Source organism: Leopardus geoffroyi, chromosome B2 (genome assembly GCF_018350155.1).
Source record: "Leopardus geoffroyi isolate Oge1 chromosome B2, O.geoffroyi_Oge1_pat1.0, whole genome shotgun sequence".
Classification (NCBI taxonomy): Eukaryota; Metazoa; Chordata; class Mammalia; order Carnivora; family Felidae; genus Leopardus; species Leopardus geoffroyi.
The window spans coordinates 146,903,921-147,192,278 of NC_059332.1; the positions used below are offsets into that span (position 1 = coordinate 146,903,921).

The window sequence follows — 288,358 nt, forward strand, 5'->3', positions numbered from 1 at the left end:
ACACAGAATCTGAAGCAGGCCCGAGGCTCTGAGCTGTCAGCACAGAGCCCGACGTGGGGCTCGAACTCACGGACCTTGAGATCATGACCTGAGCCGAAGTCAAACGCTCAACTGACTGAGCCACCCAGGTGCCCAGAAATGATAACTCTTACGTTAAGTACTTTTAAAAAGCCATATTGAGATGCCAGCAAGTTTCCCCACCCAGGAAGCTCACTGATAGACGTTAAGAACAAGGTCACAGGATGCGCATATCGTGTTGCTAATAGGAATGTATTGTGTTATAAATAAAAACTCGATCACATCACATCAGCAAGTTCCAAGATTAAGGCTAATCATGGTGCTACCGAGACTGTGTGGAGAGGCTGCTGGGCTGGTAGGAAGTGACCCCCTGACCAAGATGACAGAGAAAATGGGAGAGAGCTGAGAGGCTGAGAGGTGAGCCTGACTTTGAGGCTGGATGGGGGAGGGGAAACCCTAAGAGGGAGGCCCAAGCCTTGAGCTCAGGTGTGTGTCACCAGCAAAGTGAGCTGTCACCTCAGTACTATGACCAAGATTCCGCCTTGGGAAAATCTGGTGTAAAAATCAATGATTTAAGTTTTTTGCTGTGGGCTATGTACCAATACCCTCACTTAGCGCCTGGTTACATATACACGTCACAGTAAGCCCGTCTTGTAAAAAATGGATGATCAGAGAGGCAAATTCTTATCAAGCCCTTGGCAGGGATTCGATTACAGTTCAGGCTGAATCACATCCCCGGGGAATCCAGTGATAACGCTTCGCCCTTTTGGTAACAGGTGAGGCAAATGGAAGTTTTGTTTAACATCAGTATTACCATGAGGTGTGTGATTCACTGTGAAGCTGGACTCATAAAAGCATTTACTTGAAATTCCTTTTTCTTCTCAGCTACCTTGGTTTTCTGGTGTGTCCCAGCTTTTGTCTTGAAATGATCCTCTGAAGGCTGCTCTGGTAACCCGAAAACTATGGACAGAAAGTTGGGGCTCTCTAGGTGAAGTCCTCAGAGGCTGTGTGTGCGGCCGGATGTGCAACAGACAACGAGGCAACGGGAACCACAGTTTCAGGGCGCCAGTCTGGCGGGAGCCGAGACTTCTGGGGGTTCACCTGGAGAGACCCGGTTCACTTCAGGGAAGGCCCTGGTCGCCCAGAGCTGTCTCTGGTCTTCCAGTTGCTTCATACGTGACCTGATGAAACTGACTTGCAGAAGCCACTTGTGAGCGTATGGACATTTGTCTCCTCCCACCCCACTCTCAGACTTTAAGTTCCTCAAAGCATGAGCTATTTTTTCCCATGGCATCTGATGAAAAAAAAGGGGGGGGGTGCTCATTGGTTTGCTTACCGGATGTCTGCTGACAGAAATAAAGCATGGTTTTGCTGAGTGGGCAGGTGGAGCGGACACCCCTATTTATTCACCTGCCTGTTGAACGTGGCTGGGATTGGCGAAGGCCCTTGCACAGGCATCATGGACCTTACATCTGAAACCTGGGGTCGGCCTGCAACTGTCAGTGACAGAACTTGGCGAGGGGACCCCGGTGTCCTGGGAGCTTATGCCAGTCTGGGAGGGCAGACTGTCCACCCTGGTCCCAGACCTTCCGGAAGACATGCTCTTTTTGGGTCTCCTAACTGCCTGCTCAGCTGTTGATGGGCCAGTTAAGGGAAGGAGGCGGCCTCCTTTCCCACATTCGCCTCACTGCTGTGGGGCTGTTTCTGCTGTCGGGCAGCTGAAAACTGGGTCTTGAAGAGCTTGGAGGCCGTGGGCCAGCTTCACATCAACTGTTTCTGCTGCTGACAACACAGCCAGCCTGGGATCAAGGCTCCTTTTCATCAGGTTCTTTGTCCCTTTTACTTCCTGGTGTCAGCAGCCCTGGGAACAGGAAATGGTTCGCGCAATAGGAAGCGACAGGAAATTGATGACTAAGTACTTTTGAGTTTTGTGGATACAGTTTCAACGTAAACAGAGATATTTACACACTTTCCAGAAACACATGTGCATTGATCTCTAGGAGCTTTACTGAGGCCCCACTCTTTTCAGGTGTTACTATTATTATTATTTATTTTAAAGTTTATTTATTTTGAGAGAGAGAAAGACAGCGTGAGTGGGGGAGGGGGAGAGGGGGAGAGAGAATCCCAGGCAGGCTCCGTGCTCAGTGACTGAGCCACCCAGGCACCCCTCTTCTCTGGTTTTAAAATGAGAACTGTTTACCTAAAGCTTATTGTGTGCTATTGGGGTTTTGCTGGGGACTTCATGTTCATTTATTCACATAATCCTGACAACATCCTTAGGTGGCATCACCCCATTTTCCAGGTGAGCAGACAGGGGGTAAGCGGCATCACCCAACTTCTGGTAAGTGGCAGGGCCGAGATGCGAACCCAGGAATTCTGTGGCTGCTGCTCCAGACCCCGTGCTGGGCTGCTTCCTCCCGGGGCCAGCAAACCCTTCAGGGGGAATGTTTTAGGACTTCGTTTCATTGCTCGGGGTTTAAAGGCAATTTGTGTCCATCATCTGTGAGAAAAGCATTTCTCTGGCTTGGCAGGTAGTTTTGTAGTGGGGCTAAGGGGCCACGATTCCGTATTTTCACAGTGCAGGAGGAAGTACCCATTCCTGCCAGGACCCCAAGGAGGCGCCCTGCCCGGATGGAGTAACGGGGTCTGGTTGGGCCCCTCAATTAAGTGAAACCTGCCTTCCAGACATGAGGCACCTGCCCGGCTGAAACGCTGGAACCTGGTCAGCTGAGGGATTGGAGAAAGTCAGGTCTGCTCTGGGGGCCCCAGAGGTCAAGGAAGCCAGTGCAGAGAAGGGCCTGCCACCCCTTACCCGCCAGTGGCCAGTGACCGGTGGCCAGGCCGCCCGAATGGAAGCCGGGACCCGAGAGGGAGCAGGATTATTGCTGGCAGGTCAGCTGATGGGACCGCTTACAGGGCTGTCTTTGAACTCTGAACACAAGTCTTTTTCTCTTTCCTCATTTCATGATCTAACAGTTTTGTGTGTTTGATTCCCTCCTCCCATCCGTTCTGCTCCCTTAACGGCTTCACCTGGACAGGGGACGTGCTGCTGGCCCGGGAAACCCGCCCCGCCCGTCTCCGCGTCAGCGGCCACTTTCCCACTACTTAATTCCAGGCTCGAGCTCTAAATACAGGGTGCCCGTTTTAGAACTGCTAAACAGAACGTGTTACTCATTTCACTATGCTACATTTCATTTCCATCTGAAAAACCATGCTCCCCACCAGTGGGTATGGAAGAAAACGGGGCCGTCAATGCCAGCGAATCCAGTTGGGGGCCCTTGAAGATCTACAAAATGTAACTGTGACACATTTTTACAGAGGGGCTTGGACAGAATAATTAGGAAATAGTAAATGCTGGCATCATCAGTATTACTTGTAGAGTTCAGCAAAGGAATGTGAATGGCTATCTAGGACAGAGGAGAGAGCAGAACAGAGGTACCTCTTTGGTGTGAAATTATAAAAAGTTTGCCATACAGAGAAGGATTAATCATGTTTCGGCTCTGGCAACGACCTGTTTATTACAACATTATTTGGTGGAAAATAGTAAAGCCGAAAACTCTGGTATTTCATTATAACTGGGTAAACGTGACTTTCATAAATTTTCTTTCTGAACTTGGGTATATGCCCAAAGAGCCTATACATATATTTTAGACAAAAAATAACCAATTTAGTTGCAATCAGTAAAAACTAGGAAAACTCGATTTAATGGACATGAGGGTATGAAAGAAGCAGTTTTCTAAATATGCAAATCAGCTGACAGAAATGGAAGTATTATTCAAAATGTTTTTAACCATTGGTGGGGCAGGAGCGGAAGTGACCTGAGTGGCCATCAGCCCAGTGTGGGGAGAGGGGCAGGCACCAGGCTCTACTCTTTAGCTGGGGCCAGAGTGGTGCCCGGCTGGGGCGGGGTGGGGGTGAGGGGGGGACTCTGCAGGAAGGGCTGGGCAGTGTGCCTAAGAGAAGCAACTATGCCCTGAGAGGTGTGGAAATGGTTCCAAACTAAAAATTGATAAAGTTTACTAGTATGGACTGGTTGAGTATCAGTGCTGTAATTGCTTTTAATCTTTTATTTCAATAAAGGGATTCTGATAAAATATCATCACTATACAAACTGTCTTTTATATTAAAACAAGAAGTACTTGTTTTCTGACCTATTAAGAATTCAGGGGACTATGGATGTTCTGGTCCCTGTAGCCCCAAATGGAACGTTTCTTGTGGGGTGAGACGTATCTCACACTCCTAAAGGCTTTTCAGGAATCATCGAGTCACTGCAAAAACTGTTCACACAGTAACAGACACTGAGGCCCCTCCTTCTCCTTCTGTTTTCCCTGTGTCACTAAAGACAGACAAGGATTTTTCAGATGCTACTATTTATTCAGGTAAGTATTCTGGGCTGTGAGCAGCTTTACACAGCTGCTTGCCCTCCTGACAGCTCAAGTAGGTCTATGTTTTCCTTTCTTTTTTTCCTTTTATTCATTCAAATAAGTAACTATTGAAAATAGACTACTTGTAAAGCGTCTAAAGAGCAGAAAGAGGAACAGGCCTGGAACCTACCCTCCAGGAATGGTTATGCTCCTGTAGTGCTAAGTTCCTCCACTAGGAGCTCTGGGTGTGGTTTTGTAGTGCTCTACTTTTTCAGTTGTAGTATGTTAAAAAAGAAAGAAAGGAAGAAAGAAAGAAAGGAAGGAAGAAAGAAAAAAAAAGAAACACTATTTGGTTCCAGTCTTTTGTAAATTATAAAAATATAAGAATTCCAGTCAAATGTATTATACTAAGGAAACCAATATCCAAAAATATGACTTTTAAGAAGGAGTACAAAAATGACACCTAAGAATTTTAAATAGATTTCTTATTGCTATTACATGACGACCCATCTGTGCACAGGGTATCCTAGGCACAGAAATTAAATTACAACAAAATCAGTGTTCTGATATGGAAGAGAACATCTTACTCAGAATCACAAAATTATAGAGCTTTAAAGGCTTCCAAGATCACTTAGTTCAAATGTTAGAGAGACTGAATTACTTACTCAGTGTTGCACAACTCATTAGGATAGAACTAATAAGGTCTTTTTTATACCCAGCACAGCAATCTTTTCTCTACAGGACTTGGTGATATTTCAATGAGAGGTAAGAGCTTAATGTTTGAAAAAAATCCAACATCACCACTGGCTAGAATACTGAGAAAAGAGCCACTCAAAGATGACAGAATTCCACTTTTAACTGATAAAGGGGCCAAAAGTGTGCCAGAAACCACTCAGGACTTTGAAGGTTTGGTTTGAATATTGCTCCCAGCATTTGCTAACTGTGTTACCAGACTCACGTCATTTGGTTAACTTGAGCCTCAGCTGCTTCCCCTATAAAATGGGGGTAATAATTAACTCAGAGCTGCCATGTACTCAAGGGGATAGTAACTGAAGTGCCTAACAGTTTGTAGAAACTCTATAAAAGTCAGTCCTCTTTTTGTCTCCCTGGTCCACTAAAAACCCTGTTTAGAAAGAATGAATATACAGAAATTATGGGGGAAAATGCAACATGTAGGCTGTAAGTTAAATTTTAGTAAAGGACAGTGGCATTTGATTAAATGTCTGGGACATGAGTAGGCACTTCCCTTGCTCATAAAATATTGACTCACGTTATTTGAAACTAACACGTAAAGGGGCAGTTGGCTGGCTCAGTTGGGAGAACATGTGACTCTTGACCTTCAGGTCACAAGTTTGAGCCCCATGATGGGGGGGGAGAGTTTACTCAAAAAAAAAAAAAAAATTAAGGGGGCATTTAAAAAAAACGAAACAAAAAAAAATCCTATCGCATAGATTATGAATCAAACAGTATTTGTTTAATGTGTTAAAAAAATCTCATTACAGAGTCATCCTGAATGAACCAGATCTTGAAGGAAAAAAACAACAACAACAACAACAAAAAAACCAAATCAGCAGTCCAAGGGAACACTATGGAAATTGTTTTGCAATCATAAACCCATGAATTAGTTTGAAGGTTGATCAAAACAAAATGCATTTTTAATTCACTCTCATATTCCTGTAATTAACAGATGGTTAGTTTTTAGTTAAAGTTTCTGCTTAAATGTGGAATGAACACGGAATTACATGGCACCAGCCTGCATCCTGGCTGAGAACTTTTTTCCCTCTAAAGTTTCATTTAGGGTCAAATGAGTAGAAACTCTACACCATCAGTTAACATTTAACTGCTGTGCAGTGGTTTCAGCTAAATGTTAGTATTACGTCTGCAACTATCATGTTAGTGGTTTTAAAAAGCGGCACAATTAACAGAACAGCTGTGAGGAGCAATGCCTTTAATTTTACAAATGGTGCCTTTGAAGGAGGAGATACGTAAGTATGCCTCACTGAAAGGAATCCACCTTACTGTTTTGATTCATTTCTTTGTATTAAAACAATCCCCAAGGCTCTTCTCTGTGAACACTTGAGCTTGACATTTGAGGCCAACCCAAATCTGGCATCTACTGTTCTTTTTGGAAACTCCTACCCTAAAAGCCTCACACTTTCCAAGTTTTCGTCGGTACCCCCAACCCTCCAATTTGAGATGAAACCCACCTGGAGGCCTGGAATGGTGGTGCTCATTTCCATTCCTATGGCATTTGGTCCTTAGCACTTGCTTTTGTTAGTTAACTTTTCATATGTTTGTGATATTAACTCCCAGCTTAGCCTCAGAGTTAACGACAGGTGTTTAGACAGAATAGGTACTCACATCTTTGTTGACTAAGATACACTTATTGGGGTGTCTGGGTGGCTCAGTCAGTTGAGCGTCCCACTCTTGATTTCTGTTCAGGTCATATCTTGGTTCCTGGAAGAGTGTGGAGCCTACTTGGGATCCTCTGTCTCCCTCTCTCTGGACCCCCGCGCCCCCTATTCATGCGCCTGTGAGCACAAACAAGCTCCCTCTATTAAAATGAATAAAACACTTAAAAAAAAAGATATTCACCCTTAAAATGTGTCATTTTCAACCTTTTAAATGGTATCTGATAAGCCATGTCACAATTGAAAAGGATACTTGAGAAATCTACTAAGACAATAAACAAACATAATTAAGACAATAAACAAACGAAAGATTATAGGAAAGCCCCATTCCCTTGTAGGAAGATTTAAGGATTAAGATTTAAAAAAAAAAAAAAAAGCATTTGGGACAAAAGACCATCAAAGATTGGATTCTTAGGTCCTAAGAACATTTTAAGGAACTCCAAGGTGACGGAAAAAAAAAAAGTTTGGAATACTCAAGTTTTCTATTTTAAATGTCAAGAACAGCAATAAGCAAATAGAGCCAATCAAATTTTAGAATGCAGAAGATATATTTCCACTCGTGATTAATTACTGATGTTAGATGTGGAAACATTCTTAGTGTCAACATATTAGATGACATAGTTTTCCCACAGAGAAAACGCTATTATAAAGATCTTCAAGAGGAAGCTTGCCCACGTGTACACGGTTAACTTGTGAATACTGGGAAGATGCATTTTTGTAATAATGTGATTGAAGAGTCCTTCCACAGTAACTTTTCGATTTTGAGGCTTCTTGAAGTGATGTTTCCCAACAACTTTTGTCTTCTTCATTGCACTTATTACGTTCGGTAACTAATAGGGTAATATACACCTAAAATGTCTGAGGCAGGAGTGTGAGGGAGAAAAGGAAGGGGTATAGTGGATACGTGCACATAGCACGGTTGTCTCCGGAGACATCATCCTGCATGGACCCGACGCTCGCTGCCTTATGGGACCAACTCTTTACTCTTTTTTTTTTTTTTAAATTTTTTAACGTTTATTTATTTTTGAGAAAGAGAGACAGAGTGTGAATGGGGGAGGGGCAGAGAGAGAGGGAGACACAGAATCCGAAGCAGGCTCCAGGCTCTGAGCTATCAGCATAGAGCCTGATGTGGGGCTCGAACCCATGAAATGTGAGATCATGACCTGAGCCAGAGTCGGGCACCTGACTGCCAACTCCTTACTATTCTGAAGAATCAGCCATTTATCTCTCCTCCCATGTCTGGCTACCACACCTAACATGTTTGCTGGGAAGATTGAAAGGACAATATAGGTAAAGGCTTTGCACAGTTTCTGGTGCCTGACAACTACTTAATACTTTTGTGAATATTTATATAAATATTTTTTTGAATAGATTTTTAATGAGTGCCCATGTGTCCTGTGTGCTGTTTCAGGTGCTGGGAACTCTGTATAGAACAAAGTAAAGCCCTTGCTCTCCTGGAGTTTACAGTGTAGGGGGAGGTGAGAGACAAATTTACCCATAGATAGAACATGTCGGGTAGAAATAAATGCTATGAGGGGCACCTGGGTGGCTTGGTTGGTTAAGCATCCAGCTTTGGCTCAGGTCATGATCTCACGGTTCGAGTTCAAGTCTCACATCAGGATCTGTGCTGATAGCTCGAGCTTGGAGCCTACGTCTGATTCTGTGTCTCCTCTCTCTGCCCCTCCCCTGATTACACTGTCTCTCTCTCAAAAACAAACATTAAAAAAAAAAAAAGAAATGCTATGAAAAGGGTCGGGGGGGAGAACAGCATACAGAGGGTGTGTGTGTGTGTGTGTACATGCATGTGCTATCTTATACAGGGTGGTAAGGGGAAACTTCTCTGATAAGACCTGAAAAAGCATGGGAGGTATGGGCTTATAGATGTGTGGGGAATGAAGGAGAGGAAACACCAAGTGCAAAGTCCTGGAGTAGAAAGCATGCTTGGCTTGTTTAAGGATCATAAGGGATTCCAGGAGGAGAGCCCAGTTGCTAGGGGAAGAGAAGACACAAGGTCAGTGAGGCAGCAGGGGCCAGAGCATGTGGGGTCTTGAAGGCCTTTATTTTTTTTATTTTTTTTAATTTTTATTATTATTTTTTTTAACGTTCATTTATTTTTGAGACAGAGAGAGACAGAGCATGAACGGGGGAGGGGCAGAGAGAGAGGGAGACACAGAATCGGAAGCAGGCTCCAGGCTCTGAGCCATCAGCCCAGAGCCCGACGCGGGGCTCGAACTCACGGACCGTGAGATCGTGCCCTGAGCTGAAGTCGGACGCTTAACCGACTGAGCCACCCAGGCGCCCCATTGAAGGCCTTTATAAGGTCTTTGGGTCTTTCCTCTGAGAGGGGAAACATAGAACTGTGAGCAGAGAAGTGATCTATGTATACTTGAAAGGGCAATATATAGCAGCTATTATCAAATGCTATAACCACAATAGATGAAGTATATGGGAAATAAATACTGATTATTGTTCTTTAACCCTGATCTGGGTCACCTAGGTTATAAGATCCAGGTGGGCCAGAGGACATTGCGGTGTCTATCCGTCAAACATGGTGGAACATGGTCAGAAGTTTCAACCTGACTTACTGCACAGGGTCAGTAAAAAGGTAAAGAACATAGGCTTTAGGATAAAATATGAATGGAATTGAATCCCAGTTCCAGGGATGAAGTCTTGGGAGAGTTAACCTCCTTCTCCTTGGGCTTCCCCTTACATGCAACAGGGATGATAGCGTACCTAAAGTACAAGGTTGCCTTCAAGATTAAACGAGATATATGAGACATACACATAAAGCATTTAGTGCAGGGCTTGGGAGCTTAATACACAAACTGATTAAGAACGGGGATGAAATCTTTTACACTAGCAAATTAAATGAACAACTTAGTACCTTTTAAAATACCTATCATTTTGCTCCATACTGGAAAAGCATACATTACTTTTTAAAGAGGCAACCACTTTGATTAAATTACTGTTTCCTGCATTTATAAAATCCATCCTTTAAATGATAATTGAGTAGGTGAATATTCTATGGCTCTATTAACAGCAGTGGAAGTTGGAGAATTTGAAGTATTTTCGACTTAAACCTTTTTAACTTTGTCTGCAGGGCAATTCCATTTCCTCTACCAAAGCAGCTTAATTTTAGAAACAACATTCTTTAAATGAGGACAGAAGCTACCTGCTACTCAGAGTATTTGTTTGAAATTCAGCTAGTTTCAGTACAAGTCAAACCAAAAGTGTTCCTCAGAATTTGTATGAAGCAGGATTTTGCCACAAAATCCCATTTAAATTCTTTTCAGTTAAAACACAGCACAGGATTAACAGATTTCAGCCACCTGTAGCTCTCACCACGGTCAGTTTGATGTTAAATTTTGTCTACATTAATGGAACTTGTCATCATAGGCTTGCAGGAAAATGCAGATGCGGATTTTGAGACTGACAACATTCTATACAACAAAGATAACTACGCTGTTGCAGTTCAGAAAATTCTTTCCCAAACAAACCTAAATGTTGGAAATCCATCATACTGCATGGAAAAGCTTCCTGTCCACAGTATCATTGTTTTTACAAGGTGGCAGGTATGTTGACTTTCCCCTTTCGAATTAGGTACGTGATCTTTATTTCATTTATTGCGGCAGCATTTTATTACTGGATGCTGATGCCATCACGAAGTACAACATCGCTCACACGACGCACAGCCCCCTCCTTTTTCGTACAGCGCGGTGCTCGTTCCTAACTGAAGCTGGCTCTCAGAATAACGGATGCTGCAGCAAGGCAGACCCTGTCCCCAGAGGCGTGCCCCTGGGACAGGTACTGCACTGGTAGCGGCGACGCCGTCGGGGCGACGAGGGGCGCCCATGCGGGACCCACCGCTCCTCGGGCTCCCTGCTGCTGCGTGGGTCTCGAAGCCGGAGACCGCGGGGACGCCGAGGAGGCGGGGGGGGGGGGGTCGTCGTGTGGTGCCACCAACGACACAGCGGCAATGGCCCACCCGGAACACAACAGGGACCCGACACCAGGGAGCGAAGATTCCGCAGCTTCTCGCCCCCGCCCAGCCACTCGGGGTCCGACGGCCGGGCCAACCCTCCCCCTACCACCGACCCCGCGCGCACCCGCCCAGGCCCCGGCCCGCCCCACGCAGGCGCGCGGCAGGCCACGCCCCTCCCCCTTCGCTCGCGGGGCCCGGGCAGGGGCGGAGCGACCCTCGGAAGGGGCGTGGAGACCGGACTCGACGCGCGCACGCGCTCTCAGACTTTACGGCTACGTGTCGGGCCACGTGATGCCCACCCCGAAAGTCCCCCGTGAAGCAACAGGACGTTAAAAAAAAATTCTTTTTTGGGCGGGGGGTGGGGGGGAAGGGATGAAAACGGACTAGAGATGGGGGAAAAAAAAAAAACCAAAAAAAAAACTATAGTAACGGGAGGAGAGAATGGGGCCGTGCGGCGGCGAGCGCAGCAGCCCTGGCGCGTCCCGCTGGCAATCCCTCTCACCTAAACGCCACCGCCGGACCGCGCCCGCCAGACGAGCCGGCCCGGCGGCGAAGAGCGCGGCCGTCGCCCCCGCCCCAGTCGAAAGCACCGCCATCCGCCGCCCCCGCCGCCCTGCCCGGCGCCCTCCCCCGTCCGTCGGCCCCCGCACCGGCCCCTCCCTCCGCTCTCGCCCGCCTCGGCGGCGACCCCGGCCCGGCGCCCAGGCCGGGCTCGCCGGGCACCGCCTCCGTCGCGCTGCCCGCCGCCGGCCCCTCAGGCCGCCCACCCCGCCGGAGGGAGACGGCGCGGCGGCGGCGGCGGCGGCGGCGGCGGCGGCACCCGGGCCGGGGGCTGCGGGGGGCGGCGGCGGGAGGAGGAGCGCGCCGGCCGGGGCCCCGCTAACGGCCGCCCTGCGCGGCCCCGCCCGCCGCCCGCCCCCGGCCCTCCCCGCGCCGCCGCCCCTCCCCCCGCGCCGCCGCCGCCGCCGCTGGCAGCGCCGCCTGAACTGAGGCGAACTCCGCCGCCAAGTGAGTGAGGAGGAGGAGGAGGAGGCGAGGAGGAGGAGGAGGAAGAGGAGGAGCGGAGTCAGAGCGCGGCGGCAGCGGCAGAGGCGGCCGCGGCGGGGACCAGCCCAGAGAGACCCCGAGCCCGCGGCAGAAGCGGCGGCGGCGGCTGAGCGGGCGCGACCAGCCGAGCGAGCGGCGGCGGCCCGGCTCCTCCTCGTCCGGCGCCGAGCGGCCCGCGCCCGCACTCGGCCCGCGGAGACCCGCCTCCCGCCCGCCGGCGGCCTCGTGAGGGACGCGCCGAGCCGGCGGCCGAGGAGCGGCGGCGGGCCGGGAGCGCGTCGGGCCGCGGGCGGAAAGTGCCTGCGGGGGCGGGGAGAGCGCGGCGAGCGCGCGGTCCGGCCGCCCCGGCGCCCGGCGCGGGAGCGGAGCGGAGCGGGACGCCGAGTCCCGAGCGGCCGGCGGCCGGGGCTCCCCGCCCCTCCCTCCTCTCCGGCGGCGGCGGCGGCGGCGGGCGGAGTGAGCTGCGGAGCCTGGAATATGGTCGGGGAAATGGAAACGAAGGAGAAGCCGAAGCCCACCCCAGATTACCTGATGCAGCTGATGAACGACAAGAAGCTCATGAGCAGCCTGCCCAACTTCTGCGGGATCTTCAACCACCTCGAGCGGCTGCTGGACGAAGGTGAGTCTCCTCGTCGGCCCCTCGCGGCCCGCGCCCCGGCGGCGGCCCCTCTTCTCGGGACCCGACGCCCCGCCGGCGTGTGGGGAGGGCGGGAAGGTCGCGGCCGGCGGGGACCGTGCGCCCGGGGACGGAGAGGCCCGGGCGGGGCGCACGGAGGCGGCGCCGAGGCCGGGCTCGCGGGGCGCGGCGGCGGCGGGCAGGCGGGCGGGCGGGCCGGAGCCGCGGGCGCGGGCGGGACCCGCCGGCGGGACGCACACTCTCCCCTCCAACGACCCCCCCCCCCCACTCCCGGATCCCGGACCCCGGACCCGAGACCCCGGGCCTCGCGCCGCCGGCGCCCGAGTTGGTGGCGCTGGGGAAGGGCTGCGGGGCGAGCCCTCTCGCGCCCCCCGGCTTCCAGCCGCGCCGGCGAGCACCGCGACGGCCCGGAGCTTCGCGGGCCTGCCCGGGAGGAGCCCGGCCTCGCCCGCCCCGCGGGCGCCTGAAGGACACCGGCCCCGGGGCGCACCCAGAGGGGGCTCTCCCGAGGAGGCCGGCGGTTCCCGAAGTGGAGGACTCAGTGGGGCTTTTGCTTTTTTGGAGTTTGTGCAGCTTGCAGATACTCGAGGGGAGTAGCGTGGGGCTCGATAATTTAGAGAAATTCCAAAGGAGACCGAAAGTACTGCTGATTTAGCCGAAGGCGAGGACAAAATGACAGCGGAAAGCACTTTTTGTCCTTTTGTTTGGGGAAGCGAGAACTGTTCGGGAGTTTAACTTCACTTCGGGCGGGGGGGGGGTGTGAATACGAAATAACGCGAGGACAAATCTGAACGGAGTCCCGAGTAGGAGAGAACTTCGGCGGAGAGCTTTTCCCCGAGGACGCCGCTGCCTTACTTTGTAGGACAGGAAATCAAGACGTTTGAAAGGGCGAAAATAAAAACGAGTGAAAGTTTGCAAGAAAGCTTGGTTGGTGGAGAGCTGAGGGATGCGAAGAATGACTAGAAGATTAATTCTGGCCAACTCTGGAATCTCTTTAACAAGTTTTTGTAACAATGCCCTGGACTATTAAAAATTCTAGTAGCTCTGCATTGCTGTGAACGCCTGGAGAAAAAAAAATGACCAGCAAGAAAGTCTCCTTTGAAAATCGAGTAGCCAGGAGTTTTTTTTTTTTTTTTGTTCTTAGAAGCATCACTGGAGGACTGTTAAAGCTGAAAACTGTGTTTTGTAGAACTGAACAATGGATTTTGGATTTTTCACAAGAATTTTGAGATCTTTATTAAAGAAGTAGGGAAAAGGAATCTGAAGCTTAGAGAGTTGGAATGTCACTAAAGAACAAAAGACCGGAAATGTCTCCGTGATTAAAGATGGTTAAAGAAGGATCCCAGGAGCTTTTGTTGTCTGGAAAGTCCAGAAACAACTTTAAAAGTACGAAACTGTTAGGTTTTACTGCGTCCTCCGTTTTGCTTACATACGTTAAACATAACGGCCGCAACCTTTATTGGAATAGGCTTAACACTGTTGAAACAGCAAGTCTGTTAATTTCACATTGCTCCAGAAAAAACTTGAGCTGTCCCTTTAAGGGGTTCTGTTTTTTTCTATTTGTGTTGGCATTTGAAAGATTGTGGAGGCAGAAAACTTTCTGGAATGTCAAAAAAAAAAAAAAAAAAAATTGCTGGAACTCTTAAAGTGAGTATTTCCAAATGTGAGCGCTAAGGGGCGCCAGTTATTTTTTTTAAAGGAGAAATGTTTGGAGCAAAATGTGTAACGTACTCAATAATGATCTATATTAAATTTAGTGGAAATTTAAATCACAGTAGATGGTTTTATGTGTAATTTGTGGCCACACTTGTTGTATGTGTAATACATAACCATATTTGCAAACAATGAAAACACTTTCTTTAAAATTATGGGAACAACTTTTGTCACGTTTCAAAAATAATACGCAGCCTTGCTTTGGTATGTTTTGGTAAAATTAGAGCTTGAGTGGTATTTGTAAAAGTTTCTGTCAGGGTTATTTTTCGAAAGTACTGTTGTTTGGAAAGAATCCTTCATAGACGTTAAAATGAAAATACGTCCTCACAATATTTAGGGTTAAAGTTGCATTCTCTGAATTGAAATGTTCAGTTCAATCAAATGGCACTACACTAGATTATAAAAAAACAGTTGCAAATACTTTCACTTTACGTGCATGCTATTTAAAAACAGCTCATTTAGGTTTCTCTGGTTCTGAAAGGCTTCTCTTTTGTGTTACTACGTTCCCCTAAAATCTCTAAAAGATAATTCGGACTCCTGTTAAAAAGTTTCTAACCCTTGCCTTCAATAATTTTTAATCTCCCAAATCTAGAATTCCAATTATGTCATCTCTAACAAAGGTTTGTTTGTTCATTTCTCTGTGGTTGGAAAGAGTAACCATTGCATTTTTAAGTCTTGGAGACTACTAGCTGAGGATGATAAATTGTAATTTTTTTTTCTTTTAGTATGGTTTACTCCATCTCTTATCTTGGTCTATCTTGAGTTTTAGTTGTATCAACTCCCCAGCATAAAGATTGCTTCTGTGTGGTAGCTGGAATGTTTAAAATGGACAGCATAATGACTAGGAAGTTTGATTGTTTTTTTATCAGACCAGTACAAACATGCAGGAAAAGGGGCTATTCCTTAGTGTGGAATAAGCAGCTTCCTGTAATTGTTAGCCTTATTATAAACTTAATTTGGCTTAAAGAAAATTGGTTTTTGAAATGCATCATATTTTTTGGGCCAGGTGATTGAATTCTGAAAATTTGTCAACTTGCTTTACCCCTTTGTGGTCTGTCGTTGTCCAAAACAAATTAATCATGATTTCAGTTTATGGTTAGGAATTACATTTTGCTTTTCCATATGATTGGCAGAACAAAAAAAAATACGTAAAGCTTTAAGTTTCACGTTAGTAATTAAGATACTGTACTTATAGTAGATGTATTTTCAGATAATTAAAAATTTCGAGTGATTTTTTTCATTTCATTTCATTTAGGAATTCTATTTCAGAATGCATTTTAAAAGTACGCTTTAAAAATTTTTGCTTGTCAGTTTGAGAATTTTTATTTGGCTAGTCACAAATTTGGGATTTATATGTGCTAGGTTTTCTTAGTTGATTAACACTTGGCATGCTTTAGATTGAGCATTTTAGTTCCATGTCAACTTAACCTTTAGCCTATATTTTGACTGTGGACAATCTTTTTGGTTTTTGGATTTATTTTATGTGGGGTGGGGGTGGGGTGGATTGTCAGACTTTGCTCCAAGTATCTTCACATGGTTGCTTTTTTTTTTTTTTTTTTTAAGTTGTGAATATGTTCTAGGTTAGACCACTCACATTAAGGATGTAATTTCAGTTACTGTTTCCAGTACGTAAGAATCTTTCTTTGAAGATAGAGATGATTGCACACAAAACTGAGGTCTTAAAGTCTTAAACTGCTCTCTGGAGAGAAGTTTCCAAACTGAATCCTGGGACCATCCTTGGGAAAGAGTAGTTGCTACAGCAAGTTTTTTATTTAAAAAAACAAAACTTTCTTTGTCATGAAAATGAGACTCGAGGAACAAGGGTACTTGAATGCAAATTCTGTTTTTATAAAGTATTGCAATTTAGAATTAAGACGACAAATGAGATCAGTTAGACTTAAAAATCCCAGTTGGGGAAAAGGGAGAACTAGGGATTTTAAAATCAGATTTTGAGTTTGTATTTTTTAGGCACATGGAGGTTGAGGCTGCTGACAGGAAAATTCAAAATGTATGGTTTATAAGTAAAGCTAGCCTAAATCTTCCGTGAATATCTGGAAAATTAGTGTGTGGCTCAGAAGTGAGCGAACATGTTAGATTACGTTCTCCATTACTCATTTGAAAAATGCATTTTAATTTTATGTTCTTTTGGAGGGATGGTAATAGATTTTCTGACCTCAGTTCTCTCTTCCTCTCCCTTAAAAATGTGGGCAAAAAATGTTTTACATTAGAACTTGCTTTACTAGTTAACATTTTTCCATGTTAATGTTTGTCTCCATTTATTATGCATTTAGTATTGAAAGTATCGTATCGTACCCTCGGTTTTCTTACACTTCAAGAATTTTTTTCCAAGGGAGAAATCTTGCTTGTCTACAAAAGCTTTGTTTCAAAAATTGTATGGCTTTTTGTTGGTATCGAGAGGATTCTTGCTATGTAAGTTTACTAAAATTTTAGGGTTTTTTTCCTGGAGCATTGTTGACAGTAATCAATATCTGAAACAAACAGATTTTAGCTAAATTGAAATAATCTGTTCTTTAGAAACAAAGATTTTGTAGTTGTATACTAGCCCTTTGAATTAATAGTGATAAGAAGGAAACTGATACTTATAATCAGTTGTTCTTTCCATTATTCTTTTTCCCCTTACCCAGGAGGTGTCACCAGCTCTATAAGGTAATGATGGAAATGATAATTTGTATAGTAGGTCATTTATTCAACATTCATTCTCTACTTTTGAAGCTTAACTCCCCTTTAGGCAGAATATGTATTCAAGATGCATGTACATACAATGAGGCAGAAGGTGATTCCTTTTTTTCTTAACTTTATCCAATTTACATGTTTTGCAGTAGAAGCTGTACTCCCAAGGATATAATGTAATTGAATTAATAGAAATAGGTCTCTTCGCTAATCACATTTGCTAGTGTGTTTGGTATGAGACCTTTTCTTAAATGGCTTTGAGGATATCGAGTGAAAACAAGTTGATTTGGTTTTTTTAACGGTTGATGCACCTTATATTTCTGTTGTTATCCCCTCACTTGTCACTGTCCTGAAGCTGATTGTAAAGTGCATCAGTTTTCCGTAAGAAAAAAAATGGTTTTTGGTTTACTTTTTAAAGGGAAATCAATTCCTGTGACAAAGGACATAAAACGCAACACCCCGCCCCCCTCCCCACCACCCCAAACACACACACACACACACACACACACACACACACACACACACACACACACACACCTACCTGCCTTTACTGGAGCATTATTCTCATGCTCTTTTTCTGAAGCCAGTGTTTAGATTTGTAAGGTTTTGTTTTATTGTTTTTTTAATTTTTTGGCTTTAAGAGAATTATACCAGTGTGATCATAGAGATAGCTTTTTATGATCCGACTGGAATATCTTTTAATTTTTTTGAGAAATTTATTACAGTTAATACCATTTCGGTTTATGATGGTGCAGTTAAAAGTAAAATTTGTCTTCCTCTGTTGGGGATGGGAAAATGCTATGCCATTTTTAAGTTTAATTCATTTGATAACTTGAGTGACAGAGTCTACTGAGCAACTTTCTGTTGCTATTGATATGTCAACTGTTACGAAGATATCCAAGGATCTATTTTAGGCCAAGGGATCAGGATAGAGCCGGAACCTATGCCAAGAAGTCATAATTCTATTATGTACTAACTTTTAATTCTTAATTTTTATATTTTCCAACTTTTTATGATTGACAGGATTTCATTATTTTTTCTGATCCTTCTCCTTTTTTGACATCAAGATTATGTACTTTTCCCTTCATGGGAACTTTTAGGGAACACGTGTATCTCTTTTACAAGTTGGCATTTCAGTTTTGGGGCCCAGAATAGCTAGGTTGTTAGATGTCCAAGTAAGATTTTTACAGCTTTTTTTCATTTAACAGAAAGCAAACATAACATTAAAGTTTTCGTAGTGAATGCATTTTGTTAGCGTGACTGTGTTTTGATATTTGACTGTAGATATAACCCAGTGTGTATTAGGTACTACTGTCTATAGAGTTTTCATCAGTCGTACTTAACATTGCAATAATATCTGTTTGTGCTTGTCTACCCTGTTAGAATTGGTTGAAAGTGCCCACCTCATAGCCTGGCATATTTAGACTATCAGATGTTCATTGAATTAATAAATAGGTTGACAGTGTTACCCTCTTGATTTCTATTTTCTCTAGAGTATGGGATTAAGCAAATTATATACTAATTGGTGATAGTTTTGGGCAGTTAGAAAAAAGGTACGTGTTTTTTTTTTTTTTAATGATTTGTTTTTAGAAATCTTACAATATTGTTTGTAATACCTGTCCTCAAGAAGCTTTTATCTTAATTTTACTTTACTACCATCGGTGTGAATGAGAATTAGGAAAATAAAATTGTTTTACTGAGGCAATAGTTTTCAGCCAGTTCTTATGCAGAGTAGATCAGTCCATAAGCAGAGAGAAGCTGTCAGTGCTCCTCTCAGCTCCTAAAAGTTTTGGCATTTATGGAATTATATAGGTAAACCTTTTTCCTTGTCAATTACCTATAAAAGTTAGTATCCAGCTGATATGTGGGTCTTGTAGTCTGTAAAACACAGTGTATGGGAAACATTCCAGGTCCCTAAGTGCTGCTTTGATGTGTTCATGATAGATAAGGACTATTTGAATGGTTTTAGTTCAGAAGAAAGCTGAGTATAAACATATATGGCAGTTACAGTAATTTAATACAAATAGCAATTTTTTAAAGCATAGGTGTTTCTTTAAGCTAATTTGAAAGTGCCATTACTTAGAAGACTGATAAATTGAAGTTTTCAGCTAACTGAAACTTAACCCTCTTAAAAGCAGTCTACTTTTCTGCTTTAGCCTTAACAATGTTTTAAAAGTAATTCTGCCATGAATTTTTACAGAGATAGCTTGTAGAAGATAAGTGATTTATCCAGAAATCTTATAATTAACAAGCAAATGATCGCACTTAATTTTTTCTGTCATTCGTTTCCTGAAGCAGCAACTCTAGTTTGAAATTCCAACAATCCTGTTAGGTCTAGCAAAATGAAACTTTGTTCATAATGTTGCTCTTTACGTTGATTCTAACCTATATGTTTTATTAAACTAAATTTTGTGACTAATGAAATGAATCCATTTACTATAACATCTCTTTCACTGTTATTTATGATAACGCAGAATATGTCAACTTGGATGCTTTTCAAGGGTACTGAAGTGTACAGAAAAACATCAAAATGCAGTTAAATCCAGAAAGTAGTCTCATGTTGTATGGTCATAGCAATAAGGAAAGGGCTTCTGTTTGTACACGTGTAGGTGTGCATGTGTATAGAGGGAGACATACAGCGAATGTGAGCTGTCCCTGAATCCTTGAGAGGGGGCGCTGGGGACGGGGAAGATCTAGAACATGGACTGTTTTTGAAGTAATGAAACTATCTTGCTTGGCCCCAGGATTGAAATGATTATATATCAAAAGTGGAAAAGGGTCTTATTAGCTACCCTAAGTAAACATCTTGCCTTTGGCTTTAGTGCAGGACAAGTCATTGTAAAGATTGGGCATCATTACCTGGTCAGTTGCAAATTATTGGGGAACTTTTGGGTTTTAAGCTAAATTAAGTTTAAAATATATAGAAACATCTGCATAATGTAGGTGCAGAAACTGAGGTCTAGAGAGGTGGTGACTCTTCCACATCACAAGGCAAGGTAGTAACAGGGTTGGGGCTAGACCCTCGGCTCTGCCTTCTGATCTCTTAGTGAATATGCTGCTCCATACATGGAACTGAAGAAGAAAAATCCAGAATAGTTCCATGTGCTAAGAAATTCCTGTGTTGCCTTACGTTGTGAACATCAAGAAAAAGTAAATGGGAGATTTGCTAATTCTGTGATAAGTTGGACTTGAGCAAATACCGGTCAAATTCTTGGAGCTGGAATTTTTTTTTTTTTTTTTAATGGTAAATTTTTGTGATCATTAAGAGGCTAAAAACGAGAAAGTAAAGGTGTTTAGAGGATTTCAGCTCATTTACTTTAACTTCTTAGTACCCGTAGGATAGAGCCTAATTTAACTCTTTAGGTACAAATAAATCTAGTGTGTATTTAGTATTTTTGCTGCTGTTATTGTTTTTTGCAGTTATTATTTCTTATAACCACTCAAGAAGAAACCTAATATTTCTGACTGGAAGATTTAATACAAAGGTTTACTGAGTCAGAAATGTACGCTTGGATCACTTTTAGATTAGCATCGGGTGGTTAATAGCATAGGTGGGCAACTCTGAATAGGGATTGTCGGGAGGTGAATGATGTTGCTGGATGGAAATGGGAGCTGCGCTAAGTAGCCCGCCTTGTTCCATTTGTGATGCCCACACCTGGAGTGTCAACTGATTCCTTCAAGTATATTCAGAAAGAAGTAGGAACCACAGCCCCTCGCTTGCTGTGTTATAGTAATCGACTTACTCTGAGAAATGTTACGTGGAAGGCGAATACATTTTTTTTTTTTTTTTTAATTTTTTTTTCAACGTTTATTTTTTTTTGGGGGGGACAGAGAGAGACAGAGCATGAATGGGGGAGGGGCAGAGAGAGAGGGAGACACAGAATCGGAAACAGGCTCCAGGCTCTGAGCCATCAGCCCAGAGCCCGACGCGGGGCTCGAACTCACGGACCGCGAGATCGTGACCTGGCTGAAGTCGGACGCTTAACCGACTGCGCCACCCAGGCGCCCCGGCGAATACATTTTTTAAGAAGTAAAATTTCAGACCAAGTTCAAATATAAGGTATTTGGAAATTAACTGCATCTAATTCTTACTATTGCTGCTGTTACCATCATTGTGGCATGATGCTGCAGTTGTTACGACAGGTATTCAGGTGTTGACTGTATGTGTGTGCATGTATATGTGTGCATGTATACATGTGTACATGTGTGAGCCAGCATAAAGATAAAAATGAATTTGTGTTTCTGGCCATATGCTAATGAGACCATGTTGCAAGTAAGAATTCTCTGGCTAGTAGACCTGAGATCTAATCATGAGGTTGCAGTTAAGTAGTTTGGTGACCTGGGACAAGATACCTAACCTCAGATTCTTTATCTGTAAGTGGAATTATTAACTGCCCTACCAACCTCAAATCAAAATACTCGGAGACAGGAGAGTATTATATGCAGAAGAACTTTTCAGACTGTAAGGTCGCATCATCTAATTTCTGTCGATGTTTTTAGGTTGTTTTTGATAGGATAGGATGGACAATGAGATAAGCAAGGCAGCTTATAGAGAATGAAAGAAGAAAAGAAAAAAGGTAACTTACCCGTATGAGTATCAGCTAGTGTTTATGTTCATAGGACCACTCACTACTAGCATTCTGATAGTTGAGAAGTCCCTTTGAGCTGAAATAACTAGTATTTTTTGAGAATTAGAACCTGACTTGGAATTAATAGGTGGTAGGCTTTAATGAGGTGAAGGGAGGGTGGAGGATGTTCTAGGAGAAGAGAAAGTGCTGTAATGTCGAAACAGTGGTGATGGGAGATTGAAAGATTTTCAGAAAGCACGTTTAGACTCATTTGGCATGGCAAATGCACGCGAAGGAGTGAGTTAAGAGCACAGCCAGCAGGCTAGGTTCGGGCTCTATTAGGATGGGCCTTGAATGCCAGGATGAAAAGCATAAATTTTATTCTGAGGTTTGTAAGGAACCAGTGGAGGGCTTGTACTGTTTTGGGGTGTCATAATGAGCTCTTTGAGGGGAACTAACAAGAGCGCAGAATAGATGAGCTTAAGGAAGTAGAAATTGGATGCAGTGAGAAGGATTAAGATTTATGGTTAGGTAGCTTTTAAACAGTTAATTTTCTCAAAATACTTAATAAAAATATATTCAAGCTTTGTATATTTTAGATCTAATCTCTTTACAGTTTTTTTAAAGCATTTGTTTTAACTAAAAGTAAACATACACAAAAATTATTTTTTCCTTGCCCGTAAGTTATTACCTTAATCCTGAGGTATTGAGAATGTGCGGGGCTCATTGGTACAGCTGTCACCCAAAATGTTGGTTACTTAGAATTAGGCTTTGGCTTTATATGTGAATTAAAGAGGACTGAAGAAACTCTTTGGTTTAGGGGAATCTTAGAAATTTTTATTTTATTTTATTTTTGAGAGTGCATGCATGAGTTGGGGAGGGGCAGAGGGAGAGATGAAGAGAGAGAATCCCGAGCAGGCTCCATGCCCGGCCAGAGCTCGTTGAGGGGCTCGGTCCCACCACACCGCGAGATCATGACCTGAGCCGAAATGAAGAGTTGAGTCGGACACTTACCTGAGCCACCTAGGAACCCCAGAAATTCTTGACTTGGTTTGAGTTGGAGGAAATTTTATCCAAACCTTACTCATCTAATGTCAAATCTAGATGTGTTCAAAAAGGAAGATTTTTGGGAACTTCACTGTTTTTCATCATCTTATTTTTATTTAATTGTTCTTATTTTTATGTTGATTGTTTTGAGCAAAGTAGAGCTCTCTTGACCTGCCATCTCTGTATATTTGTGTATCTCTCTTAAAAGCTAGAATCATTTTGTATAGGAACATCGTATTGAACAAAATGGTTCAATCTTACATTTAATATGATAACCAGTCTATATTCAGATTTCTGTAGTTATTCCCAGGATATTTTTTATAACTGGCTGTCCAGACCAGAGTCTGACTCAGGACCCCGTCCCGTTCCTTGAATCTGGTTGTTATGACTTCACACCTTTTTAATTTAGAACCATCTTTTTTATGTCACTGCTGTAACTTCCTTATCATTGGAATTATTCCTTTGTGCCCTCTGTATCTAGCACTTGGGAGGTTAGGTTTAAAGGATTGAATAGGTTCAAGTGTATAACATCATAGGTGATGATTAGGTACTTGATTTAGCATTATGCTGGGGGTACAGTATCTGGTTCCACTATTAGTGAAACTGAAATGGAAATCTGGGTTAGTGTGGTGATAAACTGATCCTCCCTCTGTAGTTTGGTAAAGCTTTCCTTAACCAGGGAATATATTCCTGTTTTGAAAATAGTTCCTAATGAAAAGCCAGATAGATGCTTACTCTTCGTTAATCATTGGCAGGGTCTGGAACTAAAGTGTCGGTTTGCTAGCTGCCTCAAATGGTGACTGATGAAAAGGTTTTATTTCTAAGTAGTTGCAAAATCTCTACTGCAAAGTTTTTCTCCTTAAGAACTTTTAATAGTAAGGAAGTTATATTCCAGCAGATGGAGATATTAGTACACAAAAGACAGTGTTTAGTGATTAAAATTTGTTGAGAAATAACTCTTTTACCAGGATAGGAATTTTTCTCCTTTAAATTGTAAGAGAAGAGTTGCTCAGGAATATGAGAAATAACAATTGTGAAATTTAGTATTTAGAAGTCACATGTAAATCAGTGTGATATTTCCTTAAATAACTTTTTTTTTTTTTTTTTAAAGAGACCATATGTTAGTATGTTGTCTATACAGTGTGCTGGTTTAGGACATTCCATTGAGTATTGCAGTTTCTGCCTTTACACCTTAGTTGTTTGAAGTTTTTTTTTTTTTTTTTTTTTTTTTTTAATTTGTTTTAGAGCAGGACTGAGTCAAGTCTGGAAAAGTACTTGTATATTTTCTTTGTGATTCTAAAGTCTTCAACCAGGCTGTTGATTTGTTTACTAATGTAAATCAGAAAAAAAAAAAAAATCTGTGCCATAGTCTACTATTACATGTCATATGAAGAGAAAGTTCTTTTGGGGATTATAGTTTTATTGTAGTAATAAAAAATTATCAGCAGTAAAAAGATAATCTTATCTCACTTTATTGTAGTTTATAGCATTCCTTGTCAGTTTTTTTAGTTAGGTAAATATTATATATTTAAAAAGTATGCCCTCCCATTGTTAAAAAAATATTGCTTATTTATATTGCTTCTTAGATATGATTTGGAAGCATCTGTTTTTGTTACTTACACATTTAAATTTTACTTTGCAAGTTGTTATATTGAGCTTTTTTTTACATTGTCAGGTCAGTTGTAAAATACCCTTTTTCCTTAATCACTTGAAATCGGACTCAGACATGAGAAAAGTATTTATTTCTATGTAGAAGCTAGGGAAGAAGATACCGACTGTGGTACCTCTGTAGAACTGATAATAACTTCCATTTTGCGTTTTTCCCCCTGGTGTCCTTTTTTTTTTTTTCTCTTTTTTTGTTATTCATAAAGTGTAGGGAATTGAAGGTGCAAACATTTTCACTTCACTTTTGGCAGTAGTGTGTTTTGTGGTCTCTGAATCCTGGAAAAGGTGGTGATGAGGGCACAGAGGGCATATTGTCTTTGAACCTTCATGCAAAGTATTATTTTTCAGGGAGAGTGTTTCCCTGTGGCCAATTTTATGTGTACTTTTTTTTTTTTTTTTAAGTTTATTTTATCCATTTTGAGAGAGAGAGAGAATCCCAGCCAGGCTCCACACTATCAGCACAGAACCTGATATGGGGCTCAAACTTCATGAACCTTGAGATCATGACCTGGGCTGAAATGAAGAGTTGGACGCTTAACTGACTGAGCCACCCAGGAGCCCCTCGTGTGTACATTTTAAAAATTGTTTTTAATTTTTTTTTTTTTTTTTAATGGTTTGAGAGAGACCCAGCGTGAGCAGGGGAGGGGCAGAGAGAGAGGGAGATACAGAATCTGAAGCAGGCTCCAGGCTCTGAGTTGTCAGCACAGAGCCCAATGCGGGGCTCGAAGCCATGAACAGCGAGATCATGACCTGAGCCGAAGTCAGATGCTTCACCAACTGAGCCACCCAGGCACCCCTAAAAATTATTTTTTATAGTCATTTAAGAATATACGAGAAGCATAAATTTCTTCGTTCTAGAAATTGTACAGTGTGTTGTTATAAAAAATTAGACACATTCATTTCATTCTTAAGTATTCTTCATCTCATGGAAAAGAACTAAAATATGTCGATTAGAAAATGAAGATGGGTTCCTGGGTGGCTCTGTAGGTTGAACCTCTGACTCTTGATTTCCACTCAAGTCATGATCCCAGGTTTGTGGGATTGAGCCCCAAGTTGGGCTCTAATGTATTCATTCATTCTGTCTGTCTCTCTCTCTCTCTCTCTCTCTCTCTCTCTCTCTCTCCCCCCCTCTCTCTCCCTCTCTCTCCCTCCCTCCCTCTTCTTACCCCCTCCCCTGCCTCGCCTTCCCCCTCCCCTGCTCCTGCCCCCTCCCCCACTCATGTTCTCTTTCTGGGGAAAAAAAATGAAAATGATCCATAATTCAGTGATAATCACACTTAACATTTTGGTGAATTTTCTTCTTGTGTTTTTTCCCTTTCTCTATGGATATAACAAAATTGTAATACTGTTGTGGTACTCTGTGTGTGTGTGAGTGCGTGTGTTTAAATAAATTACATCCATAAGCATGTTCGCCTGCCATTTTATATTCTTTGACAATATAATTTTGTGTTAACATAGTTCATTTTATGGAGGCATATTATAATTTAATTAACTCTTCTATTGGACATATTATTTTGCTTTCAGTAAACTTGTATGATAGTATCAGATGGTTTCAGAGGCTTATTAGTTGCTCTTTAAAAAGCCTTAAGTCACTAAATACTGTAATGGCCCTATGAAAAACCAAGCTGTTTTATTTTTACAATGTAGTTAATGGGAGATCAACATTTATTTTATTTTTTTTACTCTATTTTATAAAAAAAAATTTTTTTTATGTTTATTTTTGAGAAAGACAGTGTGAATGGGGGAGGGGCAGAGAGAGAGGGAGACACACAATCCAAAGCAGGCTTCAGGTTCTGAGCTGTCAGCACAGAGCCAGACGTGGGGCTCAAACTCAAGAACCATGAGATCATGACCTGAGCCAAAGTCGGACGCTTGACGCTTAACCATCTGAGCTATCCAGGCTTCAAGGAGATCAGTATTTTATACTGCATTCTAGTAGAAGGCGATTACTATTATGTGACATTTAATTTTTGAATAATGTCAGAGTTGCATATTTCACTTATTTTTTTAATGAGTCGACACATTTATTTGAAATTTTTTATTCTCTTCACACATAAATTTGGATGCATGCTATGTGTAACATATAAGGTATGCAACAAAGCTTCAGATTCATTCCTTGCTTTCAAGTTGTTTGATTAAATAGGGTAGATAGTATGAAAAGAAAGTAATATGAGGTAATAAAACCAAGAGGTTGAAAGACTGGTGTTAAGATCACGTTAGACTGAGGAGATTATGGAATGTTTTAGGAAAAGAGGTAAAATTTCACCTGGCTCTTGCAGGATAGATAGGATTGAAGTGGAGAAAAGGTAAGGAAGTAGTGTTCTAGACACAGGAAACACCATCCCTGAATGTGAGGATATTCCAGGCGGGAGAAAGAAAGTAAATCAATATGTGTCTCTTCTGTAGAAAGCCTTAAGTGCATAGAAAAAAGTTTCATCTTGTTGATGATGGGAGACCCATTTAAGGCTTTTCCTTTTACATCTTAGTTTTTTCCCTTTTATCTGTCTCCATATTTCTGTTTAGTATGGATTGATGTGATAGATTGCTCTACTCACTGCATAGTTTTAGATTTTCCGGAGTTAGTTCTCATCCCCCACCCCAGTATTTTGCCTCTTAACTTCTGTTTTAGCTTATTTTTTTCACCTCTGCATGCATAGTTTGGCTTTCTATTTTGTTTTGCTAGTAAATTGGAATATACTTAACCCCCTCTCTTTATGATACCATTTATTTTAGTTCTTTTCTGTGTGTCTGTTGGTGATCGTTTTGGGTTTAGGTGCCTGGGGGAAGGAGGTATATCAGAATTAGTGCATGATTCATAGAACTGGTGAATCTAAACTCTAGGCTGTAGATGAGTTGCTAACATAACTTATCCTGGTTGTGTGGCATGGGTCTTTGCCATATGTGTGCCTTTCATTATCCTCTCCGTTTGCTTTTGCTCTAAGGGCTGGAAAGACCTAACTAATCTTAGATTGGAGGAGAGGGATTAAAGATCTGCTAATTTGATTCTAAATTGAGGGAGGCTTTAGGGCAAGTGTTTGCAAAGTATGTATGTTCCATGTAATACTGGCCTCCTGACGTAGTTTAAGAATAAAAGTAGTCCGAGAAGTACAGCATATTCCTTTTGTGAATTCAGCATGTGTTGACATGTTAAATATCCAGGATCTGCAGAAAAGAAAGCTAAATTGGTTTAATTGAGTACTTTTTTGAAATTGCCTGGAAAAGAAATGCCTTTTTTTCTTTCTTTTCTTGGAACTAGTGGTCCAAGGATACATTATGGTAAATACTAGAAAGATTATAAGGACTTGTTTGTGGATCCTAGGGACAAGAGGGCTTTAGGTTATAGGAAAATGTATTTATTTTACAGGGTGGTAAGGGACACGAGAGTCTTATTTACACATTTCATTTTTATTCAAAGACTCTAACACCTTTGGTTTTCTTATGGAAATATATTAACTGAACATCATAGGATATGCCATGTGGTTCTGCAGATGTGTCTTGAGTTGTTCATATTTAATACACGAAATTTTTAGTTATTTTGGTAGATTTTTAAGGGCAGATGGCTTGGAGCCTGAGAAGGAGGAAAGAGTGAAAGCTTTGGAGCAAGTAGTAATAAGAGGATGCTTAAAGTGAAATCTTTGATTTTGTGAATCAAGACTCTCTCTTTGTTAATGCGGTTATTTATTGAATAACAAGTACATACATCCTGACAGTATAAACCAGAAAAATGGTATAAATATGAGCCAAAAAAGGTATATATCAAATTTTTAGAATGCTTATCTATAAAGAGAATTATTGTATGTACATATTTATATAACTAAGTAGCTGAAGTGAAAGCTTCATTAAATATTTGTATTACCTATGATGTAATCTAGTATTTTCCCATTCTTTTTCATTTACAAAGTGCTGGTTGTGACTAACACTGTAAAAATAATGGGTTATGACTTGTGTAGTTTTAGCAAAACTGATGTTGACTCCTGCTGTAATTTAGTTTTCAACAAACTTTTTTTTTTTTTTTTTTTTTTTTAATCTAGCACTCTGCTGGGTGGTGTGGATACAAAAATGAATAAGGCATAGTCCAGTCCTTAAGGAGCCATGTAATAGCATGGAGAGAGAAATGAAGTAAGAAACTGCAGTCCAGTGCTTTAACTGCTGTGGCAGAGGCATACACAGGTTAGGGTGGAAGGGACCACATTATTTTCTAGCAGGAAGATGATCATTTCTACTATGTTCACATATTACATAACCTGATAATTCATCTGATTATATATAGGCTTCATTTAATGTGACATTTAGTTCTGTTTTTTCCCCTATAAATTCTGAAATCGATGCTGTGAGGTTTACTGGAATAAGAGATTTCTGAATTTTTCACATAAAGGCCAAGTTTGTAAAAGCAAATGTTAATTTTATAGATAATCTTAAAAAAACTGAAATCTTACAGATGAGTAATATTGTTTTCCTATATACGTTCTAGTGACTAGCTTAAATACCTTTATTTGGGAAATAATATTTTTCTGACCTTTTTTTTTCCTTCCAAACCTTATATTGTGACTTATTAAGAAGGTAAGATTAGGTAGAAGTGTAATATAAGTGTAAATGTTACCTATTTTTATATCTAGTAATTATCTTTGACTTGACCATTGGCTGTTAACCGAGATAGTGAAAGTTAAGCTACAAAGCAAACCATGAATTTAACAAAAAAAAGATGGAGGGGTGCCTGGGTGGCTCAGTCTGTTAAGTGTCTGGCTTTGGTTCAAGTCACAATCTCACAGCTTGTGAGTTCGAGCCCTGCATTGGGCTCTGCTCCGAGCCTGGAGCCTGCTTCTGATTCTGTGTCTCCCTCTCTGTCTGCCCCTCCCCTGTTTGTGCTCGCACTGTCTCTCTCTTTCTCTCTCAAAAATAAACAAACATAAAAAAATTATAAACAGGGGCGCCTGGGTGGCGCAGTCGGTTAAGCGTCCGACTTCAGCCAGGTCACGATCTCGCGGTCCGTGAGTTCGAGCCCCGCGTCGGGCTCTGGGCTGATGGCTCGGAGCCTGGAGCCTGTTTCCGATTCTGTGTCTCCCTCTCTCTCTGCCCCTCCCCTGTTCATGCTCTGTCTCTCTCTGTCCCAAAAATAAATAAACGTTGAAAAAAAAAAATTAAAAAAAAAAAAATTATAAACAAATAAATAAAAGAGGGATACGTAATCATCCATCGTGGAAAAATTATTTTGTAATTTTATTGAAATTTGGAAGTATTCCCTGTGTTCACTTCTTATCTGTGGTTAATTCATTCATGATAGCACTGAATATAAAAGTCAAGAGTTGGTTTCATTTTATCCAAAAAAAAAAAAAAAAAATGGAGCATGGCATTTCTATAGAATTTAGGTTCTGTGAGTTACAAAATTGTTACAGTTTTTCCTGTGAGTGATATAGGCCCCTACATCAGGTTGAGGAAGCTAATGTCTGAGTGGATGTGGTGGTTGCCTTAGAATGATTTTGCCGTTAGCAGTGAAAAATGTTTTTCTTATAGTTCTTGTGCAGCAGGCCATGGAGTAAAGCACATTTTTATAATAAAGGTGATGAATTTAATCGCAAACTGGCAGCCAAATGGAAATTGCAGACCTTGATACTGGGAGAAAATTGCCTATAAAGCAACTCTTGAGGGAACAGGCTTTAAATTTATCCACCCATTTCGACATTGAGGAGAACATAGGAATCACAGGATATTTTGCTTGGCCTGCTTAGTTCAGATGAATGACACTTGAACGTTCTATTTAAGAGCTAGAGATGGTTGGTTTAAAGTTGCTTATGCTTTGCACATTAAAGCCTTAACCACATACATTTTTATATTTCATTAAATATCTATAATGCTGCCGACTTTTTATATTTCAGCACATGATATGCCTAATGAATTGAAATCCATTTACTACATTTATGTGGTGATATGCTATGTAATTCATGTTTCTGCCATTTGTGTGATAGACCACAGTCTTAAAGGATGCAGAATACTTTGCGTTTATAAGTAATATTCAGTTGAGAGAATGTCCTATAAACTCAATTGATAGAATGTCATTAACTATCAATCTGTACTGTTTTATATTGTGTTTAAATAGTTTATATTATAAAATTTAAACAGTGGTAGAATTTCTAATATGGGAAATCTGGGCTTTGTCACCTTTTTACTCTAGCTGACTAATGCTTGTCATTTCTTAGGATAACCTAACCCCTGATTCAGCATCTAGTATTTAGACCGTTTAACCCTGAATCTTGGTATTTGTACCGTGTATTTTGAGGTATACTTTACCCCCGTGGTACACCTATCTGTTAACAGATGTCCGTGTCCAAATTCAGAGAATTGTATGTGACTATTGGAAAGTGAGACCTATTTGAAGGTTTGTAAATATTTAAGATGAGAAGTGCTAATGTAAAATATAAAAATAATATTTCTTAATATACTTCCTGAAACAATTGGGCTCTAAAGGGAATTGAGGATTACTTCTAGGAGGTTATTAGATTTTACTTGGATGCATAGGAATTATTATTTCTTGTTAAAGTAAGTTGCGCTAATTGGTATCTTTGTCATTGAAAGTACTTTCATTTAAGTTACTTTAAGTGCTAGACTGATTGTAATACATCCATATGAGAAGTAAGCCTCCATGTAATGTTGAAGATAAATTAGAATGTTTAGCCATCTCTGAAATTTATAAAGTTTAATGTTTATTTATTTTTGAGAGAAAGAGCGCAAGAGCAAGGGAGAGCACGCGTGCCCAAGCTGGGGAGGAGCAGAGAGAGCGAGGTAGACACAGAATCCGAAGCAGGCTCCAGGCTCTGAGCTGTCAGTGCTGAGCCTGATGCAGGGCTCAAACCCACAAACTGCGAGATCATGACCTGAGCCAAAGTCTGATGCTCAACAGACTGAGCTACCCAGTCTGTTTTAATATACAGTCTGTTTTAATATACAGACTGTTTTAAATTTACAAAGTTTAAATCAACACCTCTATTTCCTTATCACTGCTACAGATGCTTGGTCATTTGGTTTATTTGGCTTAAGTAAGCTGTGGCAAGTGCCAAGTGTAGAATTCAGAGATAGAGCCTAAAGATAAATATTCCTTAGTCTAGGCCTTTGTGAGAGGAACGAAGTATAATTATTTCGACTCTAATGTTCCTGATCCAGTAAATCAGTATGTAGAAAGCTATATTTTCAATTTCAGAAAAAAAAAAAACTAAAATTTTATAAATTTCAACATATAAGGTAAAACTGGAATGAGGCATATGGAATACAGGTAAATTGTATACATATGTAAGTGTGTTAACATATTTTAATGTATTTAATGTTTTATATAATAAATGTGTTATACATGATATGAGTATATAACATGTATATATAATTCATACATAACTTTGATGATAAATATGTGTATATGTATGTAGTACATAGAGTATATTTCATTAAAATTACCACTTTTCTGTAGCAAGATGGCTATATGTAATTCTTTATAAGCTGATACTAAATTAAATTTCCATAGTTACTGGTGGTGGTTTACTTACTTTTTCCCTCCCCTCCCCTTCCCAGAGAGAAAGAGCACGTGACTGCAAGCCTGGGAGGGAGAGAAAGTAAACAGGCTCCTTGCTTAGCAGCTGGGTGGGGCTTGATCTCAAGAACCTGAGTTGAAATCAAGAGTCAGCACTTAACTGGCCTCGTAAGCCATGCAGGCGCCCCAGTGGTTTTCTTTTTCAAAAGGGTTTTGCAGTGATATGTTTAAACTCACATCCAAATCTACTACTGTGATAAAGGTACCCGCAATGTAGTTCAAGATTGTTTATGCCAGAGTCTAAAACACCTGAAGCATCTAAGATTCTAAGCTCTGAAACGATTTTAGAATCATGTGTGAGAACAGTCACATCACTGAAATTAGCTCAAGTAATGGATTGTCAGAGGGGAGTGAAACACAGGGAGGGTTTCAGTAATATTGTGGTTTCAAGGTGACAGTATAAGATATGATCTTTTCATATTTTGTTTTTGATTAGACAAGTATTTTAAGGTATTGTAGTTATGCAAGTATACATTAGAAGCCAAAATGTTTCCCCAGCTAACCTTCCCCCAAATTATTTATTTGAGGTTAAAGTAATCTCCGGAAAAGTGGTTAAACCAAAGCAGGTCAGGTCCTGCAGCAAAGAACTCTTATCTTTTTTAAAGTGTGTTCTGGGAAAAGTGCTATGGAGAATATTTGCTCCACGTATTTAGGAGTCATTTTTAATAAGCTGAATGTACTGTGGTATTTGGATTTGAGTAGTTTGTAAGGTTTTCTGGATAATATGCTTGAATATTTGAGGAGGTGCTTAGTAAAATGAGCTGGAAAAATTAAACTGTATCTTTGTTACTTTCTACTTCCCTCTTTGCCATGTAGGATGAATTTACATGTGAGAAGTCATTCACAAACAGTATTTGTTGATAGGTGCCTTTTCTATTTCTCTTTTATGCCTATAGAGTTGGGAAAACACCAGTCATAGATTTTAGGTAACAGACACTCATCAAATCATCAGATAATTCTTTCAGACTATCTGTCAAGATATGGCATTTCCAGAATATATAATTTTACATCACAATTATCATTAATAATGACATGGACATACTTAGGTTTATGTATCAGGCACTTTTTATAAATATATTCATTGTCTCATTTAATCTTTACAACAATCCTGTGAGCTGGAAATAATTCCATTTTATAGATGAAATGGAGGCAGATAGACATCACTTAGTAGTTTTTTTCAAAGATTGCGTTCTTAGCAGTTTGTTTCTTTGTCACAGATTATTTACAGTTTTGTAGTCAGCTCTTTGGTAAGTTTTTTAAAAAGTAAAATTTTATCTGACTTTGAATTATTGTTAGGTTAGTTCTGCACAAAGACCTGGAGAGTCAGATTTTTCTGGAGTTGTCCTTTTATATATACATTACGTTAAATTATTTTTAGCCACTGTAACTACAGCTATAAGGAAGGTGGTCTTCTGTTGATTTTGTCAGTAGTTTGCTTTATTTGACATGGTTATTAAGAGAAAAGACACTACAACATATTCGGAATGCAGGAAGTATATTAAATTTCTTTCAACGCTTGTGCCATTTAATACTGACATTCTGAAAGTGGGTTCTCTTTGTGTTAAGTCTTGATATTCTGGTGTGCCTCTTACCGCAGGTTACTACTGATGTCCCCAGGCGTCTGTGAATTGGCCTGGTTTTGCAATTTTTTATGGCCCTTTCCATTTCCCTGCTTAAAAAAAAGGATGCTGGGGAGTTCTAATGTACATCTTATTCCTTTGTTGCCTGTGAAATTCTCCCAACTAAAGATGATTGTGTATATCTTGCTACACTTACTCCTTTTTAGGAGTGTTTGGTTTTAAGTCACAATTAGGGAAACATTCATTTTTAGTAACGGATTTCACTCATTTTCCAGTGTGGTGCAGTTTGTGGAGTGGAGTGCTGTTTGACATAGGTTGCCTTTAGATTTTGGTTTATATCAGTAATTTTCCACTTGCCCCTACTAATAGGGAAGGCCTTGGTGAAGACAGAACTTTTGTTCTTACAAATTCTGTTCATTCTGAACTTTTCCACTGGGAAAAATTTGTATTGGTTTTAAGAAACAAATCCCTAATTTGAATAGTTACTTGCACTTCCTTAACCCTTAACATGGCTACTCTAAACTACACAGCTCTTCGTTGATCTTTGCCTTTGGGAACTTTCTGAGTAAATGAAAAAGTGCCATGAATGAGAAAAACAGAACCACTTGTTTGGATTATAATAGGCGTTACTAAAAATAGCAGTCCAGTACAGAGATGGGATTAGGAGTCAGAAAACTAAGATTTGGCAAAAATCCTTGAGGGGCACAGAAGCATGTGTTTTTAAGCATTTCATGTATCGGATCCATCAACATAAGTATGTCTCATTAGAATGATAAATATATATCCATGTTTTTCCCACTTTTATTCTTTCCTTCATAATTATTTAAAGTGAGGATTTACAGGGGCGCCTGGGTGGCGCAGTCGGTTAAGCGTCCGACTTCAGCCAGGTCACGATCTCGCGGTCCGTGAGTTCGAGCCCCGCGTCAGGCTCTGGGCTGATGGCTCAGAGCCTGGAGCCTGTTTCCGATTCTGTGTCTCCCTCTCTCTCTGCCCCTCCCCCGTTCATGCTCTCTCTCTGTCCCAAAAATAAATAAACGTTGAAAAAAAAAAAAATACAGTGAGGATTTACATGCCTAGAATGCAGTTTTCCCTAGTATGATCTTTTCTACTGTAGAACCAAAAAAACCCATAGAGCTCTGGCTTACTCTTGAAAAATTACTTTGTCTAGTGTTCAGGTCCGGGTATTCATATCCCAGGATACTCAGCCTCATCTTTCAGTCACTTCTAGCCCTCTAATGTATTTACATAGAAATGGGTTTTTAATACTAGAAGACCTGTGATGGCAGGAACTATGTTGCTTATGAGGGTGGTCCTAGCACCAAACACAGTGCTTGCTACCATAGAAAAGTAGGACATACTCGGTCAGTAATTCACCTTGAGGGCCTATTATGTGCCAGACACTCTACAAATGTTATTCTAGTGAAAGACTTTTCTCTATGAAACTTAGGTGTTTAAGTCTAGAGTGAGTATCTTAGACGGTCCTTATAGAGGAGTGTAAACATAGACCTGAAAAGCTGAAGTGAGGTCTTGACGGATGTACAGCTAGTCCTTGCCAGAGCTTAAATGAGACTATTCTTTTAGTTGTAATTTGGATTACACTATTCTTTCTTTCCTTCCATTATTACTGTGTATATCTCTCTACTTTTCCTTCTTTTTCTCTCCACAATTTCTACACGCTTCTCATCTGTTTTCATCTTTTCTCAGTGGCTTTTACTGTATTCTGTCACTGCTTTTGCCATCATGAAGATGGAACAATAATGTTGGAGGGGCGGTGTGATATGGCGGCCTAAATTTGGATCCTGGCTTTTTCCCTTACAAGTTAAGTGATCTTTGGTGAAAGTACTTAATCCCCAAATCTTAGTTTCCTACCTATAAAATGCAGACGAGAAAAGTATGTCTCTGTAAGGAAATTCATCTGCCCAGACAGAGCACTGACCTCCAAGGCAGACTTTGAGCCACTCACTGCTTGGAAAGAAGTTAGCTCTCATTACTCTTCATTCTGTTTACTAGCTGCTACTTCTCACTAGTCGTGTGCTACCATTACCACCAGCAGTCAACTCTGTTTCGTTCATGGTGATGCTCTCTTGCGCGGCATTGAAAGCAGTCCTGGGGAAGACCTAGGTAACGAGGGAACAACTGTGTAGTTTAATTTTTTTTAAGTTTATTTATTTATCTTCAGAGTGACAGCAAGTGGAGAAGGTGCAGGGAGAATGGCCAAGCAGGCTCCTCGATGACAGTGCGGAGCCCAGTGCCGGGGCTCGATCTCATGAACCGTGAGGTCATGACCTGAGCTGAAACCAAGAGTCCAGCCCTTAACGGACGGAGCCATCCAGGTGCCCCAAGGAGAAGTCATTCTGAACTGTCTTCTAGAGACATGCCTCCTTGCGTGGTGTCTTCGGCGTCCGCTCGGCTTGCTTCCTAAAGGGGCTTTGTCAAAAATGTCTGCTCTGGAAGCCCAGTCTCCAGCTGGCATTTGAAGTCCTGAGGGAGTAGGAGCTCTTCCTGAATTGGAACTTGTGTTTCCAGTTTGCAGACCCCATTTTCCCTGAATAATTACAGCTAAGAATGTCTGTCTCCTAACCGTCTGTATGGACCCCTTGACCACTGAATGCAAGGTAATACTTGTAATATTTGTCTGACATGACTTAGATTGTTGTAGGATGGTAGTGAGGAATAAAAACTCAGTAGATGCTAAAATTATTTTATATGAAATATGTTGAGGTGGTTCTTTGAGGTCATACCTGGGTGAGTACTCCAGTTATTATTTTGGATTAGTTTGTGAAAGAGCAAGGTCCTTGTCTGTTTTTGCACATGACTATATTTCTAGGACCTTGGCCAGTGCCTAGCTCATAGTAGGTATACAATACATGCTTGTTGAATGCATATATGCACAACCATTATCTTGTACCATAGATTATTAAAATAGTTAAAAAAAAAAACTACAATCACACATTATTCGGGCCAATTCATTTTATACAACAGTTTGTACTTTAGGAAATGAAATGAAAAAGCTTTTATTATATTCTTAAAATTTTTACTAAATAAGCTTTGAATAGTTGATCAAAACTGTGACATTGTAGGGGCACCTGGGTGGCTCAGTTAGTTAAGCGTCCGACTTCACCTTAGATCATGATCTCATGGTTCGTGAGTGTGAGCCCCACGTTGGGCTCTGTGCTGACAGCTCAGAGCCTGGAGCCTTCTTCGTGTCTCGTGCTTCTGTGTCTCCCTCTCTCTCTGTCCCTCCCCCACTTGTGCTTGCTTGCTCTCTCAAAAATAAAATAAACTTCAAAAAAAAAATTGTGAGGTTGTAAATATAGAAGTTGTTACATATAAAAAACAAAACAAAACAGCTCAAGAGAAAGGAATCATTTACAGCCCCTTTGGTGCCGTCCTGGTGGGGGCAGTCTTTTCTTTATGGGTTAGGGTTTTTTAAAGCCAAGACCAGTCATTTAGATGGTTGTGTATTTTATCTTGTCGTTTAACCTAAAACACAGTAGAGAAATTTAACACTGATGATGTAATGAACATCTGTTATTATCCGAGTATTTTAGATTCTCATAAATCCTGAATAAATACAGCAAGCCCTTCTGAGAGGAGTGTATTTCTGTTACTTTAAAGGGAAGCAGAATAAATTATGAAGCTAGTAACCTATTAATGCTTGAATGAAGTTTCAAGCATATTTTTGTAGCTTTGGATGTTTTTGTACTAATCAGCCTGCTAAGGTTGTTCAAAAGGTTTTTTTTTCCCAAGGATGCAGATCCTTGGGAATATAGTAAAAGACAAAAACAAAGCTGTCTGTTCTCCCAAAGTTTACATTCTTATGTAGGAGACAGGCAATAAGCAATAAATACATACAGTGGGCAATAATACATTAGGCAGTATGAGTTCAGGATAAAGGAGACAGGAGTGTTTTGGATGGATTGGGGTAGATTGTGGTTTTCAGCAGGTAGATCTGGGTGGGCTTATTGAGAAATTGACATCAGAAGAGAGATTTGAAGGAGGTAATGAAGAGCGAGATACTGCTCTCTAGGGAATAGTTTTCCAAGAGGAGGGAAGAGTCCTGGCAAAATGTGAGCCAGGACCTGGAGTTCCTTGTGTGGCTGTAGCTGTGAATGAGGGATGGGGGGTGGTGGGAGCAGTGGTACTGGTTAGGGAGGTAGGTCAGAAAGTTAAGAGGGGAAAAGTAAAGGGGAGCTTCTGTGAGGACCTGGGCTTTTACACTAACTGAGATGGGAAATCATTAGAGTAGTGGTTCTTAAATGTGGTCTGGGCACTCTTATAGCAAGCCTGTGCGGTCAGACTGTTTTCATGATAACAGTAAGTTATTTGACTTTTTACTTTCATTCTCACTTGAGTTTATAGTGGAATGTTTTAGAGGTTGGATGCTGTGTGATATTGCAGTAGATTGAATTCGTAAGAAGGTATGAGAGTTCTGTTGTCTCTGTTAATAAAGATATTTAAACCATTTGCAAAAATAGAAAACAGTACCTCTCACTATTTTGTTTCTTTGGATAAAAGTGTTTTGTTAAAATGTAATGGGGTTTACTATTTAAAGTGAATCACAAGTAATTTAGATGCTTTTCAGTTTTGATTTATGGTAGGGGAAGTATTAACAGGTGTAACTCTCACAAACAAGCTCTTTAGGCTCCTAGTAGTCATTTTTTTTTTTTTTTTTTTTTGAGAGAGAGAGAGAGAGCTTGAACTGGGGGGGGGGGGGGGGGGGGGGTGGATAATCGTAAGCAGGCTCCAGGCTCAGCATGGAGCCCAACTCAGTGCTTGCTCCCATGATACTGGGATCAAAATTCGACCTGAGCCGAAATCAAGAGTCAGACGCTCAACCTCAACCGACTGAGCCACCCAGGTGCCACCCCCCCTTGTATATGGTAAATTTTTCAGCACTGAGTCCTTTTTTTTTTTTTTTTTAAGATATGAAATTTATTGTCAAATTGGTTTCCATACAACACCCAGTGCTCATCCCAAAAGATGCCCTCTTCAATACCCATCACCTACCCTCCCCTCCCTCCCACCTGCATCAACCCTCAGTTTGTTCTCAGTTTTTAAGAGTCTCTTATGCTTTGGCTCTCTCCCTCAGCATTGAGTCCTAAGACCAAAAAATCTGAGAACTCCATTAGAGAGTTTGGAGCAGAGGAGTGACCTGTCACTTGGATTTGAACGGGCTAACTCTGGAAAATAGACACTAGGCTGGCAGGAGCAGTGGTGGAGACAGGGAGACAGTTACATCATTTCACTGGCTTAGGGGAGAAGTGACTATGGCTGCAACTAGGGTGGTAGGGAGTTGAGGGGGTCATGCGGATTCTGGGTTATTGTAAAAGGTGAATAAACAGGATTTGCTGGTGGATTGGATGTGATGTGTGAGAGAATGGACTTGACGTTTTTTAAGGTCAGGAGAAACAAGTTTGGAGGACAGATAGGAGTTTGGCTTTTTAAGTGTGTCAAAGTGACATGTTTGGAAGATAGTTGGATACAGGCATTTGGAGTTCAGGAATGTCCTTGACCAGGATTTTTGTTGTTATTATTTTGGTTGTATTTTTGTATGGTAACATTTAGTTTCCATTCTAATAAATTAAACTTTTATGATCTCAAAAGAGTGCCATATTCTGCATTTTATAAACTCATATTAGAATTGCTTTCTAAGGGTTGCCTGGCTGGCTTAGTCAGTTGAGTGTCTGACTTTGGCTCAGGTCACGATCTCACGGTTCGTGGGTTCGAGCCCCAGGTCTGACTTTGTGCTGACAGTGCTGAGCTTGCTTTGGAATCTCTGTCTCCTCTCTCTCTGCCCCTCCTCCTCTCGCACGCAATCTCTGTCTCAAAAATAAATATTTAAAGAAAATTTCTTTCATACAATATTGTTATATGATAGTAAGAATGTATTCTTTAAGAAGCAGTAAACATGTAGTAAGTGTAGCCAGTAACATACATAACGTTACTTAGATTTTCTGAATCTTGTATTTTGTAAAGTATATTTAAAGTACCGTATTAATGTTTTCAGTATCAATTTTATTGATATCTGAGGGTACTGTGTATGTTGCTCTTGGCTACAAAAATGGAAGTTTTCTAATTCTGTGTTGAAACTTGCTGTAACGGACCTTTGGAATATTGTATACTGTAGATTGTTACAGCTTTTAAAAAAGCCCTTAGTTTTTTTAGTATGAGGGAGGGATTTTCTCTTGTACATTGGCTGCTGTAACACCCGTGAATGTCATGTGATATCAGTTTGTTTTAGTTTATGGAATTAAGGTGATGGTCAGATACACAGGTGGTGCAAGATTACAGTTCTTCAGTTTTTCTCTATTGAGCTTAGGAGGAATTTGGAATACAATTGAAAGGATAATTAAAAATCAAAGAAAGTGTTACCTAGGGAAAGCATCCTACCCTCCGCCCTCCCCCCCACATAGACATGATCCCTTCAAAATTTTTGGGAGTTCCATTTCAATTTTCACTCGTTTACGAAATTTCTTTTAAAGCCCTAAGTGATTTGGAGCTTGAAAAGGATAAAATACATAGGGCAGACACACTCCTCACCTCCCCCAAATATGAATGTGTAGAGCCTGGTTATATGAGGACTGGGTGCTTTATAGGGATACCATTTAAAGTAAATCCTGGTGCCCAGTGGTTTAGGACGTTTTGAAATGTGAATTTTCTAAGGAGTAGGATTGACTTTGTGGTTCTTGATAGGTTGTTGAGTTTATGCAGCCCTTTCCTGTGGGGTATTGATCTAGAGAGGACACAAAATCAGGTTCTAAGAAGAAACAAGAAGGTTCCCAGACTCCTAATTGATAGAACTTCAGAGCAGGAGGAAACCATAAATGTCATCTGGTCTAACCTGATTTTACAGAGGAGGAAACTGAGACCCCAACAGTTAAGTTCAAAGCCACACAACTAGATCTTGCACGGGATCAGAAGTAAAATCTAGATTGCATAAATTCAAGGCCAGTGCTTTTTTCCTTTTTACTTACGGTTATTAAGAAGGGTTCTATTATTGTAGAAAGGGATTGTGGATTGTAGTCTTTCCCCCTGTTCTTAAGGCCGGTAAAAGGTACATGTGTTTTTTAAGCAGTAGCTGTTAAAATTTTAAAGATTATTTTGAATTAAACAGCTTATTGTTCATGATTTTGAGATCCTCGATGTTATTGGTAAGCAAGTATTTTAAATTTCCTTCAAAGACTAGACATTTGCATGGCTCTCATTCTCTCCCGCAACTGTCCTCTCTCCACGAGAATAACTCCAAGGCCAAAGCAGAATCTTTATTTTGCAACAAATTTAGACTTAGAAAAGTAGAAATCCTCTATAGTACAGAGGTTAACATTAATAACTCCTATAACCACAGTACAATTGTGGGAACTGGGGAATTAACATAGATACAATATTATTAACTAATTTGCAGATCTTATTCAAATTTGACCAGTTTTTCTATTCACATTCTTATTTTTTGGTACAGGATCCAACCCAAAATCCCCCATAGCATTAGGCCTGTGTCACATTCTTTCATGATGCTTTTCTTGATATTTTTGAAGATAACTGGTCAGTTATTTTGTAGAATATTCTTCACCTTTAGCTTGTTCGATGTTTTCTCATGATTAAATTGAGGTTACACATATTTGACAAGAAAACAGCAGATTACTGTTTGGCCTTTCTCATACTAGGGGTATATATATCTTACTGGTGATAGTATTTGATCACCGTTTCTTTTCTCCTTTGTAATGAGTAAATGTCTTATAGGGAGGCACTGCACAGATACCCTGTTTCTCATGTTTTTGTTCACTAATTTTAGCATCCATTGAATGGTTCTCACCTGCAAGAATTATTACTATGGTGGTTTCCTAGTGGTAATTTTCTATATCCATCTTTTCTTCTGTATTTGTTAATTGGAATTCAGTTAAGGAAGGTCTATCACTTCTTCATGGATTTGTTCATTCACTTGTTTTTATCCGTATGGTCTCAAAGATTATAACGCTACTATTGCTATCATAAGTAAAGTCTTCTAAGGCAAGCATTTATCTTTTAAAGTTAATATATTTAGATGCTTACACATTTCAAAGGCATGACATGTAGGAATGTATGGGAAAAAGTCTCTCTTCCAACCCTGTATGTGTGTACCTGCTTTCTATTGCTGTGAGTTTATTTCTGTTCTTTTAGAAATACTAAAAAGGTTGGGAAAAGTTATTAATAAACATTGCTGGATTCTCAAGTATTACTTTTGGCCTGGATTCTAATGGCATCTACTGGTTTATTGTTGCATCTCCTTCAGATATCCATTAGCTGTGTTTCTTAACTAGGTTTGTTAGCCTTCAGATTTCAAATTTGCTACAGTGGGTGTTATATAGAGATAATAAGGGTCGGTTTCCCCTGAGTATTTTAAAAAACTAAATGACCAGAAGACAACATTTTTCTCTAAAAAATACTTGATATATAACATATAAAACTAACCAGGTTTAAAAGTAACCTCCAAGCAAAACCCAGTTTAAATGAGAAAGGATGCCGGGGCTCCTGGGTGGCTCAGTCAGTTGGGTCTACAACTTCTGCTCAGGTCAAGATCTTGCTGTTTGTGAGTTTGAGCTGTGGGTCACACTCTGTGCCAACAGCTCAGAGCCTGGAGCCTGCTTCGGATTCTGTGTCTCCCTCTCGGCTTCTCCCCACTCGTGCTCTGTCTCTGTCTCTCAAACATAAATAAAAACATTAAAAAAAATAAATGGGAGAGGATGCCTATGCCAATTAAAACACTGGTTTTATTAACTTTAAAAAATGCTTTCCCCCATTCTGTTTTGTTCTTTGCAATGGCCTATTTTGTCTTCTTTGTGTGCCAGCAGCATCTATTTATTTATTCATTAAGGACTGCCACTTTTCTAGGCACTTAGGCCTAGATTTCACCCTCTGAGGCTGTGTTCTGTTAGCATGAAAAGAGGAGGGCTGCAAAGACTTTTTTGCAGTCACTAGTAAAACAGTGGACTGGTCTTGTTAGAGCATGGCTGGCAGTAAACTAAGAGTTGTTTGTTCCATTTTCCCATTTTCTGTTCTCTAATTACCATCTCTTAACGTGAGTTTTAAGGGCTTCTTATTCCAGAAAGCCCTTTATGAAATTTTAAATGAAAGCTGGTTGGACTAGCTGTAACATTGGACCAATTCTTAAATTTCTGAGCATTAATTTTTCTTTCTTTCTTTCTTTCTTTCTTATAAAATGAGTATTGTATCTACTTCATAGTCTGGCGAGAATCACGTAAGAATTAATGTTAAGTATTTTAGCATGGTGGAAGTGCTCATGTTAAAAAATAATTAGGTCTTTGTGGTTTATTTTTATAGTTGGGAGTCAGTGACTTACTCCTTATAATTTTATATAGGGTATCCCATCTTATTTGCAACATTTTGACTGAAAGTACTTTCTAACATCGTAATGAGAATATCTTTATTATTTTACAATTGTAAAAAAAAAATTCATATAGTAGTATGAAATGAAAGCCAAAAGTCCCTGTAAATCCATCTCCCAGAGATGATTACTGTTAACAGCTATATCCTTTTTTTGACTTCTATGTGTCAAAAAATACACATACCTAATATAAATTGGATTATATAGTGGACTTTATTTTCTGTAACCTCTGAAAGAGCTTGTCCAGGGAGGTGCAGCTACTATTAAATGCCTTCCATGATATAGAACTGCTGCTGAGAGCAATTACAGAACAAGGATGGACATTTTTATGAGACCTTTGCTATTTTCATGTTTTTTATGTGAAATTTATCCACAGTTTTTTGCAATTGTTAATTAAATTTCCAAAGCAATTTAAAGGAGGGCTATGATGTTTAATTTTGTAATTTTTCTTTTAAAGAAATAGAGAAAGAGAGCATACACATGGGCGGGGTGGGGGGGGGGGAGTGGTGCATAGAGAGAGAATGGGGAGAGAAAGAATCCCAAGCAGGCTTAATGCTCAGCCCGTGGAGCCTGACACGGAGCTAGCTCCATCTCAGGACCCTGAGGTTTCCACCTGAGTGGGAATCAAGAGTCGGATGCTTAACTGACTGAGCCACCCAGGCGCCCCAAGTTTTTAATTGTTTTGCTTATAGTTGTGAAGTTCAAAATACAATTTAGCCCTCTACCCCCCAAATCGGGTCCCAGGTCCCATTAGAGAATTATTGATAGGTTGATTTTTTTTTTTTTTTTTTTTGCCAGTTTCCAAGCAATTGCCTCAAAATTAGGTTTATTTGGTTATTCAAGGAGGCAAAACACATTTCACTAAATGTTGCATATCCTCTGTTAACCTGCTTTTTAATTTATTTGCTTTCTCTTTACCTTATGGGTGTGGTTTTTTAAAATGAGTACAATGAAGTTCTATTATTCCCTGGGTTTTGCTTTGCTCAAAATGTCTGTAAAATTTTCCCTGTATTTAGTAAACTCTGAATTAGAGGTTTCTTTTTACAGAAGTACATAACAGCCACCACTTTAGGTGGTGACAGTGGTTATTTGGTTATAAATAGACTCCTAATGTTATTTTTTTAAGATTTAATGTTTCATGTAAATAGAGGCTAGTCATTTAATTAAGACCTAAAATAACAAATCTTCCTTTGCTTTTGTATGTTCAGGTTAGTGTCCAGCAGATAGTGTGGAAATAGCCCATTTAAAGATCAATTGAAATGCTGAAAGCTTGTCATTTTAACTTCACTTATAAAATTTTTGCTATGTACATCAAGGCATATAGTTTTATAAATAAGTGGCTCTTACTTTACTGAATAAATTAATGGAAAATGCTAATTTAAAAAAATGAGACAGTAATGGTCAAATGACACTAACATTTTCATTTCTTTCTGTATTTTAGATCCAACTGTATTACAATGATAAGATAATATATCGATGGATTTTAAATGTAAGGCACAGAGAAAAAGCAGATAGATGTGCTAATAAAATGTGTATGTTTTAAAACAGAATAAATAGCCAGTTGAACAATTGGAATTAGCTGCCACAACAACACTGGGTATAAGATGTGCTTTGTATGAAAATGTTTTCAGTGTTTTAAAAAGTTGTCTTTTGGGGCGCCTGGCTGGCTCAGTTGGTTTGGCTCAGGTCATGATCTCATAGGTTTTAGGTTTGTGAGTTCAAGGCCCTCGTCGGGCTCTGTGCTGACAGCTCAGAGCCTGGAGCCTGCTTCCAATTCTGTGTCTCCCTCTCTCTCTGCCCCTCCCCTGCTCATGCTCTGTCTTTCTCTCTCTCCCAAAAATAAATAAAAACATTTATATTAAAAAAAAAAAGTTGTCTTTTAATTTGTATTGTTAAAATCCTAAAAATAATTATTTCATGCGTTTTTAAATACTTTTTGTATATCATTTAATAGCTTCTTTGTGTACTACTGAACTAGTAAATATTTTTCATATTTCGTTTCCTAATTTTCATTTTCTTGGTTTAAGTTTGTTGAAAAAATTCTAAACCAGATGGTAAAATAGGATTATACTCTAACCTTTATCCAGTCTTTCAACATTGCAGTATTGAATTTATACATAGCCATTATCTATCTATCTCTCTATCTATCTTGGGAAATAACCACTTAATTTTATATTTTAGATTTCTCAGCCTGTATTTTTCTGTTCTCTAATAGTTCTTTATGTTGTCCTTATTTCTGACATTTTACTTTTCCACACAGTGGTCGATCTGTTAGCTAATCCAGTAATTCAGATTTTTTTCAAACTGTAAAAAATTTTGAGGTGGCAGAGAGTGGGATCCACATGTAGTAATTCAGATTTAATCAAAGAGTAGTGGTGATAGAGAGCCAAAGGCAAAAATGAGCTGAGCTTTATGAAACATAAGAATGATTTCAAAGCAAAGCGTTTAGTTATGTTAGGTGAATTAGGGAAAGGGAAAAGGCAGATGATGTAATATTAACAGGTCACATAAAGCCACAGCTGTGTGGTGACTGTTTTCCCTCTTAGTAGCAGAATTCATTGACTGATAATAGAGGTTTCGTTTGAAAAAAGAAAAAGAAGGTAGTTAAAAACAGAGAAATGTAAGGAAACAGTAGTATAACCAAAACAAATTTTCAGACTTAAATATTTTTCAGTATACTGACATTTGAAAAAATGGCATCACCAAATATCAATTCTAGGAGCCTGAATACTGGAAGTGTATATTCTCAGGAGCTGAAAAGTTTGCGTTCTAAACTTGATGGCACAACCTATAGAATCCAAAACAGATTATTTCCTGTTTAAACTAGTGGGTCCAGAAGGGGGTTCGAGTCCTAACCTAGCTTGAGATGTCATCAGATAGTTGATAAGGCATGCCTGCATTTCAGTATGCGAGCTACAGAAATGTGTGTGCTATGAAACTAGTTAATTGGCTCCTTGATTCAGAATAGTCATCCCTAAAGAACGTCAACTGATAGATAACACTCTGAAGGCAGTTGCCTAGTAGAAAACAACCAGGAAAAAAAGTTAAATCATCTATTGGTATTTAAACAAACAGTTGTGGAAGATGAAACGGTGGACGCTTGGCTTATTAGCGCCACCAACATTTGAGCCAAAGAGGTAGAGGTATCCTTAAACACGCTGTGGAATTGGAGTGTGGGGGACTGGGGGTAGGCAGCCAGAGTGTGCATTCTCCTCAGTTCTCAGGATGAGTGTGGTACAGGATGTTCCATTTTGAAAGGGCGTGGACAAGGTAGTATGTCCAAATGAGTGAGAGGGTATAAAATCATGCTGTTTTAAAGCTCAGAAGAGGGTACTTAGATATAGAACTGTTCAAGTATTTTTAAGATCATCTTAAGAATGAGGCATTTGATGTACTTTGTGGACTTTGGAGTGTGGGCAAATGAGAAAAATTTCAGGAATTTTGATTCAGTAAAATTTATAAACTGATAACTCCAGAGATGTCTAAAACAAGTTGTCTTGATATTGGGGATGTTTTGGGGTAATTGTGGTGGGAATTTTTTTTTTTTTAATGTTTATTTGTTTTTGAGAGAGACAGAGACAGAATGCGAGTGGGTTAGGGACAGAGAGAGAGGGAGACACAGAAGCAGAAGCGGGCTCCAGGCTCTGAGCTGTCAGCACAGAGCCCGATGTGGGGCTCGAACTCATGAGCTGTGAGATCATGACCTGAGCTGAAGTCGGACGCTCAACCGACTGAGCCACCCAGGCGCCCCTGTGGTGGGAATTTTTATACTAGGTGATGGAACAAGTGGTTCTGAACTTCTGGTTCTCTGAACCACTCTTGTAGGTTATGAAAGTAGTGTGGAGATGAGCTGACATTTGAGCATTGTCATGTAATGTTTGATACAACAAAAGTATACAGTTGACCCTTGAACAGTGCAGGGAGTAGGGACACTGACTCCCCTCATGGAACATCCGTGTGTAACTTTTGACTCCTCCAAACCTTAATTACTAATAGTCTACTGTTGACTGGAAACCTTACTAATAATATAAACCATCAATTAACATGTGCTTTGTATGTCATATGTATTATATACTGTATTCTTACAATAAAAGCTAGAGGAAAAAAATGTCAATAAGAAAGTCTTGTGTAAACGCAATAAGAAAATCTTTGTGTAGTGTAAACCGTGTTGTTCAAGGGTCATCTGTATAAAACATATTAATTATGAAGAGCTTCTGTGTTTCATAAGTGAACACCTATAAATCCACCACTTAAGAAGGAACTAAAGCACTACCCGTACCCATGACGCATTTCTGTAATATTTTGGCTGTGATTAGATCAACTTGATAGGAAAACATTAACAAAAACTTCTGATTACCATGACTTAGGACTGAAAGCTTTGGAGAAGAAAACTTTTTAAAATGTGGGGTTACAAGGGGGAAAATAATAATAACTGGGGTCCTTGCATACTAAGGTTGGAAAACAATGGATTCAGTTGAGTTATTCGGTAATCAACCTGTAATTAGTGAGGTACAGGTACAGAGAGGTTAAGAGACTTGTCTAAAATCACATAAACAGTTACTCTTAGAATCAGAACTTTTTTTCTTTTTTTAAAGATTTATTGTTTAAGTAGTCTCTGTACCCAGCATGGGACTTGAACTTAAAACCGTGAGATCAAGAGTCACACACTCTACCCTACCATCTGAGCCCCAGAACTTGTTTTGACTTGAGTGTTGGAAGTAACATGCCAGGAAGTGCTCGTGATTGCCTGGCTAGAAGGGTGCTGTTGATAAAGGCAGTTAAGCACTCCGCTGGTTAGACCCCACAGTAAGATGGTAAGATCCTTGAGAACTAGGACTTAGTCATCTTTTCATTCCCATCCTACGATGTTGTGTATATAATTTGTGTTCTGTTGTTAAATTGAGTAATATATCTTAGAGACTGAAAGAAACATGGTAGAAAGACTTTGTATCTTAAGTAGAATTTATAATTATATTGGTTGTACCTTTGCCTCAACGCTCTGTAATTAGAAACAAAGGTCAGAGTTTCTTTCCTCTGGACTACTTTCTTGACCTTAATAGCCTGTGGCAGAGTTGATTATCCTGCTTTTGTGTTTCCAATCTATACCTCTTTCTGTTCTTCTTCTTTGGAGTGTCTGTTTGTTCACATACTTCCCATAGGAGACTAGCTTCTTTGAAAGCTTGGAACCTTGACTTTACTTTAATGCCTTAGAACCTAGCTCACTCACCCACCCATCTTCCAGACCATGGAGTGTTGACTGAGGGCCTGCTGTTGCTCCAGGCACTGTTCTAGGAGCTAGGGCTACAGCGGGCAGCAGAGTCTCATCAAAATTTCAGTTATTAATCAGAGAATCACACAGATGTTTATAGAAATTCAATTTAAATGGCAAATGTATTTTTCTTCCATTTTATCATCTAATTGGATATGTGATCGGTGATTATTGTATCTTTATGTATTTTTAATTTAATCATTTTATGTGAATTTTCTTATAATTGATTCTCTTGGTTTATCTAAGTTTGATAAATTTGTTTACCTGGAATTAATGTTGTTTTCTTTTTTAGTCTTTTGTATTACTATGGTCATAGGTTTTTTAATACTGAATTCTTCTTGTATTCATGGTATAAATTCCACTTCCTTGGTGCATTATTTATTTAATATGCTGCCCTATTCATTTAGGATGTTTATATTTATATTTGTAAGCACATTTTATCTATAGTTTTCTTTTATGCTGTTGTCAGGATTTTTATATCAGTGTTACTAACATCGTAACAAGAATTCGGCAGTTTCTGAAGAGGAAATTTAAATGTAACAAATTAATATTGAAAGTGCTTTTATATAGAGACCTGGACTAAAGGATATATGCACACTTTTAATTGAATTTCCCTAATGTCCTTTGGTTAATTACTTGCTGTAATTATGTAATTATGTAAACATTTATGTTTAAATTATTACTTAGTGGTTGAAAACTTGATTGGAGAATTGCTGTTGCATGCTGATATAAAGTCAACACTAGTTTGATACTGGACAGGTTTAGTAGGAAAGATTCATTATTATAATAGAAATACACAAAAAGAACTTAGAGAATGAAGTCTTGGTTTTATAATGTAGTTAAATCCAAGGTGCATTCTTTTGATTTTTAAAAAATTTCATTTGCTATTCAGAGACACACATTTGGTAAGCTTTGACAAGCAAATTGTTACCTCAGAGATAAGATGGTTATAAAATGAATGTTGCCATCATTGAAGCAGAAAATGTATTGTAATACAGTATTTTCACTGATTTAAGACTATATAACCGGGTAAGAACACCTTTGATCATGCCTTTTTGGTATGGTGGGTTTTATTTAACAAAGAGATATAAATAACTAGTTATGAAAATTGAAGTGTTGTACATTCATATTTCATAGTTCCTTAATCGCAACAGATTGAAATTCCATGTTTGGAAGGTATACAAAATACATTATAAAAATAAAGCCCATTTTACCTTTAAATTTTAATGGACACAAGCCTTTTCCCCCCTTTCTGTAGCATGGAGAGACATTTATAGGGGCATCCAGCTAATTTAGTAGTGACAACCCTTATTAGACAGTATGTTCCAATGGGCAGGGCCTGTCCTCTAACACGTCGTCTTGGAAACTTAATGAAGAATTCTTGAAAGAATTGATTTCTTTGTTCAAGTCTTGATTCATTTAAGTAGATTTCTTATACTTTTTCTTATAAAAAAATATATTTATGTCTGGGAACTTTTTAAAAGGTCATTGACCAGGGTGCCTGGTTGGCTTGGTCGGTTAAGTGTCTGACTCTTGATTTTGTCTCAGGTCATGATCTTACAGTTTGTGGGTTCAAGCCCTGCATTGGGCTCTGGGCTGACAGTGCAGAGCCTGCTTGGGATTCTCTCTCTGCCCCTCCCCCACTTGTGTGCACGTGCTTGTGCTTGCATGCACGCGTTCCCTCACTCTGTCTCTCAAACTCTTTTTTTTTTTTTTTTAAAGTCATTGACCCTAGGTATTTCTGCTTTCTTTCTTATATTTCAGTCATTAATGCAATGTAGTTTGATCTCTTTTAACCATCTTTTCCTTGAAACTTCTCTGATCACCAGTGGCTTAGTGGTCAAAATCAAAGTACCCTTTTTTGCTCTTTTTCTTATTACTATGTTTTTGTGGCATTTGACACTGTTGATCACCTTGTCCTTGGTTCTGTTATTCTTCAGCTTCTTTGACACCTCTCTTCTTACTTCTATTCACCTCCAGTTCTTGGTTTGGATCTCTCTTCTTTACTCCTTAAATGTTGCTTTTCCTAGGATTCGGTCCTTTCTTCTCCCTATATCCTCTCTAAGACATCTCTTCTATTCCTATAGCCTTAACTAACATTTGTGTATCAATCTAGACTTCTGCTGAACTTAAAATCTGTGTTATCTACTGGACGTGTGTTTATCCAGATACCTAAAATAGCTAAGGAAGTAGTCCAGTTTAAATCTCATTCAGACGGATTAGTTCTGAAGTATAAAAGAGCCTTTGGTATTAGTTTTGTGTGATAGACATTCTTATTTGACTAAAGTTCTCATTTGGAATGAATGGCCTCATTTAGGTATGGAGAAATTAGGTAAAATAACAGGTTTATCTCATAGTGGTTGAGAGCGTGGGCTCTGAAGTTAATTTAAATAAAATATATTATTTCGTTGATACAAATTTGATTCCTGGTAGCAATTAATTAAAGCTATAGTCCTGTTAAACATAGACTTAATCCAGGAAATGATAGAATAGGTTAACAGTTCTTTACTCTTTAACACCTTATCAATGAAACCCCTCCCTACCTTCTTTTTTTAATTTTTTTTTTTCCTGGACTAGCAAGAATATTTTTTTGTCTAACACATTTAAAATTTTTACTTTTAACAGAAATTAGCAGAGTACGGAAAGACATGTACAATGACACATTAAATGGCAGTACAGAGAAAAGGAGTGCAGAATTGCCTGACGCTGTGGGACCTATTGTTCAGTTACAAGAGAAACTTTATGTGCCTGTAAAAGAATATCCAGATGTAAGTATATTTTGTTGTTTTATTCAATTTTTTTTCTGCTTCACATACTTTGGGAAGGGATATAGCTGGTGGTAAATAAGCATTGTCAGCTGCTGAAAAAAAAAAAAATGCCCTGTGAGGGACTAGAGGTGTCAGTAATTTGGCATGGGCAGTTTAAAAACATTTTTAAAATAATGTTTTCATTTAAGTGCTGTTATGTCACTTTTGAAAATGCACATGGTAAAGACTTGGTTTTAGATTTCAAATTAAGGCCAGAGATACGGAAAGAGCTTTGGCCTTAACGTCACAGAGAGCACCAAGTACAGTTCTCTGCTCATCTTTAACCGATTACAGGGAAGCCACAGCCTGGGCCACGCCATCCTTTCAGTAAAATGAGAGGTTGGACTGTGTGACAACTGAGGTTCCTTTCAGATCTAAAATTTTTATGACAAGCACTCTTGATAATTTTTTTCTTGTGTTTTGTCTTTTTCATTCTTGTTTCTTGCTCAGCTACACTCCATAAACATCTTGTAGCAAGTAGCGTCTTTGTCCTGTGCCAGTTAATTTGTATTTAGCTCCAAACTCTTTGTGTTTGTTACAGAGCCCTACATATGTCATACGGTTCTTCTCTCTGACTTCATCTTAAGTGATTTTTCCTCTTCCTCAATACAGTGTAGTCCCACTGGCTGCTAGAACAAGTCAGATGTATTCTCAGCCTAAGTACCTTTAGGCTAGCTGTACACTGATTTAAGATTTTAGTTTAAGTGTTACTTCAGGGAGCACTCCCCTCACCATTTTTTCTAAAAGCGATCTGGTTACTACTCATTGTTTCACGTAAGTCTTTTTATTTTTCTGCAGTGGCATTTACTATCTGATATTTTTAAATTTATTTTTCCCCCAACAGAAAACAAGGTACTTAAAACAAGAACCTGTGTTTTTGTTGTTTACCATGTACTCCCTATATCCATAGTATTTATGCAAATTGGCTCCAGCTATTGAATAAAAAGGCGATTTGGTGGTATTTTGCTAGGTTTCAGAGAGCTATTCTGCAAGGAGTTGGTATTATAAGGTCAAAATGTGATGTACACTCTAAGACTCATTGATTGTATGGACAGTATACTAGTCTAAAGATGGAAAGTAAATGTCTTAAGTTGGATTAATGGAAAGAAGCTTTGACATTTCACAAGTTGCATTTCTTTCTTTCTTTCTTTCTTTTTTTTTTTTTTAATATTTTACTTATTTTTGAGAGAGAGAGAGAGCAAGTGTGGTGCAGCTTTGAGAAGCTCAGCATCAGGAATTTGGACTTTCTCTTTGCTCTTAACATAACTTGGCTTCAGTGCCTCCCAGACTTTATCTTCAAACTTCAGGTTCTTAGGAGAGAAAATGTGTTTTGGACCAATCTGCCATGACTGGGGATGGGAGGTTACATAACATAACCTAGACATGGTCTCTCTGGTCCCGCACTTGAGGACTGGAATGATTCCTAGAGATAGGAAGTTGTGATTTGGGCAGCTGTCCCAATTCGAGTCTACTGCTGTTTGGTGTTTCAGTATCTCCTAAAGCATATCAGCCTTCTCATCTCATTGTTTAAACTCGAAAGGATAAAGTTTCAACACTAGTCATTAACACAGAATATGTAAGATCATAAGACCTTGTTAGAGACTATAACCTTGATCTGCCTGGTCCCCATTCTTCTGGAAAAGAAAAAATCCTGTGCAAGGAAGGGATATTTATATTGCATTATTTAAGACTTGTATCATACAGTCCTCTAAGTCAGAAGGGATATATTTTATAGTGTGGGTCTGGAGGTATCTTTTCACTCTATTTCTTTCTTCTGCCAGTTGGGATTCACTGCCATGGTCAAATCCTGTTGCTGACAGGTGTCTTGCAGCAAAATATTGTTTAGGTCCTCAAAATGGGGTTCCCAGGACTGTCGTACCCCTACCTTCTGGGAACTTGTAAACATTCAAGCCCCATCCCAGTCTAACTGAATCAGAAACTCCAGGGGCAAGACTCAGCCATTTGCCTTCCAAGCCCTGTAGATGATTCTGACGCATGTTGAAGTTTGAGGGGCACTGCTCTTACTTGTTTATCATCAGAATAAGCCGAGCTAACAGGTGGTTCGTTTGCCGAGCGTTGTTCCAGGAAGCAAGTACTGTGGTGAATTACACAGTGCCTCTGCTCTTGCGGAGCAGACATTGCAGTCCAGAGACAGACAACCAACAAATGAATGTTTACTTTAGGTGCAGTCAGTGCTATGGCAGAAAATAAGATGAGCTAAGCATCTAACTGGTGACTATGTACTTACAGTAAAAGTATCTATTCTCAGATGGAGGGAATGCAGAGATGTGAACCAAGTGATGGGGAGGAAGGCATGGAAATGATCTGGGAGAAGAACATGCCAGGCAGAGTGAACAGCAAGTACAGTGACAGGCATGAGTGTGCCTGGGAAGTGTGGTAAGATGCAAGGTTAGAGAGTTAGCAGAGGGGCCGTGTCCTGTAGGGGCTGTGGGACCCAGCAGGGATTTCAGACACTATTCTGGGTCAGATGTTTTGAGCCAAGGAGTGATGGGAACTACTTAGCTGGGTTTTAATGATTCATTCTTGCTGCTGGGGGCAGTGGTGGCAACAGAGACACAGCTAGGGGGCAGAAGAGGAGCTTGAACAAAAGGACTTAGAAATTCTTGGATCCCGCTATTTAGAGCTGGTAACATTTGCTCTGGTAGATTGGGTATCGAGGATGAGGGGAAGTCAGGTAGAGCTTGAATGTTTTGAGCAGTTGGAGTAATAGAATCATTAGTGTCTGCGGTGGAAAGACTGAGGCAGGAGCCCTCTGGGGAGATGGAGGTTCAGATGGAGAGGTGTTGAGTTTGAAGTTAGACATCCAGGAGTGGGCATATCAGATAGGCAGGTGTGTGTGTGAGTTGCAGATGCCTCTTGGCACCCCAAGGTTTCTGTTTTAACAATGCTTTTTAAATGAGAAATTCAGTTATAATTCACAAGAGGAGAGAAACGGATATAAAACCATGCTGGTTCTCCAGATAATTTTGTAATACCCTAATTTTAATTTTCTGTTATAAGAACTTAAGTTCTGTTTCATGTAAGAATCCTGTTATAAGAATTAAGATAATTAAACTTGTCATAAAAATTTAAGAATTTTTTTCTTTGAGGTTATTAATCTATACCAAATGAGTAGCAGCTGTTTTATGACCTATATTAGGAACTTTATGTCAGCTTTTGAAAAAAAAAAAAAGTATTAAAGTAAAACAAGGGAATGTGTCAGATTTTGGCAGTATGGGAAAAGATTTATTTCAGAATTGCGAGTTTGATATTGGCCACGGTGAAACAAATATGCATTCTTATTCTGGCATTTTTTCACTTAGTATATCTTAGAGATCATGAATTATGCTTCTCTTCCACCCTTCCCGTTTGTGTCTAAGCTTGATTTTGTGAGCGAATTCATCCTATTTGACTCACAAATTATTAGAACTTTGAAGGGGCATGTGACATAGCAGTGGAAAGGATGGATTCAGACCCAGACTGCAGGCTGGTTCTGCCAGCTTACTTTGTAACTTTGGGCAGGTTATTTGTCACTTACGGTTTTCCATCTCATCTCTAAGGAGATAGTAAGTCTCTCACAGGTTTATGAGGAGTTGTAAGTGAGTTAATACATGAAAAGCACTTGAAAAATGCCATAATGCTATAGAAGTGTCAACCAGAATGCGGGATCTGTGAGGGTGGGCATAGTGTCTCTTTTTGTATTCTTGCTGGTTCGAATAGTGTCTGGTAAATGGTAGATGTACCACAGATACTTGTTCATAACCTTGTGAAAGCTGCACTCTTTCAAACGCTACTAAGCTTTTATTTTAAACTTGGCCTTTGCGTTTGCACATAGCAACTTATTTTAGAGAAGTAAGTGTTAATTTGGAGGTATTGTTTTGGACTTGGTTCTGTATAGCTCTGGGACTGATAGGAGAAGAAAGTTTCAGATTTAGTGTTTGAGAAATGAGATAGTGTGGTATAATGTTCTTTGTGGCGTTTCTGAATCAGTGGCTTAATGATGTGGGAAGGGGAAGGTAATATGAGTAGCATATTGAAAATGAACTGAAATTTTTTTCAAAATTGATCTTTATTAATACTTACAGTTATTAACAAAGCAGACTTATATTGCATCTCTGCTGTATTCCAAACACATCCTGGAGGTAGGGATATTAATTCGTTGAGAAAACTCTTTGACATAGTTGTTTAGTAGTGGGGTTTTGAGCCAGACAGGCCTCAGTGTTGAATCTTGGCTTTACTCCCTTACTGGCTGTATTTGTCAGCAATTGCCATAATAATGCTCCAGAGGAAGCTATTCTAAAACTTACTGGCTTAAAATGACAAGCATTGGTTTTTGTGCTCTTTAGCCTTTGCTCTATGGTGGCTGAGATTTTGTTGATTGGGCTTAGCCGAACTTGACCTAGACCAGCTGCAGGTGGGTTTAGATCTTTGTGTTCTTGCTGGGCTCAGTCCAAAGGGGCAGCAGCTACTCGGAGCATGCTCTTCCCATGGCAGGTCACCGGAGTGCCAGAGCCAAGCCTGATTGCCTCAGCACGGGTAAGGCCTCTGCTCCCATCTGCTAACATTCCATTAGCTCCGTGATTGCCAACTATGGGTGATTTTGCCCCTCTTGGATATTTGGCAGTATCTGGAGATATTTGGGTCTGGCAGAACTACAGGGGAGAGGGGGTATTAGTTAGTGGCATCTAGTAGGTAAATGCCAGGAATGTTGCTGAACATTTTACAATGAACAGGGCAGCCCTTCCACAACAAATGATTATCCTACCCCGAGTGTCTGTAGCACTGAGATTAAGAAACTGCATTATCAACTCAGTGAGAAGGGGACTGGACTAGGTATTTGCTGACAAATCATCCAGACTATCACATTGGCTTTGAGCACACGTTCATTTTTTAGAATCTGTTTCCTCGTCCATTAAATTATAATGTCCCCTCCTAAAATTGTTTGGCAAAATAAAGGTAACAAATAATATGGCATATGATAGAGCGCTCGATATGGTTCTTGTGATTGTGAACATAAAAAAAAAATTCCCATCCTTGAACGAGCCCACAGTCTTGAATGAAAGATAGAATATATTGCATTAAATATTTAAGACTGTTTCAGTTTATCATACATTCATAAAGTGACAGACATGAATGAAGATTACAGTTATACATAGGCCATCAAACTGGTAATTTGGCTGATTGAGTTATTAAGGACTTGTTTGAATCCATGGAGATTTTATAAAGCAGTATGTGAATGAAGTTAACGATTGACATAAGTAAAAGATGTTATGTTTCAATGAGTCAGTAATAATTCTGTCATTAAATTTACCTAGTTATTCAGTTTTGAGTTGTGAGAAATTGTTTTATAGGATCTGCCACAGTGGTAGATAAGTTTCAAATGTCAAGGTCTAGCTGTTAGGGATCTTAGTCGTTCTAGTATATATGTGAACAGATTAGGTTGCCAAACTTTGTTTGGGACATGATGTGAAATGGTAGCGAGGTGTTCTCTAGATATTTAATATGAACATAACTCTGATTTTCTGACGTTTTTACAATGGGTTTTAGTTTTGAATGTTGGTAGCTTTGAAAGGTGGGTCATGGGTATAGGCTGTCATGATGAGAATTGTCAAAGGTTTGTAAAATGGATAAATGCATTTTCAAATATTTTTCCCAACAAAGATCCCAGCCTGGCAACCGTAATTAATATTGTAGCTTTATAATTACTTATCACATCCTGTAGTCTCGTAACAGTAATCTGCTCATGGTGGACCAAGAGTCTCAAGTCCCTTCAGTTCAGTTCCCTGAGCTCACAGATAAAACGTGGCTAGCCATAGCTTCTGATCTAGTATAGAGTATAGGGTTATTGGTTTTCTCCCATTTTGCAAGATTGTCCCCTGCATATTGGATGTTGAGCTAGCATTTGTTTGGGATGGATCATGAGGAGATGCGGGGGCAGTGCAATCTGCTGTCTTTCGTTAGGCCTTTGAGCTTCGGACTGTTGTGGCTTCCTTATTGTGGTGAAAGAATTAACCAGGAGTCTTCACGTAAACGACTTTCACCTTTGTTCTTAGAAATGTCCACTGTTTAATGGATACTAAATCAAAATGTAATCATCTGTAAAGTCTCCTTTTTCAGTACCCAGGTTAAGGCCCAGTTTTTGCCTGGATTTGATCTTAATTATGGGTGAAAATATAATACATTAAAAGTAAGATCTGTCTCAAGACAGAGTGTTGATTTTCGGGAAGGTTGGCATATGCTTTCACTGAGTGCAGTTGTGAAGTGTTTCAGATTCGATATTAATCTCTTGGAGATTTGAATTTGGCAGTACCATTTGACGATATTGAACATATCTTTAAGTTCTAGGCAGAGAAACTGTTACTGTTGACTTTGAACTTTATTTATTTATTTATTTAGAGAGAGCCGGCGCACGCACAAACCGGGGGGGGTGGGGGGGGTGGAGAGAGAGAGAGGATCCCAAGCAGGCTCCGTGCTGTGCTGTCAGTGCAGAGCTCGATGCGGGGCTCAAACCCAATGAGTCGTGAGATCACGACCTGAGCCAAGACCCAAGAGTTGGACACTTAATGTTGAGTGAGCCACCCAGGCGCCCCTTGAACTTGAAACAGATAAATTTAGTGAGGGTTAATTTCATGACTTTTGTCTTTTTGGTGTTGGTTTGGAAATTTCCCTTTTATTTCACTATATAAGGGCATATTAAGACCTTCTGTGTATGAGATATTTAATAGGGTCTTTATGGTCTGAGATACATTAAATATGTTGGTATGTTAATAGGAGTTATTCCAAAAAGGATCTCAAGATAGTCTGAAAACAATATGTTTTTGTTTAGCTCATGTTTTCTCAAAGTTTAACAATTATAAAAAGAACAAGCCTTTTCAGAGTCTTAAAATGCTAACGCTTTATTTTGTAAGTGATGCATTTTAATATTTAAAAGGAATTAGTGTTCAGAAGAACAGATTAGAAAACAGAGTTTATTTTTAGGGGAGTATTACTTGCGAGAAATGTTTTCAGGTGAGGTACAAAGTTTTGTCTATGATTTATCTCATCCAAAAAGAGTATGTTAGGATCTGATCTGTTAAAATTACTGTTCTGAGGGATTTATCAATCAGTTGCATACCTAATCACTGATATCTAACCTCCATGTATCTCTGATCTTGTCCCTGAAATAACCAAAGGAGTATAATACAAAAATTGGAGAGAAATCTGATTCTCAGAGCTATTCATATTCCTTGAACATTGAGGTATTTGTTACATATTAAAGGAAAATTCGAGATACTGATCTTTTGGCCCATCTTGAGGGAGGGAGCGTTGTCCCCTGGTACAGAGTGACGCCGTAACAATCTTCCTGATCCTTACCCTCTTGCCTCCAAAACTGGCAAACAAAATGGGCTCTGGGGGTAGTTGAAGATTGTACCACTTAAGCTTGACCACCCATCTTAGTGCCTGGGTATAGTAGACGACCTAAATTTATTTTATGAGTGAATGAACTCCTATTTATACTTTCTTTCGGTTTGAATTTGAGCTGAAAACTGTAGTTTTTGATGGAACCTGCCTTTACTCTAGGAACATTGCAGTCAAAATTTTTCAACAACTAGCCTTGGAACTAAATTCACTAAATTATTTCATTGGGAAAGCATTACATGTCTTAATAAATTCTTGCCTTTAAAACAGTTTGTAGTTAAATTAGGCACTTCCTGAAATCTGGTTCTCACCTACCATAGAACACTATTTGTCCCCAGTCCAAAAACAATATCCCTAGCATGAACTTGACCATCTGCATGCTTCATATTGGTGTGATAAGTTTTTCTTTATTATTTGATAAGGAATTGATTGAGCTTTAAAAAAAAATGTATCTCTGTTGTATTCTTTGGGGTTAGAGGACAACGATTGCTTTGATATTCGTTTCTTGCCTTTTTATTTATGACATGGTATGAAAGCAGTATACATTTGCAATTTTAACAGATTAAAACAAAGGAGAAACCTAAAATTGTAACGTAATTAGAAACACGAAGGCTGAAAAGATCTCAGTATAAAACAGTAAAATTTTGGCATCATTCGTTTATTCCAGAAATGTGTGTGGCCAAGTGCTAGGCACCAGATACAAGAGAAGATGTAACCCTTGCCCTCACAGTACTGTTATACGGTAACAAGGGCCCGAACTGAGGCAGCGAAGTTGAAATAAAGAATAGGGGACAGGTTAAATAATGAAAACCTTTAAGATTTCTTAGTCTATTATATATGGAGGCTAAGAATGAGAGAGGGCTCTGGTAGTGGTACTATTCATTTAAAGTAGAGAACACAGGAGAAGATTTGGTAACAGTATTGAAGAGGAACCAAGAGTAACAGATGAAAAACGTACTCTATTAACAGAAAAGAGTAATTAAAAGCCTCTGTAAACTTCGTTGTTCTCCACAGTGTAGGAACATTGAACCAAGGTGGTATAAAAGTTATCACATTTGACTAATAAACTCTGCGCTAAGGAAAAAAAAAAAAGCTCACTTTCAGAGAGGAATTAATAATTTTCAAATCGTGTGTGAGGTGATAATATTTATGCAGCAAAACTTAAAAATCAAAGAGCCTTAGATAGTATCCATAATCCATGGTCAGAACTACATATTTGATCTTGTAGACTCATCTTCAGGGTTTGAAGTGACCCTTGTAAGCTCAGTTTTGACTCAAATCATCATATTCTTTTCTTTCTCTCCTTTTTTAAGTTATACATAGTTTTCATTGAAATACGTGGATCGAGTAATGATCACATCAAGATTTTCATTCACATAAGAGGTTCAGTTAAGGTAAAAAGGATGTATACGATGATTGTTAAAGCTGTGATCCCAATGGGTAAAAGATAGATGAAGATACCGGAAAGGTAGGGTGTGGTTATGTAACAGTAGTAGAGTGATGGCATGTTTTGGGATAAGTGGAGAAGAAATGATAAAAACAATTTGGACTCTAAAAGTAAACTTGAATCTGAAGAGAGTTTTTGTAAACTTCATACCAAACACAGGGATGAGAAAACTAAATACGGGTTTCTGGTGTGGTTTAGGGTATATCGTTTAAGGTCTTTAGAAGAGAGGCATTATGCTAATTAAGTGTCAGAATTCTGTGTTTAATCTAGGTGTAGGATTGGGACTACTTTTGTAACCTCTCACGTATTAAATATTGATGACATGGTAACTGTCTCTCAAAAGTGTTCTGAGGATTAAGTGACTTAATGCACGTGAAGTGCTAAGCATAGAAGCGCCCTCACACCAGAACACTCCGAATAAAACATACCTCAGCGTGTTCAATACCTGAGAAATGTTGAATGGCATCGTCATTGTACTCATGTTAATAACTTCCATGTTGAAATGGAAGGTGGAAATAACATTTGTTTTGTTTCTGTGACGTCACTGATTTTGTCATTTGGAATTTATCTTGAATCTCAGGATTATTTTTCTAGAAGCTAAAGAACGAGCGCTTTGGAAAACAAACGTTACTTAACCAATTAAAATAAGAATATGAAGGCAGTGAAAGCCAACAAGACAGTAATTTTGACAGTGTAAAGTCCAAACTCTTTTACGGGAGGCCCTTAAAAAAAAGTCCCTAACTACTTTTTAAACCTTTATTTTTGCTGTTACCCTTATGTTTAGACACATAATTCACTGTTCTATAAAAAGTGGCAGGTACTTTTAATTTTTCTTCCCTGTAACGCCTTTCTCTTTTTCCTTCCCAGAAAACATATCAAATCCTCCTCAACACATACTGTTGAGCTCAAGTGTTCTTCCTTCTGTGATTCTGTGTTCTGACTCCTAGAGACAGTTGTCCTGTCCAAAGTGAGGATTTCAGAGCACAGTGCACCCACCCCGCACAGCCCTTATCACATGGTAGCCAGTGATGGACGTGTCTCATGCAGATCATCTCGTGGAGTCAGAAAGCAGTACCTGGTCCTTGTTTTGTTTTTAAATCTATAGTGCCTCATGAAGTATATAGCACGTAGAAGCTAATATTTATTCACATTGTTGGATAAATCAATTAAAAGTGTTCACAGAAATCATATAGTGGTTTTTTTCATTCTCATGGTAAAAAATTACTAAAGAGTTATATGCAGCACAGGAACTCATACACACTTCAGAAATTGCTCAATTTTTATTTTAATTGGTAAAATAATGTTTTCCGAAGCACTTGTTATTTAGTTTCTAGAAAAACGATCATCTTAGTCACCTGAGTTTGTTTTGAGTGCTTTCAGCTTCTTTCCCAATTATATCTTATACTCAAAGGATGAAGATTTCGTGTAATTTAGGATATACAAATTTATGTGCCACAGTTTCATATTGTGGTTATTACCGGTTACTCCTCCCCCTCTTCACATCTCCTGGTGTAAGTGACTCTTCTTGCGGAGCATTGTGCCACCAACAGAAGATGTTTATAAAGGTCTAATATATGACAGGTTTTATAAAAAAAGCTTCCTGTGATAATGACTGTGTAGCATAAGGAGACTTATTTGCTTATCTAGAATAAATATGAAGGTAGAAAAGGGATAAGACATTTCCGTCTCCAAAAAGCACAAGACAACTTGGTATATTCAATCTGTTTTTTGTTTTTGATGTGAATGTATGTGTGTTTTACACAATGCTGTCATTGATTTTCGCTGAACTTTTGTATCTCTGGCCAGAACCTACGGTTTGAATTGATGAATGAATATGGTTCTGACATGAATATTGGTTGGTTTCTTCATTTGCATTAATGAGTAGATGAATACGAAAATACGAAAAGATGCGTTGAAACTTCATTTGTTCATACGTGACAAGAGCAACTTGTTTGCTGGATTGGATAATGGTTTTTGAATCCTGGAAGAACATTGTGCTGTAGCACACTTTTGATTTAATCTGTATTATTAATTTCTCCTTAACTGCTATAAGTCTGGAGCCAATCAGTAGAACAGTAAATCAGACAACTTATCATTCTGTTATTTTAAAATAAAATCAGTTGTGCTACCAAATAACCATGCCTTTTCTTTCATTTTAACACACTTGCATAAGGTAGGCTTGACTACATTAGAGTTGGTACACTTTTTTTGTTATTTGCTAAGTGAAGGACTGCAACAAATACACATCTGCACTTGTGTTGTCTGCCTACTTTGTCACATATGAGACACAATGTAAGGTTGTCTGACTAAAATCACCTTATAAGTACCAGACACAATATTTATAAACAGATTATCAACCTGTTGTGCAAAAAGCAATCCAAAGAAGTACATGTTCTTTTTTAAATTGTTTTTACAAAGTTTTAAGCAGAAAGTACTCTTTAACAGCTCCTAGAAGTGTTTCACTGAAATGCTTTTGGAAAGCCGTGTTTTGTTAGTTACCTGTTTTCATAGCGTGTCAGGAAGATTTTATCTTTAATTGTAGATTTCTTGAAAGGTCAATGTAAAGATTTGCCGTAACACTTTGTTTTGTCATCGCAAAAAATCTGAACATTTCTATTTAAAATGAAGTGAGGAGCAACTAATAGCATTAGACTGTGTTTGTCACCTCGTCTTTAGAAATTAACATGCCATTTAGCAGAAATATCATTGGTGAGCCACAGAGAAGGTCCAGACTTAAAACAGTGGGGTTAATGAATGTCTTTTTTCCCTTCTTTCTTGCCCATCTTTGGCCTTTAAAGTTGCAGGTAACTCAGGCTGTTTGAAATGATTTTCTTTGAATGTGTTGTGACATTGTTTTAATTGAATGAAACTGCAGAAGTAGCATGATAAATCAACACAGAATGAATTTTAATGCAAGGCAAACGATATTAACTCGGAAATTGGTTGCAGTAGACAAAGCAGCTGCTATGATTAATTTTTTCTTATTCTCCACTTACAGCATTTTGAGAAGGATGACCTTGACAGTTTCGATTGTGTTAGAATCCCAGCGGTGTGCACTTCAACACACTCACACACTCGAGCTGTTGTCTCTTGATTCTTGGGCAGTAGAGATTGGTTCATTTTTCAGCTTAGGAAGATTTTGTTTTGCATGTGTGTTGGTTTTGACTGGTTTTGAGACTCTTTTTTTATTTAGATAATAATTGTATTACTTTGTTGTGGGAGAAGTCTCTGTAATCTTAACACTGTGGTTCTGGCAGAAAAGGTGAAACGAGTAGGAGAAGAGGATGGGCCGAGAAGGGTCTTCTAAGTGTTGGTGTGTTACACACTGTGTGTGTGCCAAGCAGTGTGACGAAGGCCACGCATCCAAAACTTTATGGATTCCTTGTTTGAGGGGCTAAATTACTCCCGTTTACGGTGTATTTTTCTAGACGTTCTTTTCCAAAGGCGTGTCTAGTATATGAGTTGCCTTGGGAGAGGATCTGTACAGAGCACAACTATCGCTGAGGGAGAGGAGAGCTGGTAAGACCACTTCTTTTAAAAAGCAGCCGAGGTAACAAACAGAGCAACAGCATTTTCCCAGATTTCACGAGAGCAGCAAGCTTCTTTGTCCTCCTCCTCTTCCTTCTTTTCCTTCTTTTCCTTCTTTTTCTTCTTTTTCTTCTTTTTCCTCAACCCTAGTATCTTTCACTCTTTACCACACAGTAGACCTCAGATATTTTATTGAGTTGACTTTGAAAATGAAAGCCCATTTTCTGTTGTACTGAAAAATACTCGAACGAAACAAAATGTGGGAGATTGTCTCTGTTCAGGTTGTTTTGAAGGGCTGAAGGGGGTGAAGTTTTATAGAATCTGTCACTGTGTAAACAGGTAGAGTTGGGAAGTGGCAGATGAGTAGGAGGAACGAAGAGAGGGCCCGGCCCGTCGACAGACTTTCTGTGGTATGCGCCTCGTTTCTCGTCCTCAGACCCTCATACTGATGCATTTTCACCTCATACTGCCTGAAGTTCTGTGAGTTCTAGATCTATTTAGATGAAAAGCAACATCTTTAACAGTGCCATAGACGTCTCTGTTTGTACGGGTAACAGGGTAATTCAGACCAGCCAGTAAATTTGGAGCCAGTAATTCAGAGCATTTCCAGTAAAATAGGACACGGTACAAAAAACATTTGCTTGAACACATCAGAGTCCCAGCAAGACTGAGGGCAGATAATTAAGGCTGTAAGCCTGGCATTTACGGACCCCTCTCACTGGGTGTGTTTTCGGAATCTGGAGAAGGCAGCTGAGAGGCTCAACCTTGGGGGCAGGAGTTGGGGTCTGTAATCTATCCGCGCGTACTCCTCCACATCCTCAGTCTTTGCTTAGAGGAGAGGAGGGATGCTGATGGGAACGTGTTCTAGGAGTAAAAATGCACCAGAACTTCCCAAGTTCTCACAGGCAGTGCATGTCAGCATCAAGTTGCTTTAAGAAGTGATCTTGGATGGTGCTAGTGACAGTGGGTCCCTGGGAGAAGCTGATGTATACGCCTCCTGGCATAACCTTCTGGAAGAAGGTACCATCATTCTAGGCCTTCTTTCTATAAGCCCTTTGGTAAGTCCAGTGTCTGGCATACACTAGCAAATAACCGAATCACAAGAAGGTAGGATGGCATTAACAAAACATGAGGAAACATCAAAATGATAAAAACAAATCCACAGGGACCTTTGGTATTAGAATTGTCAGACCTAGACTTTGCAAGAGCCATGCTTAGCATGTAGAAGGAGACCAAGGACAAGTTAGAGAAAATGGCAGAGAAATGGGAACTGTAAACGAAGAATTAAGCTGAAAAGATTAACTGGAATTAAACAGGTTTTCCAGAAGATTAGAAGCATTTGAAGATCGAATTAGTGAATTTGGAAGGTAGCTCAGAAGAAAATACTCAGCATGAAGAGGCAGAGAGAGAGAGAAAAACAGTGTGATAAATGAAAGAAAACCAGGGAGAAAGTCTAATGTATGTAATTGGGTTTTAGGAAAGAACGGCATAGAAGCAGTGTTTGAGAGGAGTGTGGCTTCAGATTTTCAGACCAAAGCAATAAAGTCACAGATGTATGAAACTGAACCGTAAAATGAAAACCATTCCTCGGCATGTGGTGGTAAAACTTCAGAAAACTAGTGCAGAAGAAATCCTAAAAGTAGCAAAAGAAAAAAGAGGGAAAATGTTATTTTCAGAGGAGCCACAGTTAAGACTCAAGTAGCTCATTTTTCAGAAGCATAACAGGAAAAGGAGACAAGGCAGAGAATCTTAAAGGTGTTGAAAGAAAATAACTGCCGAACTAGAATTCTGTACCCACCAAAAATCAGCCTGTTCAGATGAGGACACACTGAGAAACTAGGCTACCAGAAGATGCTCACTAAAGGAAATGCGTAAGGATGTTTTTTAGGAAGGAGAAAAGTGATCCTCAGCAAACAAGATACTTCAGAAAGGAATAAAGAGCAATGAAAATGGTAAATGTATCGGTGAATATAAATGCATATTATCTGTATAGAGTGAAAATCTGTTGACTTAAAAGTATACATAAGGTTTGAAAAACAGCTAATGGCATATAAACTGGATTGGAATAAGTGAAGTGAAATAGGCTGGGGTCCCTGCGTTGTATTGGAAAAGGGTGAAAGTACAAAATAACATTAGTGTTTGATAATTTGGTGATGCATGTTTGGGATAAACAAGCATGTAACAGAGGCTAATAGAAAGGAAAGATAAAATGAGAAAACACGTTCATTTGCATCTGTGTCCCTGCTCAGCCCCGCCCCACCCCACCCCGAAGGAAGACGAAAAAATAAAAAGGAATATAAAAGAGGTCATGCGTGTACGAAGCACTTAGTAAGATGGTAGGTATAAATCACATACTGTAAATGGGCTGTTAGTAAAAATCCAAAATTTACAAGAGTGGGTGAAGAAACAACTCATCTAGATGCTTTTCGTAAAAAAGGCCTGTGTAATATAAGGCTAACAAAAGATTGAAAAATAATCAGTTCAAGAAAGATACACTATGAAAAACTAAACAAGAAAAAATTTTTTATCTCTGAATATCAGGCTTAGTGGCAGAAGGTATTATTGGAGATAGAGGGCCACTTCATAATGACAAAAGGCTGTAATAATTTAAATTTGTATATATCAAATAACACAGCCTCTAAACATATAAAACCAAAATGGACAGAACTACAAGGAGGAATAGACAAAAAGTAAATCATGGAGGAATTCCTTTTTTTTTTTTTTTTTTTTGAACACCCATGGAATGTTTAGAAAAATTGACCAAATGCTACGCTGCCAAGTCTGAACAAACAATGCAGGACTGATATGCTGCACAGTATGTTTTCTGATTATCATATAGAAGTTAGAAATCCGTAACAGATAATTAGGAAATCTCATGTTTGAGATAAGAAAAACATTTAAATATTCAGTAGCTATTATTTGACCTGAATGATAATGGAAATACTATATATCAAAACTTTAGGTTGTGGCTAAAGCCAGTTTAGAGGACTACTTGAAAGCTTTAAAAATATATCTATGTTAGGAAAGAAGAAGGTGCAGTAAGCTAAGAATCCATTTCAGAAAGCTGAGAAAACAGCAGATTAAACCCAGAGGAAGTAGAAGGAAGGAGGTCATAAAGCCAAGAGTAGAAATCAATTAAATACAAGGAACCACCCAAGGAAGAGAGTCCTTGTATCAGATGGCTCTTGTGACATTGCAATAAGCTACCCCAACAACTTATGTTAAAGCCACTGTCATTTATTTAGCTCCTCCTTGTTTCTCTTCTGCAGGCTGGGCCTTGAGGTAGGGTTCAGAGCAGTTCTTCTGGTCTGCATTTGTAGTCACCTGTAGGTCAGCTAGGCGGTTCTGCTTCTACGAGTCGTCTGGCTATGGGCTGGGACACTGATGGTGACAGGGTCGCTTGTCTTTCATTCTCCTTCTCCTGTAGGTTAGTCTGAGCTTGTTTACGTGGGAATAATAGTGTTCTAAGAGAGGAAATGCACATTAGACTGAGGTTTAGGTTTTTAGCATGAAAGTCATTCTTTCCTCTATGTTGTACTGGAAAAGCAAGTCGCAGTGCTAGCCCAGAGTCGAGGGGTGCGAGGAACTGAGTTTACACTGCAGATGGCGTAGATATCTTTAGAGGCTAAAGGGTAATTGTGGCCTTTTAAAAAAAAAACATGTATTTCTTTCGTTTTTTGGAGAGCATGAGCAGGGGAGGGGCAGAAAGAGGAGGACAGAGGATCTGAAGTGGGCTCTGCACTGACTGGTCGGCTGATGGCAGAGAGCCTGTTGTGGGGCTCGAATTCCTAAACCACGAGATCATGACCTGAGCCAGAGTCGGGCATTCAGCTGACTGAGCCACCAAGGTGCCCCTGTGGCCATTTTTTAAAGCCAGTCTATCCCAGTCAACGAAAGCAAAGATCAATTTTTTGAAAAGCCTGGAAGATTGGTAAGAAGGAAGACATAGCTAACCGGTCAGGAGTGAAAGGGGAGCCATCACGATAGATCCTGTAGGTATTGAGAAGAAAATTAGACGTGAGCTTTACATCAGGACATTCGAAAGTTTAAACAACATGGGCATATTTCGAGGTAAATACAAGTTACCACAATTGACATATGAAAGGTAGAAAATCTGAATCAAAGAACTGAATCCATAATTTAAAACCTTGCTCAGAGAAAAACACTAGGCCCAGGTTGTTTCACCATTGATTTACTATTTGAGGAATAAATAACATGTCTTCTACAAGGCCATCCAGAGAGTAGAAAAGGAGGGAATAGGAATACATCTCAACACATTTTGAGGCCAGAATAACCTTGATGATACCAAAACCCACGAAGCATATCATGAGAAGGGAATTCCATTTATGGATGTAAATTTTGAAAAATCAGAGTGCTAGCAAACTGAACCTAACAACTTATTAAAAGGATAATGCATCAAGATCAACTTGAGTTTATTTTAAGCACGTGAAGGTTGTTTAACATTTGATAATTGATTATAATCCACTGCACTAACAGAATTAAAGAGGAATATAGGGTTGTCTCAATAGATGGTAAAGAAATGTGATAAATTTAAACATCCACTCATGATGGGGAAAAAAAAAAAAACTTCATGGGGCGCCTGAGTGGCTCAGTGCGTTGAACATCTGACTCTTGATTTCGGCTCAGGTCACGATCTCATGGTTTGTGGGATGGAGCCCTGCGTCGGACTCTGTGCTGAGCATGGAGCCTGCTTAAGATTCTGTCCGTCTGTCTCGCTGTCTTTCTCTCTCACTCTCCTCCTTTGCCCCTCCCCTTGCTCTTTCTCTCTTCTCAAAATAAATAGATATTAAAAAAAAAAAAAACTTCAGCAAACTAGGGAATAGGGTGATATTTTGTTAATCTGGTAAAGTGTATCTACAAAAAGTCTGCAGATTTCTTCAGACTTTATGGTGAACCGTTGAAAACTTTATTTTTGAAATCTGGAACAAGAAAAGGATGATAGACTCTTCTTTGGCTTTGAACTCAAGTTGTATTGGCCAGTGCCATATGGTTGGAGAGGGTATGTAACTGTTCACTGTTCACAGGTGATAGGTTTGTTTGTCTAAAGAATCCAAAAGTACCTACAGAAAAAGGATGAGAATTGACAATGAAGAAAAAAAGCTACCGGATAGAAGATTTAATATAGAAAAATCAAGTATGTGTTCATATTATAAGAAACAAAAATGAAAAAACATATACAGTAGCAAAATTGAACTCCCAAATATCTAGGAATAAGTCTGATAAAAATGAGTAAAGTCACAGTAAAAAAAAAAAAAGCCTTATATTCTTGAGAGAAATTCAAGAAGACTTGACTGAATGAAGAAATTATAATGTGCTCATGATTTTGACGCCTCTGTTATAATATCTCAATTAAAGGTATTGCCAGTATAATTTCAGAAATTGACCAACTGGTTTTAATATCTGTATGGACAGAGAAAGACAGATACCATATGTTTTCACTCCTATGTGAATCCTGAGAAACTCAAGACCATGGGGGAGGGGAAGGGGGGAAAAAAGGGTTAAAGAGAGAGGGAGCCAAAACATAAGAGACTTAAAAACTGAGAACAAACTGAGGGTTGATGAGGGGTGGGAGGGAGGAGAGGGTGGGTGAGGGGTATTGAGGAGGGCACCTGTTGGGATGAGCACTGGGTGTTGTATGGAAACCAATTTGACAGTAAATTTCATATTAAAAAATAAATAAAATCTGTATGGAAACACAAAGGGCAATAACCTAGATACTCTTAGGAGCAAGGTGGACTGTACTGTGTATCAAGATTTATTATAAAGTTACATAATATAGTGTTGGTGTTTTTTTTTTTTTAATACAGTATGAATTTTCTTTCCTTTCCTTTCCTTTCCTTTCCTTTCCTTTCCTTTCCTTTCCTTTCCTTTCCTTTCCTTTCCTTTCCTTTCCTTTTCTTTTTTTAAGTAGGCTCCACACCAAGCATGGAGTCCAATGCAGGCCTTGAATTTCATAACACTGGACTGGAGCTGAGATCAAGAGTCGAATTCTTAATTGACTGGGCCACCTGGGTGCCCCAATACAGTGCGATAGTAAAGCAAGGATAAACAAATAGATTAATAAAATAGAGAACTCAGAAATAGACCCAAGTATATATAGATATTATTTATGAGAATGATGGCACTATAGACTAATTGGAAAAGGATAGTCTTTTCAATAAAATGTGCTAGAACAATTGGGTGTCCATGTGAGGTAAAGAGAAAAAGCCGTACCATCACAGACATTAATTCCTGGTAACTGTGGGCATAAATGTGAAAGAACAATAAAGCTTCTAAAAGTTAATACAGAAGGATATTTTGATGATCTTAGGATGGGGAAAGACCTCACTAACCATGAAAAGAAGACTGATCACTTGAGCTACATTAAAATGAATTCAGTCCGGTTAAATTTAGTTATACGACACCATTAAAGAACAAGGAGGCAAGCCACAGGATGGGAAAAGGTATTTGCTATAAATGTAACCACAAAGTAGAAATTGATTAATAAAATGAAAAAACGCAATAGAAAAATAGTCTAGAAACTTCAAGTGTGCATCAAAAAAAAGTATAGACAATAAAAGCATTGTCCATAGAATTGGACAATAAACAAAAAAAAAAAAAATAAACTTTCCTAGTAATCAGGAGAATGCTAATTCAGATACTCAGCAAGTGCACCAGAATGGCTAAAATAAAAAACATTGGTAATAGGAAGTGCTAGAGAGGAAATGGATCAAAACAAATTCTTCTTCTCTTCTTTTGGGAATATGAATGTATGCAGTCCTTTTAGAAAATAGTTTAGGACTATGTAATAAAGGAGTTCTTTTTGGATATTATCTTCTTTACCAAAAGTCTTTTCCCTCAAGGAGTGCTCCCTTGTCCTGTTTCTTTATTTGGTACTATCTGTTTCATGTTAGCCTTCTCAAGTCTTTTTTGAACCTGCTTTGTCTATTCTTAATTGAAGTATGAAGCACTGAACGTTTGAATTAGGAGCTTACGTGTTCATGAACTGGGCTCCCCCACTGCAAGCTTCAGTTGGAAGTGATCACCTGAAGTGTCAACCTTTAGGAAGGCAGCCACATGTTGTTCTTGGAGACAAAGTTTACAAAAACCTGCAAGTTAGATCCCTGTTTGTTGTTGTTCTGCATATCATCTCCATCTTCTCTTTCTGGTTTTCTGCAGAGCTCTGTGTCTGAGTGTTAATTAAGTTTCTCTGGAGTTCTGTAAGGCAGATTTGCTATGGATCATATCCCCTTCTATGGACATTCTAAGCTGAGTATTTGATTGAGGGCCTGAGGTTTCCGAAAGTGAGTTTGTAGTGGACTTGGTAAGGCTGTTCGTCGTCCACTGTGTGCCAGACCTTGTATTGAACCTTTTATATGTATCATGTTGTGCACACATCTGCTCCTCCATGCAGCTCTGCTAGATGGTGTCCTCCCCATTATGTAATTGAGGCTTATTTGATGGGACTTTCAAATTCCTAGTTATTGTTACTCAGTATTGCAGCTTGGGTACCAGTTGGGATGTATGTGCTTTTGGAGTTTTTAAAACAATCACGGTATAGTTCTTGAGTTTCTTCAAATCGGAGATGCGTTGTGAAAATGGGTGGCGATGGGTTGATGTTGACGAAAGGGGTAGATGAAGTACTATACGCCAAGGAACTAGGAAAGGATAAGGGGTTTTATTTCGATATGAAGGCACATTTCAGAATTGGAGGTCTTGCAGAGCTAGATTAAGTGCTTACAGGATCAGTCTGTGAGTCTTAACTTGGGGTAGAAAAGGTTTATCAAAATGCCCTGATGGAAGGGGGCTTTCTCCCAGCTGTCTTTGCTTTGTATTTCACTCGTAAGATGTGGCAGTGTTAGTGAGCAGCTTAGTGAGAGAAAGTGAAAAGCCACAGAGTACAGACGATGGAAGAAGTGCCTTAGCTTCTGGAGCCCTTAGAGCAGTGAAGGCTCCATATCCCTTTATGTAATGATCTACTAATAGTAGGATCAAATGTAAGAGGAAAAGTAGGAAGCTGTAAACGTAAGAATTGGTACTTATTTGACTAAATAAATAAATACAAACCACTGTGGGTTTTGTGGAATTGATGCTATTCATGTTTGTTTGTTTTTTTGTCTTCCATGCCGTTGACATGTGAATGAGGAAATTTTACTTTTCAGTATTCCGAGACCATCTGTGCTTCCCATTGGCCTTTGTACTAGAAGTTTCTGTGTGTGGGAGGGGGGGGAGTTTCTAGTGAGGGATGGCAATTATTTATACAGTTATCTTTATCACTGTCCTATTTATTAAGGCTCCTGTCAAAACTAGTATAAGTTAAAGTTAGAAATGAAAAAAAAAATAAGAGTACAGACATAAAATTGTGCATACAATATTATATACTCTCAAGACTGAAATCCTAAGGGGTGCCTGGGTGGCTCAATCAGTTAAGCATTGACTTTGGCTCAGGTCATGATCTCCCAGCTCGTGGGTTCGAGGCCCGCGTCAGGCTCTGTGCTAACCGCTCAGAGCCTGGAGCCTGCTTCAGATTCTGTCTCCCTCTCTCTCTCTGTCCCTCCCCCACTGGCGTTCATTCTTTCTGTCTCTCTCTCTCTCTCTCTCTCTCTTTCTCAAAGTAAATAAACATTAAAAAAAAACATTTAAAAAAAGACTGAAATAGTACAGGGTGGAATCCAAATTTGGCCATCGCTGTTATGGCAGCCACCCCAAAACTACAACTCTCTCTAAATAGTTGCTTTGGAGAAAGTATTACTTTTCTTGTTAGATAAATGAGAGCAGAATTTTTCCCAAGAATCTCTGTAAAAAATGCAATTACTATTTAACATGATGTACAATTCCTTGAATGCCGACATTACAGAGTTTTGTAGAAGGCATTTGTATTCATGGGTGGCATCTAAGAGTTTGTCAAACTTTTTAATATACTGTACTCTGGTTTAAATGACATGTTGATGGACAGTTTAGTATAGCACCTGTTTACATAGATCGTGTTGTTCCTAATTTATAATTTGTGTTAATACATATGAAACTTCCTTGCTGAACAATGAGCTCTTGTAATTATACCCTTAAACTGTGCTAGAAATTCATAAGTACTGTAAGGCTTTATTTCATCTTAGTATTAAAAATATTTAACTTGAGGGACGCCTGGGTGGCTCAGTCGGTGGAGCGTCTGACCTGGGCTCAGGTCGTGATCTCACGGTTCATGAGTTCGAGGGCCTCCCCCCAAACACACACACACGTCGGGCTCTGTGCTGACAGCTCAGAGCCTGGAGCCTGCTTCAGATTCTGTGTCTCCTTCTCTCTGCTCCTTCCCTGTGTGCGCGTGTATGAGCATTTGCTAGCTCTCTCTCAAAAATAATTAAGCTTAAAAAAAATTTTTTTTTTAAATATTTAACTTGACAAAGTAAAAATGTATTTTAAAATAATTGTAAGAGGTATAAATTCAAGCAAGTGAATAATATATGGTGACTTTTTTTTTTCTTTCCAGTTTAATTTTGTTGGAAGAATCCTTGGACCTAGAGGACTTACTGCTAAACAACTTGAAGCAGAAACAGGATGTAAAATAATGGTCCGAGGCAAAGGCTCAATGAGGGATAAAAAGAAGGTAAGTCCACGGGGGCAAGTCTTTATGTGATAATATATTTTTGCATTAAAGTACCCAGATCTTTCGTGCGTAAAGCACTGAAAATGATTTCATATCTTAAACCTTTGAACTTTTTAAAGGGGTTGTCACAATTTTTTCTTGTGGATTATCATGAGTTTTCATTTAGCCAACTAAGATATCACTCAGGCCATCATGTTAACTTACTTTGGTATCTATAGTTGAAAAGCTGCCACATTGGAAATTAGTCACACTGTGATGTTATATATATGAAGACACATCAGTAAAAGTTAAAAAAAAATCTAAAATGCTTCTTTTTAAAAAAAAATTTTTTTTTTCAACGTTTATTTATTTTTGGGACAGAGAGAGACAGAGCATGAACGGGGGAGGGGCAGAGAGAGAGGGAGACACAGAATCGGAAACAGGCTCCAGGCTCTGAGCCATCAGCCCAGAGCCCGACGTGGGGCTCGAACTCACGGACCGCGAGATCGTGACCTGGCTGAAGTCGGACGCTTAACCGACTGCGCCACCCAGGCGCCCCTAAAATGCTTCTTTTGATGAGATTTAAGTGAATGATGAAGTGATCTCCCAGATCACTGGGAGAGCTACTAAACAGAAAAAGAAAGCTATAAGTAACTATATGATACTCATTTTGGTTTTCACCAACATTTTGTGTTGATTGTAGGTTTATTTGACATTTTACTTTAAAGTATATTATTCCTGTTTGCTGTTTTTTGGGTTTTTTTCCTTTTCTCCTTCCACCTCTTCTGCTAGTTTAATTAATGAATACCTAACTATCTACTTTAAATACTATTTTTAGGAAGGTTTTCTTTGCCTAGTTTTCTGTTATCCAATGAAACTATTAGTCTGGGTACTTTTGAATGTCTGTTTAAAAAAATGTTTTACTGATTTTTAAAAAAAATAACGTATTTTTAAAACATTCCACATATAAGCGAAATCACATGGTATTTGTCTTTGACTTTTTTCACTTAGCAAATATCTTCTAGGTCCATTCATCTGTGAAACTAACGTAAGACTATATGAGAATTATATTCAGTTTAAAAGGAAGAAAACCCTGATCTGATTGCCAGATACTAAATGTACTGTTGTGGAGGGTATTACTTTTTAAATATATTGCCTTGAAAGGACTCTCAAGTGATAGGCCTGTAGTCAGATTATGTTGGAGCATGTGCATTGAACCACTTTGTGAAGCTTAAGGAACAAACACCAGATTTACGAGATATTCTGTCTTCATTCTGATGTGCTTCTTTTCTGACCTGCCACCTCGTTTCATTTACTCTCCCGCTACCTGAATGCATGGGAATCCTTGACTCTCCTTGGAGACAAATAATTACTTCATAGTTAAGTTGGGGGTGGGTGAAGTCCTCAATAATACTGATTATCTTTAAATTTTATTATATGTAACTGTTCTTGTCAGCTGAGTTTACAGATACTTTGAGGCAATTGTGTGAATTCTCCTTCAGAATATTTAAATGTTGTATTTAAAATAGTTTTCTGTGTTAAACAATCTTCAACAACACTTCAGCATATTTTTAGTTAGCTGAGTTGCAATCTTATATTGCCATGCAGTTTGGTTTTCCGTGTTTGCACTTATCGTTGTATTGGCATTGGCGTTATTAAGCAATGCTAATTTAAGACCCATGGAACAATAAAACGAAATCGACAATTGATAGACAAATAAATCTTTACCAAAAGATTAGTGTACCTATCAGTTAAACAAGTTATTCTATAAAAATGTGTTTTCCCCTGTCCTGCCTCTGTTAATTCCCTACTAAGGGCCCTCCCCTTCTCCACTCATACACACAGAGACACCAAGGGTTCGAGCTTGGAAATTGTGTAATGAGACATCATGAATTCTATTTTTGATTCAGGTTGAAATTTTAGAACATATTCTGCTATTTTTGGCAGGAGAACAAAATGGTTAAGAGACTGAGCTTTGTGACCAGATTGCTTAGGTTCGAATCTTGGTTCTATCCGTTAGTAGCTTTGTGACCTTGGACAAATTACTTAATCTCCTCATGCTGTATAAAAATGGGAGTAGTAATAAGGTGATTGTGAGGATTAAATTAGTTGTAAAGCACTTAGAACAGTGTTTTGCATCATAGTAAGTGATCGATTAATGTTAATGATTGTTCTTAATAAATGTTATCTTGACACCATTACAGTAGTGCCCCTTATTCATAGCTGGTACATCCTGAGACCCCCTTTGGAGCCTGAAAATGCAGATGGTACTGAACCCTATATATATTCTGCCTTTTCCTGTGCGTACATACTGATGATAAGGTTAATTTATAAATTAGCCACAGAAGGGTATTAACAATAACTAATAAGAGAACAATTATAACAAGATACTATAATAAAAGTCTGGTGAATGTGGTCTCTCTCCCTCTCTCTTATAGTATCTTATTATACTGTGCTCACCATTTTGCTGTTGTGATATGATAAAATGCCTACGTGATGAGATGAAGTGAGGTGAATTATGTAGAGATTGTGACGTTAGGCTACTATAGATCTTCTGATGATGAGATAAAAGGAGGATCATCTGCTTCCTGACTTCGGTTGCCCCATGGATAGCTGAAGGGGCCGAAAGCAAAGCTGCAGATAAGGGGAGACGGCTGTAGTTGGATAGTGCATTTTTTTTTTCAACGTTTTTTTTTTATTTTATTTTTTATTTTTGGGACAGAGAGAGACAGAGCATGAACGGGGGAGGGGCAGAGAGAGGGAGACACAGAATCGGAAACAGGCTCCAGGCTCTGAGCCATCAGCCCAGAGCCTGACGTGGGGCTCGAACTTCTGGACCACGAGATCGTGACCTGGCTGAAGTCGGACGCTTTAACCGACTGTGCCATCCAGGCGCCCCAAGGATAGTGCATTTTTAAGCTTAAACTCTTATGTTGCATCAAGGTGGAAGGAATGCCACGTTTTTTTAAGCTTTGGAAATGACAGATACTTCTTTGTAGTTTTGTAACCTTTGAGTATCCCATATTCTCATGGCTTTTCTGTTCTTTTTCCTCTGGTGGTTGGCGCATCCATATTCTGCATCATCCACATTCTTAACCACAAGTAGAAGCAGTTTCCATATTTTATTTATTTTTAATCTGTACTGTTGGCTACCAAAATGAAAAAAAAAAAAAGCTTATAGATTACACATAATGAATGCAAGGAGAACAATAATAAAGGCACCAAAAAAATTTGGCTCCAGGTTATTATTTTAGTTTTATTAAAATGGTGCAGATAAACATACTTGAAATTAGTTTGAATGACTATCATATATTTGATACTGGTATGTGAAGCCTGTGGAGAACTTATGCACGGATTTATAATACCAGGAGTATCTTCTATAATTTTAATGTAAATCTACGTATAATTAATTGTTAAATCATTTTGGTTTATACAGTAGTTACTGTATTCCTTTAGCTCTTAAAAATGTTAAAGTAAAGTCAAAATGGAAAGTGCTGTCATTTATTGCTTGGCTATTATTTTGAGAAAATCTGACAAACAGATGGAGACAAAAAGTAGTATTGATGTAATACCCCTTTGTGCTAGGCTGATTGAGGTGTATTTCAGGTGTTTCAAAGGGAAAGCCATTTGGCTCTAAGCTTTTCTGCAGAGTTACCAATTTATATAAAAGCTGAGAAAGCTAGAAAATCTTAATTTACTGGTTGCCTAAAATATGACGGAAATGCTGTTTGCTGACCTACATCCTTCACTAGACTGGTAAACTCAGTGAAGGCAAAACATGTCTGTTTTATGGAATACGTCCCTGGTGTTTGATGAGCACCTTGGTACAGAGTAGGACCTGGAAAAAAAAATCTGAGAAAGGAATGAATGTTGAGTTTAGGTAATAAATGAAAGGCATAGATGTCCCCCCCCCCCCACCCCCACCCTGACCCCACCACGTCCCCGTAAAAGAATTTGTAAATAGAGAAAATTGTAAACCCTATGTGCTTTTAAGTTTTGGGGCAAGATCAGCAGTACCGTATCATCTAAGCTGCCGGTTTTAAGCAAGGGAGTGAATATGCCACTTTAGTTTTTATTCTCTTGGATTGGTGTTATTGACAGGAATTCAAGTTATTGACAGGGATAACAGCATTGAGTTTTGCGTGTAAATACCCAGTGGAATGGTCCTGGGTAAACCGCATGGGACCTAAGAGCAGGCACTGTGGTGAGACTTCATGAGAGACCGTGACCAAAGCTTGGAAAGCTTGTCTGTTTCAGCCAGCATAGGGCAGTGCTTGTCTGCGGCAAGCCAGCTATACCTCTGTCTCTGATTAAATGTATGGTGTCAGCAAGTGGAAGCCACTAGTTTTATGGAAGTTCTTGGGATTTACACAATATCAAGCATTATTCTCGTATTTTACATGCATTTGTTTTAATTAATCTGAGGTTTCCCCCCCATAACTTTCGCTTGTAAGTTTATTATTTTTTCTATCATTTTAATTTGTTTTACATTGTTGTGTTAGTTTCGGGTATATAGCATAGTGGTTCAGCAATACTGTAACATCACCAGGTGCTCATTACAGCAAATGCACTCCAAAACCCTGATCCCCTGTTTAACCCAGTCCCCCACACCTCTCAGCTCTCTGGTAACGATCAATTTGTTTTCTGTAGTTAAGAGTCAGGTTCTTGGTTGCTCTCTCTCTCTTTTTCTCTTTGCTTGTTTGTTTTGTTTCTTAAATTCCATGTATGAGTGAAATTCTATGGTATTTTTCTTTCTCTGATTTATTTTGCTTCCCATTGTTGTCTTTAGCTCCATCCATGTCATTCATTGCAAATGGCAAATTTTCATTCTTTTTTATGTCTGAATGATATTCCCTTATGCGTACATATATACACACACATTATATAAAGTATATATTATGTATGTGTGTATTGACACCATATCTTATTTTATCCATTCACCAGTCAGTGGACGCTTGGGTTGCTTCCATAATTTGGCTGTTGTAAATGATGCTACTGTAAACATAGGGGTGAATGTATCCCTTTGAAATAGTGTTTTTGTGTTCTTTGGGTTAGTACTCAGTAGTGAGATTGCTGGACCATAGGGTGGTTCTATTTTTAAGTTTTTGAGGGACCCCTATACTGTTTCCACAACGGCTGCAGCAGTTTGCATTCCCAGCATCAGTGCAAGATGGTTCTTTTTTGTCACATCCTTGCCAACACCCATTGTTTCCTGTGTTGTTGATTTTAGCCATTCTCACAGGTGTGAGGTGATCTGAGTTTTATTGTTCCTATTTTGTAGATGAGGAAATTGAGGCTCAGGGAGGTTGAATAATTTACCAAAGGTCACATGCCAAAAAGTGGCAGTCCAGACTCAACCCACAGCCTGTATTCTATTCCGTGGTGTACTTCTTCCTGGTTAGGAGCCATTTCCGAGGGCAATAGCAGCTTCAGAAATAGTAGAATTCGAATATTGAGTACTTCTACGTGCTGACTGTGAAGTTAATATGAATATATTTTGTGAAACTTCTAATCTTTTTGGTTTTTTCCTCAGGGATAATCTATTTTGAAATTTTGTTTTTATGTATCATTCCCCTGATTTTCAGAAACTCTTTAGGAAGGATTTAATCCCATTTTCTGGTAGAAAACTATATAGTTGAGCATATTAGAAGTTTTAAAGAAGTAATTTTTGGAAAAGAAAGTGACTTTTGGTAGTTTTCCCATTGATGTTGCAGAGGAGCCATGTGGAGAGCCCTGGGAAAAAATGTTTTTATGTTAGAGGGAATGGGTTCACCTTCAAACAACAGAGGTGGCAGTCAGCTGGTTTCCAGTGTAGCAGATGAAAACATGTAAAAAAGAAGAGTGTTTTGTGCATAATTAGGTACTTGATATATTATTGTGGAGTGATCGTTATTAAAGTGGTAAATGAAGTTCACCTTTGGGAGTCTTTGTGAGTGGTCATTGTAGGTGACACTCTGGGAATTTGTCTCGTCAACATCCATTAGCTGTTCACTGGGAGCTTCCCTGTCATAAACAGGTGGGCACTGAGTAGCCATGCTTGTGTTTCTGTTTCCCACTCCCACCCCTTAGCCAGAAATGTTGATGAGTGAAATGTCTACAGTTGACCAAAGCCAGGTTAGTTGAATATTGTCTATTCTGGGAATTTCCATTGAGATTCTCGTTAGAGCTCGTTGCTTGAAATGAAAGGATGTGCCCTTAAGGGATCAGATGGCCGTTCTCGGGCTGCTAGTAACTGTGACCAGATGGCATCAACCGCTTTTGCAGTCTGTGCGGTGTCTTACTCAGATCCTGCAGAACTCCAGAAGATAGTTTAACTCTTCTCACAGGATTAGAGGCCTAAAGAGGTGAAGTAACCTCTGCAGTCCCCCCTTTGTAACCGATGACTGCGGTAATTATGAACGCGTATCGCACTGGACATTCACATTGAACTACGCAAATCATTCTCCTCAGACTATAGTTTTGAATTTAAAATCTGATCAATCTGCAGTAAATTTTCACTTTTTTAATTTTGTTTTAAACTTTTATTTACCAAATATATTTGACCATAGTCTTGTTTTTAAGAGATGTTCCTATAACTGCTTGAGGCTCTGCAGTGTTTTATGGAACATGATTTATGGAATGTTGTTAGAGAGGTGTATTGTATAGTTGTAAAAGTAAGTAGAATTTCATAACATTTTTACATTCTTTTCATATACATTATAAATTTTTCTGTTGTCTCTACTTTATTTCTTATGGTTAACATATATTTTAATTACTTAGTTAATATATGATATTTTTGGAAAGGTTTAAAGGTACAGATAGTCTTGAAAAAAAAATTAAAGGCACCTGGTTCTGTCCATCTGGAGACCACCCTGTGGACAGTGTGGGCACATCTTGTAGATCATTCTTCATGCAGTTACATACACGTTCACATGTGTTCTAGAACATGAATCATATTAGACGTGATGCTTCATAATTAGCATTTTCTTCAGCAACTCCACCCTGTCCTGTCATTCCACTAAGTAATTGAGCTTTATAATGTCTAAGACTTTGTGCTGGGCAATAGGAAGGCACGTTTATAAAGGACGTTTCAAGGCAGTATGGATAACAGTATGCAAAGATGCATTTTCTTGATTGGGGGGGGGGTGCTTTGACTTTTATTCTTAGGAAAGATGTCACTACTGTCCCAACAGTTGCAAAGAGATCAAATTAATACAGTTTTTTGGTTCCCATACTAACGTGGCTGTGATGGACAGTGACATAACATCAAGTACAAGCATGGTTCCTGACAACCTGTATTAATGATCTTGTGGAATACTTGGCTTTCTGACAACCTTTAGCATAGGTATAGTTGTTGTTTCTTTAACTTTTCATCATGGCTACTTTTAAGTAGTAATTATCCATCACCCAGTGCCAGCATTGCTCACCTCCTTCCAGTGCCCTCACTCCTCCATGGCTCTTCTTCCCCCTTCTGCATGCCATATAATTTCGGGAGCATAGTCCAGATGTAATTTCATCTGTAAATATTTTATTATGTTTTCCTAAAATAGCAGGGCTCTTAATGTTGTGGTGTTTATGCTTTTCTTTATCACTAGAAATTTTCTTTATGTTTTCAAATATTATCAGTGTTCATAGTACCCCCTTGTGTCATAAATGTCTTTTTAAGAAAATTGGGTGGCATCCAAGTGAGGGGCGTATACATTGTAGTTAATTGATAGATTGCTTAAGACATTCTGTCCCGCAGCCCCATTTTGCCTTCTTGAAGTTTGTTTGTCGAGGGACTGACTTACTCTAAATAATTCCTATGGATTTTGCTGATTGCATGGTGGTGTTTAACACTGATCTCTGTCCTCTGTATTTTTTGGTAAATTGGTAGCGAGAAAGGTTTAATCAGATTCAGATCTCTTGCTTTCCCTCCCTCATTTCCTTTCTTCTTTTTGAAAGAGTATTTCACAAGTAGTGTGGTGATGGTGGGTTTTTTAGTCCCTTTACTTCAGTAGGAGTTGCAAAATAGTTGTATCTTATTTCATTAATATTAGCTAGATTCACTTTTATAGGAAAGGCTAGATAAATGCTCTCACTAGTTTTAAAATAGCTGGTTCCTAGGAATCCTTTAAAGGTACAGAATGAGGGTTTTTTGTTTGTTTGTTTCCTTTTTGAATATCATTATGAATGCATAAGCTGTTTTGATGTGTTTCAGTTCGTTGCAGTTAGTGTTTTTTAATGAGCATGTTGTTTGGCCACTGGGGCCTCCTCAAGTTCACTTCTAAGCCCTTCTGACACTACCCAGTGGTTGGGGCAAGTAACTTTGCTTTCTCGTGTGATAATGATAGTCCAGTGTCATCTTGGAAAATTCCTCCCCAGAGTTGGAACCAGCCATTTCTTTAATTACTTCCAGTGAAAAATGGTAGGTAGAGACGGCGTTCTGGACTTCAGCGATACTCTATTTGTAGACCTTTTCAGAACAGAGCTAGGAGATACGTACATACATACACACATATTCGAGAGTATAGATGTATACAAGGTCATTCTCATCTAAAATGGAGGCTACAGTATTTTAATTAATTCGTGTGATATGTTTATTTTCTTTCCACTGAAAATCCTGGTTCCTAAAGACACATTCATTTGCTTTATTCTAAAGTATATGCAAGTCTCAGAATAACTATACAGTCAAGACTATCAATAATATAGTCAGTGAAAACAATTTTTCCCCATGCCATATTTTTAGGGTATAATCCACTAGAGATTAAAATTACTGTCACTTAAAAACTAAGTTTTCCATTGTATAATATTTATGTCATTATAGGGGTCCACATTTAAACTCATTTGGACTTGGCTTTCTTGTTTTAATAATTGCATAAGTTATTTTTCTGTTACTTGTAAAATATTGACTTGGTTCCAAAGTCAAATCTACAAGTAGGGACTTTTCAGAGAAATCTGGCTGTTATCCCTGTTGCCTTTATGTATTCTTGCTCCTTGCTATTCAGATAAATTTTTTATATTAGTTTTCAGTTTATCTTTACATTTCTTTTTTTTTTTTTTTTTTTCAACGTTTATTTATTTTTGGGACAGAGAGAGACGGAGCATGAATGGGGGAGGGGCAGAGAGAGAGGGAAACACAGAATCGGAAACAGGCTCCAGGCTCTGAGCCATCAGCTCAGCGCCTGACGCGGGGCTCGAACTCACGGACGCGAGATCGTGACCTGGCTGAAGTCGGACGCTTAACCGACTGCACCACCCAGGCGCCCCTACATTTCTTTTTAAACGTGAACAGTTATATAGTATGACAAATGTGTATGCCTATATGTGTAATGTCTCTCTCTCTTCAGAGGTATATATACTGCACTCTAATACACCTTTATTTTTTTATTTAATACTGTATTGTTGAGATCACTTGGTGGGAGTATATAGAAAGAGTCCTTTTAATAACTTTATCATATTCCATTGTTCGGATATACCATAAATTATTCTAACATTCCCCTATTAATGGACATTCAGGTTGCTTCTAGGCTTTTGCTGTTAACACTTAGGGAGAGTGCTGCATTGAATAGTTTTTATATACATCTTTACATGTCCTTGCTAGTTTATCTTCAGGATAGAGTTCTAGAAGTGTAATATGTAATTTTGTTAGCTAGTGCTGAATTCCTCTGTCTCTAGGGGTGGTTCTCATTTTGCATTACCATCAACGGTATTTGAGACTACCAGTTTCCCAGCAGATTCACCAACAGAGTGTTAAACTTTTCTATTTCATGCAGGAGATTGAACATCTGTTAAAGGGAGTTTTAAAGAAAGTATTCTGGGGCGCCTGGGTGGCTCGGCCGGTTGAGCATCCTACTCTTGATTTCAGCTCAGGGTCATGGGATCGGGCTCCATGCTGAGTGTGGAGCCTACTTGATATTCTTTCTCTCTTTCTCTTTCTCCTCCTCATCTCTTTCTCTGACACTCCCTCTGCCTCTCTCCCCCACTCACGCTCTCTCTCTCTCTCAAATAAAAAATAAACTGTTTCCCTGTGTGTGTGTGTGTGTGTGTGTGTGTGTGTGTGTGTGTGTAAAAGGTCATTGCTGTTACGAGTTTCCAAATTAGTCATTTCTTTGCAATATATTTTTTATGTTCCCTTCCAACCCATTTATAAATAGTTATTAAGCATAGTTGAAAAAGAATAACTGGTGTTTAGGTACATTATAATTTTAACAGACTTGTTTGTGCCTAAGAAATTAATCACTATTTAAAATGTTTTCAAGAGAAGTGCTGTGATTTTCTGTTAGTTTACATAGCCTTTTCTAGCTGTGCTTCCTCTTCTGAACCACAGAACATAGAAGTTCTTCAGTTTCACCTAGAGTGATTCATAATGAGTACCATAGATGTGTAGGAGAGAAGTCGGTTACATGTAATTTATGTCTTGGACCAGGCATTACAGACTTGATTCTCTTGTGGAATCCTTAGTTGGGAAAGTCTGTTCCCTTAGAGGAGTGGGTTTTTCTACTTTATATCCATCCCTGCCTTACTCCCCCTTCCCCAGCCCCCCTTCTTCCTGGTACCTTTGACTTGATGTATTAGAAAGTAGGAACTTATACAGATTCTCCCTTAATCTTCTAAATCTTACAAATTGCATTCTTATAAAGTTTCATGAATCTGGTTTGAATAATAGCATTTAGCTATGAAAACAGATCAGTTGCTTTAGAAGAGTGATTATGAAAATTAGAGTATTATGTAATCTGGTTTAGAAGGAACTTTATTAAAGCTATGAAGTTCAACCACCCTTGTGGTAATTAATTTTGTGATACTTTATTCCTGTATTGCAAATGGTTGTTACTCAATTTTTTTTAACTTTTTTTTTTTTTTTTTTTTTTTTTTTTTTTTTTAGTTTTTATTTATTCTGGGTGAGAGAGAGAGAGAGAGCATGAGTGGGGTAGGGGCAGAGAAGGAGAGAGAGAGAGCAGAGCACAGAGCCCGTTGTGGGGCTGGATCGTAGAAACTGTGAGATTGTGACCTGAGCCGAAATCAAGAGTTGGACGCTTAACTGACTGAGCTACCCAGGTGACCTGTAACTCAATTTTTGTTACCTCCTTTCATAGTTAATTTAATACCTTCTCAAGCAGCAGATATTTTTCAGTGCTTAACGATTTTTGTCCTCAAGGAGCTTTCATCTGTGTGAGACTGATACATTGACGGTGAATTAATACACAGTGTGGTAAATGCTCCAGTCAGTAGATGTTACACATTGTGCTGTGGGGGGTCAAGGGAAGTATACAGTGTGTTCTTTTGTAGGTTGAAGGTTTTAGGAAAAGCTAGAGAGGATTGGACTGTAGCAGGAACTTACAAGGCAGTTGAGAGGAAAATTCAGTTGCCTTGAATTTACAAGGCGGCAGGATCAGCCTGGGTATGTTGTCACGTTATACTTGGCCCAATGCAGTGGAAGTTAGGAGGTGTGGCGGGAGAGGCAGTGTAGATATTGGAGATAAGGCTGAGAGCTGAGGATAGAGGGACTTGAATACTAATTTTTTTTAAGTTTTGAAAGCGGCACATTGGCGCTCACGTTTTTAAGGTAAGAAGTTAATTATATGTTTCTTGTTCTAAAAGAGATAACTGGACAGTAGTACAAGGGCTAGGTGGAAGGGAGAAGAGTTGTAAGGTCAAAACAAAAGGACCAAGTCTGTTAGAAAGTGCCTCCTTGTGTTGAGATAAAATTGGCATCTTTGAAACGTAGATCCTCTGATCTTAATTAAACAAGTATGATCTCTAAACCGTAGAGCCTTTGCCGTAATTAGATGGTAATACTTCTGTCTTAAACGTGTCCTACTCTAGCTATAACCTTTTAACTTTAGCCTTTTTTTTTTTTTTTTCTTTTAATGTTATGGTATTTGGCCTTGAATTCAACCTCAAAGTGATTGATAGGTTTCTTTTTAAAGAGTAAAGAAGGCTTGGTTTCTGGAAGAGTTAAACTACTGTTTTTCAAATAATCTGCCATAAAAGACCATTACAAAAAAATTCAAATGCATCAAAGACCAGTCCTTTTGTAAACTATAATGAAATTATCAGATAAATAGAATTTGAAAAAGACAAATTCAGTCCTGTTTAAAACTTTGTATATCAGCAGATAAAAATTATCCAGTTGGAATGCTGTACAAGTTTGTAAACACACGTGGTTTCTACACTTCCTGCAGGACCGGTTTAAACACCTGAGCTTGTGACATAATCTGCTGATTTTTCAGAACTGTAAACCAGCTCCATGCTGTTTTCTCCCTCTCTGCTTTGTTCTTCTCATTCTCTTGGTTTTGCTGTGTGTGCTTTTAAAATAAAATTCATCTTAGAATACTGACTTTCCACTTTTCTGGTTACATGTTTATTATGGACTCAAGTGGCTTAGTGTTACTTTAAGATAGAAAAGTATAAAACAGTGCAATAAAAATCATACGCTTCTTTTGGATTGGATAGTATCTCAAGACATTTACAGAATAGAGATGCTGCTTTGCCACATTAATTGTTTAAGAAGGATTGGGAGGATTTAAAATTTGTTTATTTAAGGTACAGTTTTATTAAAATTGGTGAGACACTCTTTGAGGAGTAAAAAGATGGATCCAGTGAGAATAAACCTTTGTTTTCTTTAGTAAAGTAACACATTGTGTAACCTGTAAAACTTAAGCTAATTACTCGCCATAGATCTAATACCAAGATGAGTTAATTGTCCATGTCTAATGAAATGAGATACGAGTTTCAGTGAGAAGGGAGAGTCCGTTTTATCACTAGATGCCGTTAATGAGCCTTTTAAAATTAAGTCTTGATTGGATTGCCGTCAATTTAGTTAAGGAATATTTGAGCACCTTGCAGTTGTGTTGTATAGAACAGATTTTCTTGTCAGAGGATTCAGTCCCTGTTGACAGAATTAGTAGTGGAACGTTGCTTATGTGTGTATCATTTATGCTGCATCGGTTGATACTCTCTTTCAGAAATCCTTTAACAAGAAACTTTGATTGGAAAATTTTTTCTGTCATAGTAACAACAAATTATTGGGCAGTTTCATAAGCCTAGTGAGCCATCCTGTTCTGTCCTACTAGTTTTATTTTTCCATTTACTCCAGTTATGAGAGAGAATGATTTAAAGAAATTGTTACTCTTTTGATTTTAAAACATGTTAACCTTTTATATCTAATTGTTAACTCTTTTGCTTTGAAAGACAGGTATAATTGTTAACTTTATTTATTTATGTATTGTCACAAATCATCATACCAGGATGATATCACAGCCTGTGGGTCCAAAAAATTGAAACTGTGAATCTCAGATTATAGAAATAATTTTTTATTTTGTGAATTATTTGTTACTTAGAAGAGGGTAAATAGAAATTGTAGCAGTTAGATATATTCTATAAAGGTCTATAAGGTGGGGGGTTTTTTACTTTATTTATTTTTTTTTTTGAGAGAGAGAATATGAGCAGGGAAGGGGTAGAGAGGGAGGGAGAGAGAGAGAGAGAGGAAGAGAGAGAGAATCCCAGGCTCCACCCTGTTAGTGTGGAGTCCGATGTGGGGCTCGAACTCACAAACTGTAATATCATGACCTGAGCCGAAACCAAGAGTCGAGTACGTAACTGAGCCACAGAGGTGCCCTGAGGCCTATGGGTTTTTTAACTTAAGTTTTTGCTGAGTTCAGATGCCTATAAAGTACTCTACATTTAGAAGACTAATCATTTCATAATGAAAATGTTTTCAGAAATCTGATGTGAAGTAAGTTTTGTGTAATTTCATCTTTGTAACTAATAAGATTAATTTCTGACTAACTTGTGTTCATTTAAATTATGAAATTATGTCTTGGGCATTTTTGATTGCTTTTTTAAAAAGATATTTGTTTATTTTTGAGAGACAGAGACCGAATGTGAATGGGCGAGGGCCAGAGAGAGGGAGGCACATAATCCAAAGCAGGCTCCAGGCTCTGAGCTGTCAGCACCAAGCCCGAAGCAGGGCTCAAACCCACGAGTGATGAGATCATGACGTGTGTTTTCACTCATGTGTGGAACTTGAGAAACTTTACAGAAGACCATGGGGGAAGGGAATGGGAAAAAAACAGTTTCAAACGAGAGAGGGAGGCAAACCCATAAGAGACTCTTAAATAAGAGAACAAACTTGGGTTGATGGTGGGTGAGGGAGAGGGGGAAGTGGGTGATGGACATTGAGGGGGGGCACTTGTCGGGATGAGCACTGGGTGTTGTATGTAAGTGATGAATCATGGGAATGGACCCCAAAACCAAGAGCACACTGTACACACTGTATGTTAGCTAACTTGACAATAAAATATATTAAAAATAAATTAATACATAATGAAAAAAATTAGTTAAAATATGCATTTAAAATTTTTGGTAAATGGCAGTTTACAACAGTGTTTTCACTGACAAATTGTTCATTTCCTTTGACCATTTCTCTTCTTGTTTTTATCATTTTGTTGTTTTTAAATAAAAAAGATGCCTGTCATAAGAAATTAAACAAAATGGAATTCCGAACAATGAATATACAAAAATTTAAAATATTATGAATGATAGAGAATTGAGTAATTGGAAGTATCCTTGTACTTGAAGATGTGTGATATGATCAAGCTGTTGCATTAAAGTGTTTTAAGACCTTTAAAATTTAAGAGGTCACAACTTTAAAAGAAGTCACAAGAAGTAAAAGCAAAAATACTTAAGCATATTTATTGCAAAAAAAATTGTTTCTTAATTATGAAAGCCTTTCATATTATAAAAAATATTAGACAATTTAGTTGTGTTTTTAGTTGTATCTTTCCCTTTTGGAGGCAAGTGTTACATTTATATGTTGATGCATATTTTGAGACCATATGTTTTGGTAAACTAATATATTTTACTTCAGAGTATTCTATCTGTCTGTGACCGTAAAATCTCACATACATGTTAAAAACGAATTGTTTTTACTGTGAAAATGTTGTGAAGAACATCTGCACGTAGGATAAATTTGTAGAAGTATAATTGGTAGGTTGAAAATGTTTTTTTACCAAAATTGTCTTCTACTATTTGAAATTTTAAGCACTCTCAACAGGAAGTGAAAATGCTTGTGTAATGTATCTTCTCCAAAATTGGGGGACAGAAATACACTCTATTAATTTACACATTTTTGGTTAGTGATGTTAAATCTGTTAATATAGATCTGTTTGCACTTTGATGTTCATTTTTGTATTGCCTGTCCTTGCTACTACCCCAAACCACTATTTTGTATTTTCTTTTATTTTTTATTTTTTTACTTTTTTTTTTTTTAACGTTTATTTATTTTTGGGACAGAGAGAGACAGAGCATGAACGGGGGAGGGGCGGAGAGAGCGGGAGACACAGAACCGGAAGCAGGCTCCAGGCTCCGAGCCATCAGCCCAGAGCCCGACGCGGGCTCGAACTCACGGTCCGTGAGATCGTGACCTGAGCTGAAGTCGGACGCTCAACCGACTGAGCCACCCAGGCGCCCCTGTATTTTCTTTTAATTATCATTTTGAAAAAAATCCAAATTTTATACCTAGCAAAAACTTGTAAGAGCAGTACAGAATTTGGAAGAGCAGTGAATCCTGTATACCCTTCACCTAGATTTGCCAGATTTGTTACCATTTTGTACGTCTTTGTGGGCTCCTGGGTATTCTCTCCCTCTGTGTCTATATGTATTCACTTACATACATACACATGGTTAATGCCTGTTATTTTCGGATTGTGTATTTGTGAGTTCGCCTACTTGCCAAAATTTACTAGCAATTCCAAAATTAATACTTGTGACATATTCACAGTTTTTCGTGGACTTAATTCAGAGCAGCAAAAACAAATTTGTAAGTCATCCAGTGCTCTTGTTTCCAGCCGAAGTTGAGTAAAACAACCCTAGTCTTCTTGTTTTCTCGCTAATGCTTTCCTAACTTAAGTGTTCTTTTCACTGTCTACTTAGTGCTATGGTTTTTGCTTAGTTGTGTTTTGGTGGTGATTTTGATGTTAAAAATGACTCCAAAGCAAATTGCTGTCTGTGTTTCTGAGCACACATGGTGTTTGTCTTCCTTCAGGAGTGAGTTGCAGTGTTGTTGGCCGTGAGATCAGTGTTAATGAATTAACAGTATATATTTAAAATGTGTCTTTAAACGTAAACATGCATAAAACAGGATTACATTTCCATTGACTAGTGAAACTGTTGTGACCAGAGGCTCACAGTAGCATAACCCTGTGTTTCCCTTAGGAGCAATGGTTCAGTATTCTCTAATTCAGTGTTCACGGTGACTTTATAGATGAATAATGAGAATTGACCTTATGTGTATGCACTCACGTGTGTAGGTATAAACTAATTATTACCTTTTCATTTGCTGAATCATTTGAGAGTTAAGTTGCAGTTGCTGTGACCCCTCATCCCTATCTTAGAATGCAGTTCTTAGAACAAGGACATCCGTTCACATCATTAAGGTCTCTTTCTTCAAATCTAGCAAATTTAATACTGCTTCAATATTATGTTCTTTGACAGACATTCTAAACTCAAATTTCTCCAATTTTCCGTTCATTTAAATTCTTTCTGTCCCAGAAACCACTTCAGATCACACATGACATTTGTCTCTCTAGACCTCTAATTTGAAACAGCTACTCAACCTTTCATTGTCTTTCATGATTTGGATTTGTTTCATTGTTTTCCTTTTCCCATGATCAATTTCAGGTCGTTTATCTTTGGCAGGAATGTTTTTAAAAAGTGATGTGTCCTTAGCACGCAGCGTTAGTTACACAGTGTTAGTTTGCCCCCTTTTGATGATATTAACATTGATGGTGTAGTTAAATGATGTCATTCGTATTTTTTCACTGTAGAGGTACTTTTTCCCCTTTCAAATTAATAACTAATTTCCGGGTAACACTTTGAAACTTTGTAAATATCTTCTTGTCAACAAGGTTTTGCCCCGTCATCTTACTAGCATTGGTTACTGACTCTTGTCCACGTGCGTTATTACTATAATACAGTGTGTGCAAAATTGTTGTTTTTCTGACTTTGTCTTTTGCTTCATATTTAGTAGTTGACATTCAGCTGTATCGAAGATACTCATTTCTGATAGATTAAGATCTCATTCTCTGTTACATATGTGCTATGTATGTAATACCGGAGGGTATAGGATATATACCCCTCCTACTCCTCTTGTTGGCTTTAGAATTTACATCTCTCAGTTGGAATCTCCCCTGCATTCCAGCTTGCTTACTTAACACCTTGACTCCTTTGGTGGAGGGGAGAGCGAGTGGTGACTGGAGTGGCTGACATTGCTGGTGGAGGAAGTGGCAGTGGAAGTGATGTTAAGGCTGCAGAGCACGAAGCTCTTGCTAGATTGAGGTGCTCTGTCTACCCTCCCTCCATGCGAATTCATCCTTTTAATCCTCAAAGGGCCCCTTGGAGTAGCTGCTCTTTTCATTCTAATTTTATCCTTGAGGTCACAGAGGGTGAGGATGTTAAGAACCTTCCCTTAACCCCAGCTAGTGAGTTGCTTAGTCAGGATTTGAACCCAGGCTGGTTTGAGTGCATGGGTTTGATTACTACACTGTACTTGTTCTCTGTAGCCTTCTGATGCCCTTGTATCTTCTGTTCCTGTCTGTCTCCCTCAAGCAACCATAGTGAATTTTTAAAATAATCCTGCAGTGTATGTTCATGTACTTAATTGAGAGATCTTAACTGTGGCTAACAGGCCCACCATGATCTTGTCCCGCTGCCTTCCAGGCCTCTCCTCTGTTGGCTGCCTCTGTGACCGAGCGCCTGTCTTTTCATTCTGTGAACATGCTGATGCTGTCTGTCACTGCAGAGTTTGGTTTTGTACACTCTCTGGAATACTCTCCCCCCAACGCTATGTAACCTGATCCCCATTTCATTTCACATTTCTGTCCAATTTCACTTTTTCTTAGAGACCTCCTATAACCACTCTGCTCAGATACAGCAAACTTTGATGCCCCTCCACTGTCCTTTTATCCTTTTGCCTCCTGCATTTTTCTTCATACCCATCATTGCTTTTGAGATACTTTATGTGTTCATCATGTCTGTCTGCCTTCTAGAGGGGTGTGTTCCATGAGCGCAGAGTGCTGTCTTGTTCGCTTTGTTCACCTCCCTGTCCTCAGGGGGAGCTGTAAGTGCCTGCCACATAGTTGGTACTCGGGAAGTATGTGCTGAAGGATTGTGTGCCTACAGGGTCCTGTACAAGTTGAGCACCAAACAGTGCCCAGATGTCATGATGGCTATGCAGTTTGTCATCTGCACCAGGACACTGTGAAGATGACAGGAGATATTATCACTAATTAGACCTAAACGATAAATACAGCCTGCCTTTCAATATTTAATTAATTAGGTAATTTTTTATTTAGAGGGCACAAGTGAGTGAGGGGCAGAGAGAGAGAGAGAGGGAAGCGAGGCTCACCGTGGGCTTGTGTTTTTACCTGAAGCAGGACCCGAGCTCACCCAGTGTGAGCCAAAGTCAGATGCTTAATGACTGAGCCACTCAGGCTCCCTTTAAATTTTCTTCTTTCTTCTCCTTCTCCTTCTCCTTCTTCTCCTCCTCCTCCTCCTCCTCCTCCTCCTCCTCCTCCCCCCCTTCCCTGTCCCCCTCCCCCTCCTCCTCCTCTTCCTTTTTTTATGAGAGAGAGAGGTGGGGGGGGGGGCGGTACAGAGAGAGAGGGAGACAGAATCTGAAGCAGGCTCCAGGCTCTGAGCTGTCAGCACAGAGCCTGACGCATGGCTCGAACTCACAAACAGCAAGATCATGACCTGAGCCGAAGTCGCATGCTTAACCAGCGGAGCCACCCGGACGCCCCATGATCTGATATATTTTTTGAAAAAATTGTCTCAAAACAGAGAATGGGTTGTAAAGGTTGTAAATGTGTATGGAGTCGGGTAAGAGTTGAAGCAAGCGGATATGTGAGTAGGCTCTTGAAGTTGTTGAGGTGGGAGACAAAGGTGGCATTGACCAGGAACTTTCTTCCAAGTTCATTTTAAATCAGCACTGTCAGAGCACTTCAGCCTTCCCTAATCTTCTCTTGTTCCAACTTCCACACTACTTGTACTCTAAAGATACAGTGTAATATTTAATTTTACTAATCCTGTTTCCTTCCCCAGGCTGCATTCTCCAAGAGCAGTGATTTATATTTCCTCATGTGCTCAGTGAAGTGTGGACATAATTGATGCCCGTTGGAAAATTATGTTCTTACTACAGAATTTTAGACACCACTTTCTTGAATTTTCCAAAGTAAAGGAGCATCAAATAGATGATGCAGAAGAATCACTTGAAAATTTACTTAAGTATAAATGATTGACCTATGACTCAAATTATACAAAAGAGAGAAAAAAAGAAAAGGAAAGCCAGCAAGCACTTTATAAGTTAGTCGAGTAGGACTTGAGGTTAAGAATTAAGAAGCAAAGTTGAAATTTAAAACCTAAAAGTAACATTAATTGCCAGGATAGAGACATTATAGAAGTACATTTTGAAATAACATCAGTGGCCATATTAGTTTTTCAAGTCGCACCCACAGATATAAGTAACAATTTTTGATCTTCTTGAAGTGCAAATGTTTTTACCACCCCCCTCCTCCAGAGTATACATGATTTTTCTCTAACATCTGCATATAGCTTGTAATGTAAAACCGTAAAGTAAGAGAAAAAAAATTTCTCAATCAAATGGTTAGAATACGTATTACAATTACTTGTAATATTTTGTACTTTGTTAATAATAAGTGTCATTTAATGGAAAGTTTTAAGTTGTATATTTTAAAATGTTTACAGCAAATTACGTGACCAGTCTCAAAGTAACCCTAAATAGACAGTGTGAATTAGGATGTGTTCTTTCCATGTCTCCCCCACCCAGCACAAGCACATACACACGAACTGGGTTTTGCCAAGAGAGATTATTCTAAGGATGTGTTTTAAACGTTTTTAAAAAAAACAAAAAAAAAAACAAAACAAAAAACAACTAAGGCTTTTAAGACAGAATTTTTTTTTTTTTTTTTTTTTTTTTAGACAATAGTTGTTTAATGAGCTGCTCGTATATACAAGAGAAGAGAATGGGCCTGATTGCTCAATCTGATGTTTGAAAAAGTATTTTTCCGGATCTTATACATTTGCATATCTAATTGCCATGTAATCAAAACTAAGTGAACTGTAGCTGCTTGAAACTCTGAAATGAAAAGCAATCATCTGTACGGGGAGGAGGGGGAACCCCCTTCCATGCAAGCTAGCCTGAATATTAGCATTATAGTCTTCTTGTGTTTAATTATAGGTGTCTGACTGAGCAGTAAATGTATGCTTGTGTAATAGAGAAGTGAATGTGACCCTGAAACACCGGCTATGCTTTTTGGTAACAGAGCATTGGCTTTGAGAGAAGTTAGCCTCCATTGTGTATTTTGACGATAAGGAATTGTGCCATAATGGCTGTTAATTACCTGCTTTGTCTGATATGGAAAGTAGAGGTTCCACATTTTTTTCCCTCCCAATGGCAGCACTCAATTAAAATGTGTATTAAGCAGCTACGGTGCCCTTCTCTATTTGTTGGGAAGACATGAGGTAAGGAAAAGCGACTTGACTTTTTTTGCAGCTCTTTGATGGCAGTTTTGTTTTTGGGTACATCCCTTGAGAATAGAAAAATATTTACCCCAATACGTGTTCTTTAGACTTCGATAGACTTGACCATTGTATGTTATTATTTTTTGCTGCCTCACATACTAGATGAAAAAAAATGTTTTTAATGTTTATTTATCTTTGAGAGAGAGCAGGAGCTCCAGCTAACGGGGGGAGGGGCAGAGAGAGAGGGAGACCGAATCTGAAGCAGGCTTCAGCAGCACAGAGCCTTGGGGCTGAAACTCAAGTCACAGGACTTGGAGCTCAAACTCCTGGACCGTGAGATCATGACTTGAGCCGAAGTCGGACGCTCAACTGACTGAGCCACCCAGGCGCCCTGACACATACTGTATTCTTAATATTCTCAAATGTCATGCGGAAGGTTTGTAGCTACTGGCTACCAGAGAATTTCACACTACTTAAAAGCTCCTTTCATATTTTAACTCCTTTCAGCTTTTTTTTTTGTGAAGTTTCCTTATTGTCAAATAAAATTACGCCTTAGTGTGGAATCAGTTTACCTTCCTATAGCTTGGGTCTTGAATCTGGGTAATTTGAATAGTTAACAGCCACTGAGGTCTGCTGTCGGGAGAGTTCAGGTAATGTATGTCACGGATGTGAAAAGTGTTTATCCATCCTGTATGCTGTTCGGTGCTCTTCTGCTCGGTGCCAGTTCTTTTAATGTTGTTTGCCCCTGAAATGTTTTCCTTTAAATAAAAGTTTTTATGAATATATTGTGGTAAATTGCCAATATGCGTGTTCTTCTGTGCTCTGCCTGCTGTCACGCGCTCAGCCAGTGAATGTTCCTGTAGTGGCTCACGTCTGTCTCAGCACGACGCGTCATACTGCAGTGCGGTCAGCCACTTGAGTGCTCTGTGTTGTGTGTGGTTTATGCTGACCTCTCTGCCATTTGCTTTTTGTCCTTGAAATTGACTTTGACCTCCAGTGGCCGATGAAGGGTGTGCAAAGCACAGTTATGGACAGTCTCCTGAATGAGAAAATAAGACATTTGATGAGGGTTCTGGGTATTTTCAGGCTAAACAACTAACAGAGGCTAAGGGTCAGCAAGAATAAGTATGTGACCTAGGAAAATTGGCCAAGGATAGCTGGAAGAAAGGATTTGGAAAATCCTGAATTATTAATATCAGTCAGAATGGAAGAGGAAATACATTGTCTGTGTTTTAATATAGTGTATAAATTAAACTCAAAAGCAATGAATGTACTGTGCTAGCATAGCCGTATAGAATTTAGGCGTCAGAGAAGACTGTGTGTGTGTGTGTGTGTGTGTGTGTGTGTGTGTGTGAGTATGTGTTGTGTATATATGTGTATGTGTAAGTATATGTTTACTGTGTGTATATGTACGTGTATATATAATTTGAGCATCTAAACTCCTAAAATTTTGAAGAAAATAATTTTTAGTCATTCCCGACATTTTACTTATATTATTACTGTTCAGGTGTTGAAGGAGGGTAGAGATTATTGATATATATACAGTTTCTTCATTTTTACTTTGGAAATGCACAGTGGGTTAAATAGGGGTTATTTGACAGAATACTATTCTTTATAAATTTTTGGAGGCAGTTGAGCTTACACATAAATCTAAAGTTGGTTTTCGATAATTTAAACTCTGAGAGAGCAGGGTCATCCTGGGACCAGTGTTATGATAAACGATTCAGGGTGTGACCCTACAAAATATTAAGCACTTGATGAAACTGTAACTAGGATTTCTTTAAAAATTCCTGAAGGTTTTACCTTCTTAGAATTTTTGTGCTTAAAAGGACTCCAGTGTATTTTGAATCTAATAGAAAAATAATTGTTATTCTGTTTAGGGTAAACTTGAAATTTATATTGTTGTCATTATCATTTTAAATGTAACTTTCATACATGAGTTTACTAACTTTCCCTTTCCTTTTAAAAAGCTTAATAGTTCTGAATCCAGACACTTACTCTAAAGCTTCATTTGAAAAACATGGCTGATTTCTTTTGACCCTCTGAAAATTCCTTTCCCAAATTATTTGAGAAAATTTTTGCATTTTAATAAACTTCATTAATTGAGATAAAGTGATCAGAGAGATGTCACTTTTTCTTGGGAAGTTTTCCCAACTTAAATTTTTTTTTTTTTTTTTTTTAGCATTTATTTATTTTTGAGAGACAGAGAGACAGCGTGAGCAGGGGAGGGGCAGAGAGAGAGGGGGACACAGAATCAGAAGCAGGCTCCAGGGTCCGAGCTGTCAGTGCAGAGCCCGATACGGGGCTCGAACTCACAAACCAGGAGATAGTGACCTGAGCCGAAGTCAGACGCTTAACTGAGCCACCCAGGCTCCCCAGGAAGTTTTCCCGACTTAATTGACATTTTGTTGTGGTGTAATTAGTGTTTTGAAGTGTTATTTTATTTAAAAAAAGTAATTAGGGACTCAGTTGGTAAAATCTGAGTAATTGAGGGTTGTATGATTAAAAAATATGCCTAAATTATGTGAAGGACATCCACAGCCACAGGAGATTTCATTGTACAAATGAGGAAGAGTAACCTTTTAGGTCACATGATTTGTGATCTCTTCAGTGTTTCCAAGTCCCTAGTCTGTGTTTTGGATCCTGTTTGAATTTTTAAAAATCCTTTTCTAAGTTTTCAACAATATATTCAGACAAAGTTAGCTGTTTTGTACTCCATCGATCCCATACTAATCCATATCTCCATTCAAGCACTTAATATATTTTTTGTGGTTGATTACAGAGTGTTTCTCAGAGTGAGAACTTTGTCCTAATCAGCTCTGGAACATACACAGGGCTTGGCACAGGAATCCTTAATTAGTGTTTCCCTTGGAATCTTGTATTCGAGTTATTAACTGAACTCATCTCTACTGTTGAATTAATTTTCTATTTTCATATATATTTTTAGTTCTTTCAGTATTATAAGATTTATTTTGGTTTTTTTTTATGTCTATTTTATTTTGTGGGGAGAGAGAGAGAGAAAGCGCCTGTGAGCAGGGGAGGGGCAGAGAGAGAGGGAGACACAGAATCCAAATCAGGTTTCAGGCTCTGAGCTGTCAGCACAGAGCCCGATGCGGGGCTCGAACCCACAAACTGTGACATCATGACCTGAACTGAAGTCAGATGCTTAACCAAATGAGCCACCCAGGCACCCTTTGTGTTAGAAGATTTATATCGTCTGATAGCTGTGTTTGTTAATGTGTATGTGTTTTTTCCTCCTGTCAGTCATAAACACATAACTGTACGCAAGGACTAAAATGGAAAACTCACTCCGTTCTGCGATAATTATGGGCTACTTGGACAGGAGATGGACTCTGAGCATGAGTAACGGGAATTGGAGCCAGTTTCACAGAAGTACTGGGTTTTGGGGTGTGCTGTGCCACTTGTGGATAGAGGCTAAATTCTATGACTGTCACCTAGGAGATGTTTCTAGTGGTAAGAGGAAGGAGAGAGTATTTATCTATAACCAGGGCCAAGCTGCCTGCTGGTTCGAATACCGGATTATCACTATCTTTCTGGAAGAAATAGAACTTTGAAGTAAGGCCTTCTGCTTCCAGCAATAAATGAATAAATTCCTGTCAAGATAGATTCATCTACAGAGAGCAACTCTAAGATATAGATACAGATAAATAGATAAAATACAAGATTACCCCTTGTATTATACATGAATACATCAAGGCACTGGGGAAAGAATACAAGCAGAGTTTAGAGGAGGGAACCTTATATTTTGCCTGGTTTCCCCCCCCCCCCCCCCCACTCCAGGGGTCAAGCACAGTAGGTGGTACTAATTCTCACCTAGAGGATATCCCTATTGTTGAGAAAGGAGAATCCAGGAAGGAAAAGAGGAGAAGAAATCCCTACGTTCTTGCTAACCCCTGAATCACACACATGTAGAACAGACTTAAAGGATCTCGGGTGAAGATCTGAACTGAGACCAGACTCTGCACCCAAGAAACAAAGTTTGCAGTTCTGAATTGAATCAAGACAATTGCTTACTAAAGTAATAATAAATCTTCAAAAGAAAAAAACAAAAGCCAGAATCAGCATATAGTTCAAAATTAAAACTTGAAGATTAATCACATTCTACAGTCAACTGATTGGAATCTCCAGATGTTGAAAGTAAGAAAACACATATTTTAAAGTAGCTGTTATAACGATCCTCATAAGGTAAGACAAAATACAAAATGATCGAAAATCTTAGCAGAGAACCAGAAACAATAAAAAAGACCAAATGGGAATTCCAGAACTGAAAATAGAGTATCTGAAGTAAACCATTTATGGGTGGATGGATTTAACTGCTGAAGAAGGAGTGTGCAGATTTGAAGATAGAGCAGTAGAAACTGTCTGCTGTAAATAACAGGGAGAGGAAAAAATTGAGATAAAGGTAATAACATGTCAAATGGTCTACCTAACATATCTGTAATCAGAGTTCTGTAAGGAAGAGTGAGCAAATGAAATAAAAATAATTGAAGAAATAATGGCAGAGGATCTCAAAAATTTGTTGAAAGACATAAACTTGTAGATGTAAGATGCTTATCATAGAACAATCAGAATGAACACAAAGGAGGGGGCACTGTAGCACCTTAGAGCAGGACTGTTGGACACCTTATAAAGCAGCAAGAGAAAAATCACACCTTAACATACAGAGGAAAAATACAATTAATGGCTGACTTATTATCAGGCCAGAAAAGAGTAAAACATCCTTTAAATATCCTAAAAGATGAGTATTGTCAACCCTGAATTCTGTAACCATTGAGAACGCTGTAACCATCTTCCAAGTGAAGAGGAAATAAAGCCATTTGAAATGAAAGATTAGTTCAGAGAATTTCTTGGCAGCAGATGTACAGAGTGGAGAAACTAAAGAGGACTTTTTCCAACTTCAGAGAAATGAAATGAGAGCACATAGAAAGTTAGTTACTTAGAGATGAACGCCAGTAATGGTAAATTCCTGGGTAGATAGAAAATATTTTTTGAGGGGGAGGATGGGTATTTTTCCTCTTAGTTTCTTTAATACGTATAGCTGTTTAATGAGGAAGAAATAGCATTGTCCCGTGGAGTTTTAAACTTAACGTATGTGTAAACATGGACCTATGTGGAGTTTCTGCATTTGTGTGAAGTTGTAAAACGTTAGTCATAAGTGGACCTTGAAAAGTTAAAGATTTATGTTGTAACCCTCAGAGCAGCCACTGAAAACATAACACAAAGAAGTACAGATAAAAATGCACTGAGGAAAACTAAAGTGGAATTGTAAAAATATATTGAAATAGTGTATTTTTAAAAGTTGGAAGAGGAAACAGAGGAACAAAAACAGAGGCTACAAATAGAAAGCCAGTAATAAAGTTGGTAGCTGCCAGAAACCTCGTTTTATCGAGGCTCCTGGGTGGCTCAGTCGGTTGAGCATCCGACTTCGGCTCAGGTCATGATCTCACAGTCTGTGAGTTCGAGCCCCGTATCGGGCTCTGTGCTTACAGCTCAGAGCCTGGAGCCTGCTTCAGATTCTGTGTCTCCCTCTCTCTGCCCCTTTCCCGCTCACGCTCTGTCTCTGTCTCTCAAAAAATGAATTAACGTTAGAAAAAAAATTAAAAAAAAAAAAAAAAGAAGAAACCTCGTCTTATCAATAATGGCATTAATTTGCCAGTGGAAGAAACACCCCTATGAAAAGGCAGAGGTTACCAAAATGGATTGAAAACACTAAGGCACACCTGTAGACTCTAAAGCATATAGCTGTTATAAACTATACAGTTTCTCAAGAAGAAAAGTTTTAAATAAAAGTAGGTTGAAAATAAATAGGTGGAAAAAGAGCAAGAAAACAGCACAAGGTTGGAATGACTGTATTAATATCAGATAAAATAGATTTCCAGAGAAAGCAATTCATATCAAGTAAAGAGAATGTTTCATAATGATAAAAAGTCAATTTAGCAGGAAGTGCGAAAAGTGGTCGTAAATGTATATTCACTTGATACAGTGTCACTCTACTGTATGAAACAAGAATTGCCTAAAGACAAATAATTCCAGGATCAGACTGAAATTTTAACTTTTTCAGCAGCTGATAGAATGAAACTAAAACTCCTCAAAGACTGAGAAGATGTGAACATTATTATGAGCCGCCTTGACATTATTGGGGTTTATAAAACATTACACCTGACAACTGAGTGAACATGGTACATTCACCAGTATAAAATATTTCCTAGGCCACAAAGTGAAAAGCTTGAAATTATACCAAGGATGAGCTGTGACTAAAATGAAATTCAGCCCAAATATTTGGAAATTGAACAACACATTTCTGTATAGTCCATTGCTTAAGAGATGTCACAAGAAAAATTAAAAGATATTTTAAACCAAATAACAATGAAAATGGAACATAAAATTTGTGAAGTAAGGCCAAAGCAGTGTTTACAGGGAATTTATTTCCAAAAATGTTCATATTTTTAAAAACTTAAATCAGTTATTTAATTTTCTTCCTATTAGGGGACATCACTATGGATCCTATGGACAATGAGAGACTTTAAGGGAATATTCTGAGCAACTATAAGCCAATAAATTTGACAACTTAGATGAAAAGTCTTTGTAAAATACATTATTACCAAGAAGTAACAGAAAACTTGAATAGCCTGTAATGATTAAAGAAGCTGAATTTGTAATAAAAACTACCCCACAAAGAAAATGTGAAGCCTGGGTGGCTACACTAACGAGTTTTATCAAACTTTAAGAAAGGATGTGGGGCACCTGAGTGGCTCTGTTGAACGTCTGACTCTTGATTTTGGCTCAGATGGCTCAGATCAGGATCTCATGGTTTGTACGATTGAGCCCTGCATCTGGCTCCACACTGTCAGTGCTTGGGATTCTCTCTCTGTTGTCTCTCTCTCTCTCTCTCTCAAAAATAAACATTTAAAAAATACTAGGGGTGCCTGGGTGGCTCATTCAGTTAAGTGTCTGACTTTGGCTCAGGTCACGATCTCGCAGTTCATGAGTTCGAGCCCCACGTCTTGCTCTGTGCTGACAGCTCAGAGCCTGGAGCCTGCTTCCGATTCTGTGTCTCCCTCTCTCTCTGCCCCTCCCCCGCTCATGCTCTGTCTCTCTCAAAAATAAAATTTTTTAAAATAATACTAAAAATTTTAAGAATATGAATCTATGAAATCTTTCATAAAAGACAGAATGAATATTCCACTTCCATTACCATAGATTGGTAATTACCAGTATTGCCATGATACCACCGGAAAAAGAAAATAAGGGTCAGTATTCCTCATTCATGTGGAAATTGTTAATAAAACTTCAACAAAATTCTAAGTTATATACAAGATCAGTCCAATAAGAAGAGATCATGGTCTTAAATTCATATATACCAAGTAGCATAGCTTGAAAATACATACAAAGTAAAACTTACCGGAACTAAAAGAACTCAAATCCACATTCAGAATTTTAACACAACTCTAAACAACTAATAAATAACTGATAAAACAAGCAGACAGAAACTTAAGAATGTACAAGACCTGAACAACACAGCGAGCAGGTTTGACCTAATTAACGACAACAAAAACATTACACCCAACAGTGGCATAATTCATTCTTTTAAAGAGTGTGGAACATTTTGCCAGATTGTGTGCTGGGCCAATAAAGAAAGCCTCAGCAGAGTTCAGAAGTCTGAAATAATTCATTGTGCTTTTTAGTCCCAATGGAATTGAGCTGGAAATCACCTAGAAAGTAAAAATTAAGTGTTGGCCGTAAATGAGGTACATTTTCACTTCAGGATCTGGAAAGAACAGTAAAGTAGATGAAAGCAAGGGAAAAGAAAGAAGTAAAGCAAAGAGTAAAAATTTAATAAATAGTGCAGGTGCTGCATGTTGATGATTCACAAAAATAAAAGCTGGGTTTTTGTTTTGTTTTGTTTTTTGTTTTGTTTTGTTTTGTTTTGTTTTTGAGAATTCACCAAATAAATAAACTCGGATAAAACTGAGGAGGAAAAAAGGAGGAGATAGAACAAAATCTGAAGTCCTCAAATGCAGCACTGTTATGTACCACCACGGAGAGAGAATAAAGCAACCAAATAAGTTGACAGAGAGTTTGCTATTCACATAGAATTTGTATTTATATAGAGATTTACTTACCCTGTCTTTTCATTAGAGTCTGTGATAGGTGTTAAAAGACAAATACAGGGGCGCCTGGGTGGCTCAGTCGGTTAAGCGGCCGGCTTCGGCTCAGGTCATGATCTTGCGGTCCGTGAGTTCGAGCCCCACGTTGGGCTCTGTGCTGATGGCTCAGAGCCTGGAGCCTGTTTCAGATTCTGTGTCTCCCTCTCTCTGACCCTCCCCCATTCATGCTCTCTCTCTGTCTCAAAAATAAATAAAGTTCTTTAAAAAAAAAAAAAAAAACAAATGCAAGTGAAATCAATTTCTAAGAACTTCCAGACAGTTCTGTGTCACCTTTTTACTCAGTCATGTTTTCCATGCCATAGATAATCTAACCAGGAATGTTGTTGATGCAGCATTTTTTTTAAAGGAGTACTTTATATTCCCTAGTGTTTTTTTCCGTAAGCCATTGCAAGTTTAAGACGTATTGTTGTTAAGAAGAGCAAAGAGTCTGAAGCTAATAAGATAAGTTGCTACCACAGTTTTAAGGATGCTGGTGGAAGACCTGAGACTTCCTGGATCAGAGATCAGACTGTATTATAATCATATACATATATACAATCATATACATATACATATACATAGTCTGCAAAGCAAGAACAGAGGATCTTCATATTTGCACCGATTCTCTTGGTGACCCCCTCAGTTCCCGGTTGACATGTGTATACTCAGTGGGCTGCGTTGCTAAGAGGAGCCAGGGCCAAGGTCCCATTACTTATGAAGAAGCAACAGACAATACAGTTTCCTACCTCAGGGCAGTAAGCTGTAAGATGTGTCCCCTTGACCTGTTGAGTTGCCCGTGTGGCTGACGACAGAAATTGCTCAGTTGGAGGAAATAGATAAGCCTCGCGTCCTGGCTCAGCTGTGGGAACGTGCAGGGCTGCCCAGGGCTTGTTGCAGTCTGCCTCTCCCAGCAGTAGTTCTGCAGGGACAGCTGTGGACGACTGCTGCCTTGCATTTGCAGTATTAGTGATACACCGCTGGTTTCAGAGATGTTACAGTATTTTTAAGGAAATACCAGAGAATCGATGACATACCATAAGTAAATATTAAGAATGGAAATGAAGACCAAATTCGAAATACTGGAGATAGTTTTTAAATTGTGGAAAATGCAATGAACAACTTCAGAGCTATATATTTGAAAACTTCTGTAACTTAAATTCTGTGTTTTATAGATACTTGTTTCTGAATCAATTTTTATAGTCCATAAAATCTCACAACAAATGCTTTTTTCTTATTAGAGAATATAATAAAACATTTTTGTATGGAACTGAATTGATTCAGAATTTTGGGGACAGTAAAACTGACCATTGGGACGTTTCTAAAAGGAAAGTAGAACAAAATGGAGGGGTACCTTGAGTGCATTTACTGTCTGTCATTTGATTGTTTATATTACTGAGGGACAGCAGGTAGGCTGTGGAATCAGACTAAGAGCTATTTTAGTCGTGTGTGTGTGTGTGTGTGTGTGTGTGTGTGTGTGTGTATAGTAGAAAGAAGGGAGTAGATGCAGAGGAAGGGCAAATGAAATGCGGAAGGCATGACTATTCAATAAATGGTGTTAAGATAATTAGATTTGCATATTGCAAAAGTTGTTCCAGGTGAATTAAACATCTAAAAGTGAAGAGCAAAAAACCTTAACCACTGGAAGAAATGGTAGGAGAACATATTTGTGACTTCCGGCCAAGGAAGGATTACAGACTAGAAAACACATTAAAGAAGGTGGATGGATACGACTACACTGAAAAAAAAAATCGTGTTATGTGAAAGATACTAAACTGTTTGAAGACAGGCCACACAGAGTGTTTGTATTTATAGTATATAAAGAATTCATTCAAAAACAAAAAAGACCACAGATCCAATAGAAAACTGGGCAAAATATGTGAAAAAGGCATTTCACATTAACAGGAAATGCACAGTCTGATGTACAGTGTAATGACAGACATCCTTTGAGTTGTCAGAATAAAAATACTACCTAGGTTAAATGTGGAGAAACCGAGCTCTCATGCAGGGAAGTTGGGAGTATAAATTGGTACAAAAACCTTGAAGAGCGGTTAGGCAGTGTCTGTTAATTGTACGGGTTGGTTTGTTTGTTTGTTTATTAAACATCTTGTCTTTAATAAACTGCACTTTTATCAGTTCCTTAAGGAGACTCCTTTATATGTCCTTTACATATCTATCTGGGAGATGGCTATGAGGATGTTCACTGCACCATTATTTATAATAATAAACTATTGGGAACAGCGTAAATGGCCATTAATGGGGAGATGGAAATTCTGGTCTCTTCATATAATAGAGTATTATGTGACAATGAAAAGGAATACATTTGATCGGGTACGCTGGATTCAACATATACTCAGCCGTGAAATTGTGATTTTCAGAAAAGGGCCCAGTTTTTAATAATTATTTTAGGTACTTTTCAGTGTTTAAAAGTATTAGTGTATTCTTTCCACACAGAACAATCTGTAAAGGGACCCTTACCACATGGGTGATAGGGTGATACATCATTCTGTATGTGAGATGGAATTTTGAGAGATTTTTTTGTGTCTAATTTATTAAACAGGAGGCACTTTAATTATTGAATACTTAGGGATTTTTTGGAGGGCATTGGTAATTATTTACTGTTTTCTACTTAAAGTACAGAATTAGTCTAGCAATTGATTGTTCATAAGTGATGAAAGCTTTTCACTTTTGTTTTTACCTTTCTCAAATCTTTCACCTCATTATGATGTAATCTGTTCAGTTATATAGGGTATTATTTTCAAAGACTGTCCTCTCATGATTGAATAATAACTAAGTACAGTTGTATTCCTAGATATTAGGGTAAAAATGAGATTAATATCTTTCTGTGGTTTATTAATATCTTAAAGAGTACAGGCTATTTGTAGAAAGTTAAAAATCTGTATGCACACACACAGCATCACAGTACACATACGTGCATTCTGCTGTTGTCGCTTGCAACTCAGTGTGGAGGTCTTTTTGCATAAAGTGAGGATTTCTAAAAATTCATCTTAAAGTATTTGTTCTACCTGGTTAAATTTGGGGGTTTATGGCCTTTTCAGTGGGTCTTTAATGCTTTGATGACATTTCAAGAATGCTTTTCATTTTCTCTATCTTAACTACTTTCACTCGTATTTATTGAATAAGGATTAATCCAACATGTTTATTAAAGAAGTTATTTTTTCACAACAAAATGAATTGTTCCTTTCTTAGCAGTGTGGATTTGGAGCAGCTTATTTGACATTCTGGAATAGTTTTTAATTTATTTAGCCTAAATACTCCTATACATTGTGACTACTGTGAAATACATTGACCAATGTGGTCTCTTGCATTCATGCCACAATTAATGGCTTTGGTGGCTTAATGGGATCCTTCCATTTTATTTTGTAATTTTTGTTACAATGAAACTTTAAAGATAAGTGTACTGGTCAGCGTTCTCCCAAAGAAGCAGCAGCGGGTGGGGACACACACACGCACACACGGACTTATGAGGAATTGGCTTTACACAATTGTGCCTTCTTCTGTTTGTGGTCCTCCAGAGCAGGCAGTCAGAAAGATCCAGAGGGAAGGGAAGTGTAGACTCATTTGGTGTTGGGAGTATTTTGAGTTTAGAGAAGGACTTATCCCTTTTTTAAAGGGTTCCAACTGAATAACTCAGGCTCACCCAGGATAATCTTACATTTGAGTAAAGTCAGCTGCTTAGTGACTTTAATTACACCCACAGAATCCTTTCACAGCAGCACCTAGATTAGCGTTTAGTTGAATAGCTGGGCCAAAGTGTACATATGCTAATGGCCATTGCCTCCTTTCTGTCTTCCAGCTCTTGGGAAGGAATATACCTTATTGTTCACCCTAATCGGTAACACACTAGAATGAAATTCTGGCAACCTAGCTAAGTTCAGCCTAGCTAAGTTGACACACCCTGATAACTAACTTTTCTCCTTAAATAGGAACCCCCTTTATTTTGATTATTGATATTAAAGGATAATTTTCATTGATGAGCAAGGGATGTAAATTTAGATATTATTAGAAGATACATTATCTCTTTCTAGGAGGTTAAGAGCAACTCAGGAATCATGTGGTCCATTTTTTGGTCTGGATTTAGTTTATATTTAACAGATAGGTTTACTTGTTCCTGCCTACCCTGTTGTTTATTTTCCTCCCTCTCATCAGTTTTACATGTTTAGTGTACAAATGCCTTTTAACATTTACATGAAGAGAAGTGGTAGTTCAGAAGGTTTTTATGTAAGCAAGGTTCCGATTTATTAGAATTCAAGGAATCTAGAGAGAGATCTGATTCTTGTCTTAAATGGAAAAGGAACTGTAGTGGCTGGCTAGGGAAATCCCATTTTCCAGGAAAAACGCATCACAGCAACTGAAAACTATTTCATTTCTTGATTCTTTTATTCAGTAGACATTTTTCAAATTTTCCTTTGTGGTAGGCAGTATGCTAAGTTCTGAAGATACAGTTAAATGCTAGATAACAGTGTCTGCCGTTTTTAGGCAAGTTGGACAAGTATAGATTTTAATTAGAAAAAGTTCAGTTCATCAGGGTGAGATAATACCATGTTTTTCATGAGTTCTTAGTTTTGTTCCAGTAGCAGGTATATCGAGGAGGGCCACAGACTTTTAAAAAATCTTGAGGTTTCCTAGATATGTTTCTCGAAATTACTTTGTACTTTACTAGGAAGAAGGCCTTTATTTTGGTTATTGATATTAAGGATATTTTATTGATGAGCAAGGGATATAAAATTAAGGACTGTTAACTACTAAATTAAATTTGTATGTGGAGATTCATTCTTTGCAGTTTATGGGCTGCAGACTTTGAGGGCTAGGGTTCCATTTATTGTGTAAGAGTTTCTACTAACTGCTTAAAATCAATTCTTGCAGCATGGAACAATTAGAATAACATGCCCTATTTTTCTTTTTTTACTTTTTTTTTTTTTTTTAATGTTTGTTTTTGAGAGAGAGCATTAGTGGGGGAAAGGCAGAGAGAGAGACAGGGAGACACAGAATCCGAAACAGGCTCTAGGCTCTGAGCTGTCAGCACAGAGCCTGATGTGGGGCTTGAACCCATGAACTGTGAGATCATGACCTGAGCTGAAGTCGGATGCTTAATTGACTGACCCACCCAGCACCCCTAGGCTTTGTTTTTATTGTGAGAATATATTGGTACATCTTTTCTACAGAAAATTAGAGAGGAGAACTAGAGTTGGTGTATGGAGTTCATGTTTATTGAACATGGTATTTTCTCTTTCATTTCAGTAAATAAACATCTGAGTGTGAAGAATATTCTATGAAATGCTGGGCAAGAATCCTAATCTTAAGTAGAATCTTAACCCGTAGTAGAAATGAAGAGATGAAATGTATAGATATAAGGGATGCCTTATAAAAATTTGTCATTAAAGAGTCAGATGACTGTGGCTGCTAGAGAAATTCAGGACCGAAGAGCTTTTGAGACAGCTTGGCAAAAATGGGCCTCAGGGATGATTTTCAGCTTTCATGTGGACATGGGAAAAGAACAGGTTTGGTGATGATGCTTCAGTGTGGCATAGTGGAGAGTACACGAGAAAAAGAGTCCCGATTTGCCTTTATGTTCTGGGTCTTTTACTTACTGGTTAAAGGACTTGGGCAACTTACTTTCTCTGTCTAGATCTCATCTGTAAAATAAAGTTAATAGTATCTACTATTCAGGATTACTAAATGATTAATAGTAAGGATTAGTGTTCATTATATTTTCATATATATATAAATATATATACACACACACGTTAGTATTATAGTTATTGTTTTATAATATAGGCAGTTGAAAGATCTTTTTAGTATCTATGGTCATTTGCAAAAACAATCAGTTTTTTCAGTTATAATGATTACTATTAACATTGTTGAAATTCAACCTCATTCTCAAAATTAACCACGGTAATTATTGATGGTAGCTTAATTCGTAAGCATTTCAGTGATTTCATATGGTTGTTACAAAGTTTGTTTTATACCTCAGAAAATGTTTCCATTGCATCCGTATTTCAGTTAGATGGAGAATAGCATCTGTTACATCCATTCCTTAATTAACTGAGAAGAAATGGAAGACAGTTATTCTGTAAGAGTGGACTTGGTTGTCCTGTCTAAGCAAATCTTCTTGTCTTAGGTGTAAGTCTTTAATCACTAGTGGATGTGTGGCGAACCATTCTTTGGTCACTGATGGAACATATTTTAAAGCAGTTACCAAGACTTTGAAGCAAATAATAACTTTCTGCTTATACAGCCCAAGTGATGTCAGTGGATAACAGGAAGAGGATTTTAAGAATTGTACTTGTTAGTTCCGTATCTCTGAAACTTGAGCATGCTTGAAATGATATTTTTTAGTGTCTATTTACTTATTATTTTGAGAGAGAGAGAGAGAGTATGTGCTAGCAGGGGAGGGGCAGAGAGAGAGAATCCCAAGCAGGCTCCATGCTGTCAGCCCAGAGCCTGACATGGGGCTCGATCTCACAAACTGTGAGATCATGACCTGAACCAAAATCAAGAGCCAGACGCTTAACCAACTGAGCCACCCAGGAGTCCCTAAAATGATTTCTAATAAAAAACAACAACAACAAGAAGCATGGATTCTCTGAACTTTTGTTTTTTATTCTGATGGGAGATCATGTCTTTCTTTGGTGATACAATTGAATTCTCAGGGAATTACAGTAGAATGTAAAAATCCCAATAAAATGTTTAAAATTTAACTTGAACATTAATTATTATAACATTGGATAATGTACAAAATATATAAAAAGTCACACTTTGTAACAGTAAAAATCATGAATGTAATAGGCCATTTTAGTTAGCAAATAATTTAGGAAGTTTTTAAAACTGGTTTTAGGGGAATTAGATATATTGGCTGCATAATTGTAATTCATGAAAGGAGGCATTTATATAGCTGTTTTTACCTATTGAAATGCCTGCAGAGTATGCTAAAAAAGGTAACAGACTGTTCCAAAAATTACCCTGTTTTTGCTTGACCACCACGTATTACATGCAAGTGTTTGAAGGTGCTGTTTCCTGCTGTGCTCACATTCACATGGGTTCAGACTGTCAACCCATTCATTCATTCATTCACTGATTTGTGTTTTATTAATGTTTTCATTGACGTTTTTAATTTATTCACATCTTTTAATGTACATGTCAGTCTTACTCTGGGTGGGCCGTTTTTCACAGGTACCCACGGGAAGTGAAAATAATTCAGTATTTTTAAGAGAAAAGGAAAAGTGCCTTACATAATACACTGTGCTGAGGTAACTGTATCACCTTTATGGTTATGTTTTGCTGATCAAACTATTGTGAAGGGTTATTAGAAAGATCTCACTTTTTATAACTCTGTTTTGTTAGCCACGCTTTAATAAAAGCGTAGAGGAAAAGTCTTGGATTTTATAGGCTTTGGATGATGGAGGCAGTATAATAGACATGTAGACCCTGACTCCACTGAGTTCTTCCAGTGAAGTCAAATTATCTTTGCTTTTCATCCTCCGAGAAGTATGGATATGTGAAATACACTAGCACTTGGGAATTACTAGGACAAGAAGGAACTCTGCTCGTAATACATTAACTGTTTGTTCAGCTCTGTATCGTGCTTGATCACCGTCAGACGGAGTGTCATCCATTAACCAAGAAATAAGAGGAATGCTGTTGGGAGTGTTCAACAATGCAGATGCTGCTGACCCGTTCATTCCTATGATGATCTCCAGGGTGTGTTTTGGATACCTATCTATTTTTTCAGTCGAAATCAGAAGAAGAATCTTAAGATACTTAAATATACCAAATAATCCTAAAAGTTACAAATATTTTACATAGAAAACACAGAAAGACTATTAACATTAGGTTGGTTTGATTTACCATTCTGTTCTTAATTCTAAAATTTTCCAAGGCTGAAAGCCACTACAATGAAAAGAATTAAAATATCCCAGGTAATTGGGGGCTGGGCACCTGTATTTTTTAGTCTAGAGGCATCATTAATTGTTATTTCATTCACTTTAATTAATTTTCTTTTGATTTGGGGGCTTCCTTATTGAGGATTTAGGACATCCTTGATGGTTGGTTATGTTAATATAATGACGGGAAGTGGAACTAAGGGGGATCCCTGTTACCTGGAAAGCCATCTTTTCAGGAAAGCATAGGAAGGGGTCAGGGATACCATGAGTTATATAGTAAAAGTATTAGGTACTATGAGGTAAGTCACTGTCATGAACATATTTTCTTTTATTTAATCCTTACAACCCTGTAACCTTTACAAGTGAGGACATAAACTTTAAGGAGGAAATTATTATATTGTGTAACCTAGATCAGTCAATTTTAGTATGTACTTTAATTATTTATGTTTGATTTATGTTTTTATATATGTATATATATGTGTATATATAAAAAACAAAAGGCTTTAAAAAAAATTTTTTTAATGTTTATTATTTTTGAGAGACCAGAGAGACAGAGCATGAGCAGGGGAGGGGCACAAAGAGAGAGGGAGACACAGAATCCGAAGCAGGCTCCAGGCTCTGAGCTGTCAGCACAGAGCCCAACGTGAGGCTCGAACTCACGAACGATGAGATCATGACCTGAGCCGAAGTTGGACACTTAACTGACTGAGCTGCCCAGGCGCCCCTAGAGGGAAAGGCTTTTTAAAAATATGTTAGAGCGTACTATGTGATCAGGAGAGAGTGGCAGAGAGGGAGAAAGAGAGAATCTTAATTAGGCTCCAAGCTCCACTTGGAGCCCGACCTGGGGCTCAAACCCATGACCTGAGCCAGTCGAGTTGGATGCTCTATTTATTGACTGAGCCACCCGGGCACCCCTAATGTGCACCTTTTTTTTTTTTTTTTTAATGTTTAATGTTCATTCTTTTTTGAGAGAGCAGGGGAAGGGCAGAGGGGGGTTGACAGAGGATCCAGTGGAGGCTCTGTGCTGACAGCAGACAGCCCGATGCAGGGCTCGAACCCATGAACCATGAGATCATGACCTAGGTCAGGTGCCCAGCCAACAGAGCCACCCAGGTACCCCCTAACATGCACTTTTATAGCACAGTGAATTTTGGTGTCTGTCACTCATCTCAATTACAAGTGAATAGTTACTCTGTTAGTCCTTATCTTGTCTCTCTTCCTTGCTAGCCTGTGAGCTCCTTTAGGGCTTGTATGTCCAGTTAGGCACCATAAACCTTCTATAGTAGGAAAGTGCCTTCCGTTTAGTAGAGAAACTCAAATATTAAGTAAATAAATGAATACATAAATGAGTTGCTCAGGGTAACAGAGATATCTGAAATAAGGTACTGAAGTACCAAGAAGGCTGGCATTTGAGTCTGTGTTCTTTCCTTGCTCTATTATGTACCCTTTTGCTGTTTTGAAGTAGGTAGCGGGGAGAGACCTTCTTGTTTTGCCTTTCTGTAATCCGTTCTTTTCATTTGTTCTCTATAGTGCAGTGACCAAAAGATGATTTAGGGTTTGAAGCAAACTTAACACTCCAGTTATCTGCTAGTGAATATGATAGCAGATCATCTGCTAGTGGTAGGTGCTCAGGACCATGGAATGTAAAACAATTATAAATTGTATTCCTTTTTCCTTACCGAGGTTCTTGAAGTTCAGTTATGATAGTCTAGCTTCGCAGATATGTATTTCTAAATTAGCAGACAATTTGTGTGTGTGTGTGTGTTTAATGTTTATGTATTTTTGAGAGAGAGAGAGTGAGAGAGCGATCGTGAGCAAGCAGGGGAGGGGCAGGGAGAGGGAGACACAGAATCCGACGCAGGCTCTAGACTCCGAGCTGTCAGCATAGAGCCCGACATGGGGCTCGAACTCACGAACTGTGGAATCAGGACCTGAGCCGAAGTTGGACATGCAACCGACTGAGCCACCCAGGCACCACAGCCAGTTGTGTTTTTGATGCCGTTTATCACTGATGGGTTCACGATTACCTGAAGGAGGCTGTGAATTAATATTGGGGTGGTGTGAATGCTGTAAATATCCACAGTGGCATTAGGCTGGACAGGACATTGCAAAGTAACAACTACGCATAGAGGTGCTATTCATCTTCACCCTACGGTCCTCAGGGACTGTAACCTAACAAACCACGTGCTGTTGCTCTTTTACGTTTTGGAAACCCTAATTATATGACATTAGGCTGTGATCTTTGGCTTCAAGAAATGAGGCAGGCCGTAGCTGTTTGTGGGTCCTTCAGGATAGTCCTTACTTTCCTGTGATCGTATGTTATTCATCCAACCCATCTTTTTATTTTGTATATGTGTTTTCATTTTCAACGTTTTATTTTTGAGAGAGAGACAGAGCATGAGCGGGAAGGGGCAGAGAGGGAGGGAGACAGAATCCGAAGCAGGCTCCGGGCTCCGAGCTGTCAGCACAGAGCCCGACACGGAGCTGGAACCCACGAACGTTGAGCTCATGGCCTGAGTCAGAGTCGGACGGTAAACCGACTGAGCCACCCAGGCGCCCCTCAATTACATGTTCAGTGGTCTAATTTTTAACCACAGAAGTCAGGTAGAATATTGTTTTGATATTGCCTGGCTGATATTTTTCTTGATGGGTTTTAAATTGAATTTTTTGGATCTTATTTTCCCTAACCCACATAGAAAAGTACACATGTAGAATGCACAAGAAAACACCATATGGCTTAAGAGCTTAGTAATCATTTAACCAGTATAGTTTATTTACTTGCTACTTTAACTTTAAATATAGAAATTTAATTCCAGATGTTTTTTAAATACTATTCAAAATATTTTGCCAGATGTGTTAGGGAAATGATTTCTAATATACAAGGACAGTAGTGAGTAAAGCGAACAAATAATGGTTTTTAAAAAAAATCCGAATTTGAGTTTAGTGATGCTTTTAAAGTAAATTTATATTGTGTTCATTATGGTAGGATGTATTATATGTGGAGAAACCAGTAGCACATTTGTATGTGACACATTGTTTTGTTGATGAAATATGCATATATGTAAAATATGCCAAATTCACAAATACTTAACAAAAACTGATGAAGACGTTATAAAAGAAGTACAAGTTCTTTTACTTGATCTGTTCTTTTACAAGATCTGTGCAGAGTAGGACAGAGAAATGTGCAGCTACTGATTATATACTGAACTCTTACTTGGGCATTTCTGAATGTATTTGAGTAATACGGAGCATGAGAAAGAACCAAGGCTTCATACCCTGTATGCCGATGCAGAAGGCTATATATAGTTCAGTATTAAGTAGTTTTATAGAGCCATGAAATTCTTTGGAAGCAAAGTGGGGGAAGTGAATTCTGTTAGAGGGGTTGATGGGAAAATAGTATGGAATTAGTATTTGAGCTCATTTCTTCAATTTCATTAATTTTTTATCAATTCCTTTTAGTCTTTTTTTGGTTATATTTTGTGTAGAGCTCGTGGCATAATCATGGTTTGTTCCTCTGTCCGGAAAACTGTAGTTGTTGTTCTTTATGTGCTGTTTCAAATTCAAACCCTGTATGGAAGATAATTCAATGCTTTGATCAGCTGAGTTCTCCTCCAGTCTGCGACCCCAAAAGGTTACAGTGGGATCTTTTTTGAGCTTCTTTCTCATAAAAATTCAATTTAAAATAATTCCATGTTTTTCCTTCGTGTTTAGTATATTTTTATTGACTAAATTAATTAAAATTTAGTTTATGTTAAGCTGGTACTCTTTTCCCCAAAGTGCTTTCTGATTTTATTTTTCTAAATTATAACCTATAATCCTGTCCGTTTATTTGCTGTTGTTCAGTCAGGTGTTCTCTTATATTCCTGCTTGTACCATTTCCTATAGTCCCCTGTTTGATTTTAGATAGCAGCCTGTTCGAGCTATGGTAACACCAGTTACATAGGTCTTATGAGATGCTAGGTACTCTTCTGTGCTCTCTACAAACACCGCACATTTAGAGCTCAGTCCTGTGATGGAAACTCTATACTTAACCTCTGTTATACAGATGAGGAAGCCATGGTTCAGAATTTTGCCTGAATACAGCTAGTAAGTTCACTATCATAGATGAATATTCAAAAATCAGACTTAACAATCAGTCATATTCTAAAAAAAAATCATCGTTTTAGATGTCTGTGGAATTTACTGCCTAAATTAATTCCCTCAGGAAAAAGTAGCTTCGTTAATGGTGAACCATACGCTGTCACTCTTACTCTTTCCTTAAAACTATCATACTTGGACCTGGTAATGATCTCTGCTTGAGGCCGCAAGTTACCCTGTGGATGGATTTGTCAGAATGATCATCTTGTTTCCTGTTATTGTTTTCAGTGAAACAATTGTAATCTTTTTTATTTCAGTTTTTAAATATTTAACCTTGCTTACTTAGTATACTGTCAGTTGTAAAGTCTTTAAGGCGGAGTGTATAATATGAAATCACTTTAGCTGAGTGACACTAAGTCAGGGTTCTCTGTCCATTAGTTTATCTCATTTTTAAGTGACTAACAAGTGATCATAGTAATACCTACCTCTAAGGTTTAAAAGGATTGATTAACTTTATGAGAAATAAAATGCTTAGTACAAGGCCATAGATGTCTTAATGTTTTAACAGTATTAGCTTTGACTTCATTTTTGTGTCTTATGCTGTGCTGTAGTAAAAATTGAACAGCTATGTGGCATTTACTATGATTGCTAGGGAGTATGAAGGTGAGTTTGATTCTAAACTTCTTGAAGTTTTTTAGGTAGTAATACATATCAGACTTAGTATGACAGAAGACAAAATAATAGGATGGCAACACAGGAAACATCCTGAGAGGACCTGGGGAAAATTTCATTAAAAGATGAATTTTGAAATTAGGATTTGGATGATTTGGAAAAGAAAATGAGTAGAAATGTGAAGTCTTTTTTTTTTTCCTTTGTGCTATGAGCAAGTAAATATTCCAATTTAAATTTGTTTTTAATCTGTATTGATTTTGGAAAGAGAGCGAGCATGAGTGGGGCAGGGACACAGACACAGACAGGAGACACAGAATCCAAAGCAGGCTCCAGGCTCTGAGCTGCCAGTACAGAGCCCAGCGTGGGGCTCGAACCCACAAACTGTGAGATCATGGCCTGAGCCGAAGTCAGATGTTTGACTGAGCCACCTAGGCGCCCTATAAATATTCCAATTTAATATTTTAAAACTGTCACACTGAAGTTTTTTTGTTTTTTGTTTTTTGTTTTTTTTTTTTTTTAATGTTTGTTTGTTTTTTAGAGACAGAGTGGAAGCAGGGGAGGGACAGAGAGAGAAGGAGACACAGAATCCCAAGCAAGCTCCAGGCTCTGAGCTGCCAGGACAAAAGCCTGATGCTGGGCTCGATCTCACAAACCCATGAGATCGTGACCTGAGCTGAAGTCAGATGCCTAACCAACTGAGTCACCCAGGTGCCCCTTAAGACATCACATTTTAAAACAAATGACTGTTTTTCTATACCTTTCATAATTTCATGTGTGCTAGATGGTGAAGAGAATAGGACACAGTATACAAAATTTCACATTTGAATAGCAAAAGAATTCTAATAATGCTATGGGGAAGTGTTGCGTGCTTCCATGGGAAATAAATAACTGCTTTTATGTGAGCGATCATGAGCAGCAGAAACTTAGCCACAAGTTTCCAAAAGGATTCCCTAACAGTTCTTTATTTCTATTCTCACTTTCTGTTTTTGTTTACCATTAGCTGGCCATTTATCTTCAAATTTGCTAGGAAATGAAATTAAAATCACCTGATCATTTTTGATTGTTATGGGAAAGTCTTTACGCAGATTTTGCTCAGTCTCTTCAGCCTTACCTATGGCGTCATTAAGATCATATTCAGCTTCCCAAATGGTCACGTCCGAAATGATTTCCACAAAGTAAAGCAGCTCTAGATCTAGAGGAATTGTACGGATTGTGGTCATCATTAGAAGAAACCAATATTATTTGGACGTAGTTTGGCCCTGACTGGTGATACTTTAGTTTGGAAATGCAGTCATTACACTTAAATTAGTGGAATTACTATATAAAAATTAGAAGGAGGGGCCCCTGGGTGGCTCAGTCGGTTGAGCGTCCGACTTTGGCCCAGGTCATGATCTCGTGGTCTGTGAGTTCGAGCCCTGCATCGGGCTCTGTGCTGACAGCTCAGAGCCTGGAGCCTGTTTCAGATTCTGTGTCTCCCTCTCTGTCTGACCCTCCCTCATTCATGCTCTGTCTCAAAGATAAATAAACGTTAATTTTTTTTTTTTTTTAAGTAGAAAAAAAATTAGAAGGAGGACATACCTGACAGGCATTTAGTATTGTTTGTAGGCAGTTGATGTTTCTTGTGAAAGAAAAGTATTGAGGATAGTCCTTTTGTTCTTAAGTTGGGAAATACTTGACATAAGACAAAAGTTCTTCAAATTTAATAAATTGCTGCATTGTGCTTAATTTAATAAGCATCTGTTGAATGCCTGCTTCCTTGAGAACTTACTGGGAGTCTGCAACAGACTGAATATATGCATATTCTGATCTTCATATATTATTAGAAAATAATTTGCTTTGAAAATATGATTGTTGCAGGGCTCAAGTTCAAGTTAAAAGTTAGAGTCAGTGAGCAGTTAAATTATGTGAAATCTGCTTTATGTCCAGTCTCTCAATGAACTTTTCTTAAGCTAATTTTAGATTGTGTATACAGCTGGAGATGGTTATATGTCTAAGCTTTATTACTTGGCTAAAAATACATATATTCATAAGTATGTTATTGAAACCTTGGTTTGCTTAAATATGTAACACTTTTGAATTCTTTTCTTGGAAGTTTTGGCATATGAACTTTCACATTAAGAGCACAGTAGGGGGAGAAGTCTTGTGCTCATTTGCCTGACTACAGAGGTGTAATTAAAAGAGTTTATCAGCAGGGGTTGAGACAATCAGTGTGGTCTGATGTTTCATGTTATAGAGTTACTTTTTTGTGCAGATAGATACTGCAATTAGGACATAATTTTAAACTTCCCAGGGCACTGACTCATCAGGGTTTTGGTTTTAACCTCAAACCAGTCAAAAGCAAATTAGTTCTTAAATTTTGAGGATTTTAAAAATATTTTTATGTCACTGAATATAGTAGCTACAAAAATGAAGTGGATGATTATAATTGAAGAGTAATGGTTAGAACTTACTTCAGGACGATGATTTGATTAGCCCTAACAGTAATAATGTTGGTTGTATTTATTATGCATTAAGACCAAATTTTAGTTTTGATTCTCACCTATGGAAAACTTTAGTAACTGAAGGAATTCTGTGTGTAAGTGGCCACAGGCTGAGCATTTTTGTTTATATTTGTGTCCTTGAAATTTGATAGACAATTCTCTGATCTAGAAAAAAGTCATCTTGTAGATGTAAGAGATCTGTTTCACTGTGCTTCTCTGCCAGTTGTTGGTACGGTTCTTGATGTAACTGATTCGGGAACTCATTTATGGAGAAAGAGCCCTGGACTTGGAATTCAGACATAGGACCAACACCAAAGAAGCAAAAGCCACATTTACCAGATAATTTCGCTGTGTTTCCTTCTCTGCATCCAGAGCCCCTCCTAGCTCTGAATGCTATGCAAACAAGATGGGCTTAAAATATCATACGAAAATTTTGAAAGGTAAAATGGTAAAATAGAAAAAGTTATCAAGATTCAAGTTCTCAGTGTTCTGTTTCTGGCTTTTTCACTGATTTATGCTATTTTGGGGCAATTTGCTTAAGGCTCTCGTGCAGGTGATATCGTATGCTAGGAATTAGTGTTGCCAGTGCAGGCTCTGAAAGTCATTCTGCCTGGTAGAACACTTACTGTCTAAGTGACTTGGGCCAGCCTCATGTGTCTCAGCCTGTAGGGACATGATAGTACCACGATAGTAACAGTAATAGTGCTGCACTCACAGGGCTGTTAGGAGGATTGAGCGAGGTGGTGTGTTTGTATTGCTGAGCACAGTACTTGGCAAGCAGTAAGTGTTTGATAAAAGTTTAGTTACTGTCATATCATCACCCCCATCATTAGTTTCATTTCTGAATTTCTTCTTCATCACCTGAGACTGAAAGTTATTTTGAAATTTGTTATTTCTTTAGAGTATACTTGTCAAGAATGGAGACCATAGTGAAGTACTGTGCATAGTTATACCTACCTACTCTATAATCAGATATGAATGACATTATAAACTTGCTTTATATGCTACTCAATTTTAATTTACTGTATAAATAAAGCTGTTCCACTTCTTTGAATGCTGTCTTGTCATTTCCATCCCTTAAAAGAGTCAAGGTCCATGGTTTTGAACTTTGAACATATGTATATACATAGCAATTATTTATATGTAATTTATCTTTGCTCTTACTTCATTATGTTAAGATATAACTTCAGTCCTGCAGTTTGAAAAAAAAAAAAAATTGACCCGTCTATTACTGCATTCTTCTGATACAATGAAATAAGGTAGTATGGAGGTGATAAAGGAAAAACACCGTCTTTGGATATGAATAGCAGACCTCATGAGCGTTATTGTAAAAAATCTGGGAAAGTTGACTAGAGAGGAGAACAAGAATAAAAGGTTAAAGATGATCAAATACAACTGGGAACTTAAATATGAGGTCAAAAAGAAGCAGACCCAGAAACCAAGATATATGGAGACTTATTTAGACAGAAACAAAACTAATGAAACCAGCAAGGCAATGTGGGAAAAGTTTCAGTATACTAATGTATTTATTTTTTATTTTTTAAAATTTACATCCAAATTAGTTAGCATGTAGTGCAACAATGATTTGAGGAGTAGATTCCTTGATGCCCCTTACCCATTGAGCCCATCCCCCCTCCCACAGACCCTCTAGCAACCCTTAGTTTGCTTTCCAGATTTAAGAGTCTCTTATGTTTTGTCCCCCTCCCTGTTTTTATATTATTTTTGCTTCCCTCTCCTTATGTTCATCTGTTTTTCTCTCTTAAAGTCCTCATATGAGTGAAGTCATATGTTATTTGTCTTTCTCTGACTAATTTCACTTAGCATAATACCTTCCAGTTCCATCCACGTAGTTGCAAATGGCAAGATTTCATTCTTTTTGATATATTCCATTGTATAGATATACCACACCTTCTTTATCCATTCATCCATCGATGGACATTTGGGCTCTTTCCATACTTTGGCTGTTGTCGATAGTGCTGCTATAAACACGGGGGTGCATGTGTCCCTTTGAAACAGCCCACCCGTATCCCATGGATAAATGCCTAGTAGTGCCATTTCTGGGTCGTAGGGTAGTTCTATTTTTAGTTTTTTGAGGAACCTCCATCCTGTTTTCCAGAGTGGCTGCACCAGCTTGCGTTCCCATATTAATGTATTTCAATGACGCTCCTCAATAATAAGAGCTCAGTTCACTGGAGTAAATATTTGTTAAAGGCCAGATAGATATGTCTAAAGTCAGTTATGTACATATTGTCAAGAATATAAAAAACAATGAGCAATGGTTCTGGTAATCAATTAGGGTTGAACTTTCTAAAAGCTAGAATAAGACAATACACAGGTTAACTATAAGTTGCAGTAAAGTTACAGGTATTAGAGTCCATGTTTGTGGATAGGCCAATTTATTTACCACATGGAATGACTATAAACAAGAAATGGCACCTGAAATTAGTGTGGATTGAATGGGTATATGTATAGTTGGTCCTTGTCCTCAAGTTGTAAAAATCCACACATCTTGAGAAAACTCATTAAGGATCAATAACAGCTGCGACATAATTGTAGACCAGTTTAGAGAAGGGAGATAATGAGCTCCAGTTCAGACACGTTGAGTTGAAACTTGAGAGTGCATGGACTTCCACATGTCGAGATGGCAGTTAAATTTGAAGGCCTAGGAATCAGCAGGGATGATTGTGCTGGAATGTAAATTTGGGACTATGTCAGTGAAAAAGAAAAACCATGTTCCTCTGTGTTGCTGAACATTTGGTGACACATAATATGAAATGACATTGCCTTGGGTAATTATAAAGCAGGCATTATAATAATTAGTAATAATGAGCTAATTTTTCCACATCTTATCTCTCCTGTTTACTCTTGAACTACTGTCTGAAATGTAACTGTAGAAAGACTTAATGTCTTGACCATAGTTTCTAAGAGATACACCATTTTGGATGTATATCCATTTTGCCATCCCTCCTCTGTGCTTCATTTCAGCCTTTCATTTGTCCTAAATTATTTATTGAAGTGAGAAATTTAGGGACTAATTTGTTTTTTAAGTTTATTTATATTGGGAGAGACAGAGAGAGATGGGTGGATTCCTGAGCAAGCTCCGTGCTGTCAGTGTGCAGCCTGATGCAGGGCCTGATCTCACCAACCATGAGATTGTGACCTGAGCCAAGGTCAAGAGTCGATGCTTAACTGACTGAGCTACCCAGATGCCCCAGGAGTAGATTCTTAGGTATTGGGTACAGAGTATGTACCCTAATTCTACTGTTATTTCTTATTTGTTTTTTTATGACTGAAAGAGAACCTTTATGAATAGGCTTTATTGACTTCTATAGTATTTGCCAATTCCAGATTGCCTTTATTATCCATTTCAAAAACAGAAAAAGGACACAGGGAGAAATTATATTTGTATTAAATAATTACTAGGCGTAAAACTCACTTTTGAAGGAATTTGCTTAACTCTGCCTGAGTTTACAATGTATTGTGATTGGATAAATGTGGCCCCTGGGTAGAGTGATCTTAAAACCTTTTTTTAAGAATCAAGTTTGGTAACGTTCATGGATTAAAAGTATGTAATTCTGTGAAGTGTGAAGTTGAAAGCTGCCCCCCTCCTTCCCACTGAGATTCTTTGATATTTATTCCTTATTCTACCTTGTGGCTTACCTTGCCAACAGTGGATTTTTTAGTTTTCATCTCTTTACATTGTAAGAACTCAGTGGGCCCTTTTCATTCGGAAGCTCTTACCCTTCAGTTTTATTTTAAAAGTATGTATTATGTTGGTGATTTTTCTCCCTTCTTCCCTTTTCTTTTTTCTTGGTGAGATGTCTGTCATTTAGTTTCTAGACCTCTTGGACTAGTCTTCTAATTTTTATACTGTTCTTTACCATTTTCCATCTCTGTCTTTACTGCTACCTGGAGGGAGAGTTTTTCAATTCTTATCTTCCAATCTCTTGATCAGGTTTTTCATTTTTACTATTATATTTTTAGTGTTTCAAGTTCTGCTCTATCTTTGGAATTATTTCAACAGTATCCTTGACCTGTTTCAGGGACACAGTGTGTTTTCTTAACTCTCTGCAGAAGTTAGCTTCTTTCCTAACTTTTTGGCCAGTGGCTGCTCTTCGGTTGTTTTCTAGTTGTTTGTTGGGCCGGTCAGACTCCCAGAGACGGGCCTTCCATCCCCTCCCCTGGCGCGGGCGGCACAGCTCAGCCTTCAGTGCAGAAGCGTCCCACTAACTGCCCCTCAAAACTCAGTTCTGTAACGAGGAACATTTCTAGATTTTTGCTGGGAATTGAGGAGTGCCGGCTCTTTGGGGAGAGGGGATGTGCAGGATCCGGCTGCTCCTTCGCGAGAATTCCCTGGTCTTCCGGTTCTTAGCTCCACCTTCAGCCCTCCTACTATTGCTGCCATTTCCTCAGCTTTTTGTGGGGGAGAAGGAGGGTGGGTGGAAGGATCTAGGATTTGCTAAATCCCTGACTGCTTATCCATATGCTTTGTGGTTTCTAAATTGTTTCCTTTCCCATTTTCTTCTTCCTTACGACTTTTGTACATTTTAAACTCTACGGTATTCTAGAATTTTAAGAGGGAGTGAAAGTATATGCTTATAATAATTCCACCACCTTTATCTTTGTCTATAAATTTTTGTTCTTTCGGGTGTTTGTTTATTTATTTTTTTGAGTGTTTTTAAAACTGTAAGTAAAACTTTATTTTGAAGCCTACGTTAGGTTAGATGTAACTTTCTTTTGTTTTTCAGTTTTTAACTGGCACTTAAGTTGTTGAATTAATTAAGAGTATACATTTACCATGGTGTTTTTACACTTTAAAATTTTATTCCTTTGGTAAAGCACAATGCCACATTATACTTTAACTTTATTCTCTCTTCCTATCATGCAAATAATATCTCTTCCTTTTCAAATCCTTCGGCTTTTTGTCTTTTCGTGTAGAAAAGTTTCTGTGGTAAGTCACGATTTTAGTTTCTGTACTTAGGCCTTTCTAAATACTTTGGATTATATATATATGTTCCTCAGTTTTCCTTGTATGAATATCTGTATGCATTAGTGTCTTACATACGTGAGCGCACACGCATGTACACGCACATTAGCTTTTAGTGTCTGTGTCTACTAATTATAACAGTTCTAGGTTGGTTTTGATTGTTGTTGTTGTTGTTTTTCTCATGGATGTTGTATTTTCCTGCTTCTTTCCATGTCTTTTAATTTGTGATTAGATGCTAGATGTAGTATGACTTTTACCTTTTGGGTGGATATTTCCTATTCCTGTAAGTATTCTTGGGCTTTGCTCTGGGACACAGTTGAGTTAGTTGGAAACACTTTTCATCCTTTTAGGTCTTGCTTTTAAGATTTATTTGGACAGTCCTGGGACAGTGCTCAGACCAGCTTTCATTACTTCCCACTACTGAGGCAAGGCCTTCTGTATGCTTCACCCGGTGTCTGTGACTCGCGAAGTCTCTCATCTCAGTCTGGCTCGTTGCGAACCCACCACTTTCACCTTGAACCCTACCCTTTGGCAGGTTCTTTCTCCAGCCACCACTATTTCCTCTCCCACACACGCACCGATCAGTGTTCAGCCGAGCATTTGAGCAGACCTTATACACACCTCCAGGATTCTTTCAGTGCAGCCCTTCCTAGGACTCTTCTCCGTGACCTCTGGCTGTGTTGGCCTCCCTGGAACCTTCACGTAGTCTCCTCAACCCAGAGAGGCAGCCTGGCACCCTTCCCGGGGCTGTAGTCTGGAAACTCCCAAGCCAGAGAGCTGGGGTAATCCTGGGGTTTACTTAATTGATTTGCCATTTCTCAGCCCCACTGGCTTTACTGCCTGTGACCTTCAGAGGCTTGAGAACTGTCATTTCTTGGGTTTTACCTGTTGTATTGGCTGTTTCAGCCAGGAGAGTGAATCCTTGTCTGTGTTATTTTTATCTTAGTAGAAGTACTGTTTTATCTTGGAAATAGAGGCCCCTTGTTCGTGTGACTATTGACACACTTTTTTAGGTTCATCAGAAAATACAAGTAACTATCAAAAAATTAATAAACATAAAAAATTATAAATTTTGTTGAAAAAGTATTGTCAACATTTTTCAACATAAAAGTTAAGTCTTTTTCTTGCTACCGTAGAGTTACGTGTATGTGCATTTTATGTTCTTCGGCATGCAGAGAGCCCTGAGGTTCTCAATTTTTTCTCGTCGTTTCATGGTGTCTGTCCCCTAGGCAAAAAGAAATGCTTAATAGGTTATTTTTATTAAATAATTCCTTCCAAACAATTAGTATTTATACCAGTACACACTGAAAAAAACTAAATTTTATTCACAAATTTAAATTTTAATTCACATCATTTATTAATGGGATCCCTAATTTTCTTGGGCACCAATCAGATTTGGCAAACATTAGGATGCATTTTCATACTAATGATATTAATAGAAACTACAGGCAGAAACGTGTACTTGACTGTTAGAATTTAGTTCTGTCCTTACTGGTTAAGGTCCATATTTTTTCCCAGCATGACCTTTGCAAACATGTAAGTAGAGAGGTTTTTTATGTTAGTTTTATTAATTTTTGCCAGCTTTTTTTTCCCTTTGATTGAAATCTCACAATTTAGTAAATAGAGACCTTTAAGAGGAAAGTACGACAGCAGTGTGTATTCTCTGTTGTTTATGTAGGGTGCCTTGCACTGAGCCAGGTACATTTATATGTACCATTTTTATATTTATTTTTAATTTGATACTGTTTTTGATGCTTTTACAAATTTTGAATTAAAATTATTTTTAAAAGTATTATCCCTGAAACTTAAGAAGTCATTCTGAAATTATTATATCTTTGGTGAAAGGGAAACGTGGCCAACCCTACTTCTAAACCTCCCTGTAGCTCCACTAGGTTTCCAACCTGGGTATCCCTCACTAAGTGATTTAAAGGCAGTCAGGGAAATAAAACATTGATGTTGTCTATGAAACTAGCATTTGTGAGTTGATACAGATAGTGACCTTATGGTTGACTTGTTAAAGCAAGGCTGATGGAACTATAGTTACATGTATGTATTCCTTATAATGATTATAAGTGAAAATGTTTCCATTTCTCTTACACAGTAATGTTTCTTTGCAAAATGCTGTCCTAATCTTGAAGTCAGCCAATGTTACTAACAGTAGTTGTAAAGAAATGGAAAGATCACTGAACTTGAGAATGAAAATGTTGATTCAGTTCCTAAATTGGCATGTTATTAGCTATGGGACCTTGATAACTGACTTGCTTAAGCTAACCTTGATGACTTCTTTACCCATAAGTAAAAGACAGAAGAAATAATATGCTTTCCATGGTTACCTAAGGATGACCCCATAATCGGTTCTTAGTACATAAGAGCCCTTGCAGGGGTTGTGACTCTGCCTTGCTTACTTTGTAGCCTCAGTTTGGCATCTGGTTCCATGCTTGGTACATGTAGATACTTCACAAATACTTGTTGAATTAACTGTCATTTGACCCAGTAGTTTCACGAAAACCCAGTCTTTTTGCAAGGAGAATAATTCAGAAGGTTTATAATGGCATCATAGCAAAATGATGCAAACATAGCCTAAATAATTGGCACCAGGGTAGTATTGTGAAAGATACACTCTCTCTGAGAAGAAAAATTTGTAAGCGTGTGCTTTGTAAATTTTTCAGGAGGAGCAGAATAGAGGCAAGCCTAATTGGGAGCATCTCAATGAAGACTTACATGTCTTGATCACTGTGGAAGATGCTCAGAACAGAGCAGAGATCAAACTGAAGAGAGCCGTTGAGGAAGTGAAGAAATTACTGGTACCTGCAGTAAGTAATAATTTCCAAATCTTAGATTTGGGCCCCATCCCCTTTTTCTGTTTAATTGTTTTCATTACTGTAGTGACTGTGTTAATAAAGAATAGGTTATTTATTTTTTAGAAATCTCATGTAGCCTCGAAATGTAAAAAATATTTTCTAATTCACTCTAGTATAGTAAGCAAGCATGGACGTTGCTCAAATCCTTAAATGGGAAAGCCTGTTTATTTGGGGGGAAGGATTTGTTGTGAGGGGAGCAAACTCCATTAGTTGTGTACTTTTCAAAGGTATTATTATCTTTGCGTCACTCTATTATCAGGTAAGAAAGTAGGTACATTATCAGTAGGGTGATGAATGATGAAAGGTTTTTGTTGTTTTTTTGTTTGTTTGGTTGCTTTTTTTTGAAGGGAGGAGCAGTTTCTCCTTGTAAACAAGTAATGAGTGCACAGAAAAGTCTGTACAACTAATACTTATGTGGGAAGACCTATGTTAGCCTGTGGGTTCCAGGTACCCTCCTGCCATGTCATTGTCTCAAATGTTCCATAGTGAACATAATACGGTAACATTTTCTTTTAGAGAAAAAAAAAAAAAGACCTAACTTTTGCTGATAGACCAGGCACCATTCTGAACACTTTTCACACTTCAGCTCATTTCATGTTTTTTTCTAAGTTACTAAAAACTGTTAAAGTTCATATTTATTTATTTATTTATTTATTTAATTTTTTATTTATTTTTTTTAAATTTTTTTTTTTTTTCAACGTTTATTTATTTCTGGGACAGAGAGAGACAGAGCATGAACAGGGGAGGGGCAGAGAGAGAGGGAGACACAGAATCGGAAACAGGCTCCAGGCTCCGAGCCATCAGCCCAGAGCCTGACGCGGGGCTCGAACTCCCGGACCGCGAGATCGTGACCTGGCTGAAGTCGGACGCTTAACCGACTGCGCCACCCAGGCGCCCCTAAAGTTCATATTTAGAGAAGACACTGAAATTGATAAGACACTGAAAGTAATTTTGGAGGGCAGCGTCTCTTAAAGAAAAGACCCCACCCATCTCTCCCTGCACAGTCCCCCTCCCTTTTCTCTTTTCCTCATTATTACACAACCCTTTTAGGAACTTCTCATTTAGAAATGATGATTGCACTCACTCCTGGGGTATTATCATTTTCAGTGGAAAATGAAAAATAGATTGTTGGATTTCAGAGTCATTTTAAAAAATATTTTTTATATTGGTAAAAATGATAGAAATGTGAACCCTAGCTTGTTGTTGAAAAAACTAGGAGTACTGTTAGTATTCTGCCAAACAAAAGTTTATTGACATTTACATAAGTGAGTATGGTGTCTGTTGTTCCTCATTCCCCAGATAATTTGTTCTATAAACAAACTTACAAGCCATGAACAATTTTCCATTTACTTGACAAAGTTAACCACTTGGGAGACAAGAATTTCAAGTAAATTTTATTCAGTAGGTCTTATAAGGGATATAAACAAACAGGTTAAATATAGACTAAAACCTGTAGTTACATACTATTGAACCATATAACCTTCCTCCTTTTCCTTAATAATTGTGCAGTTTTGAAAAGCTACATAGAACAGTGCTTTTTTTCTAAGTATACTGAACTGTTAGTCCCATGATCAGAAAAAGTTGACATTATTTTTATTGCTATGTATAACTGAAAATATTCAGCTCACAAAATACACACAAATAAGTTCACCTAATACTGCGAATAGACCAGTTGTCAGATAATTTAAACTCTTACCTATAATCATTCTGCAAGCTACTGTAGTGCTCAAAAGTTATTAACCTAGTGGGGGCCTGGGGAGCTGAGTTGGTTAAGCATCTGACTCTTGATTTTGGCCCAGGTCATAATCTCAAGGTTCATGAGATCAAGCCCTGCGTTAGGCTCTGCACTGACAGCTTGGAGCCTGTTTGTGATTCTCTCTCCGTCTCTTTCTCAAAATAAATAAATAAAACTTGGAAAAACAACCAAAACAGTTATTAACCTGGGAAAAAGCATCATGTTAGAACTGTGTTAGTAACCAGCATGTGTCTTTCAGAAAGTTAATAAATTTCTGTGTTTGTTTCCTCATTTACAAAATGAGAATTGGAATAAGTGACTTCTAAGACCATTTTGATTTTAAAATTCTCTCCGAATATAGAAAGGTGGTAGTAGATAAAAAAAAATGATAGAAACTTTTTAAAAATTCAATTTATATTAAAAACATTTTTTTTTAATGTTTATTTTTGAGAGAGAGAGACAGACGTGAGCAGGGGAGGGACAGAGAAAGAGGGAGACACAGAGTCCAAAGCAGGCTCCAGGCTCTTGAGCTGTCAGCACTGAGACTGACGCCGGCTCGAACTCACGAACTGTGAGATCATGACCTGAAGTGAAGTTGGACACTTAAGCCCCTGAGCCACCTAGGCACCCCTATACAATTTGTATTTTAGAAGAAAAGAGTACTTTTGATGATCAGTCTGTCTCCTGTGGAAGTACTTTTTAGGGTTGTTATTAATCACTACCTCTGAAATAATAAAACTTTCTTAGAATTACAAATGTTAGAATAAAAGTACTTTAAGCTACAGGTTCTATAAAGTGATTTATTCTTGTAGTACGTTCCCATCCTATCCATTTCGTCAGATAATGCTTATTGTAACAAGGATGCTATGTCACGGAGTTTATTTTCAGTGAAAACGGAATAACATTCACATTACACATTTCTGGTGATGGTGCTGTGATAAGCAAAGGCTTAAACAAAACAAGCTTTACAGTCCTGAAGTGTCCAGTGATTTGGGTTTTTACTTATATAGGTTATATACAGGTTATTGGAGGCAGGATATATAGTATTTGAGAGCTGACTTCTGGATTTGAACCCCACCTTTGTGGCTTTTTACGGTCTCCTTTTCCTCTCATGTAGTTACTGTGCAATTAGAGAATACAGGGAGAATGCTTCACATAGTGCCGACCACATAATGGTTGCTTACAAGTTTGCTGCAGCTTTTTAACACTGTCTAAATAATACTGTTTTGTAATTGTATAGGTTTATATACTATTTCTTCCAAGTGCTGAGTATAAAAGGAATGCATTAATTCAGGATTGAAAAATAAAAGTTCTTCTCAATTCATTATTGTTTTTAAGTAAACTGGTTTGACCCTTACTAAAAAAAAAAAAAAAAATAATAATTCACTGTAAGGCTCCATACAGAACCCTTTAGTTTATCATTGCTGAACTATTTTGAAAACAATATTTTCGGATTGAAAGTGGAGACCATTTTGATTTTTTTTCCTATTTGCATAAAAGTTATAAAGGGAATAATACGGAGACTAGTAATTATTTTGAAATGCATTATTACAGAAGAGAATTATTGCCCTACTCCATGGGATTTGACTAAGGGTTGTCAGAAACACTGCGTGAACGAGAACATGTTTCTTATCAGCATTTACATTTTGTGGAACCTCAGATTGCCCCTCCGGTGAGCTGCCAGGGGATCTTTACAATTTATTCTTGTATTATGTGACAACTTGTTGAAACGTTTCTGTGGTTTTCATGTGTCAAAATTTATACTGAGAGTAGTGATCCTCAAAATGTGGTTCTGGTGACCATTTCAATCTCACATGCTTGCTTGTCCATTAAGACTAAATTTTCAGTATTCTTCTGTGGTTTGGCGTTTCTAGCTGTTTACCAAGTGTCCAGAACAACACCAGATCCAGTCGTGTTTATTTCCTGCATCCCTCGGATGTGCTCACTTCCTTTGGCCCGCATTTTCTTTATCCTTACTTCGAGCCAGGGTTGCTCAGAGCCCCACAGCCAGCATCCATACTTGTTGCTTTGTGACATTGCAGTCTATTCAGTCACCTCTCCTTGCTTAAAAAGCCTTTTGGTGGTTTCTCTCACTCCGTGAGGAGAACGCAGAATTCTTAACGGTTTTGTTTGTGATTTGCCATACCTTATTTTTCCAGCTTTATTTTTCACTCTGCCCCAAACCTAAAGTACACATACATGCGCACACATTCCACACTAGGCCCCCACAGATTGAATCACTCTGTGTTTATTTGATTTCTTGAAACTTCAGTCTTCTCCTTTCTGGGCCTTTGAGTTCGTTCAATAAATGTTCACACGTGCATTTGCTGTGTCAGCTGTTGAGGATACAGAGAGAGTAAACAAAGCTGACTGGCACATTGCCTGCCATCTTGAAGCTTACCTTCTGTTCGTGGGGAGGTTGCAGCTTAGATTAACTGACCATAAGCAAAACCAGATATAAACTGTTAGGTTGTGCTAAGATGTGAAGCAAAATCAGGCAGGGTAAGGAGGATGGAGAACCGTGGATTAAGGAAATACTATCGTATAAGGGATGATTAGAGAATGCCTCTCAGAAAGTGACATTTGGAAAAACCACCTAATCGAAATGTAGTGCCATCATATGGATATCCAAGGGGTTTCTAAGCAAAGACAACAGAAAGCGTGATGGTCCAGAGACATTTTTGGGGTCTATCAAAGGGGGTGCAGCTCAGTGAGCAGGTGGGAGGGTGGTGGAAGGTGAAGTCAGTGGGGAAGGGTGAGAAGGCAGGTTACACACAGGGTGAGAAGGAAGGGTGAGAAGGCAGGTTAGATTTTAGTCTGACTTGAGAAGCTGTTGGAGGAATTTGAGGAGAGGAATAATACGGTTTGATTATATTTTAAAGGATTATTTTGAATAGAGAATAGACAGATTGAGAGTGATGGAGAAAGCAGCGATGCTGATGCACAAGTTCTTGTAGTTTGAGTGAGCTGAAAGTAATGGGTGTTTGAAAGTGTTTGAAAGTGCTGATTCGGGATTTATGTTCAAGGTAAATCTGACAGGAACGTTGATGGGTTGGTTGTTGTGTACACGTGAAGACGTCAGGGTTTTCACGCGGAGCAATTGGATTCGTCTCCTATCCGTATGTACAGTTAGAGGAGCAGGTTTGAGAGGCAGGAAGAGCAGGTGGGTTTGGAAGTGTGAACGTTGAGATGCTAAGTGTTAAATAGGCGTTTGTTGATAACAGTCAGGTTAGGTAAGATGGGACTAGACTATGTCAACGTTGAAGTTGTCATTATATCAGAAGCTTTTAGAGCCACGAGGCTAGAATGGTATCATGGAAGAATTGGATAAAGGTGAAGAAGACTTGAGGGCAGAGCCCTGGGTACTTCGCCAACTGGAGAGCAGAAAGAAGAAGGGGGTCCATCCAGCAAAGGAGACCTGGGAGAGGAGCCACTGAGGCCAAAGGAAAGCCAGGAATGTGGAGTCTTGAAAGGCAAGTGAAGGAGTTTGTTGCTGAAGATTATTCAGTTTGGTAGTGGTCATCAGTGATACAGCCAGTTGGTTTTTTTTCTTTTTTTTCTTTTTGGATGATGAGTTTAAAAGCTTTATTTGGCTCTGGTTCAAGAAGGTATGGGGCAAGAGGAAAAGGAGCTGGAATTTTTTTCCCTGAGATTTTATTATTTAGGTAAATGGGTAAATGATCCTTTCAGTACTCTCGGCCTTTTACTTCTTTTATTGGTTCATTGGTGGTGGTCTTTTTCTCCATCCCTCCTCACCCTCTCACCCCATGGGGGGCCCTTGGATCTTTTGAGAGCACCTCCCTAAACATACAACAGCAGAATGATCATTCCCTTCTCTTCATTGAAAAGATGCTGCATAAACTTAGCAAGCAGGATAATTAACTTGCACATAGATACTTGTAGGATAAGTCTGTTGGAATAGAATTACTAGGTTAAAGGGTATGTGCATTTAAAATTCTAATACTTTGTTCATATTAGAGTTTTCAAGTTGCCTTCCAGACAATTTATACCAGTTTACAGTCCTGCCAGTGTTGTATGAAAAAGACTGCTTACCAGCACTGTCTCAAACCCTGGGTATTAACCAAAGTCTTAAATGTTTGCTTTCCTAGTAGTTTACAAAATAATTATAATCTCTTTAAATTACAAAAATGTGAATAAAATAGTTCTCATGGTTCTTAAAAATATTTGGATTTTTAGATTTTTATATTAAGCAGTGGTGTGATATTATAGACATTTTTGTAACAGAACACTGTATTCTTACCTTTATGTTCATATCTTGACCAGGTACATAGCCCCTAGTTTCATATTGTTTCTATGGGGAATGATTCAGTTCACATTTCATTTACAGAATACATTTTATAGCTAACATGTGGGATTGTCTGTTATTTCAGTATAAATTTCTTAACTATGTAGAACCAGTTCATGTTTGGAAGGAAGTAGATGTAGAAAGAGTTGCATGAATAGTCACGGGGTTTTTGCCCATCTTGTTTAATGTCATAAAAGGTCTAGTCTTGGCTTAAGGGACCTGGGTGAGTAGGAGAGAGTAGAGAGCAGAGATTTTTTTGCTCTATCTGAAATTTCATAATTAAAATAATAAAAGTAATAATTTAATTGCATCTGCTATTTTTAAGATTTAATAAATCTGGGTAAAGATTGTACCTATACTCCCGTGTGACTAATTTTTCTAATTTTGATGATTTTACTGTGTCCACATCAATTCATGTAACACTATACACAACTAAATGTTTAGTAAATCAGTTCAAACCCTTTAAATTCAGATTGGGTTTCGAAACAACCTTATGAAGTAGGTTTTTCTCCCCCATTTTTCCAGCAAGCATGTGGACATAGAGAAACCTTAGAGCACTTGGCAATTCTTTGTTCCAGGAAAAATACCGTTCAGTATTCTTACTTCATTGCAGACGTAAGGGTTTGAGATGATTCACACTTCACTCATTACTAGAGTCTGATGGCATTTTACCTAGAGAACTTATTTACTTTGGAAATAATACCATTTTATTTCAGATGTTTCTTTGACTTCAGTGATCAGTTAATCACAAAACTGTGCATAACTAGGGAAGAATAATTTCTCTAGTTATATATAATGTTTTTATCTGACAAGTCTAAATCTGTTACTACCAAATATCTGCTTAAATATATCCTTTTTATCGTAAGTACAGTTTGGTGGTTTGAATCTCACTTCCGTAAGCCTAAACTGCACACGTTCAGATTCCTGAGGCCTTCAGTACACTATCATAATTACGGTGTGATCTTCTGTGAAAATGTAAATTATACTCACTGATAAATAAGGACTATAGAACAATGTCCTGATTTTGCTAATCTTTGGGGACTTAGGGGCAGAAACCAACTACTGATATAAATCTACCTTCAAAGTGTTTGTGGAGCACCGCATGTATTCCTGCCACGCAGTTGAAGTAATCTCTCTTCCCACTGTTGGTCTTATTCCATTTGATTAATTCTCCTGTAAGTTTGTAAGAGCGATTTAAAAAAATATATGTGAATCATATTAAAGTCATGATTGCTATTTCACTTCAAATACAATTCAGGTTCTGTATCGGCCTCTGCAAGTAGGGCATCAAGTTAGTGACCTGGTATGAGGCTGTTGTGTGGTGAGGAAGTGACTCATTAATTATAAACAGTTAGGTAGTTGTGAAAAACGTGTAAAGTTAGAGAAGGAAAATGTCAGTGAAATCATTTTAAGATTTTGGATAGCTCCGTGTAACTGTAACGTTTAATTTCCACATGTAGTTTATTTTCTTTCCATGTTATTTTCTCAATGGGAGGAAGAATTTTGAAGTACAAGGATGAAAGTTAGAAGGAAATGAGCAAATTAAAATCACTTTTTCTAAAATGATTATGAGGAATCCTCAAACTGACCAGTAGATTTTACTAAGTATGTAGGTGGAACAGTAAGCAAAGGTTTTCTAGGAAGAAACAGTGCATTGTGACAAGATTTGATACAATAAAAAACACTTCCTATTTTGAGTGCACCCTTTAACGAAATTAGTGTTACATGGAATTATTTAGGGATTTGTGATTTCTGGTTTTATATAACTGCTTTGTTGTACAAGTTAGTTGAGTAGGAAAAGACGGTAGTTTTCATGATTCGTATGGAAATGTACAGTGTGGATTATTTATTAAGTTTTGCTCAATATTTAAGACAGGGTATGTTGATCATTTTTATTTGGCAGTAGGTCTTATTGCAAAGTAGTACCATTCCTTGCTTTTCTAAACATTTTTATTTCTTTATTTAAAATTCTGTGATATAGTTACTAATTTAATACAGCCCCCAGGATGAACTATTATTTTGTAGTTAGACGAATGAAATTTTAAGTAGATTATTTAGTTCTTATATATGTAAATCTTAGGCTTTTAAACAAATATTTTCAATTTATTATAATTGGGAAGCTTTCTTCAGGTGACATTTAAATGCTTTTGGGGGCGCCTGTTGTCGGTTAAGCGTCCGACTTCAGCCAGGTCACGATCTCGCGGTCCGTGAGTTCGAGCCCCGCGTCGGGCTCTGGGCTGATGGCTCAGAGCCTGGAGCCTGTTTCCGATTCTGTGTCTCCCTCTCTCTCTGCCCCTCCCCCATTCATGTTCTGTCTCTCTCTGTCCCAAAAATAAATAAACGTTGAAAAAAAAAAAAATTTAAATGCTTTTGTTGTTATACACATCAGAATTCTCACACTCTGTCTGTGATCCCTTCAAAATAAACTGGGCTGTTGAATTTCGTGGATCAATTTCATCTTACAGCCTCAGCTTAGAATTCACCTAATATGCTTACAAGTGTACAGAATTCCTTTAACTGGAAAAAAATTCTTATTTTTATATATTATTTTTCAAATCACTTTATATGTGTGTGTGTAAATATATATATATGTAAATACATATGTATACATATACATACATATACATATATATATATACACATATATATACACATATATATACACATATATATATATATATATATATATATATATATATATATATATATATTTGATCCTTAGAGAAAGCTTGTGTCTTAAATTACTCATTTATCAATTCTGTTATTGGATGTTTTCATTTCCTTTATTCTTGCTACAGGGAAATTGTAATATGTTATAAATTGCCTTTTATAGCACAGTAAACCTGTTTGTAAGTAATTTGGTTTTGATGTGTTCACGTACATATTAGGACATTTGATCAGTTAATTGTCTACTATTTTAAGGACTTAAGCTTTTAGTCTAGGATGGGTGAAACCATTAGAAAGCTTTGAGGAGAAAGGAATGGCATGATCTGACTAATATTCTTTAAGGATTACTTGGCTTGCTCTTATTTAAAACAGATACAGAGTTCAAGAGTGCAAGAAAGGACGTTCTCGTAAGAGTCTTCAAATTATGGCCCTTGGGCCAAATCCTTCCTCCCACCTGTGTTTGAATAACCCATGAGCTAAGAATGCTGTTTGTGTTTTTTAATGGTTGGGGAAAAATCAAAAGAAGAATACCTCATGAATTGTGAAAATTGTATGAAGTTCAAATTTCATTACCTGTTAAAAAGTTTTATTGACACACAGCCATGCTAATTCATTAACATATTGTCTGTGGCTGCTTTTGTGCTTCACAAGTAACTTGAGTAACTGCAACAGAGACCATCTGCCCAGGAAAGACATTTGCTGTCTGGCTCATTACAGGAAAAGTTTGCCAATTGATGGACTGTTGGATTAGTCCGCATGAATGATGACGATGGGTTGGGCCAAGATAGCTGTAGAAGTGAGGCATGGTCTGATTCTGAGCATATTTTTTAAGTGAAGTTGGCAAGTTTTGCTGATGGATTGTCTATGGGATGTTAGAAAGCAAGGAGTCAGAGATGACACCAAGGATTTTAGACCGAACAGCTGTAAGGACATAATTGCTATTACCTTGATAAAGAAGACTTTAGTAGGAACAGACTTTGAAGAGATTGTCAGGAACTCAGTTTTGGACGTAGTACGTTTGAGGTATTGGTTGGTTACCCAAGTATAGCTATTCTAGTATCCTTTTCAGATTAGCAAATACTTATTCCAGGTTGACTGTGTTTCAGGGCACTGGGGGTCCAGAAAATTATTTAAAGCAAGATCCTTAATGTTTAGGGCAGTGACCTTTCTCTAACTGTATTCCATGAGACACTTTTTCATGAGTGTTCCAGGTAAAGGAAACCTTTACTATGCTAGTAATTATTATGGGGCTCTGGTAGGAACCATTTCTGAATTTAATTGACCATCAAATCTTTTTTCTGGGAGTGCATTCACAGCTAGTGTTGTAGAGATCTGTGTTTAAGAAATAATATTGGCAACTAATGGGTCTGATTTAAGTACAGTTGAGCTGTTTCTCGATACTGAAGAATAGACATTTTGAAGAAAGAAGGAAAGAAACCGTGCTTAAGGGTTTTTTCCATTTCTTTTTTTTTCCCATTTCTTATTACACAAAATAAATCACCTTCGTTTTAAGTGTACATTTTGACAACTTGTATACGCTACCACAGTCGAAATTTCCTTCACCTCTTTGCCGTCAATTAACCACCTCCCCCCACTGCTTCCAGGCAACTACTGGGGTTAGTCCCTCCCCCTTTTTAATGGTCACTAAATTTTATGTATTGACATACGATTGACTAATTATGTATATTTAGGTTGTACAATGTGATTTTTTTAAGGTGCGCACGATGGTTTGATCTACCATATGTTGTGAAATGGTTTTCACAAGAATTAACACATCTCTCACCTCACCTAGTTATTTGTGTGTGTGTGTGGTAAGAACACTTAAGATCTACTCTCAGCAGATTTCAAAGGTACAGTGAAGTGTAATCACCATGCCGTGTATAAGTTCTGTAGAACTTACTCATCTTATAGCTGAAAGTTTGTTCCCTTTGATGAATGTCTCCCCATTTCTCCTACCCCTAGCTCTTGGCAACCACTGTTCTACTCTTGGGTTGTATGAGTTCAACTCTTTTGGATTCAGTGTTACCTTTTGTAGATTTCATAAATGAAACTTTTTTCTGTGCCTTTTTTCACATAGCGTGATGTGAAAGCTTTTTGAAGTTCATCCATGCTGCTGTGTGTATCAGTGGGCTCTTCCTTTTTGTTGACAGTATTTCATTGAATAGATAAACCAGCTTATCCTTTCACCTGTTGTAATCTTAATTTTTATTTCTCTTAAGACAGATGATCTCAAGCATCATTCCATGTGCATCTTGACAATTCATATATCTTCTTTGAAGAAGTGTCTGTTTCAGTCTTTTTATCAATTTGTCTTTTTTGTTGTTGTTACTGTTCTAACAATTCTTTATATATCTTGGGAGTAAATTCTTTATCAGTCATTCTAATCTGTGGCGTGTTCTCCCTGCGCCCCTAGATTTTGTGGGAAGGCTTTTATTTACAAATTCAGTTTTATTCGTAAATATGAAACTTGTCAGATTTTTTCTTTCTTGTTTTTGTATTTTGCAAGGAATTTTATTGTCCTCATCATCTGAGTCGTTAATGTTTTGTCATGAAATTTTTCATAATATTCCCTTTTTATCTTTTTAAAGTCTGTAGGATCTGGTAGTGTTCTTTCTTTTATTCATGATGTTAAGCAATTTGTGACTTCTTTCTACTTTTCTTCATCGTCTAGCTCTAAAGCTTTATTAATTTTATTTACCTTTTCTAAGGACCAACTTTTGGGTTTATTGGCTTTTCTCTGTTCTGCTTTGTACTGTCTTTTAAAGATACAAATTTCTCTCTATAATGCTTTAGCTGCTTCCACAAAATAATGTTACATTGTATTTTCGTTACATTCAGTTCAAAACGTTTTTTAATTTCCTTTATAATTTCTAATTTGACCTATGGGTTATTTTCAGATGTTTCCAAGTTTTGGGTACTTTTTTTATTGGTCTCACTGATTTCTAGTTTAAGTTTTTCTTCTTAGAGAATGTATTCCATAAGATTGCAGTCTTTCTGAATCTAATTAGGACTTTTTATAGTCCAGCATATGGTCTGTTTTGATGAATATCCCACATATACTTAAAAACATGTATATTTTGCAGGAGTTTGGTATGTGTTCTGTAAATGTTGTTTAGAGGAAGGTGATTGAAAATGTTCAGATTTTCTCCTATTCTTACCCATTTTTCCCCACTTTTGTGAATTACTGAAAATCTTCAATCAGTCATTGTGAAAATACGCATAATATTTCTCCTTGAAAACAATGAAATAACAAACTAATTCAGTATATATGCACATGTGTACCTGTGTATGTATGTATATGTGTATGTATGGCTCACACAACCTATGTGAACAAGGTTTGTCATCTTTAAAAGATTTCATTCTATGTTTTATATAATGGCAACTTCCCCCTTGCCTTAACTTTGAAGTCTTTGTGTTTTTTGCCCAAAATGTCAGCTATTACATGTAGCACGTTTTCTAGCGAGAATAGTACCAAGCAGTACTTAGGTGGCAGTCAGTGTTTTAGAAGATTTTAGTTAACTGAATTTATAAGAAGACATCACAGTTGACTGGATACTTAGGGGAAGAAGACTTCATGTAGGTAGGTGAGGCTTGAGCTGGAACTTTTCAGACACAGGACTCCTAGAGACAGAATCAGTATATTTGTATGCCAGGTCATTAAAGGTGGTGACAAATGCGGGAGCGTTGCACGCATCATGCATGGTCAGGGACTGTCACTTAAACTTGGAGCCTTTATTCTCTTATTTGTAAAATTGGACCGTTCCCGCTTATTTGCGTTGGATGGACTTTAGAAAGGTAAAAAGTATGATTTTAGTTACATGAAAGTTTAAGACATTTGTTCCTCTTTCTTCCTCTTGGGTTGTTTTTTTGTTTGTTTGTTTGTTTGTTTGTTTGTTTGTTTGTTTTTTATGTTGTATGGACTGGTTACCTCTACATCATGGCTGTGTCAATTACAAGCTTAACTTCTGCTCTCAAGAGGCACCATACAAAAAGAAAGTGATTCTGTTCCCTGCCTGCAAAATGTACTGTCATTGCTGGTCCACAGTCTTATATTACAGGCTTTTGGTCACAGTGGCATAAGAAGATGATGAAACCATCTATTAATGTTACCAAAAAGTGACATCATAAATGTATAAAAGTCTCTGTTTTTTCTCTCCCCCTCTCACTATAGGAATACATCTGTTATCTCAGCCAACAGATACCATCCCTCTTTCAATTAATTCTCATTCCAGTTAGTTGGGAAATCATAAATAATACCATTTCTCTTATCATTAGCCAAGACTTTGTATGGATACGTATCCTGTGATGTTTCCTAGTCTTCTTCCCTGAAGGGACCTAAAAAACACAAGAATAGTGGACGGTGGGGGATATTGTGCTGGACTTCACGTTATGAAGACTGAGAGAGTAGAGGTGAGCGAGGAACATAGGGATCCTTTGCTCACCTGAATTTTCCTGCCCTTCCAGTAGGAACAGGCAGAGACTTCTGTTGAAGAAGTCGGACACTGAACTGGAAAGACTAAACGAAATGAGCAGCACTAAGCTTTCCTAGAGAAATGAAGTCTCTTCAGGCAGCTGCAGTTTCCGTCGCCTCACGTGAAGACGCCGTGGCACACACGGTGCCCCTGGTCCCAGACAAGGCACAGTCTTCCTTTCGCGTTAGCCCTGTGCTGGGGCTGGTTGTGTCTGGTTTTTGTTCTCTTACTTTTTAAGTTTGCTTGTAGGTGTTTGAGAATTTGAACCTTAGTCAGTTGTAGAGATACAGCTTGTTTACTCTTTTACGAAGGCAGTCATATGCATAGAGCTCAATAATGTTAAACTAAATAACTGATCTACTAGATTATAGATGCTGCCGAATTTCCAGATGGGGATTTTGAAATTTAAAGTTGCTTCAGTTATTTCAAGGGCTACTAGGAAATTGAAAAAAAAAAAAAAAATTATCGAAAGTAGTTTTAATACAGTTTTTAAAAAAACTACAGATGTTCTCAAAATTTGGGAGAGTGGTAGAAAGAAAGGCTCCGTCACAAAATACAGTTTTTTTAAAGTTTGCTTTTCATGTTGCCTGAAGATTCTCTCCTTTCTAATGCTGTTAACTAATAGTTAACTGTGTATTGATGATAACCTGAAAATAGATGAAAAGAGTTAAAGAGTAAGATAGGAAGAATGATAATGCCTCTAGAAATGGAGTCTTACCTTGGAGTTAAAGGTTTTTAACTGGGTTGTTAATGAACGGATAGGACTGCATTTAGTTCTTGATCAAAGTATCAGTCGTTCAAATCTATGGTACTATTCTCCTCCTTTTCGTTTTATTGGGAAAGAAGGTAAAGTATTAAAAGATACATTTAAAGACATCTAGCTGTGATGCACTTGCCCCTTGATAGAGCTGTAATACGAGAGAGCATCTCTCTCATGTAAAGAAAGGTGTTGCTACTGTTTTCTGCCATGAACAACCATTTTAATCTGAATGGAAAATCTGTCTAGGGACCCAGAGTACAGTAATTAGCAGTCTCTTCAGAGTGTCAGAGCAGAATTACTATTGTAATGGTTTAGCTGCAGGATAAAAGGATTGAATTTGGGTCTGCTTGTCTGCCAAACTAAAATGAGTTGCCATGGGAATTTTCAAATGTGAGAGGCGTTTACTTAAAGCAATTTGGCAGGTTTGAATAAACTCATAAATTACAGGTTTGAAAGGAGCCAGTCCTTGCTGCCTCTCATATAGGCAGGATGTATAGAAGGCTGAGAGCTTCTTCAGTTCTTAATGAGAATGAGTTGATCCGTGCTGTCATGCAGACGATCCACTTATTAAGGCTTGTCTCTTCAGTAAATAAAGTACAGTAAGCACATTTAAGGAAAGGTATTTCGTTCCAGATCTCTCGAGGAAAAAGAAAGTGACAACTCTAGACATAAATTTCCCTTCCTAAATTAAATGTATTTTTAAATAATGCTCTTAAAATGATGGTTTTGTTTTAATGAACATTGACCTGGTATTAACTTTAATTTTGCTCAGTGCATGTAATAAACATATATCTTTACACTTGTCATATCTGTCTTACAAGGAAGATGAACATTTAAAGCTTTTTTTGGAAAACAAATAAGGTATTCAAACTTACAAACTGGATTATTCAATTTGCATGGAAATACTTTCAGAGAGACCTTCAGCTCTCTTCTCTCTCTCAAAAACGGAGTTTTAGTATAATTACTTTTTAGTGAGAAAATGCTCCCTTAAATGCCTAAGGTGATGAACATCACTTATGCTTGTATATAACCTTACTTGTCCTCAAGATATCAGTAATGATAATAGTTCTTGCATTGGTGGTTTATATCTGGCCTCCAGAAAAACAAACAGTGAAATTTAAGTGTTTAAAATTTTGAAACTAAAATATTCTCACGCAGTAAGTCAAGTCTTTGTGGAAGTCAGTTAACATTTTCAAGCCCCTTTGCTTTCATAAGGAAGGTAACGATTTGGTTGTTGCTATCTTAGTGGTCTGAAAATATTGATGCATCTTGTAAAAAAGTTTCACAAGGAGATACAGGTATGCAGGACTGCTGTTTAATTCAGATAAGAAAATATACATTGTATTTTTTAAAGTACAGCAAATATATTTTTGTTTATATATTAATCTTCATAAAGTATAATTATACATCAAAGTAGTCTGATTACGATCTCTAGTTCTGAGATTATCGTTGAACCTTAATTAATAAATTAATGAACCTTAACCCAGCAGCAGCTAAGACTTTCAGAAGTCTCATTTAAATCCAGACTACAAAGACCATCCCAGAAGTCCTCCCCAGGGATCTAGAACTGGAATCAGAATGGCCTTCTGTGTGCTCCGTGTGAGTTACTCTGATGCAAATGGGTGCGTACTGCTTTCAGAAACGTGGTGAGGGGACGCACTTGCGGAAGTTGAAAGGTACCGGTTAATTGCTTCTTACAGAGAGGAGAGTACTGCATAGAATGTAACTGGATTCTACATCAGTGTCTTTTTATACCCCACCCCCTACTCTGCATTAGGGCAGCCACAATTCCAACCAGAATTTTCACAAAGGATCGAAAGTACTCTGTCTTTGTTTGGATAGCCATTCATATGGACAGATTAAGGCGTGTGATACGGTGGAGGTTTTAGGACTTCATTCACTGTCACAAATCACTGAGGAGCTATATTGAAATCTCTTCACTCTCTGTCCAGCTCTCATGTTGTCCGACAGTGGGTCAGCCCTTGTAAAATGAACAGAAGGGCTTTTCCCCAAACTTGGAGCTTCATTTTGACGAAGCTCCTTGGCAGTAACAGTAAAATATGTCTTGGGTAGGGTAGCTGTGCACAAGCCATCACAAATATAGACTCTGTATGAAAAACATCCTCCTGGTCATTATTATAAGGATTCATTAAGGAGTGGCTTCTCTAAACACACAAAAAATGTGGTTGATAGTTTAGATAAGCTTATAACTCTAAGGTTATAACTCTAAATGTAAAACAAGGGATTCTGGACATAGGATAATAGGGTAGTATGTGTTTATTCTCCGCAAAGTTTTTTATAGTTTATAGAAGACTGATATAGTTTATATAAGGACTTATATAAGTCCTTCCATTTTAATCTTGTATTCCACGCATCCCTCAGGATTTGCATGTTGAACTCATTATGTAACGTATTTTACACTTGCTAGAACCTGTTTATTCTTAACTATTGATGTTTTTTCTATCCCATAAGTAAATAATGCTGGTTGGGATCATGCATTTTAGTTTTTTTTCTTCTTTCTTTATTTCCTTACTAAATGTATGGTATTCTGTAAAGTTAATTTACTATATTAAGTTTTTATTAAAGATGTAAAATTATTTAATAGAAAAATAGGTGATTTCTCGATGTATCTTTTTTAGTTCAGTTATTTTCATACATCCCTTTAATTTGTTTGCATGCCCTTCTGATGGTTGGTAGGTAGCACCATGTTCCTTATATATAGGTGAAGAAGCATTTGTGTTCCATTCACTTTCTGTTAATGTGCATGGAACTTGAATTGGCAGAAAAGCTAAGAAAATCAAGTACCCTTTATTTTATTAACTTGTATCTTTTTAAACCCTTATATTCCTCTTATTTCAAATGTTTGGATGTTATACGTAAGTAAATTTTTCAGATGTTACCGTTGTGAGAGTTTTCCATCGTATTTCAGTGAGTCGGATGAGCGTTTTAATATTATATTAATACCGTTTCAGGTAAACTTAATTTGGTAGCTTGTCATATACAGCTTGATTTTCTTCTGTGTTTTTGATAACTCAATTTTTAAAATTTAATTTCAAAAGTGACACAAATAAGACTTCTCCTTTATGGACGTTACACTGAAGCCTGTATAGAAGAGGATAGGATTTTTGGTTTTGGGGTTTTTTTCAATTCTTAACCTTTAATGCCTTTTTAGGGGGAAAAATTAATCTTTCATGTATAAATCAAATATAAAATATGAAGTGAGTTGTTTCTAAAGTTATGCTTTTAAACTGATACGGCATTAACTTATTTTTGTTAAAAGGCTTTGTAGAATATATCTCTGAGCAAGTTAGCAGATTCATAAATTAGCTTCCTTTATGATACTGATTTATCTTATGAATTCACTTGTGAGAGATAGCAGTATGCTCTGTTTAAATAAAAGACTTTGATTACTGAATTTAGCATCTGTGGAATTCTAGTATACTTGTGGTGAGTAAAAAAAACTGATTTAATGGCTGTCAAAAGCAATTCACTTCACAAACTTCTATTGAGAGACTACTATTTACTAGGCTAGAAGCAAGACTTCAGTACACATGGAGGTAGAGATTTAGTAATATAAAAATGAGACTAGGGCAAAGTTCATGCATTTCCCAGTTATTCGGTCACTTGATGCTTGCACTTCAGAAATGTCGTGCTGTCACTGGAGGTACAGACTTTCCAGAGTGATCTTGTACTCCAGTTTGTTCTTTTTGGGCAGTCTCATCTGTCTCCAGGAACCACTGCCATGGTGATCGTTCTTCAGTATGCCTCTGCTCTTTAGTTCCAGATCTTCCCAATCCAGTTGGCACCTTCTTTGGATGATTTACGGGCATCCAAACAAAATTTCCCAAAGTAATATCACATCCTTTCTGCCCTTCTCATACAGAAACCCCTCCATTGTTTTCTCATTTGAATGACATCCATTACCTAGGAGTCATACATCCTTAATTCCACCTCTGTCCCCCTCTGCTCTCACTCTTTTCCATCCCACTTACCAAGTTCTGATTCTGCCTCTTAATAGCAGCTGACTTTTCTGTTTCCACTATTGTACTAGGTCAGTTGGTTCTCCCTCATAGTTGCAGCCAAAGTTATTTTTTTAATATAAGAAGTATTACATTCCTGATTCACATTTGCCATGGCTTTCTGTCACTGCATGGTAAAAATGCAAACTAGTTAACCTGGCATGTGTACCCCATCTTCACCTGGTGCATACCCACTTTCCCAGATTTGTTTTGTGTCGTTTCTCTCTTACCCTCCCCCCATATGATATACCTTGCAGTTCCCAGGGCACTCTGTGGTTATTTGTTCATCAGTAGGAGCTAAGAAGGGAAAGGGCTCAGGCGAAGCCACAAGAAAGATTTCTCTTAGTACTCTAGAGCATTGAACAATTTAAAATTACCAGTGAAAGACCAACCAGCAAATACAAAGTGTATTAAAGAAAAAGTTCTGTTTCAGTTGAACACATAACTGTTTTAACAGGTGTTTTAAGCCTCTGCGTATATTCACTGAACAGATACTTACTTGTGTTTTATTTATACTGGGAACCTACTAGTATAGTTTATTTTGTTGTTGTTGTTGTTGTTATGAAATTAAAGTATCCAGTCTGTTCTGCAACAAATGAACAAGTGTGCAGCCAAACGCTGGTTGTAAAAATCTTTTAATTTATCAAAAAAGTTTTTCATGAGAAATGAGAAATTTCAAACTCCCAGTAACAAAGTTACTTTTTCCTATAGGAATTTCAGTAACCAGATGGTTTAAAAAGCTATATATCTAATGCTGTAAAACCAAATTGTAACCAGGAGAGATCCTTTCAGACAGTGTTGAATTACTTCTAACTCTGGAACCAGAGACATTGCCTTTCTTCATACCACCAGTAAATTGTTTCTTCAGCCATCATACCAACTCTTTAAAGCACCAACCATCCCAACAAAAGACTGCTTACCCCTGGAACGCCGGTCCCATTTTAAACGAACGGTGGCTAGGCAGTACGTGTGTTATTCTCTAATTCATTGCTTTCTAATTTCATTTATTGCCATGAAAACTCATCTGTGAGGAGAATTACCAGTGTTCGACTGTATGTGGACAGCAGTGCTAAGACTTGTGCCACCGCCAGTCATACAGCACCAAAGCCCTAGAACTCGCGGAAGCGAAGAGCCGTTTCTCCTGGAGTTTAAAAACCAAGTAATGAGTCTTAGATTTGATAATGATCATAGTTAAAGCCAATTAAAATGTCTTTGAGCCATTCAGCTTCATCTTTTGTAGGTGTTCCTGAATTAAATGCAGTACAGCAGTTTCTGAAGTATGCTTCTGTTAACAAACCCCGTTTAGCTACTGATTTTTGTAAATTTGAAGTATTTTAAGTATAAAATCTGTCACTGGAATATAACATATTGAAGAGTATGCTGATTTTATATATATTAGATACTTTCCATGATAAAAAGAAGTAAGTACAAGTAACTTTTAAAAACTGTATACTGTACATGCATATGTATATATACATATATTTTATACATGTTATACATATATATATATATATATATATATATATATATATATATATATAGTATATAGAAGCAGTGAGAAGTGCTAAAACTGAGTCAAAATAGAAGCAGTATTTGTGCTCTGTAATCTTTGTGGTTACTGGACCAGCTTGTCAAATGAGCATCACAAGGCGGAGAGAGAGCAAGTTTACCTTGCATGTAGCCTTTTTAGTGAACTAGCATATTAGTACAATCTAGGCCGATAATCCATTTTCGTGGGGAAATCACAGCTCTTTCTGGAAAATGCCTGAGAAAAAGCCCAATTTGAGCTTCCATTTAAGGAACTCAGTGGTATTGTTCCCATTCAATTAGCAATTATTTTGTTTTGTTTAGGTTTTTCTTTTCTTTTTTCCCAAATAAAACAAAGTTATTTAAAAGGCCATAAAATGAATACCCATACTTTTGTGTAACCATGTACATTGCAAAAACCCTTTCAGGACACAATTTAATAGGGTGTGCATCTTCTGGAATGAAGTGGGAGTAAGAAAATTTTTTCATCAGAATAGATAAAAAGTTATGTTATCAGCTATTAAAGGATAAATCCAGTTCATAATAAAATCTAGATGGGAATAAAGACATTGTTTCCCTTGAGTAGTAGATTACATGTAAATTTTAAAACCCAGTATTAAAGCAATGTGAAAGCCCCTGGATTTGGAAAGAAAATACCTAAGTCCATTTGCTTGTGAGTCCATATTGTTTAATCCATTTTCTGCTTTCAATCCCTGGGTGCATCCTACTAAATAGGTACAATCCTGCCCTTGGTAGCTTAAGACTTAGTCAGTGTTTTCTCCCCACCTTGGTGTTACGTCATCGATACCTTTTTCAAAATAGATGGGTTCGGTGTGTATGTAAAGAAATCTGTTGAAGTAGGTGACTCCCTTTCCTGATAGAACTCGTCAAGGGTCATAGGGAAATCCTTGGCAGCCTGAGCATACCTGTCCCTTCTCATGTGCATGTTGACATTGTGTGCAGTGTAAACAATTCACCCAAGCCTTGAGGTCTTCTGTGACTCACAGGAAGTTCCATCTTGGTATTTACCGTTTTTTCGCTTTTCAGTTTTTGTTTCTCTTGATAATTGTATGTGACTAGGCTTACGGGCTAATTCTTGTCATACTTATTGGACATGGTGTGATTGTTAATATTTATAAAACACCTCCAAGTACAGGGTAAACATCGCAGCCACAGAGAACACAGGAATATCCGAAACCCAAACTCCTAGCTTGTTTAAGGTTAATAAGGTTCAAAGTTCTCAAGTAGGGGACTTAAGAGGACTTCTTCATTGCTTTCCTCTAAAATGATTTATGGTGTACCCCGACATAACAGCTGGTTTGCTCACTGATTGCTCCTGTTGTAAAGGGGAAAAGTTTCTAAGGGTTTAGTTCTAAAATGGACTCCTGTTCCTAATAGTCATCTCCTGTACTTAACTTTTTTGATTTATTTATTGCATGCCTACTTGGAAATGAGGTTTTTAGATTGCTGTATACTTACCCACTTAAGAAATGAGGGAGTATTTGCAATTTATTTCAGAAGGGAAATATGCTTCATCCCTAATGGAATGTGCTGTTTACATTCCATGTTTTGTTTGTTATTATTTTATTCTTCAAGTTTGACCAACCCATACTTAGCTTCTGGGATAGCCAAGCATAAGACGTATTCAAGTGGTTTATTAACATAGTGGCACAAATTCCCATCTTTTGTTAAAGTTTACCCAAAAGTGCAGCCAACGGGAGAGATAACACCTGTGTTACATACCTTACATAGTTGTTAAGAGGGTTAAATCAGATAAGAAAGATTAAATTCTGTAAGTATTAGAAACACAGGGCGCCTGGGTGGGTCAGTCGGTTAAGTGTCCGACTCTTGATTTCGGCTCAGGTCATGATTTCATGGATTCGTGCGTTTGAGCCCCACATTGGACTCTGCACGGACAGCGTGGAGCCTGCTTGGGATTCTGTCTCCTTCTCTCTCTGCCCTTCCCCCACTTGCTCTCTATTGCTATCTCAAAGTAAGTAAATAAACATTTAAAAACTAAAAACTATAGGGGCGCCTGGGTGGCGCAGTCGGTTAAGCGTCCGACTTCAGCCAGGTCACGATCTCGCGGTCCGTGAGTTCGAGCCCCGCGTCGGGCTCTGGGCTGATGGCTCAGAGCCTGGAGCCTGTTTCCGATTCTGTGTCTCCCTCTCTCTCTGCCCCTCCCCCGTTCATGCTCTGTCTCTCTCTGTCCCAAAAATAAATAAACGTTGAAAAAAAAAATTAAAAAAAACAAAAAACTAAAAACTATAAACACTTGAAATAGGAACTTTTATCAAATCTCCAAAACAGCCTTTAAAAAATAAAATATTTAATTAGCTTAATTTTCTTTCCAACCAGGAAAAGATGTTAAGAGTCTCAATCTCAGAACAAAAATTATAATGCAGACACTTCATTGCAGTCATTGTACATCACAGAGGTCAAATGCTAGCAGATGACATTTGAAGAAATTACCTTTTTTCCTTCTCTGCTTTATTCTCCCTTGGCCTTCATTTGAGGTTCAGAGTTTTAGCCATTCACAATAAAGATACGTCTTTAGATATCTTACAAAACAACAAAGACAAAAAGTTAAGGTGGGAAGCAACCAAAATTAGTGGGCTCAGGAGTCACCAAAATGACTACAACTGAAAATAGTTTGAGTTGAAGTAAAACTGGCAGTGTAGTGACCTGACATTGCTCTGAGGGCCAGGTAGCTTTCTACCTGCTCTTGACTTTGAGGTTGTTAGACTGTACTTGATGGCTCAGAAATCGCCTAAGTATCTCGTAGTGCAAATAGGTTACTCGAAAGAATTCCTGTAGGAGGTTGACGTTATACTGTGGCGTTACCTGGAAGTCTGTCAAGACCGTTTGGGGTGGGTTAACGGTTTTATCACAGCTACTTACAGACGAGCTTAGTTCTCATTTAACCTACTGAAATTGTATGTAACATTTTGCCTATGTACTCCCTGCATGCGTCTTAGACAGAATTGTGGTTATCAGATCCTTAAAGTGATTCATGATCCTTTCCCCAAAGTTTTTTATTTGGTTTTCCACTACACCCGCTGTAAACTTCTTTCGTAGTGTCTGTTACACTTTACTGAATTCACTTTACGTTTCGGTGTCTATCCAAACTAGACGATAAATCTTAAATGCAGGGACCACATTTAATTCTTCATATCCCTAGACAAGTGATTGGTCTTTACTATGTAATTGCTACTTAAAAATAATAATTCCTTTTCCTGCCTGTAGACTCATTGCTCATTGCGAGTCTATATGTTTAATATGTTCCTATTTTCAGAATTTGTCGTCAGGCATTTGTTACAACCTCCTACACTTATCTACTCACCCCCCCTGCCACCACTGCCACTACCTGTGTACTTCTCAGATTTTTTGCCTACTTTTCCCTTAAGGCTGCCACAACTAAATAGATTTTTAGACCATCATTTTCAGGTACCTACTCTTTATCTTCCTCTGTAGAGTCATGCTCTCCTAAGCTCACAGTTTGTAATTTTAGGTCCTTCCTTTTAGTGTCCCAGACATACAGTCTGATAATGTCCACCTATATATTTCAGAGGTCTTCTTTTTTTTTTTTTTGTATAAAATAATTATGTGGCTTCACTAATACCAGTGTATATCCCCTGAGTTGTGGATCATGCAGATCTCTCAAAAGTTTGTCATTCTTATTAAGCTTACTGTAAAGAATAAAATCTCAAATTGTGTCATACTGTGTTTCACATAGGAAGAAACAAATGCTTATTATGAGATGCGATTTTTTATTTCTGAGATCGTTACTGTTTTTGATAGATCTGTTTATACCTTGTTATAAAAAACATCTTACAGTTAAAAATAGATAAATTTGTTAGTTCTGTTTCGTTTAATACAGTTTATGCACCCCTGTGTGCATGTGCACTTGTGCGTGTGTGTGTGAATGTTTCAGGGTTCTCTGGCTAAGTACGGTGCTTCATGCTTCCTCTTACCTTATCTTGCGTTATCTGTGGGAAGCGGTTGCTGCCAAACCAGGTACTACGATTGAGGGGAAGTATGTCGCATAATGGAATGGCAAATAGAAAAACGTATGCCACGACTTTTCTTCCCTTATTGTATCTCTAACGTTTTGACCCACAGAATTTCCAGTGAAACGGTAAGGTCCTCTCTGCAGATCATTTGAACTGAGGGCTTACTCAGTAAAAGGTAATCAGGCTGTATTGCCCAGGTGAAGCAAGGATGCTAGCTTGTCTTTGCCTGTCCGCTTAAGCACGGAGTTCTGATACATCTCTTCAGTATTGGGTTTCTGTAACGATTCTGGGGATTTCTCCCATGCTCTTCAGTTTGTGAACACCATTCTTTTTGCGTTGGACTGAGCACAGTATCTGTACCATGGAAATTCAGGTTCTGTGAACTCCCGTATCAGGAAAACAAAAAGCACACTAGGGTGTTCAATGGAGAGAATTAATAAAGTAATTGGTTAAACAGGTATTGAAATTTGAAAAAGGAACGGGGTGTAATACAGATTTAGAAACTGCAGGAAGCAGCTTTTACCCCAGGCCTGGGAGAGAGAAGAGAGAGATTGGTACTCTTGTTAGATCTCAGGCACTTTGAGAGAGTTCGTGCAGGGCTAGAACTGTTGAGAGCGCTGACAGGGTGGGGCCTCTTGACTAGTTAATGGAACCTTAGTATCTCAGAGGAGTAGATAAACTGGTTGGCTGATGTTACTCCTCATGGGTGAGACGCCAGAAAGCTGGTTCTAGAAGTGCTGGGGAGTGTGGAGCCTGAGAGCAGCTGGCATAGGAAGGGACGTCCCTTCTCCCCTCCGCTGGCTCTTCAGTCTTGTTTTAATGTCCTCCACTGTGCATCTCACTTGTGCGGACCTAACAGAACCAGCTGGCAAAGAAGAAATCGTACTATACAGAGTCCTAGACCCAACAGTGAAAACACATAGCAGGTCAGTTTGGAACTTAGTAATTGCTACGTCATCCTGGAGAAAATATTCTAGAGTCATGTGGGAGGTTAAGTTTTCTACTAGCTTTATAGGATAAGTTGGGATAAGTAGACCCCAGATTCATAGTCAGGTGTCTACCTGACATCACCACTTGCCTGTTTAAGTAGCCAAAGTATTCGCCTTCTCATACTTAATATTTCTAAACAGAACTCTCAGTTCCATTTTCCTCAGCCTTTATCTTCTCATTAAAGCATCTACTTGATTGCTAAATCCAAAAGCCTGAACATTAGTCTTTAATGTCTCCTAGCCCTCATTCCTTACATCCGACCAACCATCAAGTCCTTTCAGGTTCTTTTGCCATCTGTTACTACTTCTGTCCTAGTCCCGTGCATCTTCTGTCACTAGGACTCTGCAGTAAAGCTCGTGACTGGTCTCTAATGGTCCTCAAGCCCCCAACAGCCCATGCACAAAATAACAAAATGTGCCTTTAAAGGTAAATCCTGTTAGGTCACTCTCCTGTGTAAAATCCTCGATTTATATTTAAGTCCACTATGTTCTTTGTCAGACTTTTCTTTAGCTGACAGAACAGGTACAGGTGATGATTGGTATTAAAATTGTTTATAAACTTTGGTCACTCTGTTTTCTCTTTTCTCTACACATTTTTTTTTTTAATGATTTTTTTTAACGTTTATTTATTTTTGAGACAGAGCATGAATGGGGGAGGGTCAGAGAGAGGGAGACACAGAATCCGAAACAGGCTCCAGGCTCTGAGCTGTCAGCACAGAGCCTGACACGGGGCTCGAACTCATGGACCACGAGATCATGACCTGAGCCGAAGTCGGCCGCTTAACCAACTGAGCCACCCAGGCGCCCCTCTACACATTTCTTAGTCAGCCCTTGTTTTCCAAGTGCAGTAAGTAGTCAGGTACCTTTTATGTTTGGAAAACCTTTTCTACTCATTATTGCAAATGTATAGAAAAGAATTTTTTTTAAATGTCAGGGATCAGGTTCACCTCTGCAAGTCATTGGGGTCTAGAAGATGACTGGTGTAATTGATTATTGGTTAATTTATGGATGCAGGTCACAGGAGAAATTTCCTAAAAACAACATGAAAAAATAGAAAAGAGGAGATAGTATATGGCTGTCTGTATAGGATTAAGTCCCCCAAAAGGAGCAACATAGATTTAGGAAAATGATACCATTATAGGTGGGTGTGGTTCGAAAAGAATGTACTCTGGAGAGGACAGTGATCTGGGCTGTCAAAAGAGACATGCATAGGATGCTTCTAGACAGGATCTTGTCTACCTTGGAGGCAGAAAAGCACAGTGGGCTTCTAGGGGATAGTGGGTAGATGATTTTGACTAATGCAGAATATTTGCAAATAGGGCTGCTTATAGAAATTGTTTAGTGGCTTGATTGCTAAGCCGGGGAGTTTGGGCTTTTCTTACAGGCAAATGATAGTACTAGTCACATTTTTAATGATTTGGAGATACTCATACATTTGTTTCAGTTCTCTATTGTAATTACATTGTTGTGGAGTTTTTTTAACGTGTGCTTTTTATCAATTTAAAGTTGCCAACTAAACATGATTTTCTTAATTTCTCATGTGAGGTCTTTGAATTGAAAAGATAATTCCACTGAAAGGCAGTACATAAAGGAAAAGTTGTGATAAGGACTTTAGATCAGGTACTCTGGGTTGGAAGCCAGTTTTGCAGCGTGACCGTATGTTACATTGGATAAGGTACCTAGCCCGTCTGAACCTCAGGGGTGATAACAGTACCAGTGCCATAGATCTGTATAAAGCATAAAATGTTAAGATGAGGAAAACCTACTATGTAGTTTTAATAAGGTAATGTATAAATCGTTCAACTTTAAAATGCTAGAACCTGTTCACTGTCATCTAGTATTAACCACGACCTATTTCTGTCCCTTTAACATAGCTGTAAATTACTATAATATATGTATAAGTTATATATATTTATACAGACCCATAATCTGTCATCCATAATTACAAACTCCAAAAAGTTCAGAAAAGTATGTTTAGATGTTTATACTCTGTCTTTATCCTACTTAATGTATTGTTATGTTTGCTACACATTGGGTTATTGGAGTATTCCTCCAGACCCATTGGGGATGTTATGTAATCCTTTGTATATTATCTTTATACAACTCTGAACATTTCTCAAAACATTTATGATGCCACAGGTTTTAGATATGGGGCAGTGGACCTGTAGAGAAGTTAGCAAGTGTTTGTTATAGTTTTAAACTTTTATGTTTCAAAGGTATGTTGTTCATAATATTTCAGTAACCTTTACATGTTTTTCATACTAAATATGAGAGAAATACTTATTTACCCTGTGACCCAGCAATTCCATCCTTAGGTATGTATTTAAGAAATGGGCAGGGGGTGGGGAAACTATAGTCACAAAATTACCTACTATGAGAATTTTCATAATGGTTTATTCACAGCATCCAAAAACTAGAAACATCCCAATGTCCATTGCAGAAGAATGGGTAAATAAATGAAATACTACTCATCTCTCAAAACAGGCGGACGACTGATACACACAACAGTATGGATGAGTTCCATAAGTATGCTGAGGGAGAGAAGTTGGACACACAAAGTATATACTCTTTGATTCCATTTTATAAAATTCTAGGATAGGCAAAACTAAGCTGGTGATAAAAATCAGATCGGTGGTTTCAGGAGGCAGAGGGTGGTGGGAAGGACCTTAAGAAGAGACACACAAGGGAATTTACGAACTGATAGAAACATCCTGTGTCTTGATGTACATGCCTCAAAACTGATGGAGTGTTGCACTTAAGATCTCAAGATTTCACTGCATATAAATTATACCTGGAATTTTAAAATACAGTGCAAATACTTGAGAAATGAGAAGTTATAAAGTTCTAGATGACCACTTGGATTCAGCATTCTCAAATACCCTCTTACGACTTAGGTTTAGTTAAAGACAGACGCTTTTGTTACAGAAGGAAAAGTTAGAGTTCCATTTCTATACAAGCGTTTGTCCCTGGACAGGGTTCTACAGAATGCCTTTTGAAACGTTTAGCGTTAAGATGTATGATTTCAGGATGCCCTATTTGGTTAGCTTCTGTCTTGGAGAGAAGAGGAAAAGTCTCATGGCATGTGGAAACTCCTGGCATGAAGCGTGGCCGGTAGAAGCTCTAGAACAGGGCCGCTGGACGAGAGAAAAAGACTAAGTGAAATTACCTAAGAAACCAACACATTGTCTTCTCTGACCTTAATTTGAGAGACGGCCTACACCTTCAGCAGCACTCAGGCAGGTATACAGTGCCAAGTTTCGCCGACAAAACCAGGACACGAAGGTTGAAATCGCACTTCTGTGTGACAGTAATTCTGTAACGAACTCTGCAAACTCTTAGGACACAGCGTTGGGCTGGCTCTGTGGGTACAGAACGGGGGGCGGCGTGGGGAGAAGCGGTGAAGACACCGGAGTGAGTGCAGCTCATTCTGGAGCGAGACCACCGGCTGTAGATTGTAGCTTTGCCGGCTAGATTCTGTGCTCTGCCGGGAGTGTTAGTGGACCTGCCATAATGTGATGTAATCCAGAGTGCACACTGTCACGCGTAACTTGTACGTCTCTGTGGCCTCCAGCCGTGTCACCGTGGCATACTCCGTTGCTGCTGCCTCATGAAAGCTGTGCTGCTCCAGTTTTTATTCTCCTCCTGGGCGGGGTGTGTGCGGGGGGAGGGGGGCAGGCCTCTGCTGATGACACTGTATGCTTTTCAGCAGCCCGCACCCTGCGAAAGGCACACACACGTATGCATGGACCCTGATGTACACGTGTGTATTTCTTCCGTGACCTTTCTCCTCTATTTGACACTGCATCACCAGCTAATAAGTATGCTTCTATCACTTTCTCTGTACAGAGCTCTCTGTAGGAGACATTATGTCTCATCACTTCTTCCGTCTTTATTTCTACCTCTTACTTGCTGGCGTTTTCAAACATGTACTATTTTCTCACAGTCAAGTCACTGAAGGTACACCTATTGCTTTTTTTTTTTTTTTTTTTTTTTATGTAGAGTGTAATTTATATACTTCTGGTATTCTGTTATCCATAGATTTAAATTTGAAATGACTTGGTGAGTTTTAATTTTTAATATTACTAGTTTTCAGGGAACAAGTTTAAGGAGTTTGAGTTAGATGATGGATTTCTAATTTGTCCCTTTCATTGATGGTGCTTACTTATTTTTATCATTAAAGTAATTGCTGTGGCTTTAAAGAAATCCTGTTACTTCACTTTTTTTCTCATTCATCTTTGTACAAGTTCATAGGGGTCAAGAAATAGTAATTCCACAAGCGTTCAAGACTGTCTTCTCTGTTTTCTCCTGCAACGTAGGTTTTTTAAAAGTTGGCGGTGACACATTAAACTTTGTCTTCATCATGGTTTCACTCATCTTTCTCTTTAATTCTTTGTGGTTTATTAAAAGCCATTTTGGCAGTTCTGTTTACTATAAATGATAGTATCCCCTTTGCTGCTTTAGTGCCAAGGACAGAGTTTTGTGTGTCATTGATTGCAGTAGAAAAGGACAGAGAAGCTTGTCATCTGGCCTTGCTCCTGTCCTGAACCAAGTCAGAAAAAATATGTCGTTGGGTTGCTTTCTTTTTTAAATATTCTGAAGCTTAGGTAATGCGTAAAATATGTGAGTAGCATATAGTTCCATTTCTACCTTCATCTGCTTTCTTTTACGGTAGCTAATATCTATCCTATAGGATTTAGATATCTGAGGTTTGGAAATAAAAATTTTTCTTACCAATCATCTAGAAATATATGTCCTAGCAAAAATAACTTAAAGGATAAGGTGAATGGGAATATGAATATAGGCAATGCGAAGTAAGAAATAGACTGTGTTCCCAAGGAGTTTACTTTGGTAGTGGTGATGTCCATGAAACTATAAATCAAGGTAGAAGCCTTATAATCTAAGGATGGCCCTTTGAGAAGGTAGCATTTAGGTTGAAGTTTGCCGAGATTAAGTAGAATTTCGAAAGAAGGGGGATGGAATGGAGTCCTGAAGGACATTCAAGGTGGAGGCAATAGGAATATGCACAGAGACGCATACCAGGGATTTGTAGCATGAGATAACATGTACAAAATAGTAGAAGATTAATTGCTTTAACTTGAGAAGACAGTTTGGGCCCAGATCATAGATAGCTTCATTGGTTTGTATTTTTAGATAGTAAGAAACTGTGAAAGGGTTTCAAGACATGAAAATGTTAAGGAACATAAGTAGAAAAGTTGTTCTTGTGCATTTGATCTTACCATTGTATAGATTGTTTGAAGAACAGATACCCTTAACGTAATATGGTAGTAGTTTCGGTAATAACAACAATATCAACTAGAACAAGGGTGACAACAGTAAATGGAAAGGGTGGGGCACATGCACGGTAAATGGGATGGCCAAACAGTTTGATGGTCAAAGACCATGCTGGTTTATGCCTGTTACCATCACATAGTGATGGAAAGCTTTTACATTTAGATGTGTCGTAACTTGGACAGTGCATCTTATGGTGGCCCTGAAGATGTACTTAAGTATGTACTAATTGAGGGGAGAGAGGGATGTCGTGAGCATGAGAGGGAAGAATATGTATTCAGATTTTAGAAGTTCTTGTGGTTATGATTTTATTAAATTTTCCTTTTTGGAAAATTAAAATCCTCTTGCATAAATACCACAATCAAATGTTATATGTTTAAGAATCCCAGTTGGGGACGGGGATGTTTGTTTTTTATGGATTGGTTTTCTTTTCTCTTTAATGAGCACATTGGAGTTTTTGAATCTTCTGTAAAATGATAGATGCCAAAGAGAATAAATATACCATATTTAATCTTAATTAACATTGTTACTTATTGCTTTTTAAGGAAACTTTAATAAAATCGGTGTAGTTCGTGTAAGACATTTCCAAGTAGGAATGTAGGTAGTGGCAGTTGCGAGTATCCTGCGTGTCGGTATATCAGCACCTTTCGGTTCCCTGGTTGTTTGTATGTTTGTTGTCCTTTTCCCAGTTGAAGCAGGCGGCTGTAGGCACGCACTGCCCGTTTCAAGGCTGGGGAGCAGGTGCCGCTGTGATGTCCGCGGGCGTCTTCAGTTCTCACTGCTCTTGTGTTTTCCGTGCGCAGGCCGAGGGAGAAGACAGCCTGAAGAAGATGCAACTGATGGAGCTTGCAATTCTGAACGGCACCTACAGGGACGCCAACGTCAAATCACGTAAGCGAGAGACTGGGGTCCAGGGCCACAGCCGTCTCTGCCCTTTCGTGCGTAGGCCTTGCTCCGCTGGGCGGCGCCGCGCATGAACACTGCTCCGGAGTGAAGAGTCGAAACACGTGTCGCTTGATAGGGCACCGGCAGTCCCGCTTTGACTGCTTTCGTGAATTGAGGACGTTCTCTTCCAATCTTCCGCCAGAGTGTTTAGGTTTCGGGTTCATAAATGTTCTCGTTTTGATGAAATTTCAGCTTCCAAAGTTGAGAGTTTCAGGACGTTTCCTATTCTGTTGAGTATACATGTCAGGCTACTAGCTTATTTTGTCACATTGGTGCAAAAGACAGAAAGTTTTCAAAACTTCTTTTTGAAAAACTGATTTGGAGCGTATCTGAAAGCAGTGACCCTTCTGTCGAATTCTGTCCTTTTACCTCGCTTGCTTGTTCCTGCAGTATTTTTCTCTGTTGATTTCATATGTGAGTTCACAGAGAGCAGTAGGTGATAGTGTTTTCAACCCCACTTTTCCTTTCGATATATTTGTGCATGCTTTCATAAACTTTAAAGAGGGTTGCTTTTTTTCATTTTGAGGCGATCTAAACTCGACATGTCTTAGGAACATAATCTCCTATTTAAATTACTGGCTTTTTATTTTTTTTTGAAGTAGAATTTTAAAGCCCTAGCCAGCTTGCCAGAGCATAGGCAGTTTAGTGGGTCGGAAGCGGTTGCTTTACAAATGATTGGCTTTAATTTATTCACGAGAATGAGTATGTCATTAACAATCGTATATTTAGGACTGGGATGTTTTGCGTATTGCTTTCTCTGTGAAGAAGTTAAATTCGTACAGATGCAGGAAATTTATATGAATTCATACAGACGCAGGAAATTTACATGAAAGTAGTTTGTTGACTAGCATAATACAGTAAAAATCCCTGTTTTAATTTGAAACTTAAGCTACTCTAGAAGTATACCAAAACTGTATTTCTGTGGACTCCCGATTGCAAAATATTTTTTAACCTCTTTTAATGCGAGTGTTTCCATGTGCTTTTGCATGTACCTTTAGTCTCGTGGTATCTTAAAACCATAGATATATCGAATATAGGAACTAAATGTAACCTATTTTAATGGTCGCGTTCTTTTTGTTGTTGTTTTTTATAGTGGCTTGTTAATTTTTGCACATTTATTCTTAATCACACTGGGAAAGGGGAAGCCGTTTGCATTTGATCGGTGTGCTTTGGCATTTTGTGTGATCAGCGCATGTACTAATGATTTCCTTTTATTTTTCTTCTTTCCTGCTTTTCCTTTCTTTTTCCTACTTCCCTCTCATTTTCCATATTTTATACTGCTATCTCTGTACTTCCTCCTACATTTCTTTGCTTACTGTAGCAGCCCTTGCCTTTTCTCTTGCAGCGACAGCCCAGGCTGCTCCGAGGATTATCACTGGGCCTGCGCCTGTTCTCCCACCAGCTGCCCTGCGTACTCCTACGCCAGCTGGCCCTACCATAATGCCTTTGATCAGACAAATACAGACCGCTGTCATGCCAAACGGAACTCCTCACCCAACTGCTGCAATAGTTCCTCCGGGGCCCGAGGCTGGTTTAATCTACACACCCTACGAGTACCCCTACACGTTGGCGCCAGCTACATCAATCCTTGAGTATCCTATTGAACCTAGTGGTGTATTAGGTAAGTTGTTCTCCCTGTGCGGTCAGCAGTAGTTTTCTGCATAGCATTTGTGCCTCAGACTTGGAAGTGGTTGTCTCCGTTTTAGCGAGGCGAGACAAGTTGCCATTAGGAAGACTGAAGCCTAAAGTTTGTCTTTATTTCAGCCTCTCTTAATGGTCCCCTCTTAAAATAACTGCATCTTACTAAGTTTGCTCAGATTCTCGTTGGTAACTCAGATCCACGTTAAACAGAAAATACTTTTCACGGCTGACATTTCACGGTGAGGTCATTCTGAGTTTGGCCTGTCCCCTCCGTTGGCTCCACTGCCCACAGTTAGAGTCCTTCCGTCTCAGAGATGTATTTAATTTGTCAGCTAAATTTTAAAATTCCGTGTGAAAATATTTTGAGGTCTTTGAAAAACTGCTGTTATTGTCTGTGTGTTTTCTAATATTTGTGATCGCTTAAAATATGAAAAGAACCAGGTCAACTGGTTGGATTCTTCAGATTTCCTCAGGTTTTCTCTTTTGTTGAAGTTCTAGTTAATATTAAACATACGAGAAGCTCCTACTTTTCTGTAGTACAGTATGGAATTGATGAGTAAATACCAAGTCACTGTTTTAGGATCACATTTGAGGCAGAAATTAAGATCATACTATGAACGCTTGGTTTTACATGAACAAAAAGTGGTGTACTTGAAAAAGACATTACTGATGCCTTTTTTTTATAGAGTGGATTGAAATGCCAGTCATGCCTGATATTTCAGCCCATTGACTTGCTGGATGAAGGACTAGAATACAGCAGCTGTTATAACACGACCAGTCAATGTGGGACAAACTCTTTCCGTGCTGCCCCTTTGTTTTACCAGACAGAATTTGAATACTTTTTTTTCTTGAATTGTATGTGACCTTGGTGCCGCATGCATGCTGTGGACTCGTAGGACTTTGATCTTTTAAGTTCTGGGTTTTTTTTCCAGCATTAATAATGATTTATAAAAATTTGAAAGTCTTTCATGAACCCGGACACTAAGATTTAAACTTGAAACTTCATTGTTCAATTAAAGAAAGCCACGATGCTCTGTATGTTATCTGTGTGTGTGCACGCACTCAGGTGCCTTCTGTTTCATGAGCAAATACATTTGATTGTACATGGTTTCCGTTTATCTCTAAATCGTTGTGTAAAGTACCTTAGGTCAGAATTATACTATAGATAGAGCTGTTGACGAGAGGCTTGTTTTCTGTTGCACATTTCTTGAAGCATTTTTAAAATAACATGTAACATGTAACCTGTTTACGTTTTCCTTTCTGTTAACGCTCTGTCCCGCGGCCCCACGCCTGCTCCTTTAGTCTCAGAGCTCCTCTCTGCTGCACGCACAGCGTCTGTTCGAGGAGTTTGTTGCTTCCTGCAGGGCTGGCACTCTGAGCCACCAGCTGCTGTTCCAGCACTCTCGGTGCAAGATCTTGCTGATTTTGCCTCGTGCAATTATACTTGTACAAGATTAGTTTATCTAAAATGCAAGAAGGGGTGATGGACCAGTTTACTGCTTAGAAACAGCAAGAGGCACTGCAGTCTCTCATTTTAAAGCAATGTGTTTTTTGTTGTGTTGGGAAATTTTTATTTATAATACTTAATTATTAGACTGACAAAATTAAAAGCGAAATATACAGATACCTAATTGGCCTTCATAAAATGAATAATAATGAGTACTAAGTGACCAAAATCCATTCAGAGTCTTCCTTCTCGCTTTGCCACCTAAGCAGTAAAACATGACATTGACCACTTGGAGAACTGAGAAAATTATTTCAAATTGCTAAGTTATAATAAATTTGCACACAGATAACATGCATGATATATATCAAGTTTCACATCCTATTATTTTAAAATAAGCAGTGCCCTTCAAAACAGATGCAGACATGTGTGTTGGTGGTAGTGAGGAGATTGGTATTAGCATCAAGTCTTCATTGGTGACTAATTTTTAATTCCCTTCCTTTTATCTTTAGGTATGGCTTTCCCAACGAAAGGCTAAGAATTCAAGAACGGTCTTAACTGAACCCTCATCAGATCTGAATTTAACAAATGCTTAGTCTCAGCAGCCTCCGGGGGGGTGGGGGGGAGCTTAGCCTAGCAGTCAGTGACTCACTTGCACTTTTTGCACACTGATAGAAAGTAAAAGTATGTTATTAATTTGGTTTAGTCTGTAATCTTACAAAGTAACGGTGATTTATAAAGGAGTGTATAGTGTACTGACTGCTAAGGGCACTACACTGTTTGCTTTACTAATCACCTAATTCATTGCAGTTCATACTTATTGACTCAGAGTTTCGAACCACAATCTGTAGGCTGTAAGAATTGCTTTTAAACCTTTTTAAGCGATAAACTCTGGAAGTGGTCTTAAGGTTAGCAAATAATTGTCAGTATTAAGCATGGCATTATTGAAGTGGTCCTGCTGCGAGAAAGGCACTTCAGTGAATATGTGACTAGTAAAGCTGAAATATGTTTGGATCTAATAGAGTTCACGAAACACTGTACCTTGGGATTGTGAATGAACGCGTAAAACAGGTTAAGGCCAAGATGTTTGAGATGAATGCAATATTAATAGACGCATATATACGCAACATATTATGGTTAATTTTAAAACTACTGTGCCTTAACATGTTTCTTAAGAGGAAACTTTTGTAGTAAAATGAACCTTTGAAATCCATTTTGATAAACCTGCTGTTTAATGTTTGTTTTCTTTTCCCTTGTGAATGTTTTCTAACTTTGTCTTGGTAATTGCAATTTAACTAGGTGCGGTGGCTACTAAAGTTCGAAGGCACGATATGCGAGTCCATCCTTACCAAAGGATTGTGACCGCAGACCGAGGTTAGTTTAGTTCTGCAGTTCTTGTTTATAAGAAATGCGCTGGGTGTCCGTAAAATTTGCAACACCACACCTGATGGAAAAATATAACTGCTTACCTGCACACCGTGTCTTTTCTTTTTCTAAATTAATTTGTCATAGTTGACAGATTTAAGGGTTGGGATTCTTTCCTCTCCTTTTCCTCTCCTCTCCTCTCCTCTCCTCTCCTCTCCTCTCCTCTCCTCTCCTCTCCTCTCCTCTCCTCTCCTCTCCTCCCCTCCCCTCCCCTCCCCTCCCCTCCCCTCCCCTCCCCTCCCCTCCCCCCTCCCCTCCCCTCCCCTCCCCTCCCCTCCCCTCTCCCCTCCTCTCCTCCCTTCTCCCCTCCCCCTCCCCTTCCTTCCCCTCCCCTCCTTTCTTTCCCTTTCCTTTTTTTTTTTTTTTTGTGTTCCCTTCATATTTTAACTTATTAAATCCTATATTAGTATGTACTGTGATTTATTCCTACTAAAACATGAATTGGTCCATGTGGGGAGGTATTAAATTTTGATGTTGCCTTAATTATTTTTCAGTAATAACTTTTGCTAAAATATACCTTGTAATTGTTGTGAAATTTTGGGTTGGTTTTGCAAAATGAACTGAGCGGATGGTGCTTTAATGAAAGAAGTAAAGGAATATATGCCTCCTGTGTCCTTGTGGAGAAAACTGAAGATTTAGTTTCCATTTTCCTTTTTATTAAGATACTTGAGCCACTGTGTAAACATGAGGATATGCATGTCAAGTACTTAGCTGAAATCAAGAAAGTAAGGACTGTGAAGATAACTTTGATGCGGTTGGATTTTTTATGAATGAGAAAATCAGTTCCCTTTTATTCTTACATTCTCTTGCCAAAATGGATCCTTTGATTTTTGTCATTTGCTGCTAAAATATATTATCTGAAGGTAAACTATCTCTTGAAGGTCTATGGAGACATGAATCCAGCTTTGAATATCTTTTTTGACTAACCTGTGACTGGAAAATAAGTCTTCATTTTTCTCCTTTTCAACACTTGCAATTTGTGTCCTATATATGCCCTTGGACCCTTTTATAAATTATTTATGTTTATTGAGGAGTGTTATTTTCGGTTTATTGACATTGAATTGTTTTCTTAGTGTGTCATCACAAGGTAAGAATCTGAAGCAAGGTGGAAAAAGATCCTTGAAGAGCTTCTGTTGTACATGTATTACTTACTAATTAATTTGATCGAAGTCTCTCATACTAGTAGGAAAAGTGAGGGATTTATCCACTCCTGTCCGACACCTTCTATGAATTTAAGAACGACCTACCTGCTTCACATGGTTCTCTTGAATACTGATGATAAACATTGGACACAACTGTTGTCCACGTCAGAATAAAATACTTTCCAAAGACACTGATGATACTTCTTTAGCATCAGCCATAATTCAAAGAGCCTTGAATTGAAGACTTTTAACGTATACGTATGTTACTTAACGATTATTCAGTGAATGAAATAGTCCCCAAGCTCCAAGCTCAGTGATGACCTGTGACAGTAGGACACCGTGGAGGTGTGCACTGCCCCTGTGTGCCCCCTTCTTGCAGAACGAGTCTCCTTGTGAAGGAGGACCTTGCTTTTAAAAGTCACTTTAGATTGAAAGAAACCCAATAATCCCGTGAATAATCTGAAGTCTTTTCACATTGTTAATGTCTGCAATAGTTTGAAAGAGTGTTTTTAAGTAGTTTTTCTTCTATTAACTTTTCCCTGCCTGCCCCTTTTTAGGAGGTTTCTCGTAATTTTGTTTTAACACAGTAATTATTGGTGACTCAGTGCTCCAGTGCCTTGAGATGGCAAAAAAAATATTAAGAAGATTTTATAGTACTTGGAAATGACATCACATTCCATGCATGGCTCTTTTGTAGTTATATGTGTTTGTGATTAGTCTTCTCACTTTTATTGAAAATGCAATGTCAGCAAACCGAAAAGCTACCTTTTTTTTTTTTTTCTTTTTTTTTTTTTCCTTTAAATAACAGAATACTTGTATACTGCTGTTATGATCACTGTATGCACTCATTGGGTCTAAGGGAGATGTCTGAAGTCCTTCATTTAAATTATTTTATGATACTACTGTTTTCTCTATTTTTGAGGTTTTTTGTTTTTTTTTTGTTTTTTTTTTTTTTTGAAGGGAAGATTAATATAAACATTCACTTTTAATGCAAGGAAACTCAGCCCTTGGACGTATAACCATGTAATTTTATATATCCATTTAGAGTACTGCATGGTTGACAAATATGTAGTTCTTTACTAAAAATAAACCCACTTCAACACCTATTTCAAAACTGAATTTGAAGCCTGTAAAAGACCAACTGACTTGTTAGTCGTAGTGAACCATAAGTGATTTTGCACGGTGGACACACCTGTGTGTACTGTGGGAGGCCAGGACTTGGCAGAGGACGTGTTCTAGATGTTCTGGTGTACATAGAAGTGGTAGTTGGCTTTGTTTCTTCCACACAAAAAAACATAATCAGAGTTTTTCCGAGTAATGATTTTATAAAAACCATTTACATAATTTGTATAAGAAACTTAATACAATTTTAATCAAAATCTTAAGTAATATCAAAAATGCTTTAAGATTCTGTATTTTGGGAGTGACTATGAAGTGGTATGACTACATCTTGTTAAATATTTATTTTCTTCTTTAATTTTGGAATAGGAAGTTTTATTTTGAATAAAATTCCACTTATTTTTAAGAAATTCAGGGAAGATTTGGTCCCATTGAAGATACAGTATTTTTGTAGTATTTATAAACTATCCTAAATGATAGACTCTAGAAAGCATTTTTGTTACATGAAAGTAAACCAGTCCATTATATAGATTATTTCAAATAACTCTGTGAACATTATACCCACTGGGTCTCGATTTATGGAGTGGCACGGAGTCTACCTTCGCACTGAATAGTTTTTCATTCACATCTCCTCTGCCTTAGTCACAATGGCAACAGTACAGAAAATTCTCTCAAACCTCAGAATAGAGTAGAAATAATTAAGCTGTTGAATGAGTCTTAAAAATCATACTACTGTTAAGTGGACCAAGTTTGGGGAAGCAGAATGTGACAGAGGTTGATTATAAGGAAGGAACAACTCGAGGACACTGGGCACGATAACTTTCCACTTGAGAACTACTTTGTGTTTTACTGTAATTTTTTTAATTTTTTTTTTTGTTCTGTTTGTTATTTTGCAAAAGAAAATAGTATTTACAGGTGGCTTCTTTTAAAATATAAAATATAAAGCAGGAATGTATATGAAATGTCAGATTTTATTGTATTTGCAGAGTATTAGCTTTGAAATTGAATAAAGAAAGCTGTTTGTAGTTTTAAAATGCCTTATTGGTATCAATTAGAAATTTCTTCTATTTTTTGATGTACTTAGAGCTTTTTGAGTATAGAATTTTAAATGGCAGGATTTTACAGTGTTTACATGCCAGTGCATTTTATAAGTGTTCTATATGTGTAAAATAGTATTTTCAACTGGAAAGTGCTGGCTGGTGCGAAAGGCCTGGCCTTTTTCTGGTTCCCATGACGTTGCCTCCACCGCTAGACTACAGTTTAGTATTGCTTTGTATCATAAGGCCAAGAAATTCCATGTTGTTTGTAAATAGAATAATTGAAAAAGCAATAAACATTTATTGAACAAAAGAAACCTTGTTTGGCCCAGAGTTTATGTTGAACCAAATTGTTCATAGGAATTTAATTTTCCTTAGATTCATTTCTGTTGATCATCAGTTATTAATAATCACATCCATCATTAATAGTTGCTTTGATGCTTGCCTCTGAGAGAATACTAATGCTTAATAGCAGTCAGATACTGATAACTGCACTGACTGTTTCAGAATTCTGTTTATCAAACCTATTCATTGTTGTTGTTCTCCAGTTTCCTCCATTGACTGCTACTAACTATTAGTTGTTAGTTGTATTTTATTTCTATTTTTTCTTGTTAACCAGTTTTTGTTTTTTTTTGTTTTTTGGTGGGAGTGGGCTCTCCTTCATTTGTTCAAATCATGATATGAAACTGTCATGATTTTTATTGTATTCTGTAGATGGTGTCAATCAGTTTGTCAGAATTAAACATGCTTTTTTTTTATTAGTTGTGATTAGTTTTTCATGTTGTCATTAAGCCGTCACTAGCTGAAACTAATCTCTTCTCTATCTTTTCTTTTCTTTTTTTTTTTTTTGTTTTTTTTTTTTTTTTTGTTTTTTTGTTTTTTTTTTTTGTTTTGTTTTGTTTTTTGTTTCTAACCACCCAGCCGCCACCGGCAACTAACCTATGACCTTCTGACCTCTGAACTCTTCACCCAATGATGACCTGACCATGCCTGCCTGCTGATCAGTTAACTGGTAATCGCCTTTGCTTGCCTGTCGTCAGTGCAGCGAGCTGAGGCACTTGTCCGTTCGTCTTACCATCTAACCAAACAAAAGACAAAGAAATTGTTGTCCTCCGACTCAGCTTTTGGTTTTTCTTTCTGTTTGGGTGAAAGTGGTTCTAGAACCTGCACTGAATAGTAGTAAAGCAATAAGGCCCAATTCATCCCACAGCACTGATCATCTTTTCACGTCCTACCCTAAGCGAACGGTAAGAAGGCCTCACTTCAGAAGGGGAGACAGATGGCCCTTAACTACTCAGTGACAGAGGCAGTTACTGTGAGAGACTTGTAGGAACCTTCTTCTCATAGCGAGCACAGCTCTCTGAATGTACCGTGTGATGATGCATCATGCATGGACCTTTGGTCAGGGACGCCATTGGTGAAGTGACTTCAAAAAGTATTCAAAATTTGATACGCTGTTTAGTCACTACAGTGCCCTCAAAGGGCAGAAGTTGCAGCCTTTTTTATATTGCCTGCCAAAATTGGAAGTATTAGCAGTGTGCCATGAGAGATCAGCCTGACAAGGAATTTTGAGAAGTAATGCAAAGAACAAAAACTGCAACACTATTTTTAAAAAGATAAATAATATCTGAGTTAAAATTACTGAACCTTTATTTTACAACCTCCTTTAAAAAATATACGAGAACAAGGTACATGCATTATGTGTCACATTACTGGGCAAACTGTTCAAATATTTTTTTTAAACCTCCCTGTATAGAAAAAAACAAAAATCATTAAGGATGTAAAAGCCATGCTTGCCTATTTGCTGTATACATGTAATGAAATTGTAGATAAAAGTGTAGTGCATTGAAACAAATGAACAAAAAGTAGATACTTTTACTATACAAGGGTGCTGGTGCAGAAAAAAATATATATATTTTTGGAAATGTAGCATTTTATACTTTCAAGTGTTATAAAAAAAAAAAGAAAAAGAACAAAGAAACCCTTTATTTCATTAAATGATTTTTTCTGGTGGTTGTCAAGAAACAAAAGACCAAAAGAGCCTTTTTGTCTTTCTTTTTTATTTTTTAAGTATTGGAATAAGTCTAAAGAAAAGAAAGTGCCTTATTTTCCTTCATGGTCATTTAGTCAAGTGTCTTGTAAGATCAGCTCCTCCCTCAGAATACAAGTTAATGCATGTTTACTCAGTCGCCCGCCCAGTATGTGAAAGAAGATTTGAGGGGAGACCAGTGAGTTGATGGTTTGAATTCTATGATTTTTGCCACGTACCTTGATACAAATTTGCCAAATCTGATACTGTGAAAAATTTGATAACTTTTCTAATGCCTGACGAGTAAGTTTTAAAACATCATTCTTTTGAAATCATTACTGAGTGCTCTTGGTTACTGTGATGTTTAAAGTTAGCCCAACAGGTTCTAAGATGAAAATTGTGTGTGATCGGAACATCAATTTGCAGACAACATTAGAACTTTATTTTATTCAGAGAAGGAGGGGTGTGCTGAATTTTTTCTTACTGAATTGGAGATAAATAGTATTCTTAGCAGACTTTTTCACAAAAAATGAATCTTTGTGATTTTCCTTCAGGATAACAGTATTTTTTAATGGCCCAAATTTAACCAGACTTCTTTCTACCCGACCCGATTACTTGGGTGGTCCGTTTCTTTGGTGGCTTTTAGTGACCCAAGCAGCCCCTCCCACCCCTCCCCCGCCCCCCCCACACCTGTTTGTTTGTTTTCACTTTAAAAAAACTGGCATCACTGTGCATGTAAATGCTCAACTACATGTGACTTTAAGCCTCCAGTTTCTCACGAATTTCAGTTTCGTAGTTGAAACGGTTCGTAGTTGAAACGGTTTGTGCGCAGAGCCCGACCACGTCCGAACACTTGAGTAAATCGCCCATAACTGCTCAGTATCAGATGTGGCAGATTTCAAGTGGCAGTGGATCCCCAGCTCATCGGCTCACTCCCTCCCGCATCCCTTCGCAGCTTCACAGTCAAAGGTCAGCAGTGAGCTCAGTAAGCACCTTCGTGGTGACCTCCATCATCTTGTCTCACTTGGAAACCGTTTTCAGTTCATTTACTATGCAATAGACATTCATTGTTTTGTATTCAGCTAGCGTTGGTTTCATGTGCCACTGCTTTGTCTTTCTGTTACACATACAGTCGTTTTGATTTATTTACGATATATGCTGTGCCATTTTGATTTTTATTTTGGTTGGTTGGTTGAATAAATTTGCGACACTCGAACACTTGAGGTGATAGTAGTTTAAAACCAGTACCAGTATTTGACCCAGTCTCATCTCAACTGTGTTACACCTGGACATTTTAGATGTTTATCAAAGGTCTTTTATGGGGAAGAAAGTAAATGTATGGGTTAAATGTGTGACGTTTCTAAGTAATGTTGGCTCTGAACAAACTTTTGGAAACTTAGTTGATAAAATTTTGGATCAACTGAAAAAAAAGCATGACTTTTGAAATCTCTGAATGCCTTGGTTCTCAGTATTATCATTCTTTATTGAATTTATTTCTTATTAAAATATGTAGTTTTTAAGACTTCTTTTCTGACAGTATTATGTCATTTTTTAGCGTGGGTAGATGGGAGTGTCGCTTGTATGTTACCGTACAGCCGACATGTATTTTTGTCAATTCTTTATTATCTTAGTAGTTTCATGCTGTGTATGTATCATAACCAACCTATTGCCTATGAGAAACATGTAAGATAATGTATTTACAGCCATTGTTACAAGTTTATAATGTATTTTTCTATCTTGTTTTATATGTATGTTATATAACATTCAAAAAGAATTTTTTTCTTGATTGAGAAAAGGATACAAAATGCAGAATCCACAATTTTGATAACTGAAAATTGCCACTTGTTTTGCAGTACTTTATTATATTGGGTGTCTTGTCTTTCTTGGGCTTTTAGTTTAGCTAATGAATGAATACATTAGACACTTTTGGGTTTTAGTTGGGATTTTACATAGCTTGCATTTTAATTCTTTGGTTCTTTGCTGTTTCTATTAACCCATAGCATTATTTTAATAAATGTTATAATACCAACCTACTAACTCTGGACTATGTCTGTTTATTAACCTTTACGTGTTTAATAATTAAAATAAACAAATAAAGACAAAAGAATGTAAAGTCTTGAGTTACTGGACTAACCCTGAAGAACGTGACCACAGATAACCTAGCGTGACTTGTTTTTATGTTGTTTGTCAGCCTACAATTACGCACACTACTGTTAAAATCGGCTTCGGTCATCCTGGCCTTTTACCATGGGGGTAGGTGCCAGTAGAGACGGGAACAAAGTAGCCTTGGTTTGAGGCAGTCTTCTAGTCTTGCCACTTGCCTTTCAGCCTCTTGCATTACTAATTCCACACTTTCTTATTTTTCCTCCTCCAAAATAATCCCTGTCTGCTCACAGCATAAAGAGTAAAGAGACTCATTGTGATGATATACCCCGAACAACCAGTTTGATTCTTTGTTGAACCATTTCTTTCAATTTCTAGAAGTAGGTGATTTTTTTGCTTCACATTATAAAGCAAAGAATCTGATGAGGTTTTGCCTTTCTTCACATTTGTGTTTTAACTGGACATTTTTCTTTTAGAAAGTGTTGAACTATGTTAGCCACTGTTCCCATTGGGGCAGGGAGGGGTGCTCAACCAGGTAAAAGCCAAAGGTAGAGGAGCTCCGTTCCTTAGGACAGTTTAAAGCGAGCCATTGGCAATGACCACGCACCCGCCTCTCTCTCCTCATCACCCGTGGTGAGAGAGGAGACTGAACGAACCATTGAGTTCTCCTCGGGCGGTCTCTCTCTCTCTCTCTCTCTTTCTCTCTCTCTCTCTCTGCCTCTCCCTCTCCCTCTCCCTCTCCCTCTCCCTCTCCCTCTCCCTCTCCCTCTCTCCCTCTCTCCCTCTCTCCCCGTCTCCCCCTCTCCCCCTCTCCCCCTCTCCCCCTCTCCCTCTCTCCCTCTCCCCCTCTCCCTCCCTCTCCTTCCCTCCCTCCCTCCCTCTTCCAGAATACAGCGAGAATACTCTATGAATACAACAAGTTTAGGGAGAATGACATCGGCTTTTGAGAAATCTAAAGATCATTTCTTGCATGCAAGTCGATTTAAGATTCATTAAAATCTTCATGCTTTTCTTGGCTGCAACTTAGGTAAATTGACCTCCGCTTACAAATTCTTTAGTTTTAACTCTTGAGGTACATTTTTATTTCACAGATACTGGTTATTTCCTCTTCTGTGAAACTGTTCTCCTGGATAATACATTCTCAGGATGAATTTTTATGTTTGTAAATAATGGCTTATTTTTGTAAATTACATCTTATTTATTTTAAAGTTCTAAAACTTGGGGCTGAAACGAGTTACGTGTTACAAAAGACCTAACTATACCAATATGCTATTAACCAATCAGACTGTCAAAGTATTCCCATATTTATATATTCCCATAGTATATATACATAAATTACACAGATTAGCTGATTTAGTCATCCTAGAGGTAGTCCTTTGGATCAAACAAATACAGCTGTTTCTCTGATTTGGCGTGCGGGGGCGGGCGTGTATATTATTATTAGGTAGACAGAGCTTTAATAGGCTACCATCTGTAAAAGTTCTTGCCACACAGTTCACACGTTATTTTGTAAAAATTGGAAGATGTCTGTCAAGCTGCTAATCTAGAAGTCATCATGGCACCACGTCATTTAAATGGATGAATTTCTCTGCAACTCACTGTCATTGTCTGAAGCCTATGAATGCAGTCTCATCTCATTTTCCGTTAATGGTACTTCATGTATACGTATGTTGTACGGTCACCTTTTATGTTGGAAAAGTTGTAAAAAACTGTAAAAGGTGAACACAGTAGAAAGCCCATTTTTTTACACAAGCTGCAGTGGCATTAAAAACGAAACTGCCCAACTCTTGGAACGATAAAACGCTAGAGTCCTTTAGACTATCATGTGACAAAACAGCTGAAAGTTAAGCTTTCAGGTGAGAAGTTGGCACAAGTAGTGCACTTAGTAGTCAAGCATGTTTTTCTTAGGCAAAATGTCGGGAGGACGTGGTACGAGCGGAGATGCATACACCCACCGTACCTAGTGCAGTAGCTCTACCAGAGTCGAGCCCCCCCGGAAGAGCCGTTGAATCACGCTGTCCGCAAAGGCAAGATGTGTATATTTATTTATACGCCAAATAGGTAGTTAAGGTTTTCTGAACATACACACGTGCGTACGTACATACGGGCGCTGTACGTTTTCTGGTGCGCCGAAAGCAGACCGTAGGTTTAAATGAAATTGCTCACCACCAAATCAAGAATCTTTTCTTTCCCAGTGAAGTCTAATCCTTGTGTATCACCTACGACAGTTCAGGGTTTCTCCAGGTGTTTTGGTTGTCGTTTGCTTGTTTGGGATAAAATGTCTGTCTCTACTCCTCGGTAACAATGAGCTATTACGGCATTTGTAGCAAGTGATTTTTAGTAGAATGAAATGTATTGCTCAGTTAGAATCTTTTATTAAATAACAAAAATTACTCAAAACTCTTCGACTCACAGGCTTTCTAAGAAGTACCTAAGGTCGTTTTTTTAACGTTGTCACAAATCCCTGAACACCTTTATTTAAAACAGAAAAATTGTTTCATTTTATAGGCAGATACTTTTAGAAATATTCCTGTGGTACACACATGTGATTTCGTGTGTGGTTTCTTTCATAAAAAATTGAAGTGGCTTTGTTAACAAAGAGACTTAAAATCATATGCATACCTGGTCCTCAATGCTGAATCAAACTGGTTCACCTAAGCATAGTATTCTCCTTTCTGTATTTCTGCTGCACTAATTGCCAGGGGCGGGAGAGAAGGAGGAATTAACTCCTATTAGAGGTGGGTGGGTGGCAGGTGCAGCAAATAGCAACACAACGTTGATTTTGCATCGCTTATGATTTTGCTGTCCCTTCCTGGCAAAGGACATCACCTCGTAGGGAAATCTCAGCTCCCAGAGTAAAACAACAACAACAACAAAAACTTACATATATTTTTAAACTGCTATTGCTGAGAAGTTTTGATTACCAAATACATCTTTTATGGTTTATACTGTAGTGGTGTGTGTAAGACATTTAGAAGTTTGCTTGTGGAAGTTGTCTACAGAGAGAAAGTTTGAACAGGCTTCTCAAATCCCATGTGAATGGAGAACCACGTATGACTGTACATGAAGTGCAATAAACCGACTGGAAAACGTGCGTGTGCTTCATCCTCAAACCAACCGCAGCTGAAAATGCTGTTCACGCCTCTTCCAACACGTAAACATCACGACAGAGAATGCACATTTTCATTTGTAATTGGTGTTGCTTTTACCACTATTTGAAAAAAAAAAAAAAAAAAGGAATCTGACCTGGAGCCCTGCCACTTACCTGGGGGCCATACTTGCCTTGATTTCAGTGATTAAGAAAAGGAAATCAATGAACAGACTCAACAGTATTCCTCAGTTGGGTGTGCATCTGGAATAGTTTTCATTTCTGAGAAACACAGGCACAATTTGTAGTTTTTAGACGTAAAGAATAAAGGAATGCTGACCAACTCTTGGTCTTGTCAGCTACACGAAAAGGACTAGTGTCATCAGTTTCTTGAACAGAGCAGAATTGGTTTTTAAAAAAAAAAAAATTAAAAATTGGCTTCCAGTAGTTTGGAACCTTTGAGATTTCATCCTGACGTCCAAGTCTTAGGACTCCCCTGTACCTGCAGTTTCCCAGTTCTTAATTATCCATAGGCTCTCCAGATTTCTTTCCCTCCTTTCTGATCCCTAGAACCTTAGTCTTGGGCAGTACGTTTTCCCCACACTTAGAAAAGTAGCCGGCAGAGGTAAGATACGGAGCACAAGATCCGTGCCCGCGCCCACAGACCGCGTCTGATTCGGCCTGCACAGTGTCGTTGCTACTGTTTTAATTGCCTTCCAGCATTTAAAGTCTAAAGGTGAGATTTAAAAAAAAAAAAAAAAAAAAAAAATCTTTTCACAAGATCTGCGCTTCAAAAATCGAAATCTCCAGAATGCTGCAGCCTGCATTTTCACATCGTAGCCATCAAGCTGAAGCTGAATAATTTTGTTACTCCCCTTAAACAGAACTCTCCCCAGTTTGGTGGCACACCTAACTGGATTTGCTTGATCCTGTCTTGCTTTAATTTTTCCCCTCAACTCTCTGGCTCCTGTGAGTATCTGTGCTTGCCTGTCTCGATCCAGAATGGTAATTCTGCCTTCCATCAGACTAGCTTCTCAAAAGGTGTCATTTGTAGAGCACGTTTTAATGGTTTTCTTCCTGGAACAGTCAGATGAGTAGGTTTCTAAGTGAATAAGAAATTACTAGTCTCATAATTCATACATGTTATGTTAATATTTAATTAGGGAAGGAATTTCTATTGAGTGAAGGGAGTAGATGACATTAGGCTTTCCTTCCTAATGTAAATTCTTGTAATTATCAGCTACCTCTTTATAGTAACTCTGTGTTCTTGTTAGAAGGCAGTTGAACTAATGGGACATTTAAAAATTGTGTTAAAAATATCCCACGTCTGAAAGAAAATATTAGTGCTCGTATGATCACATTTTTCCAGAGAGTGTATATTAAAATTCAATTATTCCAGTTAAATGCTACTTTGTGAAGTAGATAGAGTACAAACCATCACAAAAATGCTTATTTGTATGTATGTGCTATGCAACTGTTTCAAAGAACATCTCAAAATTGGGATGAGAAGTCACTATTGTGTTTTCTTAATGTATGCTCCTGTTATGATATTATTTATACTCTGGTTACTTAACTGGATACTAAGGAGAATTGTGGGAAAGAATGGTTAAGATCAAAATACTAAGAGGAGAAGATATTTGCAGATGAATCCACAAGTGTTTTCCTGCAGAACTTTTGGAGTTGATACTAAAAATTTCAGGATCACTCACTTGCTTAGAACTTCTCTCAAGGTTGGGAATGAAGTAACATGGCTGTGCTTGGAACCTGGATTTTGACAGCTGCTCTTACCACAGTATTTAAAAGTTTTGTCTATAGAATTAAAACAGATTAGTCGTGCAAGCGGAAAGTTGCCTTGAATACATTCTAATTAAATGACTTCTATTAATAAATGATGCTTTTGCCCATTGTTTTCTCGGTGAGGTAAAAAGGCACTCAAAAATTGTTCAAAGCTTAAACTTTTAAGAGTTCTGGATGGTGGGAAAACTGAAAACTTGAAGTTGGCGGGTGGGGGGCGTGTGAAAACGCCTACCTAAGAATCTGAGATCCAAACCGGAATGTGGGAACAAAAACAGACTCAGAAATCAAACCCACAAATGCCCCACCCTGAACTGTTCAAGCATAGGTTTAGGGGGCTGTTTAGCAGTGAAGTTGATTTGTAAGTCAAAGGAAAGTTTGGTATCACATCCGAAAGTAGTCTGTCATCACTAAATTATCAGTGCTGATTCTTTTTTTTAACGTTTACTTATTTTTGAGAGGGAGAGAGCAAATCCCAAGCAGGCGCCACACCATCAGCACAGGGGGTCGGTGGGGGGGTGGGTGGCGGGTGGTGGTTTGAGCCCGTAAACTGTGAGATCGCGACCTGAGCCACCCAGGCGCCCCTATCAGTGCCAGTTCTAAAATGAATTAGATACCTCCCTCGGACTACTCTTGGAGCTTATAATAGAAACGAAAAAGAATAAAAGCAAAAAAGAAAGTTTAAGTTTTACTTTGCTATACTCCAAAGGGCATTCCTTTTCACTGAATTCTCTGTGAGCACTTGACAAAGAGATTTTATACTATCCAAGAAAACACCACGGATGTGGACGCCACCAATTACCCGTATACCCTTAAGCTAATAAATACCAAAAAGTCCTTGTATATATCTTGACCTCTTCAAAGAGGTGTTCACCCGAATTTTTCCAAACTGCTTGTTGCGTGCAGCCTCCGAAGGACTCCACCTGCATCCTTAGCTCCGTTCTAGAGACTTCATGGCAAAGAAGAGTTGTTGAACCACGCAGCATAGATTGTATCTGAACTACGACTAGTGCAAAGTAATTTCCGGGGGGCATAACTTGCTCTAATTGCTGGAATACACGTGTGCTATCTGCGTCTATAGAACTCCAAATCCAAGCAAATACGCAATGACTGTAGCCAGCAAGAGTGCGTGTTACTAAGGGTAACCCTGGGAAGGCTCAGTCTTTCTTTGCCTCTGTATCCCCTGACATCAGAGAGTATACTTTCAGCACCGAATTGAGCAGCACCAATTGAAAGGACAAACAAAAAAAACACATAAATTTAAATAATTTACGAACTTGAAAAACAAAGTTGGTTACCATGCCCAGTCCCATTTCTTAAGTATTGTTTCATTCGTCATCCTCCTAGACCCAAAGACAATGGAAGTAACTCCCTGTGGAGTCTGTCTCGCCCTCTGGAGCTACCGATTCTCTGAGAGTTGGGTGATCTTGTCACAATGACCCATCTCGGCAGGTGGGGAGGAATGCCTTCTGATTCTTCCGCCCAGTCGGCTCTCCTCTCTTTCCTTTTCAGTCTGAATTACTACGTATTTTCCCTATGAAAATTTCTTGAGGAATCGTGGTAATGAAATTAAGACCAATGCCAGGGGAGAGTCAGTGGGCTGTACATCGGCGAAGTGTATTGTAGTACCAAATCATATGCCAGTGGCTTTAAAAATCAAAGGCTAGATCAAAGACACTAGGAAGGATCGCATCAGGAATCCTGTCTGTCCTGCACTCATTGTTACTCATATCGATGAGTATTAGCTCTGCAGTCAACTTTTTGAGTGTTTAACTGGATCGGACACATGGTGTTAATCAGATGCTACGATCAGTACATGATTCAATAAAATCAGTGACATAAAATTAACAAAAATGACCATTTCTCTGTATATCAAAATGCATTAAAACCAAACTTGTGCATAAATTATGTTATCCAAAGGTGGTAAAACCGTATAATAAAAGAGATTAATGCTTTGGCATCAGAAACCAGGAGGAACCTATAAACACCGAATATCCATATCCTCTCCGTAAATGCCCCCCTGGTGACCTGTTTGGGACATTTTGCTTTTGTTATTCTTGCGACTGATAAGTCTCAAATGCGTGGTCTGGGTAGACAGCAGAATAGGACATTTTAACCCAAGACCTCTTTTACTGCACAAGGAATTTTTAGACTCTTTTTGAAACAAAATGTGTAATGTTTTACTGCCGCCCTTTAAGTTACGTTCTTTAAACAAAACAGCTCTAAGAAATTTAAAGGTAAAATATTTGTGAGAGGCCACAGATTAAAAACCATGGCGTTGCGTGTATAATGTGTTTGCTGTGCACTGATTTTTAAATTTATGTTTTAGAGCAATATAAGCTTGCTTTCCACAGTTGCACTGTGGGCTTATGTCACCGAAAGCATCCACTATCTGAAATCTTGGTGTATTGCAAACCATACTGGAAACACACAGCCTGCTCCTTGGGGTTTTATGTGCTTTGTCAAAAGGAATGCAAAAGCCGTGCATTCATTGTCCAAATAAAGATTTCAATTCCACACGTACATTATAACATATCAAGTTAACCTGGAGTGTGTGTCCACAGAGACAAATTGATCGTTTTAATTGAGGCTGCTTGATCATAGTTATTTTTCTGTGCTTTCTTTTATCATAGGAAATGCTACAAACAAATGGAGGTTGCTTTACTATTGTTTTTTTTTTTTTTTTTAATACACCGGTGATTCTGGCAACGTCTTTTTGTTTTGTTTTGTTTTATTTTTATTTTTTAAATTTTATTTATTTTTGAGAGAGAGACAGAGCACAAGTGGGGGAGGGACAGAGAGAGAGGGAGACACAGAATCTAAAGCGGGCTCCAGGCTCTGAGCTGTCAACACAGAGCCTGTTGTGGGGCTTGAACCCACGAACCGTGAGATCATGGCCTGAGCCGAAGTCGGACGCTTAACTGACTGAGCCACCCAGGCGCCCCACTTTGTTTTGTTTTTAATACACTTAAATTTTTAGAGCAGTTTTGGGTTCACAGGAAAATTGAGCAGACAGTCTAAAAATCTCCTGTATCGTCCTGTCCGCACACGTGTACAAGCTTCTCTCACTGTCAGCATCTTGCACCAGCGTGGGGACATTGTTACAACCAGTAAACCCGCGTGGACACATCATCATCTCCCAAAGTCCATAGTTTGTGGCTTACTCCTGCCGTTGTACATTTTATGGGTTTGGACAAATGTATAATGACATATTTACGTCATTATGGTAGCATACAGAGTATTTTCACTGCCTTCATAATACTCCATGGCTCCCTATTCCCCTTCCCCCAACTCTAGCGCCCGCTGATCTGGTTCACCATCCCTGTATTTTGCCTTTTCCAGAATGACTTCTAGCTGGGATCATGCCCTATCTACCCTTCTCAGACTGGCTTCTTTCACGTAGTAATACGCATTTAAGTTTCCTCCATGTTTTTTCGCTCGTTTCTTTTTAGCGCCGAATAATACTCCATGGTCTGGATGTAACCGCAGTTTATCCCTTGCCCTACTGAGCGATATGTTGGTTGCTTTCATGTTTTGGCAGTCGTGAATAACACTGCTATTAACATTTGTGTGCAGGTTTCTGTGTGGACATAAGTTTTCACTTCCTTTTGGGTAAATACCGAAGAGCATGATTGCTGGATCCTATGGTGAGAGTATGTCTAGTTTGGTAGGAAATTGTCCAACTGTCTTCTCCTAAAGAAGCTGTGCCATTTTGCATTCAGAATGTAATAGAAGGGTGGTGACTAAGGAGACAGCTAAAAATGTATGTATAGGAATTTCAAGAGTGAACCATCAGTCCCGTGGTTTCATCAAATCCAATCTGGAACTCATGCTGACTTATTAAAATTCCAAATATGAATATGAATGAAGAACTTTTCAAAATTCCTAAGCTGTTTTATTCACCCAAGAAATACTTATGTCCTAGGATGATTGTGCTAAGCACCATGCCTGGCTTCTGTTAGACAAGAATGAAGATACAGGGCTTACTTCAAACAGCTCAGAGTCTAGGACTGCGGAAGACAAATAAACATCAAATAAAAATAGTAAGTTAATTATCCAGCCTATGGAACAGCAACATTCCAAGCCCCAGTTCTGCACAGAACATCTAGTAAATTCAGGATCCTCTCTGGTGAGGAAGGGAGTTAAACGTCTACTCAGGGCAAAGGTGGCTATATTTTAGTAGCAAGTTTTGCTTCTGGTTGTAGCCATAATTGAAGTAACCCCATTTTGTATAAACCTATTTCATTACTCTCTAACAAATAGACCTTCAAAAAGTGACTCCATTTGGATTTTTCAGTGTTAGGGGAAAGAACCCACTTGTCCTCAGCCACCTCAGACTCCTGTTGAGAAAGGCATTTCTCAAGTCAAGCACTACAGTTCGGGTCCTGACTTTCCACATTCTAGGGGCCTTGGCAGTCTCCTTTGGACCCCAAGCCAAACCCTGGTGTGACAGCTCTACCAGGGTCGGATGCTGACGGCATCCCATTAGCAATCTCTGAAATCTCTCTTCCTTCCCTGGGATACACCTTAGTGGTAACATTGAAATTAAAGACACTTCCATGGTCATTGTCTGAGAAGAGGAATTCTATCAAAAAATGGCAGCCTTGCATTTAATCTTAGTAATCTATATGCATTTCGAGTAAGATTATTCTTAAGACTGTTAGTCTTTTTGTTAACTCTGTTCTTTGAATTTTTTTTAATGTTTATTTTTGAGTGAGAGAGAGAGAGAGAGAGAGAGAGAATGAATGGGGGAGGGAGAGAATGGGGGAGAAGGAGACACAGAATCCGAAGCAGGCTCCAGGCACTGAGCTGTCAGCACAGAGTCCAACGCGGGGCTTGAACCCATGAACCGTGAGATCATGATCTGGACCGAAGTCAGACGCCCAACTGACTGGGCCACCGGACGCCCATTAGAGTGCTCTTCAAGAGAGGAGCAGTTTCCCATCTCTCTGCATTTAACTGTGATTGGAACCTGAGTGCTCAATAAATATTTGCTGAATGAGTGCCACGATACGGCTCCTTTCCAAAGCTGTCCCTTGAGAATTGTAAACTCAGGCAAGACTTAGGCCTTGGAATTGGTGTGGAAACCAGTTGACAAACTGGCTGAAAGCACTGTAAAGGCATCAAGCAGGGGGAAGGAGGTGGTTGCTGAACAGGTTGTCCGACACCCCTGAGCCTGTATGTGGATGATGGGGACACTGCCATCGCTGTGCTGGCCTGGCCTGTCCCTTCCGTCCGAAAAACTTAGACTGAACTCCTCACTCAAGGCTATCTTCGATATGTGCTAATGTGAGCATATACTCAAATTATTGACGAAAAGGCAGGATGCAAGATACATATCCACGTTTCTGCATCTGAGAGATCCCCAGCACCTTTCAGCCAGCATCATCCGTAACATGACGTAGAACAAAAGACATTGACCAAAGCCCCTTAGAAGTAAGAACAACTTTGGTGACCATACAGACTAGCACGCCCCTCGTTACAGATGAGGAAACACATACCCAGAGAGATACACCCAGAGATGATATTCCTGAGTTCATCTATGTGGGTGATGGAACAGGGGGTGGAAACTTTTGCTGTGTGGAACTTCTGGAACATGCTGGCAGGCGTGGTTCCTTCGGATCCGAGCAGCCCAGATTTAAAGGCACAGTCCCCTCACGGCACTCCGGCTTTTTTTTTAACGTGAACATGACCCCCACATACCAGTCTAGTTTATTCACTGCTCCAGGAGGCATTTGCTAAACACAAAACTGAAAACAAAAAGAGGCACGTTCTCAAAAAAAGGTGGTTTATGGAATCCACTGTGATAGAAAACACACAGAAGCTATCTCACCGCTGAAGAGTTACACGGGAGGCAGGTACATAGAAAATGCAAGCAGTTGGTTCTTTTCTTACCCAAATGTGGTCGGTACCTAGGAGGCACTTGATGAATAGTATCTGAACGGACAGCTCTGCCCATCAGAACTTGCAGCCTTCACGCTAGAGTTACTGCAACGGTTCTGATGCATATTCCTGCTTCTTGACTATCCTACAGTCCACCCATCTCTCCATTTCTAGCAAGCTGTCCACAGCTGACAAAATCCCCTCCCTCATCTTCTGGCCCATCCTCAATGACACATCCCTTTTCCTCCGCAGCAATAACGGATTTGGGGTGCGGGGGGTGCCTCCGTGGCTCTTTCACTGTATTTAACGTTCTAGAGACTGTGACAGTTTATTTCTAGGACAGGCATCCGTATCAATACTTTCATCAAAAAACTGTCAGGTGCTTGGACCCGTGCCCTCACAAAGCTCTTGCATCTAATGTTTGGGTTTCTCCGAGCACTGTCGTTGGCCCTTTAAGCAGAACTGAAATATTTACTATTAAAACACTACATTACATCTAAATTGGGTCAGCCAGCCCGCAGGACTCACCACCCGGGGATGCGCCCAGGAAGTCCTGGGACACAGGAAGCTAGGGTCTTTGGAAAAGCTTGTTCTTATACTTCCCTTGGAGTGGTCTGTGACAGAATTTGTTTCTCCATAGCGTGTTTGCTTTTCTCCTTTGTACCAGGAAGGGGAGGGGTGCTTGGTCCTGGCCCCTGGTTCCTTCAGCTGAGCTCCTGTTGTGGGGTGGGAGTGTGCTTTCTGCTAATCTGGGGATTTTTTTTTTTAATATTAGCAGTACGGTGACACCCCCTATGAGCTCATAGTTACCACACACACACACACACACACACACACAAAGATGGATTTTTTTTTCAATCACTTTGAATCTTGCATCTTTAAGGTGTTCCATAAATATTAATGTATTTATCAGCATGACATAGACTATCTGTGTGCATGGCTACTTACTACCTCCAGTTACTTAAAACTCAGATCTCATGGAGCGCCTGGGTGACTCAGTTCATTAAGCGTCCACCCCTTGATTTCGGCTCAGGTCATGATCTCACGGTACATGAGTTCGAGTCCTGAGTTGGGCTCTGTACTGACAGCTCAGATCCTGCTTGGGATTCTCTGTCTCCCTCCCTCACTGCCCCTCCCCGCTCTCTCTCTCTCTCTCTCTCTCTCTCTCTCAAAATGAATAAACCTAAAAAGACCCCTCAAATCTCAGATTTCTCATCTATAAAATGGGGAAACAGTATCTACCTCATAGAGCTCTTAGGGGGATTAATTGAGCTGCCAAAGGCAAGCCTCTCAGCGCTTTGGTGTGTGTTCACTGAACATCTGCCATCATGACAGTCTTCTGTTGCTCCCGGTGCCGCGTTAAACTGGAGTATCTAAACTGGAATCACCGGGAGGAGAAGCTTTCCTGCCTATTGTAGTCTTGAAAGAATGTAACATACCTTCCGAAGACCTCCAAGTACTTACGTGGGCGCTCAGGCACTCTTTGAAGTGTTAAGCAAGATGTTGTACAAACCGCCTCCATGATTCAAATATAACTTGTGCATTTTATAACTAAGTGGAAGTTTCAAGTCAAATCCAGCAAAACTCCTCCCACAACTGTAATGGGCATTCACAGTGGCGATTGCCTCAAAAGGCACTATTATTAAATGATATTTAAGCCTTGTCTATCTACATGTGAAATTCTACTCTGTATATTAAACATCAGTTTGTGTGAATTAAACATTTCAAAGGGAAACAGTACCTCCGCATGTCCCAGCAATTCGATTAGGGTATTTACTACTCTCAGGCGGTTTTGTTCTTATTCTATGAATATTCAGATGAGGCCACACGTGGAAATGATTTGATCGGAAGCAAGGGGAGGCACCGTCCGCGCCAGCCTGGTGCTGACAGCCTCCCGCCGATGGCCAGGAGCCCTTCCCAACAATGTTTTCTAAACTTTCTTGTGCTCTGCGCACCCCTGTCTAGGTGCGAAGGGGCACGGCCCGCGGGGACCAGTTATCCTCTGCCCTTCACTGACCACAAAACTTGCTGAAACTGTATTCTTCTAAAAGCTTATGGAGAAATGCCAGTAAAACACTAACAAGCAGACGAGGAGGCTTTCCTGATCCTGACACTGTTCCTGCCGAGGGAAACCCCACCGCGGCTTTACCAGTTCTCAAAAACACATGCGTGGCTTTCTCAGGAAATGCCTGGCCCTGCTCTCACTGTCCGGGGCCAGAGGAGCGTCAGTCGAGATGCCAGGAGGAAAGTTTGGTCAATTGCCCTTTGTCATTGAGGGGAGTCCCCTCTGGGCACCGCCCACGTGGCAGGCTGTGTCTTTACCTGCTATCGTGCAAATTTGCCCTGCTAATTCCGCGGGGACCAGGCCAGGATGCACCTGTTAGAAGCCAGTCTTTGAGAGCACAGCGGATTCGGTTCCAAGGGGCGATCAGACACGCAGGTTAGTACGCTACTGAATGTCGCCAAATCTCGGGCTTGTCTGTGTAAGTACAGTTTTCTTTTGCAAGAAACCTAACCCCTCTGGAAAATATGATAGAAAATGTAGTGAAAACAGTAACATCCCCCGGAATCTTGCACAGATCTGCTCTTAAAGAACTCAGAGATGGAACGTCAGAGTGAGGGGGAACAGGGGACAAGAACCGAGACTGGCCAGGTGGTCAGAGGAGAATTCTATGAGATGATTGATAAATAGACCCATCCGGTCATCCTCCCGTTGGGGCAGCCGGAGAAAAATGGGAAGGAGGCAAAATTGCTGGTGCCAGTGGGTTTAAAAAAATTTTTTTTTGTTTTTTGTTTTTACTTGTAATCTCTTACATTCCTGGGTTTTACATGTTATACTTCCAGACTTAAGCACATGCTAGAAATTCCGTTTTTTCTCTGAGTAGATTTGAATGCTTCTCAGAGAGCAAGAGCCGTGGGGCACCTGGGTGGCTCAGTTAAGCCCAGGTCACGATCTCAGTTTGTTAGTTTGAGCCCCACTTTGGGCTCTGTGCTGACAACCTGGAGCCTGCTTCGGATTCTGTATCTCCCTCTCTCTCTCTCTCTGCCCCTCCTCTGCTTGTTCATTCTCTCTCTCTCTTTCTCTGTCAGAAATAAACAAATAAACATTTAAAAAAAAAAAAAAAGGCAAGAGCCTTATAACGGGTCTTGTAGAAGCTTCCCGGCTCCAGACTGCAAAAGAGGAGTCAGGACGGGAACTCAGTTTTCCTGTAGAGGAGACAGGCTTGTATAAACACAAGACTAGAGTAGAAATCATTCCTATGAATGGATTTCTGAGGTTGGAAACCTGTGCTTAAAACAGAGGTGTGAAAATGATGCTCTAGGTCGGCAGACTGGCTCCGTGAAATTGAGTTGGGAATAAAGCTGAGAAAAATGTAGAAAATCAGCCATGTAATCATGCTGGGAACACTCTTTCTGGGGGAAATCTCTGTTGCACGACGTGTGAATTTAACAGGACCGCCAAGTTACATCTTGGCTCCCTCCACCTGGTCGTGTGAGAAACTTGGGGACAGGAGGGGACAGAGCCCAGTAGACACGGACCTGAAGTGGAAAAACAGGACGCTGTTCACAATCATGTGGCATTTCACCGAAGGCTCTTTCCATTTGACGTTCTTGCCCACTCTTGAGAATCGAATTCAATATATTTTCCTCCCCTGGGGGAGTCGTACCCTCAAAGCGACAGAAAAGGATGACTGAGACCCACCACACCCAACATGGAACCCGTCATCTTCCCACTCGGATGTTTCCACCTCACCAGTGCCAGTTCCCATGAACCTACGAGTCAACCGACTCCTTCCTCCCGGGCTTCCGGCGTCCATCCTGTTGCTTCTCCTCATCTGTCCCCCTTCCTGTATCCCCCACGCGGCCCCGTTGACGCCATATCTCACGGGGACACTGCAGCAGAGCCTTCTGGACGGCACTGTCGATTCCGTCTGTCTGTCAGGGCTCAGAAGCCCTTTCGGATTCGTGAATGCTCAAGCCTGGGCTTTCCCACTCCTCTCCCCTCATTTTCTTCTGGAGCCTGGAGCCCGGAAAGGTCCTAGTTTTGGTCTTGCCCTCCCTTCTGCGAGCCTCTCATGTGCCAGTTACACCTCAGCTCTGTGGACAAACCGTAGTGACTACAGTCGTCTCACGTTCAAAGCGACAATTCTTCCAGATATGCCTCGAGATACTTACCTCCGTCACACAAAGCTCATAACCCTTCAGCAGCCGCCATGATCCCCTTGACTGCCCCTCTGTGGCCCCGTCTCTACTCCAGCCTCTCCGGGGTCCGGAACCCAGCACCCTTATCCCCAAACACCGCCTTTAGAATGCATTCTTCTCCAAACCACCTCAGCAAGCCTGCCTCCCTCAGAAACACAAAAGCACATCAGTGGGACACACTGTGCCTCCGGATCCAGAAGGACACTCTTGGAGGGCTTCAAGCCACCCCAGCCACAGCTGGTCACTCTACGTGAGAATCCTGGCAACGCTCTAACGTCCTGCATGATGACCTCTCCGCTGTCATTCTCCCCATCCGCTCTGCCCCACGCTCTAAACTCTCATCCAACTTGAACAAGTGTTAGTCAAGCAGATAGTCAAGCAGACAGTCAAGCTCACTCGCCTGCAAGTTTTCAGCACGCTCCGTGCCATTTCCCCTGAACACCCACTATTGGCTTCCTACTCTTGCTGGCTAACTAGACCTTGTTTTTCAGCACTTAAAAAGTCTTTCTTGAACTGCCAAATGGGTTAGTGGCCCCTTGTGTGTATCTCATGGCTCCCCAAAAGCTCTCTGGGAGTGTTCATAGTGCCTTTCACGCTGCTGTATCTGTCCCCACGCACACCTCCCCGCCATGTCATGGCGTCCTCAGGATAAGAACCCTGTGTTGCTCCTCTGGTATCTCAGCCCCGAGAATAGGTTCTAACACTTAAAAGAGAATTAATAAATGATTGTTCTAAACTGAATGATGGATTCCTGTTTCTGGTAATATGGCAGTTTGGGTAGTAGAATACATGTTTCCAATGAAAATAGCAAAATAAGTTGTGTAAGATATATCGTCAAAATATTTTAAGCCGACAAAACAGCAAGTGGTAAGGAATCCTCCAGCCTAAATTTAGGCAATGGTGTGAATCTAGCAAAGTAACTGGAGTTTTAAGACTGACTCTTGCTAAAGGGTTATTGGCTAAGCCAGGAAACCAAAATCTCAAATTTATCCCTTTGTGAAACACAGGGAACAGGACTCAAGACTTGGGGCCAACCCAAGGTGGGGACTCCAGTGAGAGACCCTCACCCAATAGAAGGGGACTCTTTAGTACAAGGGTAGATTAGAAAGGAAGGGTGCCACGGGCAGCCTTGAGTCTGACTGGTGGAGAAAGAGAAAAGCAAGCTGACCCTGAGAAGCTTAACCACTAGCTGCCTTCACACCAATTTGTTGCCTGGATTCAAACCTCCTCGATGGATTGAAAAGTCATCCGAAGCCAAAAATTTAGTTTAAAGAAGTACCTTAGTAGCACCCCCACAAAGCAAACACAAATACATCTTCTCAGGATAAATCTCCCTTCATCTCATGCCTCAAACTCTCCCCAAACATGATTCTAAGAAAAGCAAATGCATAAACAATAAGGAAATAAGACAGCACGAGTGAAAACATACATGTGTTTGTGGATGTAAATGTAGACAGAGATACAGCAGAAGTCATCACAGAGACTTCAGGTGCAAGATGCCCCAGATACAGACCGTACAATCTCTCTGTTTAATACATTTACGGAAATAAAAAGCAAGCTTAAAAATATATGCGGAGAATATGAAATTGTAAAGAATGACCAAACACATATAATAAGAGACAAATAAAATGTCTATTACTAGTGAAAATATATAATAATTGTAAGTAAAATCTCAATGCATAGATTTGACAACAGATTGGATACAGCTGAAGAGAGAGTTAAGAAAGTGTTCACATGTAGCCCAGAGAGACAGTGTGAATGATGCACCGAAAAGTTTGGAGGTCGAGTGACATCCACTATAGTTAGGGTTCCAGAAGGAAAGACAGGCATCATTAGGCAACGCTAATGAGTGAAGAGACAACTGAGGCATGAAAAACACCACATCATAAATTCAAGAAGATCAATGAAGAAAAAGAAATCCACATCTGGACAAACAAAATGTCATATTCTCAATGAGGATCTATTTCAAGAATAAGTGTGAAATATAATTTCAGATTAACCAAAAGCAGGAGAGTTTGCTAGAAGACACATACTAAAGGGAATTCTAAATATGTATTTCAGGCAGAACAAAAGTGACCTTTAATGCAAATAGAAGTAAAGAACATGAGCAGTTGTAAATATGTCAATCTAAATAGACCTTGATCACGTAAACTCATATTTTCAGGTTTACCAAAAGCAAGATCAAATTCAAGGCCCATCAGTCATATACACATAAGTGGTGAATGGAGTTAAAATATTGAACCATTCAGATTAGGCTGGGTGATCCCAAGGAACAAGAACCCTAAAATATCAGTGACTAAACACAATGAATCATGAGCACTCAAGGACCCAGGGTCATGAAGTTTCTATCCTGACATTTCTTTCCATCCAAATTCATAATGGCAGAGGGCAGAGAACAAGGGAATTATTCACTGGTTGTTAGACACATAGGACCTCCTTCATCTCTTGTTGGTCGAAGCAAGACACATGGCCACATCTACGTTCATGGCATGGGGTGGCAAAGGCCATCTAACTGACAGGAAGAGTGCTGACGGTCTGTGAGCAGTTCCAACGACAAAGTCTAGTGGCTGTGGGGAACAAGATAACAGGATCTCTTCAGAGAAGGTTGTGTTTGTTTCTGCAAAGGTGATGCAACATAAAATAATCAGTCCAAATAAGACCAAAAAAAAAAAAAAAAAAAAAAGGATAAGAAAAGTCAAGAGAAATAAAAAGCACAAAGTGAAGTGGTGGGTATAAATGTAAACTTATCGGTTATAACAAATGTAAATGAACTAAACACTCATTATTATATTGGATTTTTAAAAACCTGGCTGTGTGTTGTTTAAAATACAAAAGACAAAGAGATTGAAAGTTAGAAGGTGGGAAAAAACATACCAGCAAAATTCGAAACAAAATAAAGCAGGTGTCTCTATATTAGTATCAGAGCAAATAGACTTAAGACAATACGATGTGTTAGAGATAATGATAAAGGTTTAATTTATCAATAATTAATCCTTTAAAAATTTGAAGCATATAAAATAAAACATTATCAGGTCCATAAGGAGAATTAAGCCAAGCCACATTTACAGGAGAGATCTTAATGTAGTTTTCTCATTAACTAATAAAACAAGTATACAGAAAAGAGAGTGAAGACACAGAAAAAGGTAGAATATTTGGAACAATATGATTAAAAATATTGACCCAGTGCATCTACTTAGAACACTGTATCCAACAACCAGTGAATATTAATTATTAACTGTTTACTGTGTCAAAGCAAGTCTTCAAAAGGATGGAAATGTCCATACACTGTTTCCGCACTATAATTGAGCTAGAAGTCAATGACAAAAATATAACCAGAAATCTCCTGTGTGTTTGGAAATTAAGAAGCACACAACTGAAGCTGTGTGGTCAAATAAGGAATAACGTTGAAAATCAGAATAATGATAAAATAGAATAATGAAAATTTTGAACTGAACGACAATGGAGGTAATGTACCGCAACATGTGTATCATAGGACTAAGGCACAGAACGGAGGGAAACTTCCAGCCTTGGATGTTCACGCTACAAAACAAAGAAGGCCGAATTACGGAGCCTGGTCCTGTGGGAGTGAGGAGGCAGCCATATCTTCATTCTCCTCCTCCTTCAACTATGCAGAGCAACAAGGAAAATGTTTGAAAACATTTCCAGTGGACACTTTTCAGTAAAACTGTAAAGGTGATCTGCAAACTCTAACATATCAGTACATTTTTGGGAGAAGAACCTTGAAATCAGTGTAATCAATCCAGGTAGTCACTATGTGACAAGAAAGTAGTGGTTATTCCCGGGAGGTCAGGGCAAACCACCCAGATATTCATCCCGGGAGTAAAGGGCTTGGACCCGGATGGAGAACCCGCAGGCAGGTCTGAGAATAAGCAGGGCAGGGCGTCAGTAGCAGGGGAGACGGAGAACAAAGAGTAAAGAAATTGCCTGTCATTCTAGCAGCGGACAAAGTAGCTCCTTACGTGGCAAGCCAAGGGAAGCAGAGTATTAGCTGAGCGGAGTATTCCTGTCAAGAGCTTGTCCAGTAAAATCCAACTCATACAAGTGTGAATTATGAAAATAAAACATCTGCATCCATAGAAAGATACTCTAAGAAAAAATAGCAAAATAAAGCTTCTCGGCAGAAAGGAAAAAATCAACAACCAAAAAAATAAGGAATTCACAAGGCAAAGGGTACGTGACATGCAGTAGTCCAAAATAAATTTTAACAGAAAAATAACCCTACTAAGCAACTGAAACTCTGAAAGGACATTATAAGAAGTAATTTTTAAAAATTCAGAGATAACAAAGGGAAATTTTTGAAAAAAAAGGCAAAATCATTTCATATGGCAAAGTACACAAGGGAGAATAGATATCATGGAAATAAGGATAAAGGACAGAGCTTATAGAAATGAGAAAAGATGGGGCGCCTGGGTGGCTCAGTCGGTTGAGCATCTGACTTTGGCTCAGGTCATGATCTCGTGGTTGACAAATTCGAGCCCCGCATCGGGCTCTGTGTTGACAGCTCAGAGCCTGGAGCCTGCTTTGGATTCTGTGTCTCCCTCTTTCTCTGCCCCTCCCCCACTCATGCTCTCTCTCTCTCTCTCTCTCTCTCTCTCTGTCTTTCTGTCTCTGTCTCTCTCTCTCTGTCTCAAAAATAAACATTTAAAAAATGACAAAAGAAAATGGGGCAAAATAGGTTAATGGGATTCAATAAAAATGAAAGACGAAGTACTATCAAAAGAGGTCCAACATTGGTATAGCTGGTACGTCCCAAGGAATGAAACGACAAAAGAGAACAGATACGTAAAAAACTATGATTCCAGAAAACTTCCCTAAATTTGTTTAAATTGGGTAAGATAACCGTAGTGTTTCCACAGAAGAGATAAATGCCTGAGGATATTCAAGAGAAAGGAGAATAGTGAGGGAGGACCTGACCTACCAACCAGCTGAGTTAGAAAGCCTGGGTGTTCACGTCCCTTTGGAAGCATCTATGTGTCAGTGGAAGGGATGGCATGTCCAGAAATAGGATCTCAACTATGTGAGGATTTAATATGTGACAAAGTAGAATTTCAATTCATTGAATATACACTGTTCTGGCACAGCCAGCCTCTATTTGTAAGAAAGTAAAAATAAATAGAATATACAAGATTCTTCTCTTGCATCACAGAACAACAAATTTGGGTGGATTAAATGTTACATCTAAAAAACAAAAAAGAGCAATAAAACATTTCAAGAAAAATAAATGACTATATTCACAATCCAAGGGTGAGAGAGATAGTCTTACCTGGCAACCTGAAAAAATAAAATAATAGGTAGACTCAAGTGGATGTATAGAAATTAGAAAGTTTCATATGGGGAAACAAAAAAAAAAGTAAGAACACTTAATAATGAATAAAAACATAGGCACTGTTGGATAGAAGGTCTAATCTCTATAATGTAGACCGTTCCTTTTTTAAAAAGTTATTAATTTATTTTGAGAGAGAGAGCATGCATGAACGGGGCGGGGGGGAAGAGAATGGGAGAGACAGGATCCCAAGCAAGCTGCACGCAGTCAGCGCAGAGCCTGATGTGGGGCTCAAACCCACCCACCGTGAGATCATGACCTGAGCCAAAACCAAGCGTCAGATGCTCAACCTACCGAGCCACCCAGGCACCTCTATCATGCAGAGATTTCTTACTCCCTGTCAGGAAGGGTGAAAATAACCCAACAAAAATGGGCAAGAGATTTAGAGATGCAGTTCACAAAAAAGTAAATCCAAAGGGAAATAAATCGTCTGAAAACGTGACCAAATGCAAAATAGTCTGAGTGAGGTGACAGCCCAGTGCCAAGTCATTTCTCGCTTATCAGAGAGTTGGCCATAAAATGGAAAAAAAACAAACAAAATGAAACAAAACAACAAAACAAAAACCGAACCAAAACAAACCCCCAAAACTGCTGGCGTTGCTGGTGTGCAGGTAAGGATAGGGCCGCTTTTGTGCATTGCTTGTGGGGATGTAGAAAATTCACAAATGTTTTGGAAAACAGATTGGCAATATTTGTTAAAATGAAAATACCTAAACCCTTTGATTCAGGGGTTCCATTCGTGAGAATCTGTCCCATTGAAACAAAGGCATCGGCTTGTGGGAATTCTGGTTTGAGGATACTTATCACAACATTGTTCCGAGTGGCAAAACCGAATGAAGAGGTTGAGCCAGAGAAATGATTGGATAATTATAGTACAATCGCTTGGAATATTACTCAGCTGTCACACAAAGAAAGAGTTAGAATGACAACAGACACGTTGGAGGGATTTCTTTCAAGGTGTTGTTGAGCGTCAAAAGCAAGATTTGGAAAATGCTTATCATGTGACCTCCATTTGATAAATAATAACCAAACCCTTTACCATCTATGTACAGGAATGTGCCTGTCATAAATATGTGCGAATATGGTTACACGAGCATTGAGAAAAATATTTAGAAATCTAAAATAAGTTGTTGACATCATGTAGTGATGCCAGTGTAGACACTTCTGGTTCCCAGAACCCAGTTTGCTACATTGATTTCCCTGCCATCTGCAACCAGACTGTTGTGCCCATGCCCATATTCTAGATTTTTGTGCACTCCACTTCCAGGTGCCGATCTCTATATTAGGTAAGGTAACACAGAGGATATATATATATATATATATATATATATATATATGAGAGACCAAGAAATCTAATGGTTCAAATTAGGTAGAAGTTAACTTCCTGTTCACAGAACTGTTGGAGGCAAGGTTGACTAATGGCTCTCCTTCAAGTGGTAATTTGGGGAAATAGGTCACCGGAGAGATGGTGGCTTGTTACGCTATGGCAAAACATTTGGTAAAACTACCCGCGTGGGAACTTGGAAGGCAGACCACAGGCCCACCCAGCCTGTAGCTCTGGGTGCCAGCATGTAAGTGTGTGTTGTGTCTCTTTTTGGCAAGGGATTAAAAGAAAAAGCTGAACTCAGGAAAGAATGAACTGACTTGCCTGGGGAGGCGGAGGGGAACAGAGTGGGTCTAGAGATTCCGGGGCAGGTCGGATGGAAAGCCCATGGCTTCTAGGCCCCAAACAGCTGGAGATGATACCGCTGCTGCTCATTGATCAAAAACTTTCTCAATGGCCTCCCCTTAGGGGGAAAGAAAAGGAGGGATCTACTCCTGTAGAAGAGTTTATCACAGATAGAGGGTTGCTGCCTCTCCAAGTATCCCATCATTAAGGTGAGAGAAGGGCAGTATTGAGCAAAGAAGGGAAGAGGAACGAATTGAAGTGGGCTTAACAGCCAAATCTAGGGAAAAATTTTCAGTGTAATTATTAGCATGAGGAAGAGGCTAAACAGGAACATACCAGAGACTTACTAAGGTTCCGAGAGAATTGCATCGCCAAAGGGTAGCTCACACCCAGCCTGAGATGAGCTGGGCATTACCTGTGAGGACAAAGCCCAAGACAGACTGGGGACACCCCACCTGCCCTGGCTTCAAGTCTTTCCATATCCAACACAGGAGATGGTTTGCGAACTTGTATTTTTATTTGTTTTACTTTCATTTGGTCCTTTCTTAACAACCTTGCTTAATTTCTGTTAAGTCTACAGAAAAATGATCTTCGTTTGTTTAAAATTTTTTTTTAACATTTATTTATTTTTGAGACAGAGAGAGACAGAGCATGAACGGGGGAGGGGAAGAGAGAGGGAGACACAGAATCGGAAGCAGGCTCCAGGCTCCGGGCCATCAGCCCAGAGCCTGATGCGGGGCTCGAACTCACGGACCGCGAGATCATGACCTGAGCTGAAGTTGGATACTCAACCGACTGAGCCACCCAGACGCCCCAATCTTCGTTTGCTTTAATGATGTGTGGTGCGTATTAGGTGGGAAAAGATGTTGTTATTATGGTGGAATTCTTTGAGGAGCCCGTCTCCTTCGACAGAATGGTGGGCTTCTCCCGAGAAGGAAAATCAGAACTTAATATCCCTCCTAGTGACGGCGGTCCTGATGAAAGTGGATGGGGGTCCTTGGTGCACTCTCTGGCATTTCATGATGGAATGATAAACGATACCATCTATTATAACGTGCTTTTCATACCCACGATCGGACTTTTGTGCGTGGACGTGTGGACGCCCCAAATGGCCACATTGCAGATGTAACTTATCCTTGCAGGGAACAGGGTATATCAGTCTGGCACATAATGGGTACAGCCTTGCTACCCTTGTGAGGAAAAGCATAAAAAATCGATGAGAGGGTGGGAGGGAGTCTGTTCTGATTAGGAGAGCCAAATAATAAGGAGAATCTTTGACATTCGTCGCCTAAGGGTGCTCAGACATACTCAAGAAAGAAATTAGGTGAAAGTCAGTGGCTGGCAAATTTAAACTTCAGTAGCAGTTATGAGATTTTACTGATCAACTTTACCACTGTTTACCTTTCGAGCCTAAGTTTTATTTAAACTTTATAAAACATAGTACGTTATTTTGCTATGGCAGCCTGAGCAGACTAAGACAGCATCTAACACCCACCTGGCACTTGCTTCTTGGAGGACCCAACGTTACATACTTCCAAATGGCATCTCACACCCACTCCCCAAATCTAGGATTCTGCCTGTATTTAAGTGTTAATGATTTAGAAAACTCTGTAAACATGTGGACTCTTGACTAACATTGGGCCCTGGCCTTCCATTTCAGAATGGGCTTGAAGTTGATTTTTTTTTCCCCCTATCAGAATAAAGTAATCTGTAATTATTTATTTGTTTATTTAAAAAAGATTTTTAAATGTTTATTTTCTGAGAGAGACAGAATGTGAGGGGGAGAGGGGCAGCGAGAGAGGGAGACACAGAATCTGAAGCGGGCTCCAGGTCCCGAGCTGTCAGCACAGAGCCCGACGTGGGGCTTGAACTCACAAACCTCGAGATCATGACCTGAGCTGAAGTTGGACGCTTCACCCACTGAGCCACCCAGATGCCCCTTTATTATTTAAATTGTCCTTTCTAGTTCAGACTTTGTTTGAGTCATAGCCCAGTTGAAATAAACACACTCCCCAAGTTTCATGCTCTATAAGAATAATTTGAATGATTCCTGTTCATGTCTCTTCTCTAGAAAATTCTTGTTCAGAAAAACAACTCAAAGTTCTAAGACTTCATTCAAATGTTAATTGGTACAGATGTTGAAGAATGGAGTTTCCTATCTAGTTGTTCTGCTGGGTACACAGCTGCCTGCCTTTGGGGTCCTGGCCAACGGAACCGATTAGAAAAAGTACATTGGGAAGAATAAGTATGCAAAGGAGAGCCACCCGGCCACTTGGAAAACCTCCACTGGATGAGATCAATTGTTTTATTTACTTTTTATTTATTTTCTAATGTTTATTTATTTTTGAAGGACAGAGAGACAGCGTGTGAGCAGGGGAGGGACAGAGAGAGAGAGGGAGACACAGAATCCGAAGCGGGCTCCAGGCTCCAAGCTGTCAGCACAGAGTCTGATGCGGGGCTCGAACCCATGAACCGTGAGATCATGACCTGAGCCAAAGTCGAACACTTAACTGACTGAGCCTTCCAGGTGCCACCTATGGGCACCTTTGCAGAGAGACATCATTCTGTCTCCTAAGGGGGGGTAAGAGAGGAAGGAAAAGGAGAGCAAAACCCCAAACAGCAAAAATCTCAAGCATTGGTGCATTTTTGCAAAATTGTATGTGTGTGTATGTAAGCAAGCAAGTTTTAAAAGGAAGCCAGTATATGAAATAAAATAATAGAGGAGACAGTGCAGCTGGGAAGAAGAGGACGAGTAAGAAGTGGAGACAGTTAATTTCGAGGAACAATTTAAGCTGGTATATCCATTCCTGCCGCTGGGCAGGCAAAGGTATTTCATACAAAAGCATTGCCAAATCTGATTTTATTTCTCATAGTCTGAGCTTCATTTCCCTTGTTGGGAACAGAAAAGCAAGCGAGGGCAGGGATGAAGATTTTCATTGTTAAAATGTTCCCCAGGTGTTACCTTTCTAGAACCGAAACCCTCTACTCTCCCTTCATGATAAAATCAAAATCTCTTTCTTTCCCCCTGAAACTGGTGTTCCTATAATGCTTGCCCATTGATACGTACTGGGAAGAGCCTTAAGAAAGCCAGATATTTTTTTAAGATGGTATCGAGAAAAAAGTAGTGCTTAAAATAAAATTCTTAGAGAGAGAGAATGCCTTGGAGAGAAATGAGGTGAAATTAGACATAATACCTATTTTTATCCCCTTGAAATGCAAATTTTCTGGAACCAAAAGCGAGATTAGTGTGCGAGCCCTTTTCTTTATTTAATTCCTAAAGAGTTTGAGGAGTAACTATTTTCTTTCCTTCCTTTTATTTTTTTCTCTCACATTTGAAACCAAAAGTGTTTTCATGGAAGCCACAAGTGAGTCAATTCTAGCTGATGAGTGTCACAGGACAAGGATGTGTATGTGATCGCGGGGGACACTTTCCCGCGGAATCCCGACGAGACTTCAGACACCTCCACTCAGTGCTCCAGTCCAACATGAGACATGACACTCCAGGTGCAATTCCTCTTGCCACCCTGACATAGGGAGTTGGCTTGAGACGGGACGGGGATCCAGATGACCCAACGGAAGGAAGCGGAGGGACGGCAGTAGATGGAGAAATTGGGGGAAGAAGGTAAGGAATGGCATGAAATGGGGGAAATGGACGAATGGATCACAGAGTTAGATTTATGTGGGGAGCGTGGTTGTAAGCACAGAGATAAGTGGGTTGGTGGACTTCACAGGGTTGAAGGTTCTCTATGAAATTCTGGTGTGAAGTTGCTTCTGTGTTTGTGGAGGTCAAGTCTTCAGGTGTTGGTGAGATGTCTACTTTTAGTCCTTGTTTTCAGATTTTATTAAGGGCCCTAAACAGATTCCCGGTGGAAGTGTGTGTGTGTGTGTGTGTGTGTGTGTGTGTGTTGTGTGTTCGTATTGTAACTGTCCACCCCTGGTGGCTACAGAAGGGGTGCTCAGCACTTATTTTCCCGGTGACACTGACAGCAGCCTTCATTTTTCTCAAGCTCGTCTTGGTCGAATTGAGTCAACTTGGTGGATTCAATACAGACTTACTGGAGTAGGAGTTCCTGAGATGCACACGGGGCAGCCTGGGGCCACACAGGATACACTACTGGACAGCATTATGGGGGAAGTGTGTCTTCGGAGAAGGACTTCCGGGATCGTGTCCAGTCCAAGCTCTCCTTCTGTGTAGAAATGTGCAGTGTTGGGCACATTAATGCAACACACACTCACTCCTTTTGTTCTTAAACTCGTGTGTGATGTGGAATGGATTTCTTCACCAATCAATACGTTTTTCAGACTGAGTTATAAGTCAAAATTTTTTTATGTTCATGGAAATCTGTCTCTCCAGATCTTCCTTGGGTTGGTCCTGGCCCCGCTCTTTGGAGCTATATCCACTAAGTCTCTCTCTATTCTGGTAAGCGCTTCAAAGAGCTACACGTTCCCAGGTAGTCGAGCCATTTTTCTTTTTACGTGGCAAACACCATCGCAATCATATCTTCCATTGATCCAAACATTTCCCAACTTCAATCAGTAGTGGTTTGATTCCAAGCAGCCCTTGGTACAAGAATGTCACAGCACAACACCAACACAAAAAATAACCGCTTGGATGATAGGACTTAGAAGGGTCTTGGCTACTACGTTTTTCCATTGTTGGAGAATAAGAGATGGCAAAGGGAGAGATAAAAATCAAAGAATGTGGTTAAGAATAAAAATTTTCCAGCTGCTGAAAGATGCCAGATGGAAGTTATCAACATGGCTATGTATGAATCGAAGGTTACCAGAGAGAGGAAGCAATACAATAAGAATGAGAACAAATGTGTTGCATTATGGAAAACAGACTGTTTAATAATAACTTTGTTCCACACTTAACTTAATATTGGCACCCAATAGCATACATAATGTATATTTATACACTTCTTGTTTGCTCTTATGTTTCTGATAAAGTCACACAACTCACAAAATTAACTCAAAATGCATTAAAGATTTAAATGTAAGATCTGAAACCATCAAACTCCTGGAAGAAAACATAGAGGAAAGGCTCCCTGACATGGGTCTCGGCAGTGACTTTTTGGGATCTGACACCAGAGTATAAGCAATAAAAGCAAAAATAAACAAGTGGGACCACATCAAACTAAAATCTTCTGCATGGTGGAGGAAACCATCGACAAAATGAAAAGGTAACCTACCGGATGGGAGAAAATATTTTCAAATCTTTTATCTGAAATCATATATCCCCAAATATATACGGAAATCCTACACCTCAATAGACACCTGGAGTGTCTGGACCTGAATAGACACCTTTCCAAAGAGGACATACAGGTGGCCAACAGGTATATGAAAAGGTGCTCAACATCACTAATAACCAGGGAGCTGCAAATCAAAACCACAATGAGCTGTCACCTCTCCCCCCGTTAGAATCGCCATCATCCAAAAGATGAGATATCAAGCGTTGGCGAGGCTGTGGAGAAACGGGAACCCTCATGCCCTGTTGGTGGGAATGCAGACTGGTGCAGCCGTGGTGGAAACCAGGATGGAGGGTCCTCAAGAAGTTAGAAATAAAACTACCATAGGCTTTCTGAAGGGAATGACATCATTATCAGCACCCACCGTGTTCACTACAGCATTATTCGCAATAGCCAAGACATGGAAACAACATAAGTGTCCCTTGACAAATGAATGGGTGAAGAATATGTAGTGTCTAATATATATACAATAGAATATTATTTATTCAGCCATGAATAAAGAAGGCGATCTTACCATTTATGACAACATGGGTGGACCCTGAGGGCATTATGCTAAGTGAAAAAAGTCAGAGACAGACAAATACTGTATGCTCTCACGTAGGTGTAGAATGTTAGACAAACAAACAGACCAACAAACCCAAATCACAGAGAGTAGAATGGTGGTTGCCGGAGCAGGCAGGGGAGGGGTGTGTTGGGGTAAATGGGGTAAGGTGGTCAAAGAACACACACTTCTGGTTATAAGAGGAGTGAATTCTGAGGATCTGATGTTCAGCATGGCGACTACAGTTAATAGTACTGTATTGTGTACTTGAAAGATGTTAAGAGAGTAGATCTTGAAGCTTGTCACCACACACATAAACAGGTAACTGTGTGAGGTGATGGACCCTGTTCATTCGCCTTGTTGTGCTGATCATGTTGCAATACTCATGTCACATCGTACTTCTTAAGCTTACACAATGTTATATGTCAACTGTATCCCGATAAAGCTGGGAGAAAAAAAGAGAGAGCGTATGAGCATTAGTGATGCTGCTAACAGTACTGAATCTGAACTTGGAAGTTCAGATTTACTTTCAAGAACTCTTAATTAGACTCATTGAAATGGGGACCAAGGCTAGGAAAGAAAGTCAGCATCACTCTATTTAAAACACTAGTGAATTAGAAAAATAGGAAGAATTTAAAAGGTTGGCAATTTTACAAAGCCCAACATATGCATCCTTTTTATTATGATTCCAACGGTGGCAATTACTAAATTCAGACCTTGCAGGTGGGCTTTCACCTGGTTTGGAACCTACACGATTTCTCACACTTGAGTTGGGAAATTGTCATGTTAAAGTTAAATGAAAAGGATTTGGTACGTTGAGGAGGAAGACTTTCATCAGCAAAGAGCAAAGAAAGAATTTCACTTTTTGCTAAAAGGATTTTATAAATTATCCATAGCACATCGTTAGAGACACGTAGAAAGTCAACTACTCGAAATGAGCGTTCTGGGGTTATTTTCAAACCTTGCGCCTGTAACACGCTGGGTAGTGCTGTGCTCTCCCGCTATTCTCATTGTGGACGGACAGTGGGGTTGAACAGCACCTTGTCTCTGCCTTCAAGAAACTCGAAGGATTGAGGCAAGGTGGTGAGTGCAACAGGAGAGGTATGTCCGGGATGAGATGGGACAACGGCAGGGTACAGGAAGTGGAGAAGCCTGGAGGGGTCGGGGAGGTTCCCAAACTGTTGTTGCTATTGCTGCTTTGCTAACTTTTAGTTTTTCAAATTATGCGTTAACACCACCGTCTAGCGTCACCACCAGTTGGGCCGGGTCGAGGGGGAGGAGCGTATTGAGGCTTTACTTGGAATAAGGAAGCTGAAATTCTATGAACATCCCAGATAGGAACGTCCATGCCCAGACTCCTGGAACCCGGTCTGAGAAGGCTGTGTTGGGTCTAAGGACTGGTGCATCTTGTCTGCAGTCTTCCTGATTGGCACAGGGCAGCTCGCCCGGTGCTGGCTTCTCTCAGGGCCTGCTCAGGTCCTCTCTGGATTCGTGGCTTCCTCACAAGCCACATGTGGTTTCCCCAGCATGTCCTTCACCCCGTGGCCCATTCTTTCCTTCATAACCTCTCCGCCTCCTTTCCACTGTGACTCATCTGGGTCTGTATCTCCTCACTCATATACTCTTTCTTTTCTCTTTCTTTTGAAAGAGAGGGAGAGTACAAGTGGAGAAAGGACAGAGTGAGAGAGAGACAGAGAGAGAGAGAGACAGAGACAGAGAGAGAATCCCAAGCAGGTTCCACACCCAGCACTGAGCCAAATGCAGGGCTCGATCCCACGACCCTGGGATCATGACCTGAGCCAAAATTAGTGTCAGACGTTCAACCGACTGAGCCATCCAGTGCCCCTTCACTCATATGTTCTTGTCTGAGCATCTGGTCAGCACAGCTTGCCCCTGTTAGGACAGAGCTTCGTCTTTGCTGGCCGTATCTCAGGCTACCCGTGGGCCGAAGTATTAGCTGCTCTTGGCCCACGTGAAGAGCTCACCGTTGATTCAGTCACCAGAGGTTGGAGGAATGGGCTCACCTAGTACAAAGCCCAGCAGTCCCTTTAGGAGGGACTATTGCTATGGCCAGGCCACATAGGTAGGGCTGGGGAAGTGGGCCTATTCAAGGGCAACACAGAAGAGCTAAACCCTCAGTTATTGTTCCTGAAGCCTGCGGTGCCCCAAAAGTTTACCTTCCCTCTCCCGGAAGTGTCCTGTCCAACACTGAAATGAAGATCCCTGGAGGCTGTCTTCTGTGAGCAAATCAACATAATTTCAGGACCTGATTTTCCTTTGCTTAGGCGGGATGCTATTGCCCACCTGTCGGTTGTTGGTACCTGAGGACTCGGCCAATGCAGGAGCAACGCCGGCTTTCCTGGCGAACAGCAGCTGGGAGCCTTCTGATGTCTGCTCTGTGAGGGTTTGCTCAGCATGCTGCTTTCCCCGCTCGGACTCTTTCTTTGAGAAGTAGAGACAGATAAATCCGACACTCACACGTTTCCCTCAGTAAGTTACTATTGTCTATCCACGAGCCTTTAACAATATGGCTTGCTCAAGAAGGCATTAGAGCTAAATTATCATTTATGTTTGTCACAGGGGTTGCAAATGTGTAATGAGATTCCAGAGTTAATGTTTTGTACAAAGCACTTAAGAGAGCCGGGATGAAATTGGTTCAGAATTCTGATGTGGTGTTTTAATTAAAGATAGTTTCTAATCAAGGGTGGAGCAAAGGCTGGTTAGAAAATGTCAGTTTATTGTCCAACCACTGGCGCAGTGAGGGTCAGGCAGCCTGTGTGGATTTCCTCCTGGAGAGAGAGAGAGAGAGAGAGACAGAGTAGATACGTATGTAAGACATAGGAGGGAGGGAGCCTGGGTGGCTGAGTCGGTTAAGCGTCCAACTCTTGGATTCAGCTCAGGCCATGACCTCACAGTTTGTGGGATCGAGCCCCGCATCGGGCTGCACACTGACAGCATGGAGTCTGCTTGGGATTCCCCTCTCCCCCTCTCTCTGTCCCTTCCCCTCCCCTGCTCATGCTCTCTTTCTCTCTCAAAATAAACAAATGAAATAAACTTAAAAAAAAGACATAAAAGGGCATAGGAGGGAGATGTTCTGCCCGAAGGTGCTGCTGACACCTTGGACCCCAGACATGTGTTTGTGCATTGCTGTGACATCAAAGGCTCAACCCTGAGATCTAGACAATGCTGGTGGATCAGCACTGGACAGCAACCCCAGGGGTACTACCCCAGGCCAGAACAGAGGTGCTGGGAGCATCTCTGCATCCGCACAAGGCCAGCTGGGCAGCCCACTGCTCAATATTACCTTGTCCAAAATGGAAGGAGCCAGGACAAGAGCAAGGGCCTTCCCAGTCGTTGTTCTCTTCGTATCCTTAGCTCTTGTGTCCCTCGGGGCCCTGTAGATCCTTTCTCTGGCTGGGCAAGTTGTCTTGTGGTATAGAGGCTCTTGACAGAGACTAGCATAGAGAATAATACCGAGACGCAAGGGAACTCTAGGAGCCTGAGGGACTGGCCACGGTTTGGGGCTTTTGATAAGGAAGAACCATTTGTTTGCTCATATCCTGCTGAATTGTTTCCTATTTCATGTCGGTTAGTCGTTCAGAGAACAGAAAGCGTCTGCTTTCTCATCCTATTTATTAACTCTCCCAATTCATGAAAGCAAGGGGTCCCCTCTGAGCCTCAGTGGGAGAGAGTTTCTAAGGACCTTGGGGCTGCCCCTTCACTCGTTGCCGTTACTCTTCCCTCCTGTCCTAGAGTCTGTGGGCGTCACCTGTTTGTGAAACAACGAAGTCTTAGATGTGTTTGGCTCAGAGCTGCGTGTGAACAGGCAAGGTCTCCCGTCCATACTTGGAGGCAGTGTGGTGAGTGAGGCAGGGAAGGTGGTCGGGACTTGGGACGTGGGGTTCTAGCCTGGCTTCTGTCTGAATGCTCCTCGCCTCTAACTGAACCCCCTGCCTGCACTCTTACTAACGTGACCTATTCCCACACAGCAGCTAGAAGGATCTTTAAAAAAAAGAGAGAGAGACTAGGTGAATCTCTTACTTTCAGCCCACTACTGTCTTCTCATAACACCTGGAATAATCAGGACGAGGGTCCTCCCTGCCCACCTGACATCCTACCTGTACTCACCTGGAGCCCTGCCTGGATGCCACCTGCGTCCCCACCTGGACCCACCTGGAGCCCCCCTAGGACCACTCTCCCTCTTGCCTGATGGCTCTACATCCCCTAGGTATCACTATGACTCCATGGGGTCATGCTGACTCCCACCCGGGGACTTTTGCCACCAAGGGCCTTGGCCTGGAGCTTTCTCCCAACACTCTGGTGACTCCCACCTTGCCATTTAAGTCTCAGATCCACAATCTCCTTCCTGGTGTCTGAGGTAGTCTTTACAGCAAAAACCCTGCCTCATTATTCATCTGTCAGAGCACTTACTTCTAGTTGAAATGATCTCATTACTCATTTTCTAGTTCATTGCCTGCTTCCTCTAGAATATCAGCATCATGAGAGCAGGGACCTTGCCTGGCCACGTCACTGTGTCCTCAGATCGAAGAACTATGGTGGGCGGGATGGGTTCAACATGGCCTCCACGAAAGGCTGGAATGGGACAAAGGGCAATTCCATTATTGTGGACGTTAGTTCTCTAACCTGTCCAAGGCGATGGATCCCTCCCTGCTGGATGGCTGGGACACATGGGAAAGAGTAGAGCCTTTGTCACTTCGGGAGATCATCTTCAGACGTCTCCCGACGGTTTATCCTTAGTGCATTTGCCCGTCCCCGGAGACATTCTATTATTGCTGATGTTGGAACAGTAAGACCGCAACCCCTGGCTTCCGCCGCCTTCTGCGAGAGCCACGTTTCAGTGGAGTCTCATCCTATGGAGGAGGTTTAGAGATTTTATTTCACAGACTGACAGGCCAGGGTCACGGAGGTGGGCTGACAGGTGTAACCTGCAGTAAATCTACTTAAATCCCATGCAACCACGAGCTTCAACACACAGGCGTCTCTGTCACTTTGTGGATCATGGGCGAAGCCCAGCACCAACCGCGCTGGTAGCTCGTTCTCTGTTCCAGTGGGAGCCGTGAACACGGTTTCTCGCCTTGTTCACTGCGGACTGGCTGGCCGTGACTCTGCCCTTGCAGGGAATTGGTATGCTGACAGGTGACCTGGGCCCCCGGCACTTCCTGCAGCATTTACTTACAGCAAAAACATTAGTAGGGATTTCGTGTCAGTGTTTGAAGAGTGACTACCCCCCACCTCCGAAAAGGGTTGATGCAAAACTCCAATGTGTGGGCAGGAAGCAGCCCGTTGATATCTGGGCACAAGCTCTCATTTCATTAATGCTGTTGCCACGAAGCCAAACTAAAGCTTATGAAGTTAATTGAGTAAAACACTGAGAAACAGGCACCTTATCTTAAGGTCAGAGTGACTGGTGGGTCTCGTGGGAATCACTAATACCTCTATTTGATGAAAATGATTTATAGGGATTTCCTGGAATATTTAAAAATACAAATTAAAGTTCTAGATGGCCTGTAGTGTTGTTCTGGAACTGCCCGAGGACAAAGTATAGCCTGATAAGTTTCAAAACTCTTTTTTTTTTTTTTAATAACACAGAAGAGTAAAATATCCATTAGTTTATTTGTTATTTTTAAAATTATTATCATTTTTTAAATGTTTGTTTAGTTTTGAGAGAGTGACGGAGTGTGAGTAGGGGAGGGCTGAGAGAGAGGGAGACACAGAATCTGAAGCAGACTCCAGGCTCCGAGCTGTCAGCCCAGAGCTCTACACGGGGCTCAAACCCACGAACTATGAGATCATGACCTGAGCCGAAGTCGGTCACTTAACCGACTGACCCACCCAGGCGCCCCATCAATTAGTTTTCTTTTTTTAAATCCAGGTCTCAGCATTCCTGTTTTGTGGGTAAATAGCCTCTACTCACATAAATGGGTTAGAAAAAAGCTTAGGGTGGAAAGCTGCCAATACGGGGCAAAAACGCCCAAGGTTAGCTAGCGGGATATTGTAATGGGATCACAAGTAACTTGTTATATCACCTGCAGGAAATTACTTTCCATCTGACACTAATATACAATTGTGCTTAGATCACGAACTCCATCCACTTACCCCCCAGACCCTTTGCTTCTTATACACCCAAGTTAATGATTACTGTCTGATTGTTTTCTCCACGTTCTTGTGGGTAAGATCTTGTTTTCTTCACGTTCACCACGTGTGTAATATCTTGCGTGCTCAATAAATACGGGGATGAAACCCCTCTTCGGGGCTCTTGTCTCCTCCTGGACATTAGCCTCTCTCGTATTAATTCTTCGTCCGCTCTTTTGCTGGACAAGAGAGAACTCCGGACTCATAGTCTGCGACACTGTTTATGTTATCCTTATTTCACTATTAATTTAAAGTAATTAGCATCAGTGCAGGCAAAATTCTTTGTGTGTGACTCGAACCCGTAGGTGAGAATGCGGTCGAAGTAAAACAATTAATCTACTCTCTTCCCTCCCCTGTCCTCCCCCCGGTGCAGGGAAGGTGATGGTTAGCCAGCGGCTGCAGGGCAGCAGAAATCCTGGATGGGTCACATTGGACAAGGCTCTGTCTGCTTCCCTCCTCTCCGCCCCACCTCCAACCCGCAAACAGCTCACTTCTGTGGCTCCTAAAATTCTCTCGTTCTAGGACACCTTCCTGTGGGGTAAAGTCTGTCTTTCACCAAAGTGCAAATTCCCCTGGGAGTCTGTTGTGTGTGGTTGGTGGGTTTGTTTGTCTGTTTTTATCCTTACGGCTCAGGATATCCTGCACGTGGCTCTCATCTTTCCTGTGGGCGGAGCTTGGAAGTGGAGGCAGGAAGAGGCCGGGGTGGGGGGCCGGGGAGGAGAGGCTTGGCCACGCCTGGCGCCACGGACCATCTCCACAGCCACGCACCTCTGGCCACCTTCACGTGCACCTGTGTGCACGCCCCGGTCCTGAGGCCTCGGCTCCGACGTGCCGCTCATAGGGTAACATCGCTTTGCAAGTGCATATTAGGTTTTAATGGGCTGATTTACATCATCTTGTCATTTTGTCTCATTTGTATTGTTTTCATATAAAGAGTCAAATGATTTTTCCATTTTCATGCATGATAGTCACTGAGATTATTTAGCTGCCGAAGTTAATAACAGTCTGTCATCCGGAAAACTAGTTTGCGTTTCATTTGGCGAAGAGATTTCAATAATTAAATGTAATCAATAGCGGAATTTTCATTCTCGCAAATATCCGAATCGGAGAAAGATGCTGTCGATTTGCACTTAGTGCCCATGCTATTTATTCCATTAACAGCTCTTACTTTAACAAGCTTAATCATCTTTATAGGTTTCTCTGATTCCATCTCCTGTCCCTCTTTTATTGCTTTGCTCATATAAATGCTTCCGTAATTTAGTTAATACGAGGCAGGAGAGATATGTATTTTTCTTACTTGATAATAACATTAGGTAAGCTCATCTGGTGACCTCTTCATCATTTGTACAGTGTGTGGGCTATACTTTTTTTTTTTTTTTTTAAAGCACATTTGATTGAGGGAAAAGGGGTAAATTTCAGGGTCTTAATTTCTGGACCCAAGGAACCGTGTTTAGTTTGTGTTTAGTTTGTGTTTAGCTGAGCGCTCCCTTCCTTCTCTTCCTTTGCTTCTCTGATGAAGGCCACATGGAAGGGTGTTGGCGAGGATGGTGCCAGCAAGCTTGTTTGGGCTGAGTTGGGCCTGCGGTGTGGCCCTGTACAAATGGCTCTGGGCTATCTTGGATAGGAATCCAGATAGGAATCCCGCATATGCCCCACGGGACTCTACGATGCACACGAACGAAAGGACACGTTGTCTACTTCCGAGCTCCACCGACTCCCCCCGGGCAATGCCTTTCTTCCTCCAGGGGTGGCTGTCCTTAACATCACAGGAGTTAGAGGTGGGAGAACAGGAACGTGGGCCCCAGGGTGACTTATTGCCGAGGACATGTGACTGTGTGCCTCCCCCACACGGAGGGAGGATGGGGCCTTGAGGCCTGTTGTGGGGACTGATTTACAAGGTGAGGCTGGAGGCCAAGTGCAGCGCACTAATGGCTGCTGGGAGGGTGAGGTGGCCAATTGGGAGGTCGGACCATTCATCCCGACGAGGCTTGCATGGGGATTGTGTCGTGGAATCTTCCACAGCCCCATGAGCCATGGTGACCTCTGCGTCCTGCCGAAGCAGCCATCCAGGCATTGAATTTCCGGGGCCAAGGACGATGAAGGTGGCATCTGGGACTCTGCCTGGAAACCCAGCCTTTCTGGGACTGGTCTGCACTGGAGACAATCACAAGGAGAGAATGTAGCTGGGTATGGACCTTTGCAAATACAGGAAAACCTTGGTTTGCGAGCATAATTCATTCCGGAAACATGCTTGTCATCCGAAGCACCCGTACATCGAAGTCAATTTCAAGAACCATTGGCTCAGTTGTGATCATGTGACATTTGGCCTCACGTATGACTCGTATTGCAAGACACTGGTGGTTTGTCAAGTTCAAATGTTTAGAAATGTTCGCTTGTCTTGCGGAACACTCCCAAAGCAAGTTACTTGCAATCCAAGGTTTTACGGTAGTTTCTTATTGTTTCTACTTACAACCAAAGCAAAAACTACTTTTGCCTATGGCCTCTGACTTCCGGTTTGCAAATGGCATATACATTTAATAGCTGAAATTTACTGAGAGTAAATCCGTTTCTAGGAAGCATGGATAGTCCTTACCTCTCACGGCCACGCCTCCAGCGTTCTGCAAAGAGGCTGCAGCACAGGTGCAGGCAGGTGACAGGTGCAGGCAGGCGACAGATGCAGGCAGACCACAGGTGCAGGCAGACGACAGGTGCAGGTGGAGTCAGGTTGGAGCCTGGTAGCTCCCACCCCTGCCTTACAAGGCTCTCTCCCCGAGGGAAGGCAGGCGAGCAGGGTGGTGGCTTTTCTTGCTGCACCTCGTGTACTTCGTTTTTGAAAATCTTTAATGAACAGGATGTCATGCAACAATGACAAACAGAAACAAGCCTCCCTGCAACCCTTGCTGCTGCTGCAGGCCTGCTCTGCCAGAGTGTCGGTGATTCGCAGGACCCAGTCCAGACAGCACGTGGCCGTGGGCTTCGCTAAGCCCAGTGCTCTCTGTCCACCTGGCGCCTCCAGGCCGCCCCGCCGACTTTCCAGGGAGGCTGTGGGGCTGGAGGCGACCGGAGAGCCGAAGGAAGAGGCACAGAAATTGCGCAGCAATTAAGAAGAAGAAAACAAAATGAAGGCAGTTTCTCTTTAGTTTATAGGTCAGTGGGGCGGAGGGTGGGACCGCCTCACCTGGGAGCACTCCCAGGACACCTGCTCATCCCCTCTGTGGCCGCCTGCACAGGAGCCTGGGGGCGGGGGCGGGGGGCAATGTCCTGTGTATGGGGCCTGCCGCTGAGGGGGGGTGGTTGGCAAGGGCTCCATCGATCTTGGCCATAGAATCTTCTGCCCAAGGTGGGGAGGGGGCAGGGGAAGAGCAAGAGAAAAGGAGTGTCTACACATGGATTCAAATGCATTGATGGAAGATGTTCCTTCGTCCTCACTTGGGGGAAGAGTTGTCTGACCTGGAATGAGGTTCATTTTAACTTTCAAGCTGCGGGATGAACACACGTCACGGGTTTCCAGCGGTGAATCTGCCCGGCTTGTGTGTTTGTAAGCGACTCCTTTCCCAGACCCACTAGGGGGAGGGTTAACCGTGAGCAGGGGCGCGCCTGGGTGGCTCAGTCCGTTAAGCTGGGACCCCTGGTTTCCTTGAGGTCACGATCTCATGGGTTGTGAGTTCGGGTCTGCGTAGGGATCTGTGCTGACAGCACAGAGCCTGCTTGAGATTCTCTCCCTCTTACTCTGCCTCTCTCTCTCAAAAGAAACAAACTTTAAAAACAAGCAAACAAACAAACAGAAAAATGTGAACAGGTTCCAGGCTTTCCGCTTCTCCTTCTCCAGACTGTGTTGCTGCCGTGTGAGAGCAATAATCATGATGATGATAAATACGGTAACATTTAACAACAAATACAACAAGCGTTGTCCGGACAGAGGAAGTATTTCTCCCCCGTACGGGGAGCTGCGTACTTACCAGGCGTCGAGCACAGAGCGTCACCCACCCCAGTGTCTCAGAGTCCGGCTGCATCCGAGTCCCCTGCAGGCACGTGAGATGCAGTGTGGACTCCCCTGGGTTTGCTGACCCAGCGGGTTGGGGGTACGGCCCGAGGACCTGGGTTTGTGCACGGCCCCAGGTCGGGCTGATGTTGCTGACTCAGGATGACTTTTTGGGAACCACTGGTCTCCACGAGCTAGTTGAATCCGAACAAGCCCTTCAGCTTGTGGTCCCCTCTCATCTCTGCCTTACCTTCGAGAGGGGGCCGGTGCGGAGGGTCGACTAATGTCCCAGCCCGTGCCCCAAAGCACTGTGGTCGATACCACACAAACAGCACAACTGCCCAGCCAACATGGCAGGGTGTCATCTTAGAGCCTCAGACATGTCGGGGGTGGGGGGTGTGGGGTGCGGTGAGAGACTGGGCAAAGCGAACCCTTGACCTTGGCCTCTGCAAACCACCTGGGTGTTTCCCACACTCACCCCTCCTTCCTTATGCTGAGCATGCACAGGCACTGAGGCAGAATCATGGACTCACAGCTCTTTACGACCTAGCAATACACATGAGTGCTTCCGACCGAGCGGGTGTCAGCGGTCCCACTGCTATTTTGAGCACCAGGGTTCGGAGAGGGATCCCCTCTGCTGAGAGACAAGAAAAGCACCCGATTTTATCTCTACTCTGTTTTTCCCCCCTAAAAGCAAATATCTACCTCCCTACCCTCACACAAAGCAAGTTTTAAAAATGTATATTTATTTATTTTCGAGAGAGATGGGGTGGTGGGGGGAGACAGAGAGAAAGGGAGAGAGAGAGAATCCCAAGCAGACTCTGCACTGTCAGCACAGAGCCTGATGCAGGGCTTGAACTCATGAACCGTGAAATCATGACCTGAGCAGAAACCCAGAGAAGCCAGGAACTCAGGCACCCCTCACACAAAGCAATTTTTAAAGGCACAACAGTTAACCATCGCTAATGTATTTAAACATTGTTCTTTTTTTTTTTTTTTCAACGTTTTTTTTTATTATTTATTTTTGGGACAGAGAGAGACAGAGCATGAACGGGGGAGGGGCAGAGAGAGAGGGAGACACAGAATCGGAAACAGGCTCCAGGCTCTGAGCCATCAGCCCAGAGCCCGACGCGGGGCTCGAACTCACGGACCGCGAGATCGTGACCTGGCTGAAGTCGGACGCTTAACCGACTGCGCCACCCAGGCGCCCCATAAACATTGTTCTTTCTCAGATGTGTAGCTTTGAGTCTGTGTCACATTTTAATTTAAAAAATCTTGAATCTTAACATCACTCAAAACTGGAAGGACACTCAAAACTTTAAAAACCAGTAAGCTGGGGCGCCTGGGTGACTCAGTCAGTTAAGCATCTGACTTGGGCTCAGGTCATGATCTCAGAGTTCATGGGTTTGAGCCCCATGTCGGGCTCAGTGCTGACAGCTCAGAGTCTGGAGTCTGCTTCGGATTCTGTGTCTCTCTCTCTCTCTCTCTCTCTCTCTGCCCCTCCTCCCTTCCCCCACTAGCATTCTGGCTCTCCTTCTCTCTCTCTCTCTCTCTCTCTCTGTCTCAAAAATAAAGAAACATTTTAAAAAGTCAGTAAACTGAATGGACTCCTTATAACTGGAATCCACTAGAGCTTGTCAGGGCCCCAAGACTATCCCTCATCAATTATAAATCTGTACTGGGTGTTTACCAAGGTCTCTTGTTTATCATGAAACATTTATTTCCAGGCTCTGAATCTGGCTTTCAGGCAGATGACAATCTCTCCTGTTTCTTTGAAGGAAAGCGACTGAAATAACCCAGGTGTTAGAGCCCAGAATTTCTACATGGCTCACCTCAGGAGCAATGGCATTATTTTGGCTGGGACAACTTTTCTCTTCTGATCTGCAAAAGAGGCATCAAGAAGAACTTGTTAGGGGCGCCTGGGTGGCTCAGTCGGTTAAGTGACCGACTTGGGCTCAGGTCATGGTCTCACAGCTTGTGGGTTCGAGGCCCGTGCTGGGCTCTGTGCTGACAGCTCAGAGCCTGGAGCCTGCTTCGGATCTGTGTCTCCCTCTGTGCCCCTCCCCCACTCATGCTCTGTTTGTCTCTCTCTCTCAAAAATAAACATTAAAGGGGCGCCTGGGTGGCTCAGATGGTTAAGCGGCCGACTTCGGCTCAGGTCATGATCTCGCGGTCTGTGAGTTCGAGCCCGGCGTCGGGGTCTGTGCTGACAGCTGAGAGCCCGGAGCCTGTTTCAGATTCTGTGTCTCCCTCTCTCTGACCCTCCCCCGTTCACGCTCTGTCTCTCTCTATCTCAAAAAATAAATGAACGTTAAAAAAAATTAAAAATAAACAAAAATAAACATTAAAAAAATTAAAGAAAAAAAGAATTTGATAGTTGCAGTCATAATAAAGAGACATAAGAAGGGTCCCCAAACTCTGCTGCTTCCAGAAGCCCCCATTTAATGCCACATGCTCTTGGTGGCCAGGCCAGGCTGGGCAGCGGTGGCCCCTGGGGTCCTGCTCTTCTCAGGGGGGATCAGTAGAGCACAAGAGGTCAGCCACACAGACAGCATGTGGAGGGACCTCTGCTTGTGTCAGGCCTCCAAAGCCACCGGGCAAAGCCGTCACATGGTTGTGTGCCCCACAAAGGGCCAGGGCGCCGCTCTGTCCCACAGCAGAATGAGCAGGGAACGGGAGGCTCCCAGAAGGGTGACTCATACCATCAAATTTTCTGTGTCTTGTAGTTCCATTAAAAAAAAAAAAATCAGTCCGTTCAACGAGAACTAAATTGAACTGGTCATTGTGTGTAGTCTTTTGTTTTAATGTTTATTTATTCTTGAGAGACAGACAGAGCACGAGAAGGGGAGGGGCAGAGAGGGAGACACAGAATCCGAAGCAGGCTCCAGGCTCCGAGCTGTCAGCGCAGAACCCAACGCGGGGCTCGAACCCACGAACCGCAGGATCATGACCTGAGCCGAAGTCGGACGCTCAACTGACTGAGCCGCCCAGGTACCCGAACTATTTATTTACTTTTTTGATTTTTAGCTACTTTTACAGCTTGGACTCAGGTTGCAGTCAGGTGGATTGACATAAGCCATTATTTTTCTTTGTCTCAGGTGTGGGGTGTTAAGCGAGGGCCATGGAGGGGACTGTCTCTGATTGCTTAGCTCAGTGTCTGCTCCTTCAGCTCGGTGACCCTGAGTCCAGACACCCTCAGGGGACAAGTGTGTGGAATATCTTCTGGGTCTAGGGCGGCTCTGAGAAATCTGGCCATCTCCCTTGTGGTGCCTTCCCTGAGAGCCACTGGACGATGGTTTTTCACTTTCTTTCGGGCTCATGGACCCCTTTGTGAGTCTGATGGAAGGTGTTGTTTCCTCTTCAGAAAAATACACACATGCAAATATACCAACGTTTTAATGTTTAACCTCTTTAATATTCCTTTGAAATGCAAGCCTCAAATCCCATATTCTGTTCCAGAATTTTAGATCCAAATTGATGTAGACCCTGAGGGTTTTTTAATATATATCATGTTAAGCCCCTATTTGATTAAATTTACCAACACGGTCTATCGATTTCTTTCACCCGCTATTTGGACTGATCTTTTTCTTCTTGAGGTATATTCTTTAGTATTTCCGTTAGTAAAGGTCTCTTTGCGGTCATTCTGATCTGCCCATGTTTGCAAAGATCTTAATTTCACCCTCATTCTTGAACGCTAAATTAGGTGGGCCTAGCATTCTAAGGTCACAGCTATTTTTCCTGAGCACTTTGAAGGTATTATTCTTCTCTCTTCCGGCAGGTAGCCTCTCATCTATTGGGTCTTTTCCAAGTTGGTTTTCTTTCATCAGCTGGATTTCCTTGTACTGTTGCAGCTTTGGTTTGAGAGCTTGTGTTTTACAGGGTTTTCTCCTGCATGTACCTCTCTCAGGTTACTTTGGGGGCTGTGTCGTGGGGTTTGAATCATATATTACTCAAGCTTTTCCAGAGAGGCGGAGCCAATCGATTTATTATTAGGAATTGAATCATGCCATTCTGCAGGCTGAGTCCCATGACCCGCTGTCCACAACCTGGAGACCCCGGAGAGCGGGGGGCACAGTGTGAAGGCCTGAGGAGCCGGAGAGTCAATGGTTTGAACTCCAGTCTGCGTCTGAGGGGCTCAGAACCAGGGGCAGTGATGGTGTCAATCCCAGTTTGAGGCGAGAGAAAATCGATGCCCCCATTTAGCAGTCAGAAGGCAGCGGCGGGAGTGGGGGTTGGGTAGCGAGGGGGGCGGAGGGCAAAAGAAAGAGAGTTTTCTCTTCCTTCTTTTTATTCTATTCCGGCCCTCTACATATTGGATGAGGCCCACTCACACCGGGGTGGGTGGGCGGCGGGGCGGGGGGGGGGGGCATCCGCTTGACTCAGTCTGCTGATTCAAGTACTCATTTCATCCAGGAGCACCCTCATAGACACATCGAGACAAATATCTGACCAAGTGTGTGGGCACCTGAGGTTTAGTCAAGGTGACGCACAAAATCAGCCATCACAGAATGGTGGGGCTATTTTAGTTGCTTTCGGGAGTGAGGGCCGCTTGACTCAGTCTCAGTGCGCAGCCAGTGTGGCCTTGAACTCGGCTCATCCTCTGTCTGGGCTCATGGACAGGTTCCTCTGGTTTCGAGGGCGGCTGTGTATTTTAAATTTTTTTTTTCAACGTTTATTTATTTTTGGGACAGAGAGAGAGCATGAACGGGGGAGGGGCAGAGAGAGAGGGAGACACAGAATCGGAAACAGGCTCCAGGCTCTGAGCCATCAGCCCAGAGCCCGACGAGGGGCTCGAACTCACGGACCGCGAGATCGTGACCTGGCTGAAGTCGGACGCTTAACCGACTGCGCCACCCAGGCGCCCCGGCTGTGTATTTTAAATGAGTGTGTGTTGTCCATCTGTGCATGCACGATAATGCACTCGGGTGCATGTGGCCACGTGGCCATTGATCGCTAGTTTCAGTGCGTTTGGAGAGCGGCAGAGGAGGTGAGATTTGAGATATGCTTCCCTTGTGATCTCAACCCAGCAACCCCATGTCAAGGGACAGTGACCAGTGACCCGTCAGGGTATGTGGCAGGTGTCAGTGGACCTTCTGAGAGCCTCAGCACAAGGCGGTGCTGGTGAGTGGCGGCGAAGGATTCCAGTTCAGAAACGAGCCGGCGAACGTTGCCGCCTTCCCTGAGCCCGCCCTGCCATGCAGGTGTCTGGGGCAGAGCTGTGGTCCCAATTCCACTTTCTGGGGCCCCGCCCTGTATCCTCAGCTCCACTAGTCCTGCGTAGATCTCCAGAATCACTGCCTTTTATCGAAGCTGTTTGAGCCTTGTTAACTTGAGACCAGACAGTCTAGTTACAAGAACAAAAAATTGCTCTATTTCAGTTTCTAAATGCTTTGATTTTTCTGCAACTACGGCTTCTGCGTGGGAAATGAAGAGTATTGCGGGAGCGATCCGAGCTCATTGATAGGAAGCACGGCGGATTTCATGGCCTTGCCTTCCTGACTCTGTGTGTTTAGGTCGGCTTCTTCACGGACCTGTTTTGAATGCCGGAAGAAGAAAAATATGAAGTCACAAGGGCAGCGGCTGCCAAGTGTTTTCCAATGGTCTCCTGAGATGCACCTGTAAAACTGAGCTGATTCTGCGGCCTCTCTTCCATAAGGATGTGGCTTCGCTCATGGACCCAAAGTCCTGGCTGGCTGGCCAAGCTTTCCTTTCACAAGACTTTGCCTATCATGTTAGATTTTACATGGAAGTCACTGGTAAGCAATTAGTGAGAAAGCCTCAGGGCTAATGACTATTAGTGTTCATGCAGAACTTCCAATAAAGCTGCTTTCTATAAAAAAGAGGACTTCAAAATTCCATCATGTTGCCATTCATAATAGCAATAAAATCATAAAACTCTTGGGAGTAAGTTAGTGATAAATACAAGGTATAGAAATACAACTAGATACTTTATGAAGGGCCACAAAACATTACTGCAATAAACAAAAAAAGCGTGTATATATTTTGCTTAATGGCAACAGAATATTCTAAAAACTGCCTATTTACCTCAACTTAGTTTCCAAATTTTATGCAATTTTTAATTACAATGGGTTCTTTGGCAACTTGACAAAATGATTTCAAAATAACTCCAAGAGAGAGAAATATCCAAATAAATTCTGCAAAAGAAGAGTAACAATGAGGTCTTTCTTTAAAAAATAGTTGCTAAAATAAATTACAAAATGACTATAGTCAACGGTATGGCACTAGATTGCGTAAAGAGGTACATATAAGAGAACATTTAAATCCCATCAGCATAAGAATTTAACACTTTAATTTTTTAAGTTGATTTATTTACTTTGAGAGAGAGAGGGAGGGGCAGAAAGTGAGGGAGAGGGAGAGAGACAGAATCCCAAGCAGACTCTGTCAGCACGGAGAAGCCCGAAGTGGGGCTCGAACTCACGAACCATGAGATCATGGCCTGAGCCAAAATCAAGTGTTGGACACTTAACCGACTGAGCCACCCAGGCACCCCAAGAATTTAACACTTTAAAGGATGTTAAAGAGGTGCCTAGGATTCTCTCCCTCTCTCTGCCCCTTCCTGTTCCCTCTCTCTCTCAAAATAAATGAATAAACGTTTAAAATAAAATAAAATAAAATAAAATAAAATAGAATAAAGTACAATCAAATAAAATGTTGGGCTACATACTTGCCTTTCCGATCGTTTGACATTTCAGACCAACTGGGAAACATATTTAGTAAATACCCTGGCAAGTTTGTTAACTGTTGGAAAAAATAATATCAAATGCATACTTACTTCACACCATTCAGACCAAACCTTCTAATAAAGTCCATGGGGGCAAAACGGTCAACATTAAAAGAAAACACAATATAATTTTAAAAAGTGGGTAAATATTTATCTGAATCCAGAGTGGGAGGAAGGACTTTCTAATCTTTGAGGAGTTGTAGGCTTGACTGCATGTAGATAAAATCATCCAAAACAAAAGCAAGCAAAATAAAATCAAATGACAAATTGGATAAGCAGATAAAAAGTTAATTCCTTGACATATAAAACTTCTAAAATCAATTTTATAGTGATGACAACACCAGCAGAAATTGGAGGGGCAGCAACAAATTCATAAAACAAAAAATGTAAGTGGCTAATAGATCTTAACATTCAGAAACCCTGGCTTTTAAAGGAAATATAAATTAAAACATTGACACGAATTTTTCCCATGAAACTACCAATAATTCAGGCATGTCAGCAGCCAGTGCTGATGAAGGTGAAGGAACTGGAAAAGCTCATGTTTGATGGAAACTCAAAGAATAATCTTTCAGGGCGTACTTTGTCAGAATTTGCCAAATGCCTTAATAATTTCCTTTGCCTGAGTAATTCCACTTTTCCATTAAGTTGAATCAAATGAAATAACCAGTATCGGTCATTTTGACTTATAAAAATGGCAATTTCACCTGGATAAACCCAGTAACTTACTCTAAGATAATTTTCTGAGGGGGTTGGGACTAAGACTTAAGGGCAGGAATATTCACGGTACCATTCCTTACAGAAAAGAAAAATTAGAAGTCAAATAGAAACATTCAACAATAAGGACTGATTAATAAAATACAGAAATCCATATGGTGGGATGCTAGGCATTTACTAACTTATCCATGCAATTTATGATCTTGGATTGGATTCTGGATTGTGAAAAGAGAAATAGCTCTAAATGCAATCTTAGAATAATCGAAGGAATTTGAAAATGGACTGTGGATTTGTATCAGTATTCATCTCCTGGATTTTCATAATGATACTGTAGTTTTTGTAAGAGAATGTTATTATTCTCAGGAAATAAACTTTGCAGTATTTGGGGATAAAGGAGCATATTTGCAATTTATTCTCAGATGGTTTGGGAAAAAATGTGTGTGTGTGTGTGTGTGTGTGTGTGTGTATAATATGTCCTCTATATATCTCCATATATTGTACATATATTCTCTCTGTATAATTATATATTCTATATATATTATAAGTGTTCTGCTATTCTCTTTTTATATATTCTCTATATTATATAAGGAAGAATATATATACCACATTAGATAAAAAGTAAAAGTGATAACTAGATTCACAGTGTGATTTTGAAAGATGCTCTAGGACTCAAAGATACGGTGACCCTTAATGTTCAAACTAGTAAATTTCTAGTTGAGATTGTGTCATGCAGAAGTCCCAGGGTGTCTCCAAAGTGTGCTGGAATTATAGCGTGTGCTCTTACTGAAGACCAGGATATTGTCCCAGGAAGCTATCAGTGAGGATGTCAGTTACAGGGAGCAGAAGTCTTGTCATTTCCTTTATACGACTGGAGAGAGGGGACAGGAAACAGGGGAAATCGGTCCTCAGGGAGCTTCATGAAAGAGAGACCAGTGGTTAAGAATTAGAGTCCATCTGGTTCTGTTCAAAAGAATGACACCAGGAATTTGGTAAACTGTAAGTATTATGATATCTAGAGGGCCTAGTGACTCTTGTGATGTTCTCTCTAAAAGCAGCAGCAGCAGTGAATCTAAGAGGGCTCCCTCACACGCCATCATTATGTTCGAAAAGACTTCCCCATCCCTCTTCTGGCCCCTGCTCTTCCCCTTTATTTTCTTTTCATGGAGGCAGAATCAACCACAGGAGTGAATGAAAATGTTATTAAGAGTGGCTCTACATTTTCTAGCCCATTAGGGGGTCAATTCAAACCCAAGTACCTAATAAGGGAGCAGGGAGAATCTACATGGTCCCTGGGTACCAGTGGTCTCCAGGTGGATAATCATCCTTCTAAAATGACCAGTGCCGTTAAACATCCTGTTGGAGCCAATAGTTTCCTGCTCACGGTCAGCTTTCCTCTTTCTGTGTCATAATATTGTTCGGATATTCTTCCGTCTTCCACATAGCCGTTCAATTTAGAAGATGTTCGGCATATCCGCAAATCCAGGGTGCAGCCCAGAATTTATGTTATGTTAGCCAATGGGGCGTAAAATTCTGGGAACTATTATGGTACCATGGGGACCCTAATCTAACTTGGCTAAATCAGACCTGTATCTGTGGTTTGGGGATAGGTTTTCTCTTGCTCTCTTCCGCTGGCCCTGAACACGAACACATGTTGCCCTGGTGGTGACAGTGGGCATCTTGCAACAAGCTTTGAGAAGAAGCTGATATTCGAACAGGATAGTGGAGAGAAGAAAACACCGGATCTGTGATTCCTTCTCCACTTGTCTGGACCATACCTGGGTTCTCTGTATCTCCTCAGTGAGCTAATAAACTTCCTTGTTGTCTAAGCTACTTTGAGCTGCAATTTCTGTTATCTGCAGCCCAAATTATCATATTGAAGCAACCACCGATCATCTATACCTGGGGTGGGAGGTCTCCAAAAAGATATGTCCATGTCCTAACTCCCCAAACCTGTGAAGGTGACCTGATTTGGAAAAAGGGTCTTTGCACATGTAATTAAGTTAAGGATCTTAAGGTGAGAGTATCCTATATGAGAGCAAGGAAATAATCTAATTGAAAATGGGCAGAAGAGGGGCGCCTGGGTGGCTCAGTCGGTTAAGCGTCCAACTTCAGCTCAGGTCACGATCTCGCGGTCCGTGAGTTCGAGCCCCGCGTCGGGCTCTGGGCTGATGGCTCAGAGCCTGGAGCCTGCTTCCGATTCTGTGTCTTCCTCTGTCTCTGCCCCTCCCCCGTTCATGTCTGTCTCTCTCTGTCCCAAAAATAAATAAACGTTAAAAAAAAATAAAAAAAAAATAAAAAAAAGAAAATGGGCAGAAGAACTGACTAGACATTTGTCCAAGGAATACATACAAATGGTGAGCAGACACATGAAAAGGTGCTCAGCATCATAATCATCAGGGAAATGCAAACCACAACTATAATTAGACACTACCTCACACCTGTTAGAATGGCTGTTACCAAAAAGACAAGAGATAATAAGTGTTGGTGAGGAGGCGGAGAAAATTGTGCCCTGTTGGTGGGAATGTAAACTGGGGTAGTCACTATGGAAAACAGTACGGACATTCCTCAAAAAATTAAAAATAGAACTACCATAGGATATCTGAAGGAAATAAAATTAGTGTCTGTACCACCCCCCAAACACACTGCAGCATTATTCACAATAGTCAAGATATGGAAGCCACATAAATGTCCCTTGACAGATGAGTGGATAGAGAAGGTGCTGTATATATGTCCATGAAAAAGAAGAAGATCTTGCCATTTCTGACAACATGGATGGACCTTAAGGCGTTATGCAAGTGAAATAAGTCAGAAAGAGGAAAACAAATGCTGTATGATATCATTTATATGTGGAATAAAAAAAAAAACCCTTAACTCATAAAGATTAGGGTCATCATTATCAGGGGCTGGTGGGTTGGGGCAAAGAGATGTTGGTCAAAGAATACAAACTTCTAGTTATAAGATGAATCAGGTCTGGGAATAATGTAGAGCATGGTGCTTATAGTTAACACTGTGCTATACACATGAAAGTTGCTAAGAGGGTAGATCTTAAATGTTGTCACTACAACAAAGAAATGGAATTATGTGATGTGAAGGTGTGTTAGCTAACACTATGGTGGTAAGCATTTTGTAATATTTAAGCGTATCAGGTCAACACCTTATAAATCAAAGAAACATTTGAAACACTCTAAACTCACACAATGTTATATGTCAATTATATCTCAAAAAAGCTGGGGAAGAGAAAGAGCCCATCCTGAATTATCTAGGTGGACCCTTAATCCAATGGCAAGTGCCCTTATGAGAGACAGAAGAGGAGAGGACCCACACACAGGGGAGGAGGCCATTGGGTGATGGAGACAGAAGTTGGGGTGATGTGGCCAGTAGCCAAGGAACACCTAGAGCCACCAGAAGCTAGAAGAGGCAGAGGAGGGTTCTCCTCTAGAGCCTCTGGAGGGAGCATGGCCCTGCTGACACCTTAATTTTAGATTTCTGGCCTCCAGAACTGTGAGAGGAAAGATGTCTGTCTCAGAAGGCACCATGTTTGTGGCAATCTGTTACAGCAGGCCCCAGGAAATGACCACAACCTGGGGGAGAGATTAGCTTTAATGAGCACTTAAATGAACAGAGCGGAGGGCTATGATTTTTGGTCCTTCCTCCTTTGCAGACACACGGCTGTCCTCTGGTGTGAACACCTACACTGGCCCCAAGCACCAGCAGAGGCGTGCACTCTGCCTTTCCTTTCTGGCAACTCTTCCAGTTACCATCTTGAGTACTGCATATCGGTCTGGTGTTCTGCCTTTCTCCAAATGTCCCTGTGGACTTTTGAGGTTTTGGAGACACACACTCTAAAACCTCATGTTTTGAGGTTTGTGGTTACAACTTTGGCAACAGATCTGCAGGAAGAAGGTATGAGCTGATCCAAAATGGTGGTGGTGGGGAGCGGGGGAGGGAAGCTGCAAAATCTATGGCATTATTATTCAGAGGAGACTTTATGGTAGTTATGTCGAATTTTTTTCAATAAATTAATTTTGCAGACTTTTAAGGGATAGCTTTTAGTTGAATGGAAATATTACTTGAATTTAAATTCCGCCCATTAAGTCGTCAATTATATTGCCGTTGCAGTATCATGTGTTTAATGTTAATGACACACACAAATAAAAAAGAAACGACACAAGAAAGCTATTTGCTTTACTGTTTTGGGTGATCTGAGCCAAATGCTTAATAAGATTTATCCTTCGTACTTAAAACAGAGCTGAGGCTGTCAGAAAGGAGAATGAACAGTAGAAGCCAGCCCTATGCTATCAGAGGTGTTCTGCAGGTGACATGATGGAGAACAGCCATGGTCACCAAGCGAGTATGAACATGGCTTTCTTATGTGTGTCTCTTTCCTACCTTCCACCATCCTTCTTTTCTCCTGTTTCCCTAATGTGTTAATCAGGCCTCTGGTTCTTATTCCTTGTCCTTTGTTCCTAATTTTATTTCCTTCCCTGCTTCCCTCTTCAAATCCCCTCCAATTACGTTGAGTTTGCTCTACCCACCAAATCTCGAAGGGTGACATTCTCCCGGGTCACAAGCCCCTATTCTTTTTCTCAGAGAATCTTTGCTCTTTACCGTGACCTTCAGCTTAACCTATAGAATGATTTAGTGCCAATTAGAAAAAGACGTCTTCTTTGAACGGGCAAATTGTTAAAACGGTTCCCCTTCTGAATAGTCACAGGCTGATGTGCTCAGTGCTTGGCTAAGGATGACAGGGTAGATTGCCATCCCTCTCATTTCTTTGGGTGGACTTCTTTATGCAGGGCAAACATGGCAGTTGTCTTGGTATTCCTGTTTCAGCTGCCTCGCTGTCCCTTGTCTCAACCCATTATTAGGCTGCATTCACCCCTGCTAGCCTACCACCAGATCTTTGGTCAACTTTTCAAATATGGTCTCCATGGTGTTTCTGATTCTTCTTTTTCCTTGTCCTTTCCTGGCTGAATTATACCCATGAGTGTAGAGAATTTGTATATCTGGTGTGCCACTGGGTCTTCAGCCTGGCATATGTATAGCTGGTAGGACGATGTTACCATTTATAGGAGCCCTTTTCTGACAGCTCGATAAATATTGTTGAATGGATGAATGCATTGTTTCCTCCAACAATCTACTGATGAATCTCACATCACTTTCTCTCTCTGCCACTGCATTTTGCTGAGCAAATTGGACATCTAGGAAGTCTGACATCCATCCAAATTCATGCAGTAGAGCTCTGTCACCTGGTGCTGGTGAACACCACAGAATGTATTAGTCAAACCCCCATCCTTCTCAAACTCTCACTTGACTGTCCCCTGTCTTACCTTCTATGTGACTAAATCACCATATGAAAACCCAAGGCCATCTGAATTCTTCCAACTTCTGTGTGCTTCATTTTCTTTCCATCCCCATGCAGGCTCACCTCCTCCTCCATACCTCAGAAAAAGATGAGTCCTTTCTTCTATTCTAGCCTAACTCCTCCACTCTCAAATCGTTGGCCATCTCTTCTGAAAACTTATTTGATCAATTTCTCCTTTGCCATGTCCTAGAGATGTAATTTCTTCTCTCTTCTCCTTTGCCTCGCTTTTCCATGCTGATGTCCCAGGTCTGGTCCTAACCACCTCTGACCTGGCTGTGTCAGCACCTTCCCACCATGGTATCGCTCATCTGGGCGCCCCACTCTCAACCCTTACACAGGTTCTGGATTAGTCCTTCGCAAGTTCAATTTTGTAGTTGAAGTTGTGGAACTTCCCCTTCAAATGAAACCGTCAAAGGCTTACTGGTTGTTGATACAAAATAAAGTCCAACTCCTGCATTCTGTCATTCAAGGACTTATTTTTTTTATTTTTTTGAATATAATTTATTGTGAATTTGGCTTCCATACAACACCCAGTGTTCATCCCAACAAGTGCCCTCCTCAATGCCCCTCACCCACTTTCCCCTCTCCCCCACCCCCCATCAACTCTCTGTTTGTTCTCTGTATTTGAGAATCTCTTATGGTTTGCCTCCTTCCCTCTCTGTTTGTAACCTTTGTTCCCCTTCCTCCCCCCCCCCCTGCACTGCCCCCTCCCATGGTCTTCTGTTAAGTTTCTCAAGATCCACATATGAGTGAAAACATATGGTATCTATCTTTCTCTGCCTGGCTTATTTCACTTAGCACAATACCCTCCAGTTCCATCCACATTGCTGCAAATGGCAGGATTTCATTCTTTCTTATTGCCAAGTAGTATTCCATTGTATATATAAACCACAACTTCTTTATCCATTCATCAGTTGAAGGACGTTTAGGCTCTTTCTCTAACTTGGCTATTGCTGAAAGTGCTGCTATAAACATTGGGGTACAAGTGCCCCTTTGCATCAGCACTCCTGTATCCCTTGGGTAAATTCCTAGCAGTGTTATTGCTGGGTCATAGGGTAGATCTATTTTTAATTTTTTGAGGAACCTCCACACTGTTTTCCAGAGCGGCTGCACCAGTTGGTATTTCCACCAACAGTGCAAGAGGCTTCCTGTTTCTCCATATCCTCTCCGGCATCTATAGTCTCCTGATTTGTTCATTTTAGCCACTCTGACTGGTGGGAGGTGGTATCTCAGTATAGCTTTGATTTGTATTTTCCCTGATGATGAGTGACGTTGAGCATCATTTCATGTGTCTGTTGGCCATTTGGATGTCTTCAAGGGTTTAGATATTTTGGGTTCAATGGAAAACCCATTTCCATTGAACTTTATTTAGAAAACATGTTTTTATTTATTTATTTAGAGAGGGAGAGAGAGAGAATGAGTGTGGGATGGGCAGAGAGAGAGAAAATCCCAGGCAGGCTCCAGCACTGTCAGCACAAAGCCCAACATGGGTCTCGATTTCACGAACCGTGAGATCATGACCTGAGCTGAAATCAAGAGTCAGGCGTTTAACAAACTGAGCTACCCAGACGCCCCTTGCAGCCTTTTTTTTTGATGTGTATTTATGTAGTTTGAAAAAGAGAAAGAGAGTGAGATAGCATGAGCAGGGGAGGTGCAGAGAGAGAGGGAGAGAGAGAATCCCAAGCAGGCTCTGCATTGTCAGCACAGAGCCTGATGCAGGGCTCGATCGAACCCATGAGCTATGAGATCATGACCTGAGCCGAGATCAAGAGTCGGAAGCTTAAACTGACCAAGCCACCCAGGTGCCCTAGAAAACTGCAGCCTTGATTTACATAATTCACTTTCCCTATTTCTACAACAGGCAAATGGAAATATTTTCTCTTCTTTTGTCAGACCCCATGGTTTGAGCTCTGGTTTTATTCATGTGTATGTGCTGTAGGAAGCGCCTTTTTTCTCAGTATCCACGTATCAGAATTGTATTCATTCTCCACAGCAAAGACTAACTGCCACCTTCTCCTCCTAGCCCTTGCTTTATCCCCCCGGTGAAAGGTGGTCTCTACCTTCTCTGAATTTATACAGAGGTTATTATCTCTTGCTTGTGACCTTTCTCTCTTTCTTCTTGTGATTTAGTTTGTACGTGCATATGCTGTCTCCCCTTCTGGACCGCGTGCTTTCTCCACGACACGGCCCCACTCAGGCCATCTTCGTGGCCTCCAAAGCCCCACCACAGCCCCTCATACACCACAGTTTTTCAAGAAATGTTTATTTAATGACACTATTTTTCCTTATTTCCTTATTGTTCATATACTGCCTGCTTCTTAAAAGAGCGGCTTACAGTAAAGGCCAAGTACACAATGGGATTGACAAAATAAATGTAAGGTCGGCACATGGAGAAAGGAAAAGTGGGCAGAACATATGAACAGGCAGGTCACATACACACAGGATATTGAGCGGCCAGCAGGTGTGAAGGCCTTTCTACTTCACGAACAATCTAAGTAATAAAACTAAAACAGCAACAAGTTACTGTTTTTCAAATAGAGTGTTTGAAACCAGTAGAAAGGTATAATTGCACTGGTGTCGAAGAGGCTGTAAGAAGTGACCATTTTGGGGGCACCTGGGTGGCTCAGTCAGTTAAGCGTCCGACTTCGGCTCAGGTCATGATCTCATGGGTTTGTGAGTTCGAGCCCCGCGTCGGGCTTTGTGCTGACAGCTCAGAGCCTGGAGCCTGTTTCCGATTATGTCTCCCTCTCTCTCTGCCCCTCCCCTGATCGTGCTCTGTCTCTCTCTGTCTCAAAAATAAATAAAAACATTAAAAAATAGAAGTGACCATTTTTAGGTCCTATTACTGGTATTGAAATATATTGCAAATTTCCTGCAGGTTACTTTGCCAATATGTTTTTAAAAACCTAAATACGTGTATATAGTAATTTTGCTTCTAGGAAATTATTCTAAGGGTTCTAAGGAAATAAGTGTGGATAAACACAAAATTTAGGTAACACTTTAAATACACGTGTATCTTTTTTGCTTCCACTGAAAACCTTTTCCTGAGGTTGTTCACCTAATTATTATTTGCTTTTATCCAGTGTGTGTGTGTGTGTGTGTGTGTGTGTATGTGTGTGTGCTTTATAACAATAATGATATTATCACTAACAAGATAGAGACAGCAATTTTGAATTACTTGAAGATGTTTTTCGCCTTAGGTGATAACACATTAAGGATACAATATCAAGACCCTGTGTTTGGGTGTTACTATACTATAAGAATTCTTCTCTGGGTGCATAGGATACAAGCTGGATGTTTTTTTGGTTTCCTGTCAGTTTTTTGAGACATGTTTTTATTTGAAAATAAATTCTGCTTTTTAAAATTTGTACGACATTATATAGATTTGGAGCCAAAACTTGTTGGCCGGGTGTGTTGGGTGAGATCCAGGCTCTGTCCCGGCCCCTCTCAGGGTTTCCTTTGTTCCCTGTCTCCTTTCAGTCCTACGGGGTAGCATACTGGTAACGTTGTTCTGCAGCTTGTGATGGTTGTTTGTTTACATAGCGATCTATCCTATAGATCACTTCGTGGCCATAGAGAGAGTTTCCCCACTCCTTTCACAGCTACATGGTATTCTGATGTATCCAAGTTTAATCAACCCCTCTCCCTATTGATGGACATTAACTTGTGAACTGTCTTTGCCGGTATACCAGTACTCAGTAAATGATCTTGTGAATGTGTCATTTTGTGTTTTTGCTACAGGCTCCTAAATATGGAATTGATGATTCAAAGAGGTAATGCATATGCAATATTTTCAACTCCTGCCAAGTCTCTGTCTGTAGGGACTATATCATTTTCCTTCCCACCAGCAATGCCTGAGAGTGCCTATTCCCTGGGCGTTGTCAAATTTTTCTATTTTTGCTAATCTGATTGATGAGAAATGGCACCTCAGGGTAGTTTCAATGATTACTGGCTTCTCTGATTACTAGCAAGGTAGAGCATCTTTTTCTAAGCGTGTCCTTTGTGTTTCTTTCCAGTGAACTGGATCTTTCTATCTTTTACCCATCTTTCCACCAGGGCACACTCTTATTTTTAAGGATGAAACCTGTTTCCATTCCCTTTGATCGTTTCTTCTCTTTGTGAAGAAATGGTGGGACCCAGAGATTAACATAATCTATCAAATATAATCATTACATTTACATAGTTACCATTTTTCTTTCAAGCTAGGATTTCACAACTGTCAATTAGACCTACGGACTAATATTTCATGGTGTCAATGCCCCTCAGCCAACACCACCAGGAACACACATCTGTGTTGGAACTAGGTGGGTTTGTTACCTACCTGCTGGGATGATGGAGAATGCACGCTGTTGGGAATTGTGGGTGTTGCAGTAACAGGGTGCTAGACAGGAATTATAGAATTTGGGATTCGGTTGGGTGATTTTGGGAGTCAGGTAAGCTTTGTCTGGATTGGATGTTGTCAGAGAGTGGTGGTAATTCTATGACTGAGTATCTTAATGAATTTTAGCCGAAAGAGAGATTAGACCAAGGCTAGACCATAGCTGGTAAAGAATCTCAGTCACTCTTGTCAGCCAGGATGGGGGGATGTCTGGTGTTTTGTGTCCCGTACGATGTGCATGCTTTTCTGTGTTCAGACATGATTATGAGTGGTCTTATTCTTGTCTTTATTCATTGTACTCACAGAGTAGCCTTGTCTGATGTGATGTTTGTGAAGGTCTGTGTGCTCATCAGGAGAACACCAAAGCCTGCAGAGCTGGCTTGTACCAGCTCTGTACCAGCTTGTACCACAGTCTGGCGACCATGCCAGACCAGCTCCTAGGTGCCAAGCCAGCTCTTCTCTGTCTCAGCTGTCGCCAGAGCAGAGTCTCAAGCCCTGTCACTGGAGTGATAGGTGATCTATCTGTAATTAGTGATTGCAGTTCTGAGGAATTGAAGATACCATACTTAGGCATTTGTTCTACAAACACTGTGTAATATCTCATTGCATCAGTCTATGATCATGTTCCACCCAAGAGAGGGCCAGCGTCCAGGATCGAGGTCTCTTTATGGCTTAGCTCTTCAATATCCAGAAGGTCTTGTTAAAAGTGATTTAGGCTGGAGTAGGGGGGATCTAGCTCTCAGAAAAGGAAATGGGACTCCATAGGAAAAAAAGGAGAGGGTGAGAAGGGACGGTTAATTAACCCTGGGCTGAGTGTGGTCAACTTCAGGGTTAGGAATTGAGAAGGCTTGGAGTCTCCCCCCTTTCCCCCCAGTTTTCCTTAAAATTCCCACTTCTCAATCCCCTCAACACAAAAAGGGGACTTCTAAAAGTGGATAGCTCTGGGGTAAATGTAAGTGAATAATAAACAAGAGAAAAAAGGCTTGGCCACTTTTGCAATCTGGGATATTGGAACTAAATCATTAAGATATCTCAGAAGAGTCTAACAAGGAGAGTATAGTTATAATGCTTTCTAAAGTATGCTTTGGTTTGATTAGAAATTTTAATGCAACATCTAGGTCTCTTGAACATCTCAAGATATAAATGATTCACACTTCAGGTTTAAAAATAACATATTAGACCAACAAGAAAATAGATATTTCGGCAATTAGAAATAGCACTACATATCCGAATATTGAAAATAGGCATTGCAACCACCTGGAAAGTTGTATCACTTTTCTAAACTTCACAACTTCATTTTCGAGAAATTCTTCTCTTAAGTGTTAGGATAATCATTAAACGTGGTGATGTGTCTTTACAACCTCTGCTATGCTTTCTGTCATGTAGTGAATATCCAATAAACCATAGTCAATTATAATAATAATGAATCTGAATGTTATGACTTAATAAAAATATTTTGTGCAACTCTAACGAATTGATATTACCATATTTCCCTTCTTAAAACAATTTTAAGTTAAAATAAAATGTAAAGGTCATATATGGGCTTATATACTTTGCCTAGATGCTAGAAGTTAAAAGTAACTGGGGTTCAAGGATACCTGGAATCGCAGGGAGGCTACACATCATCCCCTTCTTTCAAAAGAAGTGCAATTTGCCCAGATGCCCACAGACCTCCGTGGGTGGTGTGCACAGCAACTCTCTGATCTGCTAGGAAGACGTGGGGCAGAATCTTCTTGGTGTGGGAGACTCATCTGAGCGTGGGCCCACCCTGGGTTAAGGCAAGTCTGAAGGAAGAGCCCACCCCTTGTGTCTAACCTCAATCATTTGAGGTGGCTGTTTTGCCTTAAAGGTGCCTGAGAGGCAGGGTAGCCTCAGAGGCCCCAAGGAGAGGGCTCACCCAGCCCACATGGTGCTGAAATGGACAGCGCTGCTCTGACCAACAGGACCCTCCAGCTCTAGGGAGGTAGCATTGCTATCAGCTCTGTAAGACCCCCAGGGAGCAAGAGAAGATTGGTGTCTGGCAGGAAGAAATGCCACTTTGCCAGGAGAGATAGGATGCTGTGGAGACTTGGAACTTAGCTGATTGGATCTAGATTTCCACTAGAGAAATAACTTTAAAAAAGTCTCTCCAGGTCCATCAAGAGCTCTGAGCCTACTCCTCCATTTAAGCCTTATCCCCTGCCCACCATGTTTGTCATGTACTTGAAGGGAGTTTCCAGGGTTTACTGAGCATACCAAACAAAATCAGAATTAAAGAAAAAAAAAAACAAAAAAAACTTCTGTTTTCTTCCATTAAGTGGATTAGAAGAATCTAATCAATAATGTTTTCTGCCACATTTCCCTGGACTAGACAATACTGTGCCCTTAGTCTAAGGCATTGACCATTTGGTTATGGATGGTAAAGTTAATCAGCCAATCATATTCTGAGTATGGCTGAAAGTTGTCAATCTTCACTTTGAGAGTGATACAGAAATGGACAAAATTTGAGGTGGATTTTTCTGTTTTTAAATTTAATTAAAAAATTAAAAAAATTATTTTATTGTATTTTGGCGGGGGAGGGCAGAGAGAGAGAGAATCTTAAGCAGCCTCCATATTAAGCATGGAGCTTGACACAAGGCTTGATCCCATGACCCTGGGATCATGACCTGAGCTGAAATCAAGAATAAGGTGCTTAACCAACTGAGCCAACCAGGTGCCCCTGGATTGTTGTTTCTTAAATATAAAATGCTGTGAGTATGGAATGGTTATCTTGTGGCCATGTGATTGTCTTAAATAATTGAGAGTTGTTAGTTGACTTATTAACTGACTTGGTATGCAAAATAATGGGCCCCCAAAGAGGTCCACTTCCTAATACACAAAACCTGTGAATATGTTAAGCTACATGACAAAGGGGGAATTAGGGTTGTTGATGGAATTAAGGTTGGTAGTTAGCTGACTTTAAAATAGGGAGATAATCCTAGATTATTTGGGTGGCATGATGTAATCAAACACTTCCTTAAAAGTAGAAGAGGGAGAAGTGCCCGGGTAGCTCAGTCAGCTGAGTTTCCAACTCTTGACTCCAGCTCAGGTCATGATCTTACGGTTTGTGGGATTGAGCCCTCCATCAGGCTCCACGCTGACAGCATGGAGCCTGCTTGGAATTCTCTCTCGTCCTCCTTGTCTGCTTCTCTCTCTCTCTCTCAAAATAAATAAATAAATAAACTTAAAAAGTTGAAGAGGGGCCTTGAAGAGCCAGGGTCTGAGTTCAAGATGGTTTTGAAGTTTGAGGAAAGGGCTGTAAGCCAAGAGATGTGGATAGCTTCTAAAAACCAAAAAACAAAGCAAAACCCAAGGGAAACTGATTCTTTGCTGGACATTTCCAAAGGAACCAGCCTTGCCAGTATCTTGATTTTACTTTAGGGTTATGCGTAACATGCTTCTGACCTCCAGAGCTATGAATAACAAACTGTGCTTTTTAAAGCCACTACATTTGTGGCATTTTGTTACAGCAGCCAGGAGAAACTAATAGAGGCTTCTTCCACATTTCAGGCTCTGCCCTGGGAGCTGCAGATATAAAGGATGGCCTAGATGTGGTCCTGAAACAATGTACTCATGATGTCATGTGAGCGGTGGCAGGACAGCTGCAAGGAGTCCAAATCCTCTCCTTCACAGCAGGTCCTGTCATCTGTGACAGTCCATCAGTGAAATAGGGAGGGAAGGGCCTGGAAAAGTACCGAGATCAGTGGAAAAGTGATTGTTTGAAATTACCTAACTCTCCCTTTTTCCTTAAGTAAATTGCATTACACATTAAATTTTTTTTCCCAATTGTTTTCACATTATTTAGCTACAATTTAACTTTGTTCCAATCAATTATTTCTTCTTCCAACCAACTTAATTGACTTTTGATCAATATAATCAGTTGTGATGTTATCCAGAGGGGCCAGTCACCTAGGACAGGGAGGGCAGATGTGTTCTTTGACATCATGGGCTTGCTGTCTCTTGGAGGCTGGGGAGCTATTTCTGGCTGGTTATAGGCGCTCTTGCTCTAAATTGTCTGGACTTGGTTTTGTCATCATGGTATTGGTGGGAGGAAGAGAAAGAATCAGCTTGGAACTGGGACCAGGGGCTGAGGCAGGAAATGCTGGCAATAAGAAAAATGGGCAAGCAGAAGGTTAGGGTAAAGTCCTGCATAAGAAACTAAACCAGAAGGCCAAGGGAAATCCCAGGCTTCACTTTGCCTGGACCCAACTTGAGCCAAGCTAAACGTGTGCTGCACGTTTCTATTGCACAGGGGTTTTGCCCCAAGGAGGGAAGATGATAGCATTTTACTTTATTAGACTGCAGCCATGTTCCAGGCCAAGACCAGGAAGGGCCATCCATCTGTTCTCTCCCTATATATGAGCTGGACTACTTCTGCAGGAGTAGGAAGCAGTGAGAATACCTCACTGTTAGAGGGGTCCGCGTGCGGCATCAGAGCATGAGCATGCTGTTCCTGAACGAGGTGTGCTTCCCAGTCACTTCACTGCAATTGCCATTTAGGCTCAATTACAGCAGTGGCTTCTCATCATCTGTCGGTTCTCAGGTTGTCACTGCCTTGTGGTACACTGAATATGCATTTTTCACCGGCCACACAGGGTGCATTTGTCTTAGGTCTTCATGGTCATTCCTTTTACGTGTTTACATGAGGAGAGGTTGACACAGAGCTGGGCTGGTGGTCGCCCCAGCTGATGGCTCCACTCATCACACTTGAGCTGTGTGAGAGGCTGTCACACAAGTGGCTGAGCTATAGACCCCCTGACAATCAGTTACTGCTCCTTAAAAATAACCCACGAATGTTTCCTCTAAAGCCTTGCATCATAGGATGAGCTCATTCTTTCTTTCTATATCATATATATATATATATATATATATATATATATATATATATATATTTAAATTTTATTTAAATACAAGTTATTTAACATATAGTGTAATAAAGTTTTCAGGAGTAGAATTACGTGATTCATTACTTACATACAACACCCAGGGCTCATCCCAACAAGTGCCCTCCTTAATACCCATCACTCATTTAGCCCAGCCCCCCATCCACCTCCCCTCGATCAACCTTCAGTTTGTTCTCTGTATTTAAGAGTCTCTTATGGTTTGCCTCCCCACTCTGTTTTTATCTTATTTTTCCTTCCCTTGCCCTATGTTTATTATCCTATATTTCTTAAAAGCTTCCTTATTTTATATTCTCATAATTCAGTTACTTGGGCTGCAGCGCATTGTGTGTCCTTTTTGTCCTTCCCTCCACCCAGATGCTTATCTTCTTCCCCCTTAGCAATCTGATTAAATTCATCCATTCATTTATTCAATTATTATTGCTACTTGATTTTGACATAGTCCCTGTCCTCTTAGAGTGTACATTCCAGTAGGAGAAATAACATGCACATGAACCAGTAAATGCATAATTTCAGAAAGTGATTGGTGCTTGGAGGAAAACAAATCAGAACAAGGGGATAGAGAATCCAAGAATTTACATAGGGGTCAGGGAGTCCCCTTCGGACTGGAAGTGAAAGACAAGCCAGACGAAGAGCTGGGCAAAGAGCATCATGGTCGGAAGTAAAATCAGAGACTCTCCATGGAAAAGTCATACCAATTAAGTCTGCCAATAAGATCTGGACAGAAGCATCTCATCCCTCACCTCTACAGAGAAAAGGTCCAGCCTTGCCAGCAAGGGGATGCTTAGCTAATGAGAGCCCCCTTCCTTAATATTTTTATATGAATGAGCAAGCTATTTCTATCAAAAATGGATTTTGATGGAGAACTATCCAGATGGTTGTTTCAGTTTTCCACATTGTTTTGTATGTGGACACAAAGACTGATTCAAAGACTTCTTTTATGAACACGGCTTAAAATTTATCTTCTATTTGCAAAAAGCACCCACAACAGATGGTTAATATTAAAGATGCTGCTTAGAGCAAGTCTTGACTTAGGGTTGAAATCAGTTGAGATGTTTGGTGATGCTTGATGTAGCCGCCCCATGGGGCAGGATGAGAAAAAAATGTCATGATCTCATAATACACCCATAGTAATGGAAACATGCATGCATTTACTAAATAATGGCTTTTCTATTCTGCACAGACATTGTACTGTTAGAAAAGCTAGTGCATAAGACACGAAAAGGAACAATCTTTCCAGGTAATGTACAGAAATATGCAATTTTGCAACTCTTGATAGAGCAAGAGGCTAGACATTGAGATTGAGGGAGAATGCTGTTCTCTGTTTAAAGAGCATGAACAGTGTAGGCAGAAAAAATACCTCCAGCTCTTCTTATTCGTACATTTTTAAGAGTTAAAAATGTGAAAACTTAAAATGTAAGGAGAATGTAGTGAAGTCTTGTCATAAGTAGGGTAGAAAATGGAAAAGGTGATTTAGATGGTAGAAGCTAAATGTGGCTTTGCTGTTCATGAGCAGCTTAGAAAATTTCTTAATGACTAATGAATGAAGAATTAGAAGACAACTCTTCAACAACTGAGGAAAAATCTGAAATATTTTTTTTTAATTTTATTTATTTATTTTTGAGGGGGTGGGGAAGGGGCAGAGAAAGAGAGAGAGAGAGAGAGAGAGAGAGAGAGAGAGAGAAATAAAGAATCTTAAGCAGCTCCACGCTGCCAGTGCAGAACCTGATGCCAGGCTTGAACTCATGAACCTTGAGATCATGACTTGAGCCGAAATCAAATTTGGATGCTCAACGGACTGAGCCACCCAGAAGCCCCAAATCTGAAATTATTTTTAAAGAAAATAGTACCTGGGCAATGTCTTAGTTATCTGTTATTGTAAAACAAATTACTCCAAATGTAATGGACTTGAATAACAAACATTTGTTACCTCAGGGTGTCTGTAGGTTAGGAGTCTGAGTGCTTAGCTGGCTATCTGTCCCTGAGTCTCCCACATGACTCCCATCCAGCTGTCAAATGGGGCCACTGTCTATCTGAAGGCTCTACTAAGGATGCTCTTCCAAGCTCATGGACATGGTGACTGGCAGATTCAGTCCCTCTCTGGCTGTCGGCTGGAGGCTGCCCTCAGTTCTTTGGGTCTGCTTATAACATGACAGCTGGTGTCCCTTGGAGTGAGCTTCAAAGAGCAAGAGGCAGCGTGTGGAAGCCGGATCCCAGTTTCTTTGTAACTGAGCCTCAGAAATGACATCCCACCCATTCTGCTGATAAGAACTTTCCAAAATCTCAGTCCATAAGTGTTGCCTAAGCAGATAAATTTGAAGTGGGTCCATATTATTGTACGGGATGACTAAAAGTATGTTTTGGGCAAAAATAGGTTTTTGATAATTAAGAAAGAAGAAAGGAGGGGTGAGGCCTTTGAGGGGTTCTAGCTGAGCATTGGGTCTAAAGATACTTGAGCACCCTGTGAGAGGCTACCATGTTTCCAAGCTTAGTTGTCAGCACAGCCTGTTGCCTTCACTGCCTTCTCTACTCCTTATTCTCCACTTCTGTTGTTTTCATAAGAGAAAGTGACCAAGGAGTAGAGGTAGGAGTTTTGAATTTCAGATTGCAAGTTCAGGTGACAGGAATGACAAGCTATTTAATTTTTCTAAATCTCACTTCATTTCTATTTCCCTAAATCAGCCAGTCCGGTCCTCCTCAGTGCTTTCTACCAGGGTGCACCTGGGTTCCAGGGGAGGGTGGGAATGAGCTTTCCTGGTGGTTAGAGAGCAGCATTGTCCTGGGCTCTCTAGTCCTATCTGAAGCTTGATGATGGTAAACGGGGCCAGTATTATTAAGAGTTTAGGGAATGTCAAGAGTTGGAGGCTAAATATAGGAAAAATGCCTGGGAACTTGGGAACAATCCCCCTTTGCTAGAGAAAAGTGAGAGACCCATTCCCCTTTGTGTGAGCAGATGTTGGTGGGGAGGAAGATGTACTTTGAGACATGAAAATGTAGAAATGCTGCCTGGTGTAGTCAAGGTGGAGAAGATGCCCCTGGTATCGCAAGGTCTCTGTGCAGTTTGACAGATGCCTCCCTGACCGTGTCCCTGTTCTTGACTGAGAGTTTGATGCTGGGGGCTGGGTTGGGAGCCTCAAAACCCAGCTGTGGGCATACAGATGAGCCAAGGTTAAGCTTGCTGCCATTTTGAAAGGCCTTGGCTGGGGAGAAGCCACCTATTCATAATCATACACAAGAAAAATAGCCACCTCAGATTTACAGATAAAATGTCACAACCACATTTTAACCTGAATATTAAAATAAGAATTCATATGTTGATTCTGGTAGAAGAATTAAAGGATATTACATTGATGGTGACTCTTATTTTTTATTTATTTATTTTTAATTTTTTTGATGTTTATTTTTTTGAGAGAGAGAGAGAGAGAGAGAGAGAGAAAGAGAGAGACAGAGACACAGAGAGACAGAAAGACAGAGTGTGAGTGGGGGAGGGGCAGAGAGAGAGGGAGACACAGAATCTGAAGGAGCCTCCAGGCTCTGAGCTATTAGTACAGAGCCTGATGCAGGGCTCGAACTCACAAACTGTGAGATTATGGCCTGAGCCAAAGTCAGACGCTTAACTGACTGAGCCACCCAGGCGCCCCTTGATGGTGACTCTTTTAGCGACTCTTTGAGAGTGCTTTATGATTTTCCATCCTACTTTAAATTGCCATTGTTTTTCATCCGTTGGGATTCTTGAGGTGTCCATCTGTAGACTCAGTTGAGTGAGGCATGTTCAGTGCAATACCACATGGAGCCTTTATCGCTGTCAGCCCTGCAGTCTAGGCATCCTCATTACTACTGAACAAAGAGGGCATTAAAGCCTAGGGAGAGCAGCAGCCTGCCCAAGGTCTTTCTGCAAGAAAGGTGGAGACCTGGGATTTGACATTGCGGGTGGCCTGACCTGAACATCTGTTTTTTTCTTAGACAGAATTCCATTTCTCCTGTTACGCTAACCCTTGGATGACAACCATTTGCACACTCTTTAGATTTCCTTACCAGGATATAGACCTTCTGAAAGTAGGGACTTGGACACAGTAGCAAACAATAGATAAATTTTGCATTGGATAGACAGATAAACATGAAGGAATTAAGTAATGTGAGTGATTAAATGTAAAACACAATTGGTTTTATGTCGAGGCACAAAGCCGTTTTTTTTTTAATGCAAGTGCTATAAGAATGGACATGTGCAAAGAAATAATAGAAGTCTTAGTTGCTAAGAATGCAAATTTGTGACCTATCACAGACAGCACGTTTGTCTGACAGGTAACGTTTGTTCAAACAACAGTGGTTCAGTGTTATGAATTATTTAATTTTTCTTTCAACATGGGAAATAATTCAGATATGATCACATTTTTGGCAAGTGTCAAGTGTGGTATTGAACCATTTCTTAGCATCTCCGCTGGTGGGAAGCTGGAATCCCTAGAAACACACTTTCTGATCGGTCCATTCCAAACTGGCCCATAGGGCTCATGACCCTTTCAAGCAATCTCAAGGATGTTTCTGGGAAGTTACTAAGAAATGAAGTGGAGGAGGAGCGAGAAGTTTACTGTGCCCAATATCTGGATATTTAGAAACACCAGTCAAATTGAATAAATTGGCTGCAACAAAGTCCCCACTGTGGTCAGGAGCATTGAGGGCAGGGGAGATGCAGAGGAGAGGAGTTGTGTGTGGGGGTGGGGGGTGGGGGGCAGATGATTTAATCATTACACCAACCCTGCGAGGTGCTATTATGAAGCCCCTTATAGCTAAGGAAGCCAACTCTCAGAGAGGTGACAACTTCCTCGAGGCTGCACAAGGAAAGTAGAACACGCATCCAGATATTCCAATTTTAGGATGTGTGTGTCAGGATGTGGTTTATTCTTTGAAGCCTGGTGATTGATCTGAAAAGTTACATAAATTTTGCATTCTACTTCACAGCAGATGTGCATTTTATTTAAAAAATTTTTTTTTAACATTTATTTATTTTTGAGACAGAGAGAGACAGAGCATGAACAGAGGAGGGGCAGAGAGAGAGGGAGACACAGAATCTGAAACAGGCTCCAGGCTCTGAGCTGTCAGCACAGAGCCCGACGCGGGGCTCGAACCCACGGACCGTGAGATCATGACCTGAGCCGAAGTCGGACGCTTAACCGACCAAGCCACCCAGGCGCCCCGAGATGTGCATTTTAAATAGCACACGCGTGTTATTCACTTATCTTCAAAATCTTGACACAATTTTGTGCTTCAGAAAGAAGTCCCACACTGGCTTCATGTACTCGCCATCACTGTCTCTTTCGGGGGAGAATCAGGTCTAGAACGTGGGGCCTGTGGGGAAAATGCCAATCCTCCAGCTTCTACCTCGGTGGCATTGAGCAGAGAGAAGTACCCTTGATTATCTTGATTCCCCACAGAAATGACTGCCTTGACCAAGGTTCAATATGATATCCAGAGATAAAATACACAATGTCCTTTATGTCAGGATGAGTCTGATTTACTTCTTGAGATATGGTGCCAGAAGGAATTTATATTCCCTGAAGAAAGGCTCTGTAACCTTCCTGCTTGGCCCACCACGAGGCTCCAGGCCCAACTCAATGCTTCAGTCAGCCCTAGTCTGAAATTTCATCACACACAATTTGTGCACATGTGGGCAAAACACCTGATCGGTCGTGTGTTTTCCTACTTTCCCTGAGTGGTTTCAGATCGCTTCAGACACCTTTGTTCATTTCCAAATGAGGACTTACTATGAGCCCTTCTAAATCTTTTCTTGGAAGTATGTGGGTGTTGAAATATAAATGTAAGTACATAAATATTTCACTCAATACGTAGACCTAATCATACACTCCGATTTGTAACATTCTGTCTGTGTGCACCAAATAAAGCATGTGGGCCAAATCTGGTCTAACTCGCAGTTTTGCAAATAAAGTTTTGTTTGAAAGACAGCCACACACACACAGTGTTTATTATTATCTGTGGTTGCTTTCAGGTTAAAATGGCGGAGTTGAGCAGTGGCAACAGAGACCTTATATGTAACTTGCATGGCCCAAAATACTACATGGCCTGCTTACAGAAAAAGTTTGCTGACCTTTGAAATAAAATGTAAGAGGAAGGTAGTAGAAATTTGTGTATAAAGAGAATTTCAGCCGACCTAGCCAGATAATAAGGGCACACTTTTTTGGGTGGTGAGAACATGTGAGGGATAGTCGACATCTCTACTGGGAACCCCTTTACTCTGCCTCACACATAGTCGTGTAGTGAGAAGTCCTGGGTCCAGAAAACAAGGATGGGTCCCAGGACAAGCTGTGTCACTGGATGTGTGCCTTTGGGAAGCTGCTTTCCCTCCCCAAGTGTCCCAGCAGCTTCGCCTACCTCTCAGCATGGTTGAGGGTCAGAGAAACTAGTAGGGGTGAATTTCTCTAGAAAGTGCTATTTTGTGGGAGGTATGAGTACGAGCTCTGTTGAGCCCTCCACCGTGATACTTTCAGCAGCAGTTCTCACAGGGATCCCTTGAAACTAACAACCATATTCCACCTTTCCCACCCTACCCTCATATAGATTTTGGGAGTAGTTTGGTAAACTACAGGTTTATTATAATTTTCAATCCACATTATGAGTGTGGAAGAGAATTAGAAGCCATTCATTCTGCAGCTTGAGGGAGAGGAATTGGCAATATAGATACTGAAGCCACCAAAGGAAAAAATAGTGAAGAATGGAGACAGTTCTATATGTAATTAGGATAAATCTATTTTTCAAATACCGGCGTTAGTCAAATAGTTTTCTTCCTTTGCTCTCTCTCCACGTCGACATAGCCTTAGTTAACTAAACTCATAAAGAGTTACCAGGAAGAGAAAAATCTGTACTAAACTTTCAATGAATTTTCAGTATGGATGGCATACAAGAACCCATAAAGATTTATTGTTATTATTTCAAACATCATTGAAATTAGACTTAATTATCTGTGCAATTTGCTGGAAATAGCGTTTTAGCATTTGGATCAAGTATATGCCATTAATTTTAAAATAGAAATGTACCAGGCTGCTTTTTAAAAAATTTCCCCCAAAACATAATCACTAAATTGCCTGTTGGCAAAAGTCTCTCTTCTTCCTTTACTCACCCCTGAGAATTTTGGCCCCTCTACCTCTTAAATTGGTAAATAAGTTCTTTGTGTTTTCTTGCTTCTTTTTTCAACCATGACAATTTCGAGTGGCCAGGTGGGTTCACGTGAATGCCCAGGAGATTCCTGAGGGGAGCCAGGAAATAGATTCTCTTCAAGAAGCTTTAGACTTTGAAAGGACATAGGTTAATGGCTTTTTATTACTGGGCTTTTCCTTGGGGAAAAGTAATCTTGTATTTTCTCCGAGTATGCCTATGTCTACACAGCACGGAGAAAAGCTGAAATTTATCAAGTTAATTAACTTGGCTATTTCAGCTGAGTAATCAGGCTCTGCAGTATACTTTTTTAATGGCTCATTTTCATCAAGGTGACAATGTTAAGTGTATGTGGCTTACCCTTGAGGCTATGATTTGTTTTTTCATACTCTCCTTCTTCACACAACGCTCTATCACCCAGGTGAAATGCATTGGTGTTCTAGCAGGTGGTGTGTCCAGAAGGGTTTCCTTTCCTGAACTACGCGATACGGGTTTGTTGCTAGCCCGCTTGTGCTGTCAGACTAGCGTCTTCACTGCTTGCTCCAGAATCATCTCCAAGAGTGCCCAGACAGCTCCTGAAGAGAGTGGATCTGTCTCTGTCCTACTGGACCACTGCCCGGCACCTGGGTCCTTGTCCTCCTGGGACCGGCTCTCCACTTGCCTCTTGTTACTGTCCATGCAACCAAATCTGGTCACCAAGTGTATGCCACCTCCCTGCCTTCGGAGCCTGACTGGTCCCCAACTCTTGCTGGTCTCCCATATCGGTGATGTCCTAGTAGAGGAAAGGGAGGCCAGTATGTCCAGTCCCCAGGGACCTCAGTTTCCGGGAGACAACAGCGTAGTCTCAGTTTGTACTGACCCTTTTCACAGGGCATTTGTGGGGAGAATCTCCATGTGGGAGGCCAGGGGTGGCCCAAGTGTGGGACAAAATAGGCCCTGCTTCTTGGGTTCAGATGTATCTATGCAGGAACGTCTGGGTTACAGGTAGTTTCCAGACCCTGAGGACGTTATAGGTGATAGTGAAGTTGTTGGTGGGGAGGCTGTTTCATCAGCCAAACGAGGCTGAGTGGGCAGGGGAGGTCTGATTAACAGGCATCCCACGGAGGCCAGAGTAGAGCACAAGGAGAACCCAGGAGGTGGGATGAGGGGTTGGGTGCAGTGCGGGGAGGGGCCCAACACACTAGCACCTGGGCATCTTTGTTCATATGCGAGAGGCAGCTCTGGAGGGACCAGAACCAACCAGAGGTGGAGGCCACGAGGGACGACTGAGATCCGCTACAAAGAGAAGAGCCAGAAAATGCAGGCATCCTGTGGGGGTGGCTGCAATTCTCTACTTGACGTTAGCAAGAACTGGGGAATCAGAGGCAGGTGCATAAAGGAGAGAGCAGAAATGCGGAAGACGCCCAGGGTGTGTCACTTGGCTCAGGTGCCTGGCGGGTGGAGGGGAGAGGGGACACTGTTTATCTTTCATTTCTAGGTGAGGACTTAGGGAAACTTCTGCCAACTCAGCTGAACAAAGCGGGTTCAAGTTAACTTTCAGTTTGTAAAGAATTGTCCTCCAATTAAATAAGCACTTACAGACATTCTTCCGAATAATCGTATGCATCCGTACTAGTTTTCTATTGCTGTAGAACTCGTGACCACATATTTAACAGCTTACAATGACACAGATTGATCACGTCCTCGTGTCTGGGGCCAGGAAGTGGGGGGGGGGGGTGGATCCTCTGCTCAGGCTGAAATCAAGGTGTTGGCTGAGGCTGGGGCCTCACCCAAGACGCGGTCCTCTTCCAAGCTCGCTTGTCCTTGACAGAATTTATCCTTTGTTACTGTTGACCTGGGCTGCTCTCAAGCCTGGTGGCCACAGTTCCTGCCTCATGGGTGGGAGGACCCTTCACATCAGGGATGTGTGCCAGCATCTAGTTGTCTGTCATGTGACTTCACCTTCTTTCAAAGGCTCTTCGATTAGGTCAGGCCCACAGGGAGTAATCTTTTGATTACCAAAGACAGATGATTAATCACCCGATCACAGAGTGATATTCCTGACATCCGTTGGCCCCACCACACTCAGAGGCGGGCCATGCAGGTATGCCTATGAGAGGGGGAGCTCGGTGACCATCCCACGGTCCCACTGCTGTAGTATCTATATGTAAGCAACTCTGTCTTGGTTTCTGGAAGGGCATTAGTAGAAGCTGCCTTCTACTTCCTAGAAGGGATCTTGGGATCTTCCCCTGAGGGGTCTTGGAAGGACCTGCCACTCCCGTGTGCCCAGTGGCCTCTGACGTCGCCCTCCCTTTGCGCATTTTGATTTGCACCTGCAGCAAAGCTAACATGTCTGCTTCCCTGGTGTCGGCGCCGAAGGTCTGGAGCTTAACGGGGAAAATAGTGAAGATTTCCTCTCTTTCTTGGTATTGGAAAATCTGCCTTTAATTCCATTGAGTTGAAAAGGAAGAACTGGAGTAAACCAGGAGGAGCAGGAAATGTCAGCTCTCGGTGCTCTGTACTCACAAGTCATATTTTAAGTGGCAGGAAAAGACGATCCATCATTGAGAGTTTTCACAGAGACCATATTCACCAGTGCCCGTCTTTTGTGCCAGTCTGGCTTCATGGGAGACTTAGTTTATTACTTAGTCTATTACTGTGTGACAATCCTAGGAATTGTCACCTGGAAACCAAGTGATCAGTGGCTTTGCATCTCGTTAGAGTCTCCCAAGGTCTCAGATGACAGTTTTATCCCTTCCCCCTTTGTTCTTAAGTGTGCTCTGCTCATTTAGAGCACAGCCAATTCAAAATCAACCTCAGCCATATTTCCGCAGTCCCTGCTCTGCACTCGGAGGTGATTCAATGAGGTAATTAACGCCAACACGAAACAATCAGCATGTGTGGGTGATCAAGTCTAAATAATTCACAGAGCAATACCTGATGTGTTTGGCATGTTTAGATACAGACTTTCACCTTATTTGCCTTTACAACAGTCTCCGAATTCCAGTTAGGTTTGTAGATTATGAATAATGAGCGTATTACTCAGGCCCCGAAAGCATGGCATTTACAAATCACATCAGTGTTTTATTCTTAAGAAAGTGCTGCATTATTCTCTTTTGACATATTTTTGTTCTCAGGAAGGAGAGCGGTGTCTATACAGGCTTACCTCAAAGCACCTACAACTGGGGGAGCATTATCATATTACATGCATAATTTAAACGTGAGAGTCATTGCAGGTGTAAATCAAAAGGACAACTTATCCTTCCAGATTTGCCCGTGTTTGTAAATGTCTGTTGTGGTTGCTAAGCATGCAGCCTGCGGAACTATTCAGGTGGCGTCAACCTCACTAGCTGTAGGAGCTCCCCAGCAAAACCAAGCAGCTGTGGTTTCACTGGCTGGTGTGAAAAAGGCCTGCTGTTCGCTGTGGAGGTGGCTGTTTTTTCAGCCGGTTGCGTTCTAGAAGAGCGCTTCTCTAGCATCACCCGGTGGACTTGTGAAGACACGGACGGCTGGGCCCCACGCCCAGAGTTTCCGACTCACCGCATGTCTGATAAGGTCCCGGGTGGTGCCGACCTCACTTTAAGAACCACCATGCCAGAAGAACAGAGGCTTCCTTGTGGAAGGGAAGCGAGACTTCTCTTTAGGAAAACACGTTGACGGTAACTTTCGGTTGACAGTCGGCTGGTTCTGATTCAAAAGGAGTAAGTGAAGCGGAGGAAGGCAAAGGGAAAGTGGAAACTGGCCTGCGTGTGAACAGGGGACTTGTTGAATGGTAGCTGGAGAGCACGCTTGGGGTTGTGGGTGACCGGGAAGGGCTGAGGAGCAGGGACACGGCCTATGGTGCGTTGGTGGCAGCCCTAGAGTAGACAAGGCTATGGGGAAATATCTTGAGATAGGAGGCACCAATGAATCCCTAGAAATGCGGGAGTCTGTTCCGAAGTCTGATGGTCGAACTGACTGGGCTGGAATCTTCCTACCACCCAGATCCCACCCTTGCTGCTGTCCCCACATTGCCTCCAGATCTGATGGGCTCAGTAGCCTGGTTTGGCCCTTCTGGGTCTGGCTACTCAGACATGTGGACCCGGGGCAGGCTGGCTTCCCTGAGCGCCACTGAATTGAAATCTGGAACTTAGGTAGATGGCCGGGTGATGTGCTTGTCCAAAGAAGGCATCCAGGTGGCTCACGGACACATGAAAAGATGCATAACATCACTCATCGTCAGAGGAATACAATTCAAAACCACACTGAGATGCTACCTCTACCTGTCAGAGTGGCTAAAACGAACAACTCAGGAAACAACGGATGCTCGCAAGGATGTAGAGAAATGGGAACCTTCTTGCACGGCTGGTGGGAATGCAAACTGGTGCAGCCACTCTGGAAAACAGTGTGGAGGGTCCTCAACAAATTAAAAATAGACTTACCCTATGACCCAGCAATTGTTCTACTAGGTATTTATCCAAGGGATACAGGTGTGCTGTTTTGAAGGGGCAGATGCACCCCCATGCTGATAGCAGCCCTATCGACAATAGCCAAAGTATGGAAAGAGCCCAAATGTCCATCGATGGATGAACGGATAAAGAAGATGTGGTATGTATACACACACACACACACACACACACACACACACACACACACACACAATGGAATATTACTTGGCGATAAAAAAGAAGGAAATCTTGCCATTGGCAACAACGTGGATGGAACTAGAGGGTATTACGCTAACTGAAATCAGTCAGCCAGAGAAATATATCATATGATTTCACTCATATGTGGAATCTGAGAAACATAACAGATGAACATAGGGGAAGGGGAGCAAAAGTAAGATAAAAACAGAGAAGGAGGCAAACCATAAGAGACTCTTAAATGCAGAGAACAAATCGAGGGTGGCTGGAGGGGAGGTGGGTGGGGGGATGGGTGATGGGCATCGAGGAGGGCACCGGTTGGGATGAGCACTGGGTGTTGTTTGTAAGGGATGAATTACTGGGTTCTTTTCCTGAAGCCAAGACTACACTGTACGTTAATGAACTTGAATTTAAGTTAAACCAACCAACCAACCAACCAACCAACCAACCAACCAACAACCTGTGCCTCCCCAAAAGAAAATAAAGCTTGAGAAGCACTAAGGCAGATTTTCCCAGACTTTGATGATATCAGTATCGCCTGGAACCCTTTTAATGTACAGATTCCAGGGCCCTACCGCAGCCCTCTGAGTCAGCATGGCCAGGGAGGAGCCCGAGAATTTGTATTTAACAAGAGGGTCGGCTGATTCTTGCCACGAAGAAAGTTGGGGCAAACTACTTGGAAGGAATGAGCGGTTTCCGGACTGGGAGTAAATCCAGCTGGGGGCAGGGAGCAGCCCCAGGGGGGACAGTGCAGGTAAGGATAAAAAGTGAAGAGGTAGGAATTTGCCAAACAAGATGCTAGAAACTGCAACCCCACTGCCAGGCACCCTCAGGCAGCCTTGATAATCAGGAAGGTCTCTGGGTTCCCTAGACCAGGTGTTCCCAGATAAGCGGCGTGGGGAGAAACTTCCGCCCCACAGGAGACATTCAGCAATGTTCTGGAGATGTTTTTGATTGTCACAAGTTGGGGGTGCTGCTGGACATCCTGCAATGCTTGGGGCAGACCCCCCCACCACAAAGAATCGTCCAGCCCCGAGTCTCTGTGTGCCGAGAGGGAGAACCCTGGTCTAGAGCAGTGGTTCTCACAGTGATCTTGGACCAGCAGCACCAGCGTCACCTGGGAACTTGGGCACTTGTTAGCCGTGCAAATTTGGAGGTGTCCTATCAGACTCACTGAACCAGATGCTCTGGGGTTGCGGTCCAGCACTCCGTTTCAGCAAACACTTGGGGTGATTCTGCCGGGTGCCGCGGTCTAAGGACAAACGTCGCGGGGTGTGTGCGATCCCCAGTGGTGTGCACACGAACGGTCTGTCAAAGGGCAGGGTAGCCCTAGAACGTTCTAGCCCTTGAGGACATCTTTGTCAGTGTCTGTGAACGAGGGGTCCACGCAAGGAGTTTCAACTGCAGCTGTCTGGCCCCACTTTAGACCCAGAGATGTGCAGCTTCCCTGGATGGATCTAATATTCTTTCAGTTTGAGAAGCATCGCCCTGCACATTTCAACTCAAATGAAGGTCACACTTTCCTCTTTTTCCTTCTCTGGCTGCAAGTGCTTTTATTTTTTATTTTTTTTCCCCCATTTTAAAGTGATACTCAATATTCAATTTCACCCGATTTCATGGATAGAGAATGGTGCATATACATACCCTCAGGGCCCCAACTTTACCATTTTTTTGCACACAGCCCACAGCGTTCCGGAGAGGAGCCCGAGGGCCCTTGCCGCCAGTGGCTGGACACACTGGCTTTGAAGTTGGGCCAGTTCCTGCTCTTCTGTCTCCCCTGACCAGAGAAAGCCCTGTTTTTAACCGTGTGCGACCTGGGCTTCTGCTTTGTTCTGCTGCAAAAGAGGAGAGCTTCCTGAGTTTTCTCACACTCAGAGAACGTGGTTATTTCTGTGGCCCAGCGATGAGTGCTGGGGACCTTGGAGTGCTGGCCAAGCCACACAGAGGCCAGAAGGCACAGGAGGGGGCCACCCGCACACCCCAGTGCTGGCTGGATCGTGAGTCCTGGTGTAACCGTGTGCCCCAGCACACCGGGTAGGAAGCCCCCCGCCCTTGGGACAGCCGTCAGCCCTGTTCTGACTCCTGCCACAGCTCCACATGTATGATGTGTCGATGTCACTGGGGACACTCATCTGCAGATTAGGTCATTTGGGATTTCCCTACGAGTGCTGGCAGATTTGGGCGAGTGCCTTGCCTTGCTTTTCTGTCTTTTAAAATTTTAAAAAAATGTTTACTTATTTTTGAGAGGGGGGGGGCAGGGAGAGAGGAGACACAGAATCCGAAGCAGGCTCCAGGCTGTGAGCCATGGGCACAGAGCCGGACGCGGGGCTCGAACTCACGGACCGTGAGATCATGACTTGGGCTGAATTTGGAGGCTTAACTGACTGAGCCCCCCAGGCGCCTCCTTGCCTGTCTATTAGCAGCTGTGTACTGAGCATTTTCTGCACACTGGACACTGGCACGGGTCTGTTGACTTCATGTGGCCCCGTAGCCGTGCTGCAAACCGTGCCTCACGCATCTCCCTCCTACTGATGAGAGACTGAAACTTGGAAGGATGAAGGCACTTGCCCAAAGCACAGTGGAGTGTCTGACCTAGACCCGCCTCGTGCTCCTCCCGCACCCCATCGTCTGCCCAACGGGGATGCGCAGCCCGGGACAGAGGACAGAATCTCTTGCCCCACCCCCGCAGGGGGTGTCAACCCTCAGGGCTAATTAATCTATTTCAGCAAACATCACTGAATACTGATTATACCAGGAATAATGAACGCTGAGTAGCAGTTGGGCATTTTATCAGGCAGAAGCTTTAGTCGGTCCGTATTCTCCTGGCTTTAACCTTAAAATTTCAAAAATTGAAAAATGGCGTTGAAGTCCCACCGCAAAAGGGATATGTTTCCGACCCCAGCAAGGACGGTGTTGGAACATACGTACCATTTTCATAGAAGTGTCTTCCAGAACAGGTAGAAGATCCCCAGACCTATTTGCCCCCTTCGGTAAGTACGTAGGTAGACATTTACCAGCTTCCCTTGCAATTAATTGGGTGCTGTCGCCACGTTACTAAATTCTTGCCAGCTGAACGTAAGAGGGGGTGACGTGCGCCGCTCCGGTAAAATGTCCCCACTGGTGACCCCGGCTTATCCTCCCTCCTCCGTGGGCAGGCCCAGATGATTTGGAAAGCTTGGGTTGAAGATGGAAGAACCACAAGAGGGAAGAACTGGGGAGAGCTGCCCGCCCATCCTGAGAGCCGCTAGTGTCTTTCGGCGGAGCCAGTAGTTGTGAAAGCGAACAGTAGGCTGGGTCTGAGTCCTGGCTCTGCTCTGCTAGCTGTGAGGTCTCTGGCAAGTCATTAGCCATCGGCAACTCTATTTACTCTTCTGCGAAGGGAGACAGTCTCTCTGCCTTGTCAACGGTGATGCTGTTCCAAGGGTCAGTTGAGAAGAGCCGTTGTTCGATTCGTGTTCAGGTTTGTGTTCCCAGGGCCAGAGTGGTTGTTAGATTTGTGTTTGGAGCTGCTCAAGGCTTTAAACCTTTTTGGATTAGTTGCCCACACTTAAAAGCCAGGAGGTTTCACATATGAATTCTGGCTTTTCACTTTACTTAAAGAGTCAGGGGATTTGGCAATACCTAGTCAATGTTCCCGCATGGCAGCAGTTGGCAGGAGCGGGGTATCAGCGCTTCCTTTTGACTCCAATGGTCCCTGTTGTTTGCAACTGGTCCGCCGCATTTGGCTTACTAGCTAGCCCTTACAGCATTTGAATTTTCAACTCTTGTATTGTACATACAGATGTTTTTAGTATTAATATAGTAGCTTAGAATTTATAAAATAATACCCATAAAAGCTAGTGATCTAGGCAGCACACGAATCGGTGAATTGAGCTCAGTAATATGCCCCAGACTGTGTTATGAACTTGTGGTTGGACATCTCCCAGTCACAGCCAAAAGTGAGAGGAGAGTTTGATTATAGGGCTGGCTAACAGGGAGGTCCCCAACTGTTTTGCATTCTTTGGCTCTGAGTCCTTGGCTTTAGGGTACTTTGTTGACCTAAGCCCTTCATATGAGCCTTAGACCCATTGGAAAGGATGTCATCTTACTCAGTGCTTGGGAGGTTGGGAAACCCACTTAGATGCTCGGTTCTCATCTATTTTATCCGAGCTGGAGCCCCCTCCAGTTTCTGCTAAACCAAAGAGCAAGGAGTCATCACTGACATTCCAAATGCACACTGTGACTGGGTGAGGACATGCCAGTCTTCCAGTAGGGTCAGCACACAGGAGGTGCCCATTATCTCCATGAGAACCACCATCCTACAAACACCAAGACACCCCCCCCCCCCACCTCCCATTGTACGTTAGAGTGGTTGTGGCTTCCCCGAAAGTGTTAATGTGACTTCTGAAGCACAAAACTCACCATCCAGGACTGGCTTTGGCAGTCCCATAGGGGAAAACAGCTTGCAAAGCAGTTAAAAGCCTGAGAGGCAAGAGAAGAACAGAATTTGAGAAATGGATCGGTGGGAACAAGTTATGTTTAATTCAGAGCCGAGCCAGAACTGCCCTGGTACTGACTGCATTACCGAAGCTAGAAGAATCAACTTGCCACTTAGAATATAGTTAGAGGCTTGATTTTGCGAAAATGAAGACCTTCCTATGCAAGCAAAGAAAATAAGATGGAAACATTGGCGTATGGGGAGTCAACTAATGGATTCCAAGCAATTTATTTCAGTGCAATTCGATTCAAGAGATCACTACTCATTTTTTATTCTACCTTGTTTGGAAATAGTATGTGTTTCATATTTTTCATTATGGTTATGAATAAAATGAGTGCCTGAGTAGGAAAATATGCAAACATTCTTTTTGTTGCAGGAAAACAGTTAGTGGTGTGTGTGTGTCATCATCAGGTCTTGTGCGCGAGGTGGAGAAGGATGTTCCGTGGAAGAAGGATGTTGTGTGATGTGACCAAGGGTCATGGTGGATGAAAGCTGACCATGAATCATCGACAGCGTGGAAGGTAAAGCAGGCGCAGCATGAAGGGATATTCAAAGCAGGCTGACGCAGCGAAACTGCAAAGTAATCCTTTTATGCTTTGTGCTGGACGGTCTGTGGAAAGAATGCTTTGCAAATGGGGCTTTTCATCGAAGAGTCCAGGATAGAGGTCAGAAGAAGGTCACAAAGGTGGTCTAAATTTGGAATATGAAGAGGCATGAAGATGTTTGTTGGAGTGTGGTCCCCAAAACAGAGGCATCAGCACCCCTGGAACTGGTTAGGAATGCAAATACACCTCCAGAGTTCCTGAATCAGGGTGGGGCCCAGCAGTCTGTGTTTTTTTTTTTTTCCAACGTTTATTTATTTTTTTGGGACAGAGAGAGACAGAGCATGAATGGGGGAGGGGCAGAGAGAGAGGGAGACACAGAATCGGAAACAGGCTCCAGGCTCTGAGCCATCAGCCCAGAGCCTGATGCGGGGCTCGAACTCCCGGACCGCGAGATCGTGACCTGGCTGAAGTCGGACGCTTAACCGACTGTGCCACCCAGGCGCCCCCAGTCTGTGTTTTAACAAGCTCTCCAGGTCATTCTGATGCGGGGCTAGAGTTTGAGGACGCTGAGCCATGTAGGGGGACAGAGCTCATTAGCATGGGGAGGGGAAGACTGAGCCAAGATGTGATCTATCGTTAGCCTGACCTCAGCAGCCAGCAGCTTGCTTCCTTCCATTTCTGCCCATTTCTTCTGGGGGCAGAACAGCAGACATCGGGGCAGTAAGAGGGGAGCGGCAGGAGATTCCAGACCTGGCTGCTGGTTTACTCCCCCTCCGGGGAACTGTCATAACAGCACACATTGTTGGGCGTTCTGAATTAATTGGCTGATCGGTTGATTGATGCTCTCCAAGCAGAGCTAGCACGCAGCCATGGTTGGGAGCCACCAGTGTCCAGCAGAGGAATTGATGGGAGTAAATGTGCTGGAGTCACACAGGAGGGGTGGAAGAACATGCCCTGATAGGGAAGCACCCTGTTGAGGGTCCTTTCAGGGTCACCAGCCCCAGGAGGGGGGCCCTCCTATCTCAGGTCTCTTGAAAAGCTTCCCTTACTCCAGACTCCTCCTCCTGCACCTGGTTGATCTTTTCTCAAGTGATTTTGTCCTGGGAGCGGTTCCTGCCTTGTCTTTCCATTTTTCTTCCTGCCCCAAAGAAAACATCTGTGTCTCTCCTCCCCCACTGGGCCACACGCTCGGTCAACGTCACTTCCACACCAACAGCGTTGAGCTGGAACGAGATATCGGAGTTGCCCCACTTGCTTTTGAAGGCCAGTGTTTTCTTTAGGATGTTCATCCATTCGGCTTTAGATGCAAGGGATTTATTTATCTATTTTAAACTCTGCCCTAGATTTTGGCAAAAGACAAAAAGGAGCTTTGTCTAAATTATTCATCTCTTAATTTTTCTAAGCAGCCAGTGAACAATAGATAATAAGGGGTAATGTCTGTTTGGGGGGGGGGTAAATGTCTGTTTGGGGGAGGGGTAAAATGAAACCTGAACATGTTTTGAGATAGAAGGCACTGATGTTCTCTACTGTCACAAATGAGTGCCTTCTTACTTATCATCCTGCCTCTGAAGGGACGAGGGGATGGCATGAGTGAGGCAGGGTGACCAAGTCATGGTTCCTTGTCCCATTTGCCCTAGTGTTGGGACTAAGGTTTCTTTTGTATTTGGGGTTATCATTGCTTAATTTGTTTCCAGAACGTCCCTCTGCTGTGTCCAGGATTTCAGTGATGGCATGGTCACTTCTATTTCTGCTTCTTGGTTTCTGGATTCATGAATTCCTAATGGGGATACAATGTCAGGCCAAGGACTCTGATTCAATGCATATGCTGCATCCTGGGGGATGGCAGTGGTTTATCCTTAGAGAATTTCACCTGTGCCTCCAACAGACTGTTCCAATGCTTGATTTGGCCAGCAACTTCTTGCTAGTATCATACATTTTACCAAAAGTAGATCTGGTGATAATGAGCCCACTTCTACACCACCTTTGTTGTAAGGTGAGGTTGGTGTTCTAAGGCAATGGTATATGGGGTCTTGAACCAGTGGGACAAAGGCTTTTGTTAGCCCTTAACTAGTGGTTCTGTCTGAGACCCTATAAGCAGAAAAAGGCAACTATGAATACTTACTTATTTCTGTGACACGTAACCACTGGCCCTTGCAGGATGGAAGGGACTCAATGTAGTTAACTTGTCCCCAGGTAGAGAGCTGGTTTCCTTGAAGGATGGTGCCATTCTAGTGGCTCAGTATTGATCCCTGCTCCTCAAAAGTAGAAATTCAGTGGCAATAGTCCTAGAGACTCCAGACAGTTAGGTCCACAGGTAGTCGTCGTTGCTTCCACTGTGACCGATACAACCATGTGCTCATCATGCCATAGATGTAGCCAGTGACAGAGGTTGGTGGATGTCAACTGGCCTAACCATTTGGACTACCTGCTTATTTGTGCCCCTTCAATGTGGATAGTTTCTGGCAGGCATTAACAAATATCTTTACCCTCGGCATCCACTCCCAAGTGTAATGTCTCTAGTTCAGATTTCTTTGTCCCCCATCTTTCAATATTTTTCCCTTCCAGGTCCATAGCTAACTAGCCAAGACATTTACATCTGCCCATAAGTTCACTTATAGTCTAATATCAGGGCACTTCTCTTGCTACTTAAAATGAATGATCAGGTGCCTTGCCCAAAGTTCTACCCAGTGGAAGGGTTTTCCATCAAGAATATCTTTCAAAAGTACCTTTGATTATTGTTACACATCCACATACCTAAGTGACATATGCATAAGCAAAGCTCCTCTTCCTGGTCGAACAGAATCACTCCCTATGGCTGTCCGCATGAACTGAGAAACAGGTGCGGGTGTGACAATAGTGGATGCCGTTGAGGTCTGAGCTCCTTACTGATGCAACTTGCTTGTCTCTCTGGGCCTAGTGTTGTAGGCCTAGGTATACCTAGGTAGCCACTTACATCTTACAACGCACTGTTGCTGGGCCTGCTTAGACTTATCACTCGGTAGGTCTGCAAGGCCCCAGCTCATCATTGGTAGTCTGGCCACATGGTCACTTGGTACCTATGGTTGGGCAATCTCTTTCCACCAAGACTCCACAGAACATCAGGAGTTGTTTTTCAAAAGATGTATGAGTCTCTGCTGTAGGTGTCATGCCTTCACTCCAGAACGCCAGAGGACTGCACTGGGGCTTTCCTATTGGGTCTGCCCCAAACTGTACATGGTCCTTTTCCCTCCATTGACACCCTCAGCTCTCTAGGGTCGGCCAGACCATATGGCTCAAGTGGCAGGGGTGCCTGTATCACAGCCACGACCTGAGCCCTTTCTTCCTCCAGGTCCCATTCAAAACTGGCAGATCTTCATATGATCCAGATTATGGGCTGGGACAGTATCCCGATTTTTGCCATGGTAAGACGAGGAAAGAAAATACCTCTTCGAATTGATGATATATGGTGTGACGGTTAGTTTTACGTTAACTTGACTAGGCGATGATGTCCAGTTGCTCAGTCGGTCAAGCACTAGTCTAGATGTTGCTGTGAAGGTATTTTGTAGATGTGATTAACACTTTCAATCCGTTGACTTTGTTAACGTGAGTGGGCCTCATCCAATCAGTGGAAGGCTTTGGGAGCAGACTGAGGTTTTCAGTCTGCCTGTCTACCCTACAGATTTCAGATTCACTAGGTCTTACAATTGCATTGATTCCTTAAAATCAATCTCCTTATAAATACATATTTTTATTGGTTCTATTTCTCTGGAGAACCCTGACTAGTACATATGGCATGTATATCTTTATGATAAAGACTTAAAAAAAACCTGGATAAAATGGATGACTTTCTAGAAAAACAAAAATTAAAAACAATAGTGACCTGATAAAATAATAAAATTAGAATATCTAAATAGTGTGAAAAGCCAAGTAATAATGGAAAACACGACTAAAACAACACAAGGATTTTGCTTTTTGAAGTGCTTACATAATTTAATGGGCTGATTCTCTAATACTATGACAAGTTCATATAGGTAATTGCTAGCCTATTAAAGTGTTTCAGAGCATGGAGTGGGATGGAAAATTTTCCAATTTATTTTATGAAGGGAGCATAATCTTGATACTAAAATCTCCCCAAAATGGCATTTCAATAATAACAATAACAGCAACAACAACTACAGGTGAATCTTATTTATGAATAGAAATATATTGAGTCATTTCAATAAGACCTCTTTAAAACATAATCATAATGACATAAGGTTTATACATAATGGTTTCACATTAGGAGATCTAATAGTATATTTTATGACATGAAAAGGAATCACCATATCATTATTTGTAAGAACATTAAAAACATTTTTTTTTTAACATTTATTTATCTTTGAGACAGAGTGTGAGTAAGGAAGGGTCAGAGAGAGAGGGAGACACAGAATCCGAAGCAGGCTCCAGGCTCTGAGCTGGCAGCGCAGAGCCCGACATGGGGCTCGAACTCACGAGCTGAAGTCAGAGCCGAAGTCCTGAGCCGAAGTCAGACGCTCAAGTGACTGAGCCACACAAGCACCCCTGTAAGAACATTTTTAAACATTCAAAAGCCATTCTTGAATTTTTCTTTAAACACTTCTTGTAAATTAGGAGTTACTATTTAATTTAATTATCAACTTGAACTCAAGGCCTGTTTGATAGTTCTCAAAGATGGCACTGTCATCACTAAAGTAATAACGGAGTTAGTACATGTCTACCTGAGCTTGACTATATGAACAGGACAGCATCTCTTCTTTCTCTTAAATATTATTGCCTACTCAAGAGTCGTGATTATTGGCCCCAGAATGCCTCTCAATGGCCGTCCTTCCCTTGTTTATTGGTGGCTGTCAGTGCTACCTCTGCTGATGCATTTAGTCCATTGTGATTTACAGCTTCTGATGCAGTGAATTATGACCCTTTCCAGCTGAGAGTGTTAAAGGGGAAACATAATTTTAAGAATTAATTGCTGTCACCTGTACAAATGCATAACAATGAAAAAAATCTCATTGAGTCCTTTGTCTCATTTACTTTATTTATTTATTTATTTATTTTAATTTTTATAATGTTTATTTACTTTTGAGAGAGAGAGATAGACTGTGACTGGGGGAGGAACAAAGAGAGAGGGAGACACAGAATTCGAAGCAGGCTCCAGGCTCTGAACTGACAGCAGAGAGCCCGATGTGGGGCTTGAACCCACAAACTGTGAGATCATGACCTGAGCTGAAGTCGGATGTTTAACCAACTGAGCCACCCAAGCACCCCTCGTTTACTTTAGATACATCTTCTCAAAGCTTATTTTCTTAAGTCACAAGGTGGTTCTGTCACAGCAGAAGAATAGAATAGAATCTTAGCTTTCACACTTGAAAAATTATAAAGTTTATTAAATAAAAATGAACTGTTACAAAGCAGATGTTACTTTAAAGAATGGAGTTTCTGGTAATTTTCCTTTGAATATAAAAAAGTAGTCCCTTCTCCAATCCAACTTTTGAGCATTTAATATGTTATTAATTAAAATCATGGTACACTAACTAGTAACATATTTTCTTTTCATTTGCAGAAAAATTTTCTTTCTTATTCCCCTAAAGGAACTTGGAAATGAATGAAAACAGGGCCAAGATAGAATCTTCCTAATTCACTCACTCTTCATTGGAAATCTCAGTAACTCCCAGGAGTATGTGTTTGAATATGTGTTCATGTTCATTCCATTGTTTTTTAAGTGAACTGATTACCTTTGAGGCCGAAGCAACAAGCTATGAAAATGAAGTCTTCATAAGCAGGTGGTGTACCGGGAACTAAACGTAAATCTGGAAGCTATTCTGAGATGTTTGACTTCCTCCAAGCTTTTATCTGATGACATCCTTGGTTACAACCCGAGTTGACCTCTTGGACTGGCCCTCTACTCACCAACCTGGATGCCAATTTCCCACCTCATGCACCCACTGGTCCCCCACCTGCCCCACCCGAGCCTGCAGGGCTCACAAGCATCCTTGCACGCTGTGGAGTCTGAAGTCTGCTGCCAGTGTTGTGGGGATGGCTGCAGGATTGATGTACCTGGCTTGGCTTTTCCACCTCTCTGCTGTGGCTGATCCTGCTTTTTCTCTTCTTCTCTTTCTTTTCCTGCTCTCTTTGTCTTTCTCTTTCCTCCTTTCCCTTTCTCCTTCCCTCCTTCTCTTTTTCTTCTTTTCTTTTCTATGTTTAAAAAAAGATCAGAATTCTACATATGCAGATTCACACAGAACCAGTTCCTCCTCATTTTCCTTTCCCCAGAAACTACCACTTTCAACTCTCTTATCTGATTCTTTTGGCATTGACTTGCTTTTCTTGAAAAATGCTTACATGATTAGTTGCCATTTTATTTTATTTTATTTATTTTAAAAATGAAATTTATGGTCAACTTGGTTTCCACACAACACCCAGTGCTCATCCCAACAGGTGCCTTCCTCAATGCCCCTCCCCCACCCCCCATCAACCCTCAGTTTGTTCTCAGTTTTTAAGAGTCTCTTATGCTTTGGCTCCCTCCCTCTCTAACTTTTTTTTTTCCTTCCCCTCCCCCACGGTCTTCTGTTAAGTTTCTCAGGATCCACCCAAGAGTGAAAACATATGGTATCTGTCTTTCTCTGTAAGTTGTCATTTTATCTTAGTGTTAGGCATTATTTATTGACTTTCTGCTCTGGAGAACGCACACTCCCCCAGTCCAAGTCCACCACACATGCACGTATCCTCAGGCTCTGGTTCTTGCATTTGCTTCCTATTCTATGTCCTTGCTGCCAACGAAGCCCAAGCTCTCCCCCACTTGTATAAATCTTTCACTCACCTCAAACATATCAGTAGTTTGTTCATCCTCTTAATCTTCAGCAGAGTTGGGAGACTTCTGAGCCTTTCCAACCGAGGCCAATGTCCTCCACTTCAGCCACAAAGGTGTCATTTTCATCTTGCCCTTTGTAGTCTTTTGGAGATCACCTTGTCTCTTTTTTGTTTTGGATCCGTGGTTTCATACAACCTAGCTCTTTCTTCTGCTTTGTCACTTTCATCCTTATTTGATGGAGAACATCTTCCTGTTCCTTCTTAGAATAAGTAGTAAGAGGTACATTCTCAGAGAACTGGCTTGTCTGAAGACCTCTGTTCTACCCTCCAACTTGATTACTACTCTGGCTGGCTACCAAATTCTAGATGAGAAATTATTTTCCATTAAAATTGTGCAGGAATTGCTTCAGCTTACAATATTGCTTGTGGCAAGTTTGATGACATTTTGATCCTTCATGTGATACCTATTTTTTGTGTTCTTACTGAAAGGTTATACGAATTTTCTTTGTCTCTAGAGATGTAATTTTATGCTGATGTGCCTTTAGGTGAATCTATTTTCACCACGGTGTTGGGCATTTCATGGTCCTTTTACTGTGTAAACACGTGTCCATTTTTCGAAAAAATTTTCCTGAATTATCTTGTTGATGATTTCCTCTCCTCTTCTCTGTTCTGTCTTTTCTGTAACATTTATTATGTGGATGTTGGCTCTTGTAACTCCACTCTTTCCCTTCCCTTCCCTTCCCTCCCTTCCCTTCCCCCCTCCCTTCCTTTCCTTCCCTTCCTTTCCCTCTCTTTCTCTTGGGAGGTGTAGTCAATTTTCTTTTTCATACTCTATTGGATGGAATGAGTTCGGCTGCTGGAGGAAGAGAGGTAGCACACACAGTTGTTTCTCCCCCATACAAGAGCCCAGGAGAAATGGTCCTGGGCTATTGCCATAGCTCTGAGGTGTCAGGCTCCTGGCTCCTGGTTCCTTCTACCCCACAGCTCTGTCCCTAAAGTGTTGCTGTCTTTGCCAGGTTCAGAATGTCCCACCATATTCCACCACAAGTGTCTGTACTCTGGCTCTTGGGGAGGATGCGATGAGGAAAGAGAAGACACAGGTTGTGTGTTTCGTATGTCATTTGTGTTTACAGACTCTTGGCTACAACTACGGGGGCTGGGAAGTATGATGTTTGTTCTTGGGTCATGCTCCCACTCAAGAACTACGGGTAATATTTCTGAAGAAGAAAGAGAGAACAGATATGAAGTGGCATCTAAGGGTCCCTGTCACAGTCCTTACTGCCAGAAGCCTGAACATCCATGTGCTTCCTTTTTGCCTCAACACAGAGAGCATTTGCACCTCCTTAGGAAAGGGAACTGTTGTCTCCTGTCCACTTACTGCACCCGTCTTGAAGTTCCTGCTTGTCCTGCCACTGAATGCCCTTGTCCATGGGACTCATGGCAGGTTCATCCCTGCGTATCATCCTTCATGGGCACCTGTATAGTGGACACCGCACAGCTCACACTTTTCTGGGACTAATGGCTTTCAAGCCCAAGTCCTGCAGGTTTGAAGAATCAAGGATTTGAAACTGGTTTTAGTTTCAGATTTGAATGGTCACAGGTTGTTCAGGTGAGTGTGTGTCTCTTTGGCAACGTAATTCACTCAAAGACTTACAAGTCCATTTGTATTGCCCAGTTTCACACATAAGACGACACCAGGGATCTCATCCAGACAGCATCCAGGTTGGCATTTCCGCTCATCCTCCCTGTTGCCCTGGAGGGCATCTGAACACAATGGGCGTGGTTGGAAGGCAGCGGGCTTCTGATTTTGCCTGCTGGGCTGACTGCCCTGCTCTGCCCAAGGACACTCAGGGAAAGGTAGTTGAAAGAGGGTTGGGACCACAGTTTTTTCTCCCACCGAGGCTGTCCTTTCTGTAGAGCCACCTAGTATTACTATTGGGTCACAGATGCATTGGTCACAGTATTATTGGGTCACAGAAGCATTTAGTGTTTTTGACTCTGTAATGCTGAGATTGCAGGGCTGCAGACAGGGAGCTATTTCCCTCCCATCTCTGGTTCTTGTGTCTTGTAGGGCTTTGCTGAAAGGGGAGTGAGCAGACGTGTCTCAGGGTCATACCCTGATGACAGGGAGGCACTGGGAAGATGGGTCGGTGGGTGCTTCAGTGGGGGCTTACTTTGAAACTGTGTTCTCATTTAGGGGCAGGGCTGAATGAGGGGCTTTGGGAGGAGTCATTAGAGATTAAGGGTCATTTAAGCCCTCCCTGTGGCTTCACTGGCACTTCCTCTCTGGGTTGCGACAAGGGCATGGGAAGACTCCTCAGAGAAGAAGCTGAATCTGAAGCCCAGGATCGGCTTTGATTCTAACGGGGCTCAGGCCAAGAGAAGCCGGGTGCAGATCTGTTTTTGTCCTTGAAGGTGAGTGAAGCTTAGCAGTAAAATTAGCTCCTTTCCATATCTCTGAATCTTCCCCCCATTGCTAATGCCTGTTGTAACTGGAGCAAGCCAGTGTGGGTCAGGCTGATTCATGATTTTATGGCGAATGAGCTGGAACAGATATGGCCCTGCTGGCAGGAATTCAAAGCTCATATACTCTCCTTAGACCTCTGACTTGAGTAATGAAAATTCAGCTGCTCAATCCAATTGGGATCCAGGTAAACAAGAGAGAGAAGGGTGAATAGGAAAAGGTAAATTAAATCATGAAGCAAATGTCAAGTAGAGGTCAAAGGAGAAGTCAGGCCTGAGGTGAGGATGATCTTTGATTCACAATCCCTATTTCTTGCTATCTTTCTGATGGGATCACATTAAATTTGGTAAGTGGAGGTTATTGGTAAAATCGGTGAAATCAGTTGCAGGAAAAAATCCCCCCCCCCCACGTGCTAACAGAGGGACTGTGTCTCTTCCCTGTGGACTCACTGTGTGTGTCCTACCCAGCTGGTCTCTTGTGTTCACAACCCCATGCACTGACTGTGACTCCCCTTCCATCTTGTGTGGACAACCACGATTCTGGTCATTTCTGCTCAGGGACCAGGCCCCGGCACCAATAACACAACTGTGTGCATCCTCAGTCAGGATTTTCACTGCTTACCCCCAGCTTCAGCCCTGGGCTGCCAATGGGTTGATGGGCTGCAGCGTGGTTGTGGCTGGGTCTCTATTCTTGTGCAGACTGGCTTTCCTTTCAGAACAGAACTGTCTCCCAACCCAGAAATTCTTTGGTCTGCTCGGGGTGGAAAGCCTGTCAGCCAGGAAGAGAATATATGGGAAAAGGGTTGAAACCCACAGCTCACTTGTGGCACGCACTGTCTCCTTGCTACAGAGACACAGATTCCATGACCCTGAGCCATTTCACTGCTTACCCCTGGCCTCAAGAGTGATGTGTTTGAGGAAACCATAAACAGAAATATCGGTTGTGCTGTGGAGTTAAAGCAAAACAGAGACAGCTTAAGCAGGGTTCTCCCAAGGCAGGAGAGCACTGATTGTCCATTCTGTGAAGTCTGAGTCATGGTCGCTGCCCTCATGGGACTGGCAGTCTGTGGGAGTGATGTCGTGGGCACATAGAGCAACCAAGAGCTGACGCAAAGCTGTGCTGACTGGGTGTCCACTGAAAAAGGAACAAGAGAGCAATCCCGGAAGGCAGTGCCAGGTGGGGATACAGAACGCCCACTCAAGGGCCAGTGTGCTGGGGTCTGATCCCAGCTTGGCTACTTATTAGTAGTGACCTTGGGTGTGATAACTGTCCTGTTTGTGCCTCAGTTTCCTCAACTGTGAATGGGGGGGGGACTAACAGTACTGACAATGAGGATTAAATTCGTTCTACTGCAAAGCACTTAGAAGAGCACCCAACTCTCAGTAGGCTCTGGCATTACTGGCTAAGCTGACGGTTCCCTTTTCCTGATCAATAGGGCCTGCAGGGATTCATGGGAATGAGCAATCCCATCTGGTTGGGCTGAGCAGGGGAGACTTCATGGAGGAGGTGGGATCTTAGCTGGAACTTGGAAGGTGGTAAGATTTTGTTTAGTGGAGAAAAGAAGGGAGGGTGTTCCTGGCAGTTAAAACAGCAAGAACAAAGGCAAGGAGGCTTATTTGGGGGGGGGCGTAAGTGTTGGGGTGGCAGCACTCAGTACTGTTTGGTCACCCACCTCTTATGGTTCATCCCTCTTGGGTGAAAAGCCAGTCTGGATGGGTCTCAAAGACGAATTACAAAAGGCTGCTGCAGCTGTCGTGCCAAACCCTGCAGACTCATGGGAGCGTGAGCTGGGTTCATCTGTCAGAAAGAAGCAGCCAGTTCTGGCTGGAGCAGAGGGTTTATTTTGGAGAGAAGTGAGGGACACTGAGTGCAAGACTAAAGCAAGGAATGGTTGGAGGAGAGGATGGGGGTTTTGTCAGAATGCCACCATGGGGTAGGGTGACAGCTGAGTGCCAGTTGGATTTGGATCAACATTGGGATATTTTGAGGGCATCATGAAAAGCCTTTGAAGGCTCAATAGTCTCTCTCACCAGGACGTTTTCTTTCCATCTGCCCTCACTCCTTTAAGCTCGCTCCCTTTGCTGGGCTATCATCATGTAAGTCATCTCAATCCCTTTGTATTCCCAAGACCCCTACCACTGATTTGAGATAGCCCCTGTCTCTCCTACTTCACTAATGTCTCGTCTGTAGTAGAAACAAACATTCTCACCCATACATATGGCCCCCACACAATGGCCTCTGTCCCTCATTGTTCCTGGTCACCTTCATCAGCTTAGACCCACGCTCCCTCTTGGTAGCGGAATGGCTCCTTTCCAATGACAAGAAAAAAGCTGAGAGCCCCGAGGAAGTGGACCATTCAGCGTTTGCCCAGTGTTCAGGGAGACAGTGGGTGCTGAGTGGTCAGGAGTATTGGCCTGGCCAATCCAGGACTGGCCCTGGATTGTACCCTGAAGAATAAGAGATCTTGAAAATTTGATCCCAGAACTTCGTTTTTGGTTGAAAGTACTTAGACTACAAACTCCAACATGAAACCGTGTGGTGGTTGCTCTAGCCCTTGGTTGGTCACAGATATCTGGGAGTCACAGAAGTTTCCTGTAAATTTCAGAGAGAAGACAGACAACTTATTAAGATGTCCTTGAGAGATTTGAATCTATGGGAGGTGAGAACCTGGTCTGATGAGAATGTTCTCTCAGTGGCAGCAAATACAGACATTCTGGAGGAGCTGAGGCCACATTTTGGATCATGCATAAGCAGTCATATTTGTGCCCTACTGGCCTCTGCGGGTGACAGTTTCCTGTTGAAGCAAGTGGGGCTGTCCCTTAGATAGATGAATGTATTTGGATGAAATGTGATTTTTCACAAACTTTAAGTACAAGAAATTAAAGACTGACCAGGTCAGTTTGCATTGGCTTAGATAAGCCGACTGGACTCCTTGCCAATGACTGAACCCTGAGAGCATCACGCACTCAGGGAGTGATGGCCTGGGGCATTTCTGACGTGGGACCTTAGGAGTCAGTTGTGTAAGGCAAGCAGGAGCCTTTATTAGTCTTGGTTTTTCTTGGGATTAAAAACAAATTAAGCAGTGGATTTTGAGTAGATGGTCTCTAATGCCCTGACTAATTTGTCTTGAAGGGATAGAAACTATCCAATAGAAATGGAAATTGACAAAAAGCCTGCATTGAATCCGTCAGTTAATCAACAGGGATATATTGACAAGGTGATTAACTCTACTAGAAGATCATGGCTCTAGACAATTCTATTTAAAACCCAAGTCAGGGTGGTAGAAAAAGGATGTTTTTCTATCTGGCCTAGCATGTGCACATTTCATGGATTGGTGAAAAAGGAAGGTGTCTGGGGAGAGGGGAATTTGGGTTGTTTATTTTTTCCTTGAAAAACTGAGTGCTCTGTTCAAGACACACATCTGAGCATTTTGGAGCACATGCACTCCAGACAGCCATGCACACGCATGGACCCACACTCATAGAAGCACATGCTTATATTCTGCACTTAAGAAATTTTACATAGAGGCTTCTTTGATCTTTCAAACGAATATATAACATCAATTTAAAACAATACAGTTTGGGACACAAAAGCGATCTGTCTTGGGGAGACTGGCAAAGGCAAGAAGAAAATCGGTACTAAGACCATCTATTAACATCTAGCCGTGCTCATGTTTGATACTCATTCAAGTTAATCACCACTGCTCCTCTCCAAACCCCGCCCCACGGTCCTATTGGATTATATAATAGACCTCAATAACTCTAAATGAGCTATTATACTCTGCCATATAATTATATATTTAGGACACATGTATGGTTAAAAAAAGCAATCCACAGAAAAACACTGAAACAAATTGCAGAGCAATTTCAGCGACTGATTATATTTAAGCTGTAGTGTGTCAGCTGTTCTCAAATTTTTTTTTCAGAGTTCCCAAATCCGTTAGACAATATTCCAGAGCTATCATCAGTCTTTATTTCTGCGTCAAAGTCATTCTACAAATGTGAAAAGCCTGCTTCTCTGATCTTTTCATTTTGAGACTCCTAAAATGCAAAAAGTTGCTCCTCATTTATTTTTTCTTGGACAAGTCTTTTAGCTGCTTGTCCTATTCAAATAATAATGATAACAACAACAATAATAACAATAAAAGCATTTGTCATTTACTGAGCTCTTACTTTTTGCCAATATCGTTGTGTGTATTTTGTATCACCTCATCTGATGAGATGACAATGTGCCATGAGTTGGGCAAAGATGCTCAGGTATTAAGTATCTTCTTTAAGAACACGGGGCTTATTTAAGAGCAGCAAAGCGATGGTTAGAACCGGGTTGGTTAGTCCGTCCTCGCTATTTCTAGTACTCACGATAGCTAGTATGTTTTCATTTTGTAAGGTATTTTCATGTATGTTATGTCACTGATCCTCACAATTGTCCTGTGAGTATAGCTTTTGGTACTGTTCCCATTTTACAGATGGGGAAAATGACAGTCAGAGAGGTTGTATCACTTCCCACAAAGGCTGCTGGGGTCACAATGCATGGAGCAAAGTTGGCATGAAAACTGGGCCATTTGGCTCCAAATCTGGTGCCTGTTCACAATTCTACACTGAAGAAACGAAACAAACAAACAATATGAGACGGAAGCAAACATGCAACCAATTAGGGCATCAAGAGAGTCTTTGCCCCCAAGTATCAGCAGTGCTACGAAGGGAATCTTTGCTAAGACCAACGTGATGATGAACACACAACCCAAAGCTTTGTATCCCACTTCACCAGTGCACCTGCCCTGGGGGGAGGCAAAAGAGCTGTTCGTGGGGCTGCCCAGCCTCAGAACCATGGGGCACCAGAGGAGCTGGGCGACATGCAAGAATTTGAGCTCACTTTGACTTCTCACAGGATAGGCAGTGAGGAAGGAGGAACCGGGCAAAGCCAAGAGATAAGAAACAGTGTGGGGGGATGTCCCAGAGGCTGGAGGCCTCGCAGGGGGTCATGGCGAGAGCTGACATCATGGGCACAGCGCGCGCTGGGAAAACATCAGAGGAAGTCATTTTAATCTTCAGAATGAGCTCAGAGGTATACAGGGTGGATATATAACCTCTATTCATTCATTTAATATATGATTAGATGTCAGTGTTGTTGGAGTTACATTTTAGGAAATGACTATTCATAATGGAAGTCCTGGCAAGGTTTCTTTATAATCAGCAAAACAGGGTGGAGGGCTCAGCTGTGGCACCCTTGCAAGAGGATCTTAATTTACGAGCGATGTTAAATTATACCGGCTGCCAGATAGTCAGATACGGGAAGTGATACAATAAGTCACTGGGGATATGCTAGTTTTTCTTTTTTCATTTGACAACCACAGGAAGTGGCCATTAGCCAAGCCATCTGAGGAGAGAGCATCTGATTGCTATGCTACGTGCACAGCGTCCTGAATATCTCCAAAGGCCTCATAGGAGAGCGTGCTGGGCATGGGGGTGGGAAGGCAGATGGAGGGGGACAGAGGACTGGCGTGCTTAGGGGTGTGTATTTAGACTCATCAGAAATAGGCACCGGAGGGGTTCCAGGGGCTTGTTTTTCTCGAGTTGCCCTGACCTTTCCAGGTTGAGCTGTCCTTACTCAGGTTTGTCATAAGCCTTATAAAAATAGCTTGGGGGTATATGGGGGGCAAATTGTGCATGAAGAATTTAAAAATATCTACTTTCTTACTTGTTTTTTTTTTCTATAAAGACAATTCAATAAGCGAGATTTCCCATGTCATTTCTGCATGAGGGCAGAGGCAAATTGCAGATCGGGGCTGCTTTTTGTATTCAAGACCAACGGTTGACTGTGGGGTGTAACCTGCTCTGCCCCTTTCTAAGGCCCAGACTGAGACCCGACACTGTGGGGAAACTACCAGGACTCTCAGATGATAACCCAGATGATAAAGCGCCCGGGGAGATCAATGGGGTGTGCAAGTGTGGGAAGCTCACTTATAAAAGTGATCCCAATGCTCACAGGCAATAATGTGAATCCTCGAGAAAGATGCTGTCGTATTTTGTTGAAAAGTTGACTCTTTGAGATGAAATTAGGTAATGGGAGCCACACAGTGGGGTCCCTTTAAAGATGTACTAAGCTGGCATTGCAGGAATATGTGGGGAGGGGTCCTCTCCCTTTCTATCTGGACCACGTGGATCGACTTTGATTTGCCTTTCCAGAAAGATCTTTAGCTTGATAGCTTCCTTCTCAGTGAGCAGCCATTACTCTTTAACTTCCCTGAAATAAAGACTTTGACGATCATCAGTGTTATTTTTTTAACTAAGAAAACAGATTTTGATTGAAAGTTCCCCAACTTTCTTGCTCATTGGAATTACTTGGACATCTTTATAACATTCTGATGCTTGGTGCCCACCCTCAGCCATTCTGATTTAATTTGTACAAAGGTGTTGACCTGGGTGTCAGGATTATTACAAGTTCCCTGAGAGAATGTACCATGCAGCAGAATTTGGGAGCTACTGCTCTTGTCCCTCATTTCTCAAGACATTCCTTGGTGTGTCTGCTTAAAAATTCTTTAGCAAGAATTCAAGTCTTTTCATAGGTCCTTTTCTCCAACTTGATATTCCTACATTATCTAGAGCTTGTCTATTACCATGGATGGCAGTCCATCCCTGGGATAGGGTATGTTGCCGTAACAAACAACTCATTCCTCACTCAGGCTGCGCGCCTAGTGTGGGTCAGCAGGAGCCACTGCTCATGGTAGACCTTTGGGGACCCAGTTTCACAAGATGCTCCATTTTGAGCTGTGCTTCCCGTCACCTCAATTAGAGAAAGGGTACCTGACACAATGGTCTTGAAGCTTCAGCTGGGGAATGACCCTTCATTTGGGTTCTCATTTCGTTGGCCAAAGAAAATCATATGGTTTTGCCTCATGTCAAAATGGGCACAGAAGCACAATCTTATCATATTCCCGGAAGGCGCAAAGCCAGAAATATTTGGAAGATAGTGATAACTATTACACATGGATTTCCAATTTGGCGTTCAACATTCTTTCATCACTAATGCCTTCAAGACTTTTTTTTTTTTCCCCTTGTAATTTTGAGAATGAAGAGATTAGATTTGCTGCTTCAAAATGGAAACACTTTCTTGGTCTGGACCCAGGAGGGAAGGTAATTCTGGTTTCCTCTGTTCACTTCGTGACTATTTTCTTGGTATGATGACTCTATTAGTTAGGAATGCTTTTTCCCCCAAATAATAGCAAATCTTATTGGTGGGTCTGAAACAGCTTGTGACTTGTCTGCCTCACATTTCAGAAATCTGAGCGCCAGCAGTCTAAGGCCCTGTGCCATTCAAGACTCAGTTTCCTTCTGAATTTCTACTTGATCATCTTTAGCATTTATGCCTTTGTCCTCATGCTTAGTGATCCATGGTGACAAGATGGTGGCTACTCCTTCAGACTCCGAGTCCAAGAAACATGCAGAGGAAAGACAAGAGGAAAGGGATCAGAAGGGTCCAGTGATGTCTCTTTGTCAAACTTTGCCTTCTTTGGGAAGAGATTCCTTGCTGGGACTTGCATGTTGATCTTACTGGCCAGGGCTGTGGCCAGGACCACCTGTTGCTGCAGAAGAACTTCTGTTGTAGAGGAGGCAAGGGGAATTAAACTGTGTGAATGGTTTTTATGGAGCCATTTTGCAGTGTAAACTACCAGGAGTGGGCTAGGTTTTGGACGGAAACTAGACCTTGGGCTGTCACTCTTCATAGGTCCATAAAACACCTCCATTAATTTCTAATAAGGTTATGACTCTAGAAATGGATCCCAGGCTCTAAGTTATGAAAACAGCTAAAATACCTTCTATCATAGTGTCCATTTAGGTAAGCTGGTGGCTATTTCCAATTTACTTCCACCCAGAATTTTAGGGTATAGTGAGCTATGAAGAGTTGGACTGATGACGAATATCAAAAATGGAAAGTGTCTCTACCAACACAATACCTCTGATGAAATTGCAGTTTGAAGACTTTTTATCCTGGAGCTATACACACTTGAGCTCGATGGAGAATAAGAAGTGGGGAAGTTAAAGCTGAGCATCCCCAGTTGAAGGGAGGCTGAGAATGAGGACGAGTACCTGGCACTTCAGGCAGAAATAGGAAGTGCTGGTGTTTCTGAGAAGTGACCATTCAGAGTTCTATACCATAGCTTTCCTGAGGTCACCAAAGATGCATTGGGCTAGTCCCATATTTTCCCTGGACTACTGAGTTTTTTCATTTTGGAGGAAAATGGTTCTTGGGAGTTAATGGCAATGAGATGTGGCCTGGGCTTCTGGCTGGTAGATCTTCAGTGAAAGCAGATGGCCACAGTGGTATTAAAAACTAAAGACGGCAGTAAAGCTTTTAATTGAAAACAATTGGACCCTGTTGGATGGTAATTACCTTGGCTGCTTACAAATAATATCCTGTCCTTGATATCCTGAAAGAAAAGCTGAAACTGAGCAAAGAGGATCTGCCTGATGTGCATCTAATAAGGATGGAGTTCCCCAAACTACTTTCTCGAGGGATCCTCAGGAAAAGAGAAATGAAGAGGAGAATTTGCTGTAGCAAGAATGATGAAGACAAAACATTTATCTACGAAGCAACCTAATGGGTCCATGTTTACTAGAAGATTGAAATTCTAGCCACCTTCAGGAGAAAAAAAATAATGATGCTTTACATGCTTCTTTTTTTTCTCGGTAAATGATAGATCCTAATGAGGAAGATGTCTCATTTGGATGATTTCCTTAAAGATGTTTGCCGTGTGAATCGCTACCATGCGTGAGAAGTCACAGGCATTGGGGAGCATCAGCTGCGGTACAACTATAAATATTCAGGAGGCAGTGATGTAATATTTATCTAAGGGACTCAGCCCTAGGGGTTAGATCTATAAGCAAATTTTAGCCAGAAGGTCATTTTTAAATCCAAATAACAGGCAGTGTTAGAATGGAGGACGTGGGGGAGGTTGAATGGGAAAGTATCTTAGGAGGCCATTGGCTCAGTTGTTCCCCCAGAAACTATTATCTACGATTCAGTCGGTGGACCTCACTGGGGGCTGGGTGATTGCTGTTCTTTAATGGACTCCAGGTGACCGTTGAAAAGCCCGGATCTAACTCCTGCCGCACCCAGGCCAGCATCAGGATTACATTCTTGGTGGTCATTCCTGGATACCCACATCTCACCTAGGAAGGGGCGCTTAGCTTCGCACAGATTTCAGGACCAGGTCAGAGTCTCTCTGTCTTGGAGGTGACCCTTGGGGCTGCTTGCAAAGACTGTTCCCTCTGCTTTGGGCCCCAGAAGGATCACTGTCTCCACCCCCTTGAAGTCAGGTGTGACCACGTGTGTCCCCGAGCGGAGTGAGCCCATAGCTGTTCTGTGTAGGGGGAGCACATACAGACATCTGTGGTAACTACAACATTACCCCCAGGGCTCGTCCTGTCAAATCAGTGCTTAGCAGAGCTGGGTGCATGTCTGAGGGCGATGCCTACATCACGGTTAGGCTCTGCTGGGGTAAGGATGGGGCAGAATAGAACACGTGCACGCAAATTATTGAATCATTGAAGATCTGGGGGCAAGTTCTGAGTAATTGCCACCACCTCCATAAAACTCCTTCAGGTGTACAATTTGGGGCTCTGAACCCCAAAAGACTTGTAAGTTTCACCTGCAGACTCTCCTTACCCTGCTCCCTGGAATTGCTTTTCTAGGCAGTACTATAGGAGTCACATTTTAGGCGTGGTATGAAAACAAAACTTAAACAAAAACCGGTGAAATACTATGGCTGTGTTCACATGAAATTGTTATTTAATTATGGTAAGACATAAAACACGTAATTTAGTTTCAAATATAGTGTAATATTTTATAGAGCAAAAATGAAACACATAAAACAAAACCCAAACAAAAAAAAAAAAGGGAGAATGTGTATCAAAAAAGCCTTAAAAATCTCTCTCACCTTTACTATGGCAATTCTGGAATGGCTATTTCCTTCTTAGATTATTCTCAGCTGTTTTCAGCAGTCTTGAGTTCAGAGCCCTCCACTGAGTGGATATGACTTTGCTACCTCATTATGCCTAATAAGGCTGCCATTCCTTAGATTCCCCTGGCCTGATTTTTTCTTGGTTTTTAGAGCAGCTAGTTGCTGTTCAGTTCTGGAATGTTCTCCTTTTTAGAGTGTCCAGGATATTTTCTCAGTCAGATACTCTATTGCCTTTAATGCTCATGACACCTAATACCTGCTCATTGAATAGATATCTGGTCTTAGCTGTCTCTATTTTTCTTTCCTTTCTTTTTTTCTCTTTTTCTGTTCCTGTCTTTGACCATATAGGCTGTTGTTCAGGGATGGGTGCTGTGCCCAATGTTAAGGGGAGGTCAGGCTACACTGGGAATCTCTACCTATAGAAATTCTGGAAACTACAGAAAGCACAGGGTCAATAGTATATATAGTGGTAGTGAAAGAATGCTTTCATGCCCTCTGTGCTAAAATAAAGCAGGGCGAAAGAAGGTCATAGGGTCCCAGGAAAGGGTACAATGATGTGAGCCTAGGAGTGTAGACCACTTCTTTGAGTATGGGTATATTTCTTTCTGCAGCCTCAAGCAGGGTCCTACTTGGGACCAAGAGAAACTCATGCTTTGAGTACAATTTTTGAATCATTTCGTTAGTTTTATCCAGCACTGGAAATCTCAATTTTGGCGACAGTGACAGAATATGTGAATAATGGACTATAAATACACTTCTTGATATTGGATTTTGAGAAAGATGTAATGGAAAACATGTTAGCATCAAACATCCCATCATTTTTCATGGGCAGTTAAGATAACTACTTGTTGTTGGTATTATGCTGTATAATTGTGCAGCATAATTGCTTCTTGTAGTCCCATAGTATCTGTTCTATAGCATTCTATTTTATAGGTATTTTTAAGGTGTATTTTTTATTGATTTGGAATATACACAGCAATAAGAGGTTCTTGGATTGATTAGATACTACAGTGAAGCTGAAACGTTTAGTGCATCGATTCTTAATCTGTAAGGATGTTTATTTGCAGCTCTGCATATATTTATTACTATGGTGTAAGTAATGCTAACATTAAAAAGAATATTTGGTGTGTATGTATTCCTAGTAATAAATTAAAAAATTCATGTTTAACTCTTTCAGGCTACTGCCCTCTACTAGTCTAAGAAAATGGCACGAAGCGTAAAGTTAGGTACAATGGATCCCCTTCTAGACAGGGACTGTACATGTTCGGACCCTTATCATGCGTAGCACGACGCTACTAATGTTGGTTGATTGTATGAATCTAGAGATTATTGTTGAATCTTCCAGCAAATAAGACAGTCAAGTTATGAACTTCCTCCACTTTTATTTATCTTGAGCAAAAATGGGATAATTCTGGTTGCTTCTGTGAGAAGAAGCCCTGCTCACTACACAAAAGTGTTTATAAGCTACCTCTCTGGGTCCTTGCTAAAGATCTCCTATGGTTCTTTTTGTCTTCTTTGCATCTCATTGGTGATTTTCTAATGGCTGCTACAATTTATAAGTGTAGATATTATCTGCCTTCAGATACTAATTTATTTTGACCAATCCTACTCTTTCTTTCAATTTTGCTTCCATTTGTGCCCTGTGGTAGTATGCAGGTATTAATTTGGGGTTGAATGACAAGAGGAGGCTTTTAAGATGGAACAGAAATGTTCCCTCGTTCTTGGAAATGACATTAACATTTCAGAGTAACAGGGGACCATTTAGTGCATCGATTCTTATTTTTCTGTTTGCACATTTTGACCTGGTAAATAAAAATCAGAGTGAAGAGGAGAAAGATGGTTTGTGAATGGAGGCAGAAAAGGCAGATGGAGGCATGGCATGGGGGAGTAGGTTTAGCCTCTCTGGGTGCCTGAAAGCTTACAGTTGATGTTGGCCTGTACCATGTTGGTTGTTGGCTGGAGGAACCCGATGTAGTTTTTTACTGTTAGAGATAGTTGACGGAAGTAGCTGGGAAACGTTATTCACAGCTCTCTGTAAAGTGAATAATTTACTCCCTTCCTTCTGATAGAATGAAATCTGTAAAGCCTTTGGGACTCTTTGGATAAAGTGCTCTACAAACATGTCAGATGAGTTTTGGTTTTATTACTGAGGAGCCTGATTAGGATGGAAAATGGAACTTAAGTTAAACATAAGGATTTATTACCTGAGGGAGCCTCCTGTAACATAATTGTTTTAAGAAACAAACATGTGATAAAGGAGTTGAAATCATCTGCATGTTATAAATTTTATTTGATATGGTTACATTTGAATGCAGGTGCAACTCATTTTTTTGGTAAATAATTAATATTGTATCTGTAGCCTCACAAAATCTCATGTTGTCACTGACTCAGCTAAATCTCTAGTCACTGGAACTTACAGGTGCTCATGGCAAGCACACTGAGCCAGTCACTGAGTCCTACTGGAAACTGGAAAGGCATGTGTGTGTGCGTGTGTGTTTGTGAGTGTGTGTGTGTGTGTGTGTGTGTGCATGTGCCTGTGTATGTGTATGTTTGATTGAGTACTACTGGGGAGGAGTAGGAGGGTCTATGGTGGAGAGGAAGTGGGGAAAGGAGTAGAGGAGAGGAAGTTGAGACCTACAGAGGAACTCGGTCTCCAAGTTTTCTATTTCCTCCCCAAATTGAACCTGGCGGTAAGAGTACAACTGTTGTTACAGTCAACCGTGCGTGATATTGAAGTGTGATTGTGTTGTTGAATGGAATGGGAATGTGATGTTGAGCTAACCGAACGCTCTGCTCATTGGTGAATGGAGTTATGTTAATGCCATCCAAAATGGAAGTGGTCTTCAAATGCAGGGAATGAAGAAAACTTATAATGGTAGATGTCTTTGAATGAGTTTATCATCAATAGTCTGGGGACATAATACCAAGTAGATGAGTAAGAGTTCTTTTCTTTCTTTTTTAATTGATGTTTTCCCTATGGCTGCTACAACTGATCAGTTAACATAAGTGTTCAGAATATATTCCTAGGGTCCATGACTGTTGGTGTCGGCCTGAGAAAATGAAGGAACGTTTTTCATCCAAAGAACAACAAATTTAGTATTTAAATATTTAAACTTTCTCTGTTTTCTAACTTTCTTCTCCTCTGGCTTTCTTCTCCTCTCATCATATATCTCTATATATGATTTTCTTGTATTATTTTAGGTATAACATATTTTAGAATTTCTTATTTATAGGTTGTTTGTTAAATATAAAGTCAGAAGCCTGGGCATAAAATGTGACACAGCTTTGAACCATTCATCCACCTGGCAGCTGATAGCTCTGATCCTTTGCCACCTCCCTATGGTAATGGAACACTTAGGTAAAATATAAACACACCACTTTCTTTTGAAGCAATAATTATTATCAAGCAATTTACTTTATTTACTCATAATACATGCAAAGTTGAGCAGCACCAAATGATTGAGGTTATTTTTGGAAAACATTTCGATCACATTCCGTGCCCCATAACCTCCCCATGTTGTTTCATGGGAAAGCCAGACTCTGGGACCACTGAGCTGGTTTTGGATGCAGAGATCACACGTACTGCTTCATGAGATATGTATGGTGACTTGAGATTCAAATTCGGTTACGTTGATTGAGAATTACTGGGCAAATGGCCATCCAACTGAGCTTCTGAACCCCAGATGGTTAACTTCGGAAATGCCTTAAGTGCTCAGTGGATGCCTAGATATGGGTTACCAATCCGGAGTGCTGGTTTATCAGCCTTGCACAGTAGTTTTGGTTTAACACTGGGTAATAAAACTCACAATTTTTCCTGATGTGCTCACAAGCAGTGTTCTGTTGAAGCAGTTTTCTCTTATCCTTGATGAATTTTAGAAGAGAAAGGCTGTGAATCTTTGTTTGCATCGTTAGTTTGAAAGAGATCATTGTTCTTACAGATCATATAAGAATCAGGTTAAGATACCAAGGAATAAACCTAACTAAAGAGGTAAAATATCTGTACTCTGAAAACCATGGAAGATATCGAAGAGGATGCTAAGAAATGGAAAGACATTCCATGCTCATGGATTGGAAGAACAAACATTGTTAAAATGTCTACACTACCCAAAGCAATCTACACGTTTAATGCAATCCCTATCAAAATACCACCAGAATTCTTTGCAGAGATAGAACAAACGATCCTAAAATTTGTACGGAACCACACAAGATCCTGAATTGCCAAAGCAATCCTGAAAAAGAAAAACAAAACCGGAAGCATCACAATTTTGACTCCAAGCTATATTACAAAGCTGTAGTCATCAAGACAGTATGGTACTGGCACAAAAACAGAAAAGAAAACCCAGAAATGGACCCACAACTATACAGTCAACTCATCTTCCACAAGTCAGGAAAGAATACCCAATGGAAAAAAGACAGTCTCTTCAACAAATCCAGGGAAACCTGGATGACAACACGCAGAAGAATGAAGCTGGACCACTTTCTTACATCAAAATAGGTGAAAGACCTAAACGTAAGACAGGAAACTATCAAAATCCTACAGTAGAACACAGACAGCAACCTCTTTGGTCTTGGGTGGAACAACTTCTTACTAGAAACATTGAGGAAGGCAAGGGAAACAAGCACACACACGAACTACTGGGAATTCATCAAGATAAAAAGCTTCTGTGCAATGAAGGAAACAATCAGCAAAACTAAAAGGTAGCCTATGGAATGTGAGAATATATTTGGAAATTACATATCTGATAAAGGGTAGGTATCCAAAAATCTACAAAGAACCTATCAAACTCAACACCCCCCCCCAAAAAAAAAACCAACCCAGTTAAGAAATGGGCAGAAGACACGAATAGACCCTTTTCCAAAGAAGACATCCAGATGGCCAACAAACACATGAAAGGATGCTTGACATCACTCGTTGTCAGGGAAATACAAATCATAACCGTAATGAGTTACCACCTCACACCTGTCAGAATGGCTAAAATTTACAACGCAAGAAACAACATATGTTGGCAAGGTTACAGAGACAGGGGAACCCTCTTGCACTGCTGATGGGAATGTATACTGTTGCAGCCACCCTGGAGAACAATACAGTGGTTCCTCAAAAAACTAAGAATAGAGCTACCCTATGATCCAGCAATTGCACTATTAGGCATTTACCCAAAGGATGCAAAAATACAGATTGGAAGGAGTACATGTACCCCAATGTTTATAGTACCATTATCAACAAAAGCCAAATTAAGGAAAGAGCCTAAATGTCCATTGACTGATGAATGGATAAAGAAGATGTGATATACATACATACAATGGAATATTACTCAGCCATCAAAAAAGAGTGAAATCTTATCATTGACAATGATGTGGATGGAGCTAGGATGTATTATGCTAAGTGAAATAAGTCAGAGAAAGACAAATATCATGTGATTTCACTTATATGTGGAATTGAAGAAACAAAGCATATGAACATATGGGAAGGGATGGAAAAGAAGAGAGGGAAACAAACCACAAGAAACTCTTAATTATAGAGAACAAACTGAGTGTTGATGGAGGGAGGTGGGTGGAGATGGGGTGGATGGGTGATGGGTATTAAGGTGGGCACTTGTTATGAGTACTGGGTCTGGTATGTAAGTGATGAATCCCTGAATTGTACTCCTGAAACCCATATTGTATACTGAATGTTAACTAACTAAATTTTAAATTAAAAAATGTTCATAAAAAAAGAATCAGGGGTGCTTGGGTGGCTCAGTTGGTTGAGAGCCCAACTTCAGCTCAGCATGATCTCGTGGTTCATGAATTCGAACCCTGCACCAGGCTTGCTGCTGTCAGCGCGGAGCCCGCTTTGGATCCTCTATCCTCCTCTCTCTCTGCCCCTCCCCCGCTCATGTACCCTCTCTCTCTCTTTAAAAAACATTAAAAAAAAGAATAAGGTTAAGAATGGTTTCCTGATCATCTTGTTTGGGGTATTGGCCTCGGGATCGACGTTCATAGTCATGATATAATAGGTTTAGTGGCCACCTCTAGTCATGCTAAAGGAAGTTTTTTTGTTTTTGTTTTTGTTTTATTTTTTCAGAAAAACATCAAGTAATGCATCAAAGCAATTGACCTATGGGGTGACAAAAAACAACTTGTTGTGCAACTGACAGGATAAAGTGGTTTTGGTTATGTGTTCTCCTGGACAAGAATTGTTGCTAATTGGTTTTTGTACACCAGTACTTAGCACAGTGGTTAGTATGCTGTAGCCAGGAGGAAAATGGTTTTTTTTTCTTTTAATTTTTTGGAATGCTTATTCATTCTTGAGAGACAGAGAATAGAGCCTGAGTGGGGAAGGGGCAGAGAGAGAGAGGGAGACACAGAATCCGAAGCAGGCTCCAGGCTCTGAGCTGTCAGCACAGAGCCTGACGCGGGGATTGAACCCACCGACTGCGATATCATGACCTGAGCCGAAGTCGGATGCTTAACCAACTGAGCCACCCAGGTGGCCCAGGAGGAAAATGTGTTTTAAAAGAATAACTAAAAAAGGCCAGAGGCTAGAACAACAATAAGCAATATTCCCCAAGAGACTGACACTTATTTCAACATCGCAATACAATGTTGGCCATAAACCCAGCATGGATAGCGTGCGGAGGCTTTCTTGCTATTTTTTCACCTAAGGGTGTGGTGGGTGGAATTCTCTGCACCCTTGTGTAATTGCCTCCTCTTATGTGTGTCAAGGACATTTATTTAGCTTCTCACCAATGCAATCTGGCAAAAGTGAAGGATTTTGCAGATGTACTTAAGGTCCCTAATCAGTCATCTCTAAAGTAATCGAAAGGGACATTATTCTGTGGGTTGAACCTAATCAGCCAAACTTTTTAAAACAAATTCTGGAGGTCAGAGACTAAAGAAGTCAGAGGCTCTCTCCCCTGCTGGCCTTGAAGAAGCAAGCTAACCTGAGTTCTACAGCTGCAGTGAAATGGAGTCTACCAGGGGTGCTTGGGTGGCTCAGTTGGTTAAGCATCTGACTTTGGGTCAGGTCATGATCTCATGGTTCGTGAGTTCGAGCCCCACGTCAGGCTCTGTGATGGCAGCTTGGAGCCTGGAGCCTCCTTGAGATTCTGTGTCTCCCTCTCTCTCTGCCCCACCCCTGGTTGCACTCTGTCTCTCTCAAAAATAAATAAAAAAATTTTTAAAAATTTGAAAAAAAAAAAGGATTCTGCCAACAACCAGGTAAGATCCTGAGTAGAGACTCCAGCTAAGCTGTGCCTGGATTCTTGATCCACAGAAACTACAAGATGATAAGGGCATGTTTTATCCCCTCACTAAATTTGTGGTTTCAACAGAAAAGTAATACAAAGGGCAGCTGCAAATATTCATGTCATGCTGTGTTGTATTTTAGTGCCGTGTGTCTGGTGTGTGATAGGAGACAGAGCAGCTCATGCTGATTATGATGTGCAATCTGTGTTCCCTTTCATGTTGAAGTATCATTCTGTGGCTAGGACTTTGAACCAAAGGAAGTTTTGGGGAAGAGGTTTGTTTTGCTTTTCTTGGATTTATATGAACTCCCAAGCAGCTTTATTGACCTCTTCAGATGGATAAATCGGCACACTCAGCAGACTTAAAAAGAGTTTCATAAAAATTCTATCACCTTTCTAAAAAAAAAATATCCCTTGCCTGAAAAATGTTAATAATTCTTCATAGGTATTCTTCATTTGCACTTTCAGTATTGTTCCAGCTGATGATAATGAAAATCATTCTTGTGCCGTTAGTTTTATTTGACAGATGGACAGATGAAGTTTAAAGAAATTATTCTATCTTGAGTCTTATGAAGTTGGGGAAGTTCTCTCTTTTAATTTTAGGCATTGTCAGCGTTTGTGAGAAGCAATCCATAGCCCGATGGAAATAAACGCTAAAGAATGCACCAGTTGAGGGATTTGTGTGTAGATTGGCTCTCTCAACCCTTCTCCTTCTATTTAGAGAAACAAGTTAGTTTTCACTAATTAGACACAGTGGTGTAAAATTTGGAAGGTGTGAGTGAAACAATTTTCCTTCCCACTTTTGGCTGTTTGAGTGCCTTGGTGCAGAGTGTTCCAGTGTCTATGCCCAAGCTGCTGGGTTACAGGAGGCCGTGTGGCGGTGGTGGTGACATCAGCTTCCTGATCCTCTGATGACAGCTGTGGGAGTATGTTCTGAACTTGTAGGCCCAGTGGTGACTTTAGAAAGAGTGGCTTCCCCTTGGGGTATTTCTAAATTTTTATTGGAATCATATTCATAAGTTCAGCCTGGAAAGTCTCTTTCAGAATCTCTAGCAGCATTTAAGCTTCTAATTCCCTGTGTTCAAGCCTTCATATCTTAAAATACTTTAACCAAGTGCCACTGAATCTTTTTTTTTTTTTAACATTTATTTATTTTTGAGACAGAGAGAGACACAGCATGAATGGGGGAGGGGCAGAGAGAGAGGGAGACACAGAATCGGAAGCAGGCTCCAGGCTCTGAGCCATCAGCCCAGAGCCCGACGCGGGGCTCGAACTCGCGGACCGCGAGATCGTGACCTGAGCTGAAGTCAGACGCTTAACAGACTGAGCCACCCAGGCGCCCCTGAATCTTGATGTCTGTGCTTGGGTTTGACTAAGCACTGAATATTTCTTATTTACACAACTTCTCTTTTTGAACAATCTTGCAAGACAAATGTCCACGTCTTAAGCCTTTGTGAAAAAACAGCTTTTGGTTTCCTTAATTCTCTTTTTGTGTATCTTTGTTTTCTGATTCATTAATTTCTGGTCTTACCTTTATTGTTGTAGAAGGTCTTACCCTTCTACACTAAAAAAAAAGTTTTATTTTGTTGTTCTTTATAGAATTTCTTAAGTTGTATACTTAATTCATTAACTTTCAGCCTTTTTAAGACTTTTTTTTCCCTAGTAGAACCTGGGTGACTTAGTCAGTTAAGCATCCTACCCTTGATTTCAGCTCAGGTCATGATCTCGTGGTTCATGAGATTGAACCCCAAGTGGGGCTCTGTGCTAACAGCCCAGAGCCTGCTTGGGATTCTCTCTACCTCTTTCTCTGCCCCTTCCCCTGCCCCCCCCCCCAATAAAATAAACTTATAATAAAAGACTTTTTTTCCCTAAAATAAGCATTTAAGCCCATAAATTTTTCTTTAAATGGTATATAGGTATAACACATAAGTTTTGAAATTTGATATAAAGGGGCACCTGGGTAGCTCAGTCAGTTAAGTATAAAACTTTGGCTCAGGTCGTGATCTCATGGTTTATGAATTTGAATCCTGCATAGAACTCTGTGCTGACAGCTCAGAGCCTGGAACCTTCTTCAGATTCTGTGTCTCCCTCTCTCTCTACCCCTCCCCTACTCATGCGTTCTCAAAAATAAATAAACATTTAAAAAGTTTATAAAAAAATGATATATAATATATATTAATGATGGTTTAGTTCAGAGTATTTCTTATTCTTACTCATGTTTTATTTCTCTAAATTAAGGCTATTTAACAGGATTTTTTAAAACTTTATACATGTAGGTCTAAAACATCTTTTTGGTATTGATTTCTAACTTATTTGTATTGGGCTATAGAACAGGGTTTGTGTATTAACGATTTTTAGACATGTGTTGGAACTTGGTTTATGGCATAAGATATGGTCAATTTATATAAATGTTGTATGTTTGCTTTAAAAGAATTTTGTAGTTTTAGGAAACACATCAGGATGGTTAATTGTATTGTTCAAATATTCTCCATTTTTTCAGACGTATTTTTTAGTGCTTTGTCTATCAGTTATTTAGAAAGGAATGTCAAAAACGTTCCTCTATGTTAGTAGATTTGCCAACTTCACTTGGGGTGCTTCTATTCAAAAACATTTTGAAGTTATCTTAACACATACAAGTTTAGGATTTTTTTGTTCTCCTGAAAGAAATAACGATATCGATCATTTGATTACAGTGTAGTGACTCCATTTATCTCTGCTAATATTTATTGCTTTAAAGACTATTTTTCCTATTATTAATGCCAACTCTCTTTTGGATAGTATTTTGTATGTATATCTTTTAATTTTCAACTTTTTTTAGTCTTTCTGTCTTAAGTGAGTCTCCAGAATACTGTATATATTATTTTTTTTAAAATTTTAATTCCAGTATAGTAAACATACTATGTAATTTTCTAAAAAAGATCCAGTCTGACAATCTGTGTCTCTTAAATGATTTTGATCCATTTACATTTATTACAATTATTGGTGTATTTTATTTATTTTTAACATCTTATTTTTGTGCTTTCTATTTGTTCTGCTTTTGCTTGCTATTTTTTTCTTCTTTATTGCTTACTTCTGGATTGACTAGAATTTTCTTCCTCTTCTCTCATAATTTTCCCCTCTACCAGTTGGAGGTGGAATGTTCTATCTTATATAATTTCCCTAAAACAATGTAAATATATTTAATTTAACAAAGTCTAAAGTTAAATAATATATTTACTTTAGTCCTAAATATTACAGGAAGCTTAGACTGCCTTAATTCTAATCATATCTCTACTAATATGCTATTGTTCTCTAGTACTTCAGTATTTATTTTCTTACTTGGAATTTCTTGAACTGAAGATTTATATCTATCAATAATTTGGAAAAATTCTCAACCAATTTCTCTTCAAATATTTCTTCTTCCCCATTGTATTTCCTCTTTCAGAAACATCAATTAGATGTATGGTAGACTCTAGTATTTCTAATTACTCATTAATATCTTCTATATTTCTATATTACTTATTAATATCTTCTTTCCCTCTTTATGTCTCTATGATTCATGCTGAGATATTTCTTCAAATTTCAGTTTCCTATTCTCTCTTCAAAGATGCCTAATCTTCATTTTTAATTATTTCTTGCATTCTAACTCTATTTTTAAAAATGTATTATATTATCTTATACAATTTCCAGTTTTAGAAGATTTATTTGGTTCTTTATCAAATTGTAATAATTTTTCAGTAGTTTTTCATCATGAATTCAATATCTTCTTTTATTTCTTCAAATGTACCAGACAGGTATATTTTGTGTTCATATTTAATAATTCTAGATTCCATTTCTTTGTGGGTTTGCTTTTGGGGTCTGTTGCTTTTGTTGGTGTTATTCACAGTGGCTTATATCATTGTATGCATCACCTGATTTTGAACTGTGAAACATATTACTGGGAAATTTGTGTTTAGGAAATCTTTGGGGTCTAGGTTTAAGGTTGTTGCACTGTGCCTGTGGAGAGAAACACTACGGGTCACAGTAGCTGCACAGGTAGTGTGATGCTGGCCTTAATGCCGTGAGGGCCAGAATGTGATTTGAAATCCTTATGGTGGAATTTCCCCCCTCCATTCAAGACTAAACATTGAAGTAGTCTTCAGACTGTCTTATTGTGGGTGTTGTGTTCCAAGTATTTTTGTGTTTATTATGTCATGGTCTTGATCTGACTTAATGCCTTGTACAGATCCTAGACTTGCTTTTCTGTTTCCCCTGTACAGGGATTAGCAGATTGCTGCATCTTTCAGCCTTATTCTTTGTTTACCAACTTCTATTCAGGATTTGTCATCATTTTTGGTATGTGAGAATTTCCTTCAAATTCTTTCCAGGCTAACTAGAAAAAGATTTTAAGATGAATATTATATACAACTTTTAATAGTTCTATATTTGGGTGTAATTTTATTATTATTTTTTTAATTTTAGAGAGAGAGCACGAGTGGGGGAGAGGGACAGAAAAAGAGAGAAGGAAAATCTCAAGTAGGCACACTCATTATAGAGTCTGACCCGGGGTTCAATCCCATGACCCTGGGATCATGACCTGAGTCGAAATCAAGAGTCTGACACTCAATTGACTGAGCCACCCAGGTGCCTCAGTATTTGGGTACTTTTGAGTATATGCTCTTGGTTATCTTAATGGAAATGGAAGTTGCTAGAGAGCTATTGGAGGTAGGCTTAAGTGATCCAGATACTTAGATTGTGACTTTCCTGGAGCTTCTCTATCACAGGTCTTCATGATGACAATAAAAAGGATCCCATAGGAAAGTGTCACAACAGGAGATCTCTATTGTCTGTTCTTATTAACTTGGTCTTCTCAGTTACAAGTCTACTTAGAGAAAATAAAAGTCATCATAACATAAAAATAGTCACCAAATCAACAGGAATGACCAGTCCTCATGAAAACCCCATTCCTTTCTTATCATTGTCTTTATTACATCAGACATTGCTATGCAAATGTATGCAATATATTTGCAGAGTCAATTGGTGAGTCTTGCAGTAGAGGCAGAGTTATATGAAGGTGATGAAATTAATGTTGGAGAACTGTTCAAATCTTGGGCACAGCCCTTGAAAAATGAGCATCTGAAAGGGCTATTCCGGTTAACAAGTGAAGAGTGGAAAGTTGACAAAAATGGTGACTTGATAAGTATTTTAAAAGATAACGAAGATACCTGAAGTATTAGGGAGGGCTCTGATTTTTTTTTTTTTGAAAAATTGAACCTTTTTGACTGCACCAACAAAATTGAATATAAGATGTAGGATGTCATGTTGTGACATCTTCCCCCATTAATACTGGATGGGTTGTTTGTTTAATAAGAACCTAACATAAAGATAAGTATAAACAAAACAAATTTCTTTTTATGATTTTCAGTTCAAAATAAACTCTAGTGAACTATTTTTTGTCACTGAGATATGTGTTTCTGTTTGTTTATTTACTTATTTATTATTTTAATGATTAATTTTTTTTAAATGTTTATTTATTTTTGAGAGAGAGACAGAGAGACAGAGAGATGGAGAGACAGAGCGTGAGTAGGAAAGGGGCAGAGAGAAAGGGAGACAGAATCTGAAGCAGGCTCCAGGCTCTGAGCTGTCAGAACAGACCCCAATGTGGGGCTCAAACTCACCAGCCGCAAGATCATGACCTGAGCTGAAGTCAGATGCTCAACCAACTGAGCCACCCAGGCGCCCCTTTAATGCTTTTTAAAATGTATGTTTGAGAGAACAATGTATTGTAGAGAGGGGGTGGTATAGACGATCTGAAGCAGGCTCTACACTGACAGCAGCAAGCCCGATGCAGCGTTCAACCCCATGAATCGCAAGATTATGACCTGAGATGAAGTCAGACACTCAACCAACTGAGCCACCCAGGTTCCTGGGGTTTCTGTTTTAAGTGGACTCATCAAGCCTGTTTTTCCTTCTGCACCAGTGTAGTGATCACAAGGTCTGCTGTGTAACAAATCACATACAGTGTAAGTCTTGTGTAAATTTTTGAATCCTTCATAGCATGGAACTGGTGAAAGGCCCTAGCCAAGCTGAGTGAGAGCACATGACTTCTGGACTGGATTCCTCTTCCTTTCCTGGGTGGTCCAGACTAGAGTGATCCTGTATTCTGTGTTCCAGGCAGATCTGCACCTAGAGGGTCACATTTTTGTCCAAGGACCTTTATGACCTGTTAGGGAAAATTCAGAATCCACAGGAACAGTATTAAACATTTATTCAGAGTATTCAATATCTCTCAAGGTGTTCTTGAGATTGTTCCTTGAAGGTGAGCTATAAATTGTCCCATTGCTTAATTTTAGCCCTAGGAATGCCTATTTTCTCTTCATGGGGATATAGATGTAATCAGATGTTTTGGTAGTGTCCTTTCTTATGTCTCATTGTTGCCATGCTGTGGTGATGGAGAACAGTTTCCTTTGTTTACAAGTGGATAGGAGAAATAACTGAGAATAGATTTTCCAAACTGGGCAGCCATCCTCCCAATGTCTTGACCCTTCCTGAGCATGTGGCAAAAAAGCTATACTACTGCTTGGATTCCTCTATTACTCTTTAGTGACCAATATGACAGGCAGCATGGTGGTTAAGAGTATAGACTCAAGGGCCAACACCCTGCATCTGAATCCCAGTGCTGCCTCTCCTGGGGGTGTAGCATGGAGAAGTGACTCAACCACCTTGTGTTTTGTTCCTTCATTTGCAAAAGGAGCATACTTAGGGTTCTTACCAAGTAGGTTTGTTACGAGGACAAAAAGGAGTTATTATTTGGGATGTCCTTGGTAAATGTCAATTAAATGTTTGTTAAAATAAATTGTATAGACTCCGTCATATTGAAAGCAAATGACTTCTGAGATTTCAGACTTGAAGTGACACAGAGCAGCTAAGAAGATCATGTGCGTGTGCGTGGGGTTGGAGATGATCCTGAACTAAGAGCACTCAGCACCATTAAACCTTCAAATGTCAGAGCCCAATACTGGCACACAGAAAGTAAAGCAAATGTTTGCTGGGGGCCCGAAGATTCTGAGTTATTCATAAAGGCTTTGCGATCTTGGATCCTTTAATTCTATCATATCTCTAGTACAAAAGGCAAAGCCAAAGTTTTCTAGTTATAGATTTTGTGAAGTAAAATCCTTCAGCTGTGCCAACCCGGTGAAGCTATTTTTTAAAATATAAGATATCAGCTGCTGAATTTATTACTTCAATTAAAACCTACCACTGAAGAAAAATTAAAGGCAACCTAACTCCATGGGGAAAAAAAAGTCATGAACAGAGGTGTTTTGAATTCCTGGGTGTGGTATTAAGCTTGTGGAACTGTGCTTTGGGATTTCTATAAAAAGACCCAAGATGGTAAATTAATTCTTTCCTAGGTGAAGCTGCATTATCTAGTATCTAGGGTTGAACATTTGGCATTTTGGGGGTTTTCTTGTTGACCAGATGCCATGATCAAGTTCCTGGCTTTTGAGCCTTTTGCCCATGCCACCGCCCGCTGCCACCCCCCCTCCACTTTGTTCTCTTTTCCACCTCTTCAGTCCTGCCAGTTCTTTAAGCCCCAGATTTCATGCCTCCTCAGGATGTCTTCCACACACTGACTCAAGGAGAAGTGATCTCTCCCCGTTTGAGATCTTCAAGGGCCATTTCTAGTCCCTTCTTTTGACATGTGACGTATTGTTGGATACTGTCTCAGATTTTCATCTAGAATGTAATTTTAACAAAGATAGGCATTCTATTTACCCCTTTTTAAAATCCCCACACTGCTAAGCGTAACAGATGCTGACTAAGTAAGCTACCAAAGGATTGGGTTCTGGGACTCTCGATTCTAGACCCGGTTTTGCCATCAGCTTGCTAAAGGAACTTTGGGCACATTAACCACATGCATTGTCACACATACATGCCTATGACATGTGTGGACACCTAATGGAGTGCTCATCATTCTTCAGTATTTTCCGAAGCACTTTCCATGTGTTAGCTAATACTTATAGCTTAGAACCTTATAGGTTTAATCCTTATGGTACATCTATAAAGTAGGTACTGTCCATCATTTCCTGTCATCGCAGGAAAGTGAGATGCCTAGCAGTTGAGTATCTGGCCCAAGGACACAACACTAGCAGTTGGTGACGGAGCCAGAGTTCAGACTCACACAGTCTGGTGCCTCAATTTACTGATGCCAACAGCAATCATAATAGCCCCCCATGTGATGGCTTTCTGATGTGTTAACTTGGTGAGGGTGTAATCCCAGTGATTGAATCCAAACCAGTCTAGCTCTTGGTGTGAAAGGATTTTGAGATATAATTAAAATACCTACTCAGTTGACTTTAAATACAGGCTATCTTGGGGAATCCGTGTTGGCCTGTGTTGGTCACTTGGCTTCCAGTAAGGCTGAGACTCCCCAGAAAGAAGCGAAGCACTGTGGGTCTGTGCCATGCAGCAACCTCTCGCCCGTGACCTTCTCTTACTAACTCCCTGCCCTTCGGGTTTCAGACTTGGCTCAGCCAGCCCTACAGTCCCATGAGCCAATTCCTTGTAACCAATGTCTTCTTGCACATGTCTTGGGCTGGTTCTGCTTCCCTGCTTGGACCTTGACCAAAACATATCATGACACCTACTTCATGCTCTCATGTATCTACAGCCCAGAACATACTGCTCACTTTAGAGGCTCCCTGGCATCTCTAGTGTCTGCTTGTGAAAAGCCTCCCTCCCCACAAGCTCTGGCTCTGGCCAAAGCCACAGCAGACAGAACCAACCAGCACTGTCCCTCCTGGGTCCCAGTGCCATTTTTCTACAGCCCATGCTTCCCAGCACTTAGAATGTTCTTCTTTGTACTACAGGCAATTCCACACCCTCCCACAGTGGACAGGGGAACAGTTTGAGAGTAGTGGTCCTTCTCTCAGATCTATCATCAGAGCTGAGGGCAATCCTAGCTCAAGCAGAGCACTCCATTTCCAGAAGTGAAGGATTAACATTTCCTGGGGCCAAGTTGAAAGGGATTGCCTTGCAGGTCTGGTGGCCAGGAAGTCTGCTTTTTTTTTTTTTTTATAGTGGGCTGTCTGCTAAGTGCTTTTAAACCTAGTGACAACAGAAACATTAGGATTGTGGTAACTAACTGGTAATATTCATGTTAATGATTAACTTTAAACATTTTACTCCTTTAACTGCATTTGCTTCAATCTTCTTCATCTAAATTAAAACTTGCTGCCTGTCCACAAGTTTGAAAAAGAATGAGATGTGTTTGCGTGTGTATGTGTGTTACCAGTGGACAGTTATCCACAAGTAATTTACATGTGCATAAATCCATATCCATTCCCAGTAACCACAGATTATTGTGCATTTGTGGGAATATCTTCTCCAGAATACCCGGGCCCCAAATGAACTGAAATACCATTAGGGTAATGTTTTAATTCCCTCTCTCTGTCCCGTCCTTTTTTCCTTTTGTCAAACAAACAAACAAACAAGCAAGCAAACAAACAAATAGAAATGACTTCCTGGAAACGACCGGAACAAACAGCAGAGCATATTAATATGCAGCAAGTTGGGAAATCCTGTTCTCCGAAGTAGCAGGTGCCAGCATGAGGAAACTCACAAAGCAGCAAGCTCAACCAACCAGGCAGGAGAGACATGGGACTGAAGATGGCTCCGCTTTGGTGGCCTTCCAGCGCTCGTGTCCCTGGCTCAGGGTACGGAAGGATGTGCCCTGGGTGGAACCAGGCTGCTCTCTCTGTATCTGTACACACGGCCGCTTTGTCAGGGCACTTTATTATACATATGAGCCAGTTAAGCCTCCCTGTAGAGGAGGGCGGATCTGGACGCTGCACAATTTTGCTGCAAATGCCTGTGTCAGCTGTGACTATTTGAAGACAATGCAGCTCCAGGCAGCGTCTGACATTTACTGTGTCCCGTGCATTCCACATGGAGAAAGCTCCTGTGGTCCTCCCGGAGCTAGTGATCCCTCCCGGAAGTGCTCCGGTGGAACTGGGCACCAGCGAGTTTGGAGTCCAAGGGAGAAGACAGTGTTGGTGAAATTCGATGTTAAGTTCTGTTCGGCGGTTTTGTTGTAAAGCAGAACAAATCAGATACTTCCTATTCTGTTTACTCTGCGTACGTTCACGTAGGATAGTTTGGCGTCCAATTCTTGTCATTTCTGAGCCTAATTCATTTTCATCTTTCCTAGGGTCCACCTCTGAATTTTTTAATCATTGGAGAAAGAAGGGATCTTCCTTAGTAATGTTCTAATAGTGTCCTAAATGCAGAGATAAAAGAAAGGAGCTTGTAATATGATCTCTCCACTTCTTTGTACTGCCTTTAAAATATTCTGCTCAAAGCATTTTATACAAAAATGCCCTTGTGTGGTTTGAGGACCACTGGTATTTTAGAGACTAAGCTTGAGCTCCATAAGGGCATGAAAATGCTGAGAATGAAAATTACTTCTTTTCCTGTTTGAGATTGGTGGCACAGGGCGGGCAGGTGGAAGAAAGTTGGAGCAAAGCCCCCTTGCTTCTCTGTGTTTGCATTAGAACATCGTCCTGTTATGGGAGGGGATCTGAGATCCCAGGAGCTCACAGGATTCATCGGAAGTGCACCCTCCCTCCTGGGTGAGGGCAGACCAGCCTGATGAATGGAATGCATCAAAGGCCTGGTTGTTTCCTGCTAGTTCTCCCATCGGAACTTACCTTTAAAAACCCTGTTGCCGGTTTTTGGATGGGAAGACAGCACGGGGCCCAGGAAATGTGTCCTTGGCAGTGGGGATGGAAAGGAAAGGAGCCATGTGCCTTTTTCACTGCACTCTTCAAAGGTAGGACGTGACAGCCCAGCCATACAGGGTTGTTAGGGAAGAAAGTTCACAGCAGTTCCTAAGCTCTGAGAAAGCTCTAGAAGTACGAGAACAGAATCGAAGCTCAGAGCACAGCAAACTGGGATATACTGGAGATGTTCCAAAATCCTAAGCAAGGCTAACTGGGGCGTCCATGCCAATAATTGAATTTCAAACAGGAAGACTCTATTTTATTTTAAGAGAAATTTTAATGTTTATTTTTTTCTGAGAGAGAGACATAATGTGAGCAGAGGAGGGGAAGAGAAAGAGGGAGACACAGAATCCGAAGCAGGCTCCAGTCTCTGAGCTGTCAGCACAGAGCCCCACGTGGGGCTCGAACCCACCAAGCGTGAGGTCGTGACCTGAGCTGAAGTCAGATGCTCAACCGACTGAGCCACCCAGGTCCCCCAAACAGGAAGACTTTAGATGTAACCAGAGAGGATTTCTCAGGAACATTTATAGTCTGGTCTGAAGGGAGGAACCAAGGAAGAAGTGCTTACTCAGTGAAGGTCGGGGGCACTTGGTGTGAAGGGGGCACTTGGGCTCAGCTCAGTCACCTGCCAGTTCTGCAGTGCTGAGCTGGCCACTAGCCTCTTCACTGTGTCTGGCAGGTGTTTGATCATCCCCCATAGCCTGACATGTAGCGGGCATTTAATAAATATTGTCCTCATCTGCCGTGAGAACCAGAAACCCATCTACATGAAAGTCTCACAGCTGGTCACCCAGGGGGGTTGCTCTGTTTTGATGGACAGTGGCTATTTTCATATTTAGGTGATTCTGCCAGAAAACATTAACTTGCTCAGAAGGCTTGAAGGATTTCATTGCAAGTAAAATAATAGTTGAACCTTGTGTAGTGTTAATCTGTTAAAACGAAAAGCTATATTCTCTTCCATAAAATGTCAATCAAATCATTTAGTTGTCCTGCCTATTAAGAGAGCCATGAAGTGCTCGCCTCTCAGTGGGGGAAACAGAACCACTGACGAATAATCACAATACCGCATTGGTTATTTGGACCAAGTGGCCTGAGAAATTGGTGGCGGGTAAGGGACCTAGGAGGGTCCTCAAGGCTTAGGCTACTTTGGAGTTGAGGTTTAAAAGATTTATACAGATTTGCCAGGGAGAGATGGGGTACTTGGGGGCATTAGGAAGAGGAATCTTTCATATGTTCAAGAGGTAGCCACATAGACTCAGGCCAGCCTTACATGTTGGTTCTGCTTAACGTGAAGTGACCAGAATGTCAGCTGTTTCTCTTACGGTTCAGTTGATACCTAAGTTCTCTACACTCCAGAGCCAGAGGTCAGGACTGAACAGAGCTCTTTTCTTTTGGCCACGGTGGTACCTCTAAGTCACAACAAGTGGTATAACTGAAGAGCAAAGCATGGCATGGAATCATGGCTCCTCCTAGCAGGTGCGTGGATTGATTATCCTCGGGTCTACCCTCCTATCTTTATGGAATAATCTTTAGAAAATAGAATCTACTAAAAAAACAAAACCATGCAATATTAACATTGGCTCCTAGATCAACATTTGTGTGACCTCAACTTCAAAGTTCAGTGAGAATTGATGATCTTTCTAAGCAAAGACAAATTTCACTCGTAGTTTGGCTTATTAAAGGTAACCACCCCTCCCCAAACATACTTGACATCTTTAAAAAAATTTTTTTTTAATGTTTTTTTATTTTTGAGACAAAGGGAGACAGAGCATGAGTGGGGGAGGGGCAGAGACAGAGAGGGAGACACAGAATCTGAAACGGGCTCCAGGCTCTGACCCATCAGTACAGAGCCTGATGCGGGGCTCAAACCCACAAACCGTGAGATCATGACCTGAGCCAAAGACAGACGCTTAACCGACTGAGCCACCCAGGCACCCCAGTGTACTTGACATCTTAAAACATAGATGTTATGGATTGAATCTTTTAAACACTACACAGCCTGCATGAAAGTTTGGACGTACACGCACACACACCTAACTCAAATGAATCTGTTCTCCCAGTAACACGCTAACGAATGACTTCCTTTTCACTCGTTCTACTGACATTGGAGACAGATGCTACAACTACCATTGTCCTCTTGTGTGCTTCCTCCCATGCTCCTCCAACATTTATTAGACACTTTATGTGCTGGTACCATGTTAAATGTCTTATATTTATTCTCTCAGAGAATTCTCAAAGCCACTGGATGGGGCAGGTGGTATTATCACTCTAATTTCCCAGGTGAATAAACCAAGGCTTACAGAGATGAAGTGAATTGTTCAAGGTGACAGGCAGCTGGTACATGGGGTAGTCTGAATTTAAACCAGATAATTACACTGCAGAGCCCATGGTCTAAACCCCTATTTTACTCAGTAAGCATTCCTGATAGACTGAAATCTCCATGCCTACCATAGTTATATGCAGATATGGCAAATATTGATCGAATTGAATTGAGTTGAAGCACAAAGTGTTCTACTTTTGTGCCCCAGATAAGAGTACCCTGGTGGTTTTCAACAAGACATTTGACATTTGACAAGGCCCCACATCAGACATTTGACAAAGTCTATGTTGTTGGTTTTTTTTTTTTGATGGTCACAAGTGGGGAGGGGCAGCTACTGGCCCCTAGTGATTAGGCCAGCAAAGCACAGGAAAGTCCCCCTCCTTCCGCCCCCCCACCAAATAAAGTTATCTGCTCCAAAATGTCTGTCCTGTCACGGTTGAGAATTCTGGTATACATCATTTTGGATAATTTTTGTGAAATACCGAGGCAAGGTTAACTCTGATAACCATAGCAGCCAAAGACTCATACTTACCACATGTTTCTTAAAGACGTTTTGAGCATTTTCATTATGGAATCTCCTTTACGAGTAGTTGCTGGGTGTTTTTAAAAATCATGACTCATCTTGGGGTTCCTGGGTGGCTCAATCTGTTAAGCATGTGACTTTGGTTCAGGTCATAATCTCACAGTTTGTGAGTTCAAGTCCTGCATCAAGCTCTGTGTTGACAGCTCAGAGCCTGGAGCCTGCTCCGGATTCTTTGTCTCCTTCTCTCTCTGCTCCTCCCCTGCTCATGCTCTATTTCTCTCTCTCAAACATAAATAAACAAATGTTAAAAAAAAAATTAAAAAAATAAAACAAAAATCATGACCCATCTTGCCATTCTCTCAAGAGAGAACATCGGTAAGAGGTGGGTTGATATGTACTCGTATGGAAATACTATGCCGACCAGAGATGTGAGGTTTTGTGTAAGGCCTATGCATTACAAACCATGTCGAAAATTGTCTTTGCATAGTTGAAAAACTTTAAATAAAGTGTTCAAGTATACTGGCATCATGGTTGCCTCTTTATGCCTGAAGAACATGGGTCAGCTGGATTAACCTAGCTGCACGCCCATGGAATCACCAAACTCACTAAAATTGTCACTGAATTCTGCATCTACTCATGTGTACTTGGAATTATAAAAATAGTTGGCACTGTTGTATGTTTATCTAGATTTGATGGACTATAACATAGTAAATTTGGGAAGATGTTAGGTTTTTTTGTTTTTTGTTTCCGATACTTTCAATGAAAAGCTTAAGTATTGGTATTGGTGATACACCCGTAATTCATTCACGTGCTCTCAAGTAACATTTTATACCATTGCAAACAATCCCAAGGATGTAAATATATTCTTGTAGCGTGAACTGTGATGTTTATTTCTTAATGAAAAAAGCAAACAACAAATCCCCCGTATTGTATTGCTTTATTTGCCAACCCTTAATAAGTTGAACAGGTTATGATGTTTGCTACAATCATACCTGTTGGCATTTTAGGGTTGGCGCTGTGGTCAACTGGTCCCAATAGTCTTTATTTATTTATTTATTTGTTTGTTTTTTAATGTTTATTTTTGGGAGAGAGACAAATAGACTACGAAGGGGCAGAGAGAAAGAGGAGACACAGAATCCAAAGCAGGCTTCAGGCTCTGAGGTGTCAGCAGAGCCCAACACAGGGCTCGAACTCATGGACTGCGAGATCATGACCTGAACCAAAGCCTGACCCTTAACCCACCGAACTACCCTGGCACTCCAGGACCCACTAGTCTTTAAATGCATTTTAAAAAAAATTTTAGTGTGTATTATTTTTTAGAGAGAGAGAGAGAGACAGAGAGCAAGCAAGGGAGGGGCAGAGAGAGAGGGAGACACAGAATCTGAAGCAGGCTCCAGGCTCTGAGCTGTCAGCACAGAGCCCGAGTGGGGCTCGAACTCACAGACCATGAGATCACGGCCTGAGCTGAAGCTGGACACTTAACCAACTGAGCCACCCAGGCATCCCATACACTTGTATTTCTTGAATTATGGGTCCTTTGTAGCATTTGCAGACTCAGTGCCAACAGTGACACAAGAGTCCTTCAATGTGCATAGGACAACCAACTTCTGCTTAGGTGGATTAAGTATCTGGCTTAATAATATCAAGCACATAAATTACATATCAAAAATTCAATAGAAAATGTATTAAAAAATATGTCCAAAAAAATCATTGCCTACTGATGTCATGAAATTTTTCTTTCCAGTAGTTTTATGGTTTTAGATTTTACATTTAGGTCTTTAATCTATTTTGTGCTGGTTTTTGTATATAGTGTGAGATATGGAGACAATTTCATTCTTTTGCATGTGGATATCCAGTTTTCCCAACACTGTTTGTTGATGAGACTCTCCTTTCCCCACTGTGTGTTTTTAGCACTTGCTAAAGATCAGTTGACTCTAAATGCATGGATTTATTTCTGGATAACCCCAAAAGCACAGACAACAAAAGCAAAAATAGACAAGTGGGATTACATCAAACTAGAAAGCTTCTGTACAAGAAAATAAATAATCAGCAGAGTGAAGAAAAAACTTGTGGAATGGGAGAAAATATTTGCAAGCCATGCATCTGACAAGAGGTTAATACCCAGAATATAGAAAAAATTCAAACAAGTCAATAGAAAAATAAATAGGCAAAGGCCAAAATAGTAATTTCTGAAAAGAAGACGTACAAATGGCCAACAACATAAACAGATCCCCAAGATCACTAATCATCAGGGAAATGTAAATCAAAACCACAATGAGATATCACGTCACACCTGTTAAAATAGCTAGAATCAAAAAGACAAGAAATAACAAGTGTTGACGAGAATGTAGAAAAAGGGAACTTTTGTGCCACTGATGGTGGGAATGAAAATTGGTGCAGATATGGAGGTTCCTCAAAAAATTAAAAATAGAACTACCATATGATCTAACAATCTACTTCTGCATATGCATTCAAAGGAAATGAAACCAATATCTCCAAGAGATATCTGCACTCCCATGTTCCTAGCAATATTATTTACAATAGCCAAGATATGGAAACAACCTAAATGTCTGTCAATGAGTGAATGAGTAAAGAAAATTTTAAATATTATATTTATAAAACCTATGTCTTAAATATTATATATAGAACCTATATTTATATATATAAATAATGGAATATTGTTCAGCCATAAAAATGAAGGCCATCCTGCCACTTGTGACAATGTGAATAAACCTGCAGGACATTATGCTCAGTGAAATAAGACAAATACCACATGACCTCACTTATATGTGGAATCTAAAAGAGCAGAGAGGAGAATCGTGGTTGCAAGGGGCTGGGGGAGAGGGAAATGGGAGAGACATTGGTCAAATGGCCCAAAATTTCAGTTACACAGAGTGAATAGGTTCTGGAGATCTGATGTATAGCATGGTGACTACAGTTAATATCAACATACTGTGGGGGCGCCTGGGTGGCTCCGTTGGTTATGCATCCAACTCTTGATTTTGGCTCAGGTCATGATCTCACCATTTTGGGATTGAGTCCTGTGTTGGGCTCTGTGCCGACAGTGCGGAGCCTGCTTGGGATTCTTTCTCTCTGCCCCTCTCCCCTGCTCATTCTCCCTCTCTCTCTGAAAGTAAATAAAGAACATTTAAAAAATAATACTAATATATAGTGTACTTGAAATTTGCTACGAGAGTAGATATTAAGTGTTTTCACAACACGCGTGCACACACACACACACACACACACACACACAAAGGTAACTGTAAAGTGATGGGCATCTTAATTAGCTTGGCTGTGATAATTATTTCACAGTGCATATGCATATCAAACATCACATTGTACACCTTAAATATATACAAGTTTTATTTGTCAACTAAATCTCAATAAACTGGAAAAAGGGAAAAAATTTGCTTAACTCATAAAAAATAAATATGGTGCTAAAATAATTTCAAAATTTGCCAAAAGTTGTTCCCATGTGTGACTGGATTTTAAAACTGGGATTTAGAGTGAAGCATCACTAGCACTGACATTGTTAGGCGGTAAAAGATCCTCTAGTGCAATGACCTTACATTTCTAGAACCAGATGACTTTCCAAATGCATAAAAATAAGCTGTAAGATGATGTGTTGCCCTTGTAGCTTTAAGGTGGTGACATACAAGGCAACTGATACAAGGAAACTGGAATTTAAGGAATAAAACATATTAGTAAGCTGACCTTAAATTACAAAATGTGTCTCCCAGTTGAAAATATTTATTCCCCAATATCAATGATGGCTTTTAGGTACACTCCTCTAACTCCTTCACCCTCCAACACACAGAAAAACATCCCGCATTCACACCTGTCTGCTCACCCAACACTTCAGAGCAGTCTGTTCACACCCACAGTCTGGTCGCAGAACTGCAGCCTCACGAATGATGGGCTTGTCTGATCGAATTCCTTGCTGTGTAAGAACTTGAACTGGAAGCAGCAAATGTGCTGTTAGTGGTAAGACAATTAAGAGACACAGGTGTTTTTGTGACTGTGGGTGACAAAGGACTAGACTGAAGAGCTACACACCCCTGTCACGGGGCTCCCCTTTTCCCCCAGCCAGAGTCCAGTTGCCCAGGTACGGTGTTGACTTTGGGCTCCGGCAGTGTTCTCATCGCTTCTTGCATAGACACCTCTTTATCTGCTCTGCCTAGAGGAAGTTTTGTCCCAGAACACCAAAGGAATCTGACCTGGGAAGGAGCCTCTCCACCTGTTTGGGGAAGAAAAACGTCAAGGTATTGAAAATTACATGAGGTTTTGTTTGCTTGCTTGTTTCTGCCGCAGACCTAAAGGAAAGGCCAGGTTGGTTTTCGTGAGAGGAGTCATTTGCAAGATGACTCAATGCAGAATGTCTGGAAACCTTCCACTCTTCATATCTCCTCAAGGCTAAGGAGTTTCTGGTGCCTCCTCTAGGCTCTGGTGGGGCTGAAGACCTCACCCAAGCTTGCCGTCCTACACGTCACATC

General features: G+C 40.5%; 1 protein-coding gene and 2 long non-coding RNA genes across 10 annotated transcripts; 2 read left to right on the forward strand and 1 right to left on the reverse strand.

The window, feature by feature from the left end:
• Positions 1-11,868: 11,868 nt before the first annotated feature.
• On the forward strand, positions 11,869-166,947 carry QKI (QKI, KH domain containing RNA binding). 8 transcript variants are annotated; one of them, XM_045500235.1, is made up of 8 exons: positions 11,869-12,441; positions 50,573-50,715; positions 72,612-72,728; positions 124,164-124,307; positions 154,936-155,023; positions 156,423-156,698; positions 159,462-159,536; positions 163,807-166,947. In XM_045500235.1, exons 1-8 carry the CDS (start codon positions 12,300-12,302, stop codon positions 163,821-163,823), a joined length of 1,002 nt encoding a protein of 333 aa, XP_045356191.1. In that variant the 5' UTR covers positions 11,869-12,299; the 3' UTR covers positions 163,824-166,947. The 8 variants fall into 8 exon arrangements, with proteins under 8 accessions (XP_045356191.1, XP_045356192.1, XP_045356195.1 ...); XM_045500236.1 differs by having other exon boundaries at positions 11,894-12,441; positions 156,399-156,698; XM_045500233.1 differs by having other exon boundaries at positions 11,918-12,441; positions 156,402-156,698.
• Positions 94,694-103,751, forward strand: LOC123609276. The gene is made up of 3 exons (XR_006717711.1): positions 94,694-94,710; positions 94,897-94,900; positions 103,280-103,751. It is a non-coding gene; the product is annotated as an uncharacterized LOC123609276 (long non-coding RNA).
• On the reverse strand, positions 125,211-129,068 carry LOC123609275. Its single transcript, XR_006717710.1, has 3 exons — positions 128,953-129,068; positions 125,720-125,721; positions 125,211-125,252 (listed from the first exon to the last, which is right to left on the reverse strand). It is a non-coding gene; the product is annotated as an uncharacterized LOC123609275 (long non-coding RNA).
• Positions 166,948-288,358: the final 121,411 nt, after the last annotated feature.

What these genes read in the sequence shown, in the direction of transcription:
- QKI (XM_045500236.1), top strand. Translation starts at nt 12,300, where the DNA reads ATGGTCGGGGAAATGGAAACGAAGGAGAAGCCGAAGCCCACCCCAGAT. An exon ending in AGAAATTACTGGTACCTGCA is followed by an intron (nt 124,308 to 154,935) that starts GTAAGTAATAAT and finishes TTCCGTGCGCAG; the next exon opens with GCCGAGGGAGAAGACAGCCT. An exon ending in GGACGCCAACGTCAAATCAC is followed by an intron (nt 155,024 to 156,398) that starts GTAAGCGAGAGA and finishes TGCTTACTGTAG; the next exon opens with CAGCCCTTGCCTTTTCTCTT.